This window comes from Acipenser ruthenus, chromosome 5, assembly GCF_902713425.1.
Source record: "Acipenser ruthenus chromosome 5, fAciRut3.2 maternal haplotype, whole genome shotgun sequence".
Lineage (NCBI taxonomy): Eukaryota > Metazoa > Chordata > Actinopteri > Acipenseriformes > Acipenseridae > Acipenser > Acipenser ruthenus.
Window position 1 is genome coordinate 9364820 of NC_081193.1, and position 272759 is coordinate 9637578.

The 272759-nt window shown below is 38.7% G+C and overlaps 6 protein-coding genes across 16 annotated transcripts; 3 read left to right on the plus strand and 3 right to left on the minus strand.

The window, feature by feature from the left end:
- Positions 1–1328: 1328 nt before the first annotated feature.
- LOC117972403 (transcription factor E2F6-like) lies at positions 1329–20867 on the plus strand. Of its 2 annotated transcripts, none has more exons than XM_059023619.1 (8): positions 1329–1545; positions 1915–2021; positions 16902–16954; positions 17471–17687; positions 17767–17925; positions 18341–18455; positions 18918–19079; positions 20203–20867. In XM_059023619.1, exons 1-8 carry the CDS (start codon positions 1396–1398, stop codon positions 20212–20214), a joined length of 975 nt encoding a protein of 324 aa, XP_058879602.1. In that variant the 5' UTR covers positions 1329–1395; the 3' UTR covers positions 20215–20867. The 2 variants fall into 2 exon arrangements, with proteins under 2 accessions (XP_058879602.1, XP_058879601.1); XM_059023618.1 differs by having other exon boundaries at positions 1330–1545; positions 1858–2021; positions 20203–20864.
- Positions 20868–26828: 5961 nt separating this feature from the next.
- LOC117402522 (arf-GAP with SH3 domain, ANK repeat and PH domain-containing protein 2-like) lies at positions 26829–101348 on the plus strand. Of its 5 annotated transcripts, none has more exons than XM_059023623.1 (30): positions 26829–26924; positions 64999–65071; positions 70186–70331; positions 70608–70682; positions 75310–75359; positions 75737–75763; positions 76820–76949; positions 77571–77656; positions 77754–77829; positions 78488–78574; positions 80335–80438; positions 83106–83175; positions 83290–83385; positions 84735–84822; positions 85929–85977; positions 86153–86322; positions 86732–86865; positions 87640–87734; positions 88648–88837; positions 89372–89457; positions 90017–90132; positions 90879–90946; positions 91057–91164; positions 91440–91692; positions 92911–93069; positions 93668–93842; positions 95554–95609; positions 96311–96411; positions 97219–97338; positions 99722–101348. In XM_059023623.1, the coding sequence occupies exons 2-30, from the start codon at positions 65032–65034 to the stop codon at positions 99794–99796; spliced, it is 3030 nt and encodes a 1009-aa protein (XP_058879606.1). In that variant the 5' UTR covers positions 26829–26924; positions 64999–65031; the 3' UTR covers positions 99797–101348. The 5 variants fall into 5 exon arrangements, with proteins under 5 accessions (XP_058879606.1, XP_058879603.1, XP_058879605.1 ...); XM_059023620.1 differs by lacking the exon at positions 26829–26924 and adding an exon at positions 41926–42518; XM_059023622.1 differs by lacking the exons at positions 26829–26924; positions 83290–83385 and adding an exon at positions 41927–42518.
- A 1079-nt stretch (positions 101349–102427) lies between these two features.
- LOC117402524 (integrin beta-1-binding protein 1-like) lies at positions 102428–115377 on the minus strand. Of its 3 annotated transcripts, none has more exons than XM_034921230.2 (7): positions 115238–115377; positions 110185–110304; positions 109486–109564; positions 105857–105987; positions 104723–104815; positions 103704–103853; positions 102428–103064 (listed from the first exon to the last, which is right to left on the minus strand). In XM_034921230.2, the coding sequence occupies exons 2-7, from the start codon at positions 110254–110256 to the stop codon at positions 102993–102995; spliced, it is 597 nt and encodes a 198-aa protein (XP_034777121.2). In that variant the 5' UTR covers positions 110257–110304; positions 115238–115377; the 3' UTR covers positions 102428–102992. The 3 variants fall into 3 exon arrangements, with proteins under 3 accessions (XP_034777121.2, XP_033859649.2, XP_058879607.1); XM_034003758.3 differs by having other exon boundaries at positions 110185–110307; positions 115238–115376; XM_059023624.1 differs by having other exon boundaries at positions 110185–110297; positions 115237–115376.
- Positions 115378–117536: 2159 nt separating this feature from the next.
- On the plus strand, positions 117537–128210 carry LOC117402197 (cleavage and polyadenylation specificity factor subunit 3-like). 3 transcript variants are annotated; one of them, XM_034003106.3, is made up of 18 exons: positions 117538–117773; positions 118656–118719; positions 118964–119061; positions 119181–119309; positions 119545–119722; positions 120299–120388; positions 120876–121026; positions 121145–121320; positions 121564–121722; positions 121859–122005; positions 122439–122591; positions 122870–122978; positions 123096–123194; positions 123399–123493; positions 123905–123992; positions 124313–124382; positions 126868–126964; positions 127375–128210. In XM_034003106.3, the coding sequence occupies exons 1-18, from the start codon at positions 117703–117705 to the stop codon at positions 127474–127476; spliced, it is 2076 nt and encodes a 691-aa protein (XP_033858997.1). In that variant the 5' UTR covers positions 117538–117702; the 3' UTR covers positions 127477–128210. The 3 variants fall into 3 exon arrangements, 1 of the variants encoding a protein (XP_033858997.1); XR_009328649.1 differs by lacking the exon at positions 127375–128210 and having other exon boundaries at positions 124313–124576; XR_009328650.1 differs by lacking the exons at positions 126868–126964; positions 127375–128210 and having other exon boundaries at positions 117537–117773; positions 123834–123992.
- Positions 128211–132170: 3960 nt separating this feature from the next.
- LOC117402183 (disintegrin and metalloproteinase domain-containing protein 17) lies at positions 132171–159502 on the minus strand. Of its 2 annotated transcripts, XM_034003087.3 has the most exons (20): positions 158574–159502; positions 154009–154144; positions 153290–153423; positions 150376–150464; positions 150062–150227; positions 146237–146373; positions 145705–145791; positions 144946–145053; positions 142427–142571; positions 141945–142033; positions 141384–141536; positions 140244–140443; positions 139460–139563; positions 139024–139167; positions 138299–138426; positions 136488–136566; positions 136047–136135; positions 135626–135682; positions 134705–135100; positions 132171–133038 (listed from the first exon to the last, which is right to left on the minus strand). In XM_034003087.3, the coding sequence occupies exons 1-19, from the start codon at positions 158758–158760 to the stop codon at positions 134750–134752; spliced, it is 2583 nt and encodes an 860-aa protein (XP_033858978.3). In that variant the 5' UTR covers positions 158761–159502; the 3' UTR covers positions 132171–133038; positions 134705–134749. The 2 variants fall into 2 exon arrangements, with proteins under 2 accessions (XP_033858978.3, XP_033858977.3); XM_034003086.3 differs by having other exon boundaries at positions 132171–135100.
- Positions 159503–166307: 6805 nt separating this feature from the next.
- Positions 166308–180993, minus strand: LOC117402928 (14-3-3 protein theta). The gene is made up of 6 exons (XM_034004606.3): positions 180861–180993; positions 179553–179985; positions 172128–172251; positions 170960–171123; positions 167863–167958; positions 166308–167422 (listed from the first exon to the last, which is right to left on the minus strand). Exons 2-6 carry the CDS (start codon positions 179844–179846, stop codon positions 167336–167338), a joined length of 765 nt encoding a protein of 254 aa, XP_033860497.1. The 5' UTR covers positions 179847–179985; positions 180861–180993; the 3' UTR covers positions 166308–167335.
- Positions 180994–272759: the final 91766 nt, after the last annotated feature.

Genomic DNA, 272759 nt, shown 5'->3' on the forward strand with positions numbered 1-272759 from the left:
TTTGTCATATAGCTTATGTAAAGTTACTCCCTATTAACTTGTGCAAATATACTCGACTTGTAGATTTTAAAGTTATTATTATTATTATTTATTTCTTAGCAGACGCCCTTATCCAGGGCGACTTACAATTGTTACAAGGTATCATATTATACATTATTTCACATTATACAGATATCACATTATTTTTACATACAATTACCCATTTATACAGTTGGGTTTCCACTGGAGCAATCTAGGCAAAGTACCTTGCCCAAGGGTACAACAGCAGTGTCCCCCACTGGGGATTGAACCCACAACCCTCCGGTCAAGAGTCCAGAGCCCTAACCACTACTCCACACTGCTGCCCCCATGTTATGTTCTTTCATCAGAAAAAAATAAGGGGGATTAAAGGTGTCAAGGAAAAGTTACAGTAAAAAATCCTTAATGTTGTAATTGTTAGTTTATGTAAGACAACACTATTTTCATATCATACTTTTCTGTACCTTACAGTTCTTATTTAAATCATAGTCTGGGACTTATTATTATTATTATTATTATTATTATTATTATTATTATTATTATTATTATTATTTAAGATACAGCTATTGGAATATTTAGCCCCATCATTTCCATGTAAAGTTAGACAAATGTTGTGGCTGCCCAGGTGGGACGCTGCTGCTTTACCCTTGAGCAAGGTACTTTACCCAGATTGCTCCAGTAAAAACCCAACTGTATAAATGGGTACCAGAATTTCTATGTAAAAAATAATTAACTGTACCCCTGCAAGTAGCTTTGGATAAAAGCGTCAAACAAGTAAATACATTAGTATTATTAATATAAGGTAATATAACGTCTTACTTTTTGAGAAAACGCTGTATTAGTAGTTATCATAGATATATAACCTTTTTATAACTATGGTAGTTATACTTAATTACAAATTATTCAGTCATGAGGGTAGCGTTGAAATAATCGGGTGTATTTACGTATGTATGTACAGTAGGTATTTATTTATTTTATTTATTAATATGACAATATCAAAAAGCCTGTGCGGAAAAATAAAAGTCTGTCTTCTAAGCTGTTCATTAGCTGTGACTCCACCTCTCATCCTGGGTTTTTATTTAACGATCAAAAAACACACCCGTTTTGTAAATCAATATTTTCACATAAAATGTGTGATTTTAATTTATTACTGGAACAAGTCAGTTTAAACAACAACTGAGCCCCTCTTCTCTATCCGCTCCTATCTGAAATTCCTTGCCTAGGCAATATGGCCGCCCAGTTTGCAACTGCTGCTTGGAGTTTCCATGGGCGTGTCCGACCTAATCCTTATTCACGGCAGACTCAAAACGAGGCTTGGTGTGCAGCTATCAGCTTCCGGCCGGTAGTGTCAAACTGCAGCGTGGAGTTGTACAGATAATGGCTTTGCATTGTTGTGTTCCGTGTTGTGTGTCTGATTCTCGGTATGATCTCGAGAAAAAAATGTCTTTTCATCGCTTTCCCAAAGAAGCAAAGATGAGGAAAGAGTGGGTGCAGAAAATAAGAAGAGATATCGGTCCTAATTTTCAGGTAAATAACAAGAATAATCCAGTTTAGCGATGTATCTTCACATAACAATATGAGAAACGTAACCTCTTGATGCAGGACGTTGTGTAGTTTATCAAATTATTTATGAATTGGTAATGTTTTATAAATAAATCCAAATACATAATGTATGTACAATAAATTGTACTTTGTAAGTTAGTGCGTAACCCTGTAGCATAACTGTTATTAACTGTACTACAGTACTGTACAGTAAATTATTTCTTACATAGATTAAAGTGTTTAACAGTTGTCTCTTGACCGTAGCTTGATTTACTTACCAGTAACCTCATGTCCTAGATTACAGATAATACGAGGGTGTGCAGTAACCATTTCAAAAATGTTAACTTCATAAAGACTCTAACCGGAAAACGTACACTAATAGCTGGGACTGTGCCAACGATTTTCGAGTGGACTACTGAAAAACCTCCAAGGCCCACCTTGAAAAGGAGACATCGTGCCAGGTAAATGTTTATGGTGCTTTAACATGTAAAATCATATTCCTGTTACACAATTCATTAAAACAAATAGAGTGGGGTGCAAAACAAAATTGTGGACTGCAATTAAAAAAAATGTTAAAGGGGTTCTATCAATCTGGGATATTACCTTAAATAATTTTATATTAAATCATGTTTCTAATCAGGGTGACCTGGAATACTTAATACCTCAACAGCTCTGGATTTAAAGTTAACCTGTAACGATAGTCTGAAGCAATGTGCACAGCTAATCAATTTAAAATGAGGTGCACGTTTAGAATGAAGAGAGATTTAAAAATAAATAAATAAATAAATAAAACCCCAGTATGATTAACCACACCACTGGAAGTTTTATTCACCTATTACAAGTATCAAATTAATTTCTTTGAAAAAAATCATAACAAGCTGTATTTATGTAATTTAACATCTGTCATATTACATATGCAGTACAGCTACCTGAGCCCAGTAAGGAGACTCATTCTTTATCATTGACCGGAACGCCTTAGCCCTAACGCTACATCCATTCTCCTGCCTCTTAACTGTAAGGAAACATAACACTTGATTAATACCAATGCATGCAGAAACAACACACAAACAGATACTTAATATCACCACTGTACGGGTACAATACACTTAACTCACACACTCAAAAACACAAAATTGTACCATATATATTTCGTCCTTGACCTTTATTATATTAAGTTAAAGAAAAAAAATGGAAAAGAAAAAAAAAAATTCTCAAGTTATTTACAAAAATATAAAACGAAATACAGCTGCAACTTAAGTTCACGCCACATCCTGTGCAACATAAATGGCGATTAATAATTCTTTGCTTTTTGGTATTTGTGATATTCTGGTTGATGAAATGTCCCGAGATGAGGGTCTCATTGGTATTGAATTCCTAAAATCAGGAATGTTAGTATTAGTATATACTTATATTTATATTTGATTTGTTTGTAAATCTGTTTATTTTTGCATTTTAATACGCGGCGTAAATACCCTCCGTACCTTACCATTGTTGGTATTGTACCAGCGTGGTGTTTGTGTCTTGTAAATAAATACTGCGCGTCTGTGCGGCGTGTTCAAACCGCATCTATCTCCGTGCCTCCTTTCTGGCTCTCGGCTGCCTGCTTCAGCCGTGGTAACAACCCGAATCCATCACAAGTAGCCTTTTTAGAAGTTTGATTTTAATAAAACAATTATTTATTAAATGCCTACACAATTGCTTTTGTTTACAACTAGACTACTGTAGTACAATTTATTTCCAAGTTTATTTCTAAGCTACTTGTATTTAAAATGTATTGTCTAAGAATATAAGTATACAAGACAGAAATGCAGTTTTTCTATGTATCTTAAGATTTATTTAAAAAAAAAACATGCAAGTGATAAATGCATCAATTTCATGAATTTTATTATTCTGTTAATTTCATATATACAATTACATTTTTTTTTTCCTCTCCCGGTTTTATTATTGTTGTCCGATACAGTTTTGTAAGTTCTTTTTAAATGTCGCCATTTTTTGTCACATACTACTGAACTTATAAAACTGTATCCAACCGCCTGAATATTTAATGCAATTCTGTCCCAGACACGTTTCTTCTGGCCAGGTTTGTGGAACTGCTCCTTGTTAATCCGGAAATATTCACTCCCTAGAAGAAAATAAATAAATAAATTGCAACCAGTAAATCCATATTACAAAACTTTACGGTACCGGTAGTTATTATAGCAAAAGAGCAGGTGGCCATCTCCGTGCGCTCACTCTGATCACTGATGCAAAATGCTCAGGAGCGCTCTGAGCGGCTCAGCAGGAACGGAACCGAGCAAGCCGTTAAATTGGTTATTTTACAGACCGGAGGGTCGAGCTGTGCAGCTCCTGTAGTCGTGCGTGCGCGCGCGCAGCTCTTAACCACGTCTTCCACGATCATTTCATAAACAAGGACGTAAACAATACAACGAATAAATATTCCACGGACAGTTTCAAACACACTCTTTTTTATACTATTCTATTCTCATTCACCCGAACGGAAATATATTTTTGTAGGCTATTTCGAATCAACAGTGTAATGTTAAATAAACTTTTCCAAGGAGTGTCATTTTCATCGCAACTCCAAAGTTAACACTAACTACTATTTTAAGTTACAGTAAGTTCATACAAATAAGTATAACAGCGACTGTCCTTTTATGGGCCTTGACGTGAAGTCACTAAACCTACAGTACAGGGACAGAACAAGAACTGGAACTTTTGGTCTCGTACATTGACTGAGTAAATGATCTTTAATTTATATATATATTTTTAAATCTATGTCATTTTATTAAGGGAGACCGGGGTTAGTTGTTACAGGGGGCATTAGCACATGATCTTGCTCTGGGAAGGTCTGATTATGTGGTAGGATGCACTGCATCGTATGTATTTATGTATTTTTTTTTAAATATCAGCACTGTATGAATCTGCCCCAGTAAGAACTTACCCCAGTAACTGAAAAAATTATAAAATGAGGAACATGTATATGTGGCTACTATACACACAGTGATCTCCAAGTGCCAGAAATGCAAACCTTACAGATATTTTTATATTTTCAACTCTTGAAGACTTAGTATTATAAATTATTTCCATAATGAAATTCTCAATTAAATCATTAGTAGAAAAAAAAGATTAAATGAGGCGACTCAGCCAATGATGATTGAAGTAGCAGACCCCAGGTATATGTAGGTGCAGAAAATATTATAAAACTGTTAATAAAATAAATAAATACTGATCATGGTACTTATTTAATTTGTTAAAAGTTAAGTTTTAGACTTATTTAATTGATTTTATTTATTTATTAATCGGAGAATTTCGTTTTATTGCGGAAAACTAGCATCCCTGTTAATTACTAAACATTCACCTGACATACGAATCAATCAATCATTCGTTTTCTTTAGTCACGTAAATTTAAAACACACTCTAATTTGCAATAACGCCTTGTTACCAGACTGTGCCTTTAGAAAGTGCATTGAACTGTGAGAAGGAAAAGGGGTCTGCTGTGGTCAAATTGGCTGCTGCTGGGCTATCGCATGCTGTATTGCGGTTCTGGTTTGTACCCCCGGATAGCAGCTAACAGACATTTAAATTAAATCACAGACGCCGTGCCGTGAGCTGCTCACTGTGAGAAGTCGTCACTATGGTGCAATACATGGTTAAGGGCTGCCCCAACAAATCTTATCCGAAAGCGGGGTTCGCAAACCGACTTCACAAGCGCTTTTTCAGCTTCCCCAAAGACGCCAGTCGAGTTAAAGTGTGGCTGGCAGCGTTAAGGGAGACAGAGCGTATTTCTACTATTAGTGATCACCATCAGATTTGCGAGGACCACTTTCTGAAGCACCACATAACGCGGTTTGGGGTTTGTAAAGATGTGATTACAAACACAAACTAACGGACACAATGTAGTATCCTGTTTTTTTTTTAGAAATGTTCAAAAACCTGCAGTACAAAATATGGCCAGGTCTTAGAGACGTTGATGTGTGTGTGTGTTTTTTCCAGTTACACGTATTAATTGCAACATTGGTTTGCAGTGTCCCAGCCTGTTTGGGATATTACTTAATTCCATGTTTTTTTTTTTTTAAATACCCTTCTATGCTGAGCACGCGCAGCTTCCTTTTCGCGCGGGAAGTTCACTATAGTCTACCCTAGACTATCACAACCCCCCACACCGCTACTGCCACCACCAAAAAAAACTACCCCGTTCACATCTTTTCTGTTTAAAATGTTGACAATGTTTTATTAATTGGCAATAATTAGCAGGAGTTTTATTGGCTAAATTATAGGGAACCACATGTTACGTGTTTAGGCACGTAGTTGTGTATTTCCGCCGTCTAACACAAGCTTACCAGGAAGATGGGTTAAAGTTTTTATTTTTTTACATAACATTTATTTTTGCTATTGTTGGTTTTATTAAGAATGTGTTTTTAGTATAAAATAGTATATATGTAGAGTGTTTATCTAAAACGAGTAAAATGTTAAAGTATATGTGTAGTGGGTGGAGTTGTACCGCATATATAAGCACAGTGGTTTAGTGGGGTTTTTTTTGTTTGTTTGTTTGAAGTGCTCAGTTTGTCTGCTCGTTAGGAGACTACAGTTAAAACATCTTAACTAGTAGGATCATTTTAGAGAGCTTACGTGTTCCGAAGCCAGTGTGACACAGTAAATTGGCGGTGTCATGGCAAATTTGCCCCCCTGGTTACATAAGAGCCTTTGCAGTAAATATGAAATATTGTTTAATTAATGTACAAAAAACATTCAGGGCTTGAATTGCAGCGCGGGATCGCGGGAATCGCTCATTTTCCAGATTGCTCCCACATATCTGCAACTTTCAGTGCGGAAAAATCTCGTAGAGATATTTTAAGATACCAAGTTACTGTATTTGTCACCCAATTTATAATGCCTGAAACGCTACAACAATCTGTAAGGAAGTGGGTGTCGGCGACAAAAGCACTACGAGCCGCATTCTGAGTAGTTAAAGTAAAGTAGTGCTGGACATGCCGGGAGACTATTCTCTCGTACGTGATTGTCGGCCGCTATCTTTAAGCAGTATAGAAACTCAGTACACTGCAGTAAATAAACGGCTTTGAAAATAAAAATACGATATTAAGTCTATCTAGGTGTTTTGCAAGCGGTGACTTTTACTTAAAAAACAAACAAAACAAACAAAACAACAAAAAAAAAAAAAACCCGGCCCCATTCATTTTGGGACGCCAGCGCACCAAAGGTTACGTACATATAACTCAGGCACCATAAAAACCACCTACCTGGCTTGTTTAAAAGTACAGACGCGGGGCTTTCCAAAGACTTGGGTGTATGCGGTTGCGGTGCTCCTAGCCGGAAGCACTGTATCGTTGGAAAGCTTAGATGATGCAGTAAATATCGTTTTTATATGAAAGTGCATTTGTTTTTGTTTTTTGTTTTTTTTTTGCAATTCCCCCTAAAATTGTGGAATCTTCCCCTGCCCCCTGCCCCCCCCGTTGACTGCAGCATAGGGGGGAAATTCCCCCCATCACACAAAAATAAAATTCACCACAAGTTTACCACAAGTTGTAGTATATATGTACTATATATTATATATTTAAAAATGATTTGAGATCTAACAGTGGAGTTGTATTTCATATTATGATTGGTTTAAGTTCTGTCAAATACCTTTTGAAAAGTAAGACAAAGCAGAACAGTTTAAATGCACAGCTGTAACGCAAACGATATATTAATTGTAACTTTTCAAATAAAAAAATGTGTTTAACAATATTAGAAGTATAGTCTGATAATTTCTACAAATTTGTGGGTAGTCATGTTGATGTTTAGGCTATAGTCTTGCTATGCTTGTATATGGATCATAATCGGGGAGTTACACATACAGTTGCAGACAAAAGTATTGGCACCCTTAACTAAATAGATCATTCAAGACATTAAGGTCACGTATAAGCGTTTGTGTGTTAGATGACTTTGTACAGTTATTTCCTACACTGCTATGCCAGATGTTTCTTTAAATCCTTGGTTGTTAATGGTGGTTTTTTTGCGGGCTGCTCGCACAGTAACTAGTTACTGTAACAAGTGGTTTTCTAACATCCTTTGTTTTGACCATGCTGTGCTAGTACACAAACTACTTTTGCTTCAGTTTTTATGTGCGTGTTTTAGAGCTAATGGTATTTTATAGTATTGCTAAATTGATAAGTAGTGGTTTCTAATTGATGAATAGTGTTTTAACTAGCTCAATTAAGACTAACCTTATGGTATATGATAGGGGTGTAAATTGTTGAGTTTAAACTGTCAAATGTTTTTAATTTTGCTAAATCGTTTAAACTTTGCAAAAATGTGCAGGTCAAATATTAAGAAGCGGGTGTCTGCAAATAACGGCTACTCGGTGTTTTTTTTTTTTTTTTTTTTTTTATTATTCCTACCTTTGTCACGTGGCATCATTGTCCTTGGATATTCACCTCCCAATGTCCAGCATGCTTTTGGTCACGTGACTAGTCTGCTTCTATGAAGCTGGATCTAGCGTGGAGGAAGTGGGGCCCAGACATGCAAGCGAAATGTTAGGAAATGCGATTTAAAATTCAGGCTGAAAACATAACAAGGTTGATTATTGAGACGAATGGCATGCAACCAATTTCAATTGTGGAGATACCGGATTCAACTTTAATGTCTTTTGTTGAGCCAGATTATTGAAGGCTGTGTTGATCCCTTTTTTTAAAAAATTATTTTACTATTCTGGTAGGGCTCCCAGAATGGAAAAAAATCGGGAATGGGCAAATTACATTTTTCAAAATGACCAATTCTGTTTTTATTTAAGATTTAATAACATAATGTGAACATAAATAACATTTTTACATTAAATCTATTGAATTCATTTTTTTTTTAAGTCCCTGAGGTACTATAGTCTTAAAGCAGTCCAGTAGTAACAATGTACTGTAGGGCAGTCAACAAATAAAGGTGTTTTGAAAAAATAGCTTATTGCTGGCATTACAATATACAGACTAGTCAAATAAGGGGCATTATTACAAAAGTAAACCATTTTCATAAAATTACAAATTAAGTACAATGTTCAGGACACCTCTCTCCCATCTGTAGTTTCATCTGCAACAACGCAGACTGGTTTATGCTGTACTTGCTGTAAAACTGCTTGCATTTGTTTCTCGTATGCCCTGGATAAAGTTGCCTTAAGGACTCTTCATCTAGTTTTTTAAATTAAGGGGGCCAGATTGGAAAAAAGTTAGGAGTAGGTGGGCCAAAGTATTTTACTCTGCACATTTTTAAGCAATAATAAATATTATATAACTTAATGTTCATATTGTAGTGATCTCTTAACGCAAGCAGGCGCATCACACAGGACTAGGCAATCCATACACAGTCGGAGGGCGGGCGCGAACTCGGGACCTCTCGCACTAAAGCATAGCGCCGATACCGCTGTACAAAAGAGCCGGCTCCTTTGCAAGGAGCGTATATCGGGCTTATGTCCCTGTGTGTGATTACGTTACCTACCAGCCCTGCTGCTGCCTTCCCCCGTGCACGCTACAATATATTGAACAAGACTTACACATTTTATCATTACAAACATTTTAAAATGTATGTGACATTAATAGTATAACTGTTAAGAAGAGATCAGCACCTCTAACTACTGTGCCCTCTGGATATGTATTTCTAAAAGCTCCTTGTTTGGTTTCACAATGCCTTTTCATATTGTATTCCCTAACTACTGACACATTAATTGCACAATAAACACATCGGCTTTGCGTTTTGTGCATTTGGTAAAATAAATGTTATTGGTCCACTTGTTGAATCTACAATTTTCACCATGCTCTGTTCTATAGCAGAGACAGCCATGTTATAGCAACATTTAAAAAAAAAAAAAATACTCTGTGTACGTAGTATTATTAAGGAGTTAATGATAAATTAGAAAAGTTATAAAACTAACCTCAACCACCGTGCCGTTTCCTTGTGTTGAGCGGGTGACAGAGTAACGGATTTGTGATAACTAAATAAATACATAAATTCAATATTTTTAAGTGATGGGGGGGTTGACTATCGTTTTTTTTGTTTGTTTGTTTTTAAGGTACTTCTCACTTTTCTGTATATACGACTCCAAAATTATTCCACATTATAAACTCACAAAACGATGAGTTGTTTTTTTGGAACAACTCGACTCATAGAGCACACAGGCAGTGCCGCGACAGACTGACTGTCCATCAGCGTAACGCCCACAAAACCACCTGTTTTTCTTGTTATCCAATGATCCAAATAAATATACAAAAACGTTTTATACAAGCGTCATCGTGACAAGCGTCATAGCTGGGCTTCTGGGTAGTGTAGTTTTCAAAGCAATCCATCATTTTTGTGCAGTTTTTTGTTTGTTTTAAAGGTGCATTTGCAAAGCAATCCATCATTTTTGTGCAGTTTTTTGTTTGTTTTAAAGGTGCATTTGCAAAGCAATCCATCATTTTTGTGCAGTTTTTTGTTTGTTTTAAAGGTGCATTTTTTGTGCAGTTTTTTGTTTGTTTTAAAGGTGCATTTTTTGTGCAGTTTTTTGTTTGTTTTAAAGGTGCATTTGCAAAGCAATCCATCATTTTTGTGCAGTTTTTTGTTTGTTTTAAAGGTGCATTTGCAAAGCAATCCATCATTTTTGTGCAGTTTTTTGTTTGTTTTAAAGGTGCATTTGCAAAGCAATCCATCATTTTTGCGCAGTTTTTTGTTTGTTTTAAAGGTGCATTTTTGTGCAGTTTTTTGTTTGTTTTAAAGGTGCATTTGCAAAGCAATCCATCATTTTTGTGCAGTTTTTTGTTTGTTTTAAAGGTGCATTTGCAAAGCAATCCATCATTTTTGTGCAGTTTTTTGTTTGTTTTAAAGGTGCATTTTTTGTGCAGTTTTTTGTTTGTTTTAAAGGTGCATTTGCAAAGCAATCCATCATTTTTGCGCAGTTTTTTGTTTGTTTTAAAGGTGCATTTGCAAAGCAATCCATCATTTTTGTGCAGTTATTTGTTTGTTTTAAAGGTGCATTTGCAAAGCAATCCATCATTTTTGTGCAGTTTTTTGTTTGTTTTAAAGGTGCATTTTTTGTGCAGTTTTTTGTTTTGTTTTAAAGGTGCATTTTTTGTGCAGTTTTTTGTTTGTTTTAAAGGTGCATTTTTTGTGCAGTTTTTTGTTTGTTTTAAAGGTGCATTTTTGTGCAGTTTTTTGTTTGTTTTAAAGGTGCATTTTTTGTGCAGTTTTTTGTTTGTTTTAAAGGTGCATTTTTGTGCAGTTTTTTGTTTGTTTTAAAGGTGCATTTTTTGTGCAGTTTTTTGTTTGTTTTAAAGGTGCATTTTTGTGCAGTTTTTTGTTTGTTTTAAAGGTGCATTTTTTGTGCAGTTTTTTGTTTGTTTTAAAGGTGCATTTTTGTGCAGTTTTTTGTTTGTTTTAAAGGTGCATTTGCAAAGCAGAATTCCATTCCCAAAATGCCCATTTCTAAAATTCCCCACCCTTGTCTTTGAGGATGAAGGCCTCAGTCCACTTCATGAAGAAATAAGTAGCCGTCCAGCAGTAGTGGTTTCCTCCCTTCGATGGCTGGAATGGTCCAATGAGATCAACACCTAAAACAAATTAATTATATCAACAATTAAGGAGGATTTGGTCAATAGTATTATATATAATAAAGATCTATCCATGCATTACATTAACAAGTTCAATTATACAAATAGGAATGAGAACACATTTTTCCTCTATACACTATTTACTTGTAGGACAGCAGTATATGGACCTAAACAGTGCCCAAGACACTTTTAACAGGCTGTATTCTCTATGTTTTCTTCTGTACTGCTACCTAAATGTAGTAGTTATGTCATCCAGATCTGTCACAGCATTTGGAAAAGTCATTAAATAACAACTTTATGGCAATTTCTTTTAGATTAATTGCCAGGGATGGGACACCTTTTTTTATGTTCTAGGGCAGTCGTGTTGCATCTTTTTGTACTGGAGATTGTCCTGATGCACCTATCTGTACAAAACATAGCAGATTTCTGCCTAGTGGGCGATTGGGATGTTAACTTAATCATGTGACTATGACATTTGCTCTAATTAGTCTGTAAGCTGCAACCTGTTAATTGTTTTGCAGGCACATGCTTACAATCTCTTAACTGGCTAGCAATGTACCATGGAGAAACATCCTCAAAATTCTGGATCTTAAGGGAAACAGTAATGATGAAACAAGTAATACTTAAATCATGAATGGAAAAGCTGCAAGCTGCAACAAATTATTATTATTATTATTATTATTATTATTATTATTATTTTAAATAAATTACCCAGTGCTCCACGTCCTTTACAATCCCTTTCCAGTAAAATCGCTGATTGATTTTCACCATCATCCTCTTGATCCCAAAGTGTCCTGCGTGAACTCCAATCAGAATGGCAGTCTTCTCCTCTTCATCGGTCACAACCCTTTGAGACACTCTCCATTCTTCTCAGGGACATACAGGTACTTGCCTGACAGATAAAACAAAAGGAAAGATAATATTACAATAAATACTTCAATGAGTGAAGGTTTTTAAATGAATGTTTTTAAAAAGACTAAAAACCTATTCAAAAGAATTAGAAAAGCACTCATTGTAATACAACCCTTGAAAAGACCACTGACACTACTGACATGTTGTGGAAAACTGTCTGTCTTTTTATACTGGTAATTTCTTAGAAACACAGACTCAAGTTAAGGTATATTTATATATAAAAAATCTATATTGTTTATTTAAATGTTATATATTTATTGGAGTTAATTAGTTCCTACGTTCCCGCTAGCTGCTTGCCAACTATTTCTCGAAGTCTGCCACGGTGGCGAAGGCTTTGAAAAATGTACTTGTGTAAGACTGTCAGCATATTCGGTGTGTGCTGGTAGATTAATCAATACAGGCTGTTTTAGTTTGAGTTCATTTTGCTCTTTAGCTTGATCACGAAACAAATGCATGCCACAAACGTGTTTGGCGGGTGGACAGAGGCTCTAATTAGAACAGTCAGCGGACGGCACTACTTGTAAAAAACAATAAAAACACATGGCATCCAAACGGGGGGGGGGGGGGGGGGGATGTTATAAAACAAACTTTACAGACCAATTACCAGAATCATGTTCCGAAAGATGTAGCCCAAGGAATACCAGTCACCCATGTACACGCGACTAAAATATGACAGTGATACTAGTCACAGGGAGGCAAGCCAGAAACACGCAGCTTCAAGATCACAGCTAAGGGTTTTTTTTTTTTTAAAACCTTGTGCAGAAGTTGGCCATCTCCCGAAATTTAATTAATTGGTTAATTTGTTGCTAATCAGGAGATGGTCACCAGTATAAAAGCCTGCAGTTTTCTGCGCTCTGGGTTGGTGTTTAGAGGAGAGAGCGAAAAGGAAAATGAAAGGATCAGTGAAGGCCACTGCCCAGCCTGACCTTATGTTTGTTTTGTTTAGTGTTCGTGAATTTGTTTTTGTTTTAAATATAATTTTTTTCTCTGAGCAGTTTTTTTGTGAAACTTTTTAATTTATTTTTGTGTTGATAAAAATAGTGTTGCAGTGCGCCTTGCACCTGAAGTACTGTGCCTTATCTGCAGTTCCTGTTTCTGTCCTGACATCATCACTCAGCCAGCCCTGTCACATGTGGAAATGGTTTATTTAGTCTTTTCATAGTCATTCCAAAACTGCGCATCAATACAAGACACCATTATCAAGGCAGGAAAGGGCATAATGTGAAAGAAAGACAGTTAAAACAAGTGTCTGTTGTGAAGATGGTATTATTTACTGTAGCCTAATGCAAGATATGTTGTAGGTGTAAGAAAGTACAAGGTAGTAGATCATGTACATTCACCGCTTATAGAACAGCATTTTCTAACAAATGTGTAGGCTAGTTCCATTAAAACCATACACGTTTTCTAAGATGCAGAGTTCAACAGCTCAAACAGCCAGGTGACTGTAGTGGTCACTGGGATCTCCATTCGCAGTATGTGGAAGTAACAAACATCTATGCAGTGTCTCATCACCTTTGGGCAAGTGGTTCTGAAGAGCTTGTTTAATTCATCAGAAGCTGTGACCGATTAGAGAAAGATGTCACACCAGTGATATACATGTAGACTATGGCTTATTAGGTCAAGCTTGCAAAAGAAGAATGCCCATACCAGGTTTTGTAAAAATTAGTTTAGTGTAGTTAAAAGTTAGTGTAAAGTACATATAAAATGGACGGGGGCCTCCGCTATATTCCTCCCCACCCCTGAAACATTTGCTTGGGACTTCATGCTTTTATTGCATTTGACACTTCCAAGCATAACCATGATGTGCTGTTACTTGTTTTATTAATAACATGGAAAAAATACCTGCCCAGAGAGGCCAGAGTTGCCCATCCCTGCTTTACTGGAATTGAATGAGAAAGGGTTCAATCTTCCAACACACTCTATTAAGCAGAGAGAGCATTTGGGGAATGAGATGCCCAGAATCCAATCACAGAGGAGAGGGTAGCCCTAGTTTTTTTAGTAAGGCACTTTATATATTAATGTCTCTGCAGCGTTAACTAGTTAACAGCAATGACATCTAAACCACGTGTACCCTGCTCGATGCTGCTCATAGAGACAAGGTTGGTCGCACACTCAAAAATCTCTTTTAGACTTGACTGCTGGTAATTTAATTTGTCAGATTCCTCGTTCATTTTGTTTAAAAACCTTTTTGTTTTTTATTTAAAACCAAACCATGAAACGCAACAGATTTCGACACAGTATGTATGAGGCTGTGTGGACCAGTGGTTAAAGAAAAAGGGCTTGTATCCTCGAGGTCCCTGGTTCAAATCCCAGTTCACTCACTGTGTGACCCTGAGCAAGTCCCTTAACCTCCATGTGCTCAGTCTTTTGGGCGAGACGTTGTTGTCTATGCAGCTGATGCATAGTTCACACCCCCTTGTCTCCTGTAAGTCATCTTGGATGAAGGCGTCTGCTAAATAAACAAATTAATATATATGTACATTACATAAACTATATACAAACTTGCCATTGTTCTGGGTTTGTGCCACCTGTGTTCTGTCTCCGTTCAGCTATGAACTGGAGGAACAGCAGTTATTTTCTAAGCTGTGTGTAGTGTAGTAGTGTGCTGTCTAGAACAGAAGTGTGACAATGGAAGCACTTTCAGCTGCACAAGAACAGTGGCAGTGGACCAAGATCACTAGGCTTGAATCCCTTAATACGATCTTTGATAAAAACAAGAAAACAAAACATAGATAACATTTCCGTTTAATAAAATAAATTAAAAAAATGAATACATAAATTCAGACAATCAACATTAGAAAAATCATTCTAAAACATAAGTATAAGAAACAGTAGTGTTGGTCTGTTTAGTAAGAACATTTTGTGTCTTATGGAGTGTGGCAGGGCGGATGCTCTGCTAGTTCACGGGTATGTTTGTGTGGGGGGAATATTGGGTGGCAAGGAGCGAGTTAAAATCTTCCCAGCCAAAACATACGTGGGAATGTGGCTGGAGCCATCAATTGAATAAATTAATAATTAAGGCTCCAGCCACAGGTGTATAAATAGGGTGATCACACGTGTTCAACTGGTTAGTGTTGATTTAGTGTCTGTGGAGTTTTTTTTACGCTTTGTGAATTTTTGGTGTAGCCTTTTGTTTTGGCCCTTGAGCCGTTTATGTTGTCAACTGTGTTTTGTACTGTTTTTATTTTGTTTGTTTATATATTCAATGTGCACATCAGTGCTTTGAACTTGCCTTCTCTGCCTCCTGAGGCCTCTTCCTGTCTGCCTCCTGAGTCCTCTTCCTGGTTATAACAGCCTGGCTAGTGACATCATCCTTGTCACATACAGTTATTAGTAAAAGGTGTGTTTATTTCATGCTAATATTAGACCCATGAGATAGCAGTGGTGGGAACTTCACTTTTCCTTCGCCAGGCAGAGCCTTCACTGTACGCCACAATTGTCCACTAAATCCAGTACCTCCTGAGAAGCCGGGTCATGGAGTGCGCGATGAATCCACCTCTAGTGGATAAACCCGGACTCTCCATCCTTGCTGTTCCACCTCAGAGGCTAACTCGGCATAAGTTTCTTCCTCTCATGCCTCCTCCACGGAATTCTCTCTGTTGGCTCCACCAGGAAAATAAGGCAGGCAGAGACTGACCACAGGACAATATCAGGTCAAAGGGTAGTGTAGCAGTCTCAGGTGGGCTCAAACTAACCCCTTGGTACTGACAGCATATCATTGTTGCACAGGCGCCAGTGCTTCACCTATGGATGGATTTAGACTGCTAAACATAAGGTTTGTCTGCTGAAGGCTACATTTCTTAAAATCCACAATTGCAACTTTGAAAGTAAGCAGTTACTGCAGTAAACAGCTTGTTCACTTATAAAACAGTATGGGAATTTATTTTTATCAAGGTATTTACACCAAAATACAATTTGCACTTTTTTTTATAATTTTTTTGGTTAAATAAATGTTACAAAACTAGTAATTGATACTTTTAAGTTATGCATTTGTCTCTTTAAATTAGTTGCTTGTTACAAATTTTGGTGTAAAGACATGCATTTTCCAGTTTAAACAAAGTTTAATGACTTGTGATGTCATGGCCATTGCAATGATATGTCTAATAGGATACTGTAACAAGGGGGGTTTGTTACACATGTGGGTCATCCCTGAACGATAGTGAGGTGTTGACATGCCGCACAGGTGTGCAGATTTAATAAACACAAGTGCTGACACTTGGGTGCCAGCGACTCCTACCTCTTCATACAGCCTCGGCTGGGTGTTTCCTTCACAAGCACCGTCTTCCGTTGAAGGGTTGCGTAGTAGTTAATCCTGCGGCGCGGACGCTCTCCTGGTTTGTGGTCGTGTACATGGGTAGATGCTCCCAGGGTTAGTGTTGGCTCCATAGCTTCAGCTTCCGGGTTGATACGAGTCTAACACAACAAACAAAATGCTATTTTATTACTGCCTTCCCAAACCAGCAGGACTGTGGTAAAGCAAAGAAGTGAATGCAATTGTTTGCAACTTAATTTACTGTTGCAATTTCATTTATTGTTGACGGATACATCTTTGTATGTATTGTAGTGCATAATACAATTTGAATCACATTAGTAAGAATTGATAAAGTAATGTACTACTGTGAATGTATTTTACTCAGCTAACAAAAAAAAACACCTTGCATTATGACATTAATACATGTTTGGCTATTCAAGTTTTAATGGGTACAAGGAAATGAAGAAAACATATTGGACTTTGAGACTGGCCTGCATGCAATCTGTTAATCATTTGATATTTGAAATATTTTTGGGGGGAGGGGCATTTTGACAATTGATTCTGTTCCCAGTTAATGTCTTTTTTGTTTGTTTGTTTGTTTGTCTTCTCAAAAGCATTGTTTCAGTCGTGGATGATGACCCCATGGATGGCACATATCTGGATCATAGTACGTTTCCCATACCTATGACTCAATATTAGCAATATCCTGTGATCTATGCCTTTGGGGTACATGCTTAACTTTTATAACCAGGTCTACTATAGAAATGGATTGCTCAGCAAAAAAAACAAAAACATTTCACATCCTGCATCATGACATATTAATATATAAAAATGTGTTCCATGAAGTTAATTCACCAGTCTGCAGTTTTATCCAAGCGTTGTATATCTTTATTATTAATAATGAAAGTGATTCCCTTTGTACAGTTAACAGCAGAACAGCTGTAAAACAACGGCATATAAAACTGTTGTAGGACAAAAACAGATCAAAGTATTACATTTCTTAACATAGTAACAGAAAGCTAAGGCAATAAGAATTTAGGGAAGCACAGATTACTTTGCCAATGTATCTTAATCTTATCTAACCAAATTAAGGTAAAACTATTGTTAGAAAACCATTTTTTTCTGAAATATGAGCCCCCTTTTATTAGAGGCTGATGGTGTTCGTGTATGTTTTTTTCCCCAGGTATAGACAAACCCCCAAAGGCACGATTTGATGCATCTCTTGTCCGTCTGACCAAGAGGTTCATGGATATGTTGCAGGCTGCTCCAGAAGGCATTTTGGATTTAAATAATGTAGCACGGACTTTGGGAGTACGGAAGAGAAGACTCTATGATATCACCAATGTATTGGATGGAATTGAGCTTATTCAGAAACGAACAAAAAATCATATACAATGGGTGTAAGTCAAAGTTGTTGCTTTTTGTTTTGTTTTTAAATTGCATACAAACTAAACCTTGTTTATCGTTCTTTTGTTGCAGCGGTTCAAGTCTCGGCAGTGGTCTAAAATGTGAAATGAAAAAGCATGAGCTGAAGAATGAGCTGATGGACTTAACTGCAATGGAAGAAGCTCTAGATGAAGTCATCAAAGACTGCGCTCGTCAGTTATTTCAATTAACGGATCAAAATGAAAATGCTAAATATCCTTTTTAAGGCATGTGTGAAATCTTTGCTAAAGCAAGTTATTAAATGCAAACCATTTTGAAGCCTGTATGAACATCATGATGCTTGTGATTAGTTGGGTGATAAAGGCTATTGGGGAAGGGTTATGGGTGGGATACTTGTGCAGCACAATCTGCAATGCAGAAAGATTGAGTTATGCAGTTAGGGTGGTTTGTGAGTGGTGTGGTGTGAGGGCTGTAGTATCTATTGGTGTCCACTGAGAGGCAGCACATACCCACGAATAATTTATTTTAACGCCTCTTCATTACAAAACTGCATTTTGCCTCTTCACATTGTTCAGCAGACTCCAGAAGTCGATGCATTCTATTTTAAGAGTCCTGGTAATATGGGGAGTCCTGAGCTGTGCATTTCTTTTCCTTTACAATTCAGTACAGCTGCTTATGTAACATATCAGGATATCCACAGAGTTCAAGCCTTTGAAGAGCAGGTTGTAATTGTAATCAGGTCTCCCGAGGAAACAAAATTGGAGGTCCCCCATCCTAAAGAGGTCTGGTATACATTTGTATAATAATAATCTGTGAAAGATATTTAAGTTTATGTACAGAATTTCATACATGGCTTGATTTAAGCTTTTAATATTTCAACCATTATGAAGATTTTGAACTGACATTTTAACAAGAAAAGTGTTTAAAAGGGATTATAGTTAATTAGAAATCTATGTGCTGGACTTCCATTCACTCTCTGACCTTGCATGCACTTTCAGAATACAATATTGAATGTTACCTCTCTAGCACGCCTTTCTGGTAGCCTGCTACTGTTTCACATACTAGGTCACCTAACCTCAGCAGTGTCTTCTGGGTGAAAGCATCTCTGTTAAGGGAAGCAGCTGGTTAGCTAATAGCTTTTTTTTTTTTTTTTTTTTAGGTGCAATAACCTAGAAAGTGTAAAACTACCCTCAGTTATGCAAGCCAAGCTTGAATTAGTTATTTGCTGTTCATTTTGATTTTAGGAAAACATTCAGATTCACATAAAGAGTTCCAAGGGTCCTGTTGATGTGTTCCTGTGTGAGGTAGACCAGAGAGATGAGTCCCAGCAGAATATTGATGCCGAGGGCACAAGGACCTTTTTAACACTAGAGAGCAGCATACACACACACTGCCCGTTGATAAAGGTAACTTGGGATCTCGTTTGTTATCTTTGCATAGTAGTGTAAAAGGTTTTTGTTGTATTTGTTTATATTTTTTTCACTTTGAATTATTCTTGATTTAGTCATATTAAGAATATACATATATATATATATATATATATATATATATATATATATATATATATATATATATATATATATATAGTGTGTGTGTGTGTGTGTGTGTGTGTGTGTGTGTATATATATATATATATATATATATATATATAAAATATGATCTTTTGGGCTGCTGAGAAAACCTGAAAGAAGGGATTTTAGCTAGAGCAAGGAGATGCTTTCTAACAGCCAATGAAGACTTAATATTCAAGTATTTTGGAAAAATAATTTTATATTTCCAAGTTTTCATTCTCAATTTACCAATATTTGGTTTCTTCAATTTGGAAATGCTATCATGGGTTTTCAGGAGTAATAATAGAGCCCATTTATTTCTAATTTTTCACAAATTAGTTTTTTTCAAATGGTCATTTTATTTCGTTTCATTACAGATACACATTAATAAAACTGAAACAGATGTATATCAATAATGGTATAGTATACATGTTTTAACTACATACATATTTATTAAACATTATCCTTTTTTTGTAGCATACTAATACAAAGTATAAGCAGACAAGCCACATTTTCCCCAAAAGGAATAAACCGCTAATGCTTAACGACGGTATCTTTCGACTCCCTTTCCAGCCGACAGTTGCAAAATCTGCATATCATTTTGTCACCGTCGGCTGCATTCATCCCCTTGTGCTCAAATTATTTGCAGTGTTTAATTGTTATGCACGATTTTAGAAACAAACAAATGTCTCTTCTCTTCCATCACAATTTGAATTCCCAAACAACTCACTCCAAATTATACATCTGCGCAAGTCCTAGTCAGAGCTTCCATTTCTCTTCAACTATGATTGCAAGTATTTATTTTAAGTATTTTATATAAACCTCCCAATTTTAAAAATGTCATTCTGTTTGCTTTACAGTGATTTCTCATTTTATATGTTGTATTTCGTATTTGCTAAAAACACAGGGCTCTATTAATATTCTCTTGATTTCAGAATTCCAGAGTATAAATTTATGCAGTCTTTTTATTTTCTCTTAGATCTGCCAATAAAATCATTAACTGTAAAACGAGTGTGCTTGGAAAATTCAGAGAATTGTTTTCACATGGGTCTAAGAAGAACCACAAGAAGACTCCTAGAGCCTGCGAATGTTGGCACTAAAATTAACATTTAATCATCTGAGATGTTGACTGGAAATCAATGAAATTTGGGTTGTTTTGTCATTTTTTGTTGTTGTTTTTTTCATAATCTAAATAAAACCACAAGGACCTTATGAAAAGGCTGTTTATTTGTAATATTGCTATAGTATCAAAATAAGCCTCCCAAAATCTAAATGTATTTATCTTGAATAACAGATTGTATATCTTAGAAAAGGTATGGGAGGGTTAATAATAATAATAATAATAATAATAATAATAATAATAATAATAATAATAAGTCTTCTGGAAAGCAGTAAATCATGTTTCTATCATTGCTTTCGATTACTTTCAGCCAGTCATTCTGCATCTTGGGTGTCTGGCAGACGTGGCAAATTCACTGATAAGGTCACTAACTTTTTCACCTCATAATACTGATCTACTAGGTTACAATGAAATGTTGCATCCCTCAGTTTGTTTATCTGTCTTTCGAGTACCTTGGTTCAGATTAATGTAACTTAATGTAATCTCAGAAACAAAAACTATCACTGTTCAATAAAAATGTTCAATAAAACTTTTTGTATGTCTGAACCAATTTTCATCCACAGGAACGTGTGTGTGTGTAGAATATATATATATATAAACTATGGCCCCCAAGGGAAGAACTACCTGTGGCTTCAGGCCTTATAGTTAAGGTTACGATTTTGGCACACTGATTTTTAATACATTTCACGGGTAAGTTGTGGGGGGAAAAAAAACGTAATTTGGTTTAGCTACATCAACATACAAGATTTTAAATAGTACACCAAAACCAATAATGTAAAAAAATACTGCTTTTGACTGCTGGCAAGTTTTAAATGTATAAAACTTTTATCTACCGCTTGCAGGAAATAAAGGTGTTGTATGAAAAATTGTATGAAAACAAGTTTCAAGAAATAAAATAAGTATTAATATTTTTTGAAGATGCAAGCCCACTTTTTGTATAAAAATAAATTAACAAGCGCTGTATGTATTTGAAGATCACAAACAAGAGTTTACAGTACCATACAATCTGTGATCGTTTACATGCTCGCGCAGCTAAACAATACAAATCTCATTCGCTGACCTACATAGCTACACGTAAATGCTGCGTGCATACACAACCAAACAATTTTCAGTGCATGACATACCGCATTTTTAAAGGAAATAAAGGCAGTGCCTAACCAAATGTGTTTTACATCCATTTCCATGATTTCACAGACTTTTGTTCAAATTCACGATTTCTGTGCCCTCTGACAAAATCGTAGCCTTGATTATAGACCCCTGTTGGTAACTATAGTTCTTCCCTTGGGGTCTTTAGTTTCCCACTATGAGCCGAGGTCTACAGTCCATATTTGTTTTATGAATCACTCAAGAAAGTAATGTTTTTGAAGTCCATAGCAGAGTTATTAAAGTTTTTTTGGCATAGACTTGTCTGTCCTGACTTTCTCGCTGCGTCATAGAATTCTCAGAGGAGTCTTGAGTTTGTGAACGTCGTATTTATTTACATCGTCGAGTTGGATTTGTTTGAATTTTAGGAAGTCAGAAAACCAGTGAAAACAATCTTTGTTTTGTTGTATATTTAGTAATTCATTTTTTGTTGTCCCTCTCCCTTTTTTTTTAACAATCTCCAACTTTTCTGAGGAAGTTAGGGTTAGGGAAAATAGATTTGTAACCAAATCAACTATGATGTCTCCGTTGTCTGACTTATTATTACTATTTTTTTATCTTGTAAAAAGCAATTCTAAATATTGCTTTGAATATAATTCTCAATAGCGGTCTATATAATAGCAATATTGCAGGAAATTTAGCTATTCTTATTCTTGTACCACTTGCCCTAGCATATTTGTCCCACTTCTGCTCACTAATGATTGGACAGCAACAAAACCAGGGGCAGATCTTTGACTCTCCCATTGGTTAAACCTACTCAAGACCTACAACTCTGTCCTGCCTCCACTCACTTATGATTGGACTGTCATGGAGAAAATACGTATCTTTTATTGGTTGATTTTATTTTCTATAAAAAAAATTCTGCACAATTTTAAATTGTAAAAAAAATTAATCTGCAATCAACTCTTTAGTTGATTAATCGGTCAGATTTAATAGTGCAACACTGACACATTAATGTGGACATTGTAATTGATGGTTGTGACCAGGATGACTTGTGCGTGACGTCAAACCAGGAAGTAGATAGACAGGACTGGGGTAGGGAAGCGGCATTTCTGCTGACAGCGCATTGGCTGTCTCCTCTAGCCAGGGCAATCCTGGCAGCGGAAATGCTGCCATTGGCAACACTGGCAGTGGCAATGCCGACAGCGCCAAGGCTGGATCCTTCAGCAAAGGCAGATCTTTCAGCAGTACAATGTACTCCGGAAGTGGCAGTGGCACTGGCAGCGGTAATGCTGCCCTCCGAGCAGGGCACTCCGACAGCGGGGGCTGCATACTCCGGCAGTGCAACTATTGTGGTTGGACGTGGTCTCCTCACCTAGCTTCAGCTCCTGGTGGCGGAGGTGGGTGCAACAAGTATTCTCCCCTTGGCGGCGAAGGCGGGAGCAGCGGGTAGTCTCTCTGCTGGGGACTGGTGCGGTTCTCCTCTGGGTCCTGGCGTGGACGTGCTTACTGCCTATGGAGCTAAAATAGGCATAGCCCCTCCCGATGGGATTAAAACCCATGTGGGCATTCCCATATCTGCAGCCAGGCAGTTGCATACCATGGCTGGGAGGGACGCTGGGCGATTGTTGTTCTTCCCAGGCTTCCCATTGCTCCCCATCTCTGGCCCACAGCAGGTCGATCGCCATTGGGATGGCCTCCACTTGGTGTGGGGTGTGGTAGTCGGGTGATTTTATATACCCGACTTCCCCAATGGTGAAGCACCACTCCTCCCCTTTCAGGCAGATGAGGCAGATGTCCATCTTCTCCACTCTCAAAAGCAATGACAAAAAAAATCCTCTTCAAAAAGAACACTGTCCCCACAGTACTGTTCCTGGCCTGGGTCTGTGGAGGCATTATTTTCCACAGGATAGTCTGTGGGTGACGTCAGACCAGGAAGTAGACAGACAGTACTGGGGTATGGAAGCACTGATGCTCACGTTTTAATAATAAATAAATAGTTTGAACAAAACAAAACACTAAACAAAATGGCACGGTGGCCAAAACAGACAAACATAACAAATACGGAACCAACAAGTACCGTGTTGGTGTAAAGCACGGGTAGCAATTGCTTTCTAGATGTATTAGTTTTATCTCACGACTCACGTCTCATTCCGCCTCTGAACACACTAACCCCGTTCAGCCAAAGCTTCTTGTTTTGATATTGTGGCCGAGGGATTAACTGGCTATCAATTACCTAGTTTATCACTCAACCACCTTCGGCATGGGTTTTTTCATATGCATGGTCAACAGCCAGTTTATCAGTTATCACTTGCTGTTGACCACACATTCTCACGATTTTATCTGAATTTTAGCTCCATCCAGGCTGTAAAACAATAACAAAAAAAAGTTTTTATCACACCAAACCATACATTTAAATAACAATAATAATACAAAATACACACAGGGGCGGCGGGGTCTTACCCGTCACATAATGCAGAGTGGGTGCAAGGTAAAGTCCTGTTTTGCATATCACAGGACTCCACCTGAGCCCTATTCTTGTGTCCTGTTCCCATAGAAAACTGTGGAACCTTATCATCTGTAACGTAGTGACAATAAAGAATTGTGGCAGGATATGTGCTTTGCTGGATTCAATGTGAAAATAAAGTATGGAATACATAACAATTAACAGCAAGCAATAAGAAACATGTTATTGTTGCCGTGCCAACTTGGGCAGTCCCAGAGCAGCCCAAATCCACTATACAACGACAAAACCGACCAAGTAAAGCATTTTTATAGTCATTGGGGAATAGGTGGCCCAGACCTCTCTGCAGTTTACAGTGCAATTCTCCATTGCTGCACAGCATTCTTCCCCCTTGTGTGCCAAGATGGTTTTCTTTGGTTGGCGACTGATCTGAAATGCCTGCTGTGCAAAAAAAACAATGCATGGATAGTTATACTTTTTATTTTTCAAGTACAGAAATTGTAATAAAAATAGTTATTTAAGAATACATATCATGGAATAATAAAGATTTTTAAAAATGTATGTGTATTATGCAGATTAAGGAGGTTCAACGTGTAAGGGATAACACACGACAGGGCATGGGTTTTGTTGCATTAACATACAGCTGTGGTTGGGTTGGAGGCACGAAGCGAAGCAACACAATCCCCAAGCCTGGGAGTGTGTTATTCCACTTATAAAATGGACATAATAATACATAGAAAAACAAACCCTTTTTTATATATATATATATATTTTTTAATTAACTTTTACTGTATATTCTTCCGCTTTGGAGAAAAAATAGTCCATCAGACACGGTTAAACTGGAGGTTTTCAATATTTCCAACAATAAATACAATAATAGAATACTGTTTTATCCCAGCCGGGATCAAAATAATTAATTGTAGCCCTGTCCAGCTACTTGCCTCAAACAAATTAAAACGAGAGTACATGCAGCTGAGAATGTGCTAGACCCGGGGGAAGGGCGAAATTTAGTTGCAGGCTTTGCAATGCGCTAGGCCGCGACGGGGGATAACGAGCTAAAATAACATTAAAACATGGCTAAAAACTTAGTGACTGTAAATTATATATATATATATATATATATATACATATATATATATATATATATATATATATATATATATATATATATATATACTGCTTTTAGCGAAAATGATCGAGAAAAACAAGTAATAAGGCACAATTAGTAATAAATTATACTCAGGCTCTTCGTTGCGAGTTTAATACGTTGTGTATTGATAATTTATTAATCAAATTAATTAGACAAAAAAAAGTTCCGCCGTGCATTAAGCTATATTTATGCACGGTTTCAAACCCCTCGGCAACTAATCAGCGTGCAGCATCCGAACATTCTGTTTTATAAATTTCATTCAGATGTAGCAATTACAATAATCCATCTTTGTATTTAGTGGCTGATTTAAAAACAGGTGGTTTCTACAGATCATTTTTATAGAATTGACTATTTCCTGAAGGCTTACAGTAGCTAGTGGAGGGATCAAAATGTGATGTCTTGGTGTCAATTATGCTACCTTTCCATTAGGTACATTTCATTAGGTTTTCTATACAGACATCCAATGAACTTACAAAAGGGCCAAGAAAACAGGCTGGTATTTAAAACTGTACCTGCCAACAGGGTGATTTTATGAGGCCAATTCATTTTCAGGGCTGTTGGAATATCTAGACCTCTCTCTACGTGTGAGTTGAAGCTGAGCAGATGACGGCTTGTGTTGCCACTGTTGTTCCAACTTCTTATTTATGGCAGTAGCATGGAGTGTGGCAGCCAGCAGGAAAGGTTATGAGATGATTAGCCCCTGACTGCCTCTACATCTGCTTCACAAGGCTGGGATCTGGGCATTGTGTGGCTGGAAGAGTGTTCAGTGTGAATGGTAATGACTAATGGGATGAAGTTATTAATCATTTGCAGCCTCTGGGCTTTCGGTTAGAGGGCAGGCATTCGCAGGTAAAACCTCCTCGGATCTTCTCAGGTTTAAAGCAGATTAGCCATAACCCCAGCAGCACTTAAAATCTCAATTTACTGTAATTGTGATGTCTAATAGGATCACGAACCAAAACATAATTATCACTGTGTTGCTTATTCAAATGTGCTGGGCTAAGTGCACTAAAGACTGAAGCTCTCAATTTACACATAGTGCAGGTACAAGTTCAACAGGGCTGTGGAATATTACCTGCCCACTTTCCTGCCCAAAATATATGCACTTGGAATTGTACAATTGGTATGTTTTTGTGACATCCTGGATAGCTGTTCCAAGAGATGTGTGTGTGTGTGTGTGTGTGTGTGTGTGTGTTTTTAAACAGAAAAAAACAGCCTGTATTGTTAGCATTTAGTTCAAATTGTAACAGGGCTTGAATTTCATTTTTGTGTGCCGGGGGGATTTCCCCCCTATGCTGCAGTCAATGGGGGGGGGGGGATTCCAAAATTTTAGTGGGGAACAGCAAAAAAAAAGGCACTTTTGCATATAAAAAACTGTATGTATATATATATATATATATATATATATATATATATATATATAAATAATACTGCATCATCATTCACACTGGTGTTGCTTTAAAATAAGCTGCTTTCAGGAGACCTAACAGCAGTTCATCACTGTGAGGCAGAGCACTCTCCATTGCTTTTGCCATTGTTGCCTGACGTGAAGTTTTTACATGCAGCGGAAGAAAAAGATGCTTTTCTTTTTTGGTCACTGATATATATATGTATATATATATTGTAATCAAAGATGGCTAAAAAAACAAAAAAAAAAACACACTGCACCATTGAAATGAACAGATTGGGGGGGGAGCTGAGCTTCTAAGCTTTCCAACGACACTGCCCTTTTCAGTCTAGCTGCTACAATGACGGAGCAATAGACTAAGCTGTGAAATCTGTCACATGATGAGAGGCTTAACTTCAGGTGTTCGTAGTTCCGGCTAGGAGTACCATACACATACTGAATACGTCTTTGCAAAGCCCCGAGTCTGTACTTTTAAGGTAGGTGGCTTTTACGGTGCCTGAGTAATATGTGTGTAACTTTTAATATCATATTTTTTATTTTCAAAACAGTTTACTTACTGCAGTGTACTGAGTTTCTATAATCCTTAAAGATAGCGGCCGAGAATCACGTACGAGAGAATAAAGTCTCGCGGCACTTAAAATATCCAGCACTACTTTTATTTATTTCTTTATTTAACTACTCAGCGTGTTTTCGTCACTGACACCCACTTCGTTAGAGGTTGTTGTAGTGTGTCAGGCATTCTAAATTGGGTGAAAAATACAGTAGCTTGGTGTCTTAAAATATCTTGGTGGGATTTTCCTGCACTGAAAGTTGCAGATGTGCGGGAGCATCTTGGAAAATGCGTGATTCCCGCGATCCCGTGCTGAAATCCAAGCCCTGGTAACAGTGTTTTGTGGATACAGTTTCATAAAATAGTGTTAACCACCAGAATCACATAGGTAGCAACCAACAACACTCTCAAAATAACCTGTTTTACATGTCATCGCTCCACTTGTTCATGTACTCAGAACAATCAACAACTGGATATCTCTAGAAGTTAATCCTAAATAGATATTGTCTCTGGGGCTACCTTGAAAACAAATTCACACAACAATCCCAGCATGTAACAATGCAAACTGAACCACCCACCCCAATACCTAAAAACATTAAGTACACAGTATATTTAAGCAAAAACTACAGGGTGCATTGAATGTATGAAGAGGTGAGTATTCTGGGTGGAGGAAGCTGAGATGCAGTCAAGGAGGTCCTCTAACTGTAGCTGTTTAACTCAGTGCTATTTTTTATGTAGCAGTCAGTTTAATGCCTCTTCATTGAATCATTCACTTGTAGATGGGTTGTTCTGCTGTGCTTTCAGTGGAAACCTTTTTATGCCCTATACATCAAAAGTGAATGTGGTCTAGTATATCACCAGATACACAGATTTGGAATCCTAATAAGTCAATGGCAAAGAGATACCACTTGCTAATCTGAAACTATTTAAACAAAAAAAAACCACACCATTATAAGAGCAATGTGTGTCACCGGGTATTTTAATTACTGAAGGTTTGCTGGCTAAAGATTGCTCATGCAAAAGTGCACTGTTGTTGTTTTGCTGTTGCTGCACACAAATTGCTATTTAACTGCTAAGAATTAGGAATTCTACTAGCGTTATTGAATATATTCATGCTGTCAAATGATATTTATGACTTGGAACTTTTATTATGAGGACTATAAAGATGGGATGGTAGTGTTTCATAGCAGAACAAGAATGTTAATCACAGTGCTTTGCCAAATTCCTCTACCCAGGGATAAGGGGGTGTAACGGATTTATCCTTTGTAAATGTATTAAAATGAATGAATGAACAAATAAGTGACACTCAAAGATGGCAAGGTGGGACACCAGTCACTAGGGGGTGTTCTTAACTAATGTATTCATTTACGGGAAACTCGACACATTCTGTAATGGAACACACTCTTGCTTTGCAGGTTTGTATAGCTTTGTGCTAACAATTTTCAGCAGCGGCTTATATGGGTTAAACATTTTACAGCAGGGAAATAAAAATAAATAAAAACAAAGATTCCAATACAAACTGTTTTGTATTGAATATACTAATACAAGACCGATCCACTGTCACGGGACATTTCATTTTCAGGCATGTCCATTGAGGAAATGAAGGGAATGTTTGACAGTTAGCTGGGACGGGTTTTAAAGAGCAAAGTGTTATCAGTCTGAAACATCACACCTTAATATAATGAATGTGATAACTGAAACAGAACATGATGTACAAAGTGATTTGTAAACAAGACAAATACATTGTTGGGTAAAATAACTGATATTTTTGACCCATACTAAGTTACTCCTGAATTCAAGCTGAATTATGGACCTGTATTTGAATTTGACCAGGACACTGCAATGGAATCCTTGGGATGTCCTCAGTTTAACCTCACAAAAATAATATACATGCCCACCACAGTAAAAGGCAATACAATTTTAAAGCAAGAGGTTTTTATAAATTATCCAACATGTTGTAGCTGGACACTGGTACATTCATTTATGACTTTGCTGTTGGTATTCTAGAAGCGGCAGATTACCGAACAACCAATTATATATCCAGCCTGTAGCAAGAATTGTTGTCTCCATAGCAACCTGCCTCCAGCTGCGCAGCTAACTCCATCAATGCAGTTTAATGTTTTTAATCCCGCCCACTGCAACAAAGAAAGAAGCCATCCTCCAACAAAGACAAAGACCATCCCGCATTAAAATGATTAACATCTCGGCACTACCACAAAAACCTTTCCGTACAATAACCCGATTGTATTATTCAAACTGCTATAACGTGTTCAATGCAAATGAGCTGTTACGAGTGAGCTGCAGCAGTACCTTTGACTCAAGGGGGGGATTTTGAGCAGCTGCAGCTGCTATTCTCCTGTGCAGTTAGGATGACCTCATATGAGAGCAGATATCTTAAAGTTCAATGCTTTATGTGCTCCCCCAGCTGATAATAGTTTTCTGTACAATATTTTATAAAGCACCGACAGGATCTGGATAAACAAGAAATCTCATCAAAATACAATAGTTCTCAGTTCTATCATTTCCATTCATTGCCCCTTGCTCACTATACTAAAAACCCTCTTCTACCTTCTCAGACACTGTATGAGATTCTATACTTTATTGTGTACATTCCTTTTCAGTATGTGCTAGACATGGTCTCTTACAGTTCAAGATTTTCCACCGTCTCCACCTTTCCAATACAAAATTGGCCAGAATCTGTCCGGGTATGGACCCAGTCTGTGACAAGTGCAAGCAAGAACCAGCCTCTCTAATCGACATGTATTGGGCCTGTTCAAAGCTGGCCCCATTCTCGACATCCATATTTTCAACCTTATCCCAAGTGCTTAGTGTATTAACTACCTTTTGAAAGGATTATTCTACACAAATGTATTACTATTGCTTTCCATACTGTTTCTTTTCAGAGAAAATAAACAGATTCTTAAAAAAAAGAATATATATATATATATGTGTGTGTGTGTGTAATAGTTCTGTTTTAGAAACCAAGAGTAGAAATGGCACCTGCACAAAATACAGCGCAAGGAAGGCTATAAAGCACAGCGTTTTGGGTGTTGCTGGATTGCTATAGATTGAAGGTTATTTCCAGTGGCATACAAGATACAGTGAATGCACAATTTGAACAGGACAGCCTTCTTTCAGAACCACCCCACTAATGTTATGTAATAACAATGCCCTGGAGGTCAGAGTGATCATCCAGACATGGGCATCTCACATGGCTGCTTGCCGATTGCCAATCAAGAATGACAAGTTATTTATTTCTTTTTTTTGAGTGGAATTTAATTATTTTGTTTTTATGCAACAAGACATGGAAAGCAGGCTGTTGGGGTTTTTATATAGATTGTGAGCCCATCTAAAAACTTTTTTTTGTGTGTTTTTATTATTATTATTGTGTGTGTGTGTGTGTGTGTGTGTCAAAGACCCAGTCTTTGGTTACAGTATCAAAAGAAAATCTGCTTTAGAAATTGCAGATGTCTGTTGAGACCAAGCCCATAGAAACATGACCTGCCTTCCTGTCCTGTAAAGTCAAGCCTTGTTGTCAAGTAAAAATACATTTCCACCATTCTTCAAAAACCAACAATAATATCTAATGTTTTTGATGTTTTGAGATATATAAAATTAAATAAACTGAAGCCTTGTTACAAAAATAATAATAATAATAATAAAAAAACTATTAGAAAACAATGTATTCCATTATCATGTTTTGGATATGAAATGTCTTTAGGCTGGAAAGAGGGCCTTGCTTTGGGAGGGTTTGCAGTAGTAGTGTGTCTTTCCATCACAACTGCAATAGCACTTTCCTTTGGTTACATACAGTCAGGTTTTGCATTGTGTCATTGTAAAGAGTCGTTGATGCCTTGTTTCTGAGCTCACATCTGCTCACTCTGAAGCGGCTTACCTTTCCAACAGCTGTCCTATAAAACCGTGGGTGTATGGTGACATAGGGGATGTGGTGATGCATTCCAGGACTGAAAAGAGGGCAGTCAGCAGTGTGTAATCATTACAGCTCAGTCGACTGCTCACGGGTGCTCATCAGACAAATGCTTGTAATTTCTCTTAATCATTTTTGTGAGCCTCTGAGGATAGAGAAACGTTGCTGAATCCCAATTACACAGCGCAAATGAAATCCTATCCCAGCTACAACACATCGCTTTCTACTTCTTTTGGGTATAGGAAACTGTGAACACTTGTGAAACTTGGACAGTGCTATAGTATTTTTTCATATGGGGTGTTGTGTGCACCACTTAGCAGGGAAATAAACAAGCATGTCAGCAGCTTGTGGCACCAAAACGGGCATTCTGCACTTTCTCGATCCTGGTCCATAGTGTAAGCTCATTGACCTATTGCTAACACACCATTTCCCACATTTCATCCAATGAATACAACTGCAAAACCAGTTCCTTGTTAGATTTTAGTAGAGGCTGGGATTACATTTTAGAGACATAATATTTTGAGTTTTTGTCTTTCTATTTGGTACATGATTTCATTCTATGTTTTTCACATTAAAGTTCACTGTGTTGTCCAGTAAAAATAGATTTGTTTACATTTTGTTTAAGTGTTTGTTTTTTGTTTTTTTAGATTATTAAGTGGTATATTTTGTATATCATGTTTGGATATGAAACGTCTTTAGGGGATCGAAGACTGGCTGCAATTGCACCATGTCTTGCTATCACATCAGCAATGTGCCAGCCTCTAAATACACTGGTCAATTTTAATTCATACTGTCGTTTAATCTTTATGTAAACAAGTGCAGAGCACTCCAGATAAGGTTTTGGGTTTGGGAGTAACTTGCCCTGTAATTTTAACACTGAAAGAGTAAAATGTATTTTCGGGGGGTAAAATGCAACATAATCTCGATTAAATACTGTACAATATTTTATGGTAATGGAGAAGGCATTAAAAAAGAGCCTTCCATTTTAACTGCAATGTTTGAACGTCTTTATCGGCTTGGTGCATTTTTTTTTCAAGGTATTGCACTGACTTCAGATTAAGTTACTTATATTTTAAAATGAAATTCTTAAACTCGGTGAACATGTTAAAACAGATAAAATAAGGACATTCATCAATAAGTTATAAAACAGTTTATTATAAGCACTTTTTTTAAAGCAGTTGCTGTTTGTTGCTTTAGGGTGTTTACAGTTCAGCCTGTGTAGCTTTGAATGTTTCTTATTCTTACTGTAATTGGCTGCAAAGACAACAGGGCTAGCCAGAGATTGGACAATGTTTGTTGTGTTGGTTTTTCTTGTGTACAGTTTCCTAGTAACTGAAAACATTGCATTCTGGGAGATGTAGTTGTTAGTGGAAGTTTTAGGGGAGGCAGACAAGCTGTGCAGCAAAATTGCTATACGTATTTTTATGCATTAAATTTAAATTTGAGTGCGCATTTCTGATTTTTTAATGTGTAAAAGCAGCAGGTATGCAGCGTATCTAGACCGCTGAGTGCAGTAGATGCAGGAGACTGTGCAGACGTATGACCTTCTATTGATGGTTTTTCATTCTGGACAGACCTGTCAGAAATGGTTGTGGCTGAAGGGTTAATAGGAGGGTACACAGTTTGACTTCCTTCTGACAGTTTTTATGTATGAATTCACATATGCACAACCCGGTAGAGCTGTACTTTGACCACCGCATTACCCCAAAGCTGGAAAGACTCAACATGACAACATGGGGGAAAAAATTATTCTGGGAACTGTTGAAACTGAGGTCATCTCACAGGGTGACAGTTGTTAGGAAGTATTTTTGGCCTTTCAACCAACAGCATTGAAAAGGCCACGTGTTATACTACAAGCACTGCTACACAAAGCTGAGAAACTGAAAAAAACCCCCCAAAAAAACCTTAAAACCCTAACATTTTCTAGTGAAATGTATTTCTCCACTAACTGGGGGATGCAAACCCTAGTTCTTGTTGTGGATAGTTCTGTAGTAAAAATGTATATGGGGGCTGCGTTGGTCATCCGATTAGCAGGGAAATGCACAGGCCATGACAACAGAAAATTGCGTAACAAAGGAATACCAGCAGTTCTTTAACCAGCTCCACAGCCATGTAGTATAATGTGTGCTGCTTCCATTTCTATTGGTTGATCGGCTATAAACGGTGGAGGGTGGCTTTTGCTGAAAGAACAGTGAACTCAGATGGAAACAAGGTGAAGATGTAGGTCATTTTTTGGCTACTGCAGGCTGGGGATAATTCGATGTAGGGCAAGTTAAATAGAAAAGCACATTAAACCATTTCATTATCAAAATGACATAATTTGCGATGTCCCTTGTGTGAACTTGGTATGTCGGCTTATTTTCTTAGCCTGCTCTGTATTTATTGAATATGTACCTTTCTCTCTTCTATACGTTTGATCCAACAGCAGCTCTGTCCATGTGGTCTCATAACACAATATAATCGTACTGGAACTTCCCACCAGACAACTCAAGTCTCTGCACTCTCCATAGTGTAAACTGCCCAGTTTCCTTTTGCTGTGAAATTCATACATTTTAGGACAAGGGTTTGTACCCCATGATGACAGCAACTATCTTATGTGTGGATCCTCTCACTTATACCTCCCATGTGTCCCTTAGAAATACCATCTCTTAGTTAAGGAGTTGGTCAGATCAATAAATCAGTGAATCAAAAAATCAATAATTAATTTTGACCTCCTCTTTTAGCACTAACAAGATTCATTGATCATTAAACACTGTAATTTACACATGGGTAAATAAAAATTGATGCTAATGTTGTCAGAAGTCAGTCTCTGCTTAATGTTATTAAGCCACAAAGAAGGGTGGTGGAGAACCTTTAGGATGTGCAGCTAATATACATTTGCCACGCCTTTTGTCTGTTTTGCTTTTTTAACCTATGATAGCATTCATTTTTTTGCATAAATCTTTCACAATTCAGAGTGACTGTTGGGGGTCACTCTGAATCACATTGATGATGCAGTTGACCACTTGAAACGCAAGAAGATAAAGGATGCCAACAGGAATGTGACGGAGTACACGTGCCCCTATGTTAATTTGTAGTATTTGTGTATTATTATCGTTATTGTTTTGTCTGGCAAAGCAGGAGTTAAAAACCGTCCCTGGCAGAAATACTCATGTGGAATGTGGCTGTCTTCAAGTTGGCGAATTGTTCGCCAATATATGTATATCAATGTAAACAGCAGCTGTATGCTGGGGAGAGGGAGAGGGAGAGGGAGATGGAGAGAAAAAGGAACGTAACTAAAGGAGAATTGCTACACTTACTGCATCAAAACCAGCATGGTACTTGTTTTGTTTGTGTTTATTCGCTTTGGCCAAGTGCCTTTTGTTTAGTGTTTAGTTGATTTATTTAATAAATACGAGCGCATTTGCATCTCACCCAGCAGTACTGTGCCCGTGTTTTTCCTGGTCTGAAGTCATCCCACCCAGCCGTCCGTGACAGAAGCTTTCAAAAGTAAAAGATATCTTGGTTATGTTGATTCCAAATATGTTGTTAACTCATAGTACACATTTCATAAGATGTGGTTTCATTTACTACATAGTGCCTGTATCTTTGAGTTCTGTTGGCCACTTAGTGTAGCAGGCTTTACAACTGTCGATTTAGATGATTGAATTGCATTACCAACAACTGAATTGATTGTTATGTTCAACAGACATCATTTACCAAATACACCCTCTGCTTTCAGACTGAAATCTCACTTACAGTACTACTTTAAAGCTGTACACAAGGCAACCCTCCCCCCCCCCCCCAACCCTCCCAACCCCCCCCCCCCCCCCAACCCTCCCAACCCCCCCCCCCCCCAACCCTCCCAACCCCCCCCCCCCCCCCACATTTAAATCCATTACATTAATTGGATATATGTAAACCAGCAGAGAAGATGCTAAGGGCAGTTCCACAGGCATTCAGTTCAACTTCCTCATGGATTGTTTTTAAGCAGACTTAGCTTGATTGATGCTGGTCTCCGAATACAGCATACTGTATGTGAATGGTACAAAATCCTACATCTTTTGTAGGGCCTGAAATTAACCTTGTGGTGACACATATAATGACACTCACAATAGTAGCATGTAAACATTTAAAAAAACAAAAAAACATCTCAATATGTTACATATACAGTACAGCTGTGGACCTGAAGTGTTTTAGAAATTATGATTACCACTCCTGTAAAATTACACAGCACTTACATAGTACTTTCATGGTCCATTTGCCAAGCTTTACCAAGGCTAACAATGATTTGTATCTTTGCTTTAACATATTAATCAGTGGTTCATCATGCTTGCTTGTGCTTTTTTTGTTTTCTCTATACTCTACTGCACTGGGTATTCTCAATTATAAATGTTTCCATCATATCAATTCAGTATTTCAGGACAAAGACAGAAAATAATACATGAAAACACAAAGAGCAACCACCTTACAGCACATACCAGTTTTAATTAAATTAAATTGAATCCATATTTGTTTTATTAATGTGTATGCATTCATGTCATTCATGTACAATATATACTGTACACCCTGTCCAGAATGGCTCTTAATATACATAGTACACAGTTATGTATTTGAATATACAGTAGCAAGTAAAATACAGCAGAAATATGTCAACATAAATAAAACATTACAGAATAAATGTTCAAATGTAATTAGTAACTGCGTTGGTAAAAATACACAACACAAAACTTTATATTATATTCCTTAAATATGTTTTTATAATACTTAACTACAGTAAACCTTGTGATCAGATCAGTTATTGGGACAAGGTGTTTGAATGCTGTACTGCAGTGCAGACTGCCTCACTTAGCTAATTGCATATCAGGGTTTTCTTTGTATGGCTGCTCCAGCTCAAAGAGAGGATTAAGCACTGGATAGAGGCTGCTGATTAATCCCAGTGGGGAATCCCCAGTACCTAACTCAGCAGCAGTGTGGAGCAGTCAAATTCATCAACCTGAGAAAAAGGGAAGAGACCAATCACATCAAAAGAGCCCCTTGCAATAACAACACTCAAATCCTGAAAACATGTTACTGCGTTACTGGCAATAATCTTTTAGCAAAAAATCAATGTTCCTTCCGAGGGAGTAATTTAACATCTGTATTACTTAAAGATGTGTTTTCATTCCTGTTCCTTGGAAATACCAGTACCGTCTCTCTCTCTCTCTCTCTCTCTCTCTCTCTCTCTCTCTCTCTCTCTCTCTCTCTCTTTCTCTTTCTCTTTCTCTTTCTCTTTCTCTTTCTCTCTCTCTCTCTCTCTCTCTCTCTCTCTCTCTCTCTCTCTCTCTCTCTCTCTCTCTCTCTCTCTCTCTCTCTCTCTCTCTCTCTCTCTCTCTCTCTCTCTCTCTCTCTCTCTCTCTCTCTCTGGAAAATGCTGGCAGATGTTGGTCATCTGCTTATTTTTCCACCTGAGATTGCCACCACTAACCTTCGACCAGATATTGTCTTGTGGATCAGCACACCTTGTTCACCTGGTAGAGTTAACAGTGCCATGGGAGGATGCTGTAGATGAGGCGTATAAGAGGAAGAAACTGCGGTATGCTCAACTAGCCGCTGAAGCGGAACAGCGAGGATGGAGAGTCCGGGTTTACCCAGTGGAGGTGGGTTGTCGAGGATTTGTGGCACACTCTACAACCCGGTTTCTCAGAGACGTCGGATTCAGTGGCCAAGAGTTGTGTCACACAGTGAAGAACTTATCTGAAGCAGCAGAGAGGAGCAGCAACTGGCTGTGGTTGAGATGGAAAGATTCTAGTTGGGGATCTCAAGCACAATAGAAAGAAACACTGATATAAGGGTAAGTCAGCTGGGCTGAATGGAGTGGGGGACGGAGGGGGGTGATGCTGGGACACCAGAATCACCGTTGAGCCCTCTTGAGGTGTCGTGGGCTAGTCGATGAAACACAGAGGATGGAAGGTACCCACTTGAAGACCCCAGAGATGTACCCTACTTAGCTCAATCCAGACGGTTGTCATGCTGATGCACTGGGGAGACCGCACTGTGCCACTAGAGGGTTTCACCCCTTTGTTTTGAAAGGAAATAGGCGGGTACAAGATTTAATTTCACTCCTTTGACAATTCTCTAGTACAGTGAAAAGTTATACTGTACATTTTATCAGGTAATTAAAAATTAAAGTCAAATATTCTTCTGAACAGAAATAATCTGTGTTAGTACTGACCCAACAAATTTCACATACAATACTTACAAATCAACATACAAGCAAGGATGTTTTTTTTATTTTTTATTATTATATATTGTTAAGTCCCAATGCAGAATTCCCACACGCTTTTGTATGCTTCTATTAACTGTTTCAACTTGGTCACTGTTTAGTCTAGTGTCACTAATAATATGTTATGAAGAATTATTGTACAAGTTTGCCTGAGAAACAGTATACTCCGGAGAGCAGTGAAACTTGGAAGGTAGCAGCAGTAGGCAGTAGTAAAAGGGGGCTGGATGTATTTTACACTGTCCTCAATACTTTGATGTTGGAATGTTAGCCTAGGTGTTCAGCGTGAACACATCAGCTCTCAGTCGTGATCTCTATTATAAAAGGATGTCAAACTTACTCTCCTCTTTCCTGTGTTCTAATGTTTTATTGCTGCTTTGGCACATATTTTTTTCATCAGCATTAGCATGAACTGCGACTTTTGGACCAAATATAAAATACAAAATATAGTACTGCGTGGCAACAAAGTCGAGCTCTGAGGAACAACTGTTAAACAGCAGTTGTTATACTTGTTCTGCTTTAATTTCAAAATCAAATACGAACACGTCACAGACCAGGAAGTGTAGGACACAGTTTGGTGAGTGAATGCACCGTTGCACCGGTTTATTATAAAACAAAAGGTTTAAGAAAACAAACGCTTCACAAAACAAAACGGTACAGTTGAGGCCAAAATAGACAGACAAAACAGATACGGAGCTAACACTCAATAGAACAAGTATCGCGCTGGTGTCAAGCCAGCATGAGTAGCAATTGTTACGATCTCTTTTTAGTTTCTCTTTCACTCACAACTCTTGTCTTGTCTTGTCTCTGAACACACTCAACCTTGTATCACCCATCACCCTATTTATACACCTGTGGCTTGAATCACTTTTAATCACTTCTTCAATTCACGGCTCTAGCCACATTCACACGTTTTTGCAGGGACGATTTTATCTCCCTCCCTGCTACCACTGTATTCCCCACACATACACACACCCCGTGCACCACTACATACAAAAACACTCCACATTAAACATAAAAAATAAACCAAATACACCCAGGGGTGGGGAGTACCCCATCACAGAACACCATCTGCTTGTTCATGTAACGCCAATGTGTTGCAGAAGGAAATTCACATCCTGATTACTTTGTGAAGTGTCCTACAAGTCATTGACAAACATGCTTGTTTGCCAATGACTATAAAGGCGCTGTACTTTTTAAAACTCCCAGCACATCGCCGTACGTTTTTCAACAAAACGTATTGGTTCACAGCAGGAGTTGAAGGGTAACTTTGAAAGCCCATGGATTCAAGTCTCAATGCACTGAATGGGTTGCTTTGTTTTTTCAGTTCAGAATTCATGTAACGAAGGGTGGACTGGTACACAAAACCCCTATTTGGCAGAGAAACTAGAGTTTCTGGCTTCTGTTCATCGCAGCTGTTAAAACATGAATTGGAGATAACAGTAAAACCAGATTTACGTACCATTACATTTTTATTGTGAAATCCTTTATGTATTTAAATATGTCATGTCAGACAAGGCACCCTCTACTAACACTGACACAAAAAATGTCATATTTTATTCAAAATTAAAACACAGTTTTAAAAAAGAATATGCCGACTGCTGTCCTCTTAGGGTTTGTTACAAACTGTCTCAGTTCAGTTACTTTGGTTTAAAAACAGTTTGCTTGCTTTTCACACTTAATGACTTGTTTTTCAATCTCTGACTGCTGCAGATAAAAAAAAATATCACAGCTCATGCAGGTTATGTTAAAGCAAATGTTTTCTGACATTTGCTGCAGATCATTAACCGTCTTCCATGCCAGTTCAGTGGCTCCATTAAGGGACACCAGGAGCTCTGGTAGCACAGAGCAGCTTCAATGGTATGATTCGTGGGTAGAATGGTACTTTTTTAATTAAATGGTATCACATTAGTAATAACTAATATACTCTGAAAAAACATTGCAGAATCATAATACCATCTGAGTACCAGTGTTCAGCAGTACCAGCAATGATGTGGTCTGCTAATGGTACTAGTTTAAGGGCGTCACCACCAGTATTTAAAAAAAAAAAAAAAAAAATATCTGTTATGTCCTTATGTGGTTTTTAAATTGATCATGCATGTACAGTATCCAAATACTTTACTTCAAACCATATTTTTGTGATGGAAATTATTTGATACAGGAAAAAGAGGATATTGAAGATAAAACGGGTGATAATCTAGACAGGAAACAAATTGACTTAATACAAGCTATTTTTAGCATTTGGAGAAAAATGAATGCCACATCTGTGCCTATTTTACATTTCATTGGAGGAGCATCTCCATGACTCACACTTTAAAATGTACTGTTCTAACAAATCAATATTCATGAAGGGATTCAAATTAATAAGTACTGAATGTGTCATGATTAGATGTTTACTGAATATGAATTAGTTTTGCATGATTAGGTTTTAATTGCTGAAACTTATATAAGTAACACACTGCGCTTTCCTTAAAAGAATTCCATTAAAACTTACACTAAAGATAAAGCAGATTCTCTGTGTTCAATCGGTAGGCTTGTGATTCACTGCAAACAAGTCTGTATTAGAGAAGGTTTGTGAGTTTTAGAGCTGTGTTGGTAAAATCTGGCACTGTTCAAGTCATTACAATAGACCCAAATCGATCTCAATAATCAATCAGGTGGAAGACTACAGCAGCTGTTCTGTGGACTTCTTTAACAGGATTGCCAAATCACCGAGATGCCAAAAAGAAAACGTCTGTCATCCGTAATGGAGAAAGGCTATTCAGAACAATTAGTTACCAGTGAGAGGGTCTTCCACCAGAAAGTGATAAACCTAACACAGTGGCTATTGAAATAAGAGATGAAAAATAACACACAAGTTGATATGTCATCACCCTGCTTTACCAATAGTTATGTGTCTCATCAAATGCTCACATCTCAATGCTGCCTGGTGTCAAGTCTGTAGGAGCTCTATGCTCTATGTAAAGAACTTCACTTTTGAAGACAAAATTAATTTCATCATTAACCTAATCCAAGATGCTCTAGTCCATTTAACACTTTAACCTACCAAGTATGCCAGTAAAATACATCCTTGCCATAGACAGAAATACAAATTTTAATACAAACGAGATACATCTTTAAGACCAAATGAGGTGTTAGTATCATGGTATCAAGTTTATTAAAATGACAGAATGTGGAATTACTTCTTGTGTTCTTAAGATACATGCAGAACTATGTGATATACAGACTGACAGATATCTCCATATATCCCCACAATCTGACACTACTAATAAATGATCCTATAATCCCATTACCAAGTTTCATCACACTTTAAGAAGTGGTTTTCTAGATGTTTGCAAAAATGTTAGTGTGACATACAGATGGACAATTTTACAGATATATACACCCCCCCATATAGCCGGAGATTCTCTGTGATGAATACATTTGATGAAATAGTTTACTTCACTCAGTCTATGAGTTTTCCCTTATAATCTCTGTGCAAGGCTTCTTTTTCCTTGCTGCAGCATTCCAAGTAATAACACATTGTTCCCCCACCTGAATACAGATTGAGAAGGAAAATAAACCTACAGCAAGGAGATCTGAAAATGTGCCAAATAATAAGAAAGAAATATGTTGTATTAACGCAGACCATGATTCATTAACTACAGCTTGGATTCTGCAATACTGATTTTAGCTCTAGAAGAAGTTGGCTTGGTCATGGGATTGGAGGATGCCTGCTGAACCTTCAGTTCTCCTGAGCTGCGTGGGGAATTGCTGCGGTGAGGGGAAAAATATAATTGCACATTCTAAATTGGGGAGAAAAATCAGGAGTAGAATAATGCACACAAGAATTGCGGTTTGGAAAAGTGACTTTCAGGAAACAAAACAGCAATTTCCCCCAATACTTGATAAGTATGCTAACTTGACACATCAATTGATTCAAAGAGCAGTATCTTAAATAAAAACAGATTAAATGTCAAAGGTCTACGGTTAAACAAACAAACAAACAAACAAATAAACGTTTGTGTATAGCTCAAATTAGGGTTTTAGCTCTGTTAAGTAAGATCGTTGCAGCACACTGTAGCTGTTATTTTACCTCTATGGTGGCACGAGCGCAGCCCTTGTATTCTAAATTGTGTCAATCAAACATTAATGGTCACATCGTTTTTTTTTTTGTTTTTTTTTTACAACAACACGTATGGTAATGGAAAGTACTTTGGATATAATGTGCATTAGTTTGTATTAATAATAATAATAATAATAATAATAATAATAATAATAATAATAATAATAATAATATTGCTGTATAGGTCTTGAGCTATTTTCAAATAGGTTCCACTTGGAAAGTTGTGAATTCATTGACAATTTAAAAAAAAGTTACAGTATCCTCAGTTACTATGATAAACTGTACCGTGTAGCTTCCTAAATATTTGAGATTCAACGTGTACTAATTACTTTAAATATTTAAACTAGTAATTCTGCAGCGGCGAATCTTAAATGAATAATTTCAGTTATAGACTTAACTCGTACACTAGACAAAGAAAAATCAGCCACAAAGCTCACCTGCAATGGGAACAGAAAACACAACTTTCAGCACACCTGCGCTTCCATGCACTCCGACAACCTCGACTCACTCCACCTTAAAAGGACACCTCGGCAAGAACAGAGTGCTCCACAGAGACCACGCCTTACGCTGGCTGTGATTGGCCAGGGCCAAAGTACCTTCATTTTCATTGGTCGGGTTTCCACCCTGGAATTCCCCCTTCCACCTTTACGTTGTTAGTTCTGTGCCTTCATTGAAATTCTGTGTTACTCCGGGCTGGGAACTTTATCCTGTGCGTTTGCTGGCGGAGCGCTCATTCAAACGAGCGCTGTGTTTTTATTCTTGCATGCAATCGTACATAAACTCATAGATACAATCCTCACGCTTTAGTTCTGGAGCGTGCGCGCTCGCTAATATTCTCCATTAATAAAAATACCGTTTTTTTTTCTTTCACGGCGACAGGAGGAATATGTAGGCTACGTCAAGTCGAATACACAGACTCCAAGAAAGAGAAAAACGTTGCACCCTTTTTTTTTTAATTCGGGATTTCCTATTCCAATCGGGAATTTGTTCTTTCCAGTACAATGGTTTTATTGGAGACGTATCACCAGATTGCTTCATGTTAACCTTTTGCACGATTTTAATTTCGAGGTAAAGGGAAGAACACTTTTTTTTGTCGATACAGATATAATACAAGGAAAAAATGCCGGACCAGATTACAGTGTCGGAATTCGTGGCCGAAACGAATGAAGATTACAAAGCACCCACCGCCTCTAACTTCACCACTAGAATGTCTCAATGCAGGAATACTGTGACCGCTCTGGAGGAGGTAAATCTGTGACATGCATTACTCAGTAGCCTTGTCATTTTTTTTATACAGTGGCAGTATAGTTTAGTGAAGGGGACCGTATACCTGCTACAGTACGTTGACAAACAAAGGTGCTGACATTGAGGGGGGGAAACGTGTAGTTCTGACAGCGCCAGTGCACGCCAGCTCCTAGTCTATAGCAGAATTGATTAACATTGTTTTCCCAAGATGTGTTCTCACATCATCATCATTATATATATATATATATATATATATATATATATATATATATATATATATATATATATATATATATAATTTTAAATTGACAGGAACAGTGAGTACAGTACTAAAGTATTTAAATACACTAGCACAATCAACGGAGTTTCACACAGCACAAACTCAAGAGTGTATTTTGAACGGGGCAAGGTATACATCGCACAGCCACGCTATGTAAACGGCAAGTTTTTGAAACAAGGTAAAAGGCATACAGTATTTAAGTGTTCGCAGTAAACCTAGTTTTAACATTAGGGGGTAATTATTGTATTAAGTGTATCATGTTCTGAATTATGTAGAAGTGCCTTTGTTTTAACGAGCAATTGTATGATTAACACTATCCCAGATAGATCGGTCGTTCCCCGTTTTTTACTCCAAAATATGCTTCCTTATATTGGTTTGTGGTGCAAAGAAACAAGAGGCACTTCCTGTTTGCAAAGCCAAGGATTTGTGAAATGATTACAGTAACCTATACCGGTTCTGCTACCAACAATACCATACATAGGGCGTTGAACCGCTCTCCGTCAGGTGATGTAAATTGAATTCCTTGGTTAGTAAACTGCAGGTTCATAATTCACCCTATTTACTTATGCCGGACCTTTAGAGATTTAGGCACCCTGTGTTAGTTCCGAGACCTGCAGATTTAACTCTTTCCGCTGCAGCAAGGATACCAAAGCTTACAGCTGGCTGAGTTGCACTGAATGGGAGTGAATAAAGATGGTGCGGGAGGAAGGCCTTCTCTTGTAAAGCCCCAGTGTTGTGGAATGCTGTACCATCTTCAGTCAAAAACAGCATTAAAAAAAAAAAAAAAAAAACATTTTTATAAAATTGCTTTTTTTGACCATAATTTAAGCACTGACTGAACAGTCTTTTGAACTGTTTTATAGGAATTCTCTTTGCCTCTTAAATTTTGTATAATATTGTGAAATGGTCCTTGTGATGAAAGGAGCTATATAAATGTAAATAAATAAATGCAGAAATGCAGGTAGACTGCTTTTCACTGCAACAACGGTTGCCATTGTGAACACAAAGATGATTGTTTAGGGAAAACGCCTCATTTACTTTGCAAAGTAGGTGGTTTGCATACATCTGTAATAAACAAACCTTAAGAACATAAGAACATAAGAAAGTTTACAAACGAGAGGAGGCCATTCAGCCCATCTTGCTTGTTTGGTTGTTAGTAGCTTATTGATCCCAGAATCTCATCAAGCAGCTTCTTGAAGGATCCCAGGGTGTCAGCTTCAACAACATTACTGGAGAGTTGGTTCCAGACCCTCACAATTCTCTGTGTAAAAAAGTGCCTCCTATTTTCTGTTCTGAATGCCCCTTTATCTAATCTCCATTTGTGACCCCTGGCCCTTGTTTCTTTTTTCAGGTCAAAGTCGTCCCCTGGGTCGACATTGTCTATACCTTTTAGGATTTTGAATGTTTGAATCAGATCTCCGCGTAGTCTTCTTTGTTCAAGACTGAATAGATTCAATTCTTTTAGCCTGTCTGCATACGACATGCCTTTTAAACCCAGGATAATTCTGGTTGCTCTTCTTTGCACTCTTTCTAGAGCAGCAATATCCTTTTTGTAACGAGGTGACCAGAACTGAACACAATATTCTAGGTGAGGTCTTACTAATGCATTGTAGAGTTTTAACATTACTTCCCTTGATTTAAATTCAACACTTCTCACAATATATCCGAGCATCTTGTTAGCCTTTTTTATAGCCTCCCCACATTGTCTAGATCCTTGTATCCTTGTATAGTATAGACGCCTTTATCCAAGGTGACTTACAGAGACTAGGGTGTGTGAACTATGGCTCAGCTGCAAAGTCACTTACAACTAGGTCTCACCCGAAAGACGGAGCACAAGGAGGTTAAGTGATTTGCTCAGGGTCACACAGTGAGTCAGTGGCTGAGGTGGGATTTGAACCGGGGATTTTCTGGTTACAAGCCCTTTTCTTTAACCACTGGCCCACACAGCCGCCTAGTAATGTTGGATGGCAGTATTAAGTAAAAGTATGCAGGATACTGTTCTCCCAGTACTGTGCATAGTGTAGACTGCAGTGTAGTTATTCCAACAAATTTAGACTCATGCACATTCTACAATTAAGTACAAAGAAGCATCAAACTTGGCAAGCTTTGAATAACAACCTGTTTTTTTACACCACCCGCAAACTTACATCAAACTGTTACCCAGGACCGAACGCAGCAGTAAATAAATAGGTCATTAGGTTCAGTAAGGCTTCAAAGAGTGTTGTAAAGGGTCCTGTCCCCCTTAATGTTTACAGTGTTCCCATTTGGTTGTGTTTCTTAACAGCTGTAGACACTGGATTTTGACACAGAATGCCTCAGCCAAAGAACTGCAAACAGTCGAGCGTGTCACTAAAACAGAATTGTGTTACCGTCTCCCAGACTAAGGGATGCTGGTAGTGAAACTGATTCCTGCAGTGTATGTCTTATTTCAGATTCATTCGATCCCGTTAATGACAGCTATGCCTGCCCTCTGTGCCTAGAAGAGCGATCTTGTTTGTAACCGCTGTGTGCTATGCAGTTTGCTTAGTGAAGTATCTGGAGCTAGTGGGATGAGTGTACTGCAGTTTTCCTCTGGATAGCAGCGTTTATAAGTAAGCCTAATGTGACCCCATCCAGTGTTTGGAACTTGCTATCAGAAATATTTGGCGGCAGAAGTGAATTTTGAATTGTCCATAACGATACAAACACTCTGTCGCATAGTAATGATACACCAATCAGCATTGCCCAGTGTCTGCAATTACCAAATGCACCTGGAGATTACACAGCAGTCTTAAAGCTCTGTTGAGGCGACAGGGTGCTTTAAACTTCAGAGTTTTAAAAAGTCACCAGGAAGTGTTGACTGAAACAGAAACTGATATAAACCAAACCTCTGAAGAAGACATCTATTGACAGTCCATGCCCACACTCCCTTAACAAACCACTGGTTTAAGAGAGGCTTCGGGATGCTGTCTGCAGAATTAGATTGTGCTCAATTCCAATGTTGCCTTCCTCCTGTGGTTTGCATGAGAATAATCAATGCTTTTCTTTTGACTAATCTGGGACAGGCTGGAATCCGGCACTCCTTGGGAAGGAAGCTCTCCCTTGCCGGAGTGTGTCTCATGGGGACCTGGGATAATGGGTCCGGTACAAAACGCTTGCAGATTCTTTTCTTCCTTGTTGTTCCATGTATGGTGGACTCTTGTTGAGTCAAACCTTGAGGGAAGTGTGTGCAGGTGTTAGCAGTTCTACATCAAGAGCAGGTTTGGGGTCTGATGTTATAAATGAGAGAACCAGTGATGCTGTTAGCATGTGATTGTTCAAATGAGCAATTCTTTCTTAGGGCAGTGATTAGAGTTCAGTCTGATTCTGTGCTGACAGATGGTTAGCCCTCCTTTTAATTAAAATCAAAATTTTGAACAGAAATTAAATCTTGCACTGTTCCAAAAAAGGGAAAGATAACGGGACTCAAAATATGCTGTACGTAATTTTTTTTTTTTTTATTTTTTATTTATTTTGAGCAAAGGAAACCTACATGCTGGTACAGGCACCTGCAGTGGCCCAGATTTTTGTTTTATGAGGTTCTCTTTTTATTGAATTGTCTATTTAGTTTTAATTTTGTGTTGTGGTGAACGGTAGAGCAATCATCTAAGACCTATGTGCACAGGAAAACAATGCATGTTTCAAACATATTTAGTTCCTGGTTGAATTAGAAAAGATCATTGGGACTACTTGAGGACCTTGTTAAACAGCAAAATAAGACCTCTCTAATTTTTTACCTTAATCAGACTACTGGGAAGCCCAACATTTATGGGGGTGATCGGTATCCTAATACACAGGGCATCCAAAAGTATATGGTTGTCTAGTAATTTGTCTTTCATGGACTGTGACAGTAGCAGGTTTCAGTTTTAATAACACTATGGTTGGTGTGCAACAGTCCAACCTGACCTGATAGAAAAGGGCTGAGCTGGTGAAAATTGTGTCCAGGATTTATTAAATAGTTGGATTGGTTTATTACAGAGTTGCACAGCTTTGTATGTTAAGAGCATTATTGTGTATAGTGTATAGTGGCAACCCAGGAATGTGGCCCTACCTGCATAGCTTCCAAGTTTGGACAAGATGAAGCATGTCCTTCAAACAGCATGCGTATTGGCCAGAGCAACTGTAGACAGAGGGACTAACCTACACCCTAACCTACCTCCACACCTACTGTAGGGAAAGCAGCCTTTATTACAAGAATAAGGGAATAATTTAGATTGTAATGTAAACTACACATGTTAGACATCTATATGTGTGTGTGTGTGAGGCTGATATCTGGTAACTGCTGCTATGATTGTATTAATCAGAGATGTCTGGGATGTGGTGTAGGCGTATGCTGTGTATAGCGAAGGAGCTGGGAGGCCCTTGGTTGTAATACAAGCTTGAGTTGCTGACTCTCTGCTGGACCTTACAGTGTTGGTTTGCATACAGTGCTGCTCTTTTCAGTCACCAGACTCACCCTTTTGTTACCTTGCTAAGACTGTACAGCCTGCTGTTTTGTTACATAACGTTATTTGCTATGCACAGTACCTACGCGAAGTGTATTTCGATAACTTACAGTAACAAAGCTTAATAAAACACTGGTGGTGGTTCTCTGTCTTATATCTTATTTTTATATATATATCATGTAGAAACAGCTGTGTTTTATGAATCATTCTGTCCTTTCAATTTGTCATGCTCAGAACAGCAGCAACTGGTCAGTTGTGTTCCCAGGTTTCTAGTTCACTAATGGCTCCAGCTGGTTACCTTTAATATGCCTTTCTCTTAAATTGGGGCTACAAAAGAAAACGTTTTGCATTGCTGTGTCTGTATAAATGTGACTGGTTTATGTGTTTTGGCACCTCATGGGAGATACTTGGTAAACAGAGCTCTGTTATAAAGCAGACGAGTGTCATCCTTTGTGGGTGTGTTTCTGCTTCAGCTAAGATTTTTAAATACAATTCCCTGTTGGCTTCAGTATCCCTTTCCCTCATCATTCTGTAGAGCTTAATTTCTATGAAAGTTTCCTAGCTGTGGTACAACAATAAACTGCAGCTCCCTACTCTAGTTTAGTATTCATGTACAGTTGCTCCCACAATGCTGTGTGTGTGTGTGTGTGTGTGTGTGTGTGTCTCAAGATATTACTTCAGTTTACTTCAGTCTTTAACGTCTATTTTTTTTAAAGAGGTATAAAAAAACAAACCACACAGTTAATTAAAGAATGGAGGAAACACTTTGAAAATAGTGTCCCTTCAGTATGTGTGAAGCAGGATGACCAGAGGATTTGTAACTCGGCACTCTTTATAGTCCTTCTCTTCTTCCAGCAAAGAAAGCATGTTCTCTTGATAGTGTGGGTCGTCACTTTTAAACCTATATATAGTTTTATAGGGCATCGACCTAATAAAACCTGCTGCACATATTCGACACATATTCCTCTCTCTTCTTACAATGTAGAAATGGTAGACACAATCTGAAGTCTACATTTTTGCACAGCTCTTGTAGGTACGTGTGGTATGGTCCAACTAATGCGTGGTAGAAATGACCTGACGGGGTTAAGAAAACCCACGTATCTCATACCTTGTGCTGTGGGCAAAACTAAATAAGCTTGGGAAGAGATTCTTATGTGGTTTGTTGTGTTTTTTTGGTGTGGTTGGGTCATGATAACATCAGCAGTGAGCGACTGGGCCCATTTGCTGGCAGCTGTTGGTAGAGCAGGTGTGGTGGTGGGAGGGAGGGCAGAGGAGTGCAAGTCATGTTAAAGAGGGAATTAAGAAGCCATTCTGAACTTAATTGCCATGGTGAGACATTCAGAAGTTTACAAGAACCCTCACACACAATTCCTGACTGACTCTTCCAGTAAGAAGCTTAACGCTAGCGTCATTGTAATTTCAGACTAAAGTGCAGCAAACCTCTCTAATCCCCTCTCTCTTCCCCTGAAATTAGCCACTCCTGTGTACTTCACGAGTGGTTTGGGAATTTAACACATGGCAACCTAAGCTGATAGCTGTAGTGATAACTGTTTAGAGGAATGCGTGTTCAAATAGATCCGCTGTGTGGGCGACACAATGCAAAATGTGTCACAGAACAGCTTATTTTGTATTTTAAAAACAAGGAAGCTTGTGACTTTGTGCTTTGCAAAATACGTGACTGATAAAGTATGTGGTTTAAGCATTTTGACTTTGTTGGTCAGAGACCTTTCTTGGAATTAATTAACATCTGTTCAATAAAGCTGTTTGTAATTATGTAAAATAAATGTGTGATCCTGGGGCTAATATAACATTATGTAGCCAAAGAGTAGTGCGAATTAAGGTATGTGAAACCAGCCGAATAAGTATAAACTGAAACAAGCTATAACCTATAACACTATACCAAACAGAAGGAAGTTTCTACACTTGTTGGAAGATGCTGCCCCAACAAAAACTCTTTACATAGAGTATTTTTTCGTCCACAGTTATTAATCCCATAAATAATGTCACATTGCAGGAGCAGTCTGGATAACAAATGGATTGAAACAAAATGTAATATACAGTAATCCACAAATTATTATAGCAATATATTTTAAAAACGGCATCTATTTTCAAAACCGATTTAGATTACTTTGAAGAGCAACTTGATATGGGCTTGATACAGCCTACTAGCTATAGTAAATCATTATTCTTTCTAGTATACTATTCTTTTGTATCATTTTCTGTTTGTCATTTCATCCTGGTGACTTTTTAAAACAGTTGTTAAGCACTTGTGTGGCCTCAATATAGCTCCCATAACCATGTCTACCCTCTCGGTACACTGGAATACTGGTATACTGGAGTGCAACCAATAACCTGTCCTCTTGCAAAACTCTCCCTCCAGTCATTTCTGGCATTTGAATGTGTCGAGAGGGAGGAGTTTGCAATACGAGCTTGTCGCATAATAACACTGTTTGAAAGTTAAACACACAATGCTAAACCTGTTTTTTCATTTAATCAGCTTTTTTTGCCTTGCTCTAACCCTTTGAATTCATTTCTATTGGAAAATCAGGAACTCTCCAGGGTGTCTGTGCCAGATAAAAGGTTTGCACAGGAGACCCAAGAGGTCACGTCAATGTCTAAATTAATTCAGGCCTGTACAAATACCCTTCTGAAGTTTTGAAGGCTGCTGCAATTTGCTTTCCACTCCATAAAGGAAGACAAAGTACTAGGCGCAAATCCAGTCTATTTAAAAGCCCGCAGGCCACTGATCTATGCAGCTTGCAATTGGCTTCTTTAAATAAAAAAGGTGACTTGATCTTGTGTGTGCTGCCAAAATATGCATCCCATTGTGGGCTACGTTCAAGCTTGAGATTGATGGTTTCGGTGGTTGCCAAAAGAGTTTTAATACAAATACATTTTTACAACGTTCTGCTAAATGCTTATTAGCTCTGCTTTATTTATTAAACTCTTAATTATGAATTGTCTTCACTTGTGGGGTTGAATAAACAGTTTGCTGGTTTTCCTTTTATTATTTTTCTTGACGGTTTGTTTTGAATGGGTTTATTTCGTGCTGTTACTATTGGGGTTTCATAGGGACATTAATTGGTTTCTTTACACAAGTTCGGTTTATGGGGGTGCATTGACCTAGTCTTTCTATAGGTTAGTGCAGATGGTTTTACATCCATCAAATTGCCTTGTACAAATTAGTTTCAAACAGCTGTAATGTACTGGGTTACAGAGTTAACTGGAATTGGCTTATGGTGGGTTTATAAATGCTGGTCTTTTGGAGAAAAGCTGTTTTTATTTAAAAAAAAAAAAAAAAAGTTATTTGCTGTGTGTAGACCTTATTTAAAAGGCTTATAGCAAAGGCTGTAAACTGCGAGTCCTATGCTGTTCCTCTGTAGATTGTTTTAGTCCAGTGAACCATCTGTCATCCCACTAGAGATTCATACCCTGTTTAACAGGTACCAGGACCTCAGCTGGACTCCTTTCAACACTGTACTGTATACAGATCTAGGAAAGATAACTGCAGTTTTTGATTTAGAAGCCACTGAATATAGTTACTGTAGTAAGTTTAGCTTAGGACTATATGTCTGTTCAGTGGTGACAGGTGATGTCCTAAGTCCCTTCTGCATCACCAGTGTAGGATAAATGAGCTTCACCCAATTCAAAATGAAAAAATGCTTTGGCTTTTGTTCACACAAAAAAAGCACCTGGTTTTAAAAGAATATGTTTAGTTATACAGTAGAGAACCGTTCTGTACAAAGGCTGTGCTTCGCTTTACTGCTCTAGTGAGTAGTGATTCATTCCTACTTTGTGGTATCCTGGCCTGGCTTGCAGTCAATTCTCTCCTGCAGGTCTGCTGCTCACAGAGAATTTAAGTGCCACTGGAAATACTCCAGAAAGCTCATAGCTAATAACGCGAAAGGACTAGTGGAAATAAATTTGATAAAGATTTTCTCTGTGCGTGCTTTTGTAGTTCAGGTAGATTTAGCTGAGTTGTTTGAATGTAATAGTTGAGCTTATTCAATAAAGGCATGGTGTTTAGTATCATTGATGGGGTGGGGAAATGGTGCTGTTTGTAAATGTTACACCTTCCAGCTATGAGTTATTTTAAAAGCACTTGCACTGCAAAATGTGACCCAAAGACAGTAGAATTTGTAAATTTTGTATTGGCTCTGCCACAACCTGGAAAGTGTCAGACATTGACATGCTTTTAATTCTGGGATTTATAGCTGAGATTTAATTTTAGTTTGAAGGCCAAAACAACCATGCTGCTGCTAGAGGGTAAAATCTTCAAAATTTGAACGTTTAGCCACCCTTAAGAATTGTTTGCTTGCTGAAATCAGATCATTAAAATGTTCTCTTTTTTTAAGCGATTTTGTTTGCTGGTATGCTTTTAATATTTTGTTCTGTTTTTTGAAAACGCAAGAACATTTCCGAGTGCATATATAAAAATGTGAAGGGGTTACAACAAACCAAGCAACCAAATGTAGACATAAGGTGGAATAATAAACATAGTACTGGTACGTTAAACTGTAACAACGAGAGTTTGAATCCTTTGTTCAAGATCATTCTGTTGGGGTAGTTGTTTAACTTGACTAAGATGTTCTGTATCAGTGTTTCATGTTAAACTAACAACAAATACACACATTTTCAAACATGTGAAATTCAGACTCCCGTTGCTTTACGGTTACAGTTACTCGAACAGGATGCTTGTCAATGTATTTCAGTTGTGCCAATTTTTAATAAAGTTAAAAATTGAATGGAAGAAATCATCTGGTGAGAAAAATGGCTCAAATTTTAAAAAGTCACTAATTACTTATTTTAAAAAGTCAGTTCTATCTATTTACGCTTATGTAGGCCCTACATTTTACTATTTTGTTTTTTTTATATATTTCAACAGAAAGTACTATCCACAGTAACATATTTTTTAACTATTATATGCAATCTTGAAAGTATAGACTTAAAAATAACCGCTTCACAAGGACAGGGCAGAGTGCTTTTATATACAACCCCAGTGTTATCCACTTATTTCTACATCTGTGTGCTTGCGCTATCTGGTTTCAACCGGTTTCTTGTTATTTAGGGGCTTAAATTCTTCATATTTTTCTCAAATTCCAGTTAGCTCTATAGATGTTTTCCTAACAGTGTGTGATATGCCATTTGCTCCCCACATCCTCTCCAACTGGCTGGTCAATATTTAGTCTGTAAATATGAGAGTTTTTAGGTTTGTGGCCATTTAAGCACATTTTCCTCGTCCTCTATTACAATATCTTGATTTATTTAATTAAACGTCCCATTAGGCTCTTGCTTTTACATCCAGGTCCAGTTTAATACAATAGATTGTACTGTTGTTTTTCTGTAAATGAGCATAGATTTTAGTATATTGATTGGTTTACCTGCCTGCTGTCCTGTTTACTTGCTGCAGTGTTGAACAAGTTAAACTAAGGAAGTAACTGTTCCACCTTAAGGGAATTTACTTAACTTTATTTGTACATGGGGTTGGCTATTTGAGATGCATCAACAGCTGCTTTTGTGTTTTAAAGGGAAGCATTATTTTCCGATAAACACATTCAGGCAAATGCCTGCCTGCCTGCCTTCCTTCCTTCCTTCCTCTCTCCTTATCGCACTCTCCCCCCATATGCTCTCTTACCAGGCTGTCCTTCAAAAATTCATGAATTAGGTGAAATGGTTTGCATGTACAGTAAAGAAGTGGCTCTAGGTGGTGAAAACTGGCAGCCGAATGATTCATGTTCCCATTACAGTCAACCCCTTCCTTTAAAAACAAACAAATAATATAAAAAAGAAAGAAACCTCTGCTTCAGACACCCCCCAGCCCCAACCTTTGAAAACGACAATAGAATAAGAATGATTTGCTGGCTATTCCTGCAACATTAAGCCACGCCTTCACTTTGTGTTTTATGCTAATTGTCAGCTCTGCTGAAGATTGACACTGATGAAAAGGGAAGTTGGGTGTTATATACCTCAAGTAATGATTTCCTTTTTAGTTTTGCTGTCGGAAGCTGAGAGGTTCTAAACCCATGTCAGGAAGCAGTAATGACCTTGTAGGTGTGTGCCCTGTTTAGTGGAGGCTGATTTGGCCTCTGTCTGTACAGTAGCTACACTTCACGCCCAGAGCCTGTATGTGTTCCCTTGCTGCTGTTTACACACTATATCAAAACGCAGCTCTGTCAAGCCCTTATCACTGGCTAGCACCGATGAATGGGGAAGTGGTGTTTGCTGTCACACCATTAGCATTTGTGCAGCTTACATTGATTAAAACGGCTGGGCATACATAATACCAGACGACAAAGATATCCCCTCCATGTGTCACAATTACTTGGTGAGAAGCACTTCTCTAATTGTGATGAAACTTCTTTAACACGTTATTTTAGCACAGGTTTTTGATTCATTTGTGGGGATATGGAGGGTTCTCAGTCTGGGTGTTCCTGGTGAATTGGTCATGTTCCAGAGAACTCGCATTTTGTATATACGGGCGAGGTGGGCATCTATGTCACTGACATACTTGTTGACATGGTAACAGTTGACAGATGAGCTTGCTTTCTATTGTATCAGTGCAGGTTAGCCATTTATAGAAAACATACCTGGTCCCTCAGAATACAGTACACTACTTAAACCTGCCTTCCAGAATGCTAGAGCATCCCTAGAAAAGCACACTGAACTACCTCAGTAACCATAACCATGCATATATAAAGCCTAGATTTGGGGCCCATAGGCATTTACTGGGTGGGTCTAAATAGATGTGCAATATTAAATAAATGATCGACTATTTTATACCTTGGCCTATGTTGTTAAGGTGTGCTGGGCAGTAGGAGTATTTCTGTGTAACCAGTCAGGGTTTTGAGGTTAGCAGGTTCTTGGGTTAATCCTTTTTTATTATTTATCCTTTGGTGTTTCCTAAACAAATTTCTGTTTCAGGAAGGGTCGGACTCTCTTCAGTAACTCAATAGAGTCTTCCTGCTGGTCCACTAATCTCTCCCTGCTGCTCCTCTTTCAGCCTGGCTGTAGGGACAACCCTGGAAAGGAATACAGATTCCAGTGGCATCTCAATGAAGCAGCTTCATTCGTGCAATGCAGAACAGTAACTCCCGCTTGCTGCCCTTTTGACTTGCTTGGAAGGCACAGTCTGAAAATTGAATTATTAGTAAACGAGAAACCTTTTCCAAATGATGCTTCAGGAAGTGGTTTGCTGCACACTGTGTCCTCCAAGAATATCGTAATTACATGTTTTGTCATGCCACCTGAGGTGAACAATTTTATCATTTTTAATTAGTAGCATTTTGCTATGGATTGTCTTGTTCTGACTTGCCATTTTGAAGTCTATCCTCTTAGCCTTGTTTGTAGTTTTTATAGTGTTATGGACATCAAATAACTTGGTGCTGCAGGCATGGAGCATTTTGGCATTACAGCTGGATACATTGAAAAATACATCCAAACGGTTCAGTTGGGTTTTAAATAGTATGACTCCTTATTTGCTGGGTTTCATAAATGCCTTCTGTTTATGAAGGTACATATTGGCACCGAAACAGTTTCAAAGCATAGAACAGTGCTTCTCCTACAGAAAGTTCCCTTGGAGCTATAGAGTATTGAACTCTGCAGCTTAGTTTAAATCCGCCAGATTTGGGCAAGCCATAAAATGCTGTTCATAACAGTATTAATAACAGATGCAGCAGCCATTCCTGCTTGATATTTGACCTTTACAAGGTACCCTTTCTGTCCCAGATACTAACCCTTAAATACAATAGAAAGACATGACCATTGAGTAGATGATTTTACAGTTCTTGAAAGTTTAACTTAGAGGCCTGTCTGTGTTGGCCACTGGTTAATTCTAGGTAGTTCCAGCTAGTCGTGCTTGAAATGTGTTGACACCTCCCTGATCAGCAGCTTGGTACCTGCTGGTACTGGCAGTGTCAGAATTATTCTGTTCTGGAAGGAAATGTGTTAACTTGGTAGCAAACGTCAAAGAACATTTTAATTTTTGCCTACTCTTGATGGCTCAAAAGTTCAAACACTGCAGCTTCAGTAACTGTGTATGAGCACGTCATTAAAGAGATGCTTGTTTAAGTATAACGAATCATGTGGAATTAAAGTGTCAACCCCAAGGGTGAAAGACCAGTAGACATTGCAACCAAACAAGTTTAATCTTGAAGTGATTAGTGCTGAAGCTTTCTTGTCTGTTAGTGTTGTCTGTTTTACATGGGGGAATTAGAAGTATAGTTAGGTCAATAAAGGCTGTTCTGTGTTTTTTAAGTAAGAGAACATGAATTATGAAAGTGCACGCAGTAAAACTTATTTTTTCAGTGTGATGCAGTGAAGAGGTTTATTCAAATGAAACTGAGGTTGCAGACCTGTAGTGCTGAAACAAAACCAAGCTATGGTGGTGCTAAACTGGTGTTGTCTTTCCAGGTCTGGAATGGAATGATGTGGTAAAAGCTTTGCTGTACTATTTCTGAATTATTCATGGATTTATATTTCCTTTGCAGCACACAGGCTCCCGGGGAAAGACAGACAGTCGCGTTGCTTTTCTTGAGGTAATTGACAGTGGTCTTGAGGGACGGTGGGAGCCGTCTGTGAAACCAAAGTCGTCAACGGCTGACCAAGTCGGTCTCCCAATAAGAAAGACTTGTCGTTTTCATCAGGTGCTGCATGTAGGTTTGACTTGCACTCCCAATCAAGCCTTAATACGTTTCAAATGCTCTTCTTTGAAATGCCTGCTTTAGAATAGAATATACAACATGGCCAACCTTTCTGCACTTTCATTTTCAATGCAAAACATCTGCGTTGGCAATAGTACTGACTTGTATAGTCCTTTCTTTATTCGTTTTGTTCATTCAAACTATTATTGTACATCTACGTTAGACTAGAGTACAGGAACTGCTTGAAACTTGTGCTTTAACCTACCATGTACAAGCTCTGGAAAGTATACTGTTGACGTTTTAACTTTTTATATTTAAAATGTCACATGTTGCAATCATTCTCAGATACAGTATTACAGTACAGTGCTCTACAATACACACATGTACTATAAATCATGTTTTTTTTCTTTTGCTGTTTACACATTTAAACTTTTGCAGCTCAACTTGTAATAGCCCTTGGATGATAGCCTGACTGCATAGCTGGATGTTTTCCTGATTCAGTCAATGGAGTAAACCTGACCTCCCTGTGCCTCGCACTCCGGCACAGATGTTGGGCAGAATCCAGCAAAAAAAATATTTTGAGCTATCTTGGGAAATGGGGATGGGATTTTTTTAAATAATGGTGGTCTAAGTTAGGCACATGTCTGCAGCTATGCCAAATATTTAACAGTAAATGACTTTTGTTTGTGCGCAGAATTTAAAAGGAAATCTAAATCTAGAGCCATAATAAACTTGCATGGCAGTTTTGCAGTTAAATACATCTCACAATGCTTCATGCTGTATAATATTTTCATGCTTTGTTGTTTGTGATGCGGTAACAGAACTGTATAAAGAGGAAGCAACGGAGCACAGCTTACATTGAAAATAAAAAGAAAACACTTAGTGTTATTGTAGAGCATTTTACAGTGAAATACCTTGGGATCATTTATGTTAAAAGTTGTATTATTAATATGATGAATTGGCTACTGCAGTACTTCAATGTGTGTAATATCACACCAGTTTCATATCCGTATTACAAGCTTTGCAGATGAACACTTGTTTTCTTTGTGAAATTTTGCATCATGGGACTGCTCTGCAGGATGTGCTGTTTCTTGTGTGCTGTGAGTAGGAGCCTGCCTCTCCCCAGCATGATGCCGTTGCTCTGACAGAGCAGACAAAGCACAGTCAGGCGGTATTCGGGAAGAGGAACAATCCTTTTGTCTGATTTAATAGAAGCGCTTCAAATCTGAATTTCCACAACCAGGTGGACGTTCACTATTTATTTGTTTTATTTTTTTACATAAATAAAGGAGATGTTTATTTACTTGTTTGAAATAAAACAGATGCATGTATTTTATATATCGAAATAAAACAAAATACACGTAAATTCCAAAACAGTTCAATCATCATGCATCTGATGCTTAGTAATTTGCGTTAATTATATATAACTAGGTATTTAATTGAACATAATCCTGTTACCTAACAATTCAGCATAATCCTGGTAGCATTATTAGAATGCACCCTACTTCTGCTGGTTTATATCAGTCATTATTTCCACTGGAACACCTGCCACAGCAAGACTGAAAGCTTGTAGACGATGCACAGATGTACAGTTACACCACACAGAATAATATACTGTATTCAGTAGTTGCTTTAACATGGTTTAAAAACAATGTGCCCTTTAGAATGCATCCCTTGTAAAAGAAACCAACGAGGAATCAGACAATCCTCCAGCTATATCTGTATCGTGTAAAACCTTGTTTTATTGAAATGAATCTAATTAATACAAGTCTTCATTATAGCAAATGAGAATGGCAAGCCTCTGGGAATGAGGGTGGATTAGCACGTGTGTTTTCAATGCTGTAATGTGACTTTTACCACATTGCATTTTCCCAAACCAAACAATTGAAGTGCATTATGTGCCTACACTGGCAATCCTGTGGCACTTCTAAGCTCTGAAGGGGGCTATTGCATGCTTTGTTGTTTGTTGCTATTTTTATAGAGATAAATACACTCTGATTAAAAAAAACTCTGACCATAGTATACTGTGTGTGTGTCTGGTGTAGGGTGGGGAGGGGTTCTGTAGCGACAAGAGATTTCAAAATGTAACTTCCACGCTGTGCATGTTGATTGTGCATACTATAGCGGTTTAAAGCATGCACACTCTGAATTCTGTCCTGTTGTTTTAGACACACATAATACAAATAAAACCTTAAGCCCTTAACTAATTGAATATCCTGAAGTCATACATTTTATTCATGGGAGTACCCATGCATGGTTTTTAGTGAAGTTCCCTTGACCCATACGCAGGTCTGCATTGTTGAAAGTATACAGTAATGGATACTGACACAGGTTTTATTTTTTTTTAATGTTTTCCTCTATGGCTCGACCAAAGGAAACGGTTGCTATAAACCCATGCAAAGCGTGTTCCGTGTGCGCAAAACATGTTAGATCACGGCTCCTTTGTGTATCCAGAGGGGGCTGCTAGACATGCTGTCATCAAATTGTTCCATAGCGAGAACAATGGGATGGGGTCAGGGCTGATGTTACAGGCAGCCATCCAGAAAACCTTGTGTGGGCAACAGACCAAAAAAAGGCTGTGCAGTCAGGCAAATCGCTAGCCACGCTCCTGCTCATTCAAAATGGCTTTCTTCATTTTCTTTTTTTTATATATATATACACAAGATAGGGGGTATTGTATGTTATATTAATATACTTATTTTTATGGTGCATTATCACAACCAGACTTGTGTACCTCATTTTAAAGAGGTGAGCTGTTTGTTCAGATAAATTAATTTTTCAATGTATTGTATGTACTGCAGTAGGCTCTATACCCACACCTGGTGTCTACATAGTGTAGACAGCACACACAATACACAGGATAGTATGAGCTTGAATTTAAATTAGTAACATTCTAAAAGTTTATTTCAAGCCACAGATGTAAACCCTTGAAATATATGATTGTGTTTTCTGAGGGTGCCTGGCCCTTCAGACAGTGCAACACTTTCTTAATCCTGGGGAATAATACACTGGATCCCTGCTTGGACAACTCGCTGAACTCCTATCTTTCAGCCCCTGCAGATCCAACCATTACCACGCGCTAATCGCCAGTCACCCCTATACATCCTGCCCTGCCTGATCCTGCTAAGATTGGATCCCTAGCTAGGGGGCAGTCACCAAACCAACCCATGTGTTATTCTAAGTGACTTTCCAAAGACACCCAATCAGATAATCTAAATATAAGGGACAGGGGATCCCATCCATTCAGAGCTAGTATGAGCACAGGTGCTTGGCAAGCCAACTAGCCTCCCTGGCAGCTCCACTGCGCAGATAGCCCCGTACCCAGCTTAAACTTCCACAAACCCCTCAGCTGGGAACTTCGTCTGTTGCCCAGTAGAATATGCATAATTATTAAGATTATTAATAGAACATAAATTCCTAACTTACTCAGTTATTTTTTAAACTGAGATGAAGAACTTAAAAGGATTCAATGCTCTGATCCTCTACTTGTTTAAGAAAGAACAGCAAATGTATTGACCTTCCTTGAGGGACGTGTTTCTCTCTCTCTCTCTCTCTCTCTCGACACTTGATCCCTCTCACTGGTGAGGAGGACTGAATTTCATTGGACGACCTTCTCTCTTTGGCCGTAGGACCAGTAGGGGTCACAGAATCACTATAAGGTCACAATGCCCAAACGATTTCCCTCCCCAACCAACGGTAGCACAAAAGGCAATATCAAGATCGGCCACTCGGAACCACCAACAAGGGTTTTACATACAGTACGAAGCACTGCAATTTAATCAAGCTTCTTTTTTAGTTTGTGTTTAGGTTGATAAAAGCCAAGCCTTACAGTAAAATATATTTAATCAGCATTTTCACTGACATGGTTAACATTTAGAAAAGGTAAAGAAGACAGTCGGTTTAAAGTTAATGTATTATTACTTAATGCTAATGTGCTTGCTGTGCTCTTTTGGCTAGGATTGCACTTATGATGGACACTGCATAGCAATAATGTCCTTGGACAAAACACTAGAATATAAAATCAATTTGCACTGTCTCACTTAAAGAGATTTAAAAGTTTTTAAGGCAGCTGTACGCTGCAAGTGAAACTTGTTAGCAGTAATGCATTCAGGAGATTACTACCATGTCTATTTGAACAAACCATTTATCGTGTACAATCTGAAACTGAAGCAGCAGATCGATGGGCGTAGGACTGGCTAATGGCAGGGTACAGAAGCAGCAAGGCTGACACATACAGTATATGATCTCTCTGTCAGTGCCCCCCCTGCATTTTACTGAACAATACGCTGTATTGATTCAAGTATGCTTAAAGGCAACAGACTATCCAGGCTTTAATGCTTATAGGATTTTGATTTTTAAACCTGAGTCAGATAAAAGAGCTTTCTTTAGATCTTTTTGCTTTTGTTGTTTTCCTGTTTGAACAGAAGCACAGTTTTACTAGTGGAAACACTTGAAAGGATTGGTCAGAGATGGAGAATTCTGTTTGTATACTGTGACAGTCCATTACAGCATATACTCTTGCAGCATGATGAACTGTATTTAGTGTGTTTGTTCAAGCTATTATGTAAAGTACAGTGCATGCTGAATAGGTTTAGAATATGCATGTTTTTGTATTGTTATAATTCGACCCACAGTGTTTGCTTCTTTGTTTAAGTAATAAAGATATTAAGTAATGTTCATTGAATCCCTGTGGCAATCTATTGGCATAAGGATTTTTATTCATTAACAGTTAGCAGCCAAGCTTATTTTTGTATTCGTTTTTTGTATTTGGCACACACAGTTCAACAAAGTACTGAAACAGAGGTTTCCATAATTATACTTTTGCAAGTGTTAGAGTTGGTCATTGCATGCCATATTTCATAAGTAGCCTAAACTATTGGGTTATCTTATTACAAACAGACATTTGCTGTTGGTGTGGTCATATATACTTTTTATAGAGTAATCTGTTTTTATTTTGATATTTTTCTAAGTTTTTTTTTTAAGTTTCCTCAACCCTATTCCCACAGCTTTAACTTTCATTATTTAAAGATTTTTTTTTTTAAAGTCTGTTTTGATGGATGTAGTGTTTGATATTAAACTTTGAAAAACTGTGTAATACATATAAAAATGTATTTTATTAACAAAAACATACTTAAAAAAAAAACATTCTTTTAAATAATGACTCCTGGGTAAAGCTTTATAAATATGGCCCCTAATCCTTTTACAAAGGAGGATACGGACAACATGCCCCACATGTCGACCTGTTCCTATCCAGTTTTAAATAACTTTAGCATAACAAGAGGCAGAAGTGTTAAAGGGACTAGGAGCTCTTAAAATAAACAAACCAATGGGCCGGATGAGATCCTCCCAATAGTACTCAAAGAAATGAAAGAAGTTATTTACAAACCGCTAACTAAGATCATGCAACAGTCTCTTGACACAGGGGTTGTACCGACAGACTGGAAAATTGCAAACGTAATACTGATCCACAAAAAAGGAGACAAAACTGAACCAGGTAACTACAGACCAATAAGCCTGACTTCTATTATATGTAAACTTATGGAAACTATAATAAGATCCAAAATGGAAAATTACCTATATGGTAACAATATCCTGGGAGACAGTCAGCATGGTTTTAGGAAAGGGAGATCGTGTCTAACTAACCTGCTTGATGTTTTTGAGGATGCAACATCGACAATGGATAACTGCAAAGACAAAGACAAAGAATTCAGTTTGAGAATTAAAGTTTAATTCTTTCTGTTGAGAATTAAAGTTTAATTCTCAAACTGAACGCAGTAGGGATTCAAGGAAATGCATGCACATGTATTAGGGAGTGGTTAACATGTAGAAAACAGAAAGTACTGATTAGAGGAGAAACCTCAAAATGGAGTGAGGTAACCAGTGGAGTACCACAGGGATCAGTATTAGGTCATCTGCTATTCCTAATCCACATTAATGACTTAGATTCTGGTATAGATAGCAAACTTGTTAAATTTTCAGACAACACAAAAATAGGAGGAGTGGCAAACACCATTGCAGCAGCATTCAGATCTGGGCAGACACATGTCAAATGACATTTAATAGAGAAAAGTGTAAGGTACTGCATGCAGGCAATAAAAATGTGCATTATAAATATCATATGGGAGATACTGAAATTGAAGAAGGAATCTATGAAAAAGATCTAGGAGTTTATGTTGACTCAGAAATGTCTTCATCTAGGCAATGTTGGGAAGCTATTAAAAAAGGCCAACAAGAATTTAAATCAAGGGAAGTAATGTTAAAACTTTACGATGTATTAGTAAGACGTCATCTAGAATACTGTGTTCAGTTCTGGTCACCTCGCTACAAAAAGGGTATTGCTGCTCTAGAAAGAGTGCAAAGAACAGCAACCAGAATTATCCCAGGTTTAAAAGGCATGTCGTATGCAGACAGGCTAAAAGAATTTAAATTTGTTCAGTCTTGAACAAAGAAGACTACGCGGCAATCTGATTCAAGCATTCTAATTTCTTGTTAATTAATATCTATTTTCTATTTAAGCCCTGATCACTTGCACCTTTGCTGTCTTGTGTTTCGTTTTCCTCCTCCTCCCCTCCTCCAACTTTCATACATGCCTTCGCATCGGTCATCTCTGGGGGTAAGTGAGTCTCACTTCCCCGACCTCGGGGCTAGGCATCCGCCTCCCTTACCTTCAGGGGGGGTTCTCACCATGTGAGTCAGAGCGGACCCCGGGCCACACTCTGTCCTGTCGCAGCAATGTCTTCATCTAGACAATGTGGGGAAGCTACAAAAAAGGCCAACAAGATGCTCGGATATATTGTGAGAAGCGTTGAATTTAAATCAAGGGAAGTAATGTTAAAACTTTACAATGCATTAGTAAGACCTTGCCTAGAATATTGTGTTCAGTTCTGGTCACCTCGCTACAAAAAGGATATTGCTGCTCTAGAAAGAGTGCAAAGAAGAGCGACCAGAATTATACTGGGTTTAAAAGGGATGTTATGTGCAGACAGGCTTAAAAAATTGAATCTATTCAGTCTTGAACAAAGAAGACTACGCGGCGATCTGATTCAAGCATTAAAAATTCTAAAAGGTATTGACAATGTTGACCCAAGGGACTTTTTCGACCTGAAAAAAGAAACAAGGACCAGGGGTCACAAATGGAGATAAGATAAAGGGGCATTCAGAACAGAGAATTGTGAAGGTCTGGAGCCAACTCCCCAGTAATGTTGTTGAAGCTGACACCCTGGGATCCTTCAAGAAGCTGCTTGATGAGATTCTGGGATCAATAAGCTACTAACAACCAAGATGGGCCGAATGGCCTTCCCTTGTTTGTAAACTTTCTTATGTACTGTATATAAAATGTGCCATATTCAATACATCACTCCTGTAAGACATAATGTAATCAACTCACAGTAATGAAACCTGTTTTCCAACCTTTTGTCATTTTATTACTCGGTCTACTAAGTAATACTCTGTCTCTACTGAGTAATAAATTAGTTTGCACCTGGAATCAGTGCAGATTGCTAAATTCATTATAATCTTGAATGCAAGGTGGGAAAAGGTCTGCATATATGCCCTTGCTGATTGGCGCAGTAGTCATTTTCAAGGAGAATGAAAAGGAGCAGATCTGCATCGCCTGTGACGGAGGTGTTGGTTTGTTGCTATGGTTACACAGGCCTTCAGAGAACGGGTCTTCCCTTTTGAAATCACGCTCACATTAGTTATTTAACAATGCTAAAATATGTACTGTAGTGCTTTGCTGTTATGGAAAAAGGGTGCCTTTTTATGTGAAACTAGAGAAATGAAACAATTTGAATGCCTTCTAACGAGTTTCAAATTTTTCTATCACTTGCTCGGTTTCTTTCTTGGTAAGAAAACTAAAAAATAAGGCATGCTCATCCTGATCATTTCAGCTGCCAGCAGAGTATACTGTAGATCAGCCATAAAGGCATCACTCACAGACAAGCTGAGCTGGTTTTGTTCAATGAGCTTAACAAGCTTCCAAGGTGGGGTGAGCAAGAGATCTGCAATTCTTTTTTTTTTTTTTTTTTTTAAAAGCGGTCTCTCAAAAGATGCATTGTGTTTTCTAAAGGTTTTGTCATGTATATTTCCTGGTGCTTGTTGTTGAATTTTCCTTTTTAGATCCTTACTCTCATAGTACAGTACAAATAATGAAAAAAAAAACTTGTAATGCTTTGGTTAAAATATTTTTGGTGACGGGCAATGTAGCTGAAACATTCACGGTTTTTTTTCCAGTAATAAGGTCTTCTGTTATGACGGGGTCCAGGAACTCCTGTCATGGCAGGTTAAGGTCAGACCTCCTGTCAAGGGAATCTGGTCTCTGGTCTCAAATCTATCACTGAGAAGCTTCTGAGAAACCTGGGTAATCTTGTTTTCAGCCACCATTTTTATTTAATATAATAGCCTTATATCAATACACAATACACTAAGTTGCTGTACAATACGTACAACAGTATGCAGGTCCTAATATGATACGTATTACAATACTGGCGTGCTACTTTGTGGAATGTGCACGAAGAAAATACATAATACATGGCTTTGTTCAAAAATAAAAGTTAATGGGTAGGAATAACCTGTTTTATACCACCGACAGGGATGGAAATAAGACTCCTATTGCATAGCAGTTTCACCCATTCCTACAAGCTCAATTAGCCATAGTGTATAGGTAACAAGCTCAGGTGTGCATTATTAAACTCCTAGTAAAACCATGAGTGTTCCCTGCAACTGTAAAGATGATCAACATCAAGGTACACAATACACTTTTTTGTAAAGGCAGTATCTTGATTCATACACAATGATGCCACAGCAGTGCTAGCCCTACCTTATTCTACCATGGTATTTTTCATGGATTACTGCCATGTTTCACTGCTCTACAGCACGTAGTTTTCCCAGCATTTCTGTGAACTGGTCAAGACACACTGTGTCATTGTGACAGGCAAATACATTTCTTGTCAAAATGATTGAGCACCCATCTGTATATTCTAAGGTATAACAGGCTGCGTATCTCACGCATTACAAAGAAAATCCAATAGCGTGGGTGTTCTCTATTACTGGAGGCACGTAGCTTTTGCTTTAATGATGTACTCATTCACTTTCTTCCAGGCGCTAGATGTTGACAGAGGTGTCCTGTACAAAATGAAGAAGTCCGTCAAAGCAATTTACACGTCTGGCATGGGTAAGTGGCAGGGACTTTCTAGCATTTCTGTGCTTGCACCCTTTGATCCTGCAGCGTGGGTACAGGATAACCGAGAACGTACAAGAATTACATAGGATAGACTCATTCAAATAATGGCATTATTAATGGATTGGATTTCAAACAGTTAGCAGTTTGCAGCATGTATTAAACAGGATAGGAAGCAATAAAGGAGGGAGAGGATTGAATTGCTAAACAACTTGGCAGGTTGTGGTCCTTTCTTAACTGTCACATTTTTTAAATAGCTAACTGTATGCCTGTTAGAACAGGCGTGCTCTTCAGTGTGCTAAAGCTGTGACAATGATTAGTATTGATACTCCTGCCTAGTAGTTCTGCTTTAGGATGAATTGCACAATAGAATAGAAAGAATGTGGAGTGCCAAAGACAAGTCAAGGGAATATTCTGGTATTCACCTTACTCTTACAAGTCTATAAACAGTATAGCACAGGGACACCCAAACTTAATTCCATGGGCCAGGCACTTCCTAAAAGCTTACTTCATTTGGTCTGGGAAGACTTAACTCATACCTGCAGAACCTCTAATCCAAATTATTGAGTGAATCAGAATCTGGTAAATGATGGCCGAATGATCCTACATATCAATGGTGTTTATATGACCTAAAACAAAAATTGCCACTCAGACCTGTCACTTTGTTAATCAAATTGATGTTAATACTTTTAATATTAAACGCATTATTTCATAGGATATGATTTTTCAATCCGCACAAAAATATCGGTTCTAAAAAATAAAATAAAAACTAGCAGTGAAAAATGATTGTATCAGTGTGTAATTTTGTTGGTTACTCTTGTTTCCACTGCATTTATTTTGGAGGAAATACTTTGGACTGTATCAGACTTAGTTTTCTTCAGAAACGGTAGTTGTCTGACTTGCGTTTTTCAGTTAAAAACAATACTGCCATGAAAGCGTTTCTTTTTTTAGGAACAGTGCTACTTTTGTTCTCTGGGCAGCTGCTTTGTGGCTGTAGTGTCCAGTGACAGCTGGGCATGAAGCGAGCTGCTGGTTTAAAGTTGTGTACTGTCCTGTTCGGGGTGGGAGGTGTCAGAAGGCAGCCTTTGCTAAATGATCCTGCAGTGCTACAGTAAAATGATCCGAAAAGTTCACCAACTTCGTGCTTGTTTCCCCAGATAGCCTCCCTCCTTTTTTTATATTGTAGGGCACAACTGCGACAGCTGTAATGTTTATTCACAGTAATGAATCCAAGTAAGTGATGTTGTTTTTGTGTGTTTATTACATAAGCAAGAATAAAGGCTGCCAATTCACAAAACATCTAAGGGTTTGTAATTACTAGTGTTTTGTGACGTGTGTATTCACATTCATACGCATAGCTCAGGGTTAAGAACTCAGTTTCTTCAACCATTTGGTATACCAAACAAATCTGTTGCCTTCAAATATATATATAATACTGTAGGTCACCTTGATTTATGTTCAAATCCAAATTCTCCCTCAATAAGTCATAACATTAAAACTGAATTGAAAAGTGCTTAATAATGAAGTGTGGAGTTTTATCTCTGAGCAATTTATTTATTTATTGATTGATTTTAAACTGCGCCGCTTCTGTCATAAAATGTAAAAAGTGAATGTAATTCTTTGCTTGAGAGAGTGCTTCCTTAGCAGGAATGATGGTTTGAAGCTAAAGCCCAGTCTCTTCTAATGTAAATTTGGATTGTGTGGAACACATGCAGGCCGTTGATGTGAAAGCATTTAAGGTGGTACCAACATCTCTGATAGTCCTTTAGACAGTAGGATTAATGTCATTTTAATTGAAGTATTTAATTCAAAGATAATACATTTTAGATAAAGTAATAATGATCCCTTATCTTGGCATATTTAGATAAATAGAGAATTAGTGCAAACTGGAACCTGGCATACTTTACATGAATTGAGGTAATGAAAGACAAGCGTGTAATATCAACAAAACAAAAAAAATCCCTCCGCTCATGTTAATGTGAACCACTTCTATCAATGCAGCAGTGTACCACATGTAATTTCAGTCTCTGGTAGAGACATTTGTTAAATGGATCCCTCTGGAGTTAGTTAATGAGGTGCTGCTCTGTGAAGTGATTATAACGAATGAGATTTCTGTTAGGAGATACCCCACCCCAGGCCCAGCCCAGCCTGGTGCAGGGACTAATGCAGTCTGTGCTGTGCACCCAGAGGCAGTTCATATGTTTTCCATTCCATATTCCATTGAAAAGATCACAGCTAGATTTATTGTTCATGACGAAGGTGGTCTGTGCTAGGCTCTGTTGAGGTATTTCTACTGATAGAGCAGTACTTTATAGAGTTACAACACACCAACACTGCTGTATATTTTAATAATCATGTTGAAGGTATTGGATATTCCCAGCAATTAAATACCAAAGAAACAAAAATTCAACAGCAATGTTTAGACTAAAAGTCTTTTCCAGGAAGACATTGAAAAAGGTTTCTAGTCAAAACATTTTGTCATGAATTTGAGTTTATGTTAGTATTTCTTAATTCAGGACTATTGCATGTTTAACAGTTGTGGCTGATACTCCCAGCAAGGAAGGGAATAGAGGAGGCACACATACTTATGTCATGCTTACATGTTCACCCAGCTGATGAAACTTGCCATTGATATTCAGCCAGGGTCCTTTGGGTCTAGGATCTACAGCAGGTCATGGACACAGACAGTGCTTATTCTTGAGCTCTGGACTCTCATTGGTTGGGTTAATAAAGGATGACTCTTCAGAACAGCTTGCTTGAATTTGATTAAACTCTACATGGACGTGCTGTCCAGAAGACACTCAATCAAAGAGGATCAGCTGTGCATATTAACTTAATATAAATTATCTATAATGATACAGTGTGTGTGATACATATATATATTTATTTTTTTTTAAAGGGGAACTGTAATGCAAATTAATATATAACCATTTCAATAGAAAACATGTTAACTAAAGCTTTTTGGTGCATTTTCAGCCTCTCCTTCAGCAGGATAACGTTTAAAAACCATTAAAACAAATTAATATATTGGAGCTGTCTTCCGTCGTGCTTTGTGTGACGTCCTGACGTTGACTCGCTCTATAGTCACACATAGTATTCTGTTGAGTGTATGTCCCGTTCCTATATTATCTAACCATTGTTTTGTTATGGCCGCCCTTTGTTGGTTTAAAGGCTTAGGCACACAAAAATATTTTTTGTTTGTTTTTCCTTTTGTTATTTTTGCACCCGAACGCTTTGCATTCTGACATAATTCATGCTGCCGGTGTTCACTGGTGTGGGTGGCTGTCAACGACATGACGGAACAGCGGCACCAGAAAGGTTCCAATATGATGTGGCCTGCATTTCCAGCTGACCCAGAAAGCTGACAAAAAAATTGAAATAATGGCCAAACGCTTGACTTTTTAACAAAATTGGCGTAGCGAGATGCATTTGTTATGTATACAGAGCATTTAGAGAGCCTTGTTATTTTGAGTACAGTTCCCCTTTAGCAAAGGGTTTTTATTGAAAATGAATTCTGATACTGCCAAGTCAATAGGCTACTGTAAATAAATTATGGCAGTTTTTTTTTTAATATGAAAAATATGAAACCAAAAATCATTACCTCCAACAATTAAATTGGTTTAATCTTTGCTTTGCAGTTTGGTCCTGTAGTTTTGACCTGTGTAGTAGTTTTTATTTGAGTATTTAATTTTATAATAGAATTACAATAAACCATCTTTTATTCACTGCATTGCCTTTTCCATTCATCAAAGGGAATAGTAAAGGAATGGAATTGATTATTGTGATGTAGGCATAGTGACTGAGTTAGAAATTACAAGTTCAGTCAAATCCCTGGAGTCAAATAAAAAAGCCATGTCGATGAGGAAGTACAGGCTGATTGATTTAGTAGCAATGAACTGAGCTCTATAACGTGGCAGCTCATCTTGATCCATGTGTCCCTCAGAAGTATTTCTGCAGGGAGTGTCTCTTTATTTTTTTTTTTTAATTGTTCTCTTTGTCAGCGTTCGCACTCGGCAGCAGTACATTATGACTTACCGCAGTATAACTACCAGAGCACACTGTAATTGCTGGATTTAATGAAATACCCTTAAAGTTTATAGTCCAGGGCATTCCATTTGGACAAAATATCCATTTTTCAATCCCCAGACACACTGCACAGTCTTCTTTATGATCTCCATGAATCTGATGGTTCCATGATTTAATTAGCGTAGTACCGGTAGTAACCGTACACCCTGTGGTGATGGAGTTATTTAGTCATTTTAAAGGGGAGGGGTTACGAAACCACAGTTTAACATTGTTTTTTTGATCCATCTGGCTTACGTGATAATTTTGATGTGATCTACAGAGATTCATAGAGCGCAATTGACTTCTGTGTTTTCTGTTGCGTTGGTCTCCCTTTGCAAAGGGCGAGGCATTTTTGTGAAGGCAGCTTTGTACAGTATATTTTATTATTATTATTATTATTATTATTAATATTATTATTATTTACTTTTTTATATTGAAGACCTCTGAAATAAATGAATTGTAGTCTTTGATTTTATTTTCTGTCTCCCATTCGGTTTGAAGAAAATGAAAATGGCATTCTTTTGAAACGGTGTATATAAACAGGGTGTCCGTTACAGCAGTGAGAAGGAGGAGGAGTTCATCCCAGAGCAGAGCAGCACATTGTCCCAGCTTCCTTTGGAACAGTGAAGACCCTTGCCAGCCTGTATTATTATAGGAGCAATGCCGCTGCAGTTTAAGAATCAAGAATTCCAAGAAACTCTTAAAGGGATGATGTTCTGATCTGATGCTATATTGGAAGCAAATGGAAATTGCATTGAAAAGCCTAAGAACTGAGCCCCCTTGTGCAACACGGAGGTTCTGACATTGTCAGTGTGCCACTTTTCTCCCACAATGCACTGAATGCATTATCATTATTTATGAGTGCTGCAATACACCACAGAGAGTCATGCCAGGGTCTGCCATCTCTTATACATCTGCAGATTTTTAATATGTGTATTTTGCATATTAAGAGTCAATGTACCATATTGCTGTTTCTGCAGCTCTCCCCCCTTATTCCATTGAATTGCCTCAGTACTAAGTTTTTCTCCTTGGTTGTTTTGCAGCACATGTAGAGAATGAAGAGCAATACACCCAGGCGCTGGAGAAGTTTGGAGATAACTGTGTCTTCAGAGATGACCCAGATTTAGGATCAGCATTCCTCAAGTTCTCTGTGTTTACAAAGGAGTTGACTGCACTTTTCAAAAACTTGGTAAGGGTCCACAATGACAAGTTCACTGTCCTAGATTTTAGTTTTTAATTGCAAAACATTCAGGATGATTTATTGTCACTTTAATATCATAAAATACAGTGGGAATATACTGTAACCGAGCAGTGTAAGGGTGCTGTTAAGATTAATAAAAGACCCTGTATCTTCAGTAATTCAAATGTTGGTATTGCCATTAGAGAAGTGACTTTAACTTGATAGCGAGGGTGGGTATCCATGTACTGTTGGTGGTTCAGTAACACTATACATGTTTTCTTTCAGTTTCAAAACATGAACAACATCATCACTTTCCCACTTGATAGTCTGCTAAAGGGAGATCTGAAAGGAGTTAAAGGGGTAAGTGTTTCTAAAACTGGGCCTTAAAAGCAGAAAGAAAATATCAAGAAAGTAAAAAAAGTAATATTCACAGAGAACATAAATATGAAAAAACAGCTGAGGAATACAACCAAAAAAGGCTCAGAATGGAGAAAAAAATGACATTTGTTTGTGTTAAAGGTGTTAAAACTGCAGTGCTTATACCAAAATAGAATTCACTGAAGCTAGTTTGCAGGTTTCTTCAGTAACTTGGCCTTCTGTTCACTTTACTTTATCAGAATATACATTGAAAATTCACTTTGCCTAAAGGTCATTTTAATTGTAATGGAGATGTGTAAAGAAAAGGCCTAGCAGCTATACATTTTACAGGTTTGTTTTTTATGTACGGAGAGGACTCTAATTATCCAGCAGCCCAGGGCAACTTGAGGCACTGCTACTCAGCCAGGAGGTGTGTTTTCCTCACCCAAAAACAGTGTGATCAGGTCTAAAGTGGTTTCAAATTGAATGAAACATAATAAAAGTAAGAGTTTTCAGAAAGCTCGAAGTGACTTTATTGTGAAAAGAGCAAGTACTAGGAGATCACTGCAGTCTTTCAGAACAAACCAAGATGCTGGCTGTCCATGATTTTTTTTTTTTGTTCCTAATAGCATAAATACCCATCATAGCTGGCATTTGGCACAGAATGATGAATATATGTCTCCTCTGTCGGCTATGGGGCAGTTATGCCCACTGTGGAGAGTATTCTTTCTCAAATGTATCTGGATGACAAAAGTGTATGGGTTCATTCAAATCTCTCATGCTTTTATGCAGTTTAACATTACTCTTCTTTAACTGTGAACTGAAATTCAACCTGTTATCACTGCTTAAGCTGCTTTCCATTTTCTACTTAACCTTGCAGCATTCAGCCTCATTGAATCCTCCGGTTCACAGTAAATAATCCCTGTTATTATTATTATTATTATTATTATTATTATTATTATTATTAGTATTAGTATTAGTATTAGTAGTATTAGTATTATTTATTTATTTATTTATTTATTTATTTCTTAGCAGACGCCCTTATCCAGGGCGACCTACAGTTGTTAAACAATATCACAATACAAAGTATCACATTACAAAATATCGCATTACGGATAAGAGCAGTTATACAATAAAATCAGTAGAAAATGAAAAAATTCAAATAAAAGCAAAATAAAGAATACAGTAAATAATTATGTTTAAGAGCGAATTCGACTAAGAGCAGTTAAACTTGTAGTAAAGATATTTGCTCATAAGAGTAAATTCCATAAAGAGCAAGTAGTAAGTACAATAAATGGATAAGAACAATATCAAATAAAAGCAATTACAAAAAACATGAATATGGTTACCTTTAAGAGTTAAAATCAAGTACAGGATACAGAAAATGTAGTTATGATTAAGAGCAGTAGTAAAATACAGCAGTGTGCGGAGCAGTTAAGTGCAAGTACAAGATGATGCAAGTACTAATACAATTGTGTCTTGAGGAGGTGCCGGAAGGTGGTCGGGCTGAGCAGTCCTGATATCCGTGGGTAGGTCGTTCCACCACTGAGGGACAAAAGTGGATAAGGAGCAGGCTGTGGGAGCGGAGGGGGGTACAGCTAATCTGCCGGTGGCAGGGGAGCGAAGGGGGCGAGAGGGAGTGTAGGGAGAAATAAGTCTGGAGATAGGAGGGAGCAGAAAGGTCGAGCCAATGGAGGGAGTGGAGCAGTGGAGTAGCGTGGGGGAGACGAAGAAGGGAAAAGACAAGGCGAGCAGCAGAGTTTTGGAGCGGACGGATAACGGAAGCAAGGAGGCCGACCAGGAGGGATAGTACCAGGGCCTGAACTAGGAGCTGCGTGGAGTAGTTGGTAGTGAGGAAGGGGCGAATTCTACGTTGCCGAGGAAGAAGCGACAGGAGCATGCCAGAGTAGAGGTGTTCTGAGAGTAGGAGAGGGAGGGGTCGAGGGTAACACCGAGGTTCTTGGTGGATGAGGAGGGAGAGAGGGCGGTGGATTCAAGAGGAATAGTGATAGAGAGATCAGCGGTGCGGAGGAAGAAAAGGAGTTCTGATTTGGAGAGGTTGAGTTTAAGATGATGCGAGTGCATCCGGGAGGAGATGGTCGAGAGACAGGTAAAGATACGGGAGGAGATGTGGGAGTCAGAGGGGGAAAAGGGCATCATCACCCTACAGTTTGCTGTGTTTTTCTCTACATTTCTTCACTGTCAGATCTTTCAGTTCGATTAAAAAGGAGGTTAACGAAATGTTTGCAGAGTAACCCTACCGCAATGTGTGTTAACAAGTACCATTTTGATGCAAATTTGTCCCCTGCAGTCGATTTATTACTACTTCATTGCAATTGACCTTGTTGCCGCAGCTTAGACATTGCTTAGGTTGATGAGATTGGTTTGTACGAGCAGTTCAGAAAATAGCTTCTCACAGCAATGGTCGGTTTTACTCTAAAATAGAATTCCCGTGTCTGTTTATCACATTGTTGTGTAGTTTTGCACTTTGTACCCTCAACCTTATGTAAACCAAACTTTGCCCACTGCTGGTTTTAGCTGTGGGGGACACATGGTTTCCACCCCTTTTTAAAAATTACTTTCCACTTATTAAATATTAAATATTAAAAAGATTTTGGCTTTAAGTTTTGGATAGCAGTTTATTTGTAGACAAGAGAGGCTGCAGTTGTGATGTCACAGTGACCCACTTACCTTACTGATGCTTCCTGGTTCTAACCAAGCAAGTGTAGTACGTCAGTCTCGATCTGGCATTAGAATCAAATACCATTAAACAAATTGAAAGCTGCAAGAGGTTTTATGTATATACATACATGATAACAATACTAATTGCAGGACTTTTCTTTCATAAACCATATCTATAAGTTGCTCTCAAATGACAATCAACACCTGTTTCAGCCACAGGTAAATCATTTATTGGTAATCAAATGTTGTGTAAAATAATGTTTACATATCGTACCGGATAATTGATGAACTGGCCCTTAGCTGTGTCTACACAGTACATGAATTCTGTCTTTTTAAGTAATTGCATGTTCATCTGGTACAGTACAGAATAAAAGACAGTATTTCAAAGCCACTTTTAATAACAGGGTCTTGTTAGCAACCCCAGAGGGAAGACTGGGGCTGTGGAAATTATATGCAAACCTCTCTGTATTCACTTCATGAGGTCATACTCATGAAGTGAATATAGACCAAGGGAAATGTGGCTTGTTGCATACGGGGGAGAGATCTGCCAAACAGGTGATGTGCAGAGACCTCTGAAACATAACAGCAGTACAAGCTCAGGACTAAAGACAAGATCCAATTGACAATGCTACTTTATCAGAGTGTGGGTTTACAAGCCGAGTACAGGGTTGAGTCCAGGGTGAGTCGTACCATCATGAGCTATCTAGTTGGAATTCTGAGTTGTCGCACTTTGCTGGGGGATCCACAAGGAGCACTGCTGTAAACACTGCTGTTGACTGGGGAGGAAAATCGGCTGCAGTTGGGTCATCACATTGCACTTCTGTGACCCCTACTGCTCAGGCACTGCAAGAGTCCAGACAGAGACTTCCCAGGCTGGGTTCATTAGCCTGGCAGTCGGTGAAAGGGATGACTGGTTTAGCCGTGGCAACAGAGCCTACACGATGGTCTACAGTTCTTCTGATTGGCAAACAGTTTGAGAGTGCTTTTAATGCTTGATAACTGTATGTGAAAGTACCTTGTCCCATGTTTTATTGGAGCACCTCTGTGAAGCCATGCCAGTTTGACGCCTTCAAATTCCATTTTTCATTATTTGACTGTGGTTCTAGTTTTGGGAAAAAGCACAGCACACTGTCATTGCTCGAGAACTCGCTTATTTCAGCTGCTGGATTAACACGAAGATAAAGTAGTTTCTTTCAGTACATGTGTATTTGAAAGGGCAGCAGGGAGCATCATTGTTATTTTATCATCATTCATCACATAGTTCGGTTTGCAGTGATGAATGGTGCAATTAGATTGAGAAGGGAAGCCCAGTCACTCCTCTCCAGAGGGCTAATTGAAGTCCTTTCGTAATGTGGATATTATCATGGCTCTCTACCACAGGTAAACTGTTATAGATTATTAACATCAAGATACATTTAAATTAAAATAAATTGAATATTGAGCTGTTGAATATCAATCAAAAAAAAAATAATGTATGTATTTATTTCAGCAATGGAAATAAGACTCTGATTGTATGGCAGCATCACCCATTCCAGGGATTAATACTAGCTTGATAAGCCACGGTGTACACATAGCAAGGTCTCTTATTAAACTCATGGTAAAACCAGGAATGCCTCAAACTGCTATGCAGTAGGAGTCTTATTTCCATTTATTTATTTATTTGTTTATTTATTAATAAGGGTCAGATTTTGATATAGATAGAGAGATATTAAAATGCACTAATAAAGACACTTGCAGAAATGTTTGGCCCCTTGAGTTTGTTATAAGTTTTGAATGTAATTTTGATTGATAACAGCAGCTGATTGAAGTAGTCATGGATAAACTGTTAAAATGGGGCCCATCTAACAGTGCATGTGAGGGCCCTGTTTTAGTATTTAGTTCTGCCAGTTTGACTGCTTTGCTTTCTTATTTTTTTTTAATTCATTTTTGTATGTTTTTGTCTCTGCAGGATCTGAAAAAGCCTTTCGACAAGGCCTGGAAAGACTATGAAACTAAAGTGTAAGATCCACTTAAAGTACTGTAATTTATTAGCCCATTCTTTAGAAACCATTTTAATGTTAAGCACACGGATATATCTGGTTGAGATTAATTGGCCTTTAAGGTCTTATTTTGTCACTAGTGACCTTGAACAAAGCAATGTTAACTTTTTTGTTATTGTATTTATTATTTTATTTTTGTATAACTTCCCGGTACATTTTAAGAGATGGCATTATACTTTCAGTGTACCTCAAAACTGCATGTTGTTTCAGACTGCCCTCCTTGTTATAGAAGTGACACTGCATGAACAAACTTTTTTGTGACATTTGAAATTCTTGTAATTTTTGCATGTAATGTTGGACAAGGTATTTGATAGCAATCTGTATATATTTTACAAGCTGCAAAGGACATTCTATACTGAGAGGGTAATTTTCACATTTTTTTTTTTTAAAAACTAGCATTTGATTGAAAAAATTATCTTCTTGCATTTTGGCCTGAACATTCCATTTTGGTCGTGATTAAGATCTTTTTGACACACTAACTGCTACAACTGTAAAAAAAAAAATCATAATAATAATTGTAACAGCTGTTGGCATAATTTTATCTCAACAATTAACAGGGTTAATATATCTTTGTGAACTCACACAGTATAGTGGATTATCTTTTCAATTATTTTATGAACAGTACAGTGTTTTCTTGGTTCCATAATCATTAAGTTAACTGTTCCACATAGTTTACATTATGTCATGCATGAAGCCTGAATCGCGAAATAGCATTCTCCTTTTCTGGGTCCTTTTCATTTACAGACAAAAAGGGATGAAATACTTAACTGCAAACACAAGTTTGGCCCCCACTGCATTTAACTGGTTTGAAACTATTCCACGTTTTCTTGTTCGAGTTTGAATTCAACTTCATGTCTGTACACCTGAACTGTTCTTGTCTATTCTGCAGTGGTTTTCCTGTGCTTTAGCCAAGGACTGTTCAAGTGATGTGCATTAACATTATGCAGTACTACTAATATTGCAATGATTTGGTTTTCTTTGTGCAGCTCAATGCCATGTTTGTCTTTGCGTAGTGGTGTAACTGTTATATATAAATGTAGCTGTATATGTCGTGTCTTGATCTTTTATTTTAATTTTGAAGACTTCAGAGCTATTGTGCAGTAGAATTCAATTTAATAATTGTTTATGAAAACCACAGCACAGAGTTTCATGTATTGCAAGTACGTTTTTAATATCTACTCATTGTAGTAGTTCATTAAATATTTATACAATCAATGCATGATGGTATGAAATCCTGTGTTTGAAGCTTACAAATACAGAATTGACATTTTTTTTTTTTTTTTTAAATTACATATTTTCTGTATGCACATAAAAAGCAGCACTGGAAAGAATGCTTTGATGCATGGAATGCTTTTGCTTTTTTCGTTATTTTTTATTATTATTTTTTATTTTTTTTAAACCTTTGTACTTCATTTGCAGTACGAAAATAGAGAAAGAGAAAAAAGAGCATGCGAAACAGCACGGGATGATCCGGACAGAAATCAGTGGGGCGGAAATAGCAGAAGAAATGGAAAAAGAAAGGCGGTTCTTTCAGTTACAGATGTGCGAGGCAAGTTCTGATTTCTACACCAGCACCATAAGGTTTTATACACTGTTTCTCCCCCACTATTAGCAGCAGAGTGGCATAGCTCAGCTGCATTCTCCATAGTGTATATATACTGCAACGTATTACGCTCCAGCTTTCAAAAACATCTTAATGTTGTGTTTACTCTTACTAATGTGTGCGCTACTTCTGTTGCATTGGTCTTTTTAATCAGCTTTTCCAAATCATTCCAAATATGATATCTGTATGAAATAATAATCACAATTGTTCTGAATAGAAACCTCAAGATGTGTTGTAGTCAAAAACGATCTGCAATATACTTTGAGTGAGAAAGTTAGAATAACACAAACATTCCCTTATTGTGTGTAGTTGATGCTATTATCTTTCATTATCCCTGATGGGGGTGGATCTGGAATCTGGGGTAACAAGGAGGTATCTGTCTGTATGTTCGTATGTATATAATGTATGTAGGTCATGATGGTTTGCTTTTTCATGATCCTGGTGTCTCAGATTTTATATTGATGGCCAGTGCTGGGGAGAAGTATAGTAGACATTTTTATTTTCCTCATAGCAGTTACTCTTCATTTGGCAATGAATTTAATTCATTTTTTGTAATTGCTTTTAAAGTATCTTCTCAAAGTCAATGAGATCAAGGTGAAGAAGGGAGTCGATTTGCTTCAGAATCTCATCAAATACTTCCACGCCCAGTGCAAGTAGGTTCATTAGATGCTCTTCTGATGCCTTTGTTTCATTCAAGAGTTCTGTGTGCTCATCCTCTACATAGGGGAAACAATAACAGTTGGATATTAGTTTCTTTCAGGATGGGCTAAAAGCTGTAGAAAGTCTTAAACCTTCAATTGAGAAACTTGCAACAGATTTGCACACGGTAAGTTTCTGTAACAGTAAACCTATTTTTTTATTGTTTTTATTTATTTATGCATCAGAATTATTTTCTTTCCCTTTACCTTGCCTAGATATAAGTGGCCTTTTTTAATCCGGCTTCAAGCTCATATACAGCATTTGTAACACAAATTTGAAAGTTTAGTATATTAGTTAAGTTTTGCAGTCCCAGCTATAAGGCTGTGTGGTTAGCTTTGCAGACTGTGGTGCTGATAGCTGCCCGTGCAGGATTGCATCGTCGAAAAGCTGCATGTTAGGTGTTGTATGATGCTGATGAGTAGGGATGTTCGATTCATTTCTTTACATTTTCAACATGTTTAAACTAACATGTTGTGAGTCTTTGTAACCAGTCCGAATCCCTCCATTAGATAACCGTTTTGTGTATTATATTTGTACAACTTTTATGTGTATGGAGAATACTTATTATTATTATTATTATTATTATTATTATTATTATTATTGACAAATTTGTACTCAATGTTTCTTCTGTACTTGGCATGCATGTTTTTGGCAAAGCAAAATTCTAACCCTTTAAATACTTGGCAAGTGTTTAAACCGCTGTCTAGTTGCTATTTTTCTCCTTTCTTCACACAAAGCATTATTATTATTGCACATACTAATTTCATCCCAAATACGGCTCCCAGATTAAACAAGTACAGGATGAAGAGAGGAAACAGCTCACTCAGCTGAGAGACGTGTTGAAATCAGCGCTGCAGGGGGAGCAGAAAGAGGTAAACACTATTTACTGCTTTCAGTAAAAATTACAAGATTAAGACGTTGGCCAAAACAGACGTTAGCTTTGCTTCTGGCACTTTTTTTTATGGTTGTGTTTCAAGCTAAAATTTTGAACATGACAACTCCATTGTTTCTGCTTTTAGTAAATATTATGTTTAATCATGGAATATCTTGAAATAACTTTTTTTACTGTGAAAAAATACATCCCTGCATATTGTACATACACATACACATTATATATATATATATATATATATATATATATATATATATATATATATATATATATATATAGTTCTGACCTCTTTTTTTTTGCTGGTATGATAGATTCACCTTCAGTAGCTCCTCTTGTTTTAATAAAAAATGTGGTCACAATGACTAATACTGGATTTAAAGAACACCCACCATAACCAGTAGGGGACCGGCGTTAAAAATAAATGTGTAGGCTTTTGTTTTTGTCTTGACTATTTTCCTGTATGTGTTACAACATGTCATTTTGCAAGTGCATTCATTTAAAGTACTTTTTCATTTAATAATGCATGATTGAAAAGATGTGTTGAATTAAATGTCTGAACTAAATAAATACATTGAGAGGTAAAACATACATGTACAGGTAATATGTTGCAGGTGTAACTACTGCTTTCCTGTTGCTTTTTCTGAAGCATGTTTTCTTTTCCTCTTAACTGCATTACCCCTTTTGTGAACGAAGTCTAGGAGAGTAAGTGCATTTGCATTCTTAGTAAATTGTTATTTTGTTTTGTCATAACATTGTCCTTTTGCTTAACAACCACACAGTCTGTCCATGCAATCGCTAAAAAGCACAGAAAGATAAAGGCATTGCAAATTGATACTGCTTCTGTAAGGAACCCTTACTAGGGAGCTTGTCAGTCAGTATTCTTATAAAACTAAAGGATTGGTTTTTCCTTTATTAAAGTGCATGTGTTACTGAGCTGTGCAGGGTTTCAATACACCAGCATCCTTTTCTGTACCTGTAAGATTGGAGCTTTATTAAAGTGCATGTGTTACTGAGCTGTGCAGGGTTTCAATACACCAGCATCCTTTTCTGTACCTGTAAGATTGGAGCTTTATTAAAGTGCATGTGTTACTGAGCTGTGCAGGGTTTCAATACACCAGCATCCTTTTCTGTACCTGTAAGATTGGAGCTTTATTAAAGTGCATGTGTTACTGAGCTGTGCAGGGTTTCAATACACCAGCATCCTTTTCTGTACCTGTAAGATTGGAGCTTTATTAAAGTGCATGTGTTAATGAGCTGTGCAGGGTTTCAATACACCAGCATCCTTTTCTGTACCTGTAAGATTGGAGCTTTTGGAAAGCAAATCAGCACATTCAACAATTAAATGCATTCTCTTATAATATTTTAGGTTTATTAAACAAATTAAAGAAATCACTAAGCGAGGATGATTCATGCAATACAAATGTCATTTCTTAGCATTTTATTGTCAAATATGCTTGACTTGTACGGTACATACAATATGTTGATTAGAGAAAGTATGACGAGAGAGAGAAGGTAGACTCTTGTTTTAAGCTTGAAAGTCGCACAGTGACTTGTACAGATGAATGTTCTAAGAACATGTTTTAAATGTGTATTCATTTCCTTTTTTTGGCACAATTTAATACATGGCCTAAAATCTATGTAAAAGGGAACCAAGTAAATAGACCCACTAGTTGTTTAGTATTGCAATTGTGTACAATAAGTGCTTCTTCCATTCAGAATTATTTGTATTTGGTTTGTAAGGATTCTCAGGTTCGTCAGAGTGCAGCCTATAGTTTACACCAGCCTCAGGGAAACAAAGAGCACGGCACTGAGAGAAGTGGAAACCTCTACAAAAAAAGTGACGGGTAGGTATGAGGAACTGGGATAATGAGACCATCAACCCCAGGATTACAGGGGCCTCGGTACATGCAATTTGATTTGACTGCCTGTTCTCAAATTTGCCTCTGTGTGTGTTGAAAGCAGGATATGTGTGATATAGATAGATAGATATTACAGTAGAGAGTCAATTATCTGAAGAAATTGGGACTGATAATAGTTTGCATAATCGAACTCATGACATCTAGTGGTCAATCCATTACACTGCAGGACACAAAGCTTTCATTCTCAACCACAGTAATCATATCGGTCCGCTTTTAAGAATCAACCGCTTATAAGAACCATATCATCCAGGACGGATGTGATTCTTATAAACAGAGTGCACTGTAATAAAAAAAAAAGAAAACACACACACACACACACACACACACAGCTTACATATGTTACATAATCTATCAAATGATTCCAATACATTGTTATATTAACTCTACTGTTCAGGGATCGGTGCCACAAATGGGAAATCCATTTTTTTAACATTTATTTATTTATTTATTTTTTTAAATATTCCCTTTTGTTGACAATTCTTTTTTTTTTTTTAAAGAAATTTTGTGTAAAAGTGTACTGGTAAATTAAAGACTATACATAATTCATATACACTTATGCGTTCTGTGAATTAATATTGAAAAAAAAAAACTTTTCACTGTGGTAGGGCAATTTTGTTTGGCATAATTATTTACATACCACGGTTTTCTCGTCCGGTTCCTCAAAATACTTCCTCGCCTTAACGTGATAGATCCTTCCTTGCCTTCATTAGGTACGAGGGCCCTTGAGGTTGCACGCTTGCACCGCTAACCTTGGGTTATGGGATTCTGATGCGTCCCTCATATGCTGCCGTTCCTTCTCCCTCGTGACGGCTCTGGTATACTTTCCCATAAGTCATGTTTTGAATGAATTGAAAGGGAAAGTTAGGTTACTTACCGTAACCCTGGTTCCCTGCGAGGTCGCATCGAGCGCCCTTAGAAGTGGGATTAACCATTACCTTCAGCAACACCCCTGGAATAAAAATACTGATATAGCTAAAGATTCTGAATTCCGTCAGGCAAACAAACACTTAAATCTACAAGTTAAACATTCAGCTTGTCTGGCTTAAATTATAAAAGCCGATTTCAAGAACAGATCTAACTGTATCGTCTAGAACTTTGAGTGAGAAAACAGCTACTAACTTGCTCTATAAAGTACTGTATGGTTCAAGACACAGTGTGTTTTTTTGTTTTTTTTATAGAAGAGGAAACGAAAACATCTCAAATCTCTGTAAAAATAACTTGTACTGTTGTACTTCCAAATGGCACGGGCCATTAATATGTCACTCAAACATCAGCATTACAGACCGAAAATCACCAAGGTGGTCCTAAGACAGTCCCAATACCTGATATACGAAAGTACTCGCAGTCAGATTTCGAACATTGTCCTGTAAAAAGCTTTAAGCTGTGCTTTTCCAAATTCCGAACAGCCAAGGCTTTTTCAAATTCCACCAAAAAAAAAAAATCAGTTGACATCTGGTACAGGAAGCATCCCCGCGGTGAACGTTTTATTGCCATTTTGATGAAAAAAATCTCTTTATTTACAACATACACCAACCACTGTGCTCGTGCCACTTGTTGCCAAGTTTTAAGCGATGCTGGAGTTGAAGACAGGCACTTTATTTCAGTATCTGGACACAAGAGCGAACTCAGTCTCAAGCATTAGGTGACAAACATGGATGAAATGCAAAAAAGGGAAATAAATACATTTCTTAACGTAAGTCTTGAGGAACAAGTCCTCCCTGAGCAATGCAATAGGAGAGGTATTACTAGCTTTTCAACTCTTCAGTTACTAACGGTGCTTCAGGACACTTAGGTGTTAGTGGTACACATTTTACAGGATGTACATTTGTTTTTAATAAATAGTTTCGTCTCGTTTAACTAGCCTCACATGATTTCGCTTGCAGTCCTCTCTGCAAACTGCGCTAGATGACATCTATTATACAGTAAGTGACACCCTTCACACGACAACGTATTAACTATTAACAGCAACTGTTTTCCTGCCCGATGTCACAAATGCAGCCGTGACTGTCATTTACTGTGCTGGATATACCTTATTTGCACAAAATATCTACCTGTGGAACAGTAAAACTACCTAATAAAACGCTACTGTATGTATTAAACTACGTATTAAACGCAAAAGACCTGCCTGTGGAACATAAAAACTGTAGGCGTACCTAATAAAAAAAACCTACTGTATATATTAAACTGCTTATGTTAAACGCAGAGTAATTCCCCATTAAAACCCATGTTGCTTGGCAGGGACATGCCTCCTCAACACATTGTAAACGGAACTCTGTTCTAACAGGAATCCATTATAAGTGGAGTTCCTTAGATTAGCATGAAGTATTTTTTCAAATTTTTTTAGAAAGCAAGCCTTGTTTGTTAACAGTCACTAAAAGTAGTGTAGCTGTAGGGATGCAAAACTACAGAGTCAAATACTGTAGGTATACTGTTTGCAGGTGTATGGAACTGATATCTCTATAGAGTCTTATAGAGCTGATACTGTGTACTGTTTTTCATTGCATTGAATGTATGCAACTTAACCCTTCTGGTTTTAAAGTACTGTGTCATACAATGCTAACTGCAATTTTATTTTTGTATCTTTTTTTTTAGCATACGCAAAGTATGGCAGAAAAGGAAGTGCAGCGTTAAAAATGGGTATCTCACCATATCTCACGGGACGGTAAAGAGATTTTCCATTCTTAATAAACTGGGTATATGAAGTAGCTGCAGCTGTGATGACCCTAACACGGAAACAAGCCGAATGATTTTACGTGTTTTTGTGGTTTATTCCCAGCCATATCGGGCATTTCCCATAACAACCAGATACTTTGCTGAAGGCGACAGCAGAGATCGCCTTTCAGCAGGCAATTCAGTTTGTGTTAACAGGCTTGTAAGTGGAAAGTGTGACCAATAATACTGTGTGTGTGGTGTGTGTGTATATGTATGTTTGACGTTGACACGGGTACCCAGAAACTCAGGTACTGTTTCCTTTTGTAAAAGTACCCAAACTGTTTAACATCCAATTGTGCAGCATTAGTTCAGGTTTGTCATACTTTCCAATAGTAAAGAGGCTGCGAAAGCAGGTAATCTTAAAACAGAAGAGGAATAGAGTATTTCCTATTTCTGCGATTCTTATTAACACTGGGATTGATATGTGTCTGGATACCCGTGTGCTATTTCAGAACGGGTACCAGCGGTTCCCACTGCCTGCCTCCTAGTATATGTGTCTAGATAATTCTATGCATGCAGATGTATTTCAGTGTAAAGACCACCTATCTGTAGTGACTGCTAGCTGTTAATCTGGACATAGAGCATTTGTGGATGGTCCCTTGAGTTGGTGTAAGCATGTTTCCTGTATTGAACTGACACGGTTGTTGGCTGTGTTGTTAATGTAAGTGGGCAGTTAATCCGCGAAAGGAATATAGATATCATGCAAGCCCTGAAGAGTGTCAGGCCACACTACCATCACAACATGTGGTGGCCTGTTCTGTGGGACTCGCTCTGTAGCCTGTGCAGCTCCCACTGTTGTGCTGCTGCGTAGGGCTCCAGTAGGGCTTTGCATGACCAGTGTTATCTATATCCTGAGAGGAAGCAGCTTAGGAGCTGGAGAACGGTAGTCTGAAAGTATGATTTTAAACTGTCGATTTAAATGGAGGAAGGACAAAGACTGGTTTCACAGACCCTGATTAATGCTAATCTTGTACCCCTTTTCCACCGGCTCATCTGCACCATGAGGACCCCAGGCGAACCGAGCGAGAACTAAACCGTGAAAATCTGGTTCTGGCTCGGATCACAGTCAGGGGCTGGGTTAATGATTTTCATCATTGTTGCGTCAGTCTGTACACAGTGTGCAAGGCTAAAATATCTTGCTAGTCGGATCCAAATTACTGCTCTTTCCCCACCGAAGTTAGCCTTAGTCTTGGAATACGTAATGTTACCTTAGGAAAGGTAGTCCATAATTAATGCATGCTAATCAGGTTCTGTGAAAACCAGCCGCATGTAAGGCAGTCCAAGATTAGAGACATGCCAGCATTTAATTACTCATGAAAGGCGGCACTTTGAAGCTTAGAATTTAACCATGAGAACTTTTTGAAATGTACTTGCATGTCTTGGATGTCTTAGCCTGTGTGTCACAATGGCTCTCACAACTCCACAGCCTATTTAGACACTTGGTTTACAAGCTGCAGCAGGGTCCGACTTTTGCATGTGTTTTTACTTATTTCTGCTTCTCTCACCCAGGCTAACAGACCACCAGCAAAGCTCAATCTATTAACTTGCCAAGTGAAACGCAACCCGGACGAGAAAAAAAGCTTTGATCTCATATCACGTAGGTTGATGCATTTCAATGCCTCTCAGAGCTCTGTTGCTCTGCTCTGCTCCTCTCCTGGGTTCTTGCTGTACTGTACAATGCAATCAGGGCCAGTGCTGCTCAGGATTGTGGGTAACTCTGTATTGTCATTGTGCAGCTTCCTTAGTGAAGACCTTAGCAGAGGATTATTTCAGCTTTAGAGGCAACTCAAAAAGCTTTGTCTTTTCTTTGCTAGTTCCCCCCCTCCCCTTAGTGATGAGAGGAATATCCAAGACCTTGATTTAGCAGTAAAGTCTTACTGGTCGCTTAACATTCACAGCACCAGATAATAGCTAATGTCCACAGTTTTTATTGTGATCAGTGAAAATTCAGAACAGTGCTGTGATTTAGACCTATCGTGGGGAAACAAACAGTGGGAAATTACAAACAAACACGTGTTAAAATGTTAAACTGTGGTACCAAAGAAATCCTTGGGATGGAAAAAAATAGCATCACATAATTTATTTATTTATTTTAATCCCAGAACACCAACACACTCCCCACAGTACGGGCGTTATGCGTTAACCTTTATTTTATCTCTGAAAACCTCTATATAAACTATGGGTCATATTTTAATACGATTTTTCTCGACACTAAATTTAAACCTTATTTTTGTGGGGTTCAACAACAGATACAATAGTGCTGTGTTCTATTTTCCGCAACAGAAGCAACGTTCAATGAAAAGTTTCTAAAATTTAAAAACAAAGGTTGTAAGAGAATGCTATCCTTTACTGAATCCACTCCTGTATCTTAAGTGATCTCTGATAAAACTTCCTAATGCCCTTTCCCTTCCCCTCAGGAGAGTGTGTTGGGTTCTGTAGAACTCTAAACCTCCTATGAAAACCAACTTACTTGCAAAGGATTTGTTTTTGCAAAAGAACTAGATCAGGATTTCGATTTGTGTTGTCAACCCCAGTTGGAACTCAGTAACTTCTATTTACATTCAGCCAAGTGATATGAGTGCCTTTTTAAGTATATAACACAATAATCAGTGTCCCGGGATACAGTGAACATACTATATGTAAGATACATTTAATGCATGTTAGCAGTGTATTTGTAACTGTCTTCTTCTCCTCTTCAAACAGATGACAGAACGTATCACTTCCAAGCAGAAGATGAACCAGAGTGTCAAATGTAAGTGATGCATCATTTCACAGAAAACTTGTACACAGTAATTTGGGTTCTGATAAATAACACCTGCTCGTGCTGTACATTCAGTGCAACCTCCTGTCGTGCCACAGCTTGTATTTTTTTCAATGTCTGATGTCACGTGCCTGTTTTAATGACTTGCTGTTTTGTGCTGTATCAGATGGATGTCAGTGTTACAGAACAGTAAGGAGGAGGCGCTGAACAACGCTTTCAAAGGCGGCGACCACGACGTGGGAGAAAATAACATTGTTCAGGAGCTCACTAAAGCCATCCTGGCAGAGGTGACGAGGATGACAGGGAACGACGTATGCTGTGACTGTGGCGCCCCAGGTGAGACGCCGAATTACTGTATCTTATAGCTGTGTCTTTATAGCCAGTTCAGTTCCCATAAGCTATAAGATACAGTAATTGTGTTTTTATAGTATTTATATCAGGAGAAGGCATGTGGTTTAGTGTGGACAAGTACAGTAGCTGTAGATCAGACTTCATAAATGAGTGTCTTTGTGATTGTCGGAGAAGTTGGTAAAACCATAAGTTTGGTAACGTGAAATAACTGCACATCAAACTTGTTTTATCTATATACATGGGAATACAGGTATTTTTTTTTTTTTTTTTTTTTTTACAAAGGTTGTTCGTTTCCAAGAAATAATTTTGTGCTGCAGTCCTTGCATGCTTTCAGCTTGTCTTGGGTCTGCTGGTTTGCACTTGGATGTTAACCCTTGCAAATGCTGTCTTGCAGATCCTACATGGCTTTCTACAAATCTGGGGATTCTAACCTGCATCGAATGTTCTGGAATCCACCGAGAGCTGGGTGTCCACTATTCCAGAATACAGTCTCTTACACTGGACAAGTTAGGAACATCTGAACTCTTGGTAAATATTCATGTATTGCTCTTTACTTGTTCAGTTCATTATTATTGTTATTATTTGTTTATTTAGCAGACGCCTTTATCCAAGGCGACTTACAGAGACTAGGGTGTGTGAACTATGCATCAGCTGCAGAATCACTTACAACTACGTCTCACCCGAAAGACGGAGCACAAGGAGGTTAAGGGACTTGCTCAGGGTCACACAATGAGTCAGTGGCTGAGGTGGGATTTGAACCGGGGACCTCCTGGTTACAAGCCCTTTTCTTTAACCACTGGACCACACAGCCAGTTCATGCTATAGATGTGTGTCTGGGAATGGAGAGATAGAAGTAAGAGGTAATCAACCAAATTACATTGGGTTCCAAAGTGTGCTAAATGCCTCTAAATGTGTAGTCTGATTAACACTGCATCTTGCCAGCAGCTAAACAAAATATTCTGCGAGTAACAGGGAAAGTACTTCATTATTTATTATTATTATTTATTTCTTAGCAGACGCCCTTATCCAGGGCGACTTACAATCGTAAGCAAATACATTTCAAGTGTTACTTCATTTCCTAAAATGTAAAAATATAAATCAGAGTAGAAGATTGAATTATGCTAGTATGGATTCTAGGAAAACAGTTGGTTAAAATAACAGATTGAAAAAGCGTTCTTACAAATCCATTTTCCCATCGGTATTTAATTTTGTCTTTTATATGCCTCTTTGGGTGAGCACTCAATGTGTTCTTGCAGTACACAGAAGCCACAAGTCTCACGCTGTACATTTCTGTTTTGGCAGCTGGCCAAGAACATAGGGAACGCTGGATTTAATGAGGTAATGGAAGCTTGTCTGGCATCTGAGGAGGTGATCAAACCCAGTCCCACCAGCGACATGTAAGCGATGAATCACCAGCTACAGAACTACAGGTCTGGTTTCATCATCCTGCCACCCCCATCCATCTTATGGATGCCAAGGGTAACTAATGCCACCCCTGGATGCTGATGTCTTTCACTCATTGAAAATTATTGTTATTGTCCACTGTTGTATTTGAAATACAGGGATGGACATAAGACTCCCGTTGCATAGCAGTTTGATCCATTCCTGGTTTTACTATTTAATAAGACACACACCTGAGCTTGTTACCTACACACTGCGGCTAATCAAGCTCCTATTAAAACCTGGAATGGGTGAATCTGCTGTGCCACAGGAGTCTTCTTTCCATCCCTGAAATAGCAAAACACATTGAATTGTGATGTTCTAACCTGGGGTGGCTTCACCGGATGATGTGCTAGAATGACATTCATGTGGCTATATATTCTTAGATAACTCTATTGTATACAGAGACCTCTTCTGTTTGTGTGTGTTGGCATGGGATACTCATTTCTTATTGTACCATTTTTCAATGGTATCCTTTTCAGCATTTTTGTGGATGACAGGGACTGTTCTTATTTTTTTTGTTTAGTACTCCACTGAAACACTTTTTGGACCAAAACGCAAACCATTTCCCCAGGTCTTTTTATCAAACGTGAAAGAGGTGCATCAGGGAGACTCTTCTGCACTACATTTACTATATTTAGTGATTATATTTCAGCCATTGCCATTTCTGAGCTTAACACTGTTTGCCTATGAAGACAAATAGATAATAGACTGGATGTTTAAATGAAAATGTGGATGTTTATACACAAAATATGACAATTTTGTAATTCCTGCAATATTTATTTTATTTAAAAAAATAGTTAACCCACAGATTTGATGAACAGTATTGCTAGAAAGTATTTTATTTAATGTATTTTTTTTTTAATACAGGAATGCACGAAAGGACTATATCACAGCTAAGTACATAGAAAGAAAATTTTCCCGTAAGAAGTGTGTTGACAACGCAGCTAAGCTCCACAGTCTTTGTGAAGCAGTAAAAGCCAAAGATATTTTTTCTTTGGTTCAAGTCTATGCTGAAGGTGTGGATATGACAGATCCCATTCCACTGGCAAATGGGCATGTAAGTACCAAGCTCTTTGAGAAAAGCCTGCCTAAAATCAGACACTAGAGACTGAATTTGAGGGAGTGAGGAGAAAAAAAACACCCTGCTGCTGTTAATTCTGTTTAATTGGGGGGTGGCTGTTCGCAACAAAAGCTAGTTAATCAAAGGCCACATTAAATAACAATTAGTGCTGATTGCATCTAGTAGGAGTCTGTAACATTTCCATAGAGCTATGTATTCATTAAGTCTTTGTAGTTTTTCTGTAAGCATGCTTTAACAACAACAAAAAAAACAGCTATTATGGCTTTTCTCAGGGGTGAAAAAGGAGTGTTATCCTTGCTTTTCACTAAGTGTTTTATTCCAACTTGTACAACCAGCCTAAAATAACTAAATACAGCTGCTGTTTGGTTTATTAAAATAGACCATGTATGTGTTTGTTTGTTTTTTTTCTTTTTAGAATTAACCAGCTGTGGTATTTAGATATGCCACCTCCTGATCATTAATGTTTGTTCGTATCAGAGTGCCAGTGATGACAGGTGCCTGTTTTTTCAGGAACATGGAGAAACTGCCCTGCATCTTGCAGTTAGACTGGTGGACCGGACATCCCTGCATATGGTTGACTTTTTAGCCCAAAACAGGTGAGAAGCTGTAACTTGAAGAAAGGGCTGTTGGGTTGAGAACAGCAGAGGTCGCTTTCCAGTTTGTGATATTTTATATTGCCTTCTATTGAACAAGTAGGGTATTTTTTTTAATTAACATGGATTTTTAGACAGTAGAGCCCATGATATATGAAGGCTAATGAAAATAACAGCAAAGTATACCATTTATCTGGTCTTCACAACTGTGTGTGTTGGGCCTAAGAAGGGAACACATACCGTACCTTCTAATGAAATGAATTATGAGGTTGCTACCATGTAGCTGCTTTTTAAAAAGTATAACTGCAATTTAATTCATTTAAAAGCAACTGTATGTTATTGTCAGCACTCAAATACGTCCCTGCTGATTTTATTAAGCTGGTACGTTCGCAAAGTGTTTGTACTCTGGCAGCGTAATACATCAAGTGAACTCGGAAACGACCATCTCTCGCTAGTATAAACGCTCAACTATCTCTCTGTACACCTCCAGTCAGCAGTAAGTCTACAGTCTGTACTGTCATTAACTCTTTTTTTTATAACAACCACTTCACGTGTTCAACAGTGGAAATCTTGATAAACAGACGGCAAAGGGCAGTACAGCTCTGCACTACTGCTGCCTGACAGACAACATCGAGTGCCTGAAGCTGTTACTGAGGGGGAAGGCTTCCATTGAAATAGGTAAGGCAGTGACGAGTGGAAAATGTCAAGCAAATCACTGAGTATAATTGAATCCTTGTTGTCTTTAAATGTACACGCTTTATCAGAATTCAGCTTTTGACAGGAACACAAAATTCCATCCTAAACCTGAGGCCTCCTTTATGTTCATGTTCAGCTGAGTCTGACTGCCCCAGTGAGTCTGACAGGTAGCTTTTTGATTTGAAACTGAAATTTCACAGAAGAGGGAGTTGGTGGTTTCTGGTTTCTGATGGTAAATAGTATTATTTTAGCGTTTAATTGAATTGGTTCAATGGAGTTGACCAAATGGTCAAATAAATGTCAAAAGCTTGTCTTCATTGAGGCTTTCTGAACTCGTGGCTAGATTTTAGAGATGTGATGACTAGCACAGGCGATAAACAATCAGTTTTCTGTTTCTCTAACTTGAAAATCAATATGCAATTAATTTAAAACACACATTGAAAATCAATATGCAATTAATTTAAAACACACATTGAAAATCAATATGCAATTAATTTAAAACACACATTGAAAATCAACATGCAATTCGTTTTAAAACTCCCATTGAAAATGTTCAAACGGTTTTGGCTGACTGTGTATGTGACAAGATTTTCTTCTTGCGTGCTAGCCATTGATTTTTTTGGAGGGAAATGTGCTTTGGAACACCGAGTGTGGGGGATAAATTGTTTAATTTGACAGCCCTTCTGTAAGGTATGAACCAGATCTTTTTCTTTTTGTATTTATTTTAGCCAATGAAGCTGGGGAAACTGCCCTCGACATCGCGAAAAGACTGAAACACACTCAGTGTGAGGAGCTGGTATGTACTGTAGAACTGATGTTTGTGTGGTTTGAGAACAACTGGTTTGTCACTGTGTCAAATTGAATATGCTGTGTGTTTTTTTTTTCCCTCTCTCTTCAATCTTCCAGCTCGCTCAGGCATTATCTGGGAAATTCAATGCCCATGTCCATGTGGAATACGAGTGGCGATTACACCACGAAGATCTGGATGAGAGCGACGATGACGTGGATGAAAAGGTCCGGGCCTCTCTCTGTACTTGTCTGTGTTATCTGTAAATTAAACCTACAAGGTGGAGCTGTTTCTTACTAGCATCGGTTTACTTGCCCACTAATACATATGCAGATGAAATTTCATATATTCAGTGACATTAATCAAGCCACTAAACTCATTTTTTTTTAACTCCGAAATATCAAGTCTGCCATGCATAACCACATGAGATTCATTTAAAATAGAACTGTTGAAGCTGTTTTCTCTATTTTAAGAAGCCTAACCTCAAACTGTTTCTCCGCAGCCCAGTCCCCATCGTAGGGAGGAGAGGCCTGTCAGCTGCTTCCAGCCTGGCACCAGCCAGCTTCAGCCCACCGCAGCCGCCTTGGCAAGTGACGCAGCCAACCTGGTGAAGGACAAGCAGAGAGGCTACATCCCCAGTCTAGTCAACAACGAGACCTACGGGGCAATCCTGAGTGCTAGTCCACCTCCTAACCAGACCACTGTCCCTGTGACTACCAACGCACCCCCACTGCCTCCGAGGAATATAGGCAAAGGTAAGGAGCTGGCATGTTAACAATGCTTGTATGGCACGTTCTCAAACGTGTGTGTTTTAAGTGAGTTGTTTCTGTATATTATAGTAGTAGTAGTGTAAGGCTGGCATGACGTTACTTGGATGGAGAGTGCAGAGTTTTGGTTCTGGCACAGAACACGGCTGACGGGACAGTCCCAACAAGTGCTACATATTTCATGGTTCAATACAGGCCTGGCATAAAGTTGCTTGGGGTATGACACGTAGACTTTTTTACTGCATCATTGTGTTCCCCGTGGCTTGCTCTGGGCCATCATGAAAGGTCAATTAGGTCATGGAACTATGGGTAAATTTGTTACTATGTCACTAAAAATCCTCTAAACATTTCCACCTTTACAGTCCACTTTATAAATGCATGCAGAATCCCCAGTGTGCAATTACATTTCCATATACTATTCCATCTACACAGCTTTAGGGTGACCCAAATATCCCACATTTCCTTCACTGTGACACATGTGACCTGTGTTGTTCAATACCAGAAGTCCCTGCCAACCGGTTGAGTGCCTAAAGCAATCATCTTTATCTGTTACAAACTCTTATTACTGCTGCTCTCCAGCGCCGGCATAATCTGTATATCATATATACAGTATGAACCCGTTCAGTTATAGAGATGCGTTCATTACTAGAATTGAAATGTGAAATTGAACCTTAGCCAGTGAACATACAGGGCATACGTAGTCTCTGTGAGATTTATATTGTTGTACAATATGCTGAATAAAGTAATTGACTTGTTCTTTTATTTATTTTTTTATCTGCAAAAATATATATATACAGTTGCCGTGTGGTAGGGTAGGGTAGCGTTGCGTTCAAGGCTGGCTAACAGCAGGAATAGCAGACGCAGAGGCGGAAGACTACAGTCCTTTACCTAAACTAAGTAGAGAGCTGTCTCCCAGCTTCTCTTTTATATAGGTGGCCCAAATAAGAAATCAATTAACCAATTTGGGAATGGCCACATTCCACAATTATTTCTGCAGGGATGGGATTTTGACCTCACCCCTGCCAAACTTAAATTTAAATAGACTGAACTGAATTTACAACAAAACACCACACATAGTATTTACAAGTGCAGGGCCTCAGTCCAGCCACATACCAATACAAAAACAAATGGAAATCTAATTTTGCTGCCCAGTCTGGATTGTGTATTTGGGGTGCAGGTTTTATCTTCAGTTTTACTGTGTTGCAGTTCAACTGTCAGTAATGGGTCCTAGTGTACAGACCACGAGTTCAAACTCGTGGAAGTCTGGCTCTGGGAGTACAGAGGGTTTGAGCAGGCAGAGGTCATCATCAGAACCACCAGATATTCACCCGCCTGTACCTCCACTGCGAGGAACGTCAACTGCAAGTGAGTGTCTGGGGTGGCTGAGGGGGGGCATCATTTCATTGCACTCCTAAATATTTCTCCTAAAGCGAGCTTTCACTGATGTTTTCAGTGTTATGCGTAGTCTCTTAAATTATTTATGAAACACATTTTTACTCTGTGAGGCTTTCTTTGTGTTCTACAGTGTTTACATTGGGTTACAAACAAATGGATTTGTGTTTACACTGGGTTAGATACAAATGAAGGGGTCATAACTAATTTCACATGTTTTACAGGCCAATTGAACTCCACAGCAGGCTTACATAGGCACGAGAGGCCCGCTGTCACACATGTTGAGAACCCCTGGTATACAGTATATAAAAAATCATACCTACTGCATTAGTTTAGTATGTCAAGGTAAACAATGCAGTACCAATCCATGGGATAAACAGCAAAGATTTTTTATCTTTTAAAATAGAAAGGGATAATTTTGCTTGTAATGAAGTTGTCTCTTTTTAAAAACACTTAAGAAAGCTGATAAACTTATTTCCTGTGAGCAGTCATGCTTGTTTCAGTGGGCTGGTTACAGATATAGATTCTGGAGAGGAACGCAATCCTTGTTTCACTGTGTATTGTTTATTAGATCCTCCACCCCTGGCACCGCCACCCCCTGTGGCTAAAACTGTGAGTGTCATGGAAGCGATGAACCTGCAGTCTAAACAGACAGGCCCGCCCCCCGTCCCGCCGGTCAAGCCATCCCCTCCGCCACTGCCCCCTCAGCCCCCCAGCAGAGTCCCGCAGCCAAAGTCTCCGGCCAGGTAAATATCTCACACCCTGGGGAAACAAGGGTGCTGTTTTTACATACTGTGTACTCCCACTGGCTTATGTGCTCTATACATTCCTGGAAACCTTTTTATTGAATAAAGCAAATGAATTCTTCTTCTTCTTCTTCTTCTTCTTCTTCTTCTTCTTCTTCTTCTACTATGTAACACAATTTTTGTTCCTGGGTAGTAAGTGTTATTTCCTAATTGCTTATGCCTCAAAAGTATAGAAAATGGCTATTATTCCCCACAAACTTTGCTTTTGTGACCAGGACAGTGATATTTTGAAATTTACCTATTTCCAATGAGAAAACGGGCGAATTTGTGTCTTTTCGTTCACATAAAGTCAGAAAAAAACAACATATGAATCCAAATTAACATGTATTTATACTAAAGTAATACAACAATGACTACAAAAGATTTAGAAGTGAGTAGTTTTTCGAGATTTACGATTATACTGTAAATCACTTTCACGAATCAGCCCCCAAATGTAGTCTCCCATCATGTTCTCGTTATACTGTCCTTGGTAGCGGTGTTCAAAGTCCAGTATATCCTGGTGGAAGCGCTCGCCTTGCTCCTCCGAGTATGCTCCCATGTTCTCCTTGAATTTATCAAGATGAGCATCAAGGATATGGACTTTGAGGGACATCCTACAGCCCATTGTGCCGTAGTTCTTCACCAGAGTCTTAACCAGCTCCACATAGTTTTTGGCCTTGTGATTGCCCAGGAAGCCCCGAACCACTGCGACAAAGCTGTTCCAAGCCTCGTTCTCCTTACTAGTGAGCTTCTTGGGGAATTCATTGCACTCCAGGATCTTCTTTATCTGTAGTCCAACGAAGACACCGGCTTTGACCTTTGCCTCAGTCAGCTTAGGGAAGAAGTACTGAAGGTACTTGAAGGCTGCCGACTCCTTATCTAGAGCTCTGACAAATTGTTTCATAAGGCCCAATTTGATGTGCAGTGGTGGCATCAGCACCTTCCGGGGGTCCACCAGTGGCTCCCACTTGACGTTATTCCTCCCCACAGAGAACTCGGTCCGCTGTGGCCAGTCCCGCCTGTGGTAGTGTGCCTTGGTGTCCCTGCTGTCCCAAAGGCAAAGATAGCAGGGAAACTTGGTAAAACCGCCTTGGAGACCCATCAGGAATGCCACCATTTTGAAGTCTCAAGATGCGTCTGCCGGATGCTTGCAGCCTCTTGATGCCATCTCAGAAAAATGCAGATATGTATCCACTTAGGCAGCTGGAACTAAACTGAACTGGTGGGCTTTAGGCCCCTGTATTTATACTACTATTTATATTACTGGAAAGTTCTAGAAAGTTCTAGAAGTTACTCCAAGTTTACTCAGCACTGAATCTATCTGGAATGTTCTGGAAAATAGGTAAATTTCAAAATATCACTGTCCTGGTCACAAAAGCAAAGTTTGTGGGGAATAATATCCATTTTCTATACTTTTGAGGCATAAGCAATTAGGAAATAACACTTACTACCCAGGAACCAAAAAAATTGTTACACAGTGTTATTATTTTTAACATTACAGATTTTACTGGAACGTGAATAACAACTCTTTCTGTAATATGTGCTGGTATAAGTTCCCAATAGACCGATATATCATTTATACAGTCAGAGATTTGTGTTCGTTTTTGCCTGTGCAGTGACTCTTGGACCATTATTTCTCCTAACTACATTTAATAGTATTTCTGTTTTTCAGCACTGAAAAAACATTCAACAAAGGACCCGTGGGACACAGATCTGTACCAAAACCAGGTCAAAAGCTGTTTTGTAATTGTTACATTTCAGAATATTAAATTGGTTAATTTTAAAGTAGAAATGATTTTCTAGAATTCTGTCTGCAGACCACTTCAGTTACATGGCTGTACCTTCTGTGGCTCCAGGGTCTGAAAAGGGTAGAAGAAACTTGTAGGGTAGTTGCTATATGTTTAATTGGTAGGTTAACATCTGCTTGGCATCACAAACCCCAAACATTGCAACCAGGCATCACTCATACAATTTGTCTTGACCTGCCAGTACCAATAGTTCATTCGCAGAGGTTTTTGGTTTGCACACTTGTGCTCTCTTTGGAAGCAGCACACACTGCGAGACTAGTGCCCATTTTGAGTAGTCATTTGACAAATCAGATGTTTCAAATTCTGCTGAACCACAATGTCTCTACAATGATCAGGGGTAAATAGTGGGGATCAAAATAAGACTCCTATTGTATAGCAGTTTTATCCATTCTTTGTTTACTATGAGTTTAATAAGCTTGTTGCCTCTACGCACTGTGGCTAATCCAGCTCGTAATAAAACCTGGAACGGGTGAAACTGCCATGCAGTCTTATTTCCATCCCTGAATGGTAAAAAAATGTATTGTAGAAATAAATAAGTAAAAGTGACTTTAAGCATTTTCCCTTTAGGAGTAGATCCAGAAAAGCAAGTCATTTCTTTTATTTTTTTTTTCTTACAAACAGTTAAAGAAGCTGCTGCCCCAGCAGTCCCGCAGTCCGGGCCCTCTCAGAACTCAGTGGGTCAGATCCAGCCACCAGCACCCATGCCAAGGAAGTCTGTTCAAGTGAGCTACAGATCTTGAGAATTAAAAAATGAATGATGCCAAAAACATGTATATGTTTTTAAAATACTTCACTTAGCTTTTTGAAATGTGCTGCAATTGAACAGTGAAGCTCTCTGAATATCTTCTGAACAGGAACTCTTCATAGCCACCCAGCTCCCACCCTCAATGCAGGGCTCCAAGGGGATATAGTTCATATTCGTACCAAGCTTCATGATTATGTTGTTTTGAGTCGGTGTAAATTTATAGTGGTTAATAATTTATTTTATTTTTGTACGACAGCTGGGTAAAAGTAATTGCTCATGTAAACTACATATTATGACCTACAGATGGCACAGAAGTGTAAAGTGCTTCCTGGCTTCTGTCAGTGCTTTGCAAATCTTCAAAGCTAGGTGTTGTAAGCCACAGACTTCAAATATATGGTCTGGATGAGACTGTGCCTTCCAGTGAGTCACATTTAAAATAGTTCACATTTTTAAAACATTAATGTATACAGTTCTTTTAAAGAGATGCTTAGGGTCATATAAATTGGGAATGTAATGGTTAACAAGAGGTATACACCTTGTACATGTAAACCCTATAAAACTATAGACATGAATAAAAATGTTCCTTTGTTCAGAAATCATCACTGGGGCGCAGCTATAACAATAAAGGTATTTTCCTAGAGTAACTGTAGCCATAACCCTTCTGCATTATTTCCTGGGTCGGAGATGAGACAAAAAGAAAAGGCAGCGGCTTTCTGGAAAGGACAGGTTGCCGTTTACAGCCCACTGAATCACCACTAAAGGGCTGGTTTCTTTTTATTTGCAGAAGCAGAAGCCTAAAAGAGTAAAAGCTATTTATAACTGTGCAGCCGACAACCCCGATGAGCTGACGTTCTCCGAGGGCGAGGTCATCATAGTGGACGGTGAGGAGGACCACGAGTGGTGGGTAAGTGACGAGTGGGGTTTCCAAATCGAAAAAAAGATTCCCTGTGGAGAGAGAGACTTTGACGAGTGGGGTTTCACTGTGGAAAGAGATTCCCTGTGGAGAGAGAGACTTTGACAAACTCCCAGGATCCTGGAGAACCTGTGACACCAAGCACAAAGCATAGCGATGACCTAATACTGGCATTCCATCAGCCCGCTTTCCTGTGTGATTTATTTAGAATGGAGAACAGCTGTGCCTTGTTTTTTTTGTTCTAAGTCTCTGCCACAAATAATACACTCTGTTAGACTAGTTACTGTTTCAGGATGTTTGTCAGACTTTTGTTAAAGGGTTATTTTTTATCTTTTGCTATGTTTGTTGAAAGGAGAAACATGGTCCATTTTTGTTCTAAAAAATAATTTATTTACCTATGATTTGCTCTTAAATGGATGTGTGGTAAAATGTGATTTTTTTTTTTTTATTGACATTTCTCAAAACAATATTACTGTTGGGTTCATTTATTTCGTGTTGACCAGAGCAGTTGCATCTGAAGCTGGGTTTTTTTTTTTCTTCTGGCAATACCCTGCTGGTGCTGTCAGTTCTTTACTTCAGTCTCATTATCTTTAGTAAACGATGGCTTCACTAATTACCGATGAAGAACAGGCTGTTATAGTCGTCTTATCTGTAGTTATTGTAAATGCAATATTAAAAGCAGAAGCGAAGCCACGTAAATGCTGGACAAGACCTTGGCTGAGGCATCGTCAGAAACACGGGGCATATAGTTAACATCTTTTTAAATACCGGTAGTTGACATCTTTTTAAATTCACCGCCTCTTTACCATAGGAAAGTAAACAGTCAGGAGATTGTAACAACCAATCACATTTCGCAGCCGTGCACATGATAAACAACGTCACTACAAATCGCTCAGCAGAATAACCATAGACTTACCTTTTTTGTTGTAATGCGATGGGTGGGCCTGTTTCTGTGAGCAAAGTTATTTTAAAATTTCAGTTTTAAAGAACGGTTCTAATTTACTTTTCATAAACACGAATTTACCGAGGGGGGAAAAAAAAGGACTATTTTATTTTTACATTGATAATTACAGCAGAAATGTATTTATGTGAATTAGTTACAATACATCCGTGAGGTACCAGCACAGTTGAAGCAACACATCTCCAACTGTAATCTTTATTTATAAAACAGAATGTTTAGATGCTGCATGCTGATTGGCTATGGAGGATTTTTTACCCTGCAGTTAAATAGTACAATGCATTGTGGAACTTATTTTTGCCGAAGCCCAGTTCGATTAATAAATGATCAATATATTAAATTCCCAATAAATATACACATTGTTGTGATGTCTTTTAAAGTTTTTTGTGACATTCCTTTCACTGGCTAGAATTACAAGCAGCAAAACCAAGAGACACATATTTACACAAGTCAACAACTAATTCTTGGGCAGCTGGTTTTTTATTGATTTGATTAAACATAAAGAAATGATAATCTATTACGATAATTAAGTTACCATAATTCTATGCTTTAGTGCGTAATTCGGCTGGTCAAGAGTTCTCAATTTTGGTGTTCGCTTCCGTGCTGGTCTCAATCGCTCCAGTGCTGACATACACCGCAATGATGTTAGTGATCAAGCATTTAAAAATGCCCATAATGTATTTTTGTATTGTTGGCTTCTCCAGGTCAGCAGTAGTAATGCGTGGATAGTGAACTTTGTCTTTTGCCTCCTTTTCTGTATCTTTTCATTGTCAACAAAAATACATGATTGGCATGTATGATTGGGTTTATGTCAGCACTGTTTACGGAGCGATTGAGAACAGCACGGAGGCTAACATAACAACATTCTTAGCCTCCGTGCCTCCAACCCAACCACAGCCGTATGTTAATGCAACACAACACACGCCCTGTCGTGTGTTAGCCCTTACTTTACAAGCCGCTGTGTTGCGTGCACGTGAGCGCAATACACAAAAACTCCCTAGTAAAGAATACATTTACGCTCCAAAAATATGAAAAAATGTTTTAGTTTTTTTTTTTTAACTTGGGAGATATTCTCCATGTATGCATTTTCTTCCTGCTTCTGTAGCCGAGTTTTTAAGGTCTCATTTGGGGTTTGCAATGGGATCTACAAACTATGCTGTCAGTTTATTTCCATAATTATATAACCTTTCCACAGACCACTAGTGGTCCGCCGGCTCCCTTCTACTGTAGCGCAACTGCTTGAAATTGGTTGCAGAAACGTCCACATATAGAGATTGAGTTGCGCAACTGATCACTCAGGTGTTGACCCGGCTTTACAGTGGTGCCATAAGATGGACATGCGTAACAAAAAACAAACAGATGAAGTAATGCGCACTGTAGCCACTTGACAGCAGGGATTTGTATTTCTTGTTACAGCTCGGGCACATCGAAGGGGACCCGACGAGAAGAGGAGCTTTTCCTGTCACGTTTGTGCACTTCATTGCTGACTGAAAAGCCTTTCTGAAGGAGGGCCAAAAAAAAACCAACACATTTCAGCTTTTGTCAATGTTTTCATCTGCTCGTGCGAGGTGTACTGCACCACTGGGGTTCCAGCATGCCAGACTTACAACAGGAGGCATCTTTAAAGCGAGGTGGAGTCCTTCTGGTCTGTTGCAATTCATTTCCAAGGTCTAGAATGCATTTGCCACCGACCATGGTGGAAGCGCTGAATTTCTCCAGCCATTGCTTTCAACATGATTAGGTAAAATGCTTCTCTTTCCTTTTAATGGAGCACTAAAGATGTATGTATATTCTGTTATTTGTAAAACGTTGTAATATGGCTTACAATGACAGTATGTTGCACACCTCTAAAGGTGCTACATCAAGAAAATACAATGTTAAGCCTGTCTGTGCACATCCAAGGAGTGAATGCTACTAAAAATGTTATGGACCTGATGTTAACTTGATTTAGAGGACTGTTCCAACAGGCACCTTATTGAAAGCAATGCTGAGGGATGGATTGAGTCAGATGATACAGAGTTCCCTGTTCAAAAGCTCTGTTCAAACTATTATACCTCTGACTGCAAAATGTAATTGAATGACACCGTAGGCAGGTCATAAAACCAATGCTTTATGTTCTGAATTTAAATTCTCCCTTTGTAACTTTCACTCCTTGTGGGTATGCACTTAGTTGCTAGAATAATTCATATACAGCTTGTTGTAAATTAGAGAGGATGCTTGAACTGCATTTTCCTGAATTTAGTTAAAAAATACTGAGTATGATGGATTTGCAGTGTACCTGTTTCAGGTGTAATATAAATACAAAGTAGAGGTTTATTCCAGATTGTCTTTTAATGCGATGCACAGTATATGGACTGCACTAATAATTTTTAAATGAATGTTTGAGCCATATAAAGACATTCTCACAACCCCACAGTAAAGTTAATATAGTTCCAGGGTACATTACATTCTAGGGAGACACAATTAAGGGGTGAGGGTGAGATAGATTAAAACAGCCTACCTAAACCATACAAAAATCAAAAACTGAAGAGGGAACAAACCCATAAATACAGATTATAAGATCATTTACATTTTTAACAATCTTCTACGAATTCACATGGAAGATCTTTTATATTTTTAGGTTTTAGAGGTAAAAGATTTTAAGGGACCATAAATTGTGGACAGAGATACGTTCAAGATTTTAAGAGACCATAAATTGTGGACAGAGATACGTTCAAGAGTGGGGTTTCCAAATCTAGGACAGTACCACCCACTCCTGATTTTGCTGTTTTTAAGGCTTTAAAGCAGCAAGTGGCATTTGAAACACAGCAAAAGTATTTTAAATATATATTGTTTAAAAGCATGTTATGTAATGGATTTGATTTGGTTGCAGAGCAACTGTAATTATATATATAACCTTAATTCTAAATTAAATATACCCTTCACTGTACCGACTGCAGTAAACTGAGATTGAAAATTGAGCATGCGTATCAGTTTGTGCCACACTATTCTTGTTCAGCTGTTTATCCACTGGAAATGTAACAATAAAACTGTTACTGAAGTATGTATGTTTGGTCTGTGTTTTATATATCATATAAGTTTATTCTATATTATACAAGATGAAATGAGCATTTAGGCATTTAACAAAAAATAAGGTCCTGTACATGTTGGGGTTACAAGATATCACATTATTTTTACATACAATTACAGTGGTAGGTATTTATATGCAATAAGGAGAGGGGCACAAGCAAATGGACAGTATCGTAATATTAATGTTTTATACATACATATACAAATCCTTGAAGGTTTATATATTTTAATAGTGCAAGTCTATTTCTCTTTATAATATTACAGTTGCATTCATGAGGAATTGCCAAAGATTACACAGTAATTTAGGTGGGCTTTGTTCTCACTGTCTCTTGGCCTCCAGTCCTTAACAACATCCCGCTGTGCTTTAAAAAAAAAAAACAAAAAAAAAAACAACACCTTTTCCAGCAGTTTGGCATCATCTCGGCACTGTGAGTCTGCACCATGTCAATGCTGGGTTACAATGTAAGTTTACGCTGAAAACGATGTTATTGTTCATAGGAACCAAGTTGTCCTGTGGTTGTTTTGCACGTGGCGATTAGGGTTGTCACAATCGTGATACTTTCTTTACATGTATCATTTTTAGCGTGATGCAAGACCAAAAGCACAACATAATGCAGCTCATTGTAGATCACCAAGTGATTCTTGAATGAAGTAGTAATGCATAGTTGGTATGAATACATACTTTCCCTAACTCATTTTATTTTTAACCTTCAACAAAAGTCCTTAATTCAATTATCATTTGATCACATCACGACCTATTTATCATGATACATATATAATTACAGTACACTCCTAATAGTAATGTCTTTTTTTCATGTTTCTGGTGGCTCTACTTCTGAATTTACAGCCGAATGCCACTGACTGGCTTGTTATTACTAAAGGTGCCTAGATCATGTGTTAAGTAAAAACTGCATTCAAGCACCTTCATTTCTTCACGGTGCATAGGTAGTCTCAATATGTAACGTGTTTAAAATGTGACTGTGTATTTAGGGAAGAAATACAGAAAAGTCCCACAAAGCCAGGCTATTTGGCATTAAAGAGGTCAGACTGCAGTGCAGCTTAATATACTTTATTGTACCTTGGATCTGACACCAACATGGGCAACACACATTTTTAAATACAACATTTAAAAAAAAATGTATGGGGTATAAAAATGAATTACTTAATATAAATAACGTACAGACTTTAACAGCTCTTTAAAATTAAATCACACTTGGTTTGTGCTTAAAATAATTACCACTTGGCTTATCATAGTACTGGCAAACCAAGTATTGCCACTTATCATTAAGAATGACAGAACCCTCCTGTAATGCTACAGTTACTAATATTAAACATCGAGTCATAGCTTCATGAAATGAAAGGCAAGACGAAAGGAAAACGCAGCATTGCATTACTCTCATTTATAAAATTCTTAATGGCAAACATGGCTTGAAGGTTCTGGATTTCACATTAAATAAGTTAAGATTAGTTACACAATTCTGATCCAACAATGGTATCTATCTGTAGTTTCACAGTCACAGTGTTGGAAATTTCCAACTCACAGTTGCCAGCATCTCCCCTGTAATTCCGCTATTACAAATTAAGCTTATTAATCCAGACAATATCGTTCACATGGGGGTCAAGATTTCTCAGATGTTAAAACGGAGTCGAAGGCTGATGATAGCACCTTGCAAATGGCATGTGCTTGTTCCTGTGGAACAAATAAAAATCATAGTGATGCATGCAATCACACAAAACAAGACGTTTATTTTATTAATCTCAGTTCTGAAATGCTCACTGCACAGTGCCTGGATTTTCAAGTGCTTGCCAATCCCCAATTGATTATATATATAAAACTGACAGCCCTCCTAATTTGTATATTTATTTAACCAGATGTAGTGCCTATTGAGACTGAGGCCTTGTTTACAAGGGGGTCCTGGAAAAGATGCCAAAATAAATATTAACAGATATAGATAAACACATTAGCATATTAGATTTGATTACAGGTCTGATGTTTTGAGTGAGTTATCTATTCTATACTGCTAAAGGCTGCTTCTATGGGGACCATTTCACATTTTTAGGTGTATTTTAATACTCAAGCATACATTTTCTAACAGTAATTTTAGAGCACTTTACAACACAGGGAATCCTGCTGGATTACATTAACCACCATTTTATAGCTAAAAAAAAAAAAAGAGCGTAATCCAGGGGGGTTCTCAAGTGCTGTAAAAGGCTCTAAAACAGTTTTGGCTTTACTGGTGGGGTATAGGCTGATCAAATGAATCCCTTGTGGAATAGACCAGCAACGGACCAATAATTCCTCGGTGCTGCTGTGCCATCTCACACTTACCGAGCCGTTACACTGGTACACCCAGATATTGCATTCTTCCTGGTTGGAATCTGTTGTTTTCAGAGCCAGGATGTTCTTGCCAGCTCCCAAGCCGTCATCGTAACACAGCATGGTGACTATCAGATACAACGGGTGCCGGTGCAGCGCACCCTGTCAAAACAAGAAACTATTTACAGTCCGTTCGGAAATCTACATTTTATATCATAACCCTTATGAGACAACTTTGTAAAATCGAGCCCATGAGGCTTTTCATGGTTTTCAAAACAATAAAACAAAGGGGCTCCCGAGTGGTGCATCCAGTAAAGGCGCTCCGTGTGGAGTGCAGGATGCGTTCTATACTCTGGACGTCGCCAGTCCGAGTCCAGGCTATTCCTTTGCCGACCAAGGACGGGAGCTCCCAGGGGGCGGTGCTTAATTGGCTGCGCGTCGCCGGGGGGGGGGGGGGGGCTAGGTCGGCCAGGGCGTCCTCGGCTCATCAGTGACCCCTGTGGGCTGGCCAGGTGCCTGCAGGCTTGCCTGTAAGCTGCCCAGGGCTGCGTTGTCCTCCGACACTGTAGCTCTGAGTGGCTGCATGGTGAGTCTACAGTGTGTAAAGAAGCGGGTGGCTGACGGCATACGCTTTGGAGGACAGCGTGTGTTCGTCTTTGCCCCTCCCGTGTCAGTGCAGGGGTGGTAGCGGTGGGCTGAGCCTAAAAATAATTGGACATTACTAAATTGGGGAGAAAAACAACACAAAATAATTGGCGACCACTAAATTTTAAAGAAAAAAAAAAATAAATACAACAAGCAGCAACTAGAACAACAATTGAACACATATGCAAGAAAATTCAAATAAATAAATGCAGCACTTAAATTAGTAAATGTCTGTTCAAAGTTCTATCTATCCTTGACACTAAAACAAATGGCCCTTTGTTCCACTGTGCATATTTTCCCCTCTCAGCAGAGCAACCTCTATCAAGAAACTTAAAAAGATTTTGCGTCAAAATCCACTTGGGTGATATTAACATGAAAGCACTCACGCACTGATCCGCTGTGGCGACTTTGACCCCGTATTTTGAGACTGCCAGGATCATTTCCTCCTCTATTGGCACAAAGGGCAGCTTTCCGTCTTGCTTTAAAGAGAAACAGCAAAACACACAAAAAAAATAAAATAAAAAAATCTGTTGACATACAGTATGTTCTTTGGTCATCTGGTTTCACTCATGTCTGAGAGAAAAAATAGAAATCCAAGACTATTTTAGTTTTCTATATCCGCTAACTGAGATACTATGAGCACATTTGGAGTTTAAAATCAGGGTTCTAAATTTCACAGGACCTATGTTCTATACAGTGCTTTTTCAAATGCAAAATAATCTTCAGCAGGCACTTGGAGTGGTTGTCAGTTACTGCTATTATTACACCTCCACTGACCCCCTTTTTGCTTTCTATGATTTATTCCCATTAGGGTGAATTGAATTACATCCTGTATAAGGATTCAAATCCAATCACAAGAACACTTTAGGCTATTCCAAAAAAACAAAAAAACTACCAAGCACACAGCATTGGCAGAAATAAAAATACAAAAAACCGAGAACTGTACTTGGGAACATGATAAAGGATAAACATACTGGCTTTAAATGCAAGCAAAAAACTATGACCTTTTATTATAGTTCTTATTTGGCGCCACCAGCAGGACAAACCATGAAACAAATCTCGACGACATTCAGCCTGTCAGCAACTACTTGCTATAAAATTGGGTAACCTATTTTCACTATCAGTATGCAGCATTTCAGATCACTGCTGAAAACATTAAAACTCACCACTTTCAAATTCAGAAGTCTGCCACAACTGTAATCTAAATGTATTTGAAATTTAAACATCTTGGATTACAAATCTTACGAACAGATACGTAATACCAGTTACTGTATCATGATTTTAAATTAAAATACATGCTTGCTAAAATATGTTTCTTTCAAAACTGCAGAATTGAATGGATATGTATGGCGGGGAAAATGTACAGAACTATTTTGTCAGCTATAATCACTTAGACGCATCGAAAATGAACACCTAACTGAGGTCAAATTCTTTATCAACTGCAGCGTACGTGGTGAATTATAATTCAGAATTCAGTATCCTTTATTCAAGGCTGGGTGTGTGACACACAAGGTACTTACCTGGGCCACATCAATATAGTTCACCAAGTCCAGAGGCTTCTGTAGAGTCCTGCACATTTCAAAGTGCAGTTTCTCTATCGCCCCAACATACTTCACACGGAACTCAACACAGGCATCTGAAGTGCTGTTGCCTGAAATTGAGTGAATACAATAAAAAAACTGCATTCATGAGAACAAACAATATACAAATATAAGTATTTTACGCATTTGTGTAATAAAACTAAAAGTACAGGGTTACTGGCATACTCATGAAAAAAGATGCATAATGCACATAAATGATGGACATTGACTAAATGTTTTTGGTTTCTTTTTAATCACTTGATCATTCATCCTTGACCATGACACGTGACTATGACTAAAAGCATATGCACTTAATTCCCTAATTAGTGAGACAGTTGATTGGACACTGGATATGGAGTGATTTCAGCTGTTGAATTGCAAGCTTGAATAAAAGCAAAAAGAAAATCACAGAAAAAAAAAAATGCTACGTTTGTCAAGAGAACAGCGTACTGTGGCTCGCCGTCTTGGGTGCTCACAGCCAGCAATTTCAAACCTGGCGAGACGGTATAACCAGACACACTCTGTCAATGACAGGCCACGAACTGGGAGACCAAGAGTCACAACACCTGCCCAAGATCGACAGAGCACCTTCGTGATGTCAATTGTTAATCAGCACAATAAAAAGTCACTGCACCTGCTCTAAAACAGAGTGTGTGTATATATATATATTATATATATATATATATATATATATTATATATATATATATATATATATATATATTAGCTCAAAGAGCCAGCTGCCCAACGTTTTGATATGTTGTACATATACACTACTGGTCAAAAGTTTTAGAACACCCCCATTTTTCCAGTTTTTATTGAAGTTTAAGCAGTTCAAGTCCAGTGAATAACCTGAAATGGTACAAAGGTAAGCGGTAAACTGCCAGAGATTAAAAAAAAAAAGTTTAGGTTACCAAAAACTGAAAAATAATGTACATTTCAGAGTTATACAAAAAGGCCTTTTTCAGGGAACAAGTAATGGGTTAACAACTTACAGCTATTCTGCAGCAATGGAAGTAAATTAAGCCTTGAAAGTTGATGCTAACAATTCCTACAGGTGTCCCAACTTTTGTTGATTACTTACAAACCCTCTGTCTGTATAAAAGCAGTGTTGGAACAGACTGTGTTACTACACCCTCTTAAGCATTATTTGGACAGTATTGTACTGCAGGAAGTAGTATATTGCTCTCATAATGGTGAGAAAAAGGCAATTAACAAAAGAAGACAGACAGACCATTATAACCCTTAAAAGTGTAGGTCTTTCCTTCAGAGAAATTGCAAAGAAAGCCAAGGTGTCAGTGAGTACAGTTTCCTACACCATCAAAAGGCACTTGGAAACTGGAGGAAACTCTGACAAGAAGAGGTCTGGCAGACCCAAAGCCACAACAGAATCAGAAGACAAGTTTCTGAGAGTCAACAGCTTGCATGATAGGCGGCTCACAGGACAACAGCTTCAAGCACAGCTTAACACTGGTCGAAGTAAGCAAGTCTCAGTTTCAGCTGTGAAGAGAAGACTTCGAGCTGCAGGTTTGACAGGTCGAGTGGCAGTAAGAAAGCCATTGCTAAGATGGCAAAATAAGAAAAAGAGGTTTGCCTGGGCCATGATGCACCGCCAGTGGACTACTGAAGACTGGAAGAAGGTCTTATGGACCGATGAATCAAAATTTGAAGTCTTCGGTTCATCATGCAGGGTTTTTGTACGCTGTCGAGTAGGCGAAAGGATGGTTCCTCGGTGTGTGACACCAACTGTCAAACATGGAGGAGGAAGCGTGATGGTCCAGGGCTCTTTTGCTGGATCCAGAGTCGGCGACTTGCACAGAGTGAGTGGCACCCTGAACCAAAACTGCTACCACAGCATTTTGCAGCGCCATGCAATACGCTCTGGTATACGCCTAGTTGGTCAGGGGCTCATCCTACAGCAAGATAATGACCTAAAACATACCTCCAGGCTATGTCAGAACTACCTTAGAAGAAAAGAACAAGACGGTAGGCTTCAAATCATGGAATGGCCAGCACAGTCTCCAGACTTAAACCCCATCGAGCTGGTTTGGGATGAACTGGACAGAAGGGTGAAAGCAAAGCAACCTACAAGTGCAACACATTTGTGGGAACTTCTGCAACAGTGTTGGGAAGAACTTTCCGAACAATATTTGATTTCCATTGTAGAAAGAATGCCATGAGTGTATTCGGCTGTTATATCTGCAAAAGGTGGCTACTTTGATGAGTCAAAAATTTAGATTAAATTTTGTTAAACAAAATGATTCCATGATTTCTTTTTTATCTCCATTTGTTTATTTGTTCTATGCTTTGAGACATTAAACTGCGTAAATTTCAATAAAAACTGGAAAAATGGAGGTGTTCTAAAACTTTTGACCGGTAGTGTATATATATATATATATATATAAAATGCACCAAAGGTACATAGTTAGATGATGGTTTTCACAAACTGCCCTTCTTTTAATGATTTAAACACTACAGCTGCAGTATTTAGAAACCTAAACTGAATATACCCCATAATCTCAAATATGTCTCTGCTTCTTTGAAATTGTACCACAGGATACTTAATGTCCACGTAGTAGAAAGGCCGTCTGTTAACATCTTACTCAAAATGGCAACCCTTCCAACAGCACATGGTGCTGCAACTGAATGCTGAATCGGTTTTCTTTTAAATGAGATTCAGCAACCTGGGAGCCCAATCTGCCTTCAGGGCAAGTCAGCTGCTGAAAAGGCAAGGGGTACTAAAGCCAATTCTAGCACATGGACAGGACTGCACATGAACAAGCACACCAGCGCCAGATGCCCTGAGGGAGTGCCGTTTCATCACATGAATAAAGGGATTGAAGGACGCCCTGAAGGAGTGCTGTTTCATCACATGAATAAAGGGATTGAAGGACGCCCTGAGGGAGTGCCGTTTCATCACATGAATAAAGGGATTGAAGGACGCCCTGAAGGAGTGCCGTTTCATCACATGAATAAAGGGATTGAAGGACGCCCTGAAGGAGTGCCGTTTCATCACATGAATAAAGGGATTGAAGGACGCCCTGAGGGAGTGCCGTTTCATCACATGAATAAAGGGATTGAAGGACGCCCTGAAGGAGTGCCGTTTCATCACATGAATAAAGGGATTGAAGGATGCCCTGAAGGAGTGCCGTTTCATCACATGAATAAAGGGACCGAAGGACGCCCTGAAGGAGTGCCGTTTCATCACATGAATAAAGGGACCGAAGGACGCCCTGAAGGAGTGCTGTTTCATCACATGAATAAAGGGATTGAAGGACGCCCTGAGGGAGTGCTGTTTCATCACATGAATAAAGGGATTGAAGAACACCCTGAAGGAGTGCTGTTTCATCACATGAATAAAGGGACTGAAGGACGCCCTGAAGGAGTGCTGTTTCATCACATGAATAAAGGGACTGAAGGACGCCCTGAAGGAGTGCTGTTTCATCACATGAATAAAGGGACTGAAGGACGCCCTGAAGGAGTGCCGTTTCATCACATGAATAAAGGGATTGAAGGACGCTCTGAGGGAGTGCTGTTTCATCACATGAATAAAGGAATTGTCGTCAGTACCTGAGCTCTTGGTGGAGTCGGTGTCAAGGCTGGCTACTGTGCTGGATCTGGAGAGACCGCCCAGGCTGGAATCTACAGACTGATCAAAGGGACAAACATAGACAGCGTGAAGCACTGCACCACAACACAAAACAGAGTTACACCAGTGGCATCAGTCCTTGAGGAGTAGATCAGGAGTCAGGAATATTACTCAACACAAACCCCTTAGTAGTGGACACCTTCCGTTTCTTAAAACTAGTGTGTATTTAGAATCCTTCAGGAACGGTCAAGTTTAATGAAGAATTAAATGCAACCTTAGACATTCTAAACTGTAAAAGTAGAACACAAGTGATCCCTCCGGGTCCTGAATTGTTCTGCTGCATGTGTAGTCTCATCAGTATGTAAACCATACGTTTAGCAAGCAGATGTTTGTGACTGCTTAAAATTCACTCCGACAAGCAGTTGTCAGTCCAGGCTCCGGCCCAATGTTCTAATTGACAGAATGCAAGCCTTCACTTTGAAGAGCATACTCTTTACATGCATGAGCAGACGAAGAAGAAGTGGATTTGAATTGCATGGATAGATGATGGAAGGGGTTTACTGCTTATTGGGTATTCATACTTCTAGTATTACTTAAAAGCAAATATCTATTGAAGCTGTAGTTCTCTGAAAAGTTTTTTCCTGCCCCTTTTCTATGTGATGCTAGAGGAGTGAACCCACCTTGCTCTTTGTACTGACTTCACTGCTTTGGGAGCTGCTGCTGCTGTGTCGTTTTTTGCTTTTCCGAAACATTCTTCACCATGACGCCAATGCTTCAGCTCTCCAGCAGGGGTCAGAATCCTGCTGAACACTCAGGAGTTATCACACACTTTACAGTTCAGAGAACAATGTCACCCCAGAGCAGAGCCTACATCTTTGTGTGCTTCCAAGGAAACACAGTGGAGTTTTGCAGATTCCAAATAACACAGCACACGACCATTAGAGCCAAGATGTGGTAGGTAGATGCACTGGTGGTGTTCAGATTGAAAGAGAGATGTTTTGCGTGTTTTTATTAACAAAAACAAAGCATCCCCGGGAGCACAGGGTCAGAGAAACGACACCTCTGAATGTATTTTTAAAAACGTCAAATATCATTGCATACTATAAATAGTAATAAGAAGTATAATTATAATGGATGGGTCAATCCTAGAATGCATGTGTAATTCAGATGTGTATTTAATTAAATCATCTTAACATCAGTAGTCGCTGGATGAAAACCATTGCTGATACACTGGGCACACATTCAGCAGTGTATCAACGGCAAGATTTAGGCTAAGTATATTAGGTGTTAGATTGTCATATCAACTGCTTCCAAATGTTTCATTTTTAAAATACTGGAAATGATCTATCCAGCAATATATCAGGACTCTAATTGCATATCTAAAGGGCACTTTGCACAGTCTACAGGTTTCTTGTTAAATATGCGAAAAAGTTTGGTGGTTTCTGCCTAGTTAATAACAACTATTATACACCATCACAACCTTTCCAACCAATCAGATCGCTCCGTTGCAGTAGGCTATGTCATGATAAACAACAGATTTTGATTTCTGCAGTGTATGAAATGGAATTAGTTTAACCTGAAAAAAAATCCATTCCATCACTACGGCAACCTTGGAGATTACCACAGAAGACAGTAAAGAAAAAAGCAAGAATGTCTAGATGTATTCAGGTAGCCAAGGAAAGAAAAAGAAAAACACAGTAGCAGAAGCCGTTTTAAGGTATTTTTTCTATAACGTAATGGAGAATAATAGTGATGATTTGTTTATTTAAGTGCAGTGAACTTGGAGGTAAACATTCAACATTAGAAAATAAACTACTCTGCAGGCCTTGCCTCCTCGTACAAGACACTTAAAAACTAATTATTACTCAAGTACAGTATACCCACAACAAATCTGACCAACAGGGTTTGGAAAACAATAAGATAAAACATTCTATACTCCATATAGTCCCGCACATGACTTATTCACTTATTACACTCTTTCCCTAACATGAATAATCTGTCGGATACCTATAGAAAAGCTGCATCTCCATTTTGATGTCAGTGTCAGCCCTGATGGTTGGTTGGTGCTAATATAAACACACATATACACTTGCAGACAAAAGTATTGGCACGTTACACTTAATATACCATAATTCAAGGTAACAGATTAAGGACAAGCATCTTTATAATATATAATTATAAAAGATGATTTATTACTAGAAAATGTATATATATATCACACACATACACACACACTGAGTGTACAAAACATTAGGAACACCTTCCTAATATTGAGTTGCACCCCCTTTTGCCATCAGAACAGCCTCAATTCGTCGGGGCATGGATTCTACAAGGTGTCGATGCTGGCCCATGTTGATTCCAATGCTTCCCACAGTTGTGTCAAGTTGGCTGGTAGTGGATCTCTACTCCGAATAGCTCGTTCCATCTCATCCCACAGATGCTCAATTGGATTGAGATCTGGTGACTGGGCAGGCCACTGCAGTAAGCTGAATTCACTTTCATGTTTGTGGAACCATTCCTGGACAATCCTAGCCTTGTGGCATGGGGCATTATCCTGCTGAAAAAATCCATTAGCAGATGGATACACTGCTGCCATGAAGGGATGCACCTGATTGGCAATGATGTTCATATATCCTGTGGCATTCAAACGTTGCTCCACTTTTATCAAGGGGCCCAATGTGTGCCACGAAAACACACCCCACACCATCACACCACCACCACCAGCCTGCAATGTTCACACGCGGCATGATGGATGCATGTACTCATGTGGTTTTCTCCATACCCCAGTCCTCCCATCAGCGTGAAACAGCAGGAATCGGGATTCATCAGAACAGCCAATGTTTTTCCAATCCTCCAGTGTCCAGTGTTTTCTGCAACCGCTGTTTCTTGTGTTTTGCTGAAAGAAGTGGAACTCTGTTAGGTCGTCGGCTGCCGTACCCCATTCGTGTCGAGGTACGACGAGTTGTGGATTCTTTTATGGGTCTTTCGGCACCAATGTTGTACTGGACTGTCAGCTGACTAACTGTAGCCCATCTGTTGCTCTGCACAATTCGTGTCAGCCTCCTTTGGCCTCTTTCATCAATGAGCCGTTTTCGACCACTGGCCTGCCGTTGGCTGGATGTCCTTTGGGTGGTGGACCATCCTTGATACACACGGGAAACTGCTGAGTGTGAAAAACCCAGCAGCGTTGCAGTTCTTGACACACTCAAACCGGCGCGCCTGGCACCTACTACCATACCCCGTTCAAAGCCACTTAAATCTTTTGTCTTGCCCATTTACCCTCTGAATGGCACACACAGTACACAATCCATGTCTCAATTGTGTCAAGGCTTAAAAATCCTTCTTTCACCTGTCTCCCCTTCATCTACACTGATTGAAGTGGATTTAACAGGTTACATCAATAAGAGATCATAGCTTTCACCTGGATTCACCTCGTCAGTCTATTTCATGGAAAGAGCAGGTGTTCCTAATGTTTTGTACACTCAGTGTATGTGTATATATTTATTTAAATAAACAAACATATTTCATTTAAAGTATTCGCACCCCTGCTTTAGTATTTTGCTTTTGTTACAGCTTTCAGGTTTTTATGATAATTCTTAACCAGTATGCTGGTGAAATCTGGGCCCATTCAGTCGTGCATATTTCCTTCACAATGCTTGGCTACAGTGTTTTTCAGATCAGTCCAAGCATTTCTATTGTCTTTGTTTTCTTCAGGAATTCCAGAGCTGACTTAGCCGTATGGGTCGTGGTCGTGTTGGAAGATAAACCGTTTGCGAATCAGCCTACGGGCAGATGGTAGCATTGTACATTCCAACTTCAATCACATGAACGTCTCCAGTCCCTGAACTGCTAAAACACCCCCATCTCATGATCGAACCACCTCCATGTTTAACTGTAGGTACAAGGTTTTCCCCTTTTCCTCCAAACATACCGTGGTCCATTTTGGGGGAAAAGTTATATATTTAGTCTCATTGGACCAGAGCATTTTGGTTAAGAATGCTTCAGATTCCTGGGGGCTACCAGGTGGCGCATCCAGTAAAGGCGTTCCACGTGGAGTGCAAGATGCGCTCTATAGTCTGGACGTCGCGAGTTCGAGTGCAGGCTATTCCACAGCCGACCGTGGACGGGAGCTCCCAGGGGGCGGCGCACAATTGGCCGAGCGTCGCCTGGGGGAGGGAGGGTTAGGTCGGCCAGGGTGTCCTCAGCTCACTGCGCAGCAGCGACCCCTGTAGTCTAGCCAGGCACCTGCGGGCTTGCCTGTAAGCTGCCCGAGAGCTGCGTTGTCCTCCGACGCTGTAGCTCTTGGGTGGCTGCATGATGAGTCCACAGTGTGAAAAAAAGCAGTCGGCTGACGGCACACGCTTCGGAGGACAGTGTGTGTTCGTCTTCGCCCTCCCGAGCCAGCGCAGGGATTGTAGCGGTGAGCTGATCTTAAAAAATAATTGGCCATTCTAAATTGGGAGAAAATAATAAAAAAAATAATTGGCAACGACTACATTTATAAAGAAGAAAAAACAAGCTTCAGATTCCTAATCATATTTCTTGGAAAAGTGGTTTGCAGCAAGGTCTTCGTGTGTACAACAGTTCTGTGTTCAGGTATCTTTGTACAGTTCTTTAGTGCACTAGTATGCCTGATGCTCCTACATCTTTGTTTAAGTCCATGTCTGTTAATTTTTTTTCAGCTGCTTTGTTGATTATCCTACTGCTGTACCTGTAATTTTCTCTGGATGTCCACTTCTTTCAAGCGTTTCAGTTGAATTTGTTGTGTGGTACTTCTTGATTACTGCTCTCATTGTAGATTTTGGTATTCCATATTGATTTCATAGCCCTTTGTAGCCATTTCCGTTGTTGCAGTTTGCTGTGAGTGCTTTTCTCAAATGTGAATCATGCTCTTTTGTCCTGACCATCATCTACTGTGTGAGCCAAAACGTTCTTCTTCAACAGATGCTGGAAATAATTACCTCTTTTTCTGGCTATTGACTTTATAATGCACTTAGTTTCTATGTAACAGGTATTACTCAATTAATATATTTTAAATTTGTTCTATTACATTTGTACAGACTTTTAAAATGTAAAGGTGCCAATACTTTTGTCTTGAACAAGTATTTTAAATTGCTGAAGTGCTTCTGATTTAAAAAAGAAAAAGGTTTATTAAACTACTAGGAATTGTGTATTGTGGCCTTTGTCATATTAATTAGTAGCTAATGTTAACTAAACGTTTGTATTTAATATGTTTTCTTGAATTATTGTATACTAAGTTATGGGTGACAATACTTTTGTCTGCGACTGTATATACACCCATTATTATATGAACTTGCAGAACTAGTTCACAATGAAGGCGGGGGGCTGCAATGCAAGCCAGTCGGTGTGTGCCAAAAACAGCCTAGTTTACCAAACGTGCTCAGACGGTGTGGCCGCACAGAAAACAACAACTACGGTAACTGATAGTATACTGTCGTCCTACCACAAGCGCGCCTGAGTCGGGGTCAAAGCCCCAACTAACCTAACTTTAAAGCCACGTTTATTTAACCCTTGTGTTTTAAACCCTTGTATTAAATAACAGAAATCGGTTGCATGGCTCAACTCTACCCCACCCCTAACCCTACCGCATCCTCTTGTTTCAAAAACGAACAGCACAGCAAATAAGCACGTGTATAGTTACGTTCGAAAAACATAACACCAAAACATATAATTAAAAAAACGGTCTTGCCATAAAAGCTTTAGAGGGCATACCTGTGTGCATTCGTTTTAAATTGTTGTTACAACTTGTGCAGCGGTCCGTCGCATTCCCCGGTTCTGTCTTGTTTTGGCGAGTCTCCTCCTGACGCTTCACTTCCTATTAAGCTCCACCCACACCGCTTAAAGGAGCCGAAACTCTATAACTCAGCATTGGAAACATTACCTTTTAAATTTAACCATGAATGATTTAGGAAAATTATTGAAAAAAAAAACACTTAATATACTACAAGTTTTCCATTCTATTTATCAATCAATCTTTATTTTATATAGCGCCTTTAGTGGACCACCATCACAAAGCACTTTACAAGATGCAGTAACAACAAGAAAATCCATAATACTTTAAATACAGAGAAATGCATAATACATGCTATACGTATATTTGTATATTTGGTTCAAATCTGGCTTTTTAGCTCGCAGTTAAAATCGTGTCTCCAGAAAGATTAAATAAAATTGGTATCACACAATTAAATTTATGTAAAGAAAAATCTTGTGTGAACACCTAAGATGTGAAAGGGTGTATTTCATAAAGAATAGATTTACACTTTATTATTCCATGTTGAAATAATATCAAAAACAATTCTCCAGACCAATGGTGTATATGTGTTTTTAATTTGGACTAACATAAGAGTTACACAAGATGTGCATGTTTTTAATGTTTTATTTATTTATTTTGCTATTGCAGAGGAGTGTTCAGGGTGTGTCCAGCTAAGTTTGGAAGGTTTCTCTGCACCGTAGAACAAGGAAATGACAATCATCAACTGTGTGTCAGACAACAAAGTGGAAAAAAGGTTTGTTTGAAGAGGAAACAAAACATCAAGAATATGACATTTAAATGCGGAGAAAATGAGGAAATCACCATCGTACTTATATTGATGCTGAATCTGTTTGTGGATAATTGCTAAAAATAGAAGTGGGCTGTCCAATAAAACTGTCTGGTAAACTAGCCATGCCCCTTTATGAAAATCATAGTTAAGACCTTCATAGATATGCAGCTGAACTGGTTCTGTACATTTTGTCAGATTAGCCCTCTCATTTAAAAAAAAAAAAAGTTAAATGTGATTAATAAACCTTTGAACATTTCTAAACTAGTTAGAGAAGCAAAGTGACCAAGCCACTGTTGTATTGTTATTAAGGAGCCCTGTAAGGGGAGTTTATATTTTTTGTAACTGCTACGAGGTTGGTTTGTTAACTGTTGAATGACAATAGGGTTGAACCGGGGATCCTCCTCTGTCTCGATGGGAATCCCTTCATGAAAGTGAGGCCTGGACCTTCAAACTCCAAGGCAAGAGGGTGTGCTTCTCCTGCCCCCAGAGGAGGACACTGTTGCAGAGGTGACAGAGAGAGAACATTCACAAAGACATTCTGAATGCTCTGACTCGGTATAAACAGGGGATCCAATGTATTTAGTCACTCTGTCTCCTGAAATACACCCAGGCTACAATATCCACTTGAGATACCGACTTCATATTTTAAATGTTATTAAAACTCCTCAGGCAAAATCTGAGTCTTCTCGTTGAACTGTTACCGAATATGACAATATAGTGGTCATGTGACTTTTTGTGGTTTCCAGATGATAAAGACCTCAGGCTAACAACTGCAATACAGTAAATGGTTCTCCAGTGTGTCTGATCAGTACAACAAAAAGAAACCCTTGACACTGACCTTATATCGCCACCATATTGAAGTCAGCTGACTTTTTAGGTGTATGCACAATTTGAGATATTATCTTTGCATTTGGTACACAGCTGTATTCTATGGTTCTCTCTGTCAAGCCATTACAGGTGATGTTGAGTAAAAAAAAATATATTTTTAGTGGCACGTTGTCCACTGAATAAGTAATTTAAATTGGGAGACATTCTCACCTAAGTATTACTTAGTATTTAGACAGTGGATTACTCAAGAGAAGGGAAATAATGAATTACAATTTTATATATAAAGTTATTGAATCATTAAGTGCAGGCAGCTTATCAAAGGTTACATTAGTTATTCATTTAATGTTACAGTATATCTATTTCACACACATACACCGTTCATGATATGTAATAAAAATGTATTAAGAATTTTGTTTACATATTAAAAAAGACTGGCGAAAAAAAAAAAGATAACCATTGTGTTGCAGCTCAGACTAGTTCTGCAATAACGGTATCAGGTCAATGTTACAAAATGTAACCTATTTATTTATTTATTTATTTATTTATTATCGTTAACATACCTTTACGCCGAACCCCACCAAAGGACATTGACTACAGAACAAAATTATATAGACTCTGTTTGAGGAACTCTTTTTTTATAGAGATTTGTTTGTCAGTCGGACGTGATTGGTATGCTGGAACGGAAGTTTACTGCCGGCTCCTTGCGTTTCTTCGGGTAATACTAATACACAGGAGTAGTTTGCGCTAGCAATATGCTTCGTGTTCATTTCTGTGAGTATCTAAGTATCTTTTTTTATATATAAAAACATGGCTGCAAAAAGAAAAGCAGACAGTTTGGTTCCCGCGGAGGAAAGCGACCAGCTCCTGATCAGACCTCTGTGAGTAGATCTGCTTTGCTGTTAATAATGATCATTTACGCGGTGAAGGCAAAGCTCAATGTGCATAGAAAAAGTTGTACGTTTTGGACTCTTTAGAAGATCTACCACAGTCTTGTATTCCCACAAAGCTAGCCCAGTTCGTGTTTGTCTCGGCATCGAGCTGTTATAAATTATGTTAGGATCTACATAAACATCTAACACTTTTTTTTCCCAAACTGGATTGACAAAAAATGAATAGAATTCACACGTACCTTTTTTTAGTGTACTTCTGGGCATCTACTTTATCCTGATTCTGTCCTAGTTCTAATTTTGTAATTACATCTGCGTAGGGATGGAAATAGCCCATTTCAGCTTTTACAACAAGCTTGATTAGCCACAGTATGTCTTATTAGACGCATAGTAAAACGCAGTGCCTACAAAGGTACCACGAAATGTACCTGTCAGGACAACCGAGGAAGTCAGCTACCCTCCGGTCATTTTTTTTTTTTTTTTTTAACAAAAACGCTTATTCACTGCCAAACATGAACTACTTTAGATGTGTTATGACTGCAGTATAGGATACTGACGTTAGGTTTAGGGTTTCAGTGTTGGGAGAGGATTATTCATTGTTTTATTAACAATAATATTATAACCAATCAGAGTGCAGTGTCCTGACAGGAACATTTGGTCGTACCTTTTGTAAGGACAGCAAGTAAAACGAGGAATGGATAAAACTACAATGCAAAAATAAGTCTTATTTCCATTTATGCTGTGTATCTCCCATAGCAGTTTGGTATACTCCTGATGAAGGTTGCATTACTGAAACGCATTGACTTTGTTACTGAATTAAGTGTAAGACCTGCTGACGGCACTAAAACACATTGCTATACTGTCTCTTCACAGTGGTGCTGGACAGGAGGTGGGAAGGTCATGTATCATCCTGGAGTTCAAGGGAAGAAAAATCATGGTATGTATGCAGTCTATTCAATATCCCTAATTCTGCTTCATAACTTCTTAGATATATGGATCATGTATGTTATTGACATAGCTGGCTATTAAATTAAAATCATTAAAACAATGACCAGAACCCTAAAGTATCTTAATCATGTAATTATTCCTATTAAACCTGGAGTGGAATGGCTATCCTGAACTGGACTTGCTTTCATCCGGCCAAATGATAAAACCCACACATTTTTGTATTGTCTTTACAGCTGGACTGTGGTATCCACCCTGGTTTGGAGGGGATGGATGCTCTCCCTTACATTGATTTGATTGACCCTGCAGAGATTGACCTTCTCCTTATAAGCCAGTGAGTCAAAGTGGTATTACATACTCTGGGTGGATTTGACCTCCATGTGGGAATTGGGAGGGTTTGGAATAGGACCTGTTCATTTGAATGTTGCTTTTTTTTTTTTTTTTTTTGGTCAGTTTCCATTTAGATCACTGTGGGGCCTTGCCTTGGTTTCTACAGAAGACCAGCTTCAAAGGGAGGACGTTCATGACTCACGCAACTAAAGCGATTTATCGATGGCTCCTGTCAGATTATGTAAAAGTCAGGTATGTGAAACAACTATACTCTTTACTGTAAATAAGTTGGGACTGAAAGAGTGGCTGCTCCTGTAATATAGTATTTAATGTACCTGACATGAGACATGTCAGTCGGTGTGCTTATTTATTTTCCCCTGTTTGGGATATAGCCCAGTGGAGGCACTCATCACACTAGAATTGACGACACGCTTACATTTTCCATTTAGAGTTGTGAACTTTAACTACAATCTGTTTATGTGTGTAGTAACATTTCAGCAGATGACATGCTGTACACAGAGACCGACCTGGAAGAAAGCATGGACAAGATTGAAACCATCAACTTCCACGAAGTGAAGGAGGTAGCAGGGATCACATTTTGGTGCTACCATGCTGGCCACGTTCTGGGGGCAGCCATGTTCATGATTGAAATAGCTGGCGTGAAGGTAAGGCTTTGACTTTGTCCTGTTTTTTGTCATGTCTGGTTTTTGGTGGAGTGTTACATGGGGAGTAGACCTGTGCTTTCAGGATCAGGCAACAATTAAACTACGTAAACCAGCTTAGTGTGCATTCAGAGCAGTCCAATCTGTGTGCTTTTGTTTTTAGTCATATAATTATTTGACTAAAGCTAAGCCTTGGTTAACCCTGTTTTACTTATAACATTATTTGTGTATGTTATAAATTCGGGGGGTATTTGGGAGTGAATGAAAGGGCATTCAGATGGATGACGAGATATATCCACAGTACATATACAGTATCCTTTTAGAGATTGAAAGTTAGAAATTATAATTAGGACCAAGCATTAACAACTGGTTTCACCCTAATTAGGACTGGTCTTCCTTCCCTAACTGGGAATGTAGTCCAAGATTGGTGCTAATCTGGGTCTGAGAAACCAGCTGCACTGTAGGTCTAGGATCCCAGAGATCTGTAAAGAATAATGTGATCCTACTGCATGTGGACTTGTTTGGGTGTGCCCACAAGAGACGCTAAAAACAAAATGTTTTTTTTCTTCTTCTTTACAGTTGTTGTACACAGGAGACTTCTCTCGGCAAGAAGACAGGCATTTGATGGCAGCCGAGATTCCCAGTGTCAAACCGGATATTCTCATTATTGTACGTGTCTTCAGATTGCTGTGGAGGACTACCTTCTGTAATACTTACCAACATTTCTTATTGGAGATTTTTTTGTAGTGTTTGGGCTTCAATGCGTGTATGGGAATAGCAACATTTTTTTTATTTATTATAGAATAATGTTACTGACATGTCTTTCTGGTATGAGTGGAATATTTTTCTAAAATGCTCAAAATTGTGTCTACAAATAGATAACAAAATCAAATCTGGCTTTAGGTTACTATAGTCATATTCATGGATTTTTACATCCATAAACAATGTACCCTTGTTTGAAAATTCTGCGGTTTTTACATATATTCTAAGTGCAAGAAAAGCTCACGTACGGTAACTTGACAGGCTCTATATTGGTATTCTGCGATCATTGCCCTTTATATACTAAACCCTCTTTGTATTCTTTAAATTATAAAAGTACCTTCAAATGGTAGCTGCTTTCAGGGCTTCCCCTTCTCAATACTTGCCTTCTCTCCAGGAATCCACCTACGGCACCCACATCCACGAGAAAAGGGAAGAACGAGAGGCACGCTTCTGCAACACTGTGCACGACATTGTGAACAGGGAGGGGAGGTGCCTCATTCCTGTCTTTGCCTTGGGGAGAGCCCAGGAGCTGCTGCTTATTCTCGGTGTGTGTGACTGCCTGTTTGTGTCTGTATTCGCACCTTCATACAGGTAGAGGGTATGGGGAGGGGAATCTGTTCCTGTTAGCTCCCTGTGTCACGTGTTTCTTGTTTTAATTTGCAGATGAATACTGGCAGAATCACCCGGAGCTACACGACATTCCCATCTACTATGCCTCGTCCCTGGCTAAGAAGTGCATGGCGGTGTATCAGACTTACGTCCATGCCATGAACGACAAGATCCGCAAGGCTATCAATATCAACAACCCCTTTGTTTTCAAGCACATCAGCAACCTGAAAGTTAGTTCTGTTGATTGTTGTTTACAATGACTAAAAGAGTGTATGTGTGTTTTGCACTTGCCACCACCTCACTCCTAACCCACATAGACCCATGCTTCAGTCATTACTTGTATCAGGTTAAAAATAACCTGCAGTATAACTTTATGAAGCTTCTCAGTTGTGTTGTCCATGGCTTGTGAAGTAAGTACATATCTAGTGAAGATATCTAGAGCCTCTAAAGTACGTCAATCATTCTTTTTCCAGAGCATGGATCATTTTGATGACATCGGCCCCAGCGTGGTCATGGCCTCCCCAGGTATGATGCAGAGTGGCCTTTCCAGGGAGCTGTTTGAGAGCTGGTGCACTGATAAGAGGAATGGCGTCATAATTGCAGGTTACTGCGTGGAAGGAACCCTTGCCAAGGTGGGTAACCTAATCACCAAATAAAGCTATTGGGACATGATTCATTCTTGAAAACAGTATGTGACATCTTGTATTGTTTTTCTTGGTTAAATATGTAACAATGTTGACCTCATCTGAGTTTCTTCCTTCTGTGCAGCACATCATGTCTGAACCAGAGGAGATCGCCACTATGTCCGGACAGAAGCTGCAGCTGAAGATGTCTGTGGATTACATCTCCTTCTCTGCTCACACAGACTACCAGCAGACCAGCGAGTTCATCCGGGCACTGAAACCGCCACACGTAGTAAGTTCCATTCCTTTCAGATCAGCGTGAATATAGGTGTACAGCAAAGGTAAATAAATGTGTTTATTATAAACCTTTTTATAACACAATTATCAGAATTTTGAAGGCTATGTGTTTAAACGATGGAAAATGTTCACAGTTGGTATAAAGACATTTCTATATGAATTCATTTTAAAATGATTTAGTTGAGATATATTTAATTGAAGCATTGCTAAGGGTGGCAGTGATGTTGCATGGAAAAAGATCCAAGAGGTCTGTGGTTTGGATTTCATTATTGACCTGGTTGACCAGCTTGCTTCTCTGTTAGCCAAGTTGAGATGTAGAATTGGGTGGTAGTGGGATTTTGCTTCCATTTGCTGTTTCCTTGGTTAGCATTAAAAATGCAGTATTTTACTTGCCTAAGAAGCCTTACTTCATCTTGCCACATTCTCAGATCCTGGTGCACGGTGAACAAAATGAAATGGCCAGGCTGAAGGCTGCACTGATCCGTGAATATGAAGACAATGATGAAGCTCATATTGAAGTACACAACCCACGCAACACTGAGGCTGTGACGCTTAACTTCAGAGGAGAGAAACTTGCCAAGGTAGGGGGCTTCGCAGAAACAGATGGGGGGACTGTATTCTTGGTCTCTCTTCTAAAGGGATTAACGTCTGTTGACTTGGAAGCACTGTAGACGGGTTAGTTAAGGCACTGATGATGTGGGAACCACCTTATTTAGGGGGTGAGGTAGCAAATTAGTCTCCATATCTCCATATGTATCCACTGGCCTACAGAGGTGAAAAGATTATACATGAATTAATACATGAATATGACCTTTTTTGAAGCTTAGCAGGCTTCTTATTTTTAAACATTTCCTTTTAGGTTATGGGATCCCTGGCGGACAAAAAGAGTGAACAAGGTCAGAGAGTTTCAGGAATACTTGTGAAGCGGAACTTCAACTACCACATAGTCACTCCATCAGATCTGTCCAGTAAGTATTGCATGCCTTTAATTCTACCTATACATATCTCCTCTTTGGGGGTTTGTTGTGGTGTTACAACAGCAATCTCCACAGATCTTGTTATGAATGTGTTTCTTTTCTTTTCAGATTATACAGAACTATCAATGAGCACAGTTAAACAGACCCAGGCCATTCCTTTTACAGGCCCATTCACATTGCTGGAGAGTCAGCTATGCAATATAGCAGGTTTGTAACTTAGTTCAATTTCCAGACATCTATCACATTTTCCTCCTGAATCAGGAATCATAGTTGACCTTTTATTGTTGAGTAGTGGAGAAACAAAATGGCAAATAGTTGGAGGTTAAGGGGATAAAATTGTGTTCTGTGCTACTATATGTTATGGATTCTGTGCCCCTGCTTACCCTATGTGTTTTTTCCTTGTCGTTTTAGGGAATATTGAAGAAATTGAGACTCACGACAGGCCTGCACTAAAGGTTTTCAAAAACATCACACTGGTGCAGGAACCTGGAATGGTGGTATTGGAGGTGAGGTTAGGGGCGAGGGATAGGTGTGAAGGAAAGCAGACCTGGGTAATACATAAAACCACATCCAGATAAGCAGCTGCAAAGAGCTGCTGCGATCCAACCACCATCTCCTGGTGCTTTTACGTGGACAAAAACGATGGACAGTTCTTGGCAAACAGACTTCTCATTTAACATATGAAGTAGTATTATGGATATTCTAGTGTAAAGAGATGCAATATGCAAATGAGGGGGAGGGGGAGGGGGTAGCAAAGTTCTTGCATCAGCCATCAATGTAGCATATGAAATCGGTGTGCCCATTTCCATTTTGAAACAGGTTAATGTTTGTGGAATGCTATTTCAGGTTGCTGGAGTAGGCGAGAGAGCTGGCATGAAGAGATGCTCACTCACCATCGTGTGTTTTCTGTTTCCCAGTGGATTTCCAATCCATTGAATGACATGTACGCTGACGCAGTGACCACTGTCGTTCTGGAGGTGCAGTCCAATCCCAAGGCTCAGAAAGGTCAGGCCATTTTAGTTAGGTTCTGTTTCTTACAGTAGTGCATTGGGAGCCAAAAGACAGTCCTGACCTTTTCTAAAGTAATGGGTTGAATAATAAGGTATGTAAGTTGAAGGAAAACATTAAAAAGATGTGATGCACTAGCCTTTTATTTTACCCATAACCTGTATAATTGCATAGCTCCTCTCCTTGATGTGATGTGGGATTGTTTTTAGCAGTTGGTCTGCAGTTGACCACAAAAGAGATAATGGTACATTTTATTAGGTGTGCCAATGCAGTCTTGTAGGGAATTGACCTGTTATCAGTATGCTCTTCACTTACAGCCATGGCAAATGCCAAACAGGACAGAATTGATATGGAAACCTACCAGAAGAGACTGGAAGTTATGTTACAGTAAGTGCAATGATATTTGTGGCACACTCTACAACCCGGTTTCTCAGAGACGTCGGATTCAGTGGCCAAGAGTTGTGTCGCACAGTGAAGAACTTATCTGAAGCAGCAGAGAGGAGCAGCAACTGGCTGTGGTTGAGACAGAAAGATTCTGGCTGGGGATCTCAAGCACAATAGAAAGGAAAGCTGATGTACGGGTAAGTAAGCTGGGCTGAGTTGAGTGGGGAACGGAGGGGGGTGATGCTGGGACGCCAGAATCACCGTTGAGCCCTCTTGAGGTGTCGTGGGCTAGTCGACGAAACACCGAGGATGGAAGGTGCCCACTTGAAGACCCCAGAGATGTACCCTACTTAGCTCAATCCAGACGGTTGTCATGCTGATGCGCTGGGGAGACCACACTGTGGTTGATCCCCTGAGCCAGCATCGCAGCCGTTGTGTGTGCTGATGCGCCAGGGAGGCAAAAATAAGCTGATCCCTGGAGCCAGCATTACACTTCAGCCATCAACACCATACAGAAGGATATCTACATCATCATATGGAAGGAAGCGTAAATGGAGGGAGACACAGATGGATCACATTAGTTTACTATGAAGCTACATCTTAGTTGGTGCTTATCAGCATGAAGTTTTAACATCTACTCTCATGTAATGGAAATCATTTTAAAGGCCTGGTTTAATTTGAAAGTTTAATTTGAAAGAGTATTGTACATGCTCGTGTTAGATGTTTACAATCACGTATTCTACATCATATACAAAGTAGTAGTATGTGCAGAAACATAAATTAAAAGCAACCGCAGGACAAAAAAAGAAATCTGTCTGTACGCATAGGCGCCTAACATAGGGCAGAGCGGGCCACCCCCACTTTGATTACTTGTTTTGCTCAGTGTATACACACTATTATTCTATGTTTTGTTATGGTTTTGCATTTAAAGGGTTGAAAATGTAATAAAAAAAATGGATGGGCATTCAGAGGACTCCAGAAGACCGACAAAAAAAAAACAAAACAAAAAAAAGCCCAATACACCGTACACTACACATACTTTGGTTTACACCAACCCTAAATAAAATGTTGTTACTGTTAACAGTAGTAATAATACTGTGAAGCAGTGATATTTCAAAATAACAGAATCACGTTTTTACTCTTGTGAAGTAGGCTACAATATATATTTTTTTCATTAAAAACTTGTCATTGTTCTTTATTGAAATGAATGTTCAGCTTTCATATTGAAGCTTGTTGTGTACTACTCATTCAATCAAACCAAGTAGTGGAAGAATTTGCTTGTATCGTTTTATGACGTTTTTCAAATCAAGTAAGCTTATTTGTGTCATCTGGCACGTAGATGAAATCGTAAAGTAATTAAAAGTGCCAAAGTACCTGGCAATGGACTGTCTCTCTTTAGCGCACGCAAGAACTTGCAGAGTGGATAAAATGGTGTTGAGAATTAAGAAACGGCATTTGAGAGCAAAGAAATTGTATAAGATTTTTTAACTTTCATAACTGAAGAGGAAACCCTGGCACAAATGAAGCACTAGCTGTCCAAAATGTTGTTGCATTAACCAATATGGACACTATTCATGTAAGGAGAATTGCCATGAAGATTGGATCCAGCTGTCGGCTGCACGCAGTATTTAAGGGTTAGTGACCTCTGTGTCGGTCTGTAACTGGCAGATAATGACCTGACAGAGTGTTGGGCTTTCAACAACCTGCAAGTCGTTATCTGCCAATTTGAGACTGACATGGAGGTCATTAACGCTTAAATAGTGCTTGCAACAGTTGGCTGGAACATTTTTAATGCTATCTTGATATACTCCAAATACTGATTTAAATTCTGCCCAAGATTTTAAAATGATTATTGGTACCAGTGGTACATAGTCAGACAGATTTGTGTTGTTTTTGTTCCCGGGTACTACTGGAGTAAAAAAAAGGTTGACCTACTGTTTAAATATATTGTAATGTGTAGTATTATTTACTTCATGGTTTACTTGAATGTCGTGCTATTATAATAACAGAACACTTCCCTTTGTTTGTACTGTAATATTATAGATCACCTAGTTTAACATGAGGAAGTGAGAATTCATATTTAAGTATTAAACTGGACAGATGCCGTGTGTAATTCAGGGAGATCAGGAGGAGGCCTGCATTTATTTAAATACGTCTACGATGTATTACTTTGTACTAGTATTAGCGACAGACCTGTCCAGTCCCTAAATACTAACTTTCAATATACCATTAAGGCAGATTGATATTGCTTGTCTAAAACACAGATATTAGGCTTTTTGTTTACACTGGCAGGCCTTCACTGGTAGATAATGACCTGAAATGGTGCATCTTGATGGGCTGAGGCAGTGCCCAACGTTCTAGTAGGTTTATAATTGTGATTATTGCATTTCCTGTTTGCTTTTTTATGTTGGTAACCCTTTTAATATCTGTATCTTTAAGTCCTTTTGGAATTTCTTCATCAGGTTAAAAGTCTTTTTAATCTCTATAGGGACATGTTTGGAGAAGAGGCTGTAAATTTAAAAGATGGCAAAGATCTGTTAGTCACTGTGGATGGGAAGACTGCATATATCAATGTGGAGACACGAGTGAGTATTGAGGACAAAGGCTGAGTATAAGCAGATCCCAGGTGAAACTGTTTTTAAGGTAGCAAATCATTGCTAATATGTATACAGGGATAGGAATAAGATGCCTATTGTGCATAGCAGGTTCACCCATTCCAAGTTTTACAACAAGCTTGGTTAGCCTCAGTGTATAGTTAACAAGCACAGGTGCGTCATTTAAACTCATAAAAAAACCAGGAATGGGTCAAACTGCTATGCAGTGGGAGTCTTATTTCCATCCCTGTGTATATTTCTAATTAACATTTAGGGAGTGTAATATTTACGCTTAACACAGGCGGTTTGCCCTGGCTCTCACTTTGGAATAGCTGGAGTGCTGGTTGAGTGTTGTGATGGCAGTGGTGAGTGGTTTCAGCCTCAGCGTTGTTTCATTCCAGACGGTGGATTACGAGGAGGGCAGTGCCGACGATGAGTCCCTGAAGGAAATGGTGGAGCTGGCTGTGCAGAGACTTTACGATGCCCTTAACCCTGCCCTCTGAAGAGAAACCTGATTAAACTACAGAAGACACACTGCAGGAGACTGTGCCCCAATCCTGCTGGGACAGTGAAATGGCTTGCTAAGAATAGACACACTCATCTTAGGAGCTGTTCTTTCTATTGTGTTAATCAGTAGATGACTGCAGGCTAATTTTCAAAGCTTTTTCTTTTTTGTTCCCATTTTTCTGGAAGTAATATTTCAAAACTACTAAGAAACAACTTAGAGTCCTTAAATTAACCTGAGATGATTTATGTTTTTTTTTTTTTTTTTGTTTTTTTAATATTTATTTTGCTTTAATTAAAAGTAAATACATATTTTTCACTGGCGTAAAAAAAAGGCTTTGAAAAGGTTATAGTTGATGTCTAAAAAAGAAATATGACTATTTTATGGAATAAAGTGAATAAGTAACAATGTGGCACTTTGCCGTTTTCTGTATATATGTTACATGATTGGTCCGATCTGTGGTGTTGTTTTATTTGTATTCTTTTATCAGTTGTGTAATTTGTTTATTTTGTTCTTTGAAGAATTAAACTATTTTGTATTACACCACAGCTTAGATAGGAAAGGAATGTTGTTTTTGTGACACACAGAACTGGAGAGCCTATAGTATGTCATTTCTAATACTCGAGTATCCTCTTCAACAGTGTGTCATTTTCAGAGATTTGAAATATTTAATTAGTGTACACTATTAGCTGCAGCATCTGAAGACTGACTTAATAAATTGCTATTCAGATATTTTATTGTATTTTTGTTTCCTTCAACTCAGTTCTTCAAACAAATACCTTCTAGAACACAATTTTCCAAGCGGGTGTATAGGTCAAAGAGTTTATATGTCAAGGAGTTACTTTTTCTTCTGTTTTCAATAGTTCATATCGCAACCTACTGTAGCTTATGGTGAATCCATAGTCCCATTAGTCTTGCAAGAAAATTGGCAGAGGGCACTTAAGTACCAAGCTTTGCTGTGCCTGTGTTATACATATACGTTATACATACATATTTACTACCTTAAGGGATGTGTGTGTGTGTTTTCAATACCACACATTCATCAGACTACCTGCTACAGGTTTCAGGATGACCTCCACACACACAGACTATTGGAAAGATCTAGGTTCTTGTTACATGACAGAAATACTGTATTTTATAGTGCCTATAATCATTAAACAATAGACTTACCAGCACATAAAATCAGAGTTTGGTGGGCTTTTATTTTTGTTCTGTTTGCAACAGGAAAGCCTGTTTCTTGTAATGACCCAGGGTTAAACCTGAGCACAGTGCTGTACAGCCTGGAGCCAGCTGACGTTTCTCTAGTTGAACAGTTGCAGGAGAAATCATAAATTAACTTTAGAAACAGCCCCAAATGAGAAGTCCTAATAGATCTTTCTGCAGTGTTGTGTATAGCCGTGTGTATCATGCCCTTCAATTGTACTTTGATGTCAGGGAATTAGATTAGGTTTGTTCATTACATTACCATGTGCTGTAAATTATACACACCAAGGAAATCACTGAATCTAAAATTAAAGCCTGGTTTTAAAGATCTAGACCCATCTGGTTAGCAACATAATTAACATACATAATGTAGAAATGTCGGCTCTAAATGTGTTTTCTACATTAAACAGCATCTAAAAAAGCAGTATCAGAAGCATGTTTTTCTTTTCTTACAGTGGCAAGCAGGTTCCAGTGGGGGAATGTCAAGGTTTGTCTTCTGGTAAAGTAGAGGAATAATGTATAGATACACACAAAAAAATGATTGTGCAATAATGTGCTACAGTCAGTTTCCAAGTACAATACTTACTGCAGGTAAGTATATGTTTATAAGAATTATTGCATACGTTACATCTACATTGTTGCATATGTTATTGTTGTTTTGTTTTTTGCTTAAAGTGTAAGTAGTGGGGTTCTAAAAAATTAAGTGTTACACATCCTCGCATGTTGCTACAACTGTCGGAATAACATACCTGCAATTTTTTATTTAATTGTTAACATCCTGACAACTTTTTACACATAACTTTAAAGTCTGTTTCAAAGCTCTTTTCAAAATGGCCGCACTAGCGCAGTGATGATAGTGTAAGGATCATTGCCCACTTTGTCAAACAGATAACGTTCCATGATGTGGTAGGAACAGAAAAGCCAGAGCAATTGTTGTGTTTTGTTTTTAATGCTCTTCCTGCAGTGATTTAGAGGACAGATCTCAAACCCCAGTGCACTAGAGCGGCCATTTTGAAAGAGCTTTGAAACAGACTTTAAAGTTTTAAGTGGAAAAAGTTGTCAGGATGTTAACAATGAAAAGAAAAGTTGCAGATACAGTACCTTATTTAAACAGTTGTAGCAACATGTGGGGGCAGAGGTGGAGCTAGCTTCTCATGCCAGGGAGTCTTACTCTAGGGACCCATTATTCAAATAGTTGTCTGATGATGTACTGGTCTCGTGATAGTATATTGAAGCAGATGTATCAGAAGTGTTGAATTACTGTACAGTGGAATGCTGATGTGCAGAAAGTAGACTTTTAAGACCATAACAAACGCTCAAATAAGTGTCTATAAACTTTCAATGACTGATCTGACTTGAATTAATGCCACTATTGAGGTACTAAGAATCCAGAAGATTGCATAGGAATACCATTAATGTAAACAGTGAAGGGTTTATTGATGAAAAATACAAGGACATTGAAAAGAAACTGGTTTGCCTCACATTCAGGTAGACTTTAGACTCCTACCCCCCTGCCGGGGCAATTTAAAAAATAGGTTTCCTGGGGGGCAAAGGTATTCAAACTGTCTTTGTCTTGATGTCAGACTCCCCGCAATGCACACATTTTCATGAACATGAGAGGAGGAGGAACACATCAATTTTATTAAAAAGTTCAAAATTGAACACAGCAGCTTTAAGTACATATTGGTGGTTGTCTTCAGTTAACACATCCTTAACTGAATAAAGCTTGATACTCATTTAACTTTTCTAGACTATGTTTATGAATCCCTATTGAAGAGTATGCTCTGAACCATAAGAGCATGGTCTTGTATTTGAAGACTGTCAGTATCTCTGACAGTTATTTTTATAACATCACCCCCTCTGGACGAGGCAGCTTGGGAAAAGGAATGCATTGCAAAAGCTGAATGAAATGTTCAACTTACTGCAGAGAATTTGCAAGTTTACCAAGAAAAAAAAAAGCATAAGCATGTCCACATTTGAATGAAAATCAGTGTTTTCTGTAAACATGGTGTAACTGTTTCCCCTGGTTTAGGGTGTGCTCTGAACTGTCTGAATGCCGTTGCTGCATAGTACACCCAAGCCTGTGTTCAGGTAGCTGCACGTGGGGCTGAGGTCCTTGATCTCTGGACCCTGATTCAAAAGGATGGCCTGGTAAGCACAGGAAAATAGTGGCACAATGTGTTAATACTAAATTTACTAAAAGCTATTTTTTTTTATCATTTCTATCAGTTTTATCAGCATTGTTTGTTCCTGGTAGCTATTAGGATTGCAGCATAAACATGTTAATGCATTGTAAGAGTTGCAGAACACCTGTAATAAACTGTATTACTTGACCTGCTCATGTTGGTGTCATGAAGGTAGTCACCATCCAATCGGTAAAAGAAAAGTGAAAAATATCCTAACTGTACCATAGATATAGTTGTCCAAGATTAGTGGTAATAGTGATCTGTGAAACCAGTCAATAATTGTTTTCTTGCTCCCAGAATTTTTCCTCAAATTTGTCTGATGGACTTCACTTATCAGACAAAGGGAACGAGTTTGTCGCACTGCACCTGTGGTGTCTACTGGAGAAGCGAGTGGCCAGCCTGCCCCTGATCCTGCCATACTGGGTGGACATCCTCTAGTCCTGAAACAAGCCTACTGAAAGATTCATCTGGTCTTTGAAACCTACCAATCATGCAATTGTTTGCTACCTGCAAGCCTGAGAAGCTCTCAAGCTGCTAAAACCAGTTTGGGGGAGATGCCCTATTTCAAATCACTGTTGAGACTACATGTTTGTTTGTATTTTATGTAGAGTAATATATAGTATTATTTGCTCTTGCATGGAGTTACTTTGGGATGCCTAAAGCAGACAACCCACGTAGTGTTTCACTCAGATGTTTTAAAATGAAAATGGGGTTCAAAATGAGCAGAGTTCCTCTGATCCAGGAAAACTGTTCCAATACTTTTAAATGAATCGCTCATTGAATTTGTTTTGAAATAAAATCATTTTTACGAGGGCCAGGAACTTGATTGCTTGCAGAAATTGAAATTAAGCAGGAAAACAGAGGTATGTTTTTTTTTAGCTATGACAAATGTAGGCCAAACAGAAGGCTGTCAATTGTCTGCTCTGCCACTTTAGTTTTGTTTGGTAAGATGCAAAGCATGAGGACTGTTCAGATCCCTTGAGCTGCCTTGACTTCCTGGTAGGAGAGATCATCTGAAGATCACATGGCTTCAGAGGGGGAAAAAAAAAAAAGCCTCTGGAAAAAGGAAAAAAATTCATAGAGAAGAAAACCCGCAAGTCATTTGTTTTATGTTTATATAGTATTGTAAAAATATGACTTAACCAAAACAAGTACTGCAGTGCACAATGAGTCGCTTTTAATTAATTTATAAACTTTTGTGGGCAAAATGGAGCTTTTCCTGCGTGTGGTGCTTTTCTATGGACTGTCTCAGGTAATAACTTCTACATATGTATATGTATTTAATGCAAGAACCACAAATAAATCCATACAAAAACAAAGCTCATTTATTAGCATACTGGAGCACATTTCTTTGCTCATACAAATCATTTATATTAATTACACAGGAAAAAAAGACCTGCGCCAAATACAGTGTTGTTGTTGTTGTTGTTTTAAAGCAATATTTATACAGTACAGTATAGCTATAAGTGCATCGAGGCAGTTTCAAGTGTTACGTAAGATTACCCTCTTCATTTAAATGATCAATCAATCATACAAATATGAGAGAGAGAGAGAGAGAGAGAGAGAGAGAGAGGTAGAGGTAGAGGTAACAGGAGTAGATATTCTTAGAAATTGTGGGTCAGCTTGATAGGTCTTGGCCATTCACAGCATTTAAGTCTGGCTTACTGTGCCCTCTTCAAAATCAGGGTATAAACTTCTAAGAAAGTGCTCATTCAAACCAAGCGGGGTTTTGGGACCAACAAAAACTATATAGGGGGCTCCCGAGTGGCGCATCCAGTAAAAGCACTCGCTAGAGTGCAGGATGCGCTCTATAGCCTGGACGTTGCCGGTTCGAGTCCAGACTATTTCACAGCCGACCATGGACGGGAGCTCCCAGGGGGCGGTGCTCAATTGGCCGAGCGTCGCCCAGGGGGAGGGAGGGTTAGGTCGGCCAGGGTGTCCTCGGCTCACCGCACAGCAGCGACCCCTGTAGTCTGGCCGGGCGCCTGCGGGCTTGTCTGTAAGCTGCCCAGAGCTGCGTTGTCTTCCGACGCTGTAGCTCGGAGGCGGCTGCACGGTGAGTTCACAGTGTGTAAAGAAGCGGGCGGCTGACGGCACACGCTTCGGAGGACAGCGTGTGTTCATCTTCACCCCTCCCGAGTCAGCGCAGGGGTGGTAGCGGTGAGCTGAGCCTAAAAAATAATTGGGCATTTCAAATTGGGAAGAAAATAAAAAAAACGAATTGGCAACGACTAAATTATTAAAAAAAAAAAAAAAAGTAAAAAAAACTATATAAAAAGACTACTACAAAAACAACCAGGAATTGAAAGATACAGTTTTAAAATTGGCAGAAGATTATTATTATTATTTGTTTACTTAGCAGACACCTTTACCCAGGCAACTTACAGAGACTAGGGTGTGTGAGCTATGCATCAGCTGCAGAGTCACTTACAATTACGTCTCACCCGAAAGACGGAGCACAAGGGTGAGATGTTGTACAAGAATCAACACAGATTGTATCAGAACATTGCAATCATCTGAAGGGGTCATTGACAGTTCAATTAAATCAAATTAAAAAGTTGCTTAAAAATACATGAGCTAGTTCTGTGAAAACCAGTGTCTGATTTGAACACAAACCTAAACTGTTTATTTCCCCCAGCATCGGATTTGAAGATTACAGTAACAGGATTGAACTTTGCGATGCTACTTCAAGATCCTTGTGGCATTACCCCAGAGAAATGCTTTTTATTTTTTTGTACAAGTGCATGCTAAGAGATGACTTTATCTGCAGTAAAAGTGTTGTTCATGCATTATGTGGATGTCCTGATTGGAGTGGTCATCCGCATTGTCATACAGCAGAGAGAGGCTTTTTTCAGTTTAGAAAGGCACTAATGATCTGAAATCAGACATTGATTATTATATTTGGAGGGTGCATTTGGCCTAATATTAAAAAAGGATTTTTTTTTCTTAGAACGTGTTAAAAATGGTTAATAATAACAATATGTAATATGAAAGATAATTACTTTTGTGTATCTCTATTTTGGTTCTCTATCAAACCATTATTTGGTTGTTTCTCAGAAATGTAGTGACCCTCCAGATGTATTTTAACTACTAATAAAAATAACAAAATGTACACTAATATAATAGGCAGCATGACAATACATTATACAAATAGTACACAAAGTATGAAATGGGGGTGCTGACTAGATTACCTATGTAAGGTCGGGGAAGTAAGATTCACTTATCCCCCAGAGGAGACCACTGCACAGGCATGTGCGAAAGGAGGAGGAGGAGGAAAAAGCAAAAACACTAGACCGGGAAGGTGTGTGTGATTGGGGTTTAAATAGGAAATTGGCAATGATAGACAGCAATGAAGGGCCCCAGCTCCCGCCCCCCCGAATCTCGCTCAAAGGCTAACATTTAACATATTGAATTGCATACCGCTTTGTAGTTTTCCCCATATACAGTACTTAACGAAAAACTGACAAAAATTGAAAAATGTAACATTTCTAAATGAAATACTGTACATGAAACATGAAATACTGTACTACTATTATGGCTTCCGGTAGGCTTTTGCACCACATTTTGTAGTTTCTTTGATTATATGATGTTAAATAAAATATAAAAATGATGTTCATATTTTTTTTTTTTTTTTTTTTTTAATTATGGTCTCAGTCCTAAAATCTGAGGTGATGTAAAACTGTTGGCCATAGGTGTACATCATTTTGGAGACCTTATATCCCTTAAACACATTTTGTTTTGCATTTTTTAAAAAGTATGTATTCATATATATATCACCATATTTTTTAAATAGTAAAACCCGCATTATGTCCATTACACAGTTAAGTAAATACGTACACTTCCTCCAAACTAAAAGAAAGATGGTGTTTGGCGAGTGCGAGGCTAGCACTCTGTCTCCTTGCTGCTGATGCGGGCTTGCCGCTGCAGTTTGAAGGACAGAGCCTTGCCGCTGCGGGTCAGGGGGTTGTCGGTCAGGTCCTCGAAGGACTTGGCTGCCGTGCCGCTGTTGGGGAAGTCCTCTTGAAGCATGTCCTCGTCGAGGTGAGAGTCGCTGCTCGGGTCCTCCTGGATGGTGGCCATGCGTGGCAGGTCTGGTTTGGGTGCCACCGAAGCAGAAGGTGGCCCTGTGGTTAAGGGCTGTGTGTGTGAGGGTTGGAATCGGCCAGCCGACTGGGAAGGGGGCTTCAAGATGCGCACAGAGGCAGAGTCCATGCTGCTCAACATCTCTGTGTTCTGCAGGAGAAAAAGAAAACAGCGATAAATTCCGTTTTCAGTTTAGTGTAGTAACATCTGTATTCCCACCACGTGTTATAAAACACTGACATAAATTGTGCTATTATATTTTAGTGCTACTAAGACGATTCAAAATGAAAAGTGATTCAAAACCAAATTGGCAACCCTTTACAAATAAACGTAATGTTTGATTTAACAAAAAGGGACTGTGGCCAATGACTTTAAAGTCAATATGAAAATAAACATAATTCAAAATTATTAATCCAAAAGTGATAAATTATTTTTATTTATTTATTTATTTATTAATACCCTCAATAGAAAAAAAGTGTATGTCATAGCCTTGCCATTGCTTGTTCATGGTTCTATACAAAATAAATCAATCATTCACACAACTGACAAACCTATAGAAGACTGTTAATACCACAAACAGATGTATTCAGTATTCATCAGCCATCACTCGTTCCTGAAGACTTTCACCAACACCCCCTTAAACAAGAGTTAAATCGAGGGATTCTTGGAACTTACGCTTGGATAGAAAAGCGATTTGGTGTTTTCCTCGTATTGCCTGTCGAGTCTCTTATCCTAGATGATGGAACACAAGCAGTATGTAAAAACACAGTATACTGGTACAAGGACATTAAATAACTTCACAGAACATAACCAGTTTGTATACATCACTGAATGGGTTTCTAAACTGCACACAGCTTTCCGGGGTTGAAGGGGAAAAAAGGACCTTAGCGGCTGAGCAGGGGTTCAAAGCTAGATCTCTTTATCTGAAGCATACGATCAAAATGCTTCTAACATTAGTTATGTGTTTCAGACTAGTGGTTGTAGTGAGTATGTCCCAGACAACCTAATACAGCAGAAATATAAAGCCTCTATGGATTAGAAGACATTAAAAGGAGTAAACCAGGTGTTTTTTGATTGAATTTCAATCTGTACCTACCACACAATGGACGAGAATACTGAGTGGGATCCACAAAATAAGAGAGAAGACCACCACAGAACCCACAATATTATCTTCAAGGAATTTTGCTGCAGGAGTTGAAAAAAAAAAAAAAAAAAAAAGAGTTTAATGTCTGGGAACTGGTACAAGGCCATGATAAAACTGAGCACAGACCACTTGACTTGACAGCTGTAGACACTGGGATATACTAAACCTCACATGTAGAACAGTGATGATCTCGCCGGTAGATGCAGTGGGCATTAGCTGGTACAGAATACGCCTCTGGATCTGCATGCTAAACCACTGCTATTGTCAATTACTGAATAAGTCATTCTCATTCTCATTGTACCAGTTTTTTTTTTTTTTTTTATTTATTAGTGTTATGGCTGTTCACATTCATGCAAACTATCTTCTATTAAAACACACACCACGACAACTCACCAAAAGTATTGATATCAAGTTTTTCAATGAAATCCCAAAATCGCTCAACGGCATCTTGAACTTGCTTCATACATTTGCCCTGTAAGGAATACAATGAAGTCATGTTAGTATTTTCCAAGAGTGCTAATCAGGGTTTTCGTTTTTGTTTCTCACCTCTTGTTAGCACTACCAATATCACCGGTCCCGTTTCTTCTGTTTTATATATTTTGGTTTGCTTGTATTTCACACTTAATTTTGTAATATGCAGATATTTCAAAAGACAACACTATAGATTAAAAGTTCCTGCAGAGTTCTGCTGCTTCCTGATGCCTAATCACTTCATGTGTTGTAGTTCAAACTACAAAAGGTCTAGCTGCAAATCAGACATAATCTAGAGCAAAAGTACCAGAACAGAGTTGTATTAAAACACTGGTAATGGAACTTAGCTGAGAAAAGCAAATACTAAAGCTGTGTACCAAGTGGCTACCACATTAGATCAAAGATCACTGTAAAAGTTACCAATGTATTTAGAAAGCAGGGATTATACGGTATATACAATCAGCACTCGCATATCCGACCCTATAAAATTTTGACACCAGTGACGGTTAAGCGCGTGTGACGCATACCTGATTATTTCATTTTGGCCCATTCCAATCCTTTTCTGTTTTTCAGGGAACACAAAAAAGATACAATAGCAGAAATACATATCTGAAAGGACTGTTTTAAAATAAGTAGGCTTCCATTTAGATGTACTGTATTGGTTTTGTTGGTACAGTACTATATTTTCAACATAACAAGTATTTTAACATTGACGAGATGGGCTTTGCATCAAAAAACTGGTGAGTCGGAAATCGCGTGTGACTGGTAAGTGCATTAATTTGTTACATATATATATAAAATGGGGATTGATTTTATTCTTAATACAAGGGTGGTAAAACACGACTGACATGTATCTGGGTAACGGATATCCGAGTGCTGACTGTACCGAGTGCTGACTGTAACCCTGCTAATACAACTTCCTGCGGTTGACTTGTGGAGTGTAAATTGCCTTGCTGTATCATGATGCAGTGTCAACATTATAAAATCATTATATTTTTTTATCTCTATTTGGAAAAGGAGACCGCATAGGAAAAAGATAGCCGAAGTTACAATAACTAACCTTAAATATGATCGCTATTAATATTTTGTTTAAAACAAAAAGCCCATTTTTGTAAATCTACAGCAGTTTTATTGACAAAATAAGATTGTGCATTTGTTTCTGTAAGTTACCTGTAGACATGCAGAACATTTGATAAAAGTCAAACTTAAGATCGTGCTTTATGTTAGATAGCGATGAGGTTTTCCCAAATGCTCTGTGCAAGTATTGACTATAGTAAATGTTAAATAATATTTAATGCTCAATTGGCAGGTATTGTTTTTTATAATGATTTATTACACCAGTATTTTTCATCAGTTAAGTGCCGTTTAGTTTACTGCAGGTAGTTTACATGTTTACAAAAAATGTAAAACGTGGCAGCCTTACAAGTGGGGCACACAAAACAGTAAATGAATGAGAAGCAAATAAATGGAGGACAACACTGTCCTTGGAGGGGCCTATTACCAGACTATAGCTGTCTGTATCAGACAGCTTTTTTTATTTATATATTTATTTATTTATTTATTTATTTTTGAAACAGATACAGAATTGCGCGCAAACTGGAAGAACTTCACTCACTGACATTTCAACTTTATTCATATAAGATGATAGGGGCCCAGAATTGTATGTTTGCCTAAGGCCCTGTGATGGGTTAATCTGGCCCTTCCTCTATATAAAATATAGCACTGTCACTCACGCTTCCGTCACAGAATCCTACAGTGCAGGGCTTTCCTTTGCGCAGGAACAAGAACTGTCCAGTATCTTCATAAGGCTTGCACACTCCATTTGCATCTCGGCAGCAAACTTTACAAGAGTTATCCGTCTCTGTAAATACAGAAGGAAATAGCATCTCAGTTGTGAATATGATCAGTATTAGCCAGCATATGAAACAAAGCCGTCTTTTTCAATGTAGCTCAAACTTATGCATAGGAGCTCCCAGGGGGTGGCGCTCAATTGGCCAAGCCCAGGGGAGGGAGGGTTAGGTCGGCCAGGGTGTTCTCGGCTCACTGCGCACCAGCGACCCCTGTAGTCTGGCCGGGCGCCTGCGCGCTTGCCTGTAAGCTGCCCGAGAGCTGCGTTGTCCTCAGACGCTGTAGCTCTTGGGTGGCTGCATGGTGAGTCCGCAGCGTGAAAAAAAGCGGTCGGCTGATGGCACACGCTTCAGAGGACAGTGTGTGTTCGTCTTCGCCCCTCCCGAGTCAGCGCAGGGGTGGTAGCGGTGAGCTGAGCATAATAAAAATAAATCGGCCATTCCAAATTGGGAGAAAATAATAAAATAATTGGCAACGACTAAATTTACTTAAAAAAAAAAAAACTTAATAAAAAACTTATGCATAGGGAGTCTATATTGCACCAATATATAAACAACTATTAAGATCTGTTCGATTAATGCAAAGCCATTTTCTACTTAATGGTCCTTACCATTACAAGCACAAGACTTGAGCGACTTGAGCCCCTTGAGCCCCTCACAGAACGGGATGCATTGCCCACGCTGGCACTTCCCCTTGTCAACACAGGTAATGTCATCGGCTGCATTAGCTGGAGGAGGACATTCACTGCTTGTGCCTGAAGATTTAAAAGATAAAGAAGGCAGTAGGAGAAATGGTTTAAAGCAGGCTCATATATACCTAGTGCCCTTGCTTGATAACACAATGCGACATTAAGCATTGGATATATTTTAATACAAAGATCTACCACACAGATGTTACACAGAAGACAAGGCAACAAAGAGAAGGGCGAGCGCTGTCTGTGGACCCACCATGTAAAGATGGGCCGTCACAGCTGGCTGCCCTGTTTTGTTGTGAAGGAATTTAACAGTTCTAAAACAGACACTGATCTTCCCACTGCAGTGGCTGACCTGTGCAAGCAGATTCTCCTTTGCAGGTGGCGTTGATGGCTTCTTGGCAAACCTTTCCAGCTTGGTCAAACTTGCACGCCTTGCAACAGGGACTGTTTCTGTCACTGGGGAATCAAAAAAGAACAGGTGCCACTAAGTCAAAATGGGTTTGTTAAATTACTGTCAAGAAAAGGTTATTTTTTCTTTTACGATATCAACAACCAAACTTTTAACCAAAGAAATCACAGAATACAGTTGTGTACAAATATCTGAAAGTGTCAGGTCTTTAACATCTGGAAAACCAAACAGTCACACGACCCAAATGTGGCAGCAGTCTTCTGCCAGCTTTTACCTTAGGATTTTCCATAACACTGAAAATATATAGATAGCATCTGAATTTTTTTATTATGCAATATTAGCAGTTGAAGCAGCACTGGGATACTTAACAATAGTGCTCTATTATGTAGTGCTGGCACCATTTCACTGTCTAATCAGCGATTCCGTTGTACTGTGTTTGTGAAGTTCTTGAGGTCCTGCTTCTTTTACAGCTGTGATGAGCCATGAATCATTCTGTTTTAATATAGGAGCAAGTAGTTGCTCTGCCGATAACTACTATGGTTATGGCCTGTTAATTGAATTTAGGCTTGGAATTTTACAAACTGCAATGGAAAAGGAGCCCCCATAAAACAATCAGATGTGGTTTTTGCAGGTTGCTTGTATATTTGTAAATTACAGACTCCAGGTTGCAGCCGATGACATGACTGGAGATGAGAAGGGGTTTAGTAGGTTAGCAGGAGACCCTTACCTGCACTGCACGTTGGGTTTGAACTTGCAGCTGGACGTGCAGCAGGGGTCATCATTCAAGTGCACGATCCCTGGGTCACATTCCTCTTCCTCGTCCACGCGAGAGTTGCCACACACTCTGTTGTTTCTCTCTTTGAAGCAATCAGAAGCCTTGCTGCTCAGAGTCTTGCCAATTGACTTAATGCTGCATTCAGAAAATCTCTGGGGGTTGGGAGACATGTGAAAACCATTGCATTACACTGACAAAGCCTGAAATTGTTCAGTTTTCTATATACTTCCTAGTCCCCTTAGTCTCAAATCTCCTTCCTCTCATCAGTTTTATTATCACCATATTAATCCTGTTGTCCAGGTGTCACTATTGTGTGCCACTTCCTATTTTTCTAAGCTGTACAGGATTTGACATCCAAGATGGACCTTGCCTCCTCCAATAGCTGTGAACAGTTCACAGGGCACTAGCCCAGAGAAAAGGGTATTCTTCATACAAGCATACAAAACACAGCAAAGCAGAATTTCTTCTTCCTCTAGACAGTCAATAAAGACTTGTTTCTATCAAATCACTACTTAGATGAAAACTAATATCCCAGTATATTCTTTCCAGGATGAATTTTCTCTTAACTGAAGAAGCAAATTGAGGAAAAGCTCTTTGAAATGATTTACTAATCTACTAGCATGGCCCATTATTCCTACTTGACAATAGAAACGTAGCCCAGAATGTAAACCGTTTGTCAGCAAGTTCCTTAAAATCAGAGGGTTGCTCCACAAACATTATCACTTGATTCCACTGTGCATGGACACTTGGCTGAATTTAGCCATCTTGATAAAGTGTCTTTATAGAAATAAGAGCCAGCGACATCTTTGGATGAAGTTTCAATTTGTTTTGCAGGAAATTCTCTGTGGAGGGTCCTGCACCTCACTAATATAGAGACACTGTGGCTGATCTAGTCTACATCACTGCAGATGTCTATGGCAATATTTGAGCAATTTCAATAAGAACCACTCAGAATGATTGGGAAAAAATCATAAAACAGGTAAGGGAACAGTAAAAACAAGTAAGGAAATGCAATTTGAAGCTGCTTACTCTAAGTTTACTGTACTAGTGAATCTGATTCAATGCACACAAGCATGACAAAGGAGCAAGTACCTTGTTATTCTCATGATCTCCACTGACTGCGATGGGGTACATCAAATACTTCCCTCCGTTGTCATCACTGGGGGCACAGTGCAAGAGGTTATCAGGGTCGTGCTCAGCTCCGAAGTTGTGGCCCAGCTCATGCGTTGTAACCAAGTCTGCTTCCTGTTCAAAAAGACACACCCAAGTCACTGAAATTCCAAACAATTGGGCAGGAGGGTTATTCTACACAAATCTCAGAGGGCAGCTCTTCACCATTGGAACATTTAATTATAGAAAAAACATCAGATTATAAAACTGAAATCATTTGAAAATGCTGAAAAAAGTACACACCTCTACAACAGTATTACAATATCATATTTTTGTATATACTGATAGTTATGTTGCACCTTTATTTTTTTAAACAAATTAATTATGATTGTTAAAATATTCATACAAGCTATTCTCTCTGCCTATACTAACTTTGTATTGAAATGCAACACATACAATATTAAAATACACTGAACATGTTTGATCTACTTTTTGTTTTCTTCATTCTCACATACATTGTCTGTTTGCATCAGTTTAACTAACCTTGGTAAGAATGGTTTTCCCATAGTTCTTGGTGCTGGTCAAGCCTGTGTTCAAGTAGATGGATTTCCCCAAAGCTTTGAAATTATACGCTGAAAAAAAAAAAAGAAAAAGTGCAAGAAATGTAGCTAACTTATGTAAATACACAGTCACACATGAAACACTTTAAAGACTACAAGTAGATGAATTTAATTTAATTTAATTTAATTTAATTTAATTTAATTTAATTTAATTTAATTATCATAGGCTAAACCCAATACCTAGTCAAGCAGCAAATTCCTAGATAGACAATTCCTGTCAACCACAATTGAAATCTATGCATGCAGTCTGATTGAACAGGTGTAGACTACATTGCTCCCCTCTACGGTGCTGTCTGGAGGACTGCAGGGTAATGTGGAGAAGCACACATGGCCATTTCTTGTGCTGTCCTGTACTAAACAGAAGGGACTTCAGTCTCCAGTGCAGAAAACCTGCTTCCTTCTTACCGTTAGGACAGATGCCTCCAAGTGCATGTGTTTTCGGAGACCCAACATATGCCAGTCCCAGGGTTCCCTGGTCAAAATCTTGGTATGTGAACAGATGGGCAAGGCAGACATTAGAGGCCTTGTCTGCAATATCTATACTAAATTGCTGAAGACAAAAATGGACGAAAGATATTATGCAAGGTACCAAGCAAAAAAAAAAAATAAAAAAAAATTTGAGAGTTAAAAAAAACAAAACAGCTTGGCTGTTCTCAGTATTAAACAGGAAGTTAGTGAAATGACCTGGAACATTCTGCAGTAGTGGTTCTCTCACAGTAGTTTACGGCTAGAACACTAAATAGCTGGTACAAGCAACCAGACCATAACAAAGTTCCAGGACTGAGTAAAACAGAAATGCTACTGCAGTAGTATTTTTCCTGCAATATAAATTTTGAACACATGACCACTCAATATTGATTCTCCTTAAATTTGCTGTATTTCCCAAAATGTCTTTTCAGATCTAAAGTTAACTGAATTGGGACCTTTGTTGGAAATGAACAGACTGTAAATAGAAGGTCACTGAATTTTTTATGTGATGCATACTACTAATAAACAAACCACCCCTTACACACCCCTTCATCTGCCTACTGACTGAAAATCGACCTATCTGGTAGCAAGATTTGGAAGAAGCGATACGTATCTGCTATCTTACAGAGATTAATGGTAATATTGGTGCTAGAACCACTGAAACCTAGGGTGCACCGATAGACTATCAGCATGGCACTGATATAAGAAATAATCGCAATCGGCTATCGGCAGTTTTTGTTATTTTCGCAGATAATGTACACCGATATTCATGCTTGAATTTCTTCCAGCACAGAATTTAATGTTCGGAATGGCGTGCTTACTAATAACTCAAGAACACAGAAACAGTAATTTTCCTTGCAGTACTGTGTAACATGCGATCAACCTCTCAAAAGAGCAGTGTTTGGAATTTTTTTTAAATATCTGAAGACAATAGGATAGCTCAGTTGTGTCCAGCAGAACAGACGATGCTACATTAAATCCATTGATGAACTGTGAGTTGAATATGATTCTGATGCTTTTAATAATAATAAAAAAAAATCCTACATAACATTGATGGTTTAAGTTATTATTATTATTATTATTACACAATGTACCAGTACCTTTAGTAATTTTTGTTGATCTTGCTTAATCTGCATTGGTTGCGGGTGTATTTTTTTTTGGTTAAGTGAACAATGTAAGTTGTGCTGCATTTTTAAGCAGTGTGTATTAAAATAGGAATTTAACGAACGTTGTTGAAGTTGACATTTTTTTTCTACTGTACAATACAGATAGAAGTTATAATATGCAATGTCTGACAGCAAGTGACTATAAAAGTTAATGTCACCTTAGATTTATTTTTTCTACAAAACTTTTTTTTACTCGTACAAATGCAAAATGTTATTTTTGTGTGACTATTGTAATGCATGCATATGGTATGTAACTGTCCATTGTAGGAAATAGTTTGACACATACTAGGTATAATATCAACAATACTGCCATAGATAGATTTAAGGTCTGAGGACAGCCCTTATAATAACCAGGGGGAATATGTAATGATCCCTTATATATTAATCCCAGCTCTGCATTTTTAAGGTTTGGGGCTCTTGAGAGACTGACATCAAACCATCTCCCAGTGAGTGTGTAATGAAGGGAGTTGAACAAGTAGGGCATGGCAGTTAATAGCTGGGATATCAACAGATTATAAAAAGCAATGTAACCTGAATGTCTTTCAGAGTTGGTACTAAATACCTGATGGTGAACTCTTCCGATACTATGTACATATTGACTATCTGTGGCTTGCGTACCCGATTGTGAGCACGGGGTAACGAAATATGGGATTAAAAATAAACTGTGGCCTTCAGAAAAGTCTGGACTTTTGTGTATTCAGTTTAGTACTCTTTCCTACAACGTTACTCCAGCAGAAGCCTTACACTATGTTGCAAAACAAATGTATAAATTGCTGACAAGCATACAATATAATACTAAGTTATTCTCTGTATTCATTTTCTGAAGTAAATGAAACAAGTAAACGATACCAGTTTATTTTTGTCATAAAAACAACAAGTAAACGATATCGGTTCATTTTGTATCGTGTACTCAGGTTGGGAATTAAAAACAAATCTCTCATGTTGTTTGCAACCAACATGGTTGTTGCTCTCCAGGAATTTACCATTTTTAAAATCATGCTGATGTACAGTAGCCTACATATACTGTATGATCTCTCTTTCTTACAATAGCTATGATTGGTATTGAACTACAGGTATTTACCACGGTTCTTTAGTTTTTAACTAATTAATGTATTATTTCTTCCCAAACTTATAATTGAAATGCATGCATGTTGATAACCAGTCTCTTTAAAATGCATTAAAATCACTCAACTGAAATACATTAACCCAAAACTTGTCTCTGTAAGTTGCCTTGGATAAAGGCGCCTGCTAAATAAACAAATAATAATATTCCAGTTTAGACTTGCTAACCTCCAACAGTTGCTTCACATCCCATGCGTCCTTCTGTTCACCCAGATAGCTCAGATTCATATTGTAATGCTTCTTGCCCGTTTGAGTGGGAAATTTGTTGACAATAATCTAAAATTGTGGTTTAAAAAACAAAAAAATGAAAACACCTTAGTATCTTCAAGAAAAGACATATTTTGAAACCTCTCCCAGAAAGATTGCAGCATGCATACACTTCACATGTTTCCTAAGGACCGAATCATTTTTGTTGTTCCTAGTACCAATCAGAAGTTCTCAGATTATCTTGGGTTCAGAGAGGAATGATTCTAATATACAGTCTCCCATGAAATTAAGATGAAACACTTTCACTTAAGATAAAAAAACAAACATAAAATACATTTTAACTCTCCTAAACAACAGCAGAGTTGTACATTTTATATAGTGGTTTCACTTTTTTTTCTTTTTAATATAAAACAATTCATCTGACTGGTTTTATTCAGTTACCATTTTTTACAACCTCAATAAATCTGAACCGGTTCATAAAAATCGTTAAGTCTGAATAATTGTATTACTACTGTAAAATTGTTAAACCAACATCTCCCATTGGGAAACCTCCAGAAATAATTACAATAAACCCCAAGAACATTAAAATATATAATGTACGGTTTTTAATTTACATTTTTGGATTTCTTCTATGGGAAAGTGAAAACAGGAATCCCTTAAAGGAGTTATAAGCTTTCATGAACAACAGGGAATGATCAGTAAAGTGCTCTTATTACAGACCTGTTCTATTTGCACACCGTATCCTTGCATATTATAGTCCCAGGTTGTGTTTCTATAAATGTCATCCACTCGATCAATAAGTTCAATCTGTGAGTGTTAAAAACAGAAAAACACAAGACTTGCTTTAGTATCAGACATGTTTCAAAAGTACAAAACATAATTCTATAATTACAGCCACTAAAGGGCTAATTATTCTTTTATGGTATCCAGTTTTGCACCAAACAAAAAATACCAGGGTAGCGCACATGAAGCCAGTATCAAAGGTCTTTATCTTACGGTTAACAAATAGTCATAAGAACATAAAATTGATTCCATATTAGGTCACAGGTCAAAGTTAAGGGTAGCGTTAGATTTTGCCCAATGAGATTCAAATGGTTTATGAGGTATTAGCAGTTAAAATACAAGAAGATAGAAGCACAACCCAAGGGGATTGCTGAATAACAGATACAGAAAACAACTGCAGACGTGTGTACTCTCAGAACAAGTGTTGCTCCAGCACAGGTACAGGCTTGGTGTATTCCGGGGGTCTTACAAGGTAGTTGATAGTGGTGCTCTCCTCGCTGCGCCCCATGTTTTTGAAGAAGCGGTAGTCTGCCACCACCAACAGCTTACAGGTATTCTTTTTGGGATCAGGGGTGCTTTTCTGCCTTTTCGCTCGGCGGAGATGCTCTGCACAGAAACAGACACAAGTTATGAAAAGGGAATGGAACAAGGATACAACTCTAGTCGTAGTTTTAATTGCATTTAACACTAGAGGCCCCGGGGCAGTCATTTTTGCAGTATTTGGTTTTAAAATGTAATTTTCTCCAGTCATGTAACACGTATGGGGCTGTGTGTTCGTGTACCTTTCTGTCCGTATGTATTAAATATTCTTACAAAGCATGAAATGCGGGAGTTCAGAAATAAAGGAGAAACATTACATTATACCTAAAAACCCCGGGAGCAATCACATTGACGGCCACACAGAAAACAACTGTATTATGATTATACAGAACGGTATTCTACTTTATTATTTTTATTTACTAGTCCGCAATGTGTTTAGCTGTAGCAGCAGTGTGGAGTGTCATGGGTTCAATCCCCGGTGGGGACACTGCTGCTGTACCTTTGAGCAAGGTACTTTACCTAGATTGCTCCAGTAAAAACCCAACTGTATAAATGGGTAATTGTATGTAAAAATAATGTGATATCTTGTAACAATTGTAAGTCGCCCTGGATAAGGGCGTCAGCTAAGAAATAAATAAATAAATAAATAAATAAATAAATAAATAATAATAATAATAATAATAATAATAATAATAATAATTAGATTAGTCTGTACTCTCTGCCCGAGTGAATGACTGACAATCAGCTTTTTTTGCAATCAGCCTTTTCAAAGGCTGGCGCCTGCTTGCCAGCTGTGCTGTGTTGGCCAGTCAATTAGATCGGGACTAGTGAAAATAAAGCGTGGAGAAGCGCATTATCTGTATTGATTGTGAACAGCCTTAGACTCAAGGTAAACGAGCACCATTTCGAAAAAAAAAAAAAGAAAAAAAGAAAAAAATAAATAATTTAAGACTTTTTTTATAACTTCTTGTGCTGTGCGCTTCTGTAAAATGTTTTCTTCTCAGTTTATTTATCTACGTTGTTCAGTTGCTTTTGCGCATCTGATAATAAACCAATTTCTCTTGGTATCGTTTTATAAACATGTATATTATAAACTGATGTCTGTTCAGATGTTTATTTATTTTAATTTATTTACATTTTCTTGTTTTGATTTGTAAAATAAATGTTCATTCATTCATTCATTCATTCATATTATATATATATATATATATATATATATATATATATATATATATATACACACACACACACACACACACACACACACACACTACCAGTCAAAAGTTTTAGAACACCCCCATTTCTCCAGTTTTTATTGAAATTTAAGCAGTTCAAGTCCAGTGAATAACCTGAAATGGTACAAAGGTAAGCGGTAAACTGCCAGAGGTTAAAAAAAAAAGTTTAGGTTACCAAAAACTGAAAAATAATGTACATTTCAGAGTTATACAAAAAGGCCTTTTTCAGGGAACAAGTAATGGGTTAACAACTTACAGCTGTTCTGCAGCAATGGAAGTAAATTAAGCCTTGAAAGTTGATGCTAACAATTCCTACAGGTGTCCCAACTTTTGTTGATTACTTACAAACCCTCTGTCTGTATAAAAGCAGTGTTGGAACAGACTGTGTTACTACACCCTTTTAAGCATTATTTGGACAGTATTGTACTGCAGAAGTAGTACATTGCTCTCATAATGGTGAGAAAAAGGCAATTAACAAAGGAAGACAGACAGACCATTATAACCCTTAAAAGTGTAGGTCTTTCCTTCAGAGAAATTGCAAAGAAAGCCAAGGTGTCAGTGAGTACAGTTTCCTACACCATCAAAAGGCACTTGGAAACTGGAGGAAACTCTGACAGGAAGAGGTCTGGCAGACCCAAAGCCACAACAGAATCAGAAGACAAGTTTCTGAGAGTCAACAGCTTGCGTGATAGGCGGCTCACAGGACAACAGCTTCAAGCACAGCTTAACACTGGTCGAAGTAAGCAAGTCTCAGTTTCAACTGTGAAGTGAAGACTTCGGGCTGCAGGTTTGACAGATCGAGTGGCAGTAAGAAAGCCATTGCTAAGATGGCAAAATAAGAAAAAGAGGTTTGCCTGGGCCATGATGCACCGCCAGTGGACTACTGAAGACTGGAAGAAGGTCTTATGGACCGATGAATCAAAATTTGAAATCTTCGGTTCATCACGCAGGGTTTTTGTACGCCGTCGAGTAGGCGAAAGGATGGTTCCTCGGTGTGTGACACCAACTGTCAAACATGGAGGAGGAAGCGTGATGATCTGGGGCTCTTTTGCTGGATCCAGAGTCGGCGACTTGCACAGAGTAAGTGGCACCCTGAACCAAAACTGCTACCACAGCATTTTGCAGCGCCATGCAATACCCTCTGGTATACACCTAGTTGGTCAGGGGTTCATCCTACAGCAAGATAATGACCCAAAACATACCTCCAGGCTATGTCAGAACTACCTTAGAAGAAAAGAACAATACGGTAGGCTTCAAATCATGGAATGGCCAGCACAGTCTCCAGACTTAAACCCCATCGAGCTGGTTTGGGATGAACAGGACAGAAGGGTGAAAGCAAAGCAACCTACAAGTGCAACACATTTGTGGGAACTTCTGCAACAGTGTTGGGAAGAACTTTCCGAACAATATTTGATTTCCATTGTAGAAAGAATGCCACGAGTGTGTTCGGCTGTTATATCTGCAAAAGGTGGCTACTTTGATGAGTCAAAAATTTAGATTACATTTTGTTAAACAAAACGATTCCATGATTTCTTTTTTATCTCCAATTGTTTATTTGTTCTATGCTTTAATTTCAGAGTACATTGAGACATTAAACTGCGTAAATTTCAATAAAAACTGGAAAAATTGAGGTGTTCTAAAACTTTTGACCGGTAGTGTGTGTGTATGTATATATATATATATATATATATATATATATATATATATATATATATAAAAAATATGCTTCAGTTTTTCAGGTGTTTATGTAACATACTCAATAAAAAAAAAAAAAAAAATTACACCAACTCTTTCTCCTTTCGTTATACTATTCACAGTGTTTTTGAATATAGCCGTCAGAAAGACTGCTGCGGGGCTTCTAGGTATGAGTATATCTCCAGTCCTTCTAGTGTGAATACTTCCAGGTTTGTGTCTTTTCAGTAATATTGTCTCAACACAGGACAAATGGGTATTTAAAAAGAACCCTCCCCTCACACACACTCTTCTTATTGGAGAGCTGAAGTCTACCACTCATATTGTGGCATAGTTTATACTATTTTACACTCAATACATTTGTTTTTATTATACAAGCTGAATAAAACTAAAAGCTACTCAAAATTGTTTTAAAAATAATACCAGTTCTAAGACAACACTCTCAACACAATAAAGTATGTGCATTTTAAAAAATGACTGACCTATAGCAAGCCATTTAATTAAGTATTAGACACGCTTGCCCATCAGTTGTTGAGAATCTATAAGCAGAGATGGGCTCATTGAATAGCTGGGTTTTCATGAGCTTTACTTGCAATGAACTAGATTAGATGCTGTGTCTACCTAATCAATAACTTGACAAAACACCTTTGAATTGGGTTATAGATTTGGATATAGATTTATGTTATTAAAGAAATGGCAATAGAATTGTTTTGCTTATGACGGATCCAAAATGATTTCGATCATTTAATAAAAGTAAAATGTACCAGTTAGTACAACACAGGCTTGAGGGAGCAGAAATGCTCATCAATTCTTCAAAAGACACCAACCTTTTCCGTCTGCCTCTGCTTCCCTGTACCACTCCGGCAGCAATCCATCTGTTTTAACAGAACCACAGACACTGGGGGAATGCAGACGGCCAATGTCTCGGATATCCTCTGATTTGTACACCAGCATTCTGCCATCAGGTGTTGAGTTAACATATCTCCAAAGAGGCTGGGAAGAGCAGACACGGGAATGCCATTAGAGCAGACATTTATTTATGTAGCCAGTGTCTATGCTATTAAAAAATACTGGGCTGCAATGAATTACCTGTATATTAAAACACAATACAAAAAGAACATTCAGAAATGAAACTGCATACCTCTATGTTATACTCTCCTTCGTCTGTAAGAATGTGGGCTGTGAAGTCAGTATCATCGATGTGCGCTTGCACTCGAGAGTCCTGTTCCCCTTTAAAAGAAACAACAGCCAAAATTATTAACAGAAGAAATAGAATTTCTTTACTATGCCGGCTTGAACCTTTTATATTCACTGCTTTCAGACGATCTGCCTTTTTTTCTATAAAGCTGATGGAAAGGCATGGGGTATCAATGGGTGCAAATCCTATATGAAAAAACTACACCTGGCAGTTTGTGGATGAACTAAAACAAGTCAGAAATTGTGAATGCTTTGGGAGAGTCGAGGTTCCATACTTTGATTTTAGACAAAAGCACAGATATAGCAACTGAGAAGCAGCAGCTGTTTTTCATAAAACATCTGTCAAAAGTTAGTTTACAGTTAACTTGTACTTCCTATCCTACATATTTATAAATTGTAAAAAATATATACTCTATTAAGAATTAACAATATGGCAGCAGCAACTCACTAATAAATTCAGAAATCTTACGCATAGAAGGATTGTTGTAATGTAGTTCCTGACAAATCGGGTTTCCTTACTGCGAGACCATACTTTTAATGTGATTGTGAAAACTGAAACGCTAGTAATAGCTAATAAATAATAATGGTTAGTCTGTGCGGGGTTATTATGTGGTTAAGTTATATCATCATAGTTCTATATCGCAGCCTTTTTCTTATTTAAATGTTGTATAATAATAAACCCAACTGAACTATGTAATAATATATCCAACTAAAATAGATTTTAGTTGGATATATTACACTTTTGAGTATACTATTGTGTGCTTTTATTGGATTTCTATGCTTTTTAGTCAGAACTTAAGGTTAAGTTTCTCAAGATGGTTACAATTAAAAGGCAGTGCAGATACCAGTGTTTTATACAATAGTATAAAGCAATTCTATGCAGATCACCAGTTAAGAATGCAGTCTATATCTATGATAACAACTGATGGGGCTGGAGTTATGACAGGATCTCATACAGGCTTCATAAAGATGAATATAGGCTTCATAAAGATGAATATACGCTTCTATATATATAATATATATACAGTACTGTGCAAAAGTTTTAGGCAGGTGTGAAAAAATGCTGTAAAGTAAGAATGCTTTCAAAAATAGACATGTTAATAGTTTATATTTATCAATTAACAAAATGCAAAGTGAGTGAACAGAAGAAAAATCTAAATCAAATCCATATTTGGTGTGACCACCCTTTGCCTTCAAAACAGCATCAATTCTTCTAGGTACACTTGCACAAAGTCAGGGATTTTGTAGGCATATAGTCAGGTGTATGATTAAACAATTATACCAAACAGGTGCTAATGATCATCAATTCAATATGTAGGTTGAAACACAATCATTAACTGAAACAGAAACAGCTGTGTAGGAGGAATAAAACTGGGTGGGGAACAGCCAAACTCAGCTAACAAGGTGAGGTTGCTGAAGACAGTTTACTGTCAAAAGTCATACACCATAGCAAGACTGAGCACAGCAACAAGACACAAGGTAGTTATACTGCATCAGCAAGGTCTCTCCCAGGCAGAAATTTCAAGGCAGACAGGGGTTTCCAGATGTGCTGCCAAGCTCTTTTGAAGAAGCACAAAGAAACGGGCAACGTTGAGGACCGTAGACGCAGTGGTCGGCCAAGGAAACTTACTGCAGCAGATGAAAGACACATCATGCTTACTTCCCTTCGCAATCAGAAGATGTCCAGCAGTGCCATCAGCTCAGAATTGGCAGAAAACAGTGGGACCCTGGTACACCCATCTACTGTCCGGAGAAGTCTGGTCAGAAGTGGCCTTCATGGAAGACTTGCGGCCAAAAAGCCATACCTCCGACGTGGAAACAAGGCCAAGCGACTCAACTATGCACGAAAACACAGGAACTGGGGTGCAGAAAAATGGCAGCAGGTGCTCTGGACTGATGAGTCAAAATTTGAAATATTTGGCTGTAGCAGAAGGCAGTTTGTTCGCCGAAGGGCTGGAGAGTGGTACACGAATGAATGTCTGCAGGTAACAGTGAAGCATGGTGGAGGTTCCTTGCAAGTTTGGGGCTGCATTTCTGCAAATGGAGTTGGGAATTTGGTCAGAATTCATGGTCTCCTCAATGCTGAGAAGTACAGGCAGATACTTATCCATCTTGCAATACCATCAGGGAGGCATCTGATTGGCCCCAAATTTATTCTGCAGCATGACAACGACCCCAAACATACAGCGAAAGTCATTAAGAACTATCTTCAGCATAATGAAGAACAAGGAGTCCTGGAAGTGATGGTATGGCCCCCACAGAGCCCTGATCTCAACATCATCGAGTCTGTCTGGGATTACATGAAGAGAGAGAAGCAACTGAGGCTGCCCAAACCCACAGTTCTCCAAGATGTTTGGGCCAACCTACCTGCCGAGTTCCTTCAAAAACTGTGTGCAAGTGTACCTAGAAGAATTGATGCTGTTTTGAAGGCAAAGGGTGGTCACACCAAATATTGATTTGATGTAGATTTTTCTTCTGTTCACTCACTTTGCATTTTGTTAATTGATAAATATAAACTATTAACATGTCTATTTTTGAAAGCATTCTTACTTTACAGCATTTTTTCACACCTGCCTAAAACTTTTGCACAGTACTGTATATTTAAAACAAATTGTAACATTGTTGAGATACTTGTGTTGGAATATTATTTCAAAATTGTACAATGTGACAAAAATAATAAAATTAAACATCTGATGTGTGGCCAAAAGTTTCTCACTGATAATTTACCCTTTCTCAGTCAAAACGGCAAGTTTCTCAGTATCTATAAAGCTTAGAGGGAACGCTGCCCAGTGGTAATATAAAGTCAATTGTGAATGCATTTGTTAGATACGGTGAGGCACATAAAGCGAACTGCTAACCAACAACGTGTCCAGTGAAGAAGTTCTGCCACTGGACAGGATAGATTTCTTCTTTGCCATTTTCATCTACCACCACTGCTGTAAAGTTTTCTGAAAAATGGTAGGGGCTTGATGTCAAATAAAGTTTGAAATGTCTGAAAAAGAAAAAGAGACAAAAAAGAACCGATTTCAACTGGGCATTTAAAATAAAATACAAGACATTTTAATTTCATAATCAGTTACTTTACTATAAAATGTAAAATGACTGCTTTGTTATAGGAGTATTTATATTGCATCTTAAAAATGTAAGCATTAGTATTGATGCATAGCAGTGTACTAGGTATCAAGATAATATAATATACAAGATCCAGATAAAACTGCACAACGGTTAAAATACTACACCACGTGTTTACCGTTACATTTTTCAGCTTACATGGGATGGTGAAATATATTACCTTTAGACCCCCATTAACGAAAACGAGTAAGAGTTTTGAACTGGCTTTGCAAAAGTATATACATAAATGTTTTCTTTAGATTAAAAATACATACCAAGGCATACACAAAACACAAACATATCCTGCAGTCTAGGAATCTATGTGATTTTTTAAAAGTCAAAACGATGGATAATAATCTCCTACTGTGACTGATGGCTGATCATAGAAGACATGTTCCCCTTTGGTTCTAGTTATAGTCACAATAAAAATAATATAAATGCATGTCAATGAATTGCACTAGGTTACCTGTTCAGGGCTGTGAAGCTCAGCAACCGCTCCATGTGGGACTCAGGCTGCAAGTCTCTTTTTCTCACAGAGTGCTGGCGGACACTGGACAATGAGAGAACATCATAGTCTGATAATACCGAGCTGAGCTGCGATTCTGAAAGAGACAGCAGGTGGTATCATGAAGGATATATTCGTGGATATCCTCCGATATAGATCTCATTAAAACAGTGAACCACACTGGCCTCTAGACCAACCGATCCACTAATCAAAGGAGAGAAAGAAAGAAATCCCATCTTGCTTGAAGAAATGGTCTTCTTATTCATTGTCACTGAAAAAGACTGAACTTCAACAGTCAACACCTTTACAATGAGATGTACAATGAACCCATAACTGTGAAATAGTACAAAAATAAACATTCACGATTCATTTTTAGTGTTGCAACACCATTTAATTTAAATTAGTGATTGCATAGTACAAATTACAAAATTCTAGACAAATGTTGAAAAAACTATGGATTTCACCTCTTTAAAAACTGCTGATACATTCGTTTGTTCCCTTCCCCTTGCCCAACCCCTATTGGGTATCCATTCAATAGAAGGGGTTTACTTGTTGTAAAACCCCATAGCCTGTGCTAAGTAATGTAATTAAAAAGTGTGACTAACTGCATGACACTAGGCTCAGGAAACCAAGTCAAATCCAATTGCTGGTTCCATGCCAAAATGTAATTGGATTTGCCAGAATTGACACACTCTCTCTCTAACACACACATATAGATTATATATATATATATATATATATATATATATATATATATATATAATGTGTGTGTGTATGTTAGAGAAAGAGTTTGTATAATTTATCCACTGCACAGAAGTGTTCTTGTGCAACTGACCATAATCTATACACATCAATTTTTTATCTTTTAATTAATGGCACTGGAGAGCTGTAGTGTACTCTAAACTTCCCTGTGCTCACTTTGTCCTCTCTATTAATATGTATATATGTGGAAAACTTAAATTAAAATATTTAAGTGGGGAAGCATCATTAATATTTTCATTCAGCCGTCCGATACCAACTGCAGTGTAGTAAAAGTTGTAGGCTTGTCGACCATCAAAAAAACTTCTGATAATGCTGATTTTACCTCCCAAATAGAGACGAACTGAAACCCAGCAAAAAGATAAAATTTTAACCAGAATAGGATAAGGCCAGACAGTCCCACTGTGCTTTTAAGACGGACAGCCCGAGTCACAGTTTATCAGCAGATCATTCACAACTCTGACAAGGGCCGTCTCGGTGCTATGTGCAGCGAATATACCATTAAGAGTTAGAATTTTTTGTAACTGAATTGCAACAACTCTATCTAGAACCTTATCTAAGAATGGTAGGTTGGAGACTGGCCTGTAGTTATTGAGGACTTTAGGGTCCAAATTGTGTTTCTTAAGCATAGGCTACACTGGAGGAAAGTGAACCATATATAATTTTTTTAAATGTGGGTATAAATAACACCAAGAACATCTTTTAATAGTTTTGTAGAAATAGGATCAAGAGAGCATTTAGTCGCTCATATGTTGAACTACAGTAGCTGTGTCAGCTCCTGTGAGGCAGTGGTGGCCAATACACCAAACACTGCGATCCATTTTGGTGGATCTCAACAGGCTCTGCGATCCACCAGTAAGCTATGACCAACAATTATTTGCAGGATTTAATATAATAGTGTCCAATACGTAAGATAGAAACAATAAAACAACCAACATAACAAACGCGCAATCAAAGCAGTTTTAATATTAAGCATAGACAGAAACTTACCAGCATTTTTCATCTGAGTCTTGAAACCTGGTGTAGGCAAGGCTCTACGGTAACTTTTTTTTAGGCACATGTGCGCCTAAGTTCAAAAATGTAGTTGCGCACGGAAAAATGTAGGGGCACACAAATTATATATATATATATATATATATATATATATATATATATATATATATATATATATATATATATACATATACACACACAATTTTGCTCAAATTTATTGAATATATACAAATCTTTTTTTCCTTGCATCAACAAAATTATAACGTATAACTCCCCCCCACCCCCCCCACCCCCCAAACCCCCCAAACTTAAATGATTTTTAAGTGCCTGGTAGCATCTTACTCAGAATGTGCTACTTGCCCGTTTATGGTAGCGGGATGGTCTGGCTGACGTTACTGGATGTATGCCTCTCTGCACATTGCGTGTCGCTTTGAAGCATATACTTTTACATCTGAAGTTCTGGCTCCCTGTTAAAAATGCAGTCTGCCTGCCATCAGTTCACCTGCATCCTTACAAAACGTGCAAAACATGGACTTTTTATGTTAACATTGTCAAACTTAAGGCAGGGAAAATCTTTTAGCCACTGTTGGTTGAACTTGTATGTTCTTTTGCTACTTACAACTGTAATCACGCTGTAACTAAGAGCCCTTCTTGGAGTTCCCTGTTACATACATCAGTGAAATTGCCAGGATATGGGATTTGTAGTTTCTAATGTGCGATTAACAGTGGGCAGTGGACACCAATAAACTACATTCCCAGAGCACATTACGATTGCGCTATGAGAGTTTAGATCCGACTTGCTTTGTTTTGTTTTATACTTTCAGCTGAAAAAAAGTCTAGTTTATTTTTTATAGTCAACCTTTAGGAATTTGCACCTAAATTAAAATGTATGTTCGCACAACCATTTTTTTAGTCTAATATGCAGAAACTATTTTCATCTGTGCTACTGGACGACACAGAAGGCTCTCCCCATCAGTAACAAAAACTGCTGTGTGCTTATATGTTAGTGCTTGTTCTGATTTGTCCCAAGATCCACCAAAAACCTTTTGCGATCCACATATTGGCCACCACTGCTGTAAAGTAATCAAAGAAAAAGCCCCCTTAGTAGCCTTAATAGGTGTAGTTGGTAAAGTTGTGCTGGAGTCATCATTAATAGCAGGTGTCTGTGGAATCTCATTTCTGACGTCTAGTATCTTATTGTTAAAGAAATGTAAGAAGTCATTGCAGCTGTGAAATGAGCCAATGCCAAGGGTAGGACTATTAGGGGAAGGATTAAATAAATTTATCTAAAGTAGCTAAAGAAATCTAGGATTATTTTTATTTGTTTCAATTAAATTAGAATAATATGATGATCTAGCCAACGCCAGAGCCTTCCTTTATTTAACCAGGTGGCCCTTCCATGTGATGTAATGAACGTGCAGTTTAGATTCCTGCCATCTCCGTTCTAGTTTACGACCCTCATATTTCATCTTACGAGCTGTATCATTAAACCACAGTGAGCGTTTTTTAAAAGACAGTCTCTGAGTTATTATTGGCGCTACAGTATCTAAGACACTGGTAAAGGTGGTGTTGTAGGTATTAACCAGCTCATCTACTGATAAGGAGTCAGGGAGTGGTAATGAGATCAATACAAGAGAAAGCCAGCAGTTGAAGAATGAATTACCTGGGATTTAAAAGTACGGTCCACAGTCTGTAGATACTGGCAATATCAATCTTGTAATCCTGAATAAAATCACTAATTAACAGAGCCTTATTAGACAGATACCAGACATAAATTGTAAATTGGTCCAATCAAGAGATGTGATTGAGCAGGGGTAATAGTAATTTGAGGAAGGTTACTGTAGCACACACCTGATGGCTCTATGACAGTACAGGCAATTCACACAGACCACAATGCTGCATCAGTGCAAGTGTAGTGTTATTTTCAGGTACATGGTAAAAAGTGGTACTTTGCGCATGCCTAAACAACTTCCGATAAGAAAGCAGGGAAGTGCCCGTTCAAATCTGGTACGTTATGCTGTTTTCAGTCTTTTACATCTTTTAAAACTGAATTTAACATAGTTTCCACCATTAACATAATAGTATCATATGCAATACACTGAGCCTTGTACATTTTTTTTTTTTTTTACTTCTGCAACTTTGCAGTGGATTGTCTGTTTCCAGTTTAAGTTTGCAAAAAAAAAAAACATGATTAAATGATTTACAAAAAATATGTATAATTAATGGTAAATGTACCTGTTTGACAATAGGAAAACACCCATCAGATCGCAATTGATTGCACCTGTACCAAAATCTGACAGCATACCACTTTCTAACATTACATGGGTCAAGTTTTGTTACGTGTACCACATTGTGATGATGTACCACTTTTTAACACTACAGCAGTTCTGAGCCTCATAACTTGTGGGAAAGGGTCAAGATTGTATTATTCACACTGTGACTTTCTGTACACTGTCACTGTGAAACTGAGGAGTCACTGGTGACATTGTATTTATCTCTGGGGAGATCCTGAGAGAGTCTCAACTCATGGGCTTTATAGATTTTGTACATTTTAAATAAACACATTAACAAACAACCCCCCTTCCCCCAAAACAAACAAACAACCAGGCTTCTGTATACTAGTGTATTTATTAGTTAGGACGAATTCATTCATCAATCCCCTCACCAAAAAACAAAACAAAACAAACCAGGCCTGTTCAACATGCAAGCAAGCACATTTTAAACAATAAATAAATAAATACATTACAGCCAGTATATTTCTAACCTCTACTCACCCAACTCCTGGTCGTTTTCTAATACTTCCGACTCCAGCTCCTTTCTAGCTCCATCCACCCAAAGGAGAGAAGTTAGAAGTAGAAACGAAGTTAAAAGCAGTGTCAACATGGAATTGACAGGCGCGACCAAGCTGGCCTGAAGCCGTTTCACTTCAGCACAGACTCCTCTAGTTTTTCTTTTAGACATTGCGTTGAGAGATGTTAATTTCGTCCAATATAGATGGACTTCACCAGTCTTTGTCTTTCTATGGGTTTATCTAACTCGGTCTCCTTTCACTCCCATAGCTTACACACAATATCTGTTGGGTTTACTACACAAGCAAAACTACCCGTACGTCCAATGAAGGCGCCCACACCCGGAAGTGCAGTGCTGGGTATCGAGGATGAGAAAGTCTGAAGGCCGTGCTGAGCGGAAATGCGCTCTCGGGATTTTAGTATATTATCATATTGTTATTTATAGGATTTGAGCGAGCATGGGTGTTATGAAATATTCTTTATGATACTGAGGTGGCTGATGAGAGTAGTCAACACTAAAATTGTATGTAGATACTTTAATACTACGAAATGTTGGCGTGTAGACTCAACACTGAATGTCTCTTTATGTAACTACAAATATACATATTGTAGCTCGTAAAGAACAAAATAAAGGGGGACATACTCTCCCGTAAATGATTTGTTATGTTAAAGTGACATCTCAGTATTCTGTAGTTTACCTCCGGCCAGTGCTGTAAACAGTATGTGAAGAGGCCATTTATATGCAGCAACACCATTCTAACCCACTCGGATATATCTAGCACACTGGTCCTCAAAGTGGTGTCCGCGGCAGCCGTTCATAAATTATGGCTCGTAGTGTGGGAAAATAAATAAAGCTTTAAACACGTTTTCCAACAAAAGCGTCACAGTAGTCCGTTGACAGCGCTGCTCGCTTATGCTGTGCTTTTTACGTACTCAACTTTTTTTTTTCCTGAAGGGCCTCTGCGATACGATACAACCAATTGAATATCTGCATTTTCTCTGCTGTAGCCAGATCATAAATTAGCTGTGTGGGACATAATCTGTGTCTGTTTAAATTGCAGATACTGACAGTAAATTTAACCAATAGGAGAGTCAGATATCTGCCAAGTTTTACGCAGCTGTCCAATCATAAGCAAGCAGAGGCCGTTCACGGTATTCCGCATGAAAAGTGAAAGAACATAAGAACATAAGAAAGTTTACAAACGGTAGGAGGCAATTTAGCCCATCTTGCTCGTTTGGTTGTTAGTAGTTTATTGATCCCAGAATCTCATCAAGCAGCTTCTTGAAGGGTCCCAGGGTGTCAGCTTCAACAACATTACTGGGGAGTTGGTTCCAGACCCTCACAATTCTCTGTATAAAAAAGTGCCTCCTATTTTCCGTTCTGAATGCCCCTTTATCTAATCTCCATTTGTGACCCCTGGTCCTTGTTTCTTTTTTCAGGTCAAAGAAGTCCCCTGGATCGACATTGTCTGTACATTTTAGGATTCTGAATGTTTGAATCAGATCGCCGCATAGTCTTCTTGTTCAAGACTGAATAAATTCAATTATTTTAGCCTGTCTGCATACGACATGCATTTTAAACCTGGGATAATTCTGGTTGCTCTTCTTTGCACTCTTTCTGGAGCAGCAATATCCGTTTTGTAACGAGGTGACCAAAACTGAACACAATATTCTAGGTGAGGTCTTACTAATGCATTGTAAAGTTTTAACATTACTTCCCTTGATTTAAATTCAACACTTCTCACAATATAGCCGAGCATCTTGTTAGCCTTTTTTATAGCTTGCCCACATTGTCTAGATGAAGACATTTCTGAGTCAACATAAACTCCTAGGTCTTTTTCATAGATTCCTTCTTCAATTTCAGTATCTCCCATATGATATTTATAATGCACATTTTTATTGCCTGCATGCAATACTTTACACTTTTCTCTGTAATTTGCCATTTGTCTGCCCAGTTCTGAATGCTGTCTAGATCATTTTGAATGACCTTTGCTGCTGCAACAGTGTTTGCCACTCCTCCTATTTTTGTGTCGTCTGCAAATTTAACAAGTTTGCTTACTATACCAGAATCTAAATCATTAATGTAGATTAGGATAGCAAAGGACCTAATACTGATCCCTGTGGTACACCACTGGTTACCTCGCTCGATTTTGAGGTTTCTCCTCTAATCAGTACTTTCTGTTTTCTACATGTTAACCACTCCCTAATCCATGTGCATGCATTTCCTTGAATCCCTACTGCGCTCAGTTTGAGAATTAATCTTTTGAGCTGGACTTTGTCAAAAGCTTTCTGGAAATCTAAATAAACCATGTTGTATGCTTTGCAATTATCCATTGTCAATGTTGCATCCTCAAAAAAGTCAAGCAGGTTAGTTAGACACAATCTCCCTTTCCTAAAACCATGCTGACTGTCTCCCAGGATATTGTTACCATATAGGTAATTTTCCATTTTAGATCTTATTATAGTTTCCATAAGTTTACATATAATAGAAGTCAGGCTTATTGGTCTGTAGTTACCTGGTTCGGTTTTGTCTCCCTTTTTTGTGGAACGGTATTACGTTTGCAATTTTCCAGTCTGTCAGTACAACCCCTGTGCCAAGAGACTGTTGCATGATCTTGGTTAGTGGTTTGTAAATAACTTCTTTCATTTCTTTGAGTACTATTGGGAGGATCTCATCCGGCCCAGGGGATTTGTTTATTTTAAGAGCTCCTAGTCCCTTTAACACTTCTGCCTCTGTTATGCTAAAATTATTTAAAATTGGATAGGAACAGGTCGACGTGGGGCATGTTGTCCGTGTCCTCCTTTGTAAAAACCTGTGAAAAGTAATCATTTAATATATTTGCTATTTTTTTTTCTTCATCTATGATTTTGACATTTGTGTCTCTTAGACATTTAACCTCCTCTTTGAATGTTCTCTTGCTGTTATAATATTCGAAAAACATTTTGGAATTGGTTTTAGATGTGACAGCTGTCCAATCATTCGTGAGCAGAGGCGGGGTGTTAATATGCAGGGTAAGCGCTGAATTACACTGTTATTGAGAAAATTAATACATTTCTGTATTTAGAATGGAATTATCTCTCTCTACATTTTTTTTTTAATTTCACCAGACAAGGGAAACACCGTAGTATATTTAGTTACGAATCCACTTTCTCTGAATAATTGTACTGGAGATGAGTGATCTTTAAAACAGTGTTGACAAATTTGCCAAATTGAAACAAAGAGAGACGCTATCCTATCCTCTTTTATTTTAGTTAATTCATGGTTATCTGTGTAAACATGCTATTTACATCTCCATCATTTAAGAGATATGCATTACATCACATCTCCATCCTTTAAGAGATACGCATTACATCACATCTCCATCATTTAAGAGATACGCAGTACATCACATCTCCATCATTTAAGAGATACGCACTACATCACATCTCCATCATTTAAGAGATACACATTACATCACATCTCCATCATTTAAGAGATACGCATTACATCACATCTCCATCATTTAAGAGATACGCATTACATCACATCTCCATCATTAAGAGATACGCATTACATCACATCTCCATCATTAAGAGATATGAATTACATCACATCTCCATCATTTGTTAAGGGTGAAAAAAGGAAATTGATTAAAGGCCAGATCTGCTCCTGTACACTGTCTGGTTTGTTTTACATTTGCTTTGAATATAATGTGATTAGCAAGATTAGAGAAACACAGCAATCTATTCATAACCTTTTAGCAGCAGACCTATCTAATAAATAAGATAAGTGCAACCACGCACTTTGCTGAGGTCTACTTCAGTCGTGCCTTTGTATTAAATAACAAACAACCATCATTTCTTTAAAAAACCCAACATGTTGATTAATCCAAAGCTGCAGCACAGAGGTGCAGTTACAGAGATAAAGGAAATCAGAAGATGGAGAACTAAAAAAAAGTATAACAGGCTGCAACAGTATGTAGATCCTATGGCGATACCTTTAACTGTGCTACAGGACTGCTAAACAAGGAAAGCCATTATCTAGCATTAGCAACATGATCACTGGTCTCATTTGTGGTGTTGTTTTTTTTAATTCTTTGCATTATTGTTTTGATACTTAATCTGGGTATATGCAGATTTTCAAGCACCACACTGTGGGAAGACTTAGCCTATACAGTATATTCCTCCACCCTGATACCATGAGACTGCCATAGGAAGTATAAGTGCACCCGGAAGAGTGGTTCTCAACCTCAGTTGAAGTTAAAACAAGCTAATACAAAACAATGGTGTAGGGGACCAGTTCTGACGTGGCTAATGATAAAAAGAGAAAGAAAGCAACCCCCATGCCTGTGGAATTGCATTGAAAGTCAGCTCACCTGTTTTCTGGAGTGTCATCCTTAAAGGAAATACCATAAATCTTACCTGCCGTGCACTTCAATTCTCTATCAGTCTCGTGTGGTTTTGAAAAAACATAAATGATACCTGGTGCCATACACAATATAGCTCTCAGGCTGCATGCCTTTTGTTTAGGTAGCCTGTCACTATTGCACAAGGTCATTTCACCCCATCAGTGTCTCTGGGATCACTGTCTGCAAAGCAATCCAATCAGTAAGGATGCAGCCAGCTGGTTAATGGCAGGAAAGAAGGTGTTAAAGGAAAGGACTGCCTGAAAGCAAGGCATGCAAACAGAATTGTTTAAACATCGTATACAACCAGATATCCCACACATGTATCAATGGATAAGCACAGAAGTGTACAGATACTGCACCAAGTCCAGTGACTTCTGAATCACCTGGGGCTGTTTTTTCAAAACTTTTAATTTGAATAACAGTGATCCGGATTTTGTAATCCTATATTTTGTGATCGAGATTACTTTTATCTTGCTCATTTCGATCCGGTCACTTTTGGATTACATTTATCCAGATAACAAATAATCATGATTATGAAATCCAGTTTTTTTTTTTTAAGTAGCTATTCCTTAATAGTTTTTTTAATTATTATTTTTTAAGAGGCAATTATTTATGATATAACCTAATTTAACAAAATAAATAAGATTGTGGTAATAATGAGTAATACACAACTTTTTTTATTTTGTTTTCTATTTTTTTTTAAACAAAAATCTTTTAATGTTAGTGCACATATAACACATGCAAATAATGGTTACTGTATTTCTGCCTACTTAGAAAATAAATAACTAAATCTAAACTGAATAAAAATAAAACTTTTGAAAAAGGAATATGTGTTTTTAGACATCTTCATCCGTTGAGAGTCCAGCATCTCTCAGATTAGCTTTAAGGAGGCGTATGTGAAGTTTTGCCTCAACTTGTCTCAGTTTTGTCAGTCGAAAGTTCTCCTCTGCCAGACGTATTCGGCTTGTGCCCATTCCACCATAAAGTCTTATATTGACTGCCGCCTTCCCCTACTGGTGTAGTGCGATACAGGCGCCTCTTTCTTACACCTTAACATACATTTTCCTGTGAACTGTCACGGGTACCAGATCTAGACGGAAAGGCTAATGAATCTTCAGATATGGGGGGTGGCGGATCGTCTTGGTGGATTGGCAGTGAGGGATGCCATTGTAAAGAACTGCTTCTAGAAGGATCCTCCAATAAATACTTTTGACGTACACATTAATATATGTAATATGAAATAAATATGTAATCCCCCCACACACAACTTTATTTCTACATAGCACACAAACACGCATTAAAAAAAAGTTCAACATCATGTATATATAAAAAAAATAAAATGCTTTTAATTTTTATTAAAGCTATACCACTAAATACGGGTTTTCCTTTTTACTTGCACGGATACAAAACTTAAATAAATATGTATTATAAAAGCTAAATCCACCTCCGCAGTAGGATCACAATAATCCTGGTATTTTGGATCAAAGATCTCCTCTTTAAATTCTGAAAAACCCAACTGAAACATTTAATCGTGACTAAAAGTGCGATCGGATTACCAAAACAAAATTTGGATCACAGTAATCCCAATCGCATTTTGATGAAATGCAGTTGTTTTCAATACTGGTAGCATATACACCAGTTAAGAAAATCTAAGAGTAGGCCAAATTCCCATCTAGTCACTAGTCTGGATTTTGGCTCATATCTTTTGCCCGATTGGTGTACAACTGGTTATTTTACCAATACGTTATAACACACAAATTATACTGATGTGATTAAGTATTGTCAGGGTGCTCATTTTGGGCTGCTGTAGGCTACAGCTCAATACAAAATAGTAGATTAATGTTTTGATAACATCATATCATCAGTGGCCTCTATGTGTGTGTATTTCATAGAGCTTTTGACACTCAAGCAGAATTAGTGTCCATGTTGAAGCTGAATTTCATTGTAACATTTTAAGATCTGACAACTGGGTTGAATTTCCCTATCAGCAGCAGCCGTTAACGGTTGGTATATTTTTATGGACCGTTGCAGACACGCCTGCACACAAAGAAAACTACAGCAAATAAAGTATAAATTAATTTAGTTCAGGCTAGTATTTTTAGTACTGTTCTAAATAGTTGAAATCGTCCTGTATGCCCTTTCTTTTTATAAAATGCAACAGTTAGAGGTCTCAATTGAACATGTATTTCAGCTTTTATGTGACTGATCATTGCATTGATGTGCATTTATACTATTTTTAAAAGTGAAGGCGCAGCTCCCCCTTTGGTTTCCTGTTGAGTGTTATGACCAAAAAAAAAAAAAAAAAAGTGACATGGAGCCAATGCCTGCTTTCTGATGAAGTACAAAATACAATTTAGGCAGCTAAACTATGGAAGACAATTGTAAACAGATAGCACCACATGTTTGAAAATAAAGACCATGCATTTGATTAATGACACAATATATTGCAATAATGTTGGAAATATTAGCTTATTTCAGTTGACTTGTAATCTATTTAATTATATTCCACGTTATCAAAAGGCAGCTTTAATTAGTTGGTGACCCAATTTACATTCATTTTAATTCATCTGGGAAATTTCTTCACATTCCAGGCTGGCTATTTAAATGAAGCTATTCCCACAGAGTTTAAATAACCTATTTTCCCAAATCTTATTATCTTAATACTCAATTAATTCAGACTGATGTTCAAATGTATTGTTCCCACTGCTGTTAATTTATTTTAAGTTGCAATCATTTTAAAATTAACAATCGTGCATTAAAATGAATGCCTGATCGCCTAAAGGAGTGAAGTCAATACAAATTGGATTTGGCCCCTGAAATGTTGATGTAAATAAATGAGGTTTGACAGTATTTCACAAAGAGCACCACCTTTGAAGAACAATAGAGGAAATGCTTGGCATGTGCAGACTCCTTGCGTTCTGCATTGTTTGTAAAAATTGCTGCGTTTCAGTTTCTGCAAAGCAAGAAAAGACAAAACTGCAATTACTACAGCAACATGGCTCTGCAGGTACAGCAACTTATTGTAACAAATTCCCAAATTAAGTTAGCAAATTGTTACTACACCAATAAATACAATTGGTTTGTTATCAAATTTTAAGCCAATACCACAACATGTTTTGTTCTCTTCTGGGAAGGCTTAGATTTAGGTATTGAATGTACGGCAACAGATAAGCCAAGTTATGTAGTGTGGACAAGTCAAATAAAAGTTTGTTTATTCTTAATCCACCAAATAAAGCGCTGTCCCCCGCCCCCCCACCCAAAAAAAAACATGTCAAAGGTTGACTTCTTCAGAAATGATATGCAAAACAGAATATACAGGACAGACATCCAATGGGTTTATAAAACGTCATTTTATTTCATGTTACATCGCTGTTACATAGGGCATTAAACATATTTCCACAAGGCTTTTGGGGACTACAATCAATGATTAGCAAAACACAACAGTGGTCCAAATCTCTAATAACAAATCACTGGACAGACCAAACACCCTCATACATGTGCACAACCCTGCATTGAAAAAAGTACCAAATTGGATACTTGGTGTGTAGTATTGATAACATTCCAGTGTACTTAAAACGGACATGCATGTTGACAAACAAAAAAACAAAATAATAATAATAATAAAGTTGGTCTTAAGGAAGTGCCATCCTTTTACTCAGACATGCTACAATGTTACACATTGAGGTGAATCAGAACTAGGCAGGAGTGTTTGAGGGCTTGAAACCAATGACAGCATCTGGGTGTGAAATGCTTGTCGCTTCCCCAGTTTAAGCAGACACTGGCCCCTACAGCAGCACGGAACAGAAAAGATGGGTTGCCTTGTAAATAAGCCAGCATAATATGTAAGGTCAGGCTGATGGTTATACCTCGGAGAGCTCCTTTCATAAAACCAAAGGGTACAACAAAGGCTATGAAGGGACAACCTTGGCTTGTCATTTTTACCCCCCCCCCCCCCCCCCCCCCCCCCCCCATGAAAATCTACAACTACAACTTAATAAAAAAGGACCAGAAATCAAACCACTGTCACTAAGATTGGATTCCATACTTTTAATATCAGATACACTAGTCCTTTACTTTTTATGGAAGTTATTTAATGTTATATAAAGTGAAGCTATTACTTTTCTACAGCAGTAACCGCAAAACCAGGAAGGCCAGGACAATCAACACAAACCAAGGAATGGAGTTTTCCCCCCCACAAGCTGCAGTGTGAGAGAATACTAAAATTGCTGAATTTCCATACACAGCTATTCAATAAATGATGGGTTTTCATTGCTAGAAGAATTTTGAGTGGAGCAATAAGGAATGGAGACGTGTAAAAAGGTTTTTTTGTTGTTGGGGGGAGGTGACCCCATGTGCACTTTAGTTCTCGCCACCTTCTCCTGCTTCTCCACTTTCACCAGCTTCTCCAGCATCCCCTTCGTCTGCTGCATTGTCAGACGTCCATAACTGAAAAGAAAAGGAAAGAACACTTGCATTTTCCTCCTTTTGATAGGGGCACTTCATATTAATTGTACACATTTATATTCTTACTGGATCTCCAAATGCCAAAGTTAACTGACAGCTTAAAAAGGACGAATATCATTAACCTGATGAGAATCAAATAGAAATACAACATTTCAGGTTGTTTTGTGAAAATGTATATCTGGTAGTAATTAATTTCTCGGGTACTTCCAAATAGGGTTGTTGTGTACCTTTTCCTAATGTAAGTTTGAACAGATAGTCATCTTTTAAAAAAAGAGGGTTACATTTATTTAAAACCTTTGCTACAAGTGAATGCCCAAATATAGATTTTCATTGCAAAAAAATAAATGGTATTTTAGGTAACAGTTACCCCTATTGACTGGGTTTCAAAAGAAAGACTGTAAAATAAAATACGTAACACTTACTGTAAGGTTGTCTCGAAGCAACTGCATGATGAGGGTACTGTCTTTGTATGAGTCTTCATTCAGTGTATCAAGCTCTGCAATAGCTTCATCGAAAGCCTAAGACAGAAAACGGTAAAATTTGTAACTAGTCAAAAAAAAGAAACAAGCTTTCAAGGTTACCAAACAGGTAAACATTCTTAAACTTCCTGTGAACCCAAATGTCTAGTTTGTATTATAGAATCATTTTTTTTTTATTACAGTGTGCTGTATGGGGGACAAGGGAATACTCCACAAGACAATTTCCATTGTTGATCAGCTTTTTGTCCAAACATGAATCTTCACATGCATGAAGGTACTGCAAAATTTAAAATAGGAGCTGCGAAACGCAGCTATAAATGGTTCAGAAATATAACTGACTTAAACCAACCTCCATATTTGAAAATGCTGTACTTAGTAAGAGGGACAAGTCGTTACAGCATCTTGTAGCATATATATTAGTATGTCCACAATATTAATTATCCTCCTCAGTCCCTGTATCCTGTAAATGGATGTTTGGATTTTGAGTATAAATCATAAAACTAGGTTTTTAGGTGCTGGAACCTAAATTCATTTAAATTGAGCCTTTATGGAATCTCCTGGTGTGGTTTATATTGTATTAAAACAGTGTTTTTGTTACTCTTTGGCAACACTAAAGTATGACAAGCTTATCCCTTTAAAAATCAGGGATAGACAACCTTAGCTCTTCCAATCCATCCCACTGCAGGACTTTGTTCCAACCACTCCTTTAATTATTTAGTTGACCTCCAACAGAATGGATTGAAGAGCCAAGGTTACCTACACCTGATTTAACACTAGCACCGCCATAACCACTTTTTGAACTGCTTTTGCAATTCAAATATCTCTGCGTATGTGAATATCTTGTGCATGTCCGTTGTTACTAAATATTTGAATTAAATACCCATACGGTGTTTCAGCTGCAGAATCATAAAAATGAATAAGTTATAAGCACTTGCTGCTTCAACCGCCAGACCCGCAGTTCATGCGGCATATTGATATCAATACAATATAGCCGACTTTAGTCTGGGCTTTGTAATAAAATCAACGTCACTGTGAAAACATGTTATATACTCCTGTTGAGTGCTGAAACACTAAATGAAAGTCATTCTACACATCACATTTTATTAGCAGTTGTCACAAAATACACATTGAATCACAATACAGTGTGATATAGCTACGCTATTTTTTTCTCTTCTGCCTGTCCTCTGAATAGAATTACCACCAACAGATCAAGCCGTGCGAGCCCTCCTGCACTCCTCAGGCAGAACTGTGCCAGAACTGTGTGTACAGGCGTAAAAAAAATAAAATAATTAAATGTGCTTATTCTAAGCTCTCTGCACAAAATCAGTGACCATCAGGACTGATGCCAAACAAAAGCTACAGACTGTTGCATTTTACAAAGTACGGTGTGGATATACTGGATCAAATGGCACAGCTGTGTTCTGTCAAAGCTGGTACTCGCAGGTGGCCTGTGGCTTTTTTTTTTTTTTTTTTATAATGTTTTGGACCTGGCAGCCATCAACGCTTTGGTTTTGTACAAGGAGTGCACTGGCAACACAAATCACTCGGAGGGACTTCATTTTGCAGCTAGCCCTAGAGCTACAGCAGAAACATTTTGATCAGACACAAGTCAGCGGAATTCATATGCCCCTCAACCTTCAGCCAGCGCTGTGCCCACTGGCACAAAGAATAAGATTGCCAGATTGCTAAATGCAATAAAAACAGAACTTTTGATGCCTGCACCTCTTGTAAAAAGGCAGTCTGTGGCAAAATCACTGGTTAGTTGAAAAAGCGTGTTTTCTGCATAGATTGTACCGAGAAAGCTGCAATAGAAGTCAGTCTTTGAACTCTGTTTCACTCAAAGTGCTTTCACGTTGCACAAGTAGTTATTTGTTTTATGCTATTTTTATAACTAGTTACTTGTTATATAATTTTAATGTGCATACAGCTTTCTACACTTGTTTACACAAGTTTATTGCGTAAAGTCTACTTTTACAGTTTTTCATGTTTATGTATTGTGCTCTTTGAAAAAATAAGTTAAAATTTTCAATGTAATTAGTGTTTCTGCTCTGAAAATGTTATGTATGATGTTCATAAATAAAAATATTAAGTGGTATCCAATTGTTTTTCATATCAAAGCAGTGGAGCCGTACAGTTTGCGGGTGCGGTGGTTGTATGTAGTCCGAAATCTCAGCGGTTCTAGTGTTAACCCTTTGCGGTCCTATGTCGGACCTGGTCCGACATTGCAATTATTCCTATCCAGTCCAATGTCGGACCCTGTCCGACATCAAAAGAACGCAAAAAACGGGTTTCTAGTTGTTTTTTCGCCGGAAAAAGCCGAGAAAACCATACAATGGCCGAGTGGGAGCGACAGGAGCCGAGACAAGCCAAAAAAAAAAAAAAAGGGCGTCTCTCATGAATAGTCATACTTGCCCCTGGCATCTGATAATGGAGGCCATAAGGAAACAAGCTGCCTGTTACTGAATCAGCGCACAGAAGAACACAGACATTTGCAGAGCTTTTTTGAGATGTTATAGTAATAAAATAATGACTTGGATCGCATTATTGAGGAGTTTGGTGATAAAATGAGTGATCAGGAGATGATCGATCGTTATGTACGACTATTATTATTATTATTTATTTCTTAGCATATGTGAAAGCTATAGCGAACGAAAGGGTGGGGCGGGCTGGAGATGCCTAGTGAGTGCTTTGTTGATAGGCAGTGCCTTTTAAACCCATTTGATTGTGGAAAAAAACACTTTTAAACAGCACGTCTAAAATTAACTGCGCGTGTGAAAATAAATTGGACCTGACGCGCCTAACACGCACTTAATAAATGGACTGCAAAGGGTTAAAAGGGATATCTTGCCAAAAAAAAGTGAATGTAGAAATGTACTGACACATCTTTCAACTCACCTTAAGGAAGTCCATTTATTGGGTAAACTAAAACTAAACATGGGACCCGCAGGTCTGAAGAGGTTATAGCACCGTATTTGCTTCACCCTCACAAAAAAAATAACCCATTAAAATACAACTTTAATTTTCAAACTGCAGTACTTACAGTTTTTGCCAATGTACAAGCCTGCTCTGGAGAATTGAGGATCTCATAATAAAATACAGAGAAGTTAAGGGCCAGACCCAAGCGGATCGGATGCGTGGGCTGCATGTCTTTCTTGCTGATCTCAAATGCCTCTTGGTAGGCTCCTTGAGAGCTCTCTATCGTCTCTGTGAAACAGAAGTTATCACATTAGAAAAAAACACCTGCAATGAATTTATCAAGGAAGTTGGTGTCAATGTTGGGTTAACTTTTTTTAGGCTGAAGGATGGGTCTTTAAAAAAAACACACACACACACACACACACAAAAACAAGTGCTTTAAACCATTGAGATAGATTTTATATATATATAAAACCACCAAAACTCTGTCTTGTCTAGCTGCCCCTCGGGAGAAAGCTCTCGACTAGAATCAAAAAGGTGCAGAAATCAGTTTCTGGTCTGCCAGCTAGGTGGAGCCATTAGCCTACAAATAGACATTTTCTTAGGGACTTACAGATTTCATGTCCACCTCACCTATGTTTCCAATCACATACATTAGGTAGACTTGCAAAATAAATCAGTTTGGGGGAACACTTGGAGAACCAAACAGCAGTCAATTGCATCCATGTGATCCTGCTTATATACTCTAGAACTGATCACACAAGCATTCAATCTTGCTAAAGGCTTCAAGATTACCTTAATTTAGAAGTGTTTAACCTGGTTTATAATTAACTCTCTTGTTTACAGAAGGTCTTCAGAATTGTGTTCAAGCCGCAGTTTAAAGCTATAAAATCTCAGTTACCAAGTACTGTAACCACCACAGATCAAAATAGTGCCAACCACACTATGACAGGGCTGAGATACTGTTTCTATTTAACTCCTTAAGAATTATGTTTTGTTCACTAATGAAAACCGGACAAAAAACAAACAAAAAAAAACACACTTAAAAACAGGAGAACAGCAGCTGAAACTGATCTCCCCTACCCCCCAAATGAGTACCACAGCGAGCAAGTCAAACTACTCACAGGTAGCGTTCCAGAATGAAAGTGATCGTTATGCAATGTAGTTCAGAGATTGTTTCCCTCTGAACTCTGGGGTCACCGACGCCAAAATGGCAGTCTTTTGACGTTGTCAAATCTACTGTATGAACTGTGTCTACATTAACACCAAAGTATACATCTAAAATTACTTACGTTTCTTGGCATCTCCATCGGCAACCTCAGCAAGGTATCTATAGTAGTCTCCCTTCATCTTTAAGTAGAAGACTTTACTTTCTGGGTTGGTAGAGTTGGCGATTAAGTATTTGTCCAGCAGTCCCTAGAGCGTGGGGAAAAATGTAAAACCGCTTATCAAAACAGTGTGCTTTCATATTCCATATTAATCAGTAATATCAATTTGAACCACTATTGCAATACTAACCATGAGCTTGTGTTGGTTCAGTAATTACCATAACACATGTATCATGTGTTATGGTAATTACTGTATCATAATTACCATAACACATGTATCACTGTGTTACCTTCATTTACAACATTTGGGTTTAAAAGAGAACAAACATTCATTTCAATTGTTAGAGTGCAACTAGTCTGTACAATGTTTCAATTAGACAGGGTTCCTATTTTAGAGCGCTAGCACTGTGACAATTATCAATTGTTTCTTCTGCAACATGCATCAGAACCAAGTTAGATTTATGTAACATTTTGTAGTTAAGTTTGTAAGGATTGGTTCCCATTCACTAGTTCCAATTTAATTCAAAATGCAATCAAACCAAAGGGTTCAACACAGGTCGGTGCTGGATTACAGCTTGAATGATATTTCAATTGACAACACTGACAAATTCTAGTACACCCCCCTCCCCATACTCAAATCAGACCAAATGCTGATTGGCAGCATGATAGCCGTCTGTGTCCCAAAAACTATAATGCCCCTTTTTGTTAAAACTTTGGCAACAATGAATTACATAATTGTACAGGTTAACTAGTACAAGGATAAGAAATACAAAGCAACCAAGTTTGAAATGAACAAATTGGGTGCATGTCACATGGTAGCATCCTTGGTACAGTTCAAGAGTCATTGCACTCTAAAGGTCAACTCCTACTTAAGTCTCAATGTAAAGGTCAGCAACACATTTTGTATGCAATAATTATATAACCCGGCAAACATGCTGTCGCTACCTCAATCTCTTATGAGCCATTAATGCGGCAACGTTTATAAAATTACTTTTGTACCATACGAGTTGACCTGGCGACTATGGTTGTGCACACAATTTGTAGGGGTGCAACAATTATATCGATGCACCGAATATTGATCATCTGTCCTTCATTTCCCAAGCTTTGATTACATATTGGTGAATTGATGCATCAAATTTTAACCCAGTTTGAAGTCTCCTGTTGCCTGTTAGCATTGAAACCTTGAGCGTGCGCTTCTTTTAGTGCTAGTACAGTAGATTAGCGCGTTGCTAGGATACACACTTTAGGCCTCTACATTGGTGTTGGACATCAGAATCAGAAGTAGGCCTATTGTATTCACATTTTCTTGATTTAAAAGTTAAGGCAATAGTTTTTTTTGTTTTTTTTAATCTATTAATCTACCGATTATCTTTTGTTTCAAAGCATCTTGTATTTGGATTACATGTAGGGCTTCTGATAAAACCCAATACAAAAAAAAAAGAAAAGAAATCTGTGGACTGCCAATAAACACTGGAACAACTGTGGAAATGGTTAATTCACATTTCCCATTAAAAAATAAAACCTACTACAAAAATAAATACATTGGACATTGCTGCTGGGCAATGTCCCGCCTTCCTGACCTGCATCTATCATTGACTCGTTCCGAACACTTTAAAACGCCAACCGAGTGACAGAACATTCCTACATTTCTATTGGAGACTGCTTGCGAGATTTAAAATGAGATTACAAATCAGGATGGAAGCTTGTTAGCGGGATTCAAAAGGTGTACTACAGTTAAGATACGGAGGATTTAAAACAGAATTGTGGCGAAATGTAAAAAAATGCCTCCACACAAAAACCCCAGAAGAATGTGCCCGTGACCATAGGGATTTTGTTGTGGAAGACAGCAAAGGAAAGAATGTACAACTTAAGTGTGCAAGTACTGTCGAGTTACTACTATACATATTGACAGAAAAAAAAAAAGCTCAAGCATTTTGGAAACTAACTGAAAACACTAACTTCATACAGTATATTAAAAACAAAAGCTCCTTAAAAAAAAAAAAAAAAACACTTTACATAACTGAAATAGCTAAAAAAGCACCGAAATACAATTAATAAAACCTGAAAAAACAGAAGTCCTAATTATATTGCAATATTATGTAAAAATAAGCTGAATTTAGTAGGATAGTTAAATTAGTCAGGGATTTGTCAAATGTTTGCTTTTGACATAAAACGTTAACAGTAATGAACCGTAGTTCAGATAGAAATTCTGTTATTGTATTTTGTATTATAATAATGTTAAAAGGGACATCTGATGCAAACTATGGGTGTAAATCGTTTCGAGTTTAAACATTAGTAAAGAGTCAAAAGTTTTTAATTTTGCTTAATCATTTAAAACTGTCAAATGTGCAGGACAAATATTAAGCAGCTACTCTTTTTACTACTTCCTACCATTGTCAAAAGCATGCTTTTAGTAACGTGACTAGTCTGCTTCTATGAAGGTGGATCTAGCGTGGAGGAGGTGGGGCACTGACAGGCAAACGAAACGTTAGGAAATGCGACAATTCGGGCTGAAAACATAACACTGTTGATTACTGAGAATTGCAAATGGCACGCAACCAGTTTCAATTGTGGAGGATAATGTCTTTTGTTGAGCCAGATTACAGAAGGCTGTGTGATTTTTTTTTTTTTTTTGCTATTCTGGGACAGACGAGCACTTTTTTTTTTTTTTTTTTTTTAAACAGAAGATTGCTTCCATTAATGTATTTTGTCTTTTTTCTACTGCTGCCAGTCAGACAAGTACATACTATTGCTATTAGTATATTATTTTTAAATAGAATATTGATTCTTTGAATTAATGTGATACCGTAATTGGAATAAAGTCAGTTTGGTGTGAACATAACAAGTTCTTGTCTCATACAGCAAGTAGGATTAGCGATTTGGATTTTAGCACTGTTGGAACAATGAGTCTGCATAACATTTCTGTAAATGCAATTAATGCTCGCCATCTAATCAAAAGACCATTATCGTACTGCCAATGCTATTTTTTCATATTGCTTCACTGTTTTTATAACTTTATTGATACAGTGCTCACCCATTATAAATGCACCTCATTATAGTGCGGAATCTGTTATAACACAGTAGGGTCGTGGCTCCCATTTGCTCCATAATGCCATTACAGTAGCCCTTTCATACTCTTAAGGCGGAACACAAATAGCACCGTCTTGTAACTATGGCTCCCCACTATAGCGTTATAAAGGGTGAGCACTGTATACAGCTTAAAGTTAGTAATTTGATTTAATTGTTATTTTGTCAAACAACTTAATGGGCTTTTAAATAGGCCAAGCCTTCATTTTTCATGTACAAAAGAGATCGCAACATGTTAATAAGCGACTAATCTATTAAAGCTATAATGAAAAAAAGCGTTTTGCTGGACACACTATTAATCGTTATGGAGTAACTATTTGAATTAAAGTTGAGTCGCTTCGGCATTTAAATGAAAAAGTAAGACTTACGATTTAAAAGCCCATTTAGTGGTTTCACAGAAGAAAAACAATTTTACTATTAACGCTTCTCAGTTGTGATTGAGATACATGAATGGATTAACAGGTATCAATTGCATTTAAGGAAATTAGAAAAGCCAATGTAACAAACCTACTTAGACATATCTGCGGTAATTTATAGAAAGCTATTTATTTTAAAATGCTCAGAGCCCTTCCAGCTAACGCACTTCCCCCAAGATGGCTGACTTCCAGTTTTCGCCTGCTGTGGAGACCGCACAGAGGGGGACACATACTACCCCCCTTACACAGCGTCTTTTCAAAATGTTTTTATTTTAACATTTAAAATGATATATTTAAAAGTTAACATTTATTAAATTAAACAGAATCTAGCACCCCTAATGTGGACACACGAGCCAGTATCTCAAATAAGTTCATGAATACAATATGGCAGCCAAAATTAGGTCACTAGTCAAAGTCTAGAGTGCCATTATAATTTGTTTGACACTGAAAACACCTGATGCATCAGTGGCAGACTTACAAGAACACACAAGGATACCCAATAACACCACACCAAGCTTCAGCAGAACTGAATAAACCATGCCAACATAGCCTATGTTAAACTGTTTGAGAGACTGAGTGCCTTCATACTGCCAGATTCAGACACAGGTACCTTAACTTGTGCTAAAGACCAATGACTTTTGTACCAAATACTACAATTAACTGCATCACTTTAGCTTTAATATTAGAAAGCATTAACATTGCTGTTCCAGGTGCTGAAATATGGAAATTGCTGACAAAGTAAAGCAATTATGAAAATTGCAAGTCTACAGTGAGACATACTGATCAACGCTTCCACCAACAAATATTGGCCAGTAAATGCAGCAACACCTCCCACCCTGAATACAATCGGTTTTAAATGACAAAAGGAAACAAAACGTAACAAGCAGGTCAGTGACTTCCACCCCACAGCTATAAATACAACATTGGAGCCATCAGTGACTTAAAAAGGTAGATCCATGACCTACATCCACTGTATGAAAATGTAAGATTGACAGACACTCGTGCTCTAATGAACTTGTGCTAAAGAATGTCCAAAACAAGTTTCTTCACAATTGAAGCAGCTTCTCCAGATGTATGTGTGCTATACATATCCATATAACAAGGTCATTTCCTGTCATGAAAAAAACAAAACTAAAACTAGACTATAAAATGTAATGTTTACTTATTACAGAACTCTAAAAGCCAACAATTTAAATATGTTTGCCCTACAGGCTACAGATTAAAGCTAAATTGTTCCTTCAATTCTACCAAATATACATCCCCACCCATTACCTGTACAATACAGCAGCAGGATTTGGTAAGTTGCAGATATATGGGCTGCGACACACCAATCCAAAAGCTACACCTAGGAGCCAGCATGAGGTTTCTTGCCAGCAATTGAGAAACTAAAAAAAAAGTACCCCCCCCCACTGTGCGCCACTGACAACCACAAATGTGCTGCATGAAAGGATCTTGTTCCAGCCTGCCTGGCACAGTGGCAATTCTAGCTTGCAACCCCCTGATTGCAACCACACTCACTGGCACCCAGAGCCACAGATACACCAATCTTGTTCCAGTTTGTAAGACAGGCTGGGACCAGGACGTTTTCTTCCAGTTACCTGATGGCACTGTCAGTCGCCTACACAAAACGGCACTTTAGAGAGGAAAAAAAAAGGGGGGGGGGGGGATGTTGCAAATAACTTAAGTATCAGTGCTCTCAGGCATGGTTTCTCTCCCTTCCTACTGGGACAATGTCAACATGCACTCAGGAAGGACTGATTTACAAAAATCACCAAAAAAGATTGAACTTCTACAGAAAAAAATAACTAATTTTGCGTGTTAAACCATTGCAATGAAAATTCATATTAAATTTCATATTGAAATACACCCAGCAAATGACTTGTTCTGCAGCTAAAAAAAAAAAAACTTAATTTGAAAGAGAATGAACAGAAATAGGACTGGCTTAACTTTTTATATAAAACAGTTTGGGTTATAACAAAACTACAGGTAAAATTCCACCCAGCTTTGAAATAGGCAAACCCCACCCAATTCATAAACACAGCATGGTATACTGCTATTACAAGCCCATGCATTAATACTGAAAGGGCCCTCGATTGCATCATTTCAGTGACATCACACAACCCCCCCCCTCCCCATTTTTGACAGGAGGGAGGAACTAGCCCCTTCCAGGGGCCGGTTATGTGGAAGCAGGATTCAGTTTGCAGTTAGTAGAATAGGACGCATCTGTTTTTTTTTCCTCTATGACTCAGACATTTATTTTTGAATTGAATAAAAAGGTTTACATCAATATCCGTTTCTTTGTAATGAGATATCTATGGTATAAGGTAACCTGCAAAACAATACAGGAGTTAGTTAGTGCAACAATAATTATTCCAAAATACAGCTTGAAAATGTATTCCAATGCCTTAACCAAATTAATTCTGCCATACAAAAAAAAGTTTCTGTATTTTACTCCCAACATTGATCTACTTTATAGTGATAACACTTCACAGCTAATAGAAAACAAAGTATTTTAATATTCAAACTGTCTTTCAACTAGCAGTACCTGTCCAACAGCCTGATAGAGAGAAGTGATAAAGTGGTTATGCAACACACACACAAGGCAATATCCTCAGTTTAGACAGTGGGGTCCCCCCACCCAGTGTTAAATCTTAGCTCAGTCAATGTCTATACAGCTTAAACTCGGGCAGAACAAAGCACTGTTCAAACAAGGCCTGAAACACCTAGTCACTCCAGCTCCACCCTTAAAACACACCTTAACTAAACTGACCAACACCACCTGCACAGTTCACCGCAAACATCTTATTCCATTATTAAAACAAGATTACCTGCTAGAAGAGATTGGTCAAAATTACAGGTTTAGGATTACCAACTAGCTTTCCATTTAAAAAGGTGCAGATGTGTGTGGGTGGGGAGTTCAGTTCCTTTGTGAATTAAAATTCTCACCCAGAGCTGCTGTTCACAGACCTAGCACTGTTACTGAATACTGTAGGAGACAGGCAGATTATAATATAAATATATATATTTATATTATATACACATATATACACACATACAAACTGCATCCCATCAACATTGACGGACATAATGGTAAAAAAAAAAAAAAAAGTTTTGTGGAAGGGTGTTGCTACAGGCATTTTGGCTTGTGCCACCCACTTCCCATCAAACTGATTCTTTACAAGTCTGAACCTCAGATCCAAAAGGCATTTTGAATTTCTACCACTGCTGTCTGGTCCATTGTGAAGCCACCAAATATCCCCATGAGCGCAACTTTGAAACAGCGCCATGTAGCCAACCCCTCCTTTCCTATGGACATCAACTCAACTCGTGGTGAATTACAGTCACATTCCTGCAGCAAAACATTTATTGATCCAAGGCAAATGGGTGGTGCACCTGCAGCAATACTGCAGACACAGGAGATGAATGGTGCACAGATTGTTAAGGAAGATAAAACAATGCTGTTGAATTTCAAAATCAACAATCACCATGGCAGTACTGCAGCAATGTCAAAGTCCACCAACGATGCACGTCCCATACATTTACGGAAACTGCATCGTTGGTAGGACAAACACCTTCAAACAATATACGCTGTGTCAAGCACTGACCATTAGCACACTAAGAGTCGAGTTTCTTTTGGGAGTACTTATCTATTGATATGAACATGTCAAAGTAAACCTAACATCGTATTTGTGCAATCTCATCAAGCTGCACAAATCACTTGAATTCTGCAGCCGATGTTATTACATACAGTAGTTACACTATACATTTTATTGCCAACACCCAAGTCTTAACTTGGCTCAAGTGGCACATGGTACACTTCTCCCGACAGTACCCGCACCCCAGCGCGCTAGACATTACGGTAATTCCAGAGCAAACCTATACTCACCAGCACATCATTGCAGATCTCCCTCAACTCGGCTTCCACCTTCTCTCGGTATTCCTTCACCATCTGAAGTTTCTTATCAGTGACTTCGGTTTTCTGTTCGATGCTGGAAATGACCCTCCAGGCGGATCTCCGGGCACCTACAACGTTTTTATAAGCGACCGAGAGAAGGTTTCTCTCCTCGTTGGACAGCTCGGCGCCCTGCTCGGTCACCGCCTTCATTGAAGCTGCCATGTCGTCGTAGCGCTCGGCCTGCTCAGCAAGCTTTGCCTTCTGAATCAGCTCTGTTTTATCCATTATATTTTAGTTATTTTTTTTTTGTTACTATTAAATTACAAAAAAAGTTTTCAAAATGCGACGAGAGACAAAATAAGATAACTATCGTCTGCAAACCGTTGAGCAGTCTAGACGTAGCGAAATTTCAGTCCTTCAAATCCTAAAAGGAAACAAAAAAGACAATCAGTTCGTTGTACTAAGCAAGAGAAACACAGGCACCAAGATACATAAGAACTGTTAAATAAAGCATTATATATTGCGAGATGAGCAACTCGATTGCATAATCAGATTGAATTGTTACCCGTTTTATGCCATCAGACAACTCCACAGCAGATCTCGCTAACTGTAACTTAATTTAATTCATGTCGGTCCGTGTTGAATCACACCGAAAACAAGATGTACATACATGTCCAATAAATTATAATGAACTGAAGTCTCACAATGCGGTGCAGCAGAATCTGTAGCCGGAAAAGGTACCAAAAAAAAAAAAAAAACACACAAAAATACAAAAAAAAAACAAGTGTCTGACTTCGGCAAACGATTTTCACCTTAAATACATGCAAATAGATAATCCATAACATACACCCATTATGTATCAAAGCAATACGGCTAATATTAACACTGTAACCCGTGTCAGTCAGCAGCAAATGCCTATTTCGAGGTCCCTTCCATGTATCACCTTCCAAATCAGGTTGAGGTGCTTCTCTCGCCGTCTACTTCACATTTCATACCAAACCACGACAAAGATAACCCAAAAATATAACATACTAAATATATTATTTAGACATACACATTTATAGAAAATGGCGGCTTCTTTGAGTAGGGGAAGAGCAATTGCCGGGATAATTTTTGATTGACAAAATGGATGCGGCAAAAACTGTGCCGCTACACTGTAGTAAAAACCTGACCAGTCATGATTTCTGGCCTTATTTGAATAAAGCTGTCCTCTGTTTTAATATTTGTTCCTAGTGCCGTAACCCCGATCATGTTAAATAGTGTAATCTGGAAAGATAACAAAATGAACATGAGACTAACCTTCTCTGTCTCCGTTCGCTCCTCCAATTGATCCGCTTTGGCCGGGCTAAGAGGAAAAAAAAAAAGAACCCTCCCGTCTCAACCGAACACTTTGATATACTAGGAGTGCCAAGGCGTACACGGCCCCCAATAAGAAGCAAAATTTCCCCTATTCGAACGTCATCGTTCAGGCTGCTGCCCAATAAGCTTAGAGCGCGGGGAATGGAGGCGGGCACTACGGGATAGGTTCGAGTGGCCGGTAGGCTGCGGCTGGGGCCACGGGGTTTCCTCCAATAAGAACAAGGGAGAAAACGTCACTATTGCTATGGTAATTTGCCCCCTCCACTCCCCCCTCCCCCCTCCCCCTTTTCCCATACCACCACCAAAGCCACTACTGAGCAGCAGAATTAGAAGACCCGGGCGTGGCACTACGCAATTCTGCCGCTGTAAGTTTTTCGTGCTGTTGGCGAAAACTAATGTAATGAATTACGCAGGCCTGACAGCCTCCCTCCTTGTCAGGAATTTCAGTAATGCGCTGCCATTTTCCATTCACAAGTCAGTGTGTTGCAGTTGTTTAAAATGTGACAGCCAGTACATGCTTTATTCATGCCCCATGGTGAGGGAGTTGTTCTCGTATACATTCAGGGTCATACCGGCTATTGCCACACATACAATACTTGGCATTCCACGTTTTCATAGATCTACACACTCAGTAATCACATGCACAGACTATGAGATAATACTAAGCAACAAAAAAAGTAGCTGATGTCATTAACAGTTTTTTTTTTTTAAATATATATTGAGTGTGTTGTATCATGCCTGTACTGTGTCCTTCCCCTTGACGTTTTTTTAAAATAAAGTATGATGTTTTTCCAGTACCCCCCACATCTTGTTTTAACTTGGCTAATTTCGTATCACATCTTTATATGGTTACACTTCCTTGCCCTGTTTTTTAACTGTAAATTGGACATTTAAATGTTTTCGTCTGCAAAATATGACAACATCTGAGTTTGCTCTCTGTTCAATCTACATGTGACAGAAGGCACAGTTTGGTGTAAACTTGGTGTGCATTGATCCATTAAACTTATATATTTTTTTTCTCCCCACATGGACGTCAAGTGTCTGAACTCACCAGCGAGGCTGCTTTATCTAAATAAAATGGTTTCCCTCCCATGCTCTGCTCTGACCACAGTGTATGCTATTCCAATGTTATGCACCTTTTTATATCTGCACATATTCAGAAATCAAAGATCATTATTTATCTTGAACAGACCACGAGACCTTCAGCAAAGGTGCCTAGATAGCTGGTATTTTTTCTCTCTCACTAGTTTCAGAAAGTTACCCGGAAAAGCTGTTGTTAATAACTTGTTTAACTGTGTGTAACCTTATTGTAAATACTGTACAGCACCTGCAATGCTATTCCGATACTGTCATTTATTTTTAATTTACAAACTCAGTAAGCTTTCAGCTTGAAGATGTAGAAATCGAGTAGACAATCCCAAGAGAACTTACCATGCATAGTGAGGTAACAATGGTAGTGCATAACAGATCCTGACAGATTAGCCTTCTTATTTTTTCAGATATGCTGTAATAAGGTAGGAATTGGTAGCCTGTAAGTATGCAGGAAAATAAATGGCATCCCCCAGGACTTGTTAATAGTACAATATTACTGATCCATGCAACATGGGCTAATGAGACCTAGTATGTCAGATCTGAAAGCACCAGTAACACAGAGACACCTTAATTTTTGTGGGATCTGAAAGCACCAGTAACACAGAGACACCTTAATTTTTGTGGGAGCTTGGCTTAAAAAAACCCAAGCTCCCACAAAAATAAAGCTTACGATTAGTTATTTATCCTGAGAAAAAAAAAAGGCTTCAGTGAAATCATAAAGACACACCTAGTCACACACCTGTCTTTGTGTTCTGCTGGCTTTCATTTCCTGTATTTTTCAGCAAAAGGTTGGGGCTCTTTCAAAATACCAGCCACTTTAACAAACAAAACTGATACATAATTCTAGTGGTTAGAAAAGAATACCAAATTAGTAATTGTTACGTTATGAATAAAGGATCTCTGTTTCACGTAACTGTTAAATCACAAAGTGTAGGAAAATATCAATCACAGCATTGTGGTAATCTGTCATAATAACGTCATGTGAAATGTAACTTCTGTGTATCTTCTTAACAGTTTTATTGTGTTGCAAATAGACCCTGTATAGATCTGCTGTTTTGGGGGGGAAAAGTAGGTATTAGAATGGCTAGGAATGTACAAAGCAAAACTCATTCTTAGTTTCTTTGAGGCCAAATATAAAACAGTTCAGCTGGATTCATTAATATGTATTAAGTTAAAAAGTACTATGTGACAAACAAATGAGTAGTACATGATCTAATATATATGTTAGTTTACAAAATCCCTCCTTGTCTTTTACCAGCTTGTAATGGACTCCAAGCTATTTGTTATCTTGTACCTCTGGACACAGTACAGTATGGCTGGCAGGAGCCATGAGAGCCTCCTCTCGCCTCTCTCAGGCAGAGACTTACAGTTGTGCTCAGTAGTGTGGTGATTTTTTGATGTGGACAGTTTTTGCAGTGGAGGCTACGGCAAGAAACCAAAATGTAAGGCTGGTTTGAATCCAGGAGAGGCAGGAGAGGCAAGTGAATTACATCCTGCGCAAGTGTAGTTGTAATGCAGCTAACTGCAGTTCTAGTACAGGTCTGTTCGAACTGCTTACACTGTGTCAGTTTGGCACTTTAGTCGCAGGCTGTATTTCATCATTACTCATTACTTTATCAACATTTCTAATGAGCAGCTTTTCCCCCGAACTATTCACCCCAAGAAAACCGTAAACGATACAGAGGAACTGACAGCTACAGCAATATATTTGTGTTGGGTTTTAATAGCTGAGTGGCAAGATATACCAGCCTAAACAAATTGCCAGTTACAGACTGTATTTTGTGAAGCCTCAGATTAATTTGAATATTTAATGTGTTCAAAAAATAAAATAGAAGTATAAAAACTTCACAGATACCTATTTACATACAGTAAGTGCCTTCTGTTATATGGCAGTGTGGAGTAGTGGTTAGGACTCTGGACTCCTGACCGGAGGGTTGTGGGGGTCATCCTGATCTATCATTTGAGACTCATGTTAGGGAAGTTACTAAAGTATATTTTTTACCATTTGAGAAATATAGCCAAACTTAGACCAATTATTTTCGTATCTGATGCCAAGAGTCTATTGCATGCCTTTGTTTCATCTACAATTGATTATTGTAATGCACTTTTCTCTGGTGTCCCAAAATGTGTGGTATCCTGCTTGCTGCTTTTTCAGAATACCGCCGCTAGAATTCTGACTAAAACCAGCAAAAGTGAACATATTACCACCCCTGTTTTGGCCTCTTTACACTGACTCCCTCTGCAGTATAGAATTGATTTTAAGATTTTGCTGTTAACGTACTAGGCCCTGAAAGGATTAGCACCAAGTTATTTGCAGGAGTTACTGACCCCATATCTTCCAAACTGCACTCTGAGATCACAAGATGTGGGGCTGCTGGTTATTCCTAGGGTCAACAAAAGAAATTATGGAATACTCTGCCTTCATTTGTCAGGGAAGCTGGGACCTTTACAGTTTTCAAGTCAAGACTAAAAACACACTTTTATAAAATGGCTTTCTTATCTTAGTAATGTAACTTTAAAATTGCTGCTTTTGTATTATTATGTGTATACTGTTGTTTAAATCTGTTATTAAATGGTCTGATTGTGGCAGTTGTATGTGTGACATGCTATACAAATGTAATGTGGTTTGTTCTTTTTTTCTGCTATGTACTGTACAGTGCTTTGCTATACTTTTGTATAAATAGCGCTATATAAATGTAATAAATGAATAAATAAAATATGCCTAAGCAACAATAAAGCTGTATCCTAAAAAGAAGAAAATAAAACCCTTTAGGAAATACAAGAAGCATTATTACACTTTGTCATCAAGGTAAAGTCTTACATGAACATTATGTAATACAAGAATAAGGTTTTCTAGTTCACTGTAAATAACTAGCCAGTAGTAACTTTGCTGTAAATCCATCTATTTTAATTGGCAAGTAAATCAGTATTCAAACTGTGGTAGCACTTTATCGTTTGCAACACTAGAGACTCTGGATGACCAATATGGATCACTTTTTAACCCTCTCTCTTTGCTGCAGCACTTTAATGCGGAGGTACATTCTCCTCTGACTTGGTCATTGCATTTCTTGAGGCTTGTCAGTTTGACAACAGTATTGATTTATGGTGGATGTTAGCAGGGGTATGTCTTAGCACAACAGCATTGTAGAGATGTTCTGAGTAATTGATTATCCATTATGTGCGATTACATCACCACCAGCCAATCAAAATAATCAGTACCAAACCATGGGAAATGACTTTATTCAGGTAATGCTTTAAAGGGGAAGTCGATTATCTTTATTGTATGTGAAATAGGTTCCTTTGGTTAGCTATCTCAGCACCACACTCGTGTTTTCAGGTTGTATAAACCAATACCCCTTTTCCACTGGCACATCTGAGCCATGGCTGCAGGGTGGTTTTCCACTGCCTATTGTTTGAGCCAAGCAAGACCCAAACCATGAAACTCTGTTCTCACAACACATCTGAATGCGGCTCAGAGCCGTGCAGGGCCAGGGAAGGGGTTAATGAATTTCGTGATTATGTTGCGTCGGTCCGTATGCTCGAGGAAGATGAACAACATGGCGTGCAGGGAGTCGGAGAAAAATACAAATGATTGCTCTCTCCAAGAAGTTTTATTCTCCTGTTGCATAATCAGCCTGTTGTTGCATTTCAGTTTTATTCAGTAATATATGAAGAACAAAAAAGAAGAAAAACACAACCATAACCTCTGGATCAGCCATTCTCAACATCATCTACATGTGACTCGTCCCAGCCCTATTTACAGCATCTTATACGACCTAGCTCACTGCCATGGAAAAAAAAAAACACTCCTGTGTGGTTGAAAGTTAACCTCTTAATAAAAAAATTATACATTATACCAAACCATCAACAATCGCTGGCCAAAATTGAAGAAAATAAGTAGTTTAAACACAGTTTCAGTGCCCTTGCAATTCTGAGATGTGTAAAATAGAGTATTTTCCTTTAAAATGGTACATTGAAAAGCATTAGATCCTGATTTATGCTGACATCCCTTGCAGTTTTCCTGGTTTCTACACTTCCACATGATTGTCACAGTCATTAAGAAAAGTCAAATATTCATTGAGAAATGTCCAGTCTTCCTCTTCATTGTTAACATCCATCAGAACCATTTTGGTAGATATGTCATTATTGTGTCATTTTTGTCTGGGACTTAATGAATACTTCAGGGAAGTAAAAAAAAAAAGGAATCTGAAGTTTCGGTTGAATACGTTGAGCCAGTAAAGAAACTGCTAAAAGGCAGGGTGGTGTTTATATTAAATGGAAGTTATTAAATTCAATAAAATGTTGGATAGTGAGAACCTGGAAGGAGAGTGTTGTCATCATTTGATTTTTTAAAGAGATTGCCCTACAGGTCAATAGAATATGTAAAAAAAAAAAAAAAAGACAAACTCATAGGTATATAGGGCGTACAGTAGGTATGTGCCAAAAAAAAAATAATATTATGACTACGATAATTTTCTATTTCACAATTTCCTGATTTGATTCACCCTCAGCGTAGCCTAGCACTGATAAAATACATTAATTAGATGGCAAAGAGAAATGAAAATGCATATTATGTGCACACCCTTTTCGAAAGATTGTAGTTATCATAGCTTATTTTAGTTTTGTATTCTGAACCAAACTATTGTAAAAGTGTCCTGTGTCTGGGTACAGCATACAGAAATGTGCGATGGTTAATTATAAATATATGAGCCAGCCTGTGCCCTCTGAGGCTGTTGAGTTTTAAATATCAATACTGTAGAGTGAAAATAAACATTGCTGGAGGGGAGTGGGCTCTGTTTAACAATAACATGTATTCATATGGAAAAATCATATTGTCTTCTGGCAAGAAACTGACACACAACAAAAATAAATGATAAATAGGTATTCCCTTCAAGTATCCAATGCAGCTGTCATGATTCTTGTAATATGTAGGGGCTGTGAGAGCTGTTTTCAGTGCTTGTTTGTTAACAGCCAGGCTGCTGAAGACTGAGACAGAGGCTAATGTTTGCCAAGGTGTGTCATGGCAACACCTTATTTCTCAGATTCCTCCAGGCTACTGTATCACTTTGTGAGCAAGATAGGTTATACTTCATCTCGAGTGGTGGCCGTCGCCTGGCTGGTGTCTGCCAGTGTGAACTTTCCATGGGCTACACCCAGCGAGGTAGAGATGCAGAGGAAAACCATCTTCTTGAATAGTTTTTCTTTCTGCTCCCACCCACTAGTGTTTCTCAAAGGGAGAGCTGTTTTTGAAGCAGAGGCTCAGACTGCCCCTCCCTGATTTTGACCAGCTACCCTTTATAAGCTAAAAATGAGGGAGTCAATACACAAACCTGAATTCTGAGCTCTTCAAATCACAATCCCTAAGTTTTGTTTGACCTGGTAAGTAGTTCAAAGAAGGACCCAGCTGTTCTATGGAAAGTAGTGATGGGGGATCAGCAGGAAGCATCATTTCTTCTAAGAGAACAATGACCCAGCATTGTGTTAGAGGTGTCGCCTTACAGATGTTAAACCAAGTCTTGTCTACATTATGGATAATTAATAACAATAACATGCTTTAGCATACTTTAGTGGTATTGGCCAAATTGAAAAGATTAATACAAGTAATTTTATGTGAGGCATGCACCACATTTCTTTTTAATTATTTACCCACAATAACCCAGGGAAATTGGCAATTCTTCAACAATGCAATCCTTTTTGGGGTCAGTTTAAAGCTGGGTGGCACAATGACAGTGAACTAGAATTCCTAATTCCTTTGATTCATGGATTCAGCATATGAGGAATCTTAAAGGATTTTTTTTTTCTGAAACAATGTTTTTTAATTCTGTGATAAAATGTAACCCACAGGCCTGATAAAGTAATACAGTTAAGGCAGTGAGGGAGTTGTGTGTTCAATATGACATTTCTTACTCATACTGAAATGAGGCACACACCTACTTGCTGTTATAATTGATGAATAGGCAAACGTATATAACAAGTCTGTACTGTACTACACCCTCAGGGTCTTGTCTCCTGAATCTTGCCTAGCAACAACTCACATTCAATCTCTCCTACACTACCTACTGCTGTGAAGGATGTAAGTGAGTCAGTCTGGCATCTGTGTTCTAATGGTGTAATATGCGGCAGAGTCTTATCCCCTTGGTTTCTGTAAAACAACTGGTGACAGTAGGGAATCCAGAACTGTATCATCGGGGAGGCAGTCTCATTTTACTGCACTTCAAATAATAGGCTAACACTCGCTGTGAAACCTGATCATTCTCATAATGTCTTCTGATCTTATTCGCTAAACATATTTTATCACTGCTTTTCAGAGTAGCATGCAAATAATGCAACATCATATTTGCTGTTGATTCTCTGTATGTGGACTCGCAGAGATAGCAATTATCTTTAAAGGAAAAAGGAAAGATGAGGAAAAAACCTCCAGGGATAAAGACACAGTACTTTATAATGATTAACCAGCTTAGTAGTTTATTGACTATTAACCACTGTTTATATTCTCACACTTAGTGCATTGTTCTTTGTGAAAACTTCACTTCAAGGTTCCTTCACCCTCCTCCACCACAATAAATCACCTTTACTGATTTTTGCTGAGGCACACTGCCAGTAACACTATACTCACTTGTACTGTGATTCTTGAAATGTATTTTTGTTTACGACTGTAAGTCGCCCTGGATAAGGGCGTCTGCTAAGAAAGAAATAATAATAATAATAATAATAATAATAATAATAATAATAATAATAATAATAATAATAATAGTAGTGTGCTTTACCCAGGCAGAGATGGAGGGCTTTTCAAGGTTTGGACTATAGATCTCACTGACATCAGTCTCTTTATTTAAGCCTTGGGGAAAGGGGAAATGCTTGCAATACTACAAGTGTGGCTGAAATCCATCATCAATAACCTCACATTTCTGTTATTTATATTATTTATTTGTTATTATTATTACATACACTGTAGTTTTATAATAGATCCCAAATGATAGTTTGGACAAACCTTGGACACAACCAAGCTATAGTTACCATAATATCTCATAATCCCATTCGTGTTTTTATATGAATACAGTAATTTAAGACGGTGCCTGGGTTGTAATGGAGCACCAACCCAACACTGTCAAAAATATCATGCCAGTATTGCCAGTATTATTCATTTTTTTAACAAATAAATGAGCTACACAGAACATGTGTACTTAATCTATGTTTTTATAGAAAATGCATGGAGCACATGACATTGGAGTCAGATACACTGATATACCAATCAATATGAAAATGGTTCCCTGCCAACAATGACCTGTATCAATTAATAAGCCTATTTTCTTTGGCATATCCTGCCTTCTTTTTGCTGGCACAGATCACCTCTTTACCTCAGTTTCCTGAATTCTTCCTCTATTAGCAAAACAAAGCAGGCCAAGGATTGGAGTAGCCAGCTTAATGCTTCCTCTGGGGTGTACTGTATATATATATATATATATATATATATATATATATATATATATATATAGTGACAAAGCTCTTGCTTGGTAAGCGAACTTACACAAATCGGTACCGGAGACACACACAAGAAGGTACAGTCACAAATAAAGTTCATTCCAACAAGACGGTGCTTGTATGTTTATTACCTTCTGCCGTGTTGGACACACGGCCCGCAGGGTCAGGGATATCAAGGGTCAGTTCACAAGTTTGGTTCTCCGTACAAATCAAGTTCACAGCCAGTAGGGTTCTCAGTCGGTCCAGGTCATACACAGTAAATCAATTCAAAATCCACAAAACAGTAATAACGCCCCAACGCCCCAACGCTCCAACGCCCCAACGCCCCAACGCCCCAACGCCTTCTACTCCTCTCTCTCTTCATTTTCTGGTCTGTGTTGACCCTTTTTATATTGGCCGGCCACACCTCATGACTGTTGTGGGTGTGGCTGCCACACCTCGACACATTGCTCTGGCTGCTGGGGCTTGTAGTCTTTTTGGGGTGGCCATTTTGCAAATTGTAGTCCCCCCCTCTGGTCGCAATCCAGTGAGAGGGCAGAGCCCTGTTAGCAGTTCTGCCCTCACATACCTGTCATTTATCACACGGACCCTTGGTTTGTCACAATATATACAGTATATTTAACATTGTTTTTGTTATTTGGTCCAGAATTTCACAATTGAGTTGTTAGTCCAAAAAAAAGTGCTACGAGCTAGTGTGGACACAAAGCTTCCAATTCTACTGTATTTGCATACAGTGACAAATACTGGAATTGCCTTGACTTGGCTCAGGTGAAACTCCCCACATTTTCTCCAAGCAGTTAAACCGTGATGCCTTCCGAAATAATTCCACACTGCATTAGTCAAAATGTATTTCTGCAGCAAGATAGACCTACCTGTACTGTAGACACAAATGGGGCAGGCATAATTCTCTTGAATGGGATCATTATTTTCTTTTGTATTTTTTATGTCATAAAATAAAATGATTTACAGACATGACACGTGTGTCAGAATAGATAAATGCACACAAAAAGTTGCCAAACCAGAAATGAACACCAGACATATTCAGGATATTGTGTTGTTCCTTAATTGTTTCAGACTTTTCCATGATAATAACAATCTGGGTTAATCTGAGTGATTGGAGATATTCTCAGGATATCTCAAAACTTTATAACAGTACAAGCATAAAGAGCTTACTATTAAAAATTAATTTCACACAAAAAAAAATCATTTTTGGGTTCCCACCAAATCACTATTGAAACTAATGGTGTGATCCTCTCTACAATTCAGAACCTGTCTATTCTGGAATCCGGCATGATTTGTTACCCACCAGACGCGATGCGGCAAGCCAAACTGCAGCGATGCGACAAAATGAATAGAACCTATACTTTTGATACAGTACCCTTCACACTACAGGCGATGCGGGAGCACCACTGGAGCGACGCAAAATAAATAGGATTGAATCCTAGTTTTTGCAATGTGTCAACTAGGGCAAGTCAAGTGTCCACATAAATATAACCTTTGTTTTTTTTTAGGCACAGTATTAGAGTTTACAGTACCTCAGTAAACCAGCACATTGTATAATACATTTTCCGGTCCAAAGCGATACCAGAGTAGACAGGTTTTACTGTTAAAAAATAATCTTAACTACTAAGCTACTCAACCCACTGGATCTGCCTCTTCATTCCAGCTACAATATTTAACTGTACTGTATGATGTTGGTTTATCACACTTGCCCTAATACTGTACTTTAAATATTGGTTTAGTCATAATTGTATTGACAAAAAAATAACAACTCTGCTTATGAGAATCACTAGTTGGGTGGGTGTGATCTCTGTCAGTTTTGACAGCTTGGTGCAGGTTGGCATGCATCTATCTTTCAAGGGTATTGTGAAGCTCCTCTGCCTGCCTTCACCTGTGTTTCTTGGCACTGGGCTTCTGATCCAGGAGCTTGCTTCTAGATTGAGAGATTGTGGGTTCAAGAACATCCAGGGCTCCAGGGGTATCTACAACAAACTGAACACATCTTCAACACTTCTACACATTTAAAGTATTGTGTGTGCAAGAGGAATTAGAAAGCAAATTTCTTACCGCTTTTTAATTTTATATAATGTTATAAAAGCTAGCATATACCCAACTAGGATACAGTGGAGACTCAGGAAGCTATCCCCTGTGCCATTATAAAAAATGTACCACATTACATTTAAACTGTATTTAGGAAGCTTTTAAATGCACTTAAAATACTGTAGCTTACCATGTTTTGTCAAGTATGTTTAATATGCTTTACCATACCGATGCTTAACCATACTTTACCATGCTTTCAGTATGCTTTAGTATACTGTTCTATACTTTTACTTTTAAAAGGACACAGAGACAACGAAACAGCAGCCTATGAGTCAGAACCCTTAGTGATGTGCAGATACTCCTGGACTTGTAAATGTTCCCAGCATCCTTGTCAGCGGACACATTGATCACATGCATGTTACAATGCCTACTTTTCAGGTTTTTGCCAGCAGGCATAATTTATTTCAGGTTATGCACACCTGTGCAATTACCTGTGTCTTTGTTCTCCTACTCTGACTTGAGCTTCGGCTTCTTTCACACCCCCTGTACTTATTTATGCAGTACCTTAACCCAACAAGGATATTATGCAAATGTTTTAAGACCGTTCACAATTCAGGACTTTTATAGGGCAACAGTGACCAAAAATGACACTTGGTATAGGCTATACAGACACTATTGCTTGTCAAAACCGGTTGCATAGTTCAGCAGCATGTGCTGACTAAGCTAGTTTGCAATATTTTAACTTGCGATCCTTCATCTTAGGGCGATAACCTTTTACTGTGAACATATCTTAGGTCCCAGAGTAATATTAATTTGTTATTATTGTAGAACATGTTCAAACGTCTCTCAAGTATGAGCTCTTGTCCTGGCTGTGCACAAAGCATGAAAAAAGGTTCTAGCATTTGACCAAGATTTTAGTACGCAACTTAAAATAGTGAATTTGTGGTCCAATGCACATTTTTAGTTTTAAAAAAAAATGTAATTGTATAAAATTAGCAAGTTCCAAAAGTAGGTAGTTATAATTATAAAATATGCCTTTGCATCTGCTTAAGAAAATACCAATGTCACTTTATAACAAAAACAAATGTGGGAGACTTACTATCCTAGTACTAAGCTAGAAGAGACTGACAGAATAAGTTTGACCTGATGTTGTAGTTTATCAAGATGAATGTTATGGAGTTTCCAATAGTATTCCAGTGGCATTATTAGTCACAGTTGACTACTTCGGCCTAGCCTTGCATATCACTGTCACAAACCAGTCAGCTTTAACAGTTTCACCTCAAAGAAAAGAGACCTCTCTGGTACAGAATAGTCTATGAACCATGTGGCATCACCATGCCCTAGAGGAGGGCGAAATGGAACCACAGCTTATGAAAATCATGTTAATACATTTTCATGAATACAAGAACAGAGGTGTGAACCCTAATCACATCTGGAACAAGAACCTTTCCCAGCACTCTGTTCTGTCCCATATACAAGTTCATAAATCTAGAATGTGATGACTCCATTTGTCATTGTGGAAGTAGTATCTGTTAATGAATAGTCATGTATCCCTCAAGAACCACTTACCAGAGCCAACAGAACTTCTAGATTTCTGCCCCCCATCACGACACATTTTCCTTTTATTCCCATGCATATCACCAGCAATGATACAGTGGATGCAGTTGAGCATATGATATATGGAGGGTATCTGCCTGCATATCCAATGGCCATGGTGATCTACTTTTGTATATACAGCATGGGGATGAATGTCAGGGACTAGGCTGTGTAAGTGGGCAAAGATACCTGCTGAAACCTATACAGATACTATATATTGGGTTAAAAGGTGGGTCTGATTTTTAGCGATTAAATCATGTAATTTATTGCATCCTGATGTGAAATCTTTTCTCACATTCTTTGTTATTAATATTATTACCTTTATTTAACCAGATGAGTCAACTGAGAACAGATTCTCATTTTCAATAACGACCTGGCCACAGCAGCAAAAAATACACAACACAATACAATTCATACAAACAAACGTACAAAAATAAAAATAAAAACATTTAAAACAATAAAAATCAGTATTATTAGCAGGCACAGAGATCAGTCAGCAGGGATTTAACCTTGAGGCTAATCAAGAATGGGGAGAACCGACGTCTGAACTAGAATGTACTTCGTAGAATGAGTAAAACAAGATTTGTTACGATATAAAAAACCAAGTCTAGGCTTAACTTTAACTTGTAGATTGTCAATGTGTGTATTAAAAGTTAATGCACTATCTAGCCATATACCAAGATATTTATAAGTTGTGACTTGCTCCAGTTCAATCTTATTAAGAGTTAGAATTTTATAATCACCATTACAAACACTACTGCAGTTTTTTTTCTTTCTATTTAACATCATAAATTTAGTTTTGCTAGCATTCAACAAAAGACATGAATCAGGAAAGGCCTGTTAGATACTATCGAAACTACACTGAGGATCAGACACTACTGAGGACATAGAAGAGCCTACTGAATAGAAAAGTGTGTCATCTACATACAGATGGATAGAAGATCTGCCTATTATCTGAGCCACATTATTTATATAAATGGAAAAAACCTAAAATAGAGCCCTGTGGGACTCCCTTTGTAACTGTAAGAGAGTGAGAGACAAATCTGATTTTACACACTGAACCCAATTAGAAAAATAATTCTGAAACCATACAAGAGAGTCCTTATTGAAACCAATACCATTCCTTTTCAAAACCACAGTGTGAAATGCCTCTGATAGGTCTATAAAGATAGCAGCACAAGTTTGCTTTTTTTTATCAAGGGCTGTTATGATATCATTTAAAACTTTCAAAGATGCTGTGATAGAGAATAGTCGTAACTGATAGAAATTACATCAGGTTTCCACCAAATTGCTCAGCTTTTTTTCCCCAAATGAAGGTCACTCACAGTAAAAAGTATACATCTTAAAACCACACCATTAAATAGGTCTAAAGAATACAGTCATCATATTCAATCTTTAAACATCAGACCACAGTGAGTGGAAGACAACCATGGAAAACTATTGTCATATTAAAATTACCAAGGAATTACCAAGGAGCTACATTACATTTTAGCCATTAATCCTTGTTTCCAATACAGTACCTTCAGTAAATACCCCCTGTGTGCTATGTTTCTACCACTGTACACCAGACCCTTTAAAAACACTGCAACCATTGCCTACCATCGTGAATTGAATAGATACAGCAGGATTTTCATCTGTGGTGTTTTTAGGGTTTTTGGTTAACAAGGTTATACAGGCTACAAATAACTACTCTACTATCATTAATAAAAAAAGATCATGTCTGAATTATCCACAGATGCAGTATTGCTTTCATATTCCATTTTTAGGGAACAAAATATGTGACGTACAGGAGACACCATATTGCATCAAAAACAGGCGGTAACATTTGCTCCAAATATCAGTTAATCAGGTAATAGAACAAACTGATGGATGCTGATTGTAACTGTTTAGCCACCTCTTTGGTAAAACCACAATCAAACAAACATCATTGCTAGTTTGAAAAAGAAAGCTCAGTTCCACCCAAGCTGTGCTCAGGATACAAACAGATGGGTAACAGTGTGGGACCTGCAAGGACCAGGCTTTTTGTTTCAGATCAACAGCTTATTGAGTCTTTCAATATGCAGAGCGCATTATAATTTGTTAATAGTTAAATAGTCAAAAAGAGAGCAGACATGCAATTATCACAGTGCCTCTTTTTAAGGAATGTTCTTTGAAACAATTTATTTTTGTATGCAGCACAGTTTTACATTCAGCATTTTCCTACAAATGCAAGACAGCACTTCCTTCTTCCTGCAGAACACACGCCACCAATATAACCTCACACACGCACACACACACACACACACTTATCAGTCTAGTTTGATGGATGACTGCAGTCTTCACATCCGCTGCAAAGGAAAGGTAAAAACAAGCCTGACTTCTGTTGGCACCATATTCAAATTTAATGGAAGGCTTTTAGTGAGGCTGTTGTGCTCTCCCGTCCCTGAGCGAATCAGGATTGATCAGTGGATACTGCCTGCAAATGAATGGGTCGATCCCCTGGAGTAATAGAAATAGAGAGGACAGCTTCATATGCAGAGCCCAGTCCTATCCTTCCAGCTGTATAAACTACTGCATATGTGGATTACCTGGGCAGGCTGTAGAAAGGTGTGGTCAAGGGTTTGGCATACCAATTTCCTATCTCAGGGAACCTCAGTGCACTTCAAGCTTAGTCAAGGCTGGCTTTTCCAATTAAAGGAATTGTCTGTAAGGTTTAAAAGCCCTTTAGAAGCAAAACCATTTTTACTGCTCCCTGTTTCTTTGCACAGTTGAACAGTTCCTTGTCCAGAGAGCTCATTCAGCTCAATGAGAGTAAAAAAAAAACAATACAGCTGACAGTCGCTGGAGATGCATGTAAAGTTTATTAATGCCTTTCCTACATTGTAACAGCTTTCTCCAGTCTCCCCAAACCTCAAACATGCCCTAATTAGGTAATTACAAATGTTGTAATGACATGCCTGACATTGCTCAAATTCCCATATAGAATGTGACCAAAATACATAGCTTAAACCCTGTTTCTCTATGATCTTGCAAATCCACTAACACTGTTTACCAGTATCCAAGATATGGGCAGCAAACAACACAGCTAATCCAAGAATTTTCCAGCCCAGGGCAATGATTGAGTGAGTAACTGACACACCTAGCAACAGGGAGCCTGTGTGTACAACACTTCACTTGTACCCTGCTATATCAGCACCTTTCCTCACCTGTAGAAAGAATAAAGAAAGACCAGATGCTTCACAATCAGGATCTCACAGCCAGGACATTTATAAATGTGGATTTTATTTTCGAATGCTGGATCGGTATTATATGCTTTACAGTATAACGTATGTATATAGAGAGGTATGTGCTGTGGTTTATCAGAAGCCATATATTTTGTTCCCATAGCAGCTTTGATGAAAAGGCCATCAACCGATTAAAAGGTGCTTGCTTGGATTTAATCCAATCATGTGCTGTTGACTCAGGTTGGGTTTATCCAAGTGCCACGCTGAAAACCCAGATAAAACGAGTTCTGTCGGAGTGAAGACCAGACTTCCATTTCCACTGACATGACTGGTACTGTAGTATGCATATTAAACTCTTTATGCATTAAAACCAAACGACATAATGATAATTCCCGGCATTAACTACAAGGCTGAAGGCAATAGGAAAGTAGCAAAGTACAACACAAGTGTATCATCCATATATCTTTAAACACGCAATCCAAGGTGGTCAAGTAGGCAAACGTGTGGGCCAATGTCTTCATCAGTTTAACTGCAGTGGATTGCACCTTCACTTTCACAAAGGCTTTAAAAAAATAAAGTAGAATAATCTGAAATCTTTACTTCATTGGTTAATGATGAAACATGGAGCTGGGTTTCTGGTAACCGTTTCTAATAAACGTTTTAAACTCCTAGCTTGCGTTTCTGTTTCCTGCAGTCCTCCGCAAGCTATTGCTTCAGAAGCCTAAACATAGCCAACAGTGCACAACCATTGGTGTCTCCAGGGACTGAAGATAAAAAAAGTGTGTGGCTTACAAAATCTCTGGATTGAAGCGCTCATGTTGTTAGTGTGGGCTGATGTAATGAAAATTAAATTGAAATAAATTAGAAAAACATGAAAAGCTGTAGAATGCAAGCACCAATGAGGACATAAAATCCAAATCTCATACCACACATGCTTTTAAATTGTTTTTTTGAATGACTAGAGCTATGTAGCAGGATAGCATCAGGAAAAAGACGCTGGAAAGCTGCAGTGAAAGGGCTATTGCACACATTTATTTACAAACAGAAGAAAATCAAACAAACGGGCCAAAATAAAAGGTTAAACAAAACACAATGATTACCTTTCGCTCAAAATAAATGCTTTGGATTGTCCAGGCTGGGCAGAACCTTCACTGGACCATCCCAAAACTCTATCTAAACTCTTCCAACAAACAAAAGGACTGGCTCCCCTTATATTGTTTTATTTTATTACATTTATACAGCACCTTTTTATAGAAAAGTACCACAAAGCACTGTACATAGCAGAAAAAAAGCATTGTAAAAAACATGTTAATTATGATAAAGCAAGGGATAGGGTTGTACCAGCAGGAGGTTAAGCTAATATTCTCAACATGCTTGGTCTTAAAAGGTATTTCAAATAAATATATAAAACCACATGGGAGGGAGACTACACCTTTAAGCAAGAACAAAGGATGAGTGAAGGTCATGTGACATGAATAGTAAGGAGCAATATCCAGTCCTGGCTCATAGAGGTCTGCTTTAATCTGTAATAATACCACAGTGCCTCAGAAAATGCCCCGTTCAGCAATAAACTGGGATACATTGATTACAGGGGTTTGGCAGACTTGCATAGTTATTATGTTTGTGCTCGTAAAGGCAATTTCAATTATGCCGGCAGTCAGATTTCTCCTTACAAGTGCTTTCTTTTTATTTTAAATTTAATTTGGATGGGCGCCGCACTCTAGCAGATACAAAGTGTATAGGATGGGTTTCAATGATTGTAGAGATATCAGTGGTAGTTAAAAACAGGAAGCTCAATACAAGCTGTAGACATCAGCATTTTAGTCATGTTTCTAAGCCTCTCCCTAGTAAGTCACTAATTCATCCCATACCATTTACTGCAGTACACTAAAGGAAACTTGTGTGGTTTCGAAGGGATGCTTGTGCAGCTACAGCACTGGAGTATGACTATTACAGCTTCCCTCTGCAGTGTGGGTGGAGTTGAGGAAGGCTAATACACCCTTTCCATTCCTTATGCCTGTTTCCCTGAGCCAGGGAGTTGGGGAGTCTATGTCTGGGATCAAAGACATTGAATAGCTCAAAACCACAGGATTCATTTAAACTACACAGCAGTGGGTAAAAATGTGAACATGAAACAAGAACTGATAAAGAGTAGGTCCATGTTTTTTTTTTTTTATAAAAGCCTAGCAAATACATCCATCACCATAGGAGATTGCTTTGTGATATCCACTGATCTAAACCCACTGACCCGTTATTGCGAGCTGACAGAGGGACAGGGCTGTCTGCATCGCTCATCTGCCTGCCTGAAGCGAGCTGGGTGGCGATGCAAAGAGGAGGAGGAGGAGGAGGAGGAGGAGGATGGAAGAGTACAAGAGTGCATGGGAGTTCAGGAGGGGGCTGCAATCAGGCCTTTATCATTCACTTCAAAGCCTTTTCTTCTGCTCTAATTATGTGCAATTATGAGCCCTGTGCGTAGGACCTGTGTATGTGACACCCACTGGAGTCTACTAAACATGCACTTTTGTACCTTCTGTAGCACAGGAAAAGCAATTAGCATACAAATATCAGGAACATGATAAATAGTACCAGAATCTGGATAAGAATGGACCGAATGAACTGGATAAGAATGGACCAAATAAAAAAATAAAAAATAAATATATATAGAGCCCTGCATGTAAATAGGATGGCAAGGCATGGCCCTGCTTGTAAACAGGGTGTTGTTTGTGTGTTGGTGGTGGTGGTTGGCAGGGACGGGGTTAATTCCTATCCCGGGTTTAAAAGACATGTCGTATGCAGACAGGCTAAAACAATTTAATCTATTCAGTCTTGAACAAAGAAAACTACGCGGTGATCTGATTCAAGCTTTCAAAATCCTAAAAGGTATAGACAATGTCGACCCAGGGGACTTTTTTGACCTGAAAAAAGAAACAAGGACCAGGGGTCACAAATGGAGATTATATAAAGGGGCATTCAGAACAGAAAATAGGAGGCACTTTTAAAAAAAAGAGAATTGTGAGGGTCTGGAACCAACTCCCCAGTAATGTTGTTGAAGCTGACACCCTGGGATCCTTCAAGAAGCTGCTTGATGAGATTCTGGAATCAATAAGCTACTAACAACCAAACAAGCAAGATGGGCTGAATGGCCTCCTCTCGTTTGTAAAAACGTTCTTATGTTCTTACGTTCTTATCCCTGCCAAATGCATGTGAGAATGTGGCTGGAGCCTTAATTGAATAATTGATGATTAATTAGGCTCTAGCCACATGGTATATACGGGGAGAAAATGTTTTGTTTGAGAGTGTGTTGGGAAAGAAGTGAGGTGAGTCTTGCTGGGCGCTGTAGAATTTTGGGTTTGCTCTGTGAAGGCGAATGCTAAGCCGGACAGAAGTATTGGTTTGTGTTTGTGACTTGTTTTGTATACCCTTTTTATCATGCTCTGTGAGCAGTGTTTTTGATTTTATTTTGTTTAATAAATGCACGCGCCCCAGCGCTTAAACCCACAGCTACTGACTCTAACCCTTTGACATCCTCTCACACACAGATGTTGTACAAAGAAAAAAGAAACATTCCTCTACACAGTAAATAGGGTACAGGGCTGCCAGGACAGTAGAGGTTTGACGTGGCTAGTGTTTAAGTTGTTCTGGAGAGAGAAGTGACCGTTTCTCAATGATTAGGGCCTTTAAATACCTCTGGGAAGTTGGGGGTGTAAATCTACAGTCTGTTCTTCAGAATCATGTGTTCTGTAGTGATCGCTTTAAGACCTTGACAGACATCAGTTATTTGTGCAGTTTTGGATACAAATCAAAAATAAAAATGACTTGCAGCAGGGCGATGCAGCTTCAATATTGTAATGTTCCAGCACCCCCACTGGGGGTAATAGGGGAACTGGATTAGGGACCCGCCAGTTTCTGGGGTAATTTCACATGATTGACATGTGCCAGTATGTGTATCTGAGATAGAGGGTGGGATATGCCTGCAGCACATTACGGGGTGTGATTGACAACTAAGGGTTCTATGGGTGTTGTTCGCAGATTATATTTGGGCTATTATAGGTGTATGACTCCCGGCTTCACTGTATCACAATAAAGACTATCATTTGCATAACACATTTATCAGTTCTGTGAGAGGAAGCTCATTTGTTGTCAAATGAAATTGTGCGCTTTTATTTTATTTTTGTTTCCAAACCCTGTTGTCTGTCCAGAACCATGTAACAACAGTAAACTCTATCATTGACACACAGTTGGTCTGTATTAATGATCTAAACATTTGGTTCACACATCTTTGATTTACTAACAAGCTGCAAAGAACAGCAGACCACAGCAGCAAACTGCACCTCACAGCATCTGTCTGCAGCAGTCAGGCCTCATTTCCCTTATATGTGATTGGTTGTATAAATAATGCAACTTCTCTCCGAAGTAAGTGTGCTGCTGCCTGAGATTCACCTCAGCACAGAAGCCTGGTGTGACAAAGCTTCCTCCTTGAACCAGCGTTTGTAATTCATGTGACCTTCACCAAGGTGAGACACTTCATCCTGCAGCAGGCCAGGCCAGCACCCCCCCTCCCCCCTCTCTCGGCACATTCCAGAGCAATGCATCTCCAATTTCAGGCTGCAGAGAAGAAAAACCTGGCTGTAAAACTGCACGGAGGCGGCAATCAGGGAAGCAATAAGAGACCGGAAAAAAACTAGTGCCCTCTTGAGCTCTTAGCAAATAATGTGATCCTCACCACAACAGATTTGTGTATGTATAATTTGACTAAATTGGCAGTACAAATAAGTTTGTCTCTTTTGTGCTGCAGAGTGGTTAAGATGCCCAATAGAGGAGAGCATGGTGACCAGCTCAAACCCAGCCTCCTCCTGTAACTCTACCTCCTCTTTTACAGAATTACTCAAGGTCACAAAAATAAGATCGCAAATCACTAAATGTAGCATATTTACTGAACTCGACTTAGTCATACTGTAGGGACAACACATTCAAATAGCCATGCTGTTTACACCTTGTGGTCAAAACAAAAATGACACTGAAGGGTTGTGTGGGATTTCTACTATCTTAATAAGGGGGTGTAAAGGCTGTTTGTTCCACCCTATAACAATGGGAGAGGCTGGAGACTGAGTGACATTTTCTTGAAAGAAGAAACATTTTCTTAATTTAAAGGTTTTGAAAATTTTGGAGTTAAGTAGACATACCTATTTTTGTATTAATAAATAGCCAATACGTTTAAAAAAGCAAAGATTTTTAATGAGGACTTTCACAGCATGTAAAGGGAGTCCAATACTCTGTCCACACTATTTAAATAATGCCAAATCATTGCACGTTTTAACCACGCGACTGCAATGTGATGCTTTCACAACCTGATGATTGCTCATTATTTAAGTACTGTGAATAGGGTACCAATAGGGTAAGACACGCAATTCTGTAACAACGGGACAGTGGGGTGCCAGTAAAGACAGACAATCCAGACTCTTTGTGGGCTCCCACATGCGCCGCTCCTCTGCTCCTCAACTGCAATTAAGCTGTCATTTTTCAAAAAGCTAACCAGGAAAAAAAAAATAGTTTCACAGTTTATAATTACAGTAAAGCCCATCTTTATATTGTCTTAAAAAAAATAAAAAAAATTCATTGCTTCTTGCTCAGCATAAGCCATCCAATACAGCACAATGAAGTGCTTTAAATTTAAATCTGCCAGTAACACCAGCAGAAATAGCTGAAATATATGCCTCTTTTAAAGAGATTTCTACGGTTTTTGACTTTGGACTTTAGTTGTATTGAAATGAATGGTGATGCTGCCTCTTTAGGGTCAACACTCCCCTATGAATGTGTCCGCCCCCCCCGCCCCCGCAGCACGGTTTGCAGCTCCGACTGCCCTCCTCCTCCTCCTCCTCTCTGTCAGCCAATCACTCTGCCCGGAACTGACAAGTTCTGCTGCCAGGTTTTATTCCACACCGTTGCAAAGAGCCCATTTCAAACCCAAGTAGCTGCAAGCTGTTTGCAAAAACCCTATACACCAGACAGAACAGTTACTCCCCCGCTCTCTCTCTCTCGGGGCTATCCTGCTCCTCCGTTCATTTTACATAATATTACATCAAGAAAGCTGGAAAGAGTTGGATTAGAGCAGTCCAGGAAAAGACAGCCTCGTTTACACATGTCCTCTGATTGGCTCTAGCTACTGTGTTGGTACATTACCAATATCTAAATGTGACAGCATGTGTTACACTTCATGGAAATATAGTTAAAAAAAGAAAAACAGTTTCACCATGTTTTACTATCTCTGTATTTAACAAAACTACTGTCACATTTCACCTTTGGGCCTATCTCTGGGCAAGCAAGGTGTAATCTGTGTAATTTGTGTAATTTCTGTACACAATCATAATGCTACTTGCAGTTTTTAAAGTAATTTAATGGCGATTCTTTCATCTCTTCATTCCCTAACAATTACCTTGCAAACTGGATTGTCTATTATTTTTGTTCAACAGTTTTAGCTATTTTCTGGGTAACTGCTTTGAAATCCTTTTATTCACTGTAACCCATAATTGACAGCATTCTGAAATAAATAGTCTATTTTCACAATTCATTTTCTGGGTTATTTATAGTCATCACAGCCGCACTGTTTACAGTGTAACATGTGACCTGTAACCTAAACAGAACTGTAATGCCAGGTGTGTAATACTCAGCAAATAACGGCTGAAGACTTTGGCAAACCAATGGAGGTTTTGTTAATAAGATGTACTTCCAGTAGTGTTCAAAAGAGTGTAAACAACAAATTGTTCGCAGCAAGACTAAAGGTGGGGTACTAAGGCTGGGGTACTTATTAAATACCTTGGTATCTCTGAATAGATAATTGTCTATTAGTGTAGATGGTGTGCTGTTTTCTTCTTCCATGGAAAAATGAATTCAACCTGCATTAGAAATAAATGTTTTTATTTTAATCTATAAATGTACATAAGAAAATAAATACATTTTTGCTATAACATGGATTTTATTTCTTCAGAAATGAACACATTATGTATAGGCAGTGAACAACAGGAATTATTTTGCTATTTTATTTTGTATATCAGCACACAACACTGAAAATCGTCCTGTGCAATGTTGTCTTAAATCCAGTTATCTATATTTGTAGCTCAGCTGGGAATTTAATCTCATCGTGTGAAACACGCGAGGAAAGACTTTTGTTCTCAAGCATAATGACTCCACCATAATTGCCATCTTTAAGTACAGAGCACATTCATACAGTTGCCATGTGTTTTAAACAATAACACTTTCAAGGCATTGCATCGAAGAAAAAAAAAAAAATACAGTGACGTGTTGTCTTGAGTTCTAAAACCAGGCATCAAATGCTGTCATTAACATGAACAATCCATTTGTGTAATGAAGTAGCGTTTGCAGTACTACCTGACCACATCCCCAGTATTCTGTGTGGAGAAGAAAGTGGCCATCCTTGGTCCTTCTTGCTTTATAAATTCAACAAGACAACTTTCAGCTGGACAAATGTACTGCATTTTAAATTTTGGTTACACTTTTTAATTAGTGTAATTCAAATATAATCATGGGATACATTATATATATATATATATATATATATATATATATATATATATATATATATATATATATATATATATATGCATACATTTTTGGGGATTATATTATATTTAGAAAGATGCCTATTTATGATTATTTTGTAGTGTTAGGGTTAAGTATAAATGACTGTTTCCACTTTTTCAAATTTAGTAATAAATCCTATTCATATAACTTGCAGTGTTCATTATGAATCTGCCGAATGACACTGAAGAGTCAACTGCAAGCTGAGAGCTGTGGAACGGTTAGCACCTGGCCTGAAGCAGCTCATTACATTGCAGACTAGGCCAGTAGTTCAGAGAAACCGCGGTTGGGATTGTGTAATCTTGAGCCTGTAAAAAAAATAGGTCACGTCAGTGAAGTTTCCACTGAAAAATATATCCAGCAGAGGAAGATACCATGAATATTTCACAAAATGATCCAATCCCTTGGACATTTTAAAACTCTTGTGTTTTAAGTTAAAAGGAAAAGTGAAGTTACACCATAAACAACTTAACTCCCTAAAGAGAAAGCGCTGAAAGCAGTTCAAGAATGCAGCCTAACTACGCTAGTTTGTATCCATTTAATTGTAAAAGGGATGGGGTTTTACAAAATGTTATTATTTTGAAGTTTTCAAAATGAAGTAACCAAATAGCTAAGTGTAGTATTATAGAACACAGCCTTTTAGACGTTCACATTGCTCTTACAGCTGTATTGGCTATTTTTGGGTCTGTTGCTACTTAAATCAGTCAGCAGTGATAATGTTATCTGTAACAAGACATTTAAGCATAAGGTGTAGTGGCCCATATGGTTTTTAAAATATATATTTTTAACAAGTCAAAGAATGTTACTTTTTTTAACCCACATTGAAAATCAAAATCAATTAACTGGACATTCCCCAACAACTGATGATTGATTAATTGCTCATATCTTTTTGGTAGTTTTTCAGTGTGAATGTTGCAGGCTGAATACTTTTCCTTTTATTTATGCAGTTCCCTGAACAAGCATGCATGTAAACTCAATTTTAAGTTGAACAATATCATCAGTCATGTCCCCAAGGCAGTGGTTCCCAATCTTTTTCAATGTAAGGACCACCTTGGTGTTTGGATTTTTCAATGTAGGGACCACCTTGGTGTTTGGATTTTTCAATGTAGGGATCACCTTGGTGTTTGGATTTTTCAATGTAGGGATCACCTTGGTGTTTGGATTTTTCAATGTAGGGATCACCTTGGTGTTTGGATTTTTCAATGTAGGGATCACCTTGGTGTTTAGATTTTTCAATGTAGGGATCACCTTGGTGTTTGGATTTTTCCCACGGACCACTTGCCACACATTTTTTCACAACAGCATTTCACAACCAGACAAGGTGGGTGGGAAGCAATTTGAAAAATTAAAAAATGATTGGAGAGTGTACAGAGTGTTACCACTTCTGCTGGGCTGTAATGGGTAAATGAAACTTGATTGGTGGCGCACAGTCGATAGGATTTATAGCACAATTGATAGGATTTATTTTCCTCCCCTATCCAATTATGCGTTAACAAGCTGTACTGTAAATTATGATGGCTCACAGCAAGCTAAAAAAACATTTACCTGATCATGGGCCCAGAATGACACTTCAGTATGATCGTGTTTATACGATCACAAGCTGTTTGTTTTGTTGCTTAGAACTGTGTAACCGAATTTTGGGAGTTGTTTGCGGACCACCTGCAGATTACTCATGGACTACTAGTGGTCCATGGAGGACAGACAGGTGGTCTGTGGACCACAGGTTAGGAACCACTGACCTAATGCCACAACTAATAAACATTATCTATCATGTTGTAAACATTTTGTGGTGGCTTCTTTCAACTTATATGCAAATATTACAGTTGGAAATAAGCAATGTCTTGTTTATCAACATCAATAATTGTTTGTTGAACCAGAGACAACAGATTTGGTGAGAATCAGTGCAGTGCCATAATTTTTCCCCCTTTGATTAATTTTTCAGCTTCTACAACATATCCAGCATGTGACAGAAAAAAACCCTATTGGAAGTCCACAGTGGCAAGAAGGCTTCAGGCAAGGAGGGTACATGTGAGTGTGTCTGCTTCTGCAAAGCCAACAAAGTCTGGTTTCTGATGAGTCACACAGAAAGGGTACTTACAGAAGGCTGATGTAAATAGCCACAGAGGCATCACTTTCTAGTAGTTACACTGGATGACTTGGCCCCCTTGTTAAGATGTAGTTTATACTCAGTTACATCTCATCTGAGCTCAGCATTTTGTTTCTATTGGGGTCACGTTTCAGTCTTATTCTGAAAGGAGGCCATGCTCACAGATCTGACTTTTCATTGTAAAGGGCTAAATGAAATATTGCAAGTAGTATACAAAATCTCAATACTGGAGGAATCTTCTGAGATAAAGATCTTTCTTACTACCTGTATCCCCTTGCCTCCACCCCCCTTGTTGAAAGAATGGCTGTGACATAAACAGATCTGTTTTTCACATATGTTAGTATCCCATTGAAATCAGATATTCTTCATCCATGAGGTGAAGAAACAACAGGACAGCATTAATCTAACAGAAGTTCTGCTTGGAATTAATGATCAATGTCAGTGCTGTTTTCAACACAAGGGGCTCTTACCCCATATAAAAGTGGCAGTTTTGCATGGTATTTTTGCACTATTACCTGCTTTTCCCCCGGTTATACTTTGCATTTACCATAGTTTACCCTGATTTGCCATTTTTTTTAATATGCTTTACAATGCTTTGCTTTACCATTCTTTCACTGTGCTTTATTACACTGCTATGCCTTTACTATGGGAAATTTTTATAAGGGACTGTTGTTTCTTGCTAGTCCTAAAACCATGGTAAAAGCAAAGCATAGTGTATTAACCTTGCAAAGCCCATTTTTGTATCACACATGATACAATACTTAGCCACCCCTCTGTATTATTATTTTTTAAATCCAGCCTCACAAGCCAGAATTTTCCATATACAGTACATTAAATGTTGCCAGACAGGGAAATTACTTGTGCATTACAGGGTTAAAACACTGGAAATGCAATCTGGAACCATGCACAGTACATCTTATTTGATCCCTAGTTTATGCACAGGAACTGGTGGTGAAGGTACTATACAAATGTACCACACAAATGTACCACTGAAAACTCTACCAGTTTCTTTTTCCTTTCTCAGTTTGGCCCAGTTGAATTTTGAGCTTAGCTATCTTCGAGGAAATCAGCTTAGCTCGCTACCAGCACCCATGGTATATTATTTGTTTATTTAGCAGACGCCTTTATCCAAGGCGGCTTACAGAGACTTGGGTGTGTGAACTATGCATCAGAACTATTACATCTCACCCAAAAGACGGAGCACAAGGAGGTTAAATGACTTGCTCAGGGTCACACAATGAGTCAGTGGCTGAGGCGGGATTTGAACTGGGGATCTCTTGGTTACAAGCCCTTTTCTTTAACCACTGGACCACACAGCCTCCTAACAATGACAGGTTGTGATGTATGCACAGTGGGCATTTGTATAAGATAAACATGGTTTGGCTTTGGTTGCAATTACTAAGCATAGTCTGGGAATAGTAAATATTGGTATTTACCAATATTTGGTAATTATTTTATGGTTTAAGAATGACAAACAGTGTGCAACATGGTTTAGCAGTGATACAAATGTCTGGGGTTCTGCACTTCACTTACAGTATACCTACCAGATAATTGCTATTATATTCTTCAGAGTGCCAACATCACACTCCACCGACTCCCACTGCTCTGTGTAACATGAGTCAACTGTTACTCTCTGTCAGCCTTCAAATGCATTAGCACAAGGGTAATTAGTAACCCACTCACCGGTGAAAACAGACAGATTTATTGAGTCCCACTAATAGTGATGCATTCATGCATTTTTAAGTTTTGAATTCTCTTAATAAAGATAGTGACCATTGTCATAGAAACACCAAACACCAATGTCTTTAAAAGTCAGTGGTATAGCCATACAGTATATGCCATATTATAACAAATACAGTACTGCAATTCTTAGTATACCTGACACTAGGTATATACCAAAACTCAAACTGTTCCTGCCACAGCCAGTGAAGTTTAAAGATAGTATCTATTGAACTTTAGGTATATATTCAACCCGTCTCTCAGTGAACAAAGAGGCAGCTTATGGTAAACATGATTGTGAGGGTTAGGTCAGATATCTAAAAGGAGTCAAATTACCTTAACCACAAATAGATAAGACAAATAGATACCACAGCTGTTTTTTCCTAGAAGTGTGAATAAGACCTCCTTAAAGAGTAAGTAGTGGGGTTCAGAGAAATATATAGCATTATACATCCCCACGTGTTGCTACAACTGTAAATAAATAACATACCTGTCATTTTCCTTTTCATTGTTAACATCCTGACAACTTTTTACACTAAGTCTGTTTCAAAGCTCTTTTCAAAATGTCCGCTCTAGTGCACTGGGGTTTGAGATCTTCTATCCTCTAAATCACTGCAAGAAGAGCGATAAAAAAAGAAAATATAACAACAAGTGCTCCGTCTTTTCAGTTCCGTACCACATCATGGATCATTATTGCTGTGTTACCTGTTTGACAATGTGGGAAATAATCCTTACACTATCAGTGCACTAGAGCAGACATTTTGAAAAGAGCTTTGGAACAGACTTTGAAGTTATAAGTGTAAAATGTTGTCAAGATGTCAACATATTAGTATTTTGGTTTTTCACATTGTTACATTTCACATTATATTTTGGTTTATTACGCAAAGGGAGGCACGTTGTTGCTTATTTTGTATTTTTGTGTTGAGTTATTTTTGTTACGTGTGTGTGCTTATTTTGTACGACTGCACGGTGATTAGAGGGAGGACATAGTCCCATTCCCCAGCTTCCAAATGCAGCCAAGTGTTTTCCATTTGCATCAATTAACTATCATTGATAGTCCCCTATAAACAGGAACTGAAATCACAGGAAGGGCAGCGTGTGGTTCCAGGGGGGATCGAATGGAGGATACAGGAAGTTGGCCATCTTGAGAGACAGACCTTGGTGGTAACAAAATAATTATTTGGAACTCAAAAAGGAATACAGAAGGATAAAGACACTGCAGCCCAATGGAAGGAAGCACCTGCCTGATATTAATTGTGGTTTATGATAAGGTGTTGTACTGCTTCCCTTCATGGCACCCCCCTCCATGACCGACGCCACAGAGGAGCAAACAGGCACCAACCAAGGGACGGACTGCCAGCTCCCTGAGCATGCCTGGTACAGGGAGCAAGGTCCTACCCTACTTACATTACGTACCAGTGGCCAGGTTGGAAGAACAAATCAGAGTAGGGAGGGCTGAGATCGGGGTGTACACAGTGAATGACCAGGGACAATGTTGGAGTGTGGAGATCGTGCTGTTCATTCTCAATTGCAGGATTCTGCATCGTGGTGCTAGAGAAGGGGGATTGAGCCTAAAGGTAGCTAAATGCAACCCTTACACCGAGACGAACAAATGGATTAGGAGGTTCTTGGGTTGGTCACCTTCGACTAATACTTTCCCTTGTTGGCGTTTCTACCAGGACAGTGTTTGGTGACTTGGATTAAGTACAGCACCCACTAACTGAGGTTTCTAGGTCTTTTCTTAGGCCCAGGTGAATATACTGGAACTATCGTTTCACCAAATTGCTACTTATAGTGTTTGGGACTCTGGTGTTGTAACATATTGTGTTGAGTTGAATTATTGTATTAATAATATCTCCCTGAAGTCACCAGTAGCCTGCTAACAATGGAAGGTGTTACTTGGTGCACATTTGTAGGTGTTTTTAGGATAGGTTTTGTACTAAAATTGTACTGAAATGTGCAAGGTTGTCTTATAAAGTAAGCTGTATTCAATTGTATCATTTCCTGTAATAAGGAAATCATTATTTGTTACTTCCTTGTTCGTGTGGTTTCTGTACACTCATTGGAAAGGTCAGAGTGGTCAGTTCGAGGTCCAAAACAACCTGTGCACAAAGGGTTAGAAAGATAATTATAAAAACATATACCTACCTGGAAGTAACAGTACCAGACCCTGACATATATACTGTATTGTGGCAAAGTGGTAATTGGTAGCAGGTGTATAGCAGGTGTGGTGCGGATGCAGTGATTCCAAGAACACACAGACAACAAAGTTCAGGTGAAATGGTTTGTTTAATGCTTATAAATCCAATGGTCTGATGACCAGCCAGTAAATAATAAAGAGCTGGCAATACACAACAATGTGTATTGCACAGTAATGAGAAGAAGGGTTGCAGTCCCGCAAACAATAAGCACACTATGAAACACACACAATTAGACACACACACGATCACAGGTCCAAAGTGAGTGCTCTCAGTGCTTGTGGTGAAGTACAATATAATACGTGCTATTGGTGAAACAAGTGCTGATAACAATGTTTAATCGTGACGGTAGTGCAGTGGTGATCCGGTTTTGTGCTGGCCCTCGGTGACAGCTCCGGATTGGTGTTTAGCCATCTAGTGCTATATAACAAAAACACAGACAGTTACTAAACAAACAAAACAAACAAAACACTCACAAACTCCTTTCTCTATTTTTAGTTTGGGGAAATCCAGTCCTTCCAGTTTCCTTGTCTTTCTGAAACCCAAGCGAAGGAAAAGATTTACAATTCTCTGGCCCCTTTATGCGATTATGCATGACCCCTTGGTAAACGATTGCAGCTGATTCTATTGCCTGGAGCTGCTACCTCGTTTACCTTCCAGGTCAATACGTTCCTGCACCGGAGTCTCGCCTTCTTCCAGGCTGACTGACCTCCCGACCCAGGGAATGAACTGTCAGGCCAACCTGTCCAAAGCCTTTCCCTTTCGCTACTTAGTACCCTCACAGGTCGAAAGGGAGATTTACAACCAGAACTCATTATATCCGTCACATGTATATATTAAAATCTCAGTACTATCACCTTCGAGAGTATAGGGTAATGAGCCAATAAGGTATGGGAAATATATGGACAACCAATTAACTGGGTTTGTAGGGTGGAAAAACAAACTGGTGTGAAGGTTTTCCAGTGAATTGAACAGTGCCTCTCCCCTCCGACAACCGGCTTGCTTTCCTGCAAGTGCTCTCATGTAGAAATTCCTGTGCCTTCAGGGAGGGAGCAGCCAGGCAGCTGTGTAAACTCCACCGTGGCTCCCACCTGCTTTAATGATTATGCAAATTCCACAGACGCATTCTTCTTATTGTATCTTTTTTTTTCACCTGCGGGTGAGTCACTGGTAAGTGAATAAAGCGACACACCTCGTGGGATCTGTGGAGGCACTACAGCGCACATGGCGCTGCGAGCTGTGATGACAAGTGCTGTCGTTTAAATGCTGCATGGCAGGAATGCCCAGTGAAAATGACTAAAGGGCACTTATCACTATAACGTATCATTTCAACATGTACTTTATTAAATATACCAGTTCTCTGCAAGTCAAAAGACCAAAATACCAATATTAGTTCATTGAGAACTGACTAACATTGTAAATATTCCAATGGAATCTGGAACGCCTCGTTTGTTATCACCATTCCTATCTGTCTACCCTTTAAGAACAACAAACCTTTCACATACCAGTACAGCAGACTCAATGACAAGTGGAAAAAAACATAATTGACAGTATGTGCATTGCTATTTGTAACAAACGTACCTGGAAAGTTTCATGAATTCAGGTGACAGGTTCCTAAGATATAGGCTTCATACAATTCATGAATACATGATTATTATTTCAGCAGTGGGTTTTACAATGTATAAGCAACATAGCCAACAATGTGCAAGGTATTCCAAAAAGAAAGGCAACATTAATATCAACTAGATCCCTAGCTTTAGCCAGAGAGCTGCCTAGTTGAAAGAAGTTGCCTGCTTGCTTGAGACCATTGCCTACAATAACAAGCTTTAAGTCTGATTTGCTAAAACTCAATTACAACTGTTGGCAATGTTACTTTGGCATGTGCCGTTATGGAATTGCAACATTTGAGGACTGTTTGCAAATCTTGAGAGCTGGTGCCGGTATTTGTTCCTGTCGCCTCCAGCCCGGCAGCCTGTGTGTGGTAACACAATGATTGCTGCTGACAGTGGCAGTGCTGGGGTCTTGGCCAGAACCAGACGCACTGCACTGACTAATGCACCGGTCAGCAGTGAGGCGTCCAAGGCCAGATGGCTTGAGTTTCATGGTGTCTGCTGCTGCTGGAGGACTGCAGACCTCCCCGAGGATTGAATAAGAAAACCGTGTACATAAAGATGGTTGTACTAAAATGTAAGCTGATCTGTGCAGCAGCAGTTTATGAAAATGAAAGTGCAGTAAGACACATTGGTAAAACAACATTCTGGCATGCCATTGAATCTAACTGTGGCACAAGGGCACAAGCTCTGCTGCTGTAAATAGTGTATGTGTGGGAATGTAAGGCTGGCAGGGATGGGGTTAAATCTACCCCTAGTCCAAAACATATAGCTTATACCACACTCTGACTATTTTATATAAACAACAGCATTTGTTTGTTTGAACCTTTTATTTTGGCCCTCGTGTCGTGGTGTGTTTGAACCTTTTAGTTCAGCCCTCGTGCCGTGGTGTGTTTGAACCTTTTAGTTCAGCCCTCGTGCCATGGCTTGTTTGAACCTTTTAGTTCAGCCCTCATGCCATGGCTTGTTTGAACCTTTTAGTTCAGCCCTCATGCCATGGCTTGTTTGAACCTTTTAGTTCAGCCCTCATGCCATGGCTTGTTTGAACGTTTTAGTTCAGCCCTCGTGCCGTGGTGTGTTTGAACCTTTTAGTTCAGCCCTCGTGCCTTGGTGTGTTTGAACCTTTTAGTTCAGCCCTCGTGCCATGGCTTGTTTGAACCTTTTAGTTCAGCCCTCGTGCCATGGTGTGTTTGAACCTTTTATTTTGGCCCTCGTGCCGTGGTGTGTTTGAACCTTTTAGTTCAGCCCTCGTGCCGTGGTGTGTTTGAACCTTTTAGTTCAGCCCTCGTGCCATGGCTTGTTTGAACCTTTTCGTTCAGCCCTCGTGCCGTGGTGTGTTTGAACCTTTTAGTTCAGCCCTCGTGCCGTGGTGTGTTTGAACCTTTTAGTTCAGCCCTCGTGCCATGGCTTGTTTGAACCTTTTAGTTCAGCCCTCGTGCCATGGCTTGTTTGAACCTTTTAGTTCAGCCCTCATGCCATGGCTTGTTTGAACCTTTTAGTTCAGCCCTCGTGCCGTGATGTGTTTGAACCTTTTAGTTCAGCCCTCGTGCCATGGCTTGTTTGTTCCTGTTTTTGTTAATAAACTGGCGCACCAGCACTTAAACTGCAGCTTTCTGTCTCTGGGTCTCGTTCCTGCCGACCAACATCTGTGCCCACAGCGCTATACTGTCACTCTGAAACTGAATCTCTTAATATACACACAACTTGAAGCAAGTAACCCATGTGAAGCAAGACTACCTGGTAATCTGATAAAGTTGCTCCTTTAAAATAATAATAATAATAATAATAATAATAATAATAATAATAATAATAATAATAATAATAATAATTGGAATTTAAACCATTTGTTTTAAAGCTTGGAGTGTCCAGGAACTAACTTTATCCAAACCTATGTGTGCAACATGTTTTTTTTGTTTTTTTGCATTACACACACAGTGGTCCCCGTTTTCCCTGTTGTAGTCTGTGATACAAATGCTCCGACAAATCAACCATCCACTACCCTTCAAACTGAGGCACACTTATTTTAAGGCCATTTAATTGTGTCTAACTGTTCTATGCCTTATAAAGGGCAGCTGTGTATTGCAAGGTAGTGACCACACCCTGTACATAGATAATGTATAGTGAACTTTGATCAACTGTTGGAAGTGAAAACTCGTTCTCAATTGCTTTTACCTGATAAGGAGTTAAAAATTCACATGGAGGCAGGCAGTGAGTCAGTAGATGCCAGAAGCTTGCCGATTCAGATCCGGTGGATGCAGAAAACCTGGAGAGACTCCATGTAACAACACCCCTGCACAGCGTGTGGAGGACGCCACTCTGCCTCTGACACATGGCCCATGTCATCCATTGGAGATGTGTTGTGAAACAGAGATCCCATCTGCTCATTTCGTGTGCAGGGACTGGGTAGGCTCTGGAAAGAGCAGGGCTGTTGTCTCATAGCACAGTGGTGTTCAACCCCAGGCCTCACGTACGCCCCAGGTTTTCATTTTAACTAAATAATAGTTTGAGTGCACATAAAACAGCACCTAGAGACAGCCTTTGAGATTTTTAACATTCATTTTTAAAGTCTGCATTGATCGCCAGAGCTGTAGCACATTACACACAGTCGTCACAGGAAGAAGAGATCATTGGTTTCATTAGTCCCTCAGTCCTGGGACAGGATCCCTTTCTCTGACATCACAGGAAATAAGCTTTCAGAAAGACTAATGAGATTGCTCAGTGGTTTTCCACAACACTCTAAAAGAAAAGGTCTGTTCTGCTATGTATTTACCATAGATTATTAATATGCTTTACCATACCTCTATGGGCTTTACAATGTTTTCACTATGCTTTGTTACACTTTGGTATGGTTTTATTATGCTAAACTTTTATATAAGGGCAGTAGCAGTACAAAGCTTACTTAAACAAGAATAGTACAGTGTGTGTTTGTTATATATCTGGTATTTCCCACAGTATGATGACTCCATAGACTGAAGGAATATCAATATTGACAATCCCAAGGCCTATCCAATATTTGTCCATTCTTCTATCAGAAAAAAATGGGAAACCACAAATATCGGAGAGACAAGTTCTTAGATGGGGGATCTGGAGAACACCCTCACAGCATGAATACATCTTCAGTACAGTAAAGCACAGATGTTTTTCTGATGCCAGTTATATCTCGTAGCCCCACTATACATTTTAATTTTGAACGAGAAAGCAGCAGTTTTCACTTCAAATAGCTCTGTTCGGGGATGATGTTGCTCCCGCTCACCCCCAAATGGAAAGAGACAGAGAAAAAGATTTTGAACCACATTCACTTTAAAAAAAAAAAAAAAATCAGCTGCTTTAAAAACAGAAAGGTAAAAATACCTGAAAATAAAAATACACTAAATATTATCTCTAACCATGGCCCTAACTGGCCATGGATGTGTTTTTCTAACAGGGCAGGAATCCAGAATAAGTGGCTTTCACAATAATTGCATTAGGGGTTAATTAGGTTGTCTTCTCTACATCAGATTATTTAATAAGGCAATTCAATATTCTCTCTTATTTTGTACGCTTAAGGTGAATTCTTATATAAAGCAACAATGGAATCAAATTGGGCTTTAAATATTTTATAATATGTATATACAATATACAACTATTTAACGTGATATTTTAAAATGTGTATATAGTATACAGTATTATTTTCTATATTATATAATAATGAAGAAACATTATATACTGCATTGTTCTACCACTGAATGTGCATCAAAGGTTAGGAAAGTCGAGATGTGCTTTTCCTTTTATTCTTTGAACAGACTTGCCTTGCGTGTAATGTAGTTGTCACACAGTTCAGAAGAGCTGTCCTCTTCCCAGCAGTGGTTATAAAGGGAAACCTCACAGCTCACCCTCGCCTTGCAGTGCCCTTGGGGTTGTCTCCACACACTTCATAGCACTCCCAGCAGCATCACTCATCCCTTTCAGCCGTCATCGCAGCTGACTGAAGCATGAGTTAGCTTGCACGTACCTGCCCAGTGAGCACTGAGCTTGTCAGGAGGAGGCTAGGTAAATCCTACCAGACTAGAAAAGGAATCATCAAGGAGCGAACTGCACCTTCCCCACAGTCTGTAACTGTGGCTGGAACTTCACTCTCTCTCTAGAAAAGGGTGGAGTGGAGAGCTGGTATATTTTATACATTTTATTACATTTGCGTTACTAACATTTTTCCATGCTATTCTTAAATTCTGTCAAGGTATGGCGAATGCCTTCAAGATTGGTGTTAGGCAGTCTACAGGGACACAGGATCCACAAGAAGACAGGCTAATCTGGGGAATAAAGCATGAGGCAGAGCAGTGCTTTAGACCACGCCCGACTCCAGGCCAGGCAGGCCAGACACTGTTTTAAGATAATATTTTACAGCATCAATGAAAGCCTACAGAAGCCCTCAGAATAATGAGATGAGTCATCATCCTCATGGATTTATACAGGCTGTCTGCACCACGATGGGGGTTCTTCTGTCGAATAAGGGCCTCACAATAAATTACGCAAAATTGACATAGTGGTGTTTTAGGATCAAAACCTTTGCAACCCATATATGTGCAGAATATATACACTTGAACAAAACCAATATGTTTTACTGAACTGCAATTAAATGATCATTCACTCAGCTTTCCTCTCATGTTAAAATCATTTGATCTACCATTATGAACAGGCTTGGCAAGCGTTTGATAAGGATCAACACCATCAAACACAATGCATATACAAAAAACTGTCCAAGCAGTCAGCAACATTAGCAGGTAAGATACAACTATAAATAGAGATACACTAGGCGCCGTACAACAACCAGCAGTGCTAACAGTCTACAAACATGGGATCTCTTATCTTTCCCGCCAAGCTGAATGTGGTTGGGCAAGTCCTGATGACAGAACAAAGAAAACAGTTTTGTTATGAGTAAGAGACAGTGATAATGAACAACCTTTGGACTACAGCTTGTTTTTCTTCATGGAAGCACAAACTACAACAGTGATGTCCAACCTTATTGGCTAAAAGAGCCATACAGATAATCAGGTAGTTAACGCGACATAACCAAAACAATAAATAAAGGCTGTTTAACCAGACTGTACACTGCCAATAGCACTTTGACATAGTATGTTATCATATATACAGTAAACATGGACTGGAGAGGAGGGGTGTAGTGGCAAATTACTGCCTCGAGGGAAGACTATTGTTACCGACAGGGGGCTATAATGCCAGGAGCCATGGGAGGTAACAATAGTCTTCCTGAGGGGCATTTAATTTTTTCACTATGGCTGAGTGTGCAGTACATATTTAATATACGAGTGTAACAATCCCACCCAAGTCAGTGTGAATGCCACGTTGGGGTCCGAGTAGTTTACATACATACAGTGCAGTGAAAAAGTATTTGCCCCCTGTCTGATCTTCTGCATTTTTGCATATTTTTGACTCTGAATGTTATCAGATCTTCAACCAAAACCTAATATTAGATAAAAGGGACCCTGAGTGAACAAATAACACAAAAACTTGATACATATTTCATTTATTTATTAAAAGAAGTTATGCAACACCCAATGCCCCCGTGTGAAAAAGTAATCACCCCCTTAGACTCAATAACTGGTTATGCCACCTTTAGCAGCAATAACTGCAACCAAACGCTTCCTGTAGTTATTGATTAGTCTGTCACAGGGCCGTGGAGGAATTTTGGCCCACTCCTCCATGCAGAACTGCTTCAACTCAGTGACATTTGTGGGTTTTCGAGCATGAACTGCTTGTTTCAGGTCCTGCCACAACATCTCAATGGGGTTTAGGTCTGAACTTTGACTAGGCCATTCCAAAACTTTAAATTTCTTGTTCTTCAACCATTTTGATGTAGACTTCCTTGTGTGTTTCGGATCACTGTCTTGCTGCATGACCCAGCTGCGCTTCAGCTTCAGCTCATGGACGGATGGCCTGACATTCTCCTGTAGAATTCTCTGATACAGAGCAGAATTCATGGTTCCTTCAATGATGGCAATGCGTCCAGGTCCTGATAAAGCAATGCATCCCCAAACCATGACACTACCACTACCATGCTTTACCGTTGGTATGAGGTTCTTACTGTGGAATACGGAGTTTGGTTTTCGTCAGATATAACGGGGCCCATGTCGGCCAAAAAGTTCCACTTTTGACTCATTTGTCCATAGAACATTGTTCCAGAACTCTTGAGGATCATCCAGGTGCTTTTTGGCAAACTTGAGACGAGCATTCATGTTCTTCTTAGTGAGCAATGGTTTCTGCCTTGCTACTCTGCCATGAATCCCATTTTTGTGCAGTGTCTTTCTGATGGTGGAGTCATGAACACTGACCTTAGCCGAGGCAAGAGAGGCCTGCATATCCCTGGATGTTGTTCTAGGGTTCTTTGTGACTCCTGGGACGATTTTACGCTTTGCTCTTGGAGAGATTTTGGCAGGACGGCCACTCCTGGGAAGATTCACTACTGTCCCAAACTTTCTCCATTTGGACAATATGGCTCTGACTGTGGTTCGGTGGAGCCCCAGAGCCTTAGAAATGGCTTTGTAACCCTTTCCAAACTTTTTTCCTGAGTTCTTCAGGAATTCATTTGTTCGTGGCATGATGTGCCTCTAGAACCTGTGTGCTGACAACTTCACTCTGATGGTAAGGGCCAAAGTTAGTCAGATTTATATTGGGCTGGGCTGTCCCAAATCAGGCCTGGTTGTTAACCAAAGTACTCAAACAGCTGACCCTAATTATCCCTTTAATTTGGTTGAGTTACCTAGGGGGGGCAATAACTTTTTCACACCTGAAGATTGCATGTTTGATTACCTTGCACATCAAACAAATGAAAGAAGCACTAAACTTTGGTGTCATTTTTTCTCTCAGACTACATCTATATACTACTACAACCCACAACAAAATCTGACCAATTACAATGTGAAAAATGTGCAAAAATGCAGAAAATCAGACAGGGGGCAAATACTTTTTCACAGCACTGTATAATAGAAGTCAGGCATATTGGTCTGTAGTTACCTGGTTCGGTTTTGTTTCCCTTTTTGTGGATCGGTATTATGTTTGCAATTCTCCAGTCTGTCGGTACAACCTCTGTGTCAAGAGCCTGTTGCATGATCTTGGTTAGCGGTTTGTAAATAACTTCTTTCATTTCTTTGAGTACTATTGGGAGGATCTCATCCGGCCCAGGGGATATGCTTATTTTAAGAGCTCCTAGTCCCTTTAACACTTCTGCCTCTGTTATGATAAAATTATTTAAAACTGGATAGGAACAGGTTGACACGTGGGGCATGTTGTCCGTATCCTCCTTTGTAAAAACTTGTGAAAAGTATATGTATATATAAGTATATATTTGCTATTTTTTTTCTTTGTCTATGATTTTGCCATTTGTATCTCTTAGACATTTAACCTCTTCTTTGAATATTTTCTTACTGTTATAATATTGGAAAAACATTTTGGAATTGGTTTTAGCCCCCTTAGCAATGTTCATTTCTATCTCTCCTTTTTGACTTTCATTTGCAGTTCCAAATACTTTTTTCGGTGTACTTTGTTTTTGGTCCCTTTTTAAATGCTCAGTAAAGTTCACTGAATATTTTTTTTTATTGATCTATTAAACCATTTTGGCCATTTTGTTTTAGATTTAGATTTGTCTACTTTTGGAATGTAATTGTTTTGCGCCTCTAGTACTACATTTTTTTTTTTAAAAAAACAGCCAATCTTTTTATGTGGATGTTTTCTCTATTTTACTCCAATCTACTTCTGTTAGTCTCTGTTTCATACCTTCATAGTTTGCTTTTCTAAAATTGTAAACCTTAGCTTTAGTCATTACTTTTTGGGTTTTAAAAATCACTTCAAATGAGACCATGTTGTGGTCTGAGTTTGCCAATGGCTCTCTGATCTCTGTTTTAGTTATTCTGTCTTTGTTATTTGAAAAGACTAAATCAAGGCATGCCTCCCCTCTAGTCGGTGCCTTGACAAATTGTGTTAGGAAGCAGTCATTTGTCATTTTCACCATTTCAATTTCATCCGTCGTGCTCCCCACCGGGTTTTCCCATTTTATATGGGGGAAGTTGAAATCCCCCATTAGTATGGCTTCTTCTTTGCTACACGCATTTCTAATATCATTGTATAACAGATTATTTTGCTCGGCATCTGAATTTGGCGGTCTATAGCATGCTCCTATTATTATGCCCTTTGAATTTTTGTCCATTATTCTGACCCATATTGATTTGGCGTTGATTTCTTTGTCCAGATTTAACACCTGGGCTTCCGCCTCTTCTGTCCTGCCTGTCTTTCCTATACAGTGTGTACCCACTAATATTATATTTGTCTCCATCACTCTCAGACAACCAGGTTTCTGTAACACCTATCACATCGTAGTTACTTGTTAGTGCAGTAGCTTCAAGTTCTAACATTTTATTCCTGAGACTTCTAGCATTTAGATAATAACATTTAATGGCTGTCTTAACTGAGTTGTTGCCCTTGTTTTGACGTGGTCTCCTTCCATTTTTTGGTTGATTTCTTCCCCCTTCCTTCCTAGTTTAAATGCTTCTGAACCTCCTCAATGATCCTCTGAGTAGATTGGTTCCCTTTTTGTTTAAGTGCAGTCTGTTCCGCCTATATAGATAGTCCTTGTTGTAGAATGTGCTCCAATGTTCAAGAAAGGTGAAGCCTTCCTGTGTGCACCACGATTTCAGAAAATGTTTTTGACCACAAGTTTTTTTTTCTTTTGTAGCATGTTTTGTAATTCATTTTCTGTTAATTCACAGAATTGCTATTCAGCAGTTTTTTCATTAAGCCATTTTATCTTGTTGTTTGGAGTGGAGGTGGATGGCGTTCCTTTGAAAAGGGGCGGGACTCACAGTGATGTGAACCAATCACATGACAGATGGAGACTATTGCCCAGTGGTGTAAGGATGTGAGGGCAATAGTTCAGTCTATTTTTGCTGCTATGATGAGGTTTTAGCCAACCACAGGCCAGAATTTCCGGTCCAGTGGTTAAAGTAAAGGGCTTGTAACTAGGAGGTCCCCGGTTCAAATCCCACCTCAGTCACTGACTCATTGTGTGACCCTGAGCAAGTCACTTAACCTCCTTGTGCTCCGTCTTTCGGGTGGGACGTAATTGTAAGTGACTCTGCAGCTGATGCATAGTTCACACACCCTAGTCTCTGTAAGTCGCCTTGTATAAAGGCGTCTACTAAATAAACAAATAATAATAATAATAATAATAATAATATACATATGATAGCCCTCATAATGACGCAAGGTACAAGGCACGATCCTCCTCCCTGTGGTCTACTGTTGCTACCATACCTGCCAAGTTTCATGCTGTACCACGCAAACCCCAGCCCCCCACCCCCAGCGTATCTATGAACCGATCAAGTGGTGGAGATGCATACAGGAAACAGTAATAAATGCAGTGTGGCAGCAGTGTGGAGTAGTGGTTAGGACTCTGGACTCTTGACCGGAGGGTCATGGGTTCAATCCCTGGTGGAGGACACTGCTGTTGTACCCTTGAGCAAGGAACTTTACCTAGATTGCTCCAGTAAAAACCCAGCTGTATAAATGGGTAATTGTATGTAAAAATAATATGATATCTTGTAACAATTGTAAGTCGCCCTGGATAAGGGCGTCTGCTAAGAAATTAATAATAATAATAATAATAATAATAATAATAATAATAATAATAATAATAATAATAATAATAAAATGCCATTGCTTTTTAAAAGGTCATGGACGGCCCCTATTAGTTTAATAAAGTACTCTGAGCAAATTAAACTGCATGCATTCAAGGTGAATGCTTAAGTAAAAGCAGTACTTGTGTATTCTGCAATGATCTTTGAATGAAATTGGTCAGGAAATTATGGTTGTGTCCTTCAGATTTGAGTTCCACAGGCTACACTCCATACATGCTGTAAAATGTTAATATACCCTACAACATTGTATGACATATATTGTACTTTTGTATAGAGATAGTTTTAAGATAACTTTATCTTCAGCAAAAGTTTTCTGTAGTAAAGCTTAAAATCGTAGTGAAAACATTTATAGGCAAGCATGGTAGAGCACAGATAACAATAGAAAAGCATGGTAAAGCAAATAGACAATATAATCTTGTGCATGACAAACGTTCATAAGGAGCTGCACAGAAAACAGAATCTTATATAAACAGAACAGGATGCTAGAGATAGTGTTTTTACACAGCAGGCAGACCACTGGCAGGGATCCTCCCGAGATCAGCAAACCCTTGCAGCAAGCATCTCCAGTAGCTTTGTGCAGCAATGCGCTGATCAGACCCAGGGATTGTAAAGACTGTGTCCTGTACTGGGATTGTAAAGACAGTGTCCTGTACTGGGATTGTAAAGGCAGTGTCCTGTACTGGGATTGTAAAGGCAGTGTCCTGTACTGGGATTGTAAAGACAGTGTCCTGTACTGGGATTGTAAAGACAGTGTCTTGTATCTGCTCCTTATGAATGGTCAGGACAGCGTTGCTGTTATTGATGGTGTTGCTGTTGCTGCAATGCAGATATCTCGTCCTTGCGAAACAGTTGCTGCAACTTAGATGGCAGAGCCTCAATATTTATTGTTATTATTATTATTATTATTATTATTATTATTATTATTATTATTATTATTATTATTATTATTATTATTAATAATACTACTACTAAGAAAATAATAATAACCTTAAATAACACTGTACATTTTACACAGTCTTCAAAATAACCAGAAAATGCATAGCATGCAATAAGGAAGGGACATTACAAAGACAAAGCATTCTTGAATTCTTTATTTATTTTTTGTACACATATGCAATAATTTGTTGCTAGATTACATTGCAACGGCCTCACACGCAAAGGTAATGTTTACTTGACAGTCTGAACCTACACTATGAACCATGCTGAAATTGAAATAGGAATCAGCTCAAGTACAATACATCGCAGAGCATCATGTCAATGTTATTCAAAATAGACTGTGTCAGAGCACGTTGAAGTTACCAAAAAAAAAACCATCTACAACAGTTTTATTTTAAATATATAAATTATAAGTAGAAAGAGTCCTTGTTGAAAGGTTTGTCATTGCAGTGTCTTCCTGGAGTACTGCGGTTACTGTATTTCATACAGTGGTTATGGGTGACAAATAATCCTAGCAACACCATTTACAGTACTGCATTTTGAAAATCAAAGTATAAAATGAATGTGAACTGCATGTATAAAGTTTTAACCAACTACAGGGTATTGAAAAGGAAAGAATTAAATTCAGCGGGAAAAAATCTTGACTGATAACTCCACCATTTGCAACAATTCAGAACAATAGGAATCACTGATGGGAGCAGACTGGTCTGACAGGCGATAGGGATCAGGCACACAAGAAAGGACTTCCAGGCGTGAAGATTTCCATGCCTGATATTTGTATGCGTATCACCAGGGTTGCAGATCTACGCTGTGACTCATGTCAGTGATGTAATGTATTCCGGTGTAAAGAAAAACTTTAAAGAAACAGTCTGCTTTCTGAGCAGACGGGAGACCCACCCTGAAACCAGCCTCGGCCCCACTGACTAACCTCTCAGATGGGCTGTAACAAGAGGGCTGGGCCACACGGTAATGATTAGAAACCTGATCCTGGCAGGTGTTGGCTTGTTCCCATCCGGAGCTCCAACTTCCTCCTTAATTCTATTGTTTCTCCGTTTAAGAACAAATAAACTGTCAAATGTTTCTTAGGCTAGGTCCCTGCCCCCAAGAAAATGCATTTATAGAATAGTTAGGACAATTGTGGGATGTTTAACTTAATCCCATTTAGTAAAATAACCTAAAATGACAGACATTCCAGAAGAATCCTAAATGTCTGCCTAATGGGGCTAGACAACACCCATAGCTCCAGCCAGAGGCCACTAGGCATTATGTGTGTTTGTTTACTATAAACTTATAAATGAAATTACTTACAAGACCATGCATGTCATTATAACTGCTTAAACACAGAACAATGTTTTGCTGTTTCAACTTTCAACTTCAATTATAAGTTATGGTTTGTTAAAAGGTGATATTTTTTCAAGCTCCTTTGCTCCACCCCCCCCCCCCTCTTTACTTTGTTTTTTTCCTTGTATTTACTGTTTTTTAATACAACTAAAAAAATGTTGTTGTTAGACTTCCCCATTTTGGGCCAATCATAAAACGAAGAGAGAGTTATCTTAAATGAAGATTTCACACAATTTCACATTCCCTTTATGTAGGCCTAGCAATTGCTTTTCATGTTGATTGAACACTGCTGACTGCATACAGCACTGTGTAACCCCATATCATCAGACAGCCCGAGTACTAAAACCGAATGCTAGACTCCATTAACCTGCACTCTGTGGATGGAAAAATACTTCTTATTACCCAACCCCAGCAATCAGCACAAGACCCACCCACCACCACTCTGGAGCCAGCACTGGTTTAGTTTACAACAGACATTTTATTAGATTACAAATAACAATTATAAGATTATTGCTGATACTATATTTTTTATTTTAATGTTTTATTTTTTTAACACAGAGAATGTAAGCTCTTGCAGGATTGCTGTGACAGACTGAGACTTACAATTCCCTAGAGCTCCTGCGGAATTTAAACAGCTGGGCGGTGTCAAACCACCTTGACTTAAAAGAACAAAGCTTGTGGATATCAGATTGCACAGCTTCCGGAATCCTGTCAGGGCCTGACTGCTGGAATGTTCCGCAATGCTGTCACTCTGAGGAGGCAGTCTGCAGCTACACTGAATACCAATGCTCCAAAAGCGCTAAATAATATAGAAGAGCTCCCTCTGCAGGTGGGAAATAAAACAACACAGGCTTGTTCATAGAAAAAAAATAATAATTAAACAATTTTGAGGGGACACACTCCCCTTAAGGTGAAGCCCTTACACTTTTAGAACCTTTACGACATTTCCTATTCCGTCCTGTTAGTATTTTTTAGATGTTATCACACTTGCATTAGACCATCTGCTACAGTAAATGCTACAGCAATCAGATGCCTATATGAGATATATAGTTGCGCTCAACAGCAATTGAAACCAGCAGTGGTTTTTAAAATGTAAAACTGATTTTAAAAATCCACAGGGCAGGGGTGACGGAATGTTCTCCATCACTGGTTCTCTTTGTGCCCAGCATGTCTATAAAACTGAATACAAGTGATAAAAATCTTGTGCAAATGGCCCACTGGTTGACCGGAGACAACTGTGAGGCAGATCTTTCCCATTCCACAGAGCTACTGTCTCATTATCTCATCATGCAACCCTTATTTGGGTGGGAGACACTGTGTACAGAATGTAATACAGGCGAACAAATAAAATAAGCAAAGGAAAACACTACCTTCTATTCGTCCAGGAAACCTCATGGAAATGAATCCAGAACAACTTGAAATGACCCTTCCTGGGGTCGGTGAGTCAGTAAGGGGGGAGGGGGGGGACTATGACTAAAGAGGCCGTTCTGTAAAAATGTAAGTTTTTTATTTAAAGAATATAAATATATAAATGACAGCTAATTAGTCCAAATTTTTTTTGCCTTTCAAATGAGCCGTTGACGATCAGTCTAGGGCTTGTACCAGAGAAATGATGTTTGAAGTGGCTGAAATGCGGCTTCCATTAGTGTAGATACTGAGAGTTACCTTTCACATAAAGTAGTACCAGATAATAACATGTTTTAAAATGAAAATACATGTGTGCCGCAACATGTGTTTCTTTTAAGACTGCACATTTAAGACCTGGGTAGCTGACGGAAGAGCAAAACGGCTAAGATTTATGGAATTATTTTGGCTACAATTACTTTAAGGGGCGCTCATCCATTTGTTATAACTGTATCATTATGCGTTTTTCACCCCTGCTATTATCCTGACTGTTCTTGCTGTCTCCCCACCATTATCCTGAGCCCTTTGGGGGGAGCAGCACACAGTCAACCTGCAGTAGGCAGCCGTGTCGCCCTGGATGTACACATGAGAAACATGAGAAACACATGAGGTGCATTTCGCTGTTTGTTTACATGCCATTTTGTAGCGATAAGGTGCACTCGTGGAAATCAGAATACAAAACGAGGCAATGATATGACAGCGGTTCTGGAAAGATTGAATAAACCAATCAGTGTCCCTCGAGACACTCTCACGATGACAAGTCACTTCAAAAGACTCAATAACCCATTTTAATTTAAGTTTGATGATGATGAGTTATCAGGTTACAAATCAGTACTGTATCTGTTGTGAACAGATTGCTATCAGTGCCAAGAAGGTGTTCTTTTAAGTTCCTTTTCCTTTAGACGGAAAACCATGAAAGGATCCAATTCAAACGGTTTTCCTTCATGACAAGGTATCCAGAGAGCTTGAAGTGGAACTGCTTTGCATAGCCAAGAGGGCTTACAGCAGGAACTTTACATAAAACTGGAGTCACAGGAGGAGCATCTAATTAACATGCATGCTGAACCACAGACAGTAGAAAACATGGTTTGTTCAGTCATCTATACTTACTTATCACATGTGGTATTTTTTGTATTAACCCTTTTATGTGTTTTGTCCACATGCACTGCCATTAATCATCTACTGCAGTAGTTTCACTGCACACCCATCGCCTGGGTTGTTACATAGCCCCCCCCCCCCCCTTAGTTCCTCGTCCTGAGGGAAGGACAAAGTCTCAAACGGTCCGGAGGCCGATGGAGTCGTTGCGGGTGTGGTCTCCCCCTTGTGTTGATCCCGTCAGCCAAAGGGGACAGACAGACAGTGCCCAGTAGTGCAAAGCCCCCAGGCAAGGAGCTGTCAGGAATAGGGGTGGAAAGGGAGAGACTGGCAGGGCAAGGCGAAACAGGAGGGGGCAGGAGGAAACTGTCAGGGGCTGCCAGGTCAGTCTGCGTTGGGTCTCCTCCCAGGTAGGGAGCCAGCCGGTCCTGGTGCAGGGCCACCTTGCGCCGTCTAGGTGGCAGCTGCATGGTACATTATCTTCCCAATCTGCTCCAGGACCTGGCAGAGGCCGAGCCAGTGTATGTCTAGCTTGGGGCAACGGCCCCTCTTTCTCTTGGGGCTTTAGACCCAGACCAGCTCTCTTTTACAAACGGACCAGTAAACTGAGTTTTCCGACAGTAAGCATTGGGCTGATTGTATGCCGGTGTTTAATAATGAACGTGAGCGGATTGAGTGTGTTTAGCCTGTCGGCAGCCGACTGGAATTTAGGAACTGAAACCAAAGAAATATTGTGATATTTTCTCTCTCTCCCTCCCTCCTGTACAGACATGGTGTGTGTTATAGGGTTTTAGACCGCTGTATTTTGTTTTTATTATTACTGTTTTTACTATTTTATGAACATGTATCTCCCCTCTATTCGCTGGGTAGCAGCGTTATTACACTTGCACTTTGTTAAATACATGACCTTAATTGATATGAACCTTGTTGTTACCCGTTCGAAGTCTCGCTACCTCGCTATCTCGCTAACCTAGGGCAGCAGTGTGGAGTAGTGGTTAGGGCTCTGGACTCTTGACTTGAGGGTTGCGGGTTCAATCCCAGGTGGGGGACACACTGCTGCTTTACCCTTGAGCAAGGTACTTTACCTAGATTGCTCCAGTAAAAACTGTATAAATGGGTAATTGTATATAAAAAATAAAAATAATGTAAAAAAAATAATGTAAGAAATGTAAGTTGCCCTGGATAAGGGAGTCTGGTAAGAAATGAATAATAATAATAATAACTTGTTCTGTGACTTCTTGCACTGAACTGGCGTAGTCGCTCTACATTCTGATATTTTACATTGAGGGCATTTGTGCTATTTCTGTACACTCCTGTGCCGGGGAGTTTACAGAAGTCCACTTCCAGTGAATGCATCAGCACTAGGGGTGCCTGTGTTAATACATTGCAGTTTTGTGCTCATATGGACCTATCGAGTAAAGCATAACATTTAACCGTGGGGATTAGATCTGCATTCCCAACTCTAATAACTGGCACCAAGACATCATGCTGAAACACAGAATTGTCCAGTACTCACATTGCAATTCATAAGGTCTTTCAAACTAGTGTTCTTGCTCAGTCAATCATTCAGTCCTAGGGCAGAAGGAAATCAAAGTATTAGGCTTGGTGGTTCCATCATTTTGAATTATTCTGAGCCCCAGTGTTAGCTTAATGTGCTTTAGTTTCTTCCGATAAACCCACTTGCCTCTAAAAATAAGATGAAAGGAAATTTAATGAAACCAGATGGTTACAGATGTAGCCTGGATACAGATAAGCAAAGCAGAGTGTTCTGACATGGGAATTTTCATATCAGTGCTTTGATGGGCTATTATACTGCGATCTCTCTGTCCACTACATATACTGTAATACATCCTTCAAAAGGAAACATGACTAACTTTAATTGGGTGCCATATAGTCCCTCTCCACAAATGTGGAATTGTGAACATAGTGGTCACTGGTCTGTCTGGGTTGCTCCTGCGTTTCCTGAACAAGCAGAAAGAATGCTCTGCCACAAGTCTACTTCGAGAGTTAGTATATGACTTGGGGTGAAGGACTGACTGCGGAAGGAGCACCTGCAGCAGTCGTGATGGGGTCCATTTTTAAAGAGCAGCTTGACGTGGCTGTGAAATATCACAGTTATATTAACTGATGTATTGTTCTTGTTTAGATTCCCCTGGTAAATCATTTCAGTTGCCACATCTTGGTTACCTTTTAAAACTCAGAAGTATACATTTGAAATACACAGCTGGTACACCTCAGTGAAATCATTAACAGTCCATCCACAACACTCTGCTCCCAGCAGATATAAGAAACAGCCCATTTCTGTGGTTTCTTACTGATGTATTTCTTACTTCCACTAGAGGCAGCATGTTGCAGGGGGACATGCTAATGGTTACACTCTGTACTAGCTAAGTTTCAGGGCAGGGGTATCCAAAGTTGGCCCTTCTACTCTCCTGGTCTTTGTTCCAACCCTGTTCTAAATTGTTTAATTGAACTAGTAAACCTCCATCCAGACCCTGAGTTAAACCTGGACACACCAGGTTTAAGGCATGTTACTGTAAGCAGCAGTGTGGAGTAGTGGTTAGGGCTCTGGACTCCTGACCAGAGGGTTGTGGGTTCAATCCCCGGTGGGGACACTGCTGCTGTACCCTTGAGCAAGGTACTTTACCTAGATTGCTCCAGTAAAAACCCAACTGTATAAATGGGTAATTGTATGTAAAAATAATGTGATATCTTGTGAGTCGCCCTGGATAAGGGCGTCTGCTAAGAAATAAATAATAATAGTAAATAGAAATATTTTAAAAACAGTGTGTTGCCTGAAAACTGCATTGTCAATATAGGGTTCATCATCCAATCATGCTGACCATATTATCACCTAAAAAGTTGGGTGCATGACAGCTGAATCCATAGTGCATACTAAGCGTGCTGACGTGAAGGGAACAAGGCTACTAGAAAAACAACACAACATTGACCAGGCATGTTACACTACAGTAGGGAGCGATGCAATTTTCAGTCAATTTACTTCATGTCTAGCAACTCAGATAGGCAATTTAGCAACTCTAGCCATAGTCAGTGAAGGGTGTCAAATCAGAACTGCAATCAGTGCAAACATGACCAGGGTTTTGCACAGTTTCTCTGTACTGATGGCTCTATTGTTTGACCCAAGGTAATTACATTTGAGTCAGCTTCACACTCGATTTGACAGACTGTGTAGAGGACTAACAGTAGGTGTTCTGCAGGAGATCTGATCAGATTACTGATCATTTCACATGTTTGACTCTTTCCTGCGACATCACTGAAATTGTATAGCACTTTGATCCATTCTTGGTTTTACTATGTGCTTAATACACATCTGAGCTTGTTACCTATACACCGTCTGTGGCTAATCAAGTTTGTAGTAAAACCTGGAATGGGTGGAACTGCTATGCAATAAGAATCTTATTTCTATCCCTGCATTGAGGCAAGAAATGGATGCTTTATAATTTGCTCAGCAACCTGCTCTTGAATCAAAGGGAAATGGGCAACTACTTTTCTATAATGTTCAAAGGAATGGAATTGTATTTCCTGGCATATTAGAATTGTGACTCGGATCTAGGTTGTGTAACAGCATCTATCTATTTCCTCCTCTAGAAAAACCTGTCAATTTAGACCAGCCCACATCACAAAACCATAAATATTACTTAGGAGGGGCAAAGGTAGAGGGAGGTTCAGGTTAGGATTACTGTGCACAGATCTATGCTGGGACTGTCAACTTTAGCCAGTGCAATTCCTTTGAGTTTCATGAATAAAACAGAAAGAGGTATGAGAAAGAAAATAGAGTGAAATATTAAATTCCTAAGAGAGAGAGAGAGAGAACAGCAATGAAAACGAATGCTACCTATTTTTCAACCTATTTTTGATTTTGTGGAAACCTTTACTTTGGCCCTTGTGAGTTTTACTATGTGTTTGAAAAGTTTTTTTTTTATTATTATTATTTGTTATTTTATTTTGTCTAATTAATTACCAGCGCAGCAGCGCAGTTTTGCCCCGTGTGACAGGGTGTTTGTGTCACGGGTGTGGGTAACCGCTGCTTAAGCAATAATAGAGAGATATGGGAGGTGGAGTTGAAACGCCAGCACAGGTGTGCAGGATTTATTAATACAAAAATAAATAAACAAAAGGGGTCATGTGACGTTACCAGCAATGGTAACGCACAGAGGACACATACAGCAGGCTGTACAAAAAGGCAAAATAAAACACAGTACAAAAACTACAAATAAAAGGTGCCACACAGGGCGAGCGCTAGCCTTATAAAACGAGGCGTCCCGCTCCATGAACCTGCAACACTAGGTAACCATTGCGGTACATTACTTCCTGGGATCACTATCCCCTAAACTAACCTACTTATCAGCCGATATTCATACTACTCCTGCTGCTTCATCCGGACTTGGCTGGGCATTGACTTCACAAGCACCGCTTACAGTTTCAGGGTTGCGTAGCTGTCGTTCCTGCAGAGCGGACTCTCTCCTCTTGAATACACACAACTCCCCTCTGTAGCATAGCGTTGCAGTCTCCCCGAGCGAGCTCCACGGGATGCTTTTAAATGGACGGACACTCTGTCGAGACCCGCCCAACTGCTGATTGAGAACCGACAATCATCCACTGCCCCTCCTCTCAACCAAACCCAGCAGGCAGCAATGTCTCAAACGAGCACTCATCTGTAAACAATCAATTAATCAAACAAATAACCTCCAAAATGCACACAATAAACCCACTTCCCCGTATAAAATTACACCAACAATAATTTCCACATGTACAGGGCAATTGCCCTGCTACACCCCGCAATACATTTGTTCTTGTGTACCTCTTCCTGGTCTGCCGTCAATTTATATGCTGTGTGCTGTGCTTTTAAATCACGTTTTGATAACTACTTTGCTGCGTGAAAAAGGGGTAGTAGTTTTCTTGGGATGTTATATATTTTAGTTTCATTGAGATGGTTAAGAATCACTGAATTTTAAAGTTGTGTACAGGGATCCCCTGTGAACCTCTGTAATTGGGGTACAGTGCATGATTTTTTAACAGTATAACATTTGTTTAAGTAAATTATTGAACCTTTACCTTCAATCAATCTTTATTTGATATAGCACCCTATTGACTGTGTTAAGACATCCAGTTTGATGTCTTCTGATACATTCTAGCTAGGAATTCAAGACTTGCATTGTTCAGAGTCTACCTAGGTTAGGAATTTCCCTGCAGACTCTTACCCAATTTATAACGACTGCATAATGAAAATGACTAATGAAACTCTAAACTCTTTGTTTCATCATTACTGAGAATTCAATCTATTGGGTTTCACGCCAAGCACAAATGCAAAGCGGTGGGATAATACATTACAGCTGTCCATTGGCCCAACTAGGTGATGGAAACAAAGAGCCCTTATTTGAATACCTTACCTGCAAGCAAATAAAGCACTTAAAACCAACAAACAAACCAAAAAAAAAGCTGGACCTGTAGGGTGAGGTCTGACTCTTTAATCCCCCTTTTGAAATGGTATTCAGAAGTGTTTATACATATAAAAATACCGTAGCGAACCGTACTCCCAAACTATTACAGTGCAATACAGTAGAAATTAGACTCCAGAGACGACAGAAACACCCAGCCCAGATCAAGAGTGTCCCCCACTAATGTGCAAAGTAACTGAACACCACAAATAAATAAGAAAACACTACAAACAAAAAATTTAAAAAGTGCCACACAGTGAAATAAAACACCCCAAAGAAAATAAAACACACAGTAAAATAAAATAGGCAAGGACCACAATCAATCTGTGCCAAGCGCCCCACCAGAAACCAGGACAGGAACAAAAGAAAGTTTACAAACGAGAGGAGGCCATTCGGCCCATCTTGCTCGTTTGGTTGTTAGCAGCTTATTGTTCCCAGAATCTCATCAAGCAGCTTCTTGAAGGATCCCAGGGTGTCAGCTTCAACAACATTACTGGGGAGTTGGTTCCAGTCAACACGCGCCTCCCACAGACCAATTAAATAAACCCACCCCACTTTATAAATTAACTCCCATTTCTAACAGTCATTCATCCACACACATTAAAACATACAGAACAGTTCTTGGTTAACAGCAGATAAATCATGGCCTTTCAATGAGAGAGGCTGGGTAGAGGGTGCAACCTAATCTAAGCAGGTCAACTGTGGCATCAATAATTAGAATATTCAGAAATGAGAATAGGTAAGTGACCATATATTACTTCACTGTATTACAGTACTATACGATATACATGTAAGGAGTTTTTCTGTCATCCTCCTTGACCATCAAAAATGACGCCAACTAAGGATGAAACAACTATACAGGGTACCTTTTGAAAGGAATATTGAAAGAGTGAAGGAGATTAAGTTCCAGTATGTACAGGTAAGGGTTCATCACAGTAATGTATTTCCTAACAATATTTCATTGCAGACAGTTGGAATGGCTACCCATGTTCGTTTTGTGTTTCTCTCAGAGAATAATGGAGCTGTACCCCCTGAAGAGAGAGAGAGCTGGTGAGGCCTGAACAGCCTTGTCAACGCTATATTAAATACATGGTAACACTTTAAAATAAGTGTCTGTTCATATGAAATTCATGATGAATTGCAGATACAGAATTAAATTATTAGAATTAGAAGTGTATTCATCATGAATTATTGTATCATGCTGATAAATTAGTTATACATAATTCATCATGAATTACAGACGCTTATTTTAAAGTGTTACCCACATAAATAAATGAATTAATAAATAAAAATAGCAGTTAATAGTACATTAAACATAATGTACTAATCCATGATGAGTATTGTATACTGTTATATAACAATAAAGTTAATGTTCAACAATTATATCAAACTGACTCTGTATAGTCCGATAATCCAGAAACTAACTATAGGACGCAAATGAAGGCAATGAAATGTAATGACGTTTCATTATATACATCAAACAAACAGAACTGCAACTGGAGTATAAATAGGTGATGTTGCTGGTAAGTTTCTCAAAGGTTTGGAGAAGGTGTTACTAGTAGCAACGTGACGTCAAACAGAGAGCAGCAAGCTCTGGGAAGGCATTTCTCTAGTAGCTGCGTGTGACGTCAAACAGAGAGCAGCCAGGAGCAGCAAGCTCTGGGAAAGCATTTCTCTAGTAGCTGTGAGTGATGTCAGAGAGCAGCCAGGAGCAGCAAGCTCTGGGAAAGCATTTCTCTAGTAGCTGTGAGTGATGTCAGAGAGCAGCCAGGAGCAGCAAGCTCTGGGAAAGCATTTCTCTAGTAGCTGTGAGTGATGTCAGAGAGCAGCCAGGAGCAGCAAGCTCTGTGAAAGCATTTCTCTAGTAGCTGTGTGTGATGTCAGAGAGCAGCCAGGAGCAGCAAGCTCTGGGAAAGCATTTCTCTAGTAGCTGTGAGTGATGTCAGAGAGCAGCCAGGAGCAGCAAGCTCTGGGAAGGCGTTTCTCTAGTAGATGTGTATGATGTCAGAGAGCAGCCAGGAGCAGCAAGCTCTGGGAAGGCGTTACTCTAGTAGATGTGTGTGATGTCAGAGAGCAGCCAGGAGCAGCAAGCTCTGTGAAAGCATTTCTCTAGTAGATGTGTGTGATGTCAGAGAGCAGCCAGGAGCAGCAAGCTCTGTGAAAGCATTTCTCTAGTAGCTGTGTGTGATGTCAGAGAGCAGCCAGGAGCAGCAAGCTCTGGGAAAGCATTTCTCTAGTAGCTGTGAGTGATGTCAGAGAGCAGCCAGGAGCAGCAAGCTCTGGGAAAGCATTTCTCTAGTAGCTGTGTGTGATGTCAGAGAGCAGCCAGGAGCAGCAAGCTCTGGGAAAGCATTTCTCTAGTAGCTGTGAGTGATGTCAGAGAGCAGCCAGGAGCAGCAAGCTCTGTGAAAGCATTTCTCTAGTAGCTGTGTGTGATGTCAGAGAGCAGCCAGGAGCAGCAAGCTCTGGGAAAGCATTTCTCTAGTAGCTGTGAGTGATGTCAGAGAGCAGCCAGGAGCAGCAAGCTCTGGGAAAGCATTTCTCTAGTAGCTGTGTGTGATGTCAGAGAGCAGCCAGGAGCAGCAAGCTCTGGGAAAGCATTTCTCTAGTAGATGTGAGTGATGTCAGAGAGCAGCCAGGAGCAGCAAGCTCTGTGAAAGCATTTCTCTAGTAGCTGTATGTGATGTCAGAGAGCAGCCAGGAGCAGCAAGCTCTGGGAAAGCATTTCTCTAGTAGCTGTGAGTGATGTCAGAGAGCAGCCAGGAGCAGCAAGCTCTGGGAAAGCATTTCTCTAGTAGCTGTGTGTGATGTCAGAGACCAGCCAGGAGCAGCAAGCTCTGGGAAAGCATTTCTCTAGTAGCTGTGTGTGATGTCAGAGAGCAGCCAGGAGCAGCAAGCTCTGGGAAAGCATTTCTCTAGTAGCTGTGTGTGATGTCAGAGACCAGCCAGGAGCAGCAAGCTCTGTGAAAGCATTTCTCTAGTAGCTGTGTGTGATGTCAGAGACCAGCCAGGAGCAGCAAGCTCTGTGAAAGCATTTCTCTAGTAGCTGTGTGTGATGTCAGAGACCAGCCATGCTCAGCAAGCGCAGCCAGCTCTGGGATACAAGAACACGACCACCATACTGCGTCCTGTCTACTAACTGGTCTGACTTCACCACATGAGCTATCCGTGAGAAACCATGACATGCTTCACAATCAAATTCTCTCTTGGCCCCTGTGGTTTGTATTGTATTGTACTGTAGTTGTAGGTGGCTGATTTGGCAGCAGACAATACTTTGTAAACAGGTCCAGCTGGTGTTGTTGCTGTCATCACAGAACAAATCTTTTTTTTTTTTTTTCTTAAAAAGCCAAAACACATAAAAACATGGTATTGCAATGCTATTCATTACACTGCAGATATGTGGCAGATCAATACTACCACTGTCAGTAACATTTTATTATCAACCATCTTCTATTTCAAATAAACACACAATTGCTGTATATAAACACATATTATCAATCAAACTGAATTTCTAAAGCAATGTAATAGAAATGCTTATCTTTCACTACTTGTGTGACTTAGACTTTGCTGCTGAAAACGTGGCAATGTGAGAGTCTGGGAACATGTCAGGTACAGATTTGCTGAACTAGTCACACCATGTAAAGGTCTCTGCATATGTAACTTTCTTAGTTTTTCCTTTGGCAACGAATGATGTTATTGAAGAGCTGATTTTCCGAGCGTCACTGTTTTTTTTTGGTGTTTTTGTGATCTCTCGTGCTAACCACAAACATCATTCTTGCTCCCATGTCTCACCGTTAAAATCAGTCCTGCATAGTTTACAGAAAGTATGCCTTTTTCCAACGTTGTTTAGGATTATGTGAGCATATGTTGTGGTTCAAGGAGTTTGAAATTTGATTTTTTTTTTTTTTTTTATCGGACAAGAGGGATTATCGCACGCACAGCCATCATAGATAGTTAACAACTGAATGCATGGCAGACACAGGGCTCCGCCTGGGTTCTAAAAACTGTTACGTACATACGGGGATAAAAATAAACTGCAGGAACAGTAAAATACACACTGGAACTGCAATTTAACAACACACTGCAGTAAAATCACACTGTAACTGCAGTTTAACATTACATTGAATAGAATCACTTTAAAAAAGTTCTAACTTTAGTGAAGAATGAGCAATGTGTTAAATCCTTGCTCTCAATTGTAAAAATAATTATTTACATTTATGTTTCATGTTCATGATTTATTTATTTTTTTGTTAATAAAGATTGCATAATAAATGTTTTATTAATTAATAGATGATAACTAAATAGGTTTTTATGGACAAAACATGAGGCATTTTGAAATGAACCTTATCCATTAAAACCCGTTTAAACTGACATAAAGGGCTACTACATTACATTAAATCACTTATGTTTTCTAGTATGAACCCACCTTAAGAGACACTTCGGGCTGCAAATGCGAGTTAAAGCGGAAACAGCACTTATTATTATTTGTTTATTTAGCAGACGTCTTTATCCAAGGCAACTTACTGAGACTAGGGTGTGTGAACTATGCATCAGCTGCAGAGTCATTTACAACTCCGTCTCACTCGAAAGACGGAGCACAGAGGTTAAGTGACTTGCTCAGGGTCACACAATGAGTCAGTGGCTGAGGTGGGATTTGAACCGGGGACCTCCTGGTTACAAGCCCTTTTCTTTAACCACTGGACACACAGACCACACACTTGCCCCCGATTCTGTGCAAAAATGAAGAGGAGTCGTAAAAAACCCCCACTGCGCTGAAATGGTATTCCGAAGACATGTCCTGCGCCATTATTATATAGCGCCTGCCCCATCGCCACGCGTCGGCATACATGGTATCATTAACATATTCGCCGAAGCGATTCTGAAGACACAAACAGACAATTGAGCACTGCGTTAAGACCCGCTGAAACCAGGTTTATTTAGTGGTGCAATCAGGATCTTTAACAATTGAACACACTATAAAAAGCAAAGTAGTCCAAAGTAGCAACTGCGTGCGTTAAGGCTGACACAGAAAGAGGAAATCAAAGAAAGAAAAGTAAAAATACTCCAAAGCGGTTAACTTTCTTGTTTACTGTCAACATGACAGCGATGTTTTAATCATCCTATCAGTGCATCTGTACTGGCTTTTCTAGGAGGTGGGACAAAGTCAGTGTTGCATTGTTATTTTGATTTAGGTTGCTAAAATCTAGTTTTCAGCATTGGAGGTAAAATACCAAAAATGGACGACAAAGCAAAAAAAAAGCAAAGTATATTTCGGCTGAGGATCGTGTTAAGAAATTTCCCAAAGAAACTTTACATACAGATGGAAGTGAATTCTTTTGCACTACCATCGATCGCTATTTAGATCCAGAATCACACATTAAGCAAACGGCTACTAGAGGCTGCTGAACAGAACGTAAAACAAATAACATCTTTCAGAAAACAAACTTACAGGTACGATCTAGCACGGCCAGAGGTGAATCTTCGAAGTTAAACGAGGTAGTCCCATGACACCATATTTAGATTCACTGTCAACAGACACAATTCAATTAAAAAATGACTGCTGCAGACAGTGGTTCAATTCACTTTCCTTTCAGCTGTGGAAGCATGGGGTTGAATCTGGGTCAGCACTTATCAGCACTTTTAAATCAAGATATTTAAAGTGAAGTGCTGAAGCAGATTTTTTTTGTTGGTTCCCATTCACTTTTTGTGCTGCAATAAGACCAATTTACCAACTGCACACATACCAGGATTCAGTATTTTCTGGTGTGTGTGTGTGTGTGTGTGTGTGTGTGTGTGTGTGTGTGTGTGTGTGGTGAGAATGAGAATTAACGTAAGAACCCAACATTTTCTTCACAATAGAAGAGGGATAGTGATAGTGTTGAATTGAATAAGGAGATACCTGCGCTACCACTGCACACTCATATTGGAGCCTCCAATTACAGCAGCCACAAGGTGGTGCTACATGTCCACTTCTGAGAGTTTGCAGCTGTTGATTACACTATGTAACACAATTTTTGTTCCTGGGTAGTAAGTGTTATTTCCTAATTGCTTATGCCTCAAAAGTATAGAAAATGGCTATTATTCCCCACAAACTTTGCTTTTGTGACCAGGACAGTGATATTTTGAAATTTACCTATTTCCAATGAGAAAACGGGCGAATTTGTGTGTTTTCGTTCACATAAAGTCAGAAAAAAACAACATATGAATCCAAATTAACATGTATTTATACTAAAGTAATACAAAAATGACTACAAAAGATTTAGAAGTGAGTAGTTTTTCGAGATTTACGATTATACTGTAAATCACTTTCATGAATCAGCCGCCAAATGTAGTCTCCCATCATGTTCTCATTATACTGTCCTTGGTAGCGGCGTTCAAAGTCCAGTATATCCTGGTGGAAGCGCTCGCCTTGCTCTTCCGAGTACGCTCCCATGCTCTCCTTGAATTGATCAAGATGAGCATCAAGGATATGGACTTTGAAGGACATCCTACAGCCCATTGTGCCGTAGTTCTTCACCAGAGTCTCAACCAGCTCCACATAGTTTTCGGCCTTGTGATTGCCCAGGAAGCCCCGAACCACTGCGACAAAGCTGTTCCAAGCCGCTTTCTCCTTACTAGTGAGCTTCTTGGGGAATTCATTGCACTCCAGGATCTTCTTTATCTGTGGTCCGTCGAAGACACCGGCTTTGACCTTTGCCTCAGACAGCTTAGGGAAGAAGTCTTGAAGGTACTTGAAGGCTACCGACTCCTTATCTAGAGCTCTGACAAATTGTTTCATAAGGCCCAATTTGATGTGCAGTGGTGGCATCAGCACCTTCCGGGGGTCCACCAGTGGCTCCCACTTGACGTTGTTCCTCCCCACAGAGAACTCGGTCCGCTTGGAAGGGTCCACCATGCAGAAGTAGCAGTTGCTTGAATGGTCAGTGGGTTCCCGCCAAATTCTTGGGATAGCGAACTTCATGGCTGTCTTTTCCCCTCTGTACCATCCTACAAAAATACATTTATTTCACCCATGACTAATGTGTAAGAGATTCTCGCAACTTTTTTCATATATGATATATTTTTTCAATAACATTGAAAATTGTAAAACATTTTAAAATTAAAAAACTTTTACAATTTTAAAAATGTTAACAAATTTTATAACATAAAATTCCGAGCAACAATTGTCCATCTTACCTTCCAGAGTTTTTTTGCAGTGCTCGCAGGTGAAATGAGGTGCCCAGGGTTTGTCTTGATCCCCGACAGGCATGTCGAAATATGCCTTGTAGGCCTCACACATCTTAGCAGATGCTTCCACGGAGTACTTTTTCGCTCTTGTCTAGATAAAGGCCGCAGACATAGCAAAATGCGTCTGCCGGATGCTTGCAGCCTCTTGATGCCATCTCAGAAAAATGCAGATATGTATCTACTTAGGCAGCTGGAACTAAACTGAACTGGTGGGCTTAAGGCCCCTGTATTTATACTACTATTTATATTACTGGAAAGTTCTAGAAAGTTCTAGAAGTTACTCCAAGTTTACTCAGCACTGAATCTATCTGGAATGTTCTGGAAAATAGGTAAATCTCAAAATATCACTGTCCTGGTCACAAAAGCAAAGTTTGTGGGGAATAATAGTCATTTTCTATACTTTTGAGGCATAAGCAATTAGGAAATAACACTTACTACCCAGGAACCAAAAAAAAAAAAAAAAATGTTACACGGTGTTATAACTCTTAAACAAATGGCAGACCGTTATATACTGTACAGTGCTGCTTCTTTACATCGCAATTTGACTTGCAAAACAACAAAAAAGACAAATATTGAAAATATTGAAATATGACCCTTCTACAGTAAAAGATAGTACTTGTACAATTTTGTCAACATGGCCTAACTGAATTAACCATGAAATTAATTAATTATCGAATCATGAAATATCGAAGGAATGCTTTATTAAAAAAAACAGCATACGCTTTTTTTTTGTTGTTAACATTTTTTAACATTACCATTTTATCAGGATTAAACTAACGGTATATAAACATCACATATCAATGTAATTAATATTCTAACCCCTCCCCCAGGTATCTGAGCCGTCTCAATCCTTGGCCTCACAGTCCCTGGGTGACTGGTCCTCATTGCCCGACAGTGATCTGAAAGGAGGACAGTCTTATGGGAACAGTGGCTGGGCCTCCTCATCTCAGGGCAGGTCACCACTGTCAGGTTGGCTCATTACCCTAACTATTACAAGTCAACCACTCCAGATATTCAGTGCACTGTGGCTTCTTTACTTGAGTTGTCTTAGGGGTCTGCACAGGGTTTGCTTTTCTCTCCCCAGGAATATTATGGAAGTGCCCATACTTGGTGATGGTATGATTGCATCTTTACTTATATCTAGAGGACCGCTTATCTAATAAAATGGAAGATATTGTCAAAAAATTCTCAATGGAAGTGCTTGTCTGATTTTATTAACACAGGCAGCATGTTGGATTCAGAGTTCAGTGCTGGTGACTGTGTTGTGTTTTTCAGATGACTTCATCTCTGTGTGCTCATGATCTGCCGATGGCAGGCTTAGAGCCCAGTGGCAGCGAGCCAGAATGCTCATGAGCATGCCCATGACACTGGCTTTCTGTTCCATGTCCTTGCTGTGGCTGAAGGAATCCATCACATTGTCCGAGCTCTGAGGAAAGGGAGTACTGACCTTCAGTAAGCCGTTACCTTCACAATGGCCAGTGACCTAACATGGCTGCTAAATCTTGTAATATTTATTTTTATTTCTATAGGATAAAGACCACCTACAGATTATTATTATTATTATTATTATTATTATTATTATTATTATTATTATTATTATTATTATTTGTTTAATTAGCAGATGCCTTTATCCAAGGCAACTTACAGAGTCTAGGGTTTGGGAACTATGCATCAGCTGCAGAGTTACTTACAACAACTTCTCACCCGAAAGACGGAGCACAAGGAGGTTAAGTGACTTGCTCAAGGTCACACAGTGAGTCAGTGAGTGAGTGAGCCAGGATATGAACCGGGGACCTCCAGGTTACAAGCCCTTTTCGTTGACCACCGGACCACACAGCCTCCAGATATGAGAACTTGACTTCATACTTGGTACCGAATTGTATTCTTAGACTTTAATAAGTCAGGTTTGATTGTGTGGGTGTAGTACAAGAAAACTAAAAAATGTTTTATGGCAGTCATTTTACAAAGCATCCACTGAATCCTTTCCTCTGTAATCATGTAATGTTTTTCCAGATTACATTTATATTTTGAGACGATGTGTAATGCTTGGTGAATAACTTTTTTTTAAATTAGTATTTATTTTAAAAATCAAATATCCAATCATACATTAAAAGCCACAACACGTTTCTGAGTACAATATAGGGTTTATAGCTTTTGCAGCTCTTCCTGGCTGGAACGTACTCTGTAATCCGTCAATTCTAGTAATGCTTCAAGCTTTAATACTTTATGACTACTTTGTTTTGTGCAAGTTTGCTGCGTAGGGCCACATTCCCCGCATCAAGGTGTATCAGAGCTTTCCTGAGGAGTTGAAGTTGTATGGACAAGATTTGCATATCTTCCAGGTAAGAAACGTGTGAATAAATATCTAAAATATTAGGGTAACACTTGATACAAAATGGCAACATGAACACCAGCATTTTAAAGCCAGTATTTTATCTATCAGAGATGAATTAAATAATTCTGTGCTATAAAAATGGTTTACCTAGTAGGCCAGCTTCACGGCACTGTCTCTTTTCAATTACATAAATAAAAGAGAAAGAAGTCTATGTGGACTCACGCCCTGTGCTAAATCTGGATTACAATGGATGTGGGCTGCTAATCAGACTTGCTTTACTAGCACGTCTCTTTTTTTCTATTCAAGTGATTCTAACAAGGAAAAAACAAGCTCTTCACTTCGCTGAGCACTTTGGTTTGGTTCTTATCTTAAATCAGCATGTTGAATTAGCTTGGGAATCCAAAACCACAATCTGATTCATTACGGACCACAAGATTTGGGTAGGAGAGATTGCAGCACAAAGTGCCAAATTCAATAAGAATTTAACATCAATGTAAAGTCTGCACCAGTTTCTGTTAATGGGAAATGCAAACTAGTAATGTTAGGACTATTAAAATATATATATATATATATATATATATATATATATATATATATATATATATATAGTAGCACAGTGGGGGATGGGGTTGAAATCATCCCTGCAGTAAAATGTGTGGTTTTGTTTAAACGTAATTGTTTGATTGTATTGCTGTATTGTTTAATGGAGTTTGTTAATTGTTTTATTATTAATTATCCCCTGCACCTGGTAGCCATTGTTAAATTAGTACCAGGTGCAGGGTATTTAAGAGAGGCAGCTAGTCTGCTCGGGGCTGCTGAGAAGAAGGAGGCAGAAAGCAGTACTCTGCGTCCTGGCAGTCGCAAGGGGGAAAAAAAAAAAAAAAAGGTGCTGTATTCAACCTGTGTAGTTTTTGTTTATTGGTTTAGTGGGGAAACAGCCTAGCTGTCCCACTTGTAGTCAGGGTGTTCCTGTGTGTTAGTTAGTGCTCGCACAGAGCTAGGTGTTTATTTTGTTTGTGGGTATTTTGTGTTTGATTTTGTTCTGCATTAAAATTTAGCGCAAAAGCGCTTTCAAACCCTCCATCTCTGTGTCTGGTCGGTATTTTAAAGGGCAAAACGAACCTGAGCCGCAAGGCTCGTTTACATATGGTGGCAGCGGTGCTCAGCCCTACAGACCAGCACAGTTAAGAATGATGGACTTTGCAGAGCTGATCAGGACTTTAGAAAAGTCCACGGCGGAGATGCAGGAGGTAACCCGCAAGCAAAACGAGAGCACCCAGCAGTGGAGGCAAGAGTGGGGGTTGCCCACAAGGGAAAAGGAGTTCCCCGTGTCACAGCTGGAGCTGGTGCTTCAGAAGGTGGTGTGGCCGGCACCCCAGCAAGAGTCGCTTGTACCAGAGCCAGAGGTGCAATCTCTGGAACCAGAGCTGCCTGCTCCGGAGAGAAAACCGGCAGTGCCCGAGCTGCAGCAGGAGCTGCAGCTGTCTGAAGAAAAGGAGCTGCCGCCGCCCGAGCCAGAGGGGGAGGAGCTGCCCGAGCTGCAGCAGGAGCTGCAGCTGTATGAGGAAGAGGAGCTAAAGTGCCCAGCTCCACCACAGCCCCGACCTCCACCCCAGCAAAGCAGTCCGGCGCTGGTGGGTACGGTCCCTTGCCCCGTGCTCATCGACACCCTGCCGGAATGCATGGACCTCCCTGTGCTCGACCTAGTGCCCAGGTTGGGGCACCACCAGGCACAGTTGCTCACCTGGTCCCTTGCTCCGCTCCCCCTGAAACCTCAGACGTCACGACGCGGTTGTGTGACGTCACTGGCGTTCCCCCTTCCTCCCGCTGTGTTCCCCCTGGAATCTCAGAGGTCGCTGCGCCGGTCCCGTGGCTCACACCTCTGCCTGTCGCTGCACTGTCCAGGGTACCGGACTACGCGTCGGTTGCCCCTGGCAAGCCGTTTGGGTCCCTCCTCGCCGGATCATGGTCGCTAGCCCACCCGAAGGATCGGGAGAAGTTGGGACTATGTGGACTCGAGGGTGGGTGGTTATGCTTTAGGGGAGGGGGTGGCCTTGGAATGGCCGGTCAGTGTTGCACACTTGGGGGGGGGAGGATGTGTAGCACAGTGGGGATGGGGTTGAAATCATCCCTGCAGTAAAATGTGTGGTTTTGTTTAAACGTAATTGTTTGATTGTATTGTTTAATGGAGTTTGTTAATTGTTTTATTATTAATTATCCCCTGCACCTGGTAGCCATTGTTAAGTTAGTACCAGGTGCAGGGTATTTAAGAGAGGCAGCTAGTCTGCTCGGGGCTGCTGAGAAGAAGGAGGCAGAAAGTAGTACTCTGCGTCCTGGCAGTCGCGAGGGGAAAAAAAAAGGTGCTGTATTCAACCTGTGTAGTTTTTGTTTATTGGTTTAGTGGGGAAACAGCCTAGCTGTCACACTTGTAGTCAGGGTGTTCCTGTGTGTTAGTTAGTGCTCGTACAGAGCTAGGTGTTTATTTTGTTTGTGGGTATTTTGTGTTTGATTTTGTTCTGCATTAAAATTTAGCGCAAAAGCGCTTTCAAACCCTCCATCTCTGTGTCTAGTCGGTATTTTAAAGGGCAAAACGAACCCGAGCCGCAAGGCTCGTTTACAATATATATATACATATATATAATACATACATACAGTTGTAGTCAAAAGTTTACATACCCAATGGAAATTTATAACTTCTAGAAATTTCTTGAAAACAAAGAATTTTAGGAAAAATCTTTTGTAGCAAAAGCTTTGCTTTTGTGGATGATGGAAAATTAAATGAATAGCTAGTTGAGGCACCTTTAGCAATAATTACCTCTTTTAAACGATTAGGATATTTGTCAATGAGCTTTTGGCATGATTCTTTTGGTGATTTTTGGCCATTCTTCAATGCAAACTTGTTCCAGTTCATTCAAATTCCGAGGACTTCTCTTGTGCACAGCCTTCTACAACTCATACCAAAGATTCTCAATCGGATTTAGATCGGGACTTTGACTAGGCCATTCCAGAACCTTGATTTTATTCTTCTTTAACCATTCTGAGGTAGATTTTGTTGTGTGCTTTGGATTGTTGTTGTGCTGGAACGTCCAGTTGTGCTTTAAACCTAATTTTGTAGCGTAGGGTTTCGGATGATTGGCCAATATCTTTTGGTATCCTATGGAATCCATTTTACCATGTATTGGAACTAAATTTCCTGTGCCATTAGAGGAAAAACAGCCCCATAGAAGGATATTACCACTTCCATGCTTGACAGTAGGTATGGTGTTCTTTTCTTTTTAAGACTCACCAGACTTTCTCCAAACGTAACGACTATCAACGTCACCAAATAGCTCGGTTTTTGTTTCATCACTAAACAAAACCTTTGACCGAACTCATATCCATCATTCAAATGCCATTTTGCAAACTTTAAGTGATTGTCCATGTGACGTTTTCGTAAGAGTGGCTTTTTCCTTGGCCTGCGACCATTGAGACCTTCACCATGCAATACTCGACCTATGGTTAAAATGGAAACCCCAGTCCCACTTGCAGCCAATTCACTTTGAATATCTTTGGCAATCAATCTCAGATTGTTATTAATCTTCCTCACAATTCTTCTGCTTGTTCTTGGTGAAAGAACCTTCTTTCTTCCAGACCAAGGGAGCGTTCTGACAGTACCATGAGTCTTGTGCTTCTTGATAATAGAAACAAGTTGAAATTGGGATACTCAAATACTTGGAAATCTGCTTTTATCCTTTTCCAGCTTTATGACAATAAATCATTTTCTGCCCAAGGTCTTCAGATAGCTCTTTACTTTTTCCCTTTTACACTCTCTAAGAATGTTTACCAACAATCCAGCATTTTCTAGATTTTTCTAGAATTAGCTTCTGCATTGTCATATTGAAATTTCTAGCATCTTGTAGACAATATTATTATTATTTATTTATTAGCTGACGCCCTTATCCAGGGCGACTTACAATTGTTACAAGATATCACATTATTTTTACATACAATTACCCAGTTATACAGTTGGGTTTTTACTGGAGCAATCTAGGTAAAGTACCTTGCTCAAGGGTACAGCAGCAGTGTCCCCACCGGGGATTGAACCCACGACCCTCCGGTCAAGAATCCAGAGCCCTAACCACTACTCCACACTGCTGCCCATAGCATATGTATACTGTATGCAATCTCTCCTGCCCAAATCTTGTGGTCCGTAATGAATCAGATTGTGGTTTTGGATTCCCAAGCTAATTCAACATGCTGATTTAAGATAAGAACCAAAGTGAAGAGCTTGTTTTTTCCTTGTTAGAATCACTTGAATAGAAACAAACATGACGTGCTAGAATAGCAAGTCTGATTAGCAGCCCACATCCATTGTAATCCAGATTTAGCACAGGGCATAGCTTGGTTGTATATAATCAGTGTTTTGGGGTCTGCAGGCACAACTACGAGATTTCATCTTTCGGCTCAAAAATGAGGTTGTATTGTATATGCTGTTAAACAGACAGTCAGTTCTCAATAAACAGGGTGTCATCATTTGCATCCTGTAGCTTAAGACTGCTTATTTCAAGTTGTGTATCCTTGTGCAATTCAGAGCTTCCACTACATCATAAACGGATTCATACTGAATTGTTAAATATATTCAATGGAGACCGATCATCCTGTAGTATTGTTAGGCATCCTCATAAGGACAGCTTGTACAGCTATGGCCAAAAGTTTTGCGTCACCTGAACTTTTAGGATTGAGACATAATTAAAAAAAAACACACACAAAAAAATTGACACTACAAAAAAAAGCTTAGAAGTGGCTAGTGCAAATAGAGGACTAGTGACGTCACAAGAGCAATGGTAGTGGGTGCTGCAATCTGTTGATTCCACCTGACTAAATAGAGAACTGAATTGAATAAAAGATTTAAGCAGAGTCAAGAGATCAGAAGAGGAGAGAAATGGAGAATTTTAAAGAGGCATTGTTAGACCCTTTTTTTTAATCAGGCAAACTCTTTTATTTGGTACAATAAAAGTTGTTAAAAGTTTGTTTAAAGTACTGAAGTAATCTCCTTTGTGTCTATAAAAAACACATACAGATACTCTATAAATACCTGTGGTTAAACCCCCCAAAAAATGCATTTCATTGACCCTGCCTATTGGTACTTTTGTTGTGGGTGCTGGGATGGTCGACCTCTTTTACTGTACTGATTGAGATGCCCTTGTGCAAATGGTCACGCTTTATTTCAAGGTCTGTGTGGCAAAGTGGTTAACAGTGTGCAGGTGCAGGTGATCAATAATCAGACAAACAACGATAATCCAGGTGCAATGAAGGTTTCATTGTATAATCCAATGCCTGATGGCTAACAGCAGTAAACAATAACAATGTTAATGAAGCAATACAGCGGCGTGTATTGCTTATTTATAATCCACAGGTTTGCCCCGAAATAATAACAGTCACGTGTGGGTGAACTGAAACGGAACACATACACAAACACAAACACCAGTCCATGGTGTGTGCTCTAGTGCTAGCGGTGAATACAGTTCTTTAGTGACAACAAAAGTGCAGTGTTGTTGATCCGGGTTTATTGCTGGCCTTTGGTGACAGCTCCGGATCGTGTTAGCCGTCCAAATAATTGCAAACAGTATTATTAATGACAAACAAAAACAAACAAAACATGTTTCACAACACAGGTTCTCCTTCTGGTCATTTAACGTAACCATTCACAAAGGAACAGATCACATCACTACGTCCCCTTTTTATAACGTCACCCATGACCCCTTGGTTAACGAGCTCATCCGCTCCTCCAATCCGCGGATGCCACGCTGTTTCCCGTCCGGGTCATTGAGTTTGTATACCGTAGCTTTGCCTCCTTTATAGATGGCTGACTTCCACCTAACCCTGGGAATAAACTGTCATGCCATTTAGTCCAGGGTATTCTGTTCCCTTTATGCAGCTGCCTCGCAGGTCGGGAGGGAGATCTAACACCAAGAATCGTTCGATCTCTGTCACAGGCCATTTTTTAGTTTATTAACTGTTAACAAACATTGTTAATTTTAGCTAAGGGTTAGGGTTATAAAAACTTGATTTAAGTTGCTAAACATTACTACAGTAACAATTTGAACCAATTTCAGCATATGATCGACTGGGTATTGATCATCCATAGGGCTGTGGTGTTTGATTGATCATCCATAGAGCTGTGGTGTTTGCAGTTTTAGCTGGCCTATTATAGATTATTTACTAACAGTTAACAGAAAATAAATAATGTACATTAACATGTTTATTAGCTATTTTTTAACAGCTTATAAACCCAAAAAAACAGCCCTTAAAATAAAGCGTGACCGTGTAAACTGTTCACTTACAGATCCCATGTTTGTTCTGTGGTGTTTTCTGAATTTTTTGAAATGGGGGTTTCCAGATAAAATGTATAAATTAAAAAAAAAATATATATATATATATATATATATATATATATATATATATATATATATATATATATATATATATGATTTAGCCTCGAGGATTTAGCAAGGTACAACATAAGTATGCTTTCTGTTATATTAGGAGAGTTTCCTGCATGTTTTTCTTTTGTACTGAGCAGTTCCCAGAACTGATTATCTAAGGCGTGGCTATTCCTATAACGCTACCACTTAATTATACAACTGGGAGGTGCCAGGGTCATGATTCCATAAATATCTCAGCCTCTTGTTAGCATCTCAATACACTGTTACCCTTCTTTCTGTGTTTCCTTTGCAGTGGGCTGTAGAAATACTGCCCGATCCCATTATAGGCTCCTCCCTTCTCCTTCGCTCCTTCGTACGTCATTGCTGTCTTGTTATTTGTAACTTTGTGTCTGAGCCCAGGCTGTTTAACTCAAGCACCCTATTTCTGTAACTGAATTCGTGCAATTGCTGATAACTGTAGTTCAGTCACTGCAGTTTAGAGGATTATAGACTGGACTCACTTCACCATAATCTTAAAGGTCTTGCAAAGGTTCCGATGTGCCTTATTGTCATAGGCTGCTTTGGTGTTATGATGTGCTGCATAGGCTTTATGCTTTTGTGTCTGTACTGACCTGATGAATGGATTGCATTTGTAAATGAAGCCATGGTCTCCTTGTGCAAATGTGGCTCATGTGGGAAGATGACGATTCGACCCCAATAACCTGATAGGTTCAGCAGCAGATTAGATGTCATGCGTGTCCCCACAGCTAATGAGGGTGCTATCTTACAGCCCGCTCTCTTCATGGGAGTTGCTGTTAGTTGATGGAGGTTAAAGTGTCCTGGTATGGGACTAAAACAAACAAACTGTTCGTTATAAATAGGACTATTAATCAACAGGTCATATGCCATAAACTGTTTTCAATATTGTTGAAATTACTCTGGCAAAATATAACTTTGGCATGTGGCTTAATAAGACATATGGAGGTCACATGATTACTGGATAATACCAAACCCTGAGAGACTAAGATTGAAGTTCCATTGCAGGTGTCCAGTACAAACCGTTTCACAGCTTGTTTTAACCTCTGGCCATGTTGATAACTCTGCTGTACTTCACGGTTATCTTGATATTGATATAATCTTGATATAAGTTTCAACATGGTAATTTGTCTAATAAAAAAAATAATAATCATAATTTGTGGCCACGTTTGTTGCATCCTCCAGTGATATCGCAACAAATGCAAACGATATGTAACCCTGTAACAGAAATACAATGATTCTTCGTTGTAAATCTCCCTCCCGACCTGTGAGGGCGTTAAGCAGCGAGAACAGAGTTCCTTGGACAGGCTGGCCTGACAGTTTTTTCCCAGGGTTCAAGGGAAGTTGGCCAGCCAGGAAGGGGGAGAGACTCCATTGCAATAACGCATTGACCCAGAAGGAAAACAAGGGTGCAGCCTCAGATTAGACGGGCGGTTGCACTCGTTTACCAAGGGGTCATGTGTGACAGCATAAAAGGGAACGGAGAATCGTAATCTGTTCCTTCGTTTTGGTTTGTATTAGAACCTAGAAGGACTGTGAGAGACCCTAGAGAATGTAACAGTTTCATGAGTGTTTTGTTTGTTTTTGTCTGTTAGTAACACCGTGTAACAATTTTTTTTTTTTTTTTTTTGGTTCCTGGGTAGTAAATGTTATTTCCTAATTGCTTATGCCTCAAAAGTATAGAAAATGGCTATTATTCCCCACAAACTTTGCTTTTGTGACCAGGACAGTGATATTTTGAAAATATGAGAAAACGGGCGAATTTGTGTCTTTTCGTTCACATAAAGTCAGAAAAAAACAACACATGAATCCAAATTAACATGTATTTATACTAAAGTAATACAAAAATGACTACAAAAGATTTAGAAGTGAGTAGTTTTTCGAGATTTACGATTATACTGTAAATCACTTTCACGAATCAGCCCCCAAATGTAGTCTCCCATCATGTTCTCGTTACACTGTCCTTCATTGACAGCTCATCCAGGAGCCTCAAAGCCGTGCTGCTCCATAATGGTAACAAGTACCCGTCTCTTCCCCTGGCTCACTCGGTGCACCTCAAAGAGGATTACAACAGCATCAAGACCTTGCTGGACGCCTTGAAGTATGATGAGTATGGCTGGGACCCCCGGAAGGTGCTGATGCCACCACTGCACATCAAATTGGGCCTTATGAAACAATTTGTCAGAGCTCTAGATAAGGAGTCGGCAGCCTTCAAGTACCTTCAAGACTTCTTCCCTAAGCTGTCTGAGGCAAAGGTCAAAGCCGGTGACTTCGTCGGACCACAGATAAAGAAGATCCTGGAGTGCAATGAATTCCCCAAGAAGCTCACTAGTAAGGAGAAAGCGGCTTGGAACAGCTTTATCGCAGTGGTTCGGGGCTTCCTGGGCAATCACAAGGCCGAAAACTATGTGGAGCTGGTTGAGACTCTGGTGAAGAACTACAGCACAATGGGCTGTAGGATGTCCCTCAAAGTCCATATCCTTGATGCTCATCTTGATAAATTCAAGGAGAACATGGGAGCGTACTCGGAGGAGCAAGGCGAGCGCTTCCACCAGGATATACTGGACTTTGAACGCCGCTACCAAGGACAGTATAACGAGAACATGATGGGAGACTACATTTGGGGGCTGATTCGTGAAAGTGATTTACAGTATAATCGTAAATCTCGAAAAACTACTCACTTCTAAATCTTTTGTAGTCATTTTTGTATTACTTTAGTATAAATACATGTTAATTTGGATTCATATGTTGTTTTTTTCTGACTTTATGTGAACGAAAAGACACAAATTCGCCAGTTTTCTCATTGGAAATAGGTAAATTTCAAAATATCACTGTCCTGTTGGGCTGCCAGACCTGGAACCTATAAATAAAATCCTTTCCAAACCGATTACAATTATCTCTGTCTGCTTCTTTCACGCACTGCAGCACTCCTGCACCTGTATCCACTCAGCCACTTTGTCACAAACCCCTATGTTCATTTTGCAACATGTTTACAAACCGTTTTATGAGGGATATTTTGTTTTTATTCACAGCTCTGATTCTGGTCATGGCCGAATGTTATATGATATACCAATAACGCTGCTTCTTAAAGTTGCCATAAATTACGAAATATACTTGCTGTACATGTCACACTTACATACTGTAACTATGGCTCACGGAGATGCACTTTTTCATTTCACTGATAAGACTGTACAGTGACTGCACATATTCCATAGTATATCTGAGGACGTAGTTACAATTAATTGAAAAAATGGGTTTGTTCTGCTTTGTACTTCAAAGCAACAAAATTAAAAACGCATCTCAGCTGGGCAGTCTTGCAGAGACACTTCTAAAGTATTAAAGAATGACAAATAACAGCCAAGCCTTATCCTCTTAATAATATAATCAAGAAACGTACTGTAATATATGAATATTGTTAAATCTGGACCACATTATTACAAGCGCTACATTTTCCTTTTGGAATAGCAGGTGCGTTCTGTATAGTAGTTCTATTACAGAATTGTTTTATTCTTCATTCTTTTCATTATCGTTTCATTCTTCAGTGTGTTACACCCAGAAGGAACAAGTGGGTGAATAAATTGCTCCTGCCTGTGATCTAGTTCCCACTAAAGCACTGCAATCAGCTTATGTTGGCAGTTGTGCAACTGAAACTTCTGCTTGTTCTTACTTGTCTCAATCCATCATCATTCCACCTGGATTGGCCTGTTGGCTTCTAGAGTTACAGCCTCCTTTGTTCCCGGAGCTGTTGCCAGGATTCAGGTACTCATGCATGTGTTGTACAGTCTTTGCGGTTCAGTGTATTAATATAGATAAATGTTGATTTAGTGGGTTTGGGTGCATCATTACATCTTCCCTCCTCCTGTGTATTTAAAAAGGAAAAGGAATCGCAGATTTCCAATAGAAAAAAATGACGTGCACTTTTGGCCTTTTGGAATGCCTGGGTGACTGAAAGGGAATGGGATTCAAAGCCTTTCAGATCTGTATAATTGTTTGAGTTGCTTTATCTTGTGTCTTGCACTGGACTGTCGAGGCAGGTACGCTTCCAGATTGTGTGAATATATGGTGTGCAGTATATTTATTTATAGTAAAGACACTTTTTTCAATCACTGAACATGTTGTAGAAACATAACAAACTTCACCTTCAACTTTGACCTCTGCTGTATGTGACTAAGTTCCAGCTTTGTACCAATTTGTGTGAAATAGAAATCAAACTGTTAATGTTGCATAACCAAAATAAATAAACACAAGAACACATCCGAATCCTTTAATTACAGTTTTGAGCTGTTTGGTGTACTTTGACTGTGGTGTAAGTTTGAGATGTTTTGCGGTATTAATTTTGAACACAGTTTTGATTAATGACTCTCTCTAGTATTGTCTAATAAAAATGGATGTTTGCCATTGGTCATGTGACTTTTTTGCTTTCTGCGTTACGTAATAAGCAGTTTTAAGTTTTTTACTTAATGCGTAACTTTATGACAAAACTTTGTAAAGTTCATAGATACACAGGGACATAACCTTATCTCAACAAATTTGCATCAACACAAAAATGATGTATCGGGTTAAGTCCCTGTGGGGTGTCCTTTCTGATTCACCCTGTATAGGGTGCTTGGTGATTCAGTGGGTTAAATGCACACCAGGATTGCTTTGTATTTGTTCACAATGTGTAGGTTAATAAATTGTAAGGAAATCTGTCAGGTGGAACAGTTCTTTACACCATATGTGATAATGATCTATTTTAATTACTGTATTTAATCTCAGGGAGGTGCTCCTCTGTTAACACAGGCCTTGTACAATTAGAGCGAGAAGCTGACCTTACTTTTTTGAGTTTGGAAATTGTACACAGATCTGATCAGACATGCCTGACTTATGCAAAGCTTTAGTAGAAGAAGGGTTGAACTGCAAGGTGATTTAAACTAGGGAGGATTTACAATGCTGATTGTAGCCTGGGGTTAACTGATAGGTAACATGTATGAAGTCATTATCCCCACAAGTCTTGCACTTCAGTCAACAGTGATGAAAAAGGCCGGAACATGGGTAGATCAAAATAATAAATAATAAATAATAAATAATAAAAATAACTGCTCAATGTTTAGATATTTAAGGTCACAAGTGATTTTTTCTTTCTTTTTTAAATCCTTCCCATCATGTGAAAGCATACAGCAACACACTTACAAGATTGCAGCTTTTTTGGACCTGCCCCGGTTTCCAGAAATAACTGAAAACTGTGTTTTGCATCCCAATATACTTTTTATTAAATACCTCATGGAAGCTAATTTGACAGGTATGTAAACCAAACCCAGTCAATTTGAATTGCAGTCCCCAGGCTTTACCTTAGATGAGGACCTCACTAAAATATTCTTACACATCCCAGTGCATACACTACCTTCCAGCAATCGTTACTAACTTGAGTGCAACAGACCTTTAATCAAATGGGTTGGAGGTCTGCAGGTATTCATCACTTTGAGAGTATATTCATCTGTCACTGTGCTTGTTTGAGAGTAGAGCATGCAAGCTAGAGGCTGATAAGTTCTTTTCTGCTGATCATATAGTTGTGGTTCTGCAGTACATCAAAAGCTACAAATTTATCTCAGCAATACAAATGTCTCTTATTTTCAGGAGAGTAATTAGGACAACACAAAGGGGGAAACGTATTTTGACAGCCGTTTTACATGAGCAATAATAACATGTTAGCTGTGCATACATTGAAAGCTGTTGCTTTTCAGTTGTCTTGGCAACAGCTTAATCCTTTGGCTTTGGTTGAGACCTTGGTTTTATTCTTTAGTACTTGTAAAACTTCCTTAAGTAAATAGAAATATAATACCTAGCACACAAATACAGCAAATGGCTAGTGGAATTGAGGTGGGTTCCCTTGGTAATGTAGGCTAATTTTAATTACATTTCTATCTGATGCAAAAATATAATTGCAAATCTTATTTTATATACACAGAATATCAACCCCCCTGTATACCGGAACTGATTTGTGTTTCATACTGTACAGTGTTTGTGGAATTACATCATCACATGTCCAGAGTGTATTAATAATATTGTGTTCTGTACTACTTCCCCAGATGAAATGCACAGCTGCATATGGTGGGCGAGGTGGCATCCTTAACCTTTGACCCCTTTGCTAAACACACGATCCCTATAAACTATGACATAAAAACATCAGCCATTATAATAGTTGCTTTAAAACTGATTTTGAAGCTGGATGATGAATGTGAATGATAAGTACACTATCTACAGTTGTTTGTATTGTTTTATTTTTAAATGTGAAACTGCAGCTATATGTCAGAGTGTCACGCTTAGCGGTCATATTAATGATCTGCGGCTGTGTTCTCGGTTTCTCTCAGTTACGTCTCGTACAAACAAACCATATTCTATTGCCACAATTTGATTTTGCCTTCCATTATATTTTCGAAGTTGTTGACAGTAGTTCTTCCACTTTACAACAACCACAGCTCATTTTTCTACATATCTTTATTTACATGGATTTAGCATTATTTTGTATATATACCAGTTTGTGGGGATTGTGTTTTAAAGAAGGGTCAAGGACGGCAAGTGACTGACAGGAAAAGTCATAAATGACTGTTTGACAGCACGACTTTGCGAAGTCAGGATAATGAAATTACTTTTTTGACATGGACCGGGTTACATTTATAGTTACTCTATCTATATATTACACATTTTTTTTTACCTATTGTGACAAGCTGAAAAGGTCCCTTTGTAATGAAAGCTAGAAAACTTTAGAATCAAGTCTTCCAAGACCCAACATTCTAACTATGAGAACAATTTCCATCAGACCTGGCCAACGATCCTGCCCGTAATGGTCATCTAGTATCATGCATTGAAATGTACATATTGTTTATTATTATTATTATTATTATTATTATTATTATTATTATTATTATTATTATTTTGTAAAATGATCAGGGGAGAGAGTGCATATATAAAGTAACTGCCATCCTCGTGTTTCACTCAAACAGTTGGTTCACAGATATCCACACAGTGATCCAGGTTAGAGATGATGAGGTAACAGTTCACCCAAAAACTGTCCGCACCGAAACTGTACAATGCTACTAAGCATCTTTCTTTGTTTAACTCTCATGTGCAATAGTTTTGGACAGGAACTGCAGCTTACAGGTTGGTAATTCACTAGTCAAAATTGTCCAGGAGACCTGCTCTTAAGAACATAAGAAAGTTTACAAATGAGAGGAGGCCATTCTGCCCATCTTGCTCGTTTGGTTGTTAGTAGCGTATTGATCCCAGAATCTCATTAAGCAACTTCTTGAAGGATCCCAGGGTGTCAGCTTCAACAACATTACTGGGGAGTTGGTTCCAGACCCTCACAATTCTCTGTGTAAAAAAGTGGTGCCTATTTTCTGTTCTGAATGCCCCTTTATCTAATCTCCATTTGTGACCCCTGGTCCTTGTTTCTTTTTTCAGGTCAAAAAAGTCCCATGGGTCGACATTGTCAATACCTTTTCGAATTTTGAATGCTTGAATCAGATCACCACGTAGTCTTCTTTGTTCAAGACTGAATAGATTCAATTCTTTAAACCTATCTGCATATGACATGCCTTTTAAACCCAGAATAATTCTGGTTGCTCTTCTTTGCACTTTTTCTAGAGCAGCAATATCCTTTTTGTAGCGAGGTGACCGGAACTGAACACAATATTCTAAAGTCTTACTAATGCATTGTAAAGTTTTTGTAAAGTTACTTCCCTTTGCAGTTATCCATTGTCGATGTTGCATCCTCAAAAAAATCAAGCAGGTTAGTTAGACCCAATCTCCTTTTCCTAAAAGCAGACTTGCTAACTGTCTCCCAGGATACTGTTACTATATAGGTAATTTTCCATTTTGGATCTTATTTTAATTTCCATAAGTCTGTAGTTACGTGGTTTGGTTTTGTCTCCCTTTTTGTGGATCAGTATTACGTTTTCAATTCTCCAGTCTGTCTTCACAACCCCTGTGTCAAGAGACTGTTGCATGATCTTGGTTAGCGGTTTGTAAATAACTCATTTCTTTGAGTACTATTGGGAGAATCTCAATCTCCACTGGATTTGTTTATTTTAAGAGCTCCTAGTTCCTTTAACACTTCTGCCTCTGTTATGCTAAAGTAATTTAAAACTGGATAGGAACAGGTTGACATGTGGGGCATTTTGTCTATATCCTCCTTTGTAAAAACTTGTGAAAAGTAATCATTTAATATATTTGCTATTTTTATCTCTTCGTCTATGATTTCGCCATTTGTATCTCTTAGACATCTTACCTCCTCTTTGAATGTTCTCTTGATGTTATAATACTGGAACTGGTTTTAGCCCCCTTAGCAATGCTCATTTCTATCTCTCTCTTGGCCTTTCTAACTTCCTTTTTGACTTGTGTTTGCAGTTCCAAGTACTCTTTCTGTGTACTTTGTTCTTGGTCCCTTTTAAATGCGCTGTAAAGTGCCTTTTTTCTCTGAATATGTTTTTTTTTTATTGATCTATTGAACATTTTGTCAATTTTGTTTTAGATTTAGATTTGTCTACTTTTGGGATGTAATTGTTTTGCGCCTCTAGTAGTACATTTTTTAAAAACAGCCATCTTTTTTCCTTGGATGTTTTCTCTATTTTACTCCAATCTACTTCTGTTAGTCTCTATTTCATACCTTCATAGTTTGCCTTTCCAAAATTGTAAACCTTAGCTTTAGTTATTACTTTTGGGGTTTTAAAAAGCACTTCAAATAAGACCATGTTGTGGTCTGAGTTTGCCAATGGTTCTCTGACCTCTGTTTTAGTTCCCTTTCAATTTGAAGACGACCACCAAAATATTACATATGGGATATGCCTGCTTTTGGTAGGTATTTTCTGAGCTCTTTATACCAGAGCTGCCAATAGACCCCTTCCTGTGATGACGCCCTCTGTCCCGCCTACAGAGGGATTAAAACCGTCATTCCATGGAAGCCGTGTCTCTTTTTGCCTCTCAAGACGGTAAGGTAAGACCTTCACTGTTGGTATCTGAGCATATTGTGAAAAAGAGCTTTTGAGTCAACTGCAGTTCCCTTGCCTTTCAGGCTGTGTGAAACAGCTCTCTCTCAAGTTTTCTGGAGTTCCCCTGCAAATTCATTGCTGGAAGCCGGCTTGCCACTTCCCTGGAATCAAAATCCCCGCTTCTGTGAACTGAGCTATAAACGCTGCACAACTGCGCTGTGTTTACCCTTTTTCTTTTCAACTGCCTACATCGCTTTGTGATTGTAGTCTGCTTTTCTAACCTTACAGCGCTTGCTGTTTTGTGTTTTCTTCTGCTATTGCAGTTTAAAAAAAAAAAAAGAGTTGCGTGATCCTCCACTGGACCCGCTGTGGAGTTGACTCCACTGGATTGTCTCGGCCTGCCGTCTCGGTGCACTTGAAGAATTCAGTTCACCCGTGTTCCCGTGGTGTCTGTTGTATTTACCCTCACAGCTTTGCTGTTGTGAGCATTTTTGTGTGGTTTTCTTTCACTGCCTTGCAGCTGGGGGGAAAAAACAAAACAAAAGCACAGCGGTTTCTCCACCGGGACCCAGCTCTGCTGCGCCCTGCTGTTGAGTTGCATCCACCGGCTTGTTTCAGCCCGCCTACTCAGTGTGCTGGTAAAAAAAAAAAAAAAAGCAGTTACGCGTTTTGCCATGGTGACTGCTGTTTTACCAGGACGACTTCCAGTTGTGTGTGATGTATGTGTTTTTTTTCTTTACTGCCTTGTATTTGAGAGAGTTATAATTGTGGATTTTTATTCTGCAGGTCATTATGTATTGATGCAGAGTCAGTGAAAAGAAAAAACAAAGAAGGTTGAATAAAGTCCTTTGTGTTGCAAATTAAATGAACATCACAATAGTATCTAAAATGAATGACACACATATGAAAAGGGGAATACAGCAGGTAATAGGCTGTTCCTGTTCTGCACGCATATTTATATGATATAGCGTTACACAGCCAGTCTGTGCACTTTTCAAATTCAAGAGATCTGCTTGAGATTGGATGACAAAAGGAGTAATTTTTTTAGATAAAATATCAAGGTGATTGTGACAGGGTAGCATGACAGCCCAGGTTGGTTACTGGCAGGAACAAGACCCAGAGACAGAAGCGGCAGTTCAAGCACTGGTGTGCCCATTTATTAAACACCAAAACAAACAGGAACAAACAAAACATGGCACGTGGGCCTAATTAAAAGGGTTAAACCAAAGAACAGCACACTTGAATGCTGGGCACCAGCCTTCACTACCACGTTGCAAAGCAATGCAAAAATCACAGCACAAACAAAGCAGTTTGCTTCATTTTTATACATGTGGCCGCACCTGTGATTCCTGGCAGGGACCGATTTAATTCCATGCCTGCCAACCTTACATTCCCCCATCACTAAATAAGTGATCTAGTATCTTAAAATACAATTATAAATGACAATCAATCAGAAAGGGATAAAGTTTATAAACACTGGATTATTATTATTTATTTCTTATCCAGGGCGACTTACAATTGTTACAAGATATCACATTATACATTATTTCACATTCTACAGATATCACATTATTTTACATACAATTACCCATTTTTACAGTTGGGTTTTTACTGGAGCAATCTAGGTAAAGTACCTTGCTCAAGGGTATAACAGCAGTGTCCCTCACTGGGGATTGAACCCACAACCCTCCGGTCAAGAGTCCAGAGCCCTAACCACTACTCCACACTGCTGCCCTCAATATAAGCCCCAATAGAAAAGAGAAATAAGAACTTCATTAATTGTACATATAATTAATACAGCAATGCACAAGAAGGACAAATTGGATCTATTAATTCACATGTCTTAATGTAACTTGACATAGATCATAGAAAGGACTTCAGGTCGAATTCAACATTCACTCCATTAGGAACCATAGTTTTTAAATAATAAATCCAAAAAGCCTCTCTTTTTAAAAGTAGAGTCTAAATTGCCTCCTCTGATAGATAGTTTAACCTTCTCTATCCCTAAATAGCGAAGAGAAGAAACTGGATGAGCAGCTACTGGATAGACTAAATATCTGAACCTAATTGTACTAGTCTAGATTTAAGATCTTGCTTCGTTTTACCTATATAAGATTTACCACAGGGACATTGAATCATATAAATTACACCTTGAGTTGTACAAGAGATTACTCCCTTAATGGGAAAGATGTTTCCAGTAAGCGGAGGTTTAAAAAAGTGACATTTAAAAGTGCTGTTGCATTGTGCACAAGAGCCACATTTATAATTGTCATCACGTATGGGAGCTAAAAGAGATTGAGGTAAATCAGCTTTCACAAGAGTGTCCCTTAAGTTACCTCCTCGTCTGAATGCCATTTAATAGAGAAAAGGTACTGCACGCAGGCAATAAAAATGTGCATTATAAATATCATATGGGAGATACTGAAATTGAAGAAGGAATCTATGAAAAAGACCTAGGCGTTTATGTTGACTCAGAAATGTCTTCATCTAGACAATGTGGGGAACTATAAAAAAGGCCAACAAGATGCTCGGATATATTGTGAGAAGTGTTGAATTTAAATCAAGGGAAGTAATGTTAAAACTTTACATTGCATTAGTAAGACCTCACCTAGAATATTGTGTTCAGTTCTGGTCACCTCGTTACAAAAAGGATATTGCTGCAAAGAAGAGTGACCAGAATTATCCCGGGTTTAAAAGGCATGTTGTATGCAGACAGGCTAATTAAATCTATTCAGCCTCAAACAAAGAAGACTACGTGGTGATCTGATTCAAGCATTCAAAATCCTAAAAGGTATAGACAATGTCGACCCTGGGGACTTTTTTGACCTGAAAAAAGAAACAAGGACCAGGGGTCACAAATGGAGATTAGATAAAGGGGCATTCAGAACAGAAAATAGGAGGCACTTTTTTACACTGAGAATTGTGAGGGTATGGAACCAACTCCCCAGTAATGTTGTTGAAGCTGACACTCTGGGATCCTTCAAGAAGCTGCTTGATGAGATTCTGGGATCAATACGCTACTAACAACCAAACGAGCAAGATGGGCTGAATGGCCTCCTCTCGTTTGTAAACTTTCTTATGTTCTTATGTAAAGGTGGTACAGTAAATGAACCTGAGATAGAGGGACCGGACTTCAAAATATACCATTGTCTTTTTATAATTCCTTTTATTTTCTCTGCATATGAGGAGTATTTCATAACAGAAATTACAGAACTACATTTAGATGTATTAATTTTACAGTGTTTGAGTGAGTCTGTACCTGCTTTTGATTAAACTTTTTGAATGGCAGCATCAAGACATTTGTCTTTATATCCATATGCTTCAAATCTAGTCCGCATATCAGACAAATCAAATTCTTGCAAATACATTTCATTCTACAAAACTGTAAGGTAAACTATTCTTTATATAGGTTTTCTATATAAATTGGTATAAAGAGAAGGACCTTCTTCAACAATTCATAAATCAAGAAAATTAATCGTTTCAAAATCAGATTCCATTGTAAATTTGAAGATGTTCAAAAATCATAAAATAAAGTAAGTTTGTGAGCATTTCCTTTCCACAAGAGAAATATATTGTCACTGTGTATTTTCTAAAGAACAATATTAGATAAGTGGACATTTACTGAAGCATTAGAAATGATCATTTGCTCTAAATAGCCTACATATAAATTGTCTATTTGGTGTAAAGGGCCATTGCAGTACCTTTGATTTGAATCTGATTGAAATGCAAAATAATTTTTTGACTGCACCAATTCAGCTAAAGTTAGTACACAAGAAGCTGAAGGTAAACGATCGCCGTCCTGTTTGCAAAGGAAATGCTCAAGGGCCTTTAGACCAGCATTATGAGGAATATTGGTATAGAGACTTACAATATAAAGAGTTACAAGAATAATGTGTTGAGGAAGAGCGCCTAGATGATTGTGTCAATCGTGTCACCTAGAAACACACCTAGAATTCTGGGTATGTGTAACACAGAAATACAGGTATGCTGTGGGACAGTCACCTTGTTATTTCCAAACAGAATGCGATTACAACACAGGAACATGGCACTTATTTAAACTCCATCTTGTAAACAACAACAACAACAATAAAAAAACACACACACATCTGGGTTCATTCTGTTTTTGAATGTACAGAATACTGCTGCTAAATAAAGGTGAAGCCCCAAAAATAATGTAAATGGATCATTTAAGCTAACGGATCAGTTATTCCCAATGTTTTTTTAAATGTATTGTTATTTAATATCATAGATTTAAACATTAGTGTCTGGTGTAGAGTCTGTATGAGGCATTAAATAGGTCTCATACAGCATACCGGTACTCGCACTTGTACTGTGGTTGATGCAGATGTATTTTATGTTGCATGTAAATATAGATAACCAGGCTCATAATTGTATAGCAATCTTACCAGAAGGAGAAGAAAAACAGCACAAAAAAACCTTAATGCAGATAATTATATTTGAGCAGTACAACCAGATATTTTGTACGCCTTGCTGCAGAATAACCATACACAACTGAACAAAGGTAAAGCTTTTTTCTCAAAAAGTTATACTGCTGGGAGTCCACACAGCAATAAGATGGGCATAAAGCACATGTTACTACCATTAAGCCAATTTTTTTTTTAGTTAAATAGAGAATTGCAGAACCATTGTGCACTGACTTGGCAGACTTAGCCTCTGTAATATTTGAATCTTACTAACTAGTCTTTACAAACAATGCCATAGAGTTTTCAGCTGTGAATCTGACCATGTGTCTTTCAATATCTTCTTGTAATGCAGTGGTTAACATGGTGTAGCTACAGTGCAAACTGAGGCTCAGAGGGGGTTGGGGCGATGGTTATGCAAACGCAATGAAATTCTGCTTCCATTTGTGTTTTGGAGACATTTTAATTAACCCTCACCTGGTCCTGCAGAAGAAAATTACATTGTTTGTCATTGGGGTATTTTTGGAAGACTGAAATAAATAACATTGGATAGCCCAAATGTAAGCTATTTACTGTGTTTAGAAATTGAATGCAATAATTCAAATGATTCCATGGCACTGTTATTTCACCCCACAGGGGTATGTGTATGTATGGATGTATGCCACCATTTCATTTTTACATGTAATGAAATTTGGTCAGAATTTGGGGAAAAATGTTGCGGAACCTAAGCTATACGTTGGTACACTGTACTGTGGATGTAAGTCATCATGGTCCGCTTCTTCCTAATACCAATAGCTTGAATTTTGTGTTTACCGACTGTGGTAGAGGATGTATGTTACTTGCATACTTGCTGAAGTGCTAAAAAAAATGAATGTGGTAAACTTTATCATATTCTATTTAGGAGGCGTTAAGACTATTAACAGTAATTACATGTTGGTAAATGCTGCAGTTGCAGGAATGCTCCTGTGTTTGAATATATTTGAATATATTTGAGTATTATCTACACGGTTCCTGTTTGGTTTTAAAGGGTGGTTAGTGTGGCATTAGCACCTCCCTTGGAATTTTAAATGGAAAATTGACTAGTTCTAAAAAAAATACAAAATGCAGATGAAAGATGTTTCCTACAAACCCCATAATTGAGTAATAATTAAGGGTGCAACATTTAAAGGTGTACACACTTCAATTTAGTTTGCTGTGCTAATGGTATGGCTATATAAACCACATTCCAAAACCATGACCACTGTATCCATTACATTTGAAATGGCGTGATTTTTTGTTAGGTTCTTAAAACTAAACTTCTTCCTTAATGTTTTGACAAAGGTGAACCACTCATTCATGAATGTCAGTTACTTTTTTTATTGTCCCCATGAAAGTATTTCTTGGCAATTGCCACCATAGCACATATTATCTCAATTATGCTATTTAACTGTGGAAAGTTGTGGAAAGTTTTAATTTCCGAAAATGGTACAAGACTATGAAGCCGGCTTTTGATAAGGCGAATGAGAATGTGGAAGAGGATGTAGCCAGGTGTTTATGTCATGCAGATGTTTTATTTCTGCAAGGAAATGATTTGATCATAGACGCATAACCTGGGGTAGTGTGGCAAATGATTCACCTGCCTGTCTTGCTTTTTTTTTCCAGATAGCATTGCTGAGAAGATTGTCTTTATCCTTTTGTGTTCACTTACCTATTAAAATGGAACCCCTTGAACGGGAGTGTTGATAGCTACAGCAAATGGGCAGTGTCATTTTAATTGTTGGCTCAAATCCCACTCACCTGAATAAATTTACCTACAGTTAATGTCAGCAAAAACAGGGCAGGTTTCCCCAACAAGCCATGGACTAATACAGTTTATAGTTGCCAACCTCTTTACACAACAGTGACTAATGTTGCTCCAGGGGACTTCAGTAATGATTGGGTTAACATTATCTTTGTTCATTAGGACTGGTGGCTTTTATTGAACAGTCTTGGCTCATCCAGCTTTGGTGACAGTAGCCCAGGGGATTGAATTGTCTGTGTATAGACTGTTACTTTTGTAACATGGACATTTCTTTGGAGTAAAATACTTTTTGAATAGGGGCTAAAGTTTCAGACAGGAGCAGTGAGACAGCCCACCCAGACACACAGGGATTGTAAAAGTAAAATACCATCCAGGTGAAAATGAGCAAGATCCTGGAAAAGTTAAAAGCATCCCAAGATATATATATATATATATATACTTTCCTTCAAAAACATCCATGTTTATTTTAAATAACCAATAATAAATTACCTACCAACTATAGTATCGGGCGGTACGTGGCAGGTTTCAATCCCAAACACAAAAACCACCCGCCCCAGTTTCAATCCTCCATGTGTGGCACTGTGTGCATTAAAATGTACTGTATTTTGTTTGATTAACTAATTGCAAAGCAATTGAATTGCCGTTTTAGTTTCTGTAGTGCTGTAAAGTGGAAGTAAACACCAGACGCCATAATCCTCCTCTCCAAAACAAACAGCCAAAACAAAACAACACAGCGCTCCGGCTTGTAAATACGTTTCAGCGTAAAGGGCTGTACTCCCGTAGCTGCATCCCCTTTGTAGTACAGAACTCCTTCCTGTGATCAGCCTGACGCCATGGTCTATCCAATCACAGCCTGCCCACAGCTGACCACAATGGAGTTATTTAGTAAACTCACAGCTACGGGCTCTCCCCAAAATGGCCGACTTCTGGTTCCCATCCACCATCGAGTCGCCCCATCTATGGGAAAGCATACCACCAACCTTACACAGCACCCTTTCTGGTCAGGAGGGAGATTTGCAACTCAGATTCCTTTTCTCTCTGTCACAGCCCCCTTAACATCATTGAGTAATACAAGTAGGTGAAGCCAGTTTTCTGATGCTCTAATCTCTTATGATGCCTTTCTCTTTACAGGATTTTAAAAAAAAATTACTGTGGATCTACAATAGCTAGTGGGCTTGTGTGTGCGCATTACCATGAGAATTTGAAGTGCATGAGGAACTGAACTGAAAGCTCTGCATTTAGCATGGGTTTACCCTACACTGCTGTGATGGTTTATCCCAACCCCTGTGCTGAAATGAAGCATAGCATCCAAGAGGAGCATGGTTAGATGATGATTAGTAAACACAGTGTTGTATAACAGAGGATTTACTGTGCTGGCTAATTCATTTGTGTGCACCAGCAACTTCCATCAGACCATGAAATAAACTATTTGATTTGAATTGCCTTTTTTATAATTTTTTTAACAATAATTTTTATTCATTTTTCCAATTTTCTGCCAATTTTGGAATGTCCAATTATTATTCAATCTAGCTCACTGCTGCAACCTCTGAACTAACTTACAGCGTCAAAGGACCACGCAGTTCTGAATTACGTACATGCCGGCCCACACGTGCCTGGCCAACCACAAGGGTCGCTGGTGTGCAGTGAGCTAAGGACTCCCCAGCTGACCTAACCCCTACACCACGGTCGGCAGTGGCATAGCTTGGATTCGAACCGGCGATGTCTAAGCTATAGAGTGCATCCTGCACTCCGGGTGGAGTGCCTTTACTGGATGCGCCACTTGGGAGCCCAGGCTTGTCTTGTTTAGTTTTATATATATAATATTTCACTATATCTATTTGTGTACTTATTGGTTCCAGCTCAAATCTGTTGTGAAAGCCAAGATAAGTGCAAATTTAGTTTTAGGGGAAAATATCAAAGTTAGAAGCCTCAGATAAATATAGTGTGAAAGAATCACACTCACCACGGTTCGTTGCCCCTTTAAAAAACACTGACCCAACACAGAAATGGATTTTTGAAGCGCGGTTGCGCAATTTTTAATAAACACAAAAACAAAAATAAACAAAACAAACACCTAGCTCTCTTTGAGCACTAACTAAAACAAAACAGGAACCTAAACTAAAACAGGACAGCTAAGCTGTTTACCTGTACAAAAACAAAACAAAGGCTTCACTCTACCTTTTTCTTTTAATTACGGCTGTACCCACACACCAGCACAGTCGGGCTTCTACCCTCTTCAGCAGCTGCCCAGAGCAGACTGACTGCTCTCTTTTTAAACCCTGCACCTGGCTCCAATTTTCAATAGTAGCCAGGTGCAGGTAATGATTAATAAAACAATTAACAAAAACAATTAAACAATTAAACAAAACAATTAACAAACCAAAAATGTGCCTTCCGCACATGTTTTCCTAGAGGGAGGAATTAACCCCCTCCCTGCTGTCTCACAATAGTTAAGTAGTACTTTGAATAAAAATAAAAAAAACAGCTACCAGTACTAAGTCCAGAACCAAAAGCAGTTGGTTCACAAGTTTATTGTAAAAAAAAAAAAAAATGGTGTTACTACTATATAGATTTCCGGAACACCTGCCATTAATCAATAAGTTGTATGGTACCATGGAGAACCATTGTTTCAATGTGATAAACCTGCAAGGTTTTTAAGTTGTTCTAGAGGGATAAATGACCAGGGAAATCATCACTTGAAACATCCATTATTTGTGCAGTTTTGGACTGTGACAGGGTAGTGTCAAGACCCAAGCTGTTACCGGCAGGAAGAGAGACTTGGAGACAAGAAAGCTGCAGTGAAGCACTGTTGTTCACATTTAATTCACAAAACACTGGAACAAATAAACAGGCACAAGGGCCAAAATAAAGATTCAAACAAACCCAAACAAAACAATACAATAGTAATAGGCTGGGCATTTGCCTTCACTACAGATACAAACACAGGTCACAGGTCACCAAACCCTCCACCAGACAAAGGATTTCTCCTTCCTTCTTTACACGTGGCCACTCCTCAATTAGCATTAATTGCCTAATTGGGAATGGCCACACTTGTGATTGCTGGCAGGGACAGATTTAACCCCATCCCTGCTAACCTTACATTCCCACACACACACACACTATTTACAGCAGCAGGACTTCTGCCCTGACACATGGACCCAAAAGCAACCAATGCTCACATGCTCACCATTTCAGAAGTGCTTTGAGTTTACCTGTTTGCAGTCTCTGCAGGTAAGTTGGCAATCAAATATGTGGCTTTTTGGGAGAATATTTTGAAGCATAAATCCTTACAGTACATAAAGAGCAGTAACAGGTAATGTAGTACCAGTACTTAAAATTAGAAGTAATTGTCAGTATCTGTTTGTGTGCACTAACAATAGATAAGCATGACCCGGGAAAGATTAGGACACTATCGTAGCATCAGCTATAGTTTATTAGAAATATCAGCACTCAAATTCAGAATGATTGTAAACATCTTTTTTTACCTCAAGACCTGGAGTTGCACCGCAATTGAAAAGCAGAAAATGAACAATAGGGTTAGAGACAACCAGAGGAAAAACATAATGACACTGAAAAGGTGCCTAGGATGAGGAAAGAAAATACTAATTAAAATAGCTTGGCTTATTTTGTAAATGTCTTAATATATAGATGTATGGAAAGACAAAAACGACTACGACTACGAAGAGAGAGAAAAAAAAAAGAAAACATTTATTCGGTAGTTGGTCAGAATGGTGTTGAGAGAATTGTCTGTCACTGCAAATGAAATATATTATAGAGAATCTGAAATCATAGTATTTTTCTGATTGTCAACAGCTTGGTGCGACAGTTAATACCGTGACTGAACCAGGTCTGTGCCTGCTACATATATGTATTTCGAATATTTGCTTGAGAGAGATTCTTTTATTTACATCTCATTTTTGTGACATCCTGGATATGTTTGTATAGATCCAGCAAGAGTGCTAACTGCTGTGTATCACAGAGCAGAACTCACTTCCCACAGGATACACCTTCATCCCAGAAAGTCAACACACATGCTTCTTTTTTTCTTTCTTTCTTTTTTTATTTTATAAACAGCCTCTACCTGTACCTGGTTGCTCTGGGTTTGAGCAGTAAACTGCGATGCGAAGCCAATCAAAGTCAGAGCTGTGTGAAGGAGAGTCTTTGCGGTATGGGTGCGTCAGATCTCAGCAATCCTTATGTACCACAATGCACTTTACCAATGCAGCTGCTGTTAGACAATAAAGTATACCTAATGCTACTTACAATAATAAAATAATACTTGCAGAAGTATTGCAAAATAAAAAGGGTATGGTATCTAGCTCTTCTTTTATGGTAGCTACATTTCAATAAAAAATAAAACATCTACTTTCAGATAATCCTAAAAAAAATGGACTAATACCCGTATTGCAAGTTTATGTAAGAGTGTAAACAGTCACTTAGCACAGTGCATGCCTAATCTTTTTATTATTTCATAATTTCATGCATGCAGAGCACTGAAGCAGAACCCTCCCCCATCCCCCCCTAAACAAACTTTGTTTAGAACACAGACATCACAAAAGACTGTAAAACCATTACAAAATAAATGGTACAGACAGACAAGAACATTTTTTTCTTTTCTATTGGAGTCATTGGTTTTTCACCTAGGATACTGCAGGTAATTGACAATTTAGCGCAAACCATGGGAACTCTTCCTGGTCATACAGATCATTAACAGAAAGCACAGAACCAGTCTTTATCTGTGGCTTTAGCTTTGTATTGCTTGTAAAATTCCATGCTTATAGATGGCTTCTGGGGTGTCAGTGTTTTGTCTACAGGGCATCCTTGTTTACTACAACAGGTGTTTGGCTGGGTGAGGTTAAATGTTGTAATTGCTGGGATGAACCCCTTCACCAATGGTAAAGTGAATTTTGTTCTGCTTTGGGTGTTCTGTGAGTGTGTCTGTATACATAAGAACATAAGAACATAAGAAAGGTTACAAACGAGAGGAGGCCATTCAGCCCATCTTGCTCGTTTGGTTGTTAGCAGCTTATTGATCCCAGAATCTCATCAAGCAGCTTCTTGCTTCTTGAAGGATCCCAGGGTGTCAGCTTCAACAACATTACTAGGGAGTTGGTTCCAGACTACCACAATTCTCTGTGTAAAAAACTGCCTCCTATTTTCTGTTCTGAATGCACCTTTATCTAATCTCCATTTGTGACCCCTGGTCCTTGTTTCTTTTTTCAGGTCAAAAAAGTCCCCTCGGTCAACATTGTCAATACCTTTTAGAATTTTGAATGTTTGAATCAGATCGCCACATAGTCTTCTTTGTTCAAGACTGAATAGATTCAAATCTTTTAGCCTGTGCATATGACATGACTTTTAAACCAGGAATAATCCTGGTCACTCTTCTTTGCACTCTTTCTAGAGCAGCAATATCCTTTTTGTAGTGAGGTGACCAGAACTGAACACAATATTCTAGATGAGGTCTAACTAATGCATTGTAAAATGTTAACATTACTTTCCTTCTTAAATTCAACACTTTTCACTATATTCCGAGCATTTTGTTGGCCTTTTTTTTTTATAGCTTCCCCACATATCTAGATGAAGACATTTCTGAGTCAACATAAACTTTTTCAATTTCAATATCTCCCATATGGTATTTATAATGGACATTTTTATTTCCTACGTGCTGTACCTTACACATTTCTATATTAAATGTCATTTGCCATGTGTCTGCCCAGTTCTGAATGCTGTCTAGATCATTTTGCATGACCTTTGCTGCTGCAACGGTGTTTGCCACTCCTCCTATTTTTGTGTCGTGTACATCTGTGTGTGGGTGGAATGTACTTTTTGGGCGTTGTTTTCAGCTATTTTTCTTTAGGCACATCATCAATCTCTATTTCTGTCATCAATTTAGAACTATTTTCCTTTTCTTTTTTTATCTCATTTTCACCATTAACCACCAACCATTGTGTTTTTGAAAAACCCTTACCTACAGTATACAGTCCCTTAAAAGTCAAGGGTACTGATTTGGGAATGAATGTTCTGGATTAAATTATATTTATTTTATGGGACAGAAACTATTTTTTTTTTGTTGTTGATTTGACCAGCATTTCTTTTTAATCACAGCTAACACATATCATACATTTATAGCTAGTGGTTCCCTAAACCAGTAGTTCTCAACCCTGGTACTGGGGACCTCCTGTGTCTGCTGGTTTTCATTCCAACTGAGCTCTCAATTACTTAACTAGACACTTAATTAAACTGATAATTTCCTCAATTAGACCTTTTTTAATTTGTTTTCAGCTCTTAAACAGTTGCAGAGTTCAAGCTACTTATAGCTGACTTCAAATCTGCAACTGTTTAAGAGCTGAAAACAAGTATAAAGGTCTAATTAAGCAAATTATCAGTTCAATTAAGGTTCTAGTTAAGTAATTGAGAGCTCAGTTGGAATGAAAACCAGCAAACACAGGGAGTCCCGGAGGATCAGGATTGAGAACCACTGCCCTAAACAACCCCATACAGGTAACTGTTGAGGAAGGTTGCTCAACGTAAAGGACATTGCATGGTGCATCCAGAAAGATTCATTGTTTGCATAAAACAGTAAATGTGGTTATAGTATCTGCCCTGGAGACGTTGCTGTTTAAACTATCTCCTATAAATGGGTTGCCTATTTAAGTCATGACACTTCTATTTGTGCAACAGCACCCCCTCCCCTAGCTATGTGGGGCTCTATTATCACTGTCATCACTTCCAGAAAAAAAAGAAAGTTTTAGCTAGAGAAAAGCCTGCTTAGAAAGCATAGTGTGCCTTACAACAAGACGTCTAAGTTAAAGTACCTTGAAGTAATTGTAAAATGAAAGGCCAGTTGTAAGTGTAGTTTTTACTTTGTATCCACTGTTTGGAAGCTTGTTTAGCACACAATAAGCCAGGGCTGGATTGATTTCTGCATGTGGCTTGAGGGATTGTTACTCTGGAGTCTAGACCTTATAGATTTTGGGTCTTATGGCCACAGAAGAAAGGTCTGAATGGTAAAGATTGGGAAATTAATGGTTGACATAAAACAAGGCAGAATAGCTGGGTCTGACATCATCAATTTTGTTTACGAAAACAGCATTTTCAATATTTTGATTCAAAATAGTAAATTAACTAATAGGGAACCAAGTTTCCTTACTTATCATCCGCATAATCTGAGCTACCAGGTCTGTTGGCGATTGTCATTGTTGTAATAATATCTTGGAACGCTTTACAGTTGCAACAGTGCAAGCATGCTTTCAGACAATGCATGATGAATTGAAGAAACAGTATGAACTCTTGATCTTTGTTTTGAGTCTTGAAATGCTTACAAATAAAAATGAACTTTGAATTTAGTTATGTGGGTTTTAATGCAGTTGTGTTGTTTTCCAGGTACTGTAAAGAGCATTGCAAATCAGAGAAGACTAATCTAATCCGGAGCTATTTATTCATACTTAATCTGTTCAACAGACAGAAAGACAGCTTCTTAAAGCAGAAGCACCAAAGAATCATTGGCGAAAATCAAAGCTAAGAAAACAAGTGCATCATTTGTGAAAGCTGTAAAAAGCTGCTGCAACACATTAGATTGCGCCACATATTGTTTTGTTCACAGTTTCCACATAAATTTATACAAATGATATTTAACCAAATACAGATATGGACGACAAAAGAAGCAGAGGCAAAAGCAAAGTCACTTCATGAGCTTCAAACCCTAACACTGTATTAGGTTGTATTTCCAAAGCATAACAAACCTGTACAGTTTTCTCTCAGCCTTCCTAGGGATGAGCATTCTTTGCAACATTATAAAGCTTTTTATAGTGCTGAAGATCTTTTTTTGTTTGTTTTTAACTTTAATTTGAGATATTTCAAAAATACAATACTGTGGTGTAGGTCAAGCTCGCCAGGAGTGTGAAACATAATTTGATCAGCGCTCTTCGTGTCGCAAATTGTAAACAACAAGTGCAAACAGCTCTGGATCATTCTGACGAGATGACTGTTTCCTGATTATGAAATTCATTACCAGTCAAGTGTTATTTTCAGGTGCACGGGTAAAAAGTGCTACGCAACACACTGCGCTTGCTCAGGCATGCCTAAACAACTTCTGTTTAGAAAGCACAGAAGTGCCCATTCAAATTGGTACATTATGCTGTTTTTGGTCTTTTTCATCTTTTTAAATTGAATTTATCATATTTTTCCACCATTAAGAAAATAGTATGCGACTATTTATCATATGCAATACATTGGGTCTTGTACATTTTTATTACTTCTGCAACTTTGTGGTTGACTTCTCATTTTAGCTTGTTTGTCATGAATTGTTTTTTCTTTTTAGAGAAATTGATTGTTTCCAGTTTAAGTTTGCCAAAAAATGATGTATAATTAATGGTTTGCAAACAAAAGGTGTAATTAATGGTAAATGTACCTCTTTTTGACAATAGGAAAACACATCATATTGCAATTGATTGCACCTGTACCAAAATCTCACAGCGTATCACTTTCAATGTGGCAGCATACCATTTTCTAACATTACACAGGTCAAGTTTTGGTATGCGTACCACACTGTGACGATGTACTCCTTTATAACACTACACCGGTTTAGTTTACTTCAGTGTCACCACAGATTCATCTGTGTGACTGATACCTGGCAGGATTTTGTGGTCTTCACTTAATATTAGTTGTAGAATCACTAAAATATCAAAGGGAGTATAATTAAAAATAACCTACCAGAGTGATCTGAAAACAGATACATTTTTAAATCATTAATGTCCTCCTTGACCTAACAGCTGCTTTTGACACCATAGATCATGGCATTCTTCTTGACCGCCTTCAGAAGTATGCTGGGATCTCAGGAACCTGTCGCTCCTGGATGTCCTCGCATACAGTCTGTTTTCTATGCTGGACGCAGTGGTGTTGCAAACCCAGTCACTTGTGGTGTCCCCCAAGAATCTGTTCTTGGGCCCCTTCTCTTCAATATCTAGGGCAGCAGTGTGGAGTAGTGGTTAGGGCTCTGGACGCTTGACCAGAGGATTATGGGTTCAATCCCCGGTGGAGGACACTGCTGCTGTACCCTTGAGCAAGGTACTTTACCTAGATTGCTCCAGTAAAAACCCAACTGTATAAATGGGTAATTGTATGTAAAAATAATGTGATATCTTGTAACAGTTATAAGTCGCCCTAGATAAGGGCGTCTGCTAAGAAATAAATAATAAGAAGAATATCTACATGCTTCCCATGGGTCACCTCATCTGCCGACACAGCCTCATGTTTCACTCCTATGCTGATGACACCCAGCTCTACTTAAAACTCGACCCTGGAAGCCCCTCTGCCATGGTCTGGCTCTCGGCTTGCATTCAAGACTTTGAGGCCTGGATGTCTGCCAGTTTTCTTCAGCTGAACACCAGCAAATCTGAACTCCTTCTAGTAGGATCTAAAACTCAACTTAAGAATCTAAATATAGCTGTCCTGAACCTCAGAAACTGTCTGCTGCTGCCTTTCCCCACAGTACAAAGCCTTGGTATACTTCTTGACAGCAACCTCTCCTTTGATGCCCACATCTCCTCCGTGGTCAAATTTTCCTTCTACCATCTTCAAAACATCTCCAAAGTCCATCCCTACCTTTCCCTCCCAGATGCAGAGATATTTTGTCATGCATTTGTCTCCTCTCGACTGGACTAGTGCAACTCTCTATATGGTGGTCTCCCGGCATGCACCATAAACCGACTGCAGCTAGTCCAGAATGCCGCTGTCAGGATCTTTACCAGATGTAAAAAACGTGATCATATCACCCCCGTCTTGCCCAGCTGCACTGGTTACCTGTAAAGTTCAGGATTATTTTCAAAACTTTCCTGCTCACCTACAATGCCCTTCATCACACAGGTACCGAGTACCTCCTCAACCTGCTGACCCGCTATGATCCTGAGGTCCTCTGACTGGCATGCTTGTTATCCACAAGCAAAAGTGCACCACACTTGGAGAACGCTCGTTTAGCTTCATGGCTCCGACTCTTTGGAACTCTCTCCCAGCTTTGATGCGTGATGCTCCCACCGTCGCTTGATTTAAATCAACTCTCAAGACCCACTTGTTTTCTATTGCTTTCCATGCTCTTTAAGCATGAT

What these genes read in the sequence shown, in the direction of transcription:
- LOC117402197 (XM_034003106.3), top strand. Translation starts at nt 117,703, where the DNA reads ATGGCTGCAAAAAGAAAAGCAGACAGTTTGGTTCCCGCGGAGGAAAGC. An exon ending in GACCTTCTCCTTATAAGCCA is followed by an intron (nt 119,062 to 119,180) that starts GTGAGTCAAAGT and finishes TTTTTTGGTCAG; the next exon opens with TTTCCATTTAGATCACTGTG. An exon ending in AACCGGATATTCTCATTATT is followed by an intron (nt 120,389 to 120,875) that starts GTACGTGTCTTC and finishes CCTTCTCTCCAG; the next exon opens with GAATCCACCTACGGCACCCA.
- LOC117402928 (XM_034004606.3), bottom strand. Translation starts at nt 179,846, where the DNA reads ATGGATAAAACAGAGCTGATTCAGAAGGCAAAGCTTGCTGAGCAGGCC. An exon ending in AGATCTGCAATGATGTGCTG is followed by an intron (nt 172,252 to 179,552) that starts GTGAGTATAGGT and finishes CCCACGCTCTAG; the next exon opens with GGACTGCTGGACAAATACTT. An exon ending in TGCTTCGAGACAACCTTACA is followed by an intron (nt 167,423 to 167,862) that starts GTAAGTGTTACG and finishes TTTTCTTTTCAG; the next exon opens with TTATGGACGTCTGACAATGC.
- LOC117402524 (XM_034921230.2), bottom strand. Translation starts at nt 110,256, where the DNA reads ATGTTTCGGAAAAGCAAAAAACGACACAGCAGCAGCAGCTCCCAAAGC. An exon ending in AAGTCAGTACAAAGAGCAAG is followed by an intron (nt 109,565 to 110,184) that starts GTGGGTTCACTC and finishes CCCTTTGATCAG; the next exon opens with TCTGTAGATTCCAGCCTGGG. An exon ending in TCGCCACAGCGGATCAGTGC is followed by an intron (nt 103,854 to 104,722) that starts GTGAGTGCTTTC and finishes TTGTTTTGACAG; the next exon opens with GGTGCGCTGCACCGGCACCC.
- LOC117402522 (XM_059023620.1), top strand. Translation starts at nt 42,393, where the DNA reads ATGCCGGACCAGATTACAGTGTCGGAATTCGTGGCCGAAACGAATGAA. An exon ending in GATGAACCAGAGTGTCAAAT is followed by an intron (nt 85,978 to 86,152) that starts GTAAGTGATGCA and finishes GTGCTGTATCAG; the next exon opens with ATGGATGTCAGTGTTACAGA. An exon ending in GACTTTTTAGCCCAAAACAG is followed by an intron (nt 89,458 to 90,016) that starts GTGAGAAGCTGT and finishes CGTGTTCAACAG; the next exon opens with TGGAAATCTTGATAAACAGA.
- LOC117402183 (XM_034003087.3), bottom strand. Translation starts at nt 158,760, where the DNA reads ATGTCTAAAAGAAAAACTAGAGGAGTCTGTGCTGAAGTGAAACGGCTT. An exon ending in AGAAAACGACCAGGAGTTGG is followed by an intron (nt 154,145 to 158,573) that starts GTGAGTAGAGGT and finishes TGTCTCTTTCAG; the next exon opens with AATCGCAGCTCAGCTCGGTA. An exon ending in AAACCCAACGTGCAGTGCAG is followed by an intron (nt 139,564 to 140,243) that starts GTAAGGGTCTCC and finishes TTGATTCCCCAG; the next exon opens with TGACAGAAACAGTCCCTGTT.
- LOC117972403 (XM_059023618.1), top strand. Translation starts at nt 1,396, where the DNA reads ATGGCTTTGCATTGTTGTGTTCCGTGTTGTGTGTCTGATTCTCGGTAT. An exon ending in AAAAGGAGACATCGTGCCAG is followed by an intron (nt 2,022 to 16,901) that starts GTAAATGTTTAT and finishes TCTTCTCAAAAG; the next exon opens with CATTGTTTCAGTCGTGGATG. An exon ending in AGGTCCCCCATCCTAAAGAG is followed by an intron (nt 18,456 to 18,917) that starts GTCTGGTATACA and finishes TTTTGATTTTAG; the next exon opens with GAAAACATTCAGATTCACAT.